Consider the following 243,205-nt stretch of genomic DNA (forward strand, 5'->3'; position numbering starts at 1 on the left):
GAGGGCAACACTGCTGCTTAATTTGCCAAAACTGCATTCAATCCTTCATGCTTCTTAAAGCTGACCCAGCCCCACTTTGTTTTCACACTCAGGATGGGTGCAGTGCTTTTGTTTGGGCTCAGCTCCTGGCCTGAGGTCTGGCTCTGCAGCTGTAAGGGCTAAAATCTTGCCTTGCAGCAGCAGTAAAAGACCTCAGCAAAGGCAACTGTTAAATCCTCCTGGGAAAGAGGGTGTCCTGCCCATTTCCAGCCTGCTCCCTTGAATGAGGCACTTCTTCCATGGAAAGTGTTTTATTTCTGTCATGAAGAGGTAGAGGCAGGTGAGAACTGCCATCCTAGAGAGCAGAAGATCTGATCTGCCTTGGATGCACACGAGAAGATAAAGCCACCTCACAGCCTGTTGGGGTACCCAGTTCCACCTGGAGATTTTTGTGGGTCAGCATCATGGGTTGGGGTGTCACTGCCTGTAGCAGGTTCTGAGGAGGAGGAGGCTTTGCCTGGAAATCATAAGGAGCTGCTGGCATGGGCTGAGTGTTGCTTGCTGAAGCTCTCCTGGGGTCCTTGGTTGAACACACAGTGAAAACATGGGGATCGTCCCTCAGTTGGAGCAAAGCAGAGCAGGACTGTCTCCTCCTGCTTGAGGCCACAACCTGTTGGGTTAAAACAAGCATAATAACACCCTGAGGGGTTGGAGGGTGCTGGGGCAAACCTGCTGGTTGAAGGACAAGAGCCAGGGGTGGGGAATGGGCTGGGGTGTCAGGCTGGCAGGTGTCTGGGTGAGGAAGGAGCTGTCTGTGAGGTCCCTGGGGTTACATGCAGGCACTGGCAAAGGAGCTGAGCTGCTGGAGAGCACTGGTTCTTGGAGAAGTTTGTATGCAGGGGGCTGAAGTTTCTGGGGTTTTTCAAATGTAACTGGGTTTTGCTGACTGGGACAGCTGCCCCCTGCCCATCTTTCCCAGCACAGGTGTTGGGCACTTTCTGGTCCCATGCTCTGTTGCAGGGATGGGCAAGTGCAGATTCAAAGGGCTTTGTGCAGTGGTGGTAAAGATGCCTGTGCCAAAGGAGTGCTGCAAATGGTGCCTGAAACTCAGCTGCAGACTGTGGTGAGTTGAGCACAGTCCTCTTGGGAAATGGCCAAGTCCATGGCGGAAGGAGGTAAGATGCAGGTAAGGAACATAAGTGTGAGCTCTGAAAGCCTCAACCTTTCCTATCACAAGAGTAGGGAGCCTGCAATGGGGTGTCCCTCAACCTGAGCTCATGATGAGTTTGGTAGCCACCATACTGGAGTTGGGCATGTGTAAGGCTGCTGTTGTAATTTTGCCTGGTTTGGGTATTCTCTGTGCCCTTCTGTCTGTGGTGAGGGGCAGTGCAGCTGTAAGCCCTCCTGGACCATCTCAGAGCAACCAAGATCACACGATCAACCAGTTTGGAAGAGACCTCTGAGAGCATCAAGTCCAACTGATCACCCAACCCTATCTAATCAACTAAACCATGGCACTAAGTGCCTCATCCAGGCTTTTCTTAAACTGATGGTAACCATTTTCAGTCCCCTAGCTTGCCACAGCACCAGACATATCCCAGGCTTGATGTAGCTTTGCTGGCTTGCTTTCCTTGGAAAATGCTGTTACTGAACCAGCCCTGAACAGTGCTGCTGCTAATAGTGCTCACAGTCCTCCCAGGGACCATGTCCATGGGGCTGGGAGATACACGAGTGCAGGTTTAGAAAGGTTCTTGTCCCAGCAAAGGGGACAGATGCTACTGCTGTGCCTGTGCTCACCTCAGCTGAGACTGGGGCTTGGCTAATGAGCCCTAGCTTCCCAACATTTTGTATCTCCTAAAATAGTGTTCATCCTCCAGGAAAGGGAGGTAAAATGTCCAGGCCCCTCAAAACAGCTCCATCTGTGGGCTTAGTTCAGTTCCCAGCCAGCTGTTAGCTTAGCTCCTTATGAAATGTGTTTGTGCCACTGAAAGCATCCCATCCCAGCCAAGGAATTGAGCTGTGTAAGGCTGCCCTCTCTCTCTCAGGGGGATCTGTGTGTCGGGGCTCACCCCACAACCCCCTCCCACGAGTGGGCAAAAAGGGACTGGGACGGACAGGATATAGCCTTTGAGCAGCCCCACTGCCCAGCAGTGGAAGGAGAAGCCGCAGGGCACCTCCTCCTGCCTTCCCAACCCCTGTGAATGGGGCAGGATGCAGCCCTGCTGCCCCCAGCCTGGCTGCAGCGCGCCAGCCCCCCACCCCAATTATTGTTGGGTGTCGAAAAAGACATTGAAAAGCAAGGAGGAGAGCTGTGAAGAGGGTCACTTTAGTGGCTCTTTCTCTCCCTTTTTTTTTCTCTTTTTTCTTTTTTTTTTTCCTCTCTTCTCCCCCGAGAAGGAAGTTAGAAAAGCAGAGCCCTCAAAGCTTCATTGAAAGGGTGACAGAGACAGGATAATGCGTAAGGAGGGAAGGAATCTCAGAGCACTCGCCACGGTGTTTTAATGATCTGTTAACAATTACCCCTTTCAGGGGAGAACATATGGTAGATGGTTTGCCTTTAAAAAAAAAAAAGAGGTGGGGGGGGAGGAAGGACAAAAAAAAAGAAAAAAGAAATTACTTCAGAAACTTAAATGATGGTGGAAAACGCTGGCGAGATGGCAGTGAAGAGCTGGGAGGGGGGAGGGAGGTGTAGCCCCTGGGGTGAGGGGATATGATGATAAGGGGATGTGGGAGGATGTGTCCCCAAGCACAGGGGCTTGGCCAGAGCTAGAGCCTCCCAAACAATGCTGGTACCTGAGGGCTGCTGGAGGTGGCTGGGGCAGGGTGCCCAAAGGAGCTGTAGTAGGTTTGAAGAAATGTGGTAGCAAAGAAAACTGATAAGGGTTCTGAAACCCACCCCCCAGGAAGCTGCTGGGACCCGGGGATGCTGCATGCACACTGGCAGCCCTGTGCCTCCCAGGTTTCCACCACTGTGCCACTGACCCAGCCCAGACAATCATATGGCTTCAAGGTACTTGGTGGCTAGGGACATTCTCCACCCTGGGGGAATTTTTTGGCTGAGAACCCTGACCACTCTGGGCCATGGGTTGGAGCAACCCCCCAGCCAGCCTGGGCTCAAGATCTGCTTGAAATGATGCTCCCCTCCTGCAGCTGGGGCTGGCACAGCCATAAAAATGGCTACAATGCCCACAGGTGGGCGAGTGCTTTGAGGTCTGCCTGCCATGAGCTCACTGCCTGTCTCTGTTGCAACCTGCTGGCGTGTGGTTTGGGTTTTGAGTCCCCAAATCATCTTGCCAAGGACTGGCACAGGCTGGTGGTAACTGGTGACTTGTCTTCCTCTGTTACCATTGCAGTGTTTGGTGGGAAAACATCCAGAGGGGTAGTTTGTTTGTTTGCTTGTTTGTTTTCCCTCTCCTTTTTCTTGCAAAGATATCATTCCTCATTGGGATGCAGAAGCCAGGCTGGCTGATCACCTTTCTAGATGTCCTGGTATGGACTGGCAGGAGTGGCTGTGCTGCTTGTGGGCTTCCCAAGTTCATTATACACCTTGAGTGAGGGAAGAAAGCCATCCCCTCTGGATGTAAACTTGTCTTCAACTCAGCACTGCAGGGGTGTACAGGGCAGGAGAAGATTCCAATTCAAAGGCTGGGAACTCAGGAGATGAAGCTCAGTGCTGGATGAAGGGTCAGAAGAGGGATACCAGCCTCAGGAGCTAGGATGGGGTGGGTGCAGATGGACAGAGATAGCTGGGGAAAGCTGGGATGGGGCAACCAGGCTGCCTGGCAAAGACATCAGAGCAAGGCATGCTAGCAGAGGGGCATGAAGGTGTGGAGATGGGAGTGAGAGCATGGTGAGATAGAGATACAGGAATGTGGGTGAGGAGTGATGCTGCTTCCTGAAACTGGAAGGAGGGAGGAGAAGAGATGGTGCTGGTACAGTGGTGTTCAAGGAGGGAAAGGGGTCATGCACTGGGGGCATGGGCAGGTGAGCAAAGGAAGGGTCAATGTCCCACATCTTTCTGTCTCATGTTGATGATTTTGATGAAGCTCTGGAGAGGAGTTAGTGATATGTGAGTCTATGAGGACATTCTGCCCTTGTTCCCAGGGCGTGTGGGGAATTTCCTTCCAGACTTCTGGCTTTTAGCAACTTTCCCACTTCTCAAAAGCCAGCTCTGGTGCCTTCTCTTATGTTCAGAGTTTGACCGGTGGAGCCTCTTAACGTCAGAGAAGAAAGCATATCTTTAATTACTTCTGGAGTCTGGGAAGCACCATCTGTCTGTTTGATGGGTAGCTGCAAGGGTAAGGAGTTTCAGAGCCATATGACCAGTTTGCACTGCTTATAACCTCATCATGCATCAAAATGCCCTTAGATTTTTGTCCTTACAGGACAGAAGTCCCAGTCAGGAAGATGGCAGCCTGACATCAGCCTATCCATGGTTCCTGACTGTTTATTGATGTCTGAAGGAGGGTTGATATGAATGAACACTGAGGTCTGTGGTGTACAGCAGTGCTTGAACACCTGTTAAGCCCTCATTGTATTTCACTCAAAGGAAAGTTGGGATGGCTTCTGTGACATCTCACCAGAACCTTATAATAAAGATTAAAGCACTGGGAAAACCCAAATGAGAGAGTGTGCCGGACATGTAACTCATCGTGTCTGCCTCAGATGTCATCAGGGTGCAGGAGAAGCCCTCTTTCTGGCAGGTGAAACCACTGGAGCAAGGAATCCTTGCCACAAACAGAGGGGAGCAAGTCTGGCTAGACCTGTGAATGACAGGAGGTGACCAGCTCACAGAGAGGTGAGGACAGTATTCCTGTGATACTTGGGCAGATGCTCACATGGTTAGATAAATGCTGTAAGGTAAGAGGTTTCACCGCACCTACCTGTAGGCATCACAGCCCAGTATCTGACTGACCCTTTCATACCTGGTATTTGTTCCCTGCCTTTCCTTTCCATGGCATTCCTCCTCCTTCCCTCTCTCCCAGCCAGAGATAATCCAGGGTTCTGTTATGCTTGACATTGTGGCATTCTGACCCTAAGTATGTTTCAGTGTCAGAACAGCTGGCTGCTCTTGCAGCCTTATGAAGCTATCTCCTGTCACGCTGCATTTTAAGGGCCCACAAGCATCGAGAGGATGCTCCATCCATTTGCAAAGATGCTGAGGGAACTGGAGCATTTCTGTGATGAGCAAAGGCTGAGAGACCTGGGGCTGTCTAGCCTGGTAGAGCAGACAGAGAAGGGATCTGATCAGTGCTGATCAATAGCTAAAGGGTGAGGGGCAAGAGCATGAGGCCAGACTCTTTTTCAGTGGTGCCCAGCAACAGGAACAAACTGGAACCCAGGAGATTCCATTTGAACATGAGCAGAAACTTCTTTGCTGTGAGGATGCAGAAGCCCTGGAGCAGGCTGCTCAGTGAGGTTGTGAAGTTTCCTTCTCTGGGGAGATTCCAGACCCACCTGGACATGGTAGTGGGCAACCTGCTATGGGTGAAGCTGCTGTAGCAGAGCAGTTAGACTAGATGATCTGCAGAGGTCACTTCCAACCCTCACCATTCTGGGATTCTGTGAGTGTGTTGCTGTAGAGCAGGTTTGCACTGGAAACTTGGGCTTTATTTCCTTTTCTGGCACAGTGGTATCATCCCTCACCCCAGGGCTCAGCTGGGTTATTCCTGCCTCTGAGGAGCCTCTCTCCCCAGCCCTTGTAATCTGGAACATGTCAAGTGTGGAGCCCAGCTCCCAGTGGAGTAGAGAAAACCCATCAGCTCTGGCATGGATCAGGCCTTTGAGGCAGATTTCTGTAGCTAGATGGTTATGGAGGGTGTTGGTGTTTGCATCTGGTGGGATTTGTGCCAGTGCAGAAAAGGGAGTCTAACTTTAGGGAGATATTTCTCCTTGCACAGCCTTGAGCAGATCCTGATTTGCCTCTGCAGAGAGTGATATGCAAGGAGAGGGACATGTTTTCCAGGTGCCCCAGCCCCTACTGGGGGAGAAATGTTGCTAGCCAGGCCCTCAGTGCAAGCACCAGTTGCTCTGGACCCTCCCTTCTGAGAGGTTCCGGGCGTGAAGGTTTATGGTGGTCAGGCGAGCTCTGTCCTTCGTGTCCCAAGCCACCTCTCTGCCCGTTCCCGGCGCCGCGGGAACGCTGCCTCAGTGCTCGTCGGCTGATTAATGACTTCCAGGAGAGGCTTCTCTCCCCACGGCGAGCACCCCAAGCTCCTGCCCGGGGCTAGAAACTTCCCCGCGGCTCCCTGCCCGGGGCCGCGGTGGTGCGCCCGACCGTGCGCTCCATCGGGCGGCTCCAAGGGTACGCGCTCCCGGTGCCGCTTCCCGGGGCTTCCCTTTCTGCTCCTATTTATATTTTTTCCGCATTTAGTATATATTTTGTTCTTGCGCTCTTTCTCCTCTCCCTCTTGTCGGATAAAAGATGGGGTTGGGGGGAGGAAGGGAGAAATATTGTTTGAATTCACAAAGGGGGGCATCTGGCGCACCTTGCGCCTGGCATCTGTGCTCCTTGTGTCCCGAGCAGCCCGTTCGCACCGGAGCGAGGGGCAGGAGGGGCAGGCGTGCATCTGTTGAGCCCTACAATAAAGTCACAAAGCAGAGGCGCGGAGCCGGCCCGGCCGCGCTACCCTCTCGAAGGGGGGACGCGGGGTTGCGGCTCCAGGTATTATGCGCCGGGCAAGGTAGGGCCGGGGCAGCAGCTGCTGCGGCTCTGAAGGGCTGTGCCTAGCCGCCCGACATATGGCACCGCAAATCACGGTACCTCCTGAGCAGTCCCAGCCCTTGTGGGGAGCGGGGCAGGACGGGGCGGCCCTGCCGCAGGTGCCTCCGCCGCGTCTCCCCCGTTCCCCGCGGAGAGAGGGCGCGGGCGCGCACCGCGGGGTCCTGGGGCGGGCGGAGGGCGTGGAGAGGCCGGTGGCCCCCCGGTCCTGGGGAAGAGGGGTCGGGAGCGGACTCGGCCTTATCTGTCCTCCTTTCACCCCAGTGAGCAGCTCGCGGCGGGCAAGCGGGCAGCGGCCGTGCTCCGGCTCGCCAAACGGCCCCGACGCCTGGCAGGCGAGAGATGCGCCGGGGCCCGGCTGGTTACCATATGTTTTCAATAAAATAAGACAAATAGGGCCAGGAGATAGGGATTGCAGTAAAGCTGTTGTAAAGCAGCGTAACCTAGGCCAATGTAAACGGCAGAAGGGCCCCTCCTGGAAGGACCGTTGGGTGCCAGCCCCGTGCCGGGGCGGCCCGGCCAGGTGTGAGCGGGAGCCCGCAGAGGTGCCCCCGCAGATTTTTATCACGTTGGTGGTAATATGGTGCTTGTTATGCTAACTATGAGTAAACATACCCGGCCGGGCTTTGTGGCGACGAGAGGGAGTTATCGGAAAGTGGCAGTGGGAAGGTGATTTAACAATAAAGTTGTCTTGTTTGCCAGCAGGTGATGTCTGCCCCCAGCCCCATGATTAATGCTTCCCAAAGCACTCCACTTTACAATCTCTTGTAATTATTTATTAAACGAAATCTATTTATTATTATTTTAGCAAACAGCGGTACCAGGTGGGGCTTTCTTTTCCTCTTCAGCTTTTGTTTGAAGGACGTTTGAAGTGGGCAGTCTGAGGCTTGGAAACTCGCTCGCCAGATTTTTTTGTCATCCAATTGCACAGGCACAAAAAAAAAAAAAAGCAGAGAAAAAAAAAAAAAGAAAACCTCGCCGGGCCCTTCCTATTCATCCTCCCCTGCCCTCCGAGCCGCCCCTCGAGAAAGGGCTCCCGAGCCGCCGCGGTGGCCGCCCCCCCGGGCCCTGCTCCCCCGCCTTTCCAGTGCCGCCGCCGCGGGGCTGCCCGCCCGCCGCGCCGCGCTCCTGGAGAGGCAGAGCGCACTGCCCCGCACGTCCCCGCACCGCCCCGTACCGCGGCCGCCCAGAGAGGCCGATGACTGGGCCGGGCTGCCTGAGCTGCCCCCCGTACCGTCGCAGACCCGCAGGGTCTGTCCTGCCGTTCGCGGCGCCGGGATGCCCGGCCGGGAATGGCCTCGCCACTTTGGTGAAGGAGCAGGGGGGCTCCCGTCTCGCCGGGGCTGCGCCCCCCCGGCCACCCTGCTCGCACCCCAGGAGGTGCCAGACCGTGCAGAGGAGGGTCCGGTCCCGCCGCCCCCGGCCTCCCCTCATGCACTGGAGAAAGGTGCCCCGGGTCCGGGCCGGTCCCCACCGCCCGTCGCAGCCGGTGCGCAAAAGTCCCCGGCACGTTTTGCGCACCGAGCCCCGGCGGCAGAGCAGCCCTTTCCGGGCCAGGAGCCGGGCTGGAGGGGTGGGAGCGGCTGGGGTCAGCGGGGAGACCCTTCCCCAGCGGGGCCCAGCCCTCGTTTCCCCGGGGGGAGCAAAGACACAGGGCGGGAGGGGGCAGTAGAAGGGCGTGTGTCTCCCCTCCAGCGCCGGCGCTGGCCGGCGACGAGGCAGCTCCGCCGGTCGGTCCCCAGAGGTGCACGGCTGTTTTCGGCACTTCGGAGACAAGAAGAGGGATCGCGGGAGGCAGCAGGGTCCCCCCACTTCCCCTCGCGGGGAGGACGGCTATCCCATGAGCAACCTGCAGCGCCTAGCCGGCGGGAGGTGATGGTGTCTCTATCCTGGGGAGTCAGGCGGGGGCGATCCCCAAAGGCTGGCACCGGGGCGACCCCGCTTTGCGCATCCCGGGCCTCGGGAGCCCCATCCCACCGCCGAGGCTCAGGCCCGGAACCGCCCTCTGCAACCCCCCGCGGAGTTCTGGCGTGCGCGGCTGCCCCGACCGAGGTGCAGCCCCCTCCTTCTCGGAGTCGGTCCCGTCCTAGGGGAAGGCGGGGGGAGCAGAGGGCGGGATGGGGGTCGCGGAGTGGGGAGCCGGAGGGGCCTGGCGTGGCGGGGCCGGAGCAGCGGGCGGTGCCGAGCCCGGCACACTCCCGCCGGGCTGATAAGATAAAAGTGTGCCAAGGGGTGGGTACGGGCGGGGGGGCGCACACGCCGCCCGGCTGGGAAATCCCCATTGTCTGTCGGCCCTATATATATAGGGGATTAACGGCAGTCGTGTGCCGGCCGCCCAGCCTTTGCTGCCCGCACTCGAGGAAGGGGGAACGACGGTGGGAAACACAGCCAAAGCCGCTCTCCTGCCCCGCAGCCTCTCCCGGGCTCAGCAGGTACAGCCGCTGGGCGAGGGGCTCCCCCGGGCCGGCCGCTTTCCTCCGGCTGACACGGGCTCGGCTTTGCAGGATGGCCCCACAGAGCGACCGCTCGCCCGGCGAAGGGCAGCCCTATTTCGGCGGCGCTGAAGATCCCCCCTCCGCCGCCGGCGGTAGCGCAGGCAGCCGGGGCGCCTCGCCGGCCCGCAGCGCGCTGCCTTCGAGGGAGGCGTCTGCAGCCCGCAGAAAGGGGAAGGGGCGGCGGGGCCGCGGCAAGGCGCGGAGCGAGGGTCTGCTGAGCAAGCAGAAAAGGAGCCGGCGGATGAAGGCCAACGATCGGGAGCGGAACCGCATGCACCACCTCAACTCCGCCCTGGATGCGCTCCGCAGCGTCCTGCCCACCTTCCCTGACGACGCCAAGCTCACCAAGATCGAGACGCTCCGCTTCGCGCACAACTACATCTGGGCGCTCACCCAGAGCCTCCGCCTGGCTGAGCAGGGCCTGCCCGAGCCCCCCGCCCAGCCGCCGCCGCCCCCCGCCGTTGCCGCCTCTCCGGGGCCCTGGGACTCGCCTTGCCCCGTTGCTCCGCCGCCCGCTGCCCTGCGCCGCGGCCCTGCCGCCTTCCCTGCTTTCCTCTGAGCTCTCCGCCCGGTTGCTTGCGCCTCACTTTTGGCCTTCGGATAGCCGGTGGGGCGGAGAGGGACCCCCTGCCCTGCGCTGAGCGCCGGGTGCCCCTCTCCCCCCGCCCCATCCCGTCCCGTCCCGCTTGGCTGGAGCGCAGCGGGGGCGGGCGGGCAAAAACAAATCACGATTTTGTACTCGGAAACGGTAAATTATATTAATTTGTCGCTAACGATATTTATTGATTATATTTCGTAACAAATATATATTTTGTATATAAGAGTATTGTTTTTTGCAGCGGTGCCCCGGCTGTTTTACCGGGGAGCGAGGTATCGGCTGTATTTTAGAGTCTTTTTGTTTCAGAAGAAGAAGAAGGAAAAAAGAGGTAAATAAAATGTGTCGTGGTCCCACCTGTGTAACTTCCTTTTTTTACCCACCGAGGACTCACGTGGGGTTTCAAAATCGGAGGCAGTCCGTGCCGTGGAGGGCAGCGAAGGCCCAAGGTGGTATGCCCGGTGCCGGGGTGGTGAACGCGGTGCCGGGGCAGCGTGCCTGGTGCCTGAGTGGTACGGCTGGTGTGGCCACGGTGTGACTGATGCGGGGACAGTGTGTCGGATGCCGGTGCGCTCCCCTTAGTGGGGAGGACAGGTGATAGAGAGGGGCGCAGCGGGATCCTGCGCCTGCGCGCACCCTTTCTATGTCCGCGCATTACAATCCGGCCTCTGTTTGCAGCCAGCCTGGCCCTTCTGTGTAATCCTCCGTCTCTCCGGGCAGCTGCCCCGGCTCTGGCCGTTGCGTCCCGGAAAGGTGTGCCTAGCTGCAGCCCTCCTCCCCACGCAGGCGGATTTTCAGCAACAGGTTCGGCTCTTGGGGGCTATTTTGGGGATATCCCCGGGGCACAGAGCTCCAGTTTCAGTGGTCCTGCAGGTTTGCTTGGCAGCGTTTCCCCAGGCTAACCTCATCCTCCCCGAGAGGAGCGGTTAGCCGGGGCTTGCGAGGGGGCTGGGGAGGACCTGCCGCTGTGAAGAACCCGGAGCCCTGAGCGGGTGGCTGCAGCCGGGCTGGGACAGGGGGCTGTGTGCGTGCGTGTGTTGAAAACGCAGGAGGTGGGAAAGGCAACACCTCCCACGCCACATCAAGACGAGAAGAGAAGCTACATGACTCCTAGGAGCCCTCCCCGGCCCTCTACTCCCAGGGACTCAATTTGTAGCCGGTAGATTTACGGCCGGGTCGGTCCCCGCTCCGCGCTGCCCCAGCGGGGCGGCAGCCGCTAGACAAAGCGGCCCGCGAGGCCAAAAGCCCATTGTGATGCTAATTATTCTCATCTGAGCCCGTTTGCCCGCGCCAAAGAGACGCTATTGAGGCAATTTGTAGAACAAAAGAAATTTGGTTACTGGAAACTAAGACGCACGCACAAACACATCCCCCTCACCCCAACATCCCCTATCCCGCACCACAACGAAAGTGGCGAGCGTGAAACCTGACCGGGTACGAGACCGCGGGGGTCTTGTCCCGCCAACCTGCCCCCACTCCCCCCAACTCCAACGCTGGAGCCGCAACGGCGAGGGTGCTCCATCCACCCATCCATCCCTCCATCCACCCATCCATCCATCCCTCCATCTCTCCATCCATTCACTCATCCATTCAACTTTGCCGCTCTCCGGGAGGCTTGGGGCGGGAAATGGTGGCGGAGCCCCCAGGAGCGGGGAGGGTTTGAAGGCTGCGTGGAGCTTCTCCCGCGTCCCGTCCCGCACCGGCGCCGCGGGCTCTGGCCATGGTGCTGAAGGAGGCGGAAGGGACCGGGCCCGGCCGGGGGCGCGGCGCAGTGCTCCCCCCTGCTCGCCACTTGCCCCCTCGCCAGGGCCCAGCCCTCAAGGTCTGGCCAGGCATAGGGTTCTGGGGAGTCCATCCTGGTGCCGACCCCCGCCCGGCTCATCTGTCCTCGAGTGCGGGAGAGCTGGGCAGTGCTTGGCATTCAGCCGCCTTTAGGCAACATCACCCAGTTCTGTGGTGAAGGGAGAAGCCGGTTTGGCCCTGGTGCTAAGCAGGCACTTGTCAGCTCAGAAAACACATGGGGCCTGGTGGATCTTGGAGAAGCAGCGATGCGTTCTTGTGGTCTTGATCCACTGTGGGTCACTGTGTTCCACAGAGGAGGAAATGCCAGTGCCCTGTGTACCCAGGAGAAGGGGGTGAGGACACTATGGTGCCACTGCTAACAAGCAAGGTGATCAGGTCTCACTTTCTACATGAGCTTTTCTTTGAGACCTGCTCCTCCTGCTGCCTCCTGGGACCCGTTCATCCATGCAGAGTGCTCCACTACTTTGCCTATTCATTGCTTTGGGAGGCAATACCCACATTGCTGGAGAAACACAGGCCATGGGGCAAGGTTGAGGACTAGGAAAAGGCAGTGTGTGCCTATCTCTGTGTGTACTGCTGTAGTCCTGAACGTGATCTATCTGTGTCGTAGATCAGATAGGCAGAATGAAAGACCTAATAGTATTCCTCCCCCTTCCCCCCTTCCTAGCTGAATTGAGTATTGTTTTCATACTCTGACAGTCTGCAAAGTGCTCCAAGGCCTCCGTGTGTGGCCACAGGCAAAACACTGTGATTATTTGGGTGATAAAATCATTTAATGTTTTCCCTGCTAACCCAGCTCTGCTCTGATATCTCCCTATGGGAGGCATCACTTTGCCCTGGCTATCTGCGGGTGCTGTGGGACTCAGGAGGCTAACAATGCACTCAGTCTGCAAAAGTAGCTGGTTTGAGTTTATTTTTTATTTCCCCTAAAAATTGCAGCAGGGAACTCAGGGTCTACATGGGCAAGAAAAGCTTGAGAGCCCTGTGAAGAGCAAGTCTTGCAGAAGCCCCCAAAGGTAGCCACACAGCTGTGATTTTGGAAATCAGGCACTTTAGTGGATTCTGCTGCCCTGCAGATTCTTTTCTCCCGATGCTTAGGATGCTTCTGGTCTTCCAGCCATGGGGCTACATGTTGGTGGGGGCTTGGAAGGGGGCTTGGGGGGGGTGGTGTGGGGGGAGAACGAGTGGATTTACTACCTCTGGAGAACTAGTGACTTCTTTAGGGGCTTGAATGGATTTTTTCCCCCCCCCCCCCTTTGCCTCCACATTATTAGGTTAATCATTGCTTGAACTGGTTGCTATGGTTTTGGCAAACCCATGGAAACTTGATAATGAAGACTGAAAGACTGCGTTTCCATTTATCTTTTCTCTATGTTTAGTGCATGATGGTCTCATTTCTCTTGACGGGGCTATTCCACCGCCGTGCCCAGCCTTTATAAAACCACGGCTGCTGTAATGGCCTCTGGACTTTTTGATGTGGAAGAAACAGGTGGCTGCTGGGACCACGGCCGTTTCGGAGGCACAGGCTTGTGCCCTCACATACTTGCGGGCGATGGATTGAAAACAAACTTAGCCCAGGCGCTGCCAAGATTGGTTGCTGAAATCCCATGCAAGGCAGACTCAGCTTTTATTTTTGCAGCCAGGACGGCCCCCCACTCACTACAAGCCGAGCTTTTCATGCCCCCAGCACTCAGTTTTAGGTCTCCTTCTCTTTTGGCTAGAAGATTTTTGAGTATGTCATATTATCCTCTCTTGCAGAAATAAGGAGGCTTCAAGCCTGTTTCACATAATCGCGGAAACATTCAGGTTGGAAAAGACCCTCAGGATCCTCCTGAACCTTCCCTCTTCTCTGCAGCTGCTAGACTCTGGCTGTTGTTTTGATTGGACCCTGTAACAGCTGTAAGATATTCAGCAAACTCTGGCCATGCCTCCAAAGCAGAATTGCCTGCAGCTGGCTCACCAATGCTCTGTTCTGCTCAAGGTTAAAGCAGGGAGGTGAGGATAACAAGCAATTGAAAACAGAGCCTGTAAATGATTTGCATGGCTCAGAGAGGCCATGCTCATTGCCAGGGCCAGGGAAAGGGAAACACCAGGGTCCTTTCCTCAGTGACAGACTCATCCCCCTCCTCCTTGGTCCTGGCTGGCTCCCTTGTGTTTGAACGCTGGCATAAAAACGAAGGTGATTCCCATAATCCCAGGGCAATTCCTCTGACCTCAGGCTTCCACTCTGTGCTCTAAATATGGCTTTAAGTGAGTTGCCTCCTGCCCTCTCACATTGTTTGCCTCTGACATCGCAGTCAGGTTTCCTGGCGGAGGAGGCAGCTGGGATTGCGAACTGCAGCCTGTCGCCTCCACACTGCTGGCAGTTGTGGGGTGTGTGCGTGCGTGCGTGCTCCTGCAAGTGGAGCTGATCCTCTTGCCTCTTACAAAGAGCATCAGGGCACCTCAGTGCTCCCCAGAGATGTTGCAGCCCCGGGCTGTGGCAGGATGCTCAGCTGTGGCTGCACACCCGCCCTCCTGCACGTTTTGGTGCAGCCGCGCTTGCCGGCAGAGAAAAGGCGAAGAATTGGGATTCTTTCACATGGTCAGCCCTCAAAAGTCTGCCTCTCTCCCCCTCCTTCCAGCTATAATGACAATCCAAAGAGTTCCTGATAGGGTTTTAAAAGATGCTTATTCATTCACCGTCCACCAAGCATGAAAATCCAGCTCATTTGTTCATTTGTTGCCATTCTTCACCCAAACGACCCCACAGGGGCTGAAGCCTGTTGCCGAAAACTTGTCACTCACACTTTTAACTTCTTTTTGTTGTACTTCTCTTTATTTCATTCTTCTGGGTCCCCACCTCCGCCACCACCCCACCCTCTCCTCCGGTCACAAAGGCAAGTCTGGGAAGCTTTTTAAAGCTGCAGTGCCCCCTTTTAAAAATCAATACAAAAAAAAAAAGAGCAATGGCTGAAAGGAGATCCCAAGTGTGTGTAAGGAAGGGGAAAACTCCATCCAGTCTGCCCAGCCCAGGCTGGGAGGGTGAGAAGGAGGATGGGGTTGGGTGCCAGCCCCTCAAAGCTGCATTCAATACCTGCCTGGGGTTCATGCGATGGCCTCACCAAGAGCTGGACCTGTCTGTGTACAAGGAAAGGTAATTCGGAGCTTCCAGGAGCTTGTAAGGAGAGGGTGAAAGCATGAACCTTCTGAGAAGCAGCCACTGGGGTGGGATCTCCTCAGTGACCTGTCCTCTGCTCAGAGGCTTTGCAGCACATGGCAGGTGTGATAGCCCAGTTTTCCAATGAGATCCACCCAGTGCACGCTGCCCCTTTGGAACTGTGGGCTTCATAGTGCAGAAGAAAAGCATAACTCAGTGTGTGTGTGCTTGGATGTGGTCTGGAATGTGCTAACTAACCTCTGAGTAGGTCCCATCTGCTCGTGAGTCCAAGTCATAGAATGATAAAATCAATCATAGAATACACTGGGTTGGAAGTGAGCTCTAGAGGTCATCTAGTCCAACCCCCTCCCCAGTCATCAGGCACATCCAAACTGTTCAGAGCCCTATCAAGCCTGACCTTGAGTTTCTCTGGGGATGGGGCCTTGATCACCTCTCTGGGCAGCCTGTTCCAGTGTTCCACCAACCTCACAGTGAGGAACTTCTTCCTAATGGCCAATCTACCCTTCTAGACTAGACTATTTAGTGATGTTCTCCCTCCCTGTAGGAGGGAGGAGTATGATAACATCCACAGCATCTTTCTTCATTCCTGCACACAGTGTCCTAAGGTGGGTTTTATGGCAAAAGGCTTGGTATTGGCTCTGCTCAGATCATCCTCCCTCTCTGCTTATTCTCTGATAGGGATGCCCCTGGAAAACCCATCACAGGGCAAGCACGAGGTGTGAGTTTTCCCACTGGGTGCTTGCTGTCTCCTCTACAACTCTGTGCAATGTCATGGCAGTGTTCACCAGTGCATGGGAGAGAGTAGGGTGCTGGGGATGAAGCATGTGACACCACTTCAGCCTCCTGCCATCATGGTTAAGATTCTAACCCTGGCCAAAGCATGAGGTTTCCCTCCCTGAGGGACACACAGAGGTTTTGTGTTTAATGGTCCCCACAGATATTTCTGATCATATTTCATCCTTGCACCCAGGAGTTGGGCACTGGCAGCCACGAGCTGCAAGGGTTCACCTCATTTTTCTGGGGTTTCAGATGTGATTCTTGCCTGGACTTTGTGCACCTCTGCCTGGAGCAGGCTCTAGCGTGAGGAATCACATCTCCATCTTCACCTTGAAGGCTATGGGGGAAATGTGGGCTCCTCACTCAGGCCCAGCTTATTATTTCAGATAGTAGCTGCAGAAAAGTTCTCTCTCCCACCCTGTGTAGGCAAGTGGAGCTTGTTTCCCCATTACCCAGGTGTCAGTGGGAAAAGGCTGCTGCCAATAAATAGAGCAAGGTGCAGGGACAATAGTGGGACCTGAAGGGCAAGTGGTGGTGGTTTTTTTTGCTTCTGAGGTAAGAATCTATCATGCCCAGACCTTGGGGCACCAGTGGCTCCAGCTCTCCTGTTCCTTCCCTAAGCAGGTTGTTTTTAGCCACTGGGACCTCATGCCAGTGGGACATGGGGAAGATTAATGGGGCAGGTGCTGGTGCCTGGAGCTGGCCCTGGCCCTGATAAGGTGGGAGTTGAGATAGCACTGGGTCAATACACTGCAGTGGCCACCTGGAGCTGTGGCTGGAACCACCCGAGGGGCTCCAGGAATGAGAGGACACTGGGAGTCCTTCCCCCAACACAGCCCAGCTGTTCCATGGGAGATACAGCAGCCGTATGTTGCCCCAGCCCCCTGCGCTGTGCTGCTGGGGACCCCTTGCTCCTGGCTGGACCCCCGGCCTCCCCCGACCATCTGCTCCTCCTGCCTGCTCCCGCCCATCGGCTTTCACCGCGCATCTTGGCTCCAGGGGCAAAGCCAAGGTTTCAGCCTCCCCTGCCGTTAATAATTCCCGCGGGAGCACAGCACTCCCATTTATCACCCTTCCTTTTAAATCTAGCTGCTACTTATGTGTGTTGTTACCCTCCTTCCTCCCCCTCCTCGGGTTTCCCCCATCCCCTGCCGCACCTTTCCTAGCGTGCTCCTATGCCCCTGCTTCATCCTGCGATGTCCCTGAATCCCCAGGCTTGGGAAGGAGGAGGTTTTGCTTGCACAGGGAGCTCACCACCAGTACCTATTCTGCTGCAGGCACCAGAGCCTGGGAGTTAAATGGCTTAGCTGCATGTGTATGGAAGAGCACCTGTTGCTGGAGAAACTGCAGCCCAAAATCTTCTGTGACTTGAAAAATCTTCTCCAGTAATAAGCCCTTGATGTGGTTCATCCTCCTGTGCTCCTGGAACTGGGTGTTGTCGAATATTTGGTGGTGGGTGGGTGCTCTGGCAGGAGTCTGATGAATTTTATTGGTGTTTTGTATCATGAGCAGCATGTTTCTGGCTGCAGGTTACTTACCCCGACCTGCCTTTGGATTCTGTACCCAGGACTTGAGCCCCTGCCCTGCCCAGCTCTCTTTAGGCCATTTCAGCTTCAGCTCAGTGGTCTGAGGCTTACTGGCGAGACCTTGAGGGTGCAAACAGCAATTGCCTTTAAAGATATACGTTTTGGGTGTGCTTTAGCAGCCTTTCCCTCCTGCAGTTTGCCCTTTGCAATATCACAAGAGGACTTTCTGGGCCAATTTTCTTGTTTTCCCATGGTCTGTCTCTGCTGTTTTGTGGGACGTCTTGCTGTCCTGGTTGCCCCACGCCGGGCTGCACGGCCGATTAGGGACCCCTTTTGTTGCCTAATTGGATTTTTCTCCCCTTGTTAGCCTGCAATGAAAATGTCATGGGCGGCAGGGAGGTGCCCATTCATCTCGAATTAAATTCGGTCGCCTCTCGGGCGAGCTGCGTCGCTATTCACCCCGCAGCAGGCAGCTGCCGCTTGCCGGGGATGCAGCCGGGGGTCTTGCACCCACAGCCTCTCCAGAAGCAACCACGATGCTGGGGACAGGGTAAAATAGCCAGGATTGGACAGACACAAGAAAAGCCGCGGTCTGCACAGCCCCCGGTTTCTCTCGCCGTGTGGTCCCCGCGGCTTGTTGGGGCATTTTTTTGGCCGCAGCCAGTGTTCAGGGCTGTGCATGGCGGTGCGTTGCCAGGAGGTGGTGCTGGGATCCTGCGCCCTTGGCCTTGACCGGACACGGGGCAGGATGGAGGGCTTCGGGTATGCCGTATTTTCCAGGGAGCCATTGGTTGTGGGGGGCTGTGAAACGAGCGGCAAGGTCGTGCTGGGCCGTGGCTGGCGAGGGAGAAGTGCTCTGCAAGGCCCGGGAGATAAAACGGGGAGCCACGGATCCGTTTGGGAAAGATCCTCATCTGGGAGCAGCACACGAGGGAAGTAATGAAGGACAGACCACAACTTACACCTAAACCCCAATATTTTGAGGAGCTTTTCAGTCCCTCGGTGCTCTGACATTGCCTAAACCTAGCTGTGAACCCCTGAACTGCAGTCTGGTGTGGGGAGGATCCCCGGTCAAACCATGCTGCAGCCAGCACGGGTTAGAGACTGTTTCTTAGCTGAGCTTTTGCACTCTGGCTTGTGGCAGGGCATTTCACAAATGGCAACCAAAGAGCCCTCCGAGGGGCAGCTCAGCTCCAAAAGCAGGGCTTGGGTCAGGTCTTGTTGGCCACGAAGCGCTGGGAGTGAGAAAACGATGCAGAGGGGATGGGAAACAGACTGATGTGGGATGGGTCCGAGCTGCGCTGGGTAGGTGTTATGTGGTTGCTGGTATGTGATGTGAAATAAGAAAGAGCAGGGAGGGTGGGTTGTTTTTTTGCCTATGCCACATGACGGGAGAAGGTGAAATTATTTGTGGCAAACAATGGTGTTGATAACTTTTTCCGTTCTTTGCTTTCCTGCGTGTAAACATCTATTCTTACTTTTATAAAAGAGTCCAGCAGCCAGGATTGTTTCTGTCCTCACTGGATGCCTCCCAGCCGGGGAAAAAAGCTTTCCTGTTGCCTGCCCAAATTCCTCCTCAGTGATCTGCTAAAGCCCAGAGGGGCTTTGCCTTTCCCTGACCGTGCTTGCACCCGAAAGCTTCCCTAACCTAAACTTGGCAGGAAGCAGATGAAAGAGCCCCGGGGGCTCCCCAGGGAGATCTAATGACCTGCAAACGGACAGATAATTGCAAGATGTATTTTTCTCGCTTTCCTCCCTTCTCTGCTGATGACATATATATTTGGAGAGATGATTGGAAAGAACACGGCCCTGGGGGTAGGGTCCCCAGGGGAGCTTCTGGAGTTTGCAGGGATTCACCAGTGCTGGAGGCAGGCAATGGGCAGGGAGGAGGAGCGGGTTCATGGGAGCACTGGGAAAGGAAAGCTATTCATTTCCTTACTCACATGGCTTCTGCCAGTGCTGCCTGGGAACTGGGGTCCTCAAAATCCACCCTGTGGGAAAGTAAAACTGAGCAGCACAGGTGAGATCTCCCCCCCCCCCCCCCCCCCCCCCCCTTGGCCCACAAGCTGATTTCATCAGTGGTTGATCTGTAAAGCTGGAGCTCCTGTTCCAAGATATTTTTACTGCCTGGGAACCAGGCTGAGGAAAGGTGTGGCTTGGTTGCTGGATTTTTTTTTTCCTTCCCCTCCTTTATTTGGCTAAATCCAGGAAAATGGAGAGGATGGCTTTGGTGCAGTGTGGTGGGCTCTGCTCTTCAGGTGGCTTCTGTGTGATTCATAAAGTTGCTGCTTATCATCCTCACCCCCCCCTGCCAGATCATTATTTTTCACATCCTCTGGTAGTGCTGAAAATGAGTGTACTTGATTTCCCTGCTCCAGAAGGTAGGGGAACCCTAGGGATCCCCCAGGGAGACTGCACTTCCTGGCTCCCCACAGGAAGGAGCTCTGCTGCTGGCAACCGCTGGTGTGTCATGGCCAGGGGTTTCTTGGCACATGCTGGGAAACCCCAAATATACTACAGGACAATGCATCAAGAGGGTGAAGGAAACCAGTTAGATCTCAGGAAGCAGCCTGGGATACTGCAGGGGACAAGCCTGTTTTAGACTGTTTCCTGGCCTGAAAAGTCTGTGCCATGGTGTAGTCATGGCTGTCCCAGTTGTACCTGTGGCTGAAGGGGCTGAGTGAGACCATTTGCAGCTCTCTGCATGTTTCTTAGGCTGCTCCTTTGCCAGTTATTTATTATTTTGGCAAGCTGCTCAATTTTTGCTGCTGCACTACTCCCAAGCAGCCTGTCCCAGGCAGAAATAAGCTCTGTTGCTGGTGAGGGGAGAAAACCTAGAGGAAGCATCTCAGGGGGAATAATATAAGAACTGTATATTACTGGCCAGATTTGCCTCCTGTGGCCACTTGCTCAAGTTTGCCCCCTGATGGTGCTGTCACTTCTCCTTGGGGTTTCTCGTGGGAGGGCAATGTGTCTGACCCCTTTGCTGCTGGCATGGCTTTTGCTCATTTGCTCTTCACCATCTCTCATCTCTCACTGCTGTATCCCAACCACTGGCCCCAGTTAGGCTGCACTGATGACCCTGCTTCACTGCAGAAGCAGGGGTTTGCAGAAAGCAAATTAAAAAGACAAGCAGGCAGGAGGGGAGAGGGCTGTGCTGCCTTCCCTGCTGCTCCTCCTGTACTTTTCACCCCAGCAAAGTCAGCCTCATAAAACACAGACGGGGGATCCCCGTGGCTTCTTGATTGCTGTTGCTGTAACCCCTCACTGGAAAATCTCACTGGTGGAAATGGGGTTTGGCAAAGCCCCAAGCAGGGTCAAGGGGCAGCCTTTACAGGTTTTTTGCTGCAGGGCATTTTGGAGTGAAGCATCAATTCCAGCTTCAGACCCCTGTACTCTCTGGGATACCCCTGCAGAGCCTTGCTCTGTTGGACAACTTGGAGGGACACCAGCCAGGTAGGGACCACTCCAGCATTTTCATATTTCTAGAAGCCCTGTTGTTTGCTCACATCCTTATACCTCTAAAACAAAAAAGATTTTTTTAAAACCATGAGCTTGAATAGAAAGGTCTTGGCCATGGGGGTCTGGCTTTCTGGGATCAAACTGCATGACCTTTGCAAGAGCAACCTGGGATGGGTTGCCACCTTTGGCAGAGCTCCCTGGGCTGGCCAGCAGTGCAGTCCACCAGGCAGGGTTTAAAAACCTTCATGGTCTAGAAAAAAAGAAATGGGTAAGACTGAGGTACTTCAGCCAATAATGCACAGCAACACACTTGAGATCTAGCATTTGTATTGAAATAGACCTTAGAGTCCTTTCTCAACACTTATTACTCTTTATATAGCTTTTTCCTTTTTGCTTTACTTTATTAACTCCAGCCAGCATTCCCAAGTAGCTTTTTTTCCCCCTTCTTTTTCAGCAGAAAAATATTTTCACCTGCATTAAAAGGCTCCACTCCTGCTCTGTGGGGATCAGGGGGCTTGTAAAGGCTCCAACAAGCCTGGGTGGATGCTGGGGTCTGAGCAGCCCATGGAAGGCTGCACCAAGCCTTTGCCAAGGGCCCCCCTCACGCCATCTCCACCTTGAGTTTGTGTGAGGGGCTGCACTGTGCTCCCAAAACACTTATTGGCCACCCAGAGGTATTTCTTTCTCCGCTGGGATGGGATGGAAGCTCCTTCCCCATGTAGGGGATGCACCCACAGAGGTCCCAGGCCTTCCAGTAATTCCTCCCAATTACTCTAACTTCCCTCCTCACCCTTTTTCTGTAAGTCTGCTGTGCAGTTTGCTGTGCTGAAAGGTAGTTTAATTCTCAAAAAAAAAAAAATCCCAGACCCTCAAAAGCAAAGTCTCTTTTTCAGAGTTTCTTGGAATTGGAGAGGCTTGGGGGCAAATAAAATCCTAAGTTACGAAGTGCTGCAGGAGCTGAGACCCTCCCGTTTGTCCCACGGTGAGGGTGAAACAGGGACCCATTCATTGTGGGGCCATCTCTGATGGAAAAGCTGAGAGGGGAGCCCAGTGATGTGTGTAGCACTAGTGGAAAGGTGAGGAACAGGCTGGGCTTTGTTGAAGGTGGAGAAGCCTGGGCTGGGTGGAAATTTGGCTTTGGTGGTGCTGGGATTAAAGGCTGGATCGGTGGGCTGAGGCCAGCTGTGTGATGTTCAACAAGGGTCCCGCACTTGGGTCACAATGATCCCATGCAATGCTACAGGCTCGGGGCAGAGTGGCTGCAAAGTTGCTTGGCAGGAAGGGATGTGGAGGTGCTGGTTGACAGCCAACAAAATATGAGCCAGCATTGTGCTCAGGTGGCCAAGAAAGCCAAGAGCATCCCTGGCTTGTATTGGAAATGGTGTGGCCAGCAGGATCAGGAAAGTCATTGTTCCCCTGTACACAGCACTGGTGATGCTACACCAAACCAGTACTGGGTTCCATTTTGGGCCACTCACTACCAGAAGGACGTTGAGGTACTGGAGCATGTTGAGAGAAGAGCGGCGAGGCTGGTGTCCTTCAGTGACTTGCCTTGAACACAAGCCTTGTGAGTAGTAGCTGAGGGAAATGGGGTTGTTTAGCCTGGAGAAAAGGAGGCTGAGGGGAGACCTTCTTGCCCCCTACAATTCTCTGAAAGGAGGTTGAAGTGAGGTGGGGGCCAGCCCCTTTTCCCAGGTAACAAGTGGTAGGGCAAGAGGAAATGGTCTCATGTTGCACCAGGGGAGGTCTAGATTTGAACAGGCTGCCCAGGGAGGCAGTGGAGTCACCATCCCTGGAGGTGTTTAGAAGTTGTTTGGAAGAGGTGCTTAGGAACATGATCTGACAGTTGTATCCAGGAAGATGTTAGGTTATGGTTGGACTTGATGACTTTAAGGTCTCTTCCACTCAGGTGCTTCTATGATAATGGATGTGTGGGACCTGGCTGAGACTGGTCTTTGGATGTACTGTCTTAGAGCAGCTCAGGGAAGAGCTGGCTGCTCCACAGTGGTGTCTTGCAGTGGAAAGAGTGGCCAGAGCAGCCACTTTCCCTGCATTTTGGGACTCAAACAATTCCTCTGTTTGCCTGACAGGGCAAATAAAGAGGCATTTTGCCTCAAGTCCTTGCCCTGTTGTTACTGAAACACAGGTAGGTTGTGTGGTTGTGGCAGTTTGCAGCCCTAAATGGGTGAAGATCATTGAGGAGACTTCTGTGGGGCAAGGAGCTGGGCAGCCCTTCTCCAACCTGATCTGTTGTGGTCCCACAATGATCGGTGGAGAAGGGAATGCTGATCCTGGGGGTTGGGTAGGGATCCCAGGTGTTCCCCTGAGAAGCAGTGTTGCCAAGGTATCTCCAGTAGCATATCCCTCCATTCCTGGCGTGTTCCTGTGGGTCTCAGCTGAGGAGCTGCACTTTGGAGGCAGGATGTAGAGGTAAACCAAGGTAACATCATGTCAGCTGGGTCAAAATGATGATCCTTAAGTTGCTAAATTACCATGGGTTATGATATCCCACTTAATGCAGGAGATTTACAGCACATCAATGCATCTAACCACCTTTCCAGAGCCTTCCCCATCCACCCTTCCTCAAAGCCAGGCAGAGCATATATGGGAATGCATTTGCTGGGGGGAAAAAAAGTTAATGGTTTGTTCTACTGGGAGCCCCAGGGGGGTGTATTTTATTTCATTTATTTTAGGACACTATTTTTTTTCTGTATTCTGGTTTTGGTCTTCTGGAAATTTGGCTTCAGCCAAGGAACATCTCCTGGCTGTGCTTTACAAGGCTGAGTGTGCCTCTCCTGGCACAGGGCTGCTTTCTACAGAGTGGATGATGCTGGACAAATCTGTCAAGCAGAAGGTGCTGGAGGAGGAATTAACCTTTAAAACACACACACACACACACTCACACAAATGTGCACACAGAATATTCCTCCCCAGTGCAAGGCTTGGGAGCTGGGCAAATGACAATAGCAGAGCAGAAGGGGTTGTGTGGGAGGCATGGCTGACTTGACCTGGCTGCAGTAATGGTCCAGCCAACGCAGGCAGGGCTGGGGAGCTGCTGGCAGCTACTGAGGAAATACTGAGAGTGCTTTAAAATCATTAAATGTGTCTCTGGTTTCTCGATGGCTCTTTCTTCCTGGGTACCTGTAGGTCTGATGTGTTCCCCTATGGCTGACCTGGATGTAATGCTTTCATAAGAAAAATGTTGGATTTATGGATTTCCCCCTCTTCCCCTTACTTTCTGCATTAATATATAGAGATATATATAAACATTTTTTTGGTAGCAAGTGAGCAGCTCTGCCTGGCCAAGCAAAGGTTGTTCTGCAATGTGCCTACCACTAGCAAAACCCAGCTGGCAGAGAGGGTTGAGGGGGAAACTGCTAAACATGAGCCAGCAGTGTGCAAAGGTGGCTAAGAAGGTATCAGCAATAGTGTGGCCCGCAGGACCAGAGGGGTGATTGTCATAGTATCACAGTGTCAGTCAGGGTTGGAAGGGACCACAAGGATCATCTAGTTCCAACCCCCCTAGATCAGGCTGGCCGGCGCCTCATCCAGCTTGGTCTTAAACTGAGGTACAGCCACACTCAGTGCTGATTATAAACACTGAGTTCAGTTTTGGGCCCCTCACTGCAAGAAAGACATTGAGGTGCTGGAGTGTGTCCAGACAATGAAACTGGTGAAGGGTCTGAGGAACAGGTCTTATGAGGAGTGGCTGAGGGAACTGGGCTTGTTTAGTCTGGAGAAGAGGAGGCTGAGGGGAGAGCTCATTGCTCTCTACATCTCCCTGAAAGAAGGTTGGAGTGAGGTGGGGGTTAGTCCCTTCTCCCTAGTATCAAGTGATACAAGAGGAGGAAATGGCTTCAAGTTGTGCCAGGGTAGGTTTAGGCTGGATATTAGGAAAAATTTCTTTCCTAAAAGAGTGGTTAGGGATTGGAACAGGCTGCCCAGGGAGGCAGTGGAGTCACCATCCCAGTGATGTGTTCAAAAGAACCATGCAGACGTGACACTCTGGGGCACGGTCCGGTGGCCACGGCGGTGCTAGGCCGATGCTTGGACTTTGATGGTCTCGGAGGTCTTTTCCAAGCAAACCAATCCTATGGTTCTGTGATAACTGCCAAACCACCCCCCTCCAAACCCTTCCCTTGCAGGTGGGCTCAGCCCTGCCAGACAAGCAGCGCTCATCATGCTGCGTGGCTGAAGTGGCATTTGGGTCTGGTGACAAGGCTGGGAACCCGGTGGCCGCGGGGCAGGTGCAGAGGACAAGGACCATATGTTAAACAGCCCTGAGGAAGCTTTCAATCCTTCCTTGTAAAAAAAAAAAAATAAATCCCCCCCCCCCCCCCCCCCCCCCCCCCCCCCCCCCCCCCCCCCTCCTCCTCCTCTCTGTCTTTCTCCCTGTATTTAATGCATCTTTGTATGGACACTAATTCCTCAAGCATCCAGGCCAGGGTTGACTTTTAGTGTGTTTGTCCAGGCAGGCTGCCAGCGCGCGGTTCCTACAAGGCTCCCAAGCTCTGACATTTGTTAGCGCCGCAGTAAATCACAGCGGCTCTTTGGGCAAGGTTTTCCTTGACAAAACGGTGGAGGGGGGGGGGGGGGGGGGGGGGAAGAGAAGAGACCACAACGACGTGCAAAGGGTTTATTTAAGCCAGAGAAGAGGAACCAGCACAAATGAAGCAGATGGGGGACAATGAGGGGAGACATCCAGCTCTGCGCCCTCCGCTCTCCCCCGTCTCCCTTATTCATCGGTGGGTGCTAACTGAATGGGGAGGGAGCGAGGGAAAAGCCTAAGGTTTGGCTGAGGAAGGTGATAAGGGAAGACCAGTTGGCCAGTTCACAGTACCTTAGAGGTTGCAAGGGACCTCCAAAGATTGAGTCAACCCCACCCTTGCCAACATAGGGTCACTTAGGGTAGTCCACGCAGGAATGCATTCAGGTGGGTTTTGAAAGTCTCCAGAGAAGGAGGCTCCACAACCTCTCTGGGCAGCCTGCTCCAGGGCTCTGGCACCCTCACTGCAAAGAAGTTTCTCCTCATGTTGAGCTGAAACCTTCTCTGTTCCACTTTGTCTCCATCGTTCCTTGGCTTATCACTGTGCACCACCCAAAAGAGATTTGCCCCCTCCACTTGACACCCACCCCTCAGCTATTGATAGACATTGATCAGATCTCCTCTCAGTCTTCTCTTCTCCAGACTAAACAGCCCCAGGGCTCTCACTCTCTCTTCACAGGAGCGATGCTCAAGTCCTCTAATCATCCTTGTAGCTCTCCATTAGATTCTCTCCAGCAGGTCCCAGTCTCTCTTGAACTGGGGAGGCCAAAACAGTATTCCAGGTGTAGTCTCACCAGGGCAGAGTAGAGGGGGGAGAAGAACCTTCCCCAAACCTGCTGGACACATTTTTGTGGATGCACCTGAGTCAGCTGTGGAGAAACATGTTGAGATCTAAAGGTTTTGAGGGGAAGTGTTGGGAGCTTTCATAATGGTAAGGTTCTAACCCTAAGATCCCCTGTGCTGAGCTCCTTTGGTTACACTTGTCCCTCTGCTGTGTTTTGGGGGGAGGATGTATGACACAGGCCCTTTATCAGCTGGCCATGGGTTTGGGTGGGAGGATGATTTGGCAGGGAAACTGCTCAGCTGATGGTATTGAGTGGGGAGCTCTCACCCCAAAGCAACCACCTCCATGGCAGCATCTCCAGCCCGATGGGGGCTACATCCTGCCCTGGTGCTGTGGCTCCTCTCCCTGTCCCTGCTCCCAGCCCTGCTGCAGTGTGAGTATTTATTTATCCCTGCCAGCCTTCTGTCTTCCTTCTTTCCCTCGGCTTATTTATGGCTGTAGCCTTTCAGCTCCCGGCCACTGCAGCCTGAACTTGGCCATTATGTGCAGCTCGTTGTGGAGGCCATCAATCTGTGGGGCCAGCATGCAGCCTGATGGGCTTCCCTCATCATCATCAATTTTCCTTGCCATGCTGGTGCATCCCTTTGGATCTGGGGCAGCTGCACTTGTGCCAGTGGTGGCCTCCCTGCTCTCACCCTGGACACCCGCCTCATCCTCACAGAAGCCTTTTGTCCTGGGGTGTTCACGTGCATCAGGTGGGTCAGCTTGCTCCAAGTGCCCAAGCAGGGCTTGAGGCAGCTTTAAGGAGGTAGCTTGAGAGCATTGCACAGACAAAAAAAAGGCACTTTAGTTTACTCTAAGTAAGCATGGCAAGGCCATGCTTAGCCAGCAAATTCTCTCTATGAAATTGGCAGGAGAGGTTTTCCTATGCTATGTCTTGGGTGTAGGCAGAGGTGGATTTTGCTGCCTTTATAGGCTGATGTCTTACAAAGTGGCTGCAGAGCTGTAGCTGCTGCACTTCTTGCCCTCAGAAGGACTCTCAGGATGTTTTGCCTGTCATGCCACGTGAGGGGGGTGTTAAAGTATCCATGCCCTGAGGTGCCTGTGGGGCTGGGGTGGGAGGTGGGCAGCTCTTTAACACCAAACAGCAAAACTCTTCTGTGGTTTGGGGGGGATGTTGGGGAGGGTTGTGTGGGTACCTCTAGCTGTAGAGATGTATTTCAGAAGGGAGGTGAGAGACACTGCAGAGCTCTCTCTGGCCAGTGACAGCAATGTGATAGCCCTTGGACTGTGCCAGTTTTTGGGAGGTGCAAATCCCCCAGAGGAATGGCTTGGGCTGCAGGTTGATGACACCCAACTTGACCCTCACATGTGCCCCCCAGGGCCGTGGTGCATTGGAGTGTCTAATAACTCCCTCAACTGTCCCAGCCACCTCCTCCTGCTTGTTAGGGACAGGAAAGCAGCTGGAAACTTGAAGGCCATTCTGAGTGGCTGGATAGCTTCATCCTGCCTTACCCAGAATGAGTCAGACCCTGAAATAAGGTACTGCTCAATTAAGAGAAATCATCAGGAGAGCTGCTCCAGCCAGGCTGTGATCTGGGCTATGCTGGGTGCACTTGTCTGGGGCTGAGATATGCTTTGTGTGGCTGGATATTGATACAAACTGGGAGGGGCCATGGGTGGCTTTGCTTTGCAGGGGAGCAATGCTCCCCCATGGGATGTGCAGCATCCCTCCCCCTCCACTGGGAGCAGAGAATGTGGCTTTTGGGGGAGCCAGCGAGGTGCCTGGGGCTTCTTGGCAGAGGGATCAAAGCTGCTTGAGCTGAAGCAATGCAGGACTGGCTGCTGATCAGACGGGAGCATTGCAGGAGCTCAGTTTCACTAGGGGCACTGGTCGAAGGCCCTGGTGCCTTGTGGTGGTCGAGAGCAGCTCTTGGGATGTCATCCCCTACCTGCAGCCAGTTTGTGTTCTCGTGGCTCTGCTGCTGCCTTGTGGTGGGTGACACGGGGCGGTCACCCTCTGACACGCATAGGGAATTGTGAGAGCCAAGGCTGGGGCTGGCTCAGCTGCTTCAAGTTGCTGCCTCATTTGAAAATAAGAGGGTGGCTGTGGTGGGATGAGCGACTGGTGGCACATCTCTCCTTTCCACTGGTATTTTTAGGGGTGGCATTTAGTGTTGGCACAGGTACAAGCAGCTGGAAAATGCACGGCATTTCCTCTTCCTGACAGGCGATCCGGGCAGGCTGGATGATGCCTGCGGTCCTGCTGTGCTGGCTGCCTGCAGGTGACTGGTATGAAAAACAGGAGCACTGAAACAATGTCACCCCCCTGGCCCAGCTGCCTGAGTAGATATGGGTTTTGTGAAGCTGGTGCTTGCGAGTCTGGCTGAAATGGAGTGGCAGGGTGTTGTGCAGTACCTGCCATGCCTCTTTCCCTTCAAACAGGACTTATTCCCAGCGTGGGCTGCTGCAGCAAATCACTGAAATCACTGAAACATTGCTGTTTGGCACAAGAATTTTGGGGGTGGGGGGGGGTGAGGGGGGTGCAGGTCTAGCTGCTGGCTGCTCTGATGGGAACTTTGGCTGTTGGTTTGGTACAAACAAAGAACTTGGAGGTTGTGTGATCTTAATGCCCCCCATTGCACTCAATGTCTTCCTATGCTCTTGCTGCAGCAGCCTGGCCACCTGCCGGCTCCTCTGCCCAATGCATTTGCTACGAGCAGAAAAACGTGACCTGCAGTCTTGCCCTTGCCCATCTCCCCTCTTCTCTCCCTTCACCTGGAAAACAATAAAATCCAGTGGTGGAGACCCATCTGGAGAAGTCTTTTAGGAGGGGAAGCCCATAAATTTCCTTCTGGCTCCCCAACCTTTGGTTTCACAGAGGGAGAGGAAGCATTTTCCCCATGGCAGTGACATGGAGGACAGGATCTCCCCTTGCTGAGCCAGATGTTACAGAGAGCTGCAAGCCCAGGAAGGTGGTGGGGAAAGATGCCCAGAGCTTTGCCTTGAAGCCAGTGAGAAGGATGCTGGCAAGCTGGCTATGAAAGCTTTTCTCTGTCCTGCTGGGCGTAGTACTGGGGGAAACAAATCCCCTGGCTTCACCCAGCAACACAGACCCCCAGCATGAGTGCAGGAGGAACAGCGGAGGTGAACCTGATCTCTTGGATATGTTATAAAGCACATTGTTATCCTTCAAAGTGATGTCAGAATCGGAAGCACTGTTCTCTGGAGCCCAGTGGGGAGGAAACCTGAGGTCTTTCATCAGCCCAGGCTGCCCTGGCTGTCACAGCAGCCTGTCCCCCGACGCACACGTTTGGGTTCTGGCGCGGACGCTCCCTGCGGCGTACCTGAGCTGGAGGTTGAACAATGCCTGCTTTCTTCCCCAGCAGCAGAGCAGGGCTGCCCTGCTTTTCCAAAGGGGAGATTTATGAGGTGCTCAACTGCAGGGGACGCTGACACCAACTGACTCTGCTCCTCCCCTGCTCAGGAAGAAAGAGAAGGAAAAGGGTTGGGGTTTATTTTCCAGTCAAGGCTTAATAGCAGTTGTCACTGTGGCACCTGGCTTTATCCTGGTCTGGGGTAATACAGTATGGTGCTGCACTGGATAATGACTCTATCCATAAAAGATGAGTTTCAAAGCTAAAGTCAGCTTTGATTTCTGCCAATGAAGTGTTAATGCTGGATCAGTTAACCCAAGGCTTCCTGTCTCCTTTCCATGAAAACCAGGCACCTCCTAAGGCAAGCTGCATCCATGAGTTTCAACTGAAACCTGCTCAGCTTGCTGCTGCCCTAGGCCAGGCAGGCTCCAGGTACTGGGGTGATATATTGCTAATCCTCTTCAGGGGCTGTTCAGTCTGGAGAAGAGAAGGCTCTGAAGAGACCTTATTGTGGCCTTTCAGTACCTTAAGGGGGCTACAAGAAACCTGGGGAGGGACTTTTGAGGGTGTCAGGGAGTGATAGGAGTAGGGGGAATGGAGCAAAACTAGAAGTGGGTAGACTGAGACTGGATGTAAGGAAGAAGTTGTTCCCCATGAGAGTGGTGAGAGACTGGCACAGGTTGCCCAGGGAGGTGGTGGAAGCCTCATCCCGGGAGGTTTTTAAGGCCAGGCTGGATGTGGCTCCGAGTAACCTGATGTAGTATGAGGTGTCCCTGCCCATGGCAGGGGGATTGGAACTGGATGATCCTTGAGGACCCTTCCAACCCTGACAATTCTATAATCCTAATATCATCCTCCATCTGCTCTAAGGGAGAAGTGAGGGGTATCCAGTCAGCTCTGGACCTGATGATAATTGCATGGTACTCCCCTTGGTGTATGAGGTGGCTGGGAGGGGTCTCCAGTCAATTTGAGTGGTGGCACCTGCTCAGAGAGGATACTTCACTCTTGCTCCAGCTGATCTGAGGCTATAAAAGTCACTGGTGTCTTCCTGCTGTCCTTTTATTTTGCCTTGGATAAGTCTGGGTTAGGTTCATCTCTGCTTGGATGGTGACACTGACCAACCCCAAGCCATATTTCTCTTTCAGTTTACTGGAAGATACCATGGTGTTCTGCTCCAGGTTGGAAAGGGAAACTTCTTTGGGGATCCACCAAGGAAAAATGTTAACCAACCTACTGCTAAGGAAGAAGATGGGGAGTTTTCAACCAGGCAGAGCCTGTTCCATGTCCAGAGAAGCTACTTTTCTCTGAAGAAGACATCCCTACCTTGCCATGGAGGACCCACAGATGCATTCCAGCAAACCCCTGCTGCAACTGCAAGCTGACAACCAAGGTTAGAGGCACAATCCAAGCCAAATGTACCCCAAACGGCCCTCCTGCAGCCCTGTAGCTGCACATCCCACTCCAGGCACCTTTGGGAGAGCATTTCCCACCAAGGCTGCACTCCTGGAGTGGCAGCTGACAGGCAGCAGTGAGTTATTTGCTGAAGTAGCCAGAAAGGGCTCCCTGGGGCACATGGAGGTGTCCCCAGCCGGCTATGTCCCCTCTGAGCAACTGCATGGGCTGAAGCAGGGTGTTGATCAGAGGAACTGCCTGGGAGGCTTCAATCTACCCATCAGATCTTGACTGTGCATTGGTATGTGCTGTCCTCCAGGACTGATTTTTGTCTGTGGCTTTGGCACTCAGAGGGGGATTTAGAAGGGCCAGCTCTGTCCTCCTGCATGTGCACGTCCATGCTGGTGTCCATGAAGGCTTGAGGCTCGGGGAGATGCTGCTGGCTGCTGTTTCACAGGCTGCTCTGCACCTGTTTCTCCCCAGTGGTTTCAAGCATAATAAAAGGATATAAATACCGTGGTGACGCTCGCAAGGGCCAGCCGCGGGCAGCAAGCACGCAGCCTGCCGCAGGGCCATCAGCTGTGCCCTGGCGGGCGCCGCTCTTCAGGGAAGGCAATTTGAACCCCTTGGGCTTGTGGCATCAGGGACAGATGACTGAGATTTTATTTAATTGATTTATTGATGTAAATTTTTTGTTGGACAGATGTGTTTATGAAAACGTGTCAGTGCCAGAGAGGCTCCTGGGACTGCAGCTAAGGACCTGAGGAAGAGGCAGGTTATATTTCGGGCAGCTGTGCTGTAGCCATGGGGTGCTGCGGATGAAAGGAGACCCAGGGTGTTGCGGTGATTTCCCTTTCAGCCTCCTGATGGGAATGGAGGGGGTCCAGGTGTGGGGGAGCCATCCTGTATGTACCATTTCCTCCTGTGAAGGCTCTGATTTTGCAATTGGGAAGGGAAGAAAGCAGCCCTGCTGCCCACGTGTGGCCCAGGCTGGTTAAAAGCTATTGGGAAGGAGTGTGCTCCTGCCCATGGGAAGCCTGTACTGAAATCCAGGGTGGCCTAAACCTCCATCCCTATGGAACCCCCCCTGCTCTCTGCAGCACGTGCCTATGGTCTTGTTTTCTGATCTCACCCTTGGCCATCAGGGTGGCAGCTATGACATCATGGGGGAAGATTGGGCCGTGCCTGGAGCAGCAGGTGCCGATAGCCACAGGTCCCCTCGGGCGCTTATCCCAGCCACCCCTGCATGCTGTCACTGCTCTCCAGGGAAGGAGCCTCTTTCCAGGAGATGGCAGCAGCTTTTCGGAGCTGGGTCTGCGTTTCCAGCCTGTTTCTGAGGACAGGCAGCTGGGAGGCAGGAGGAATAATCATAGAATCATAACTTCAAATCATAGAATGGTTTGGTTTGGTTTGGAAGGGACCTTAAAGATCATCTAATTCCAACCCCCCTCTGCCCCTTGCCAGAGGCAGGGACACTCTCCACTGGATAATGGGGAGAGAAAATCAAGCTGGGTAAAGTGGGTGATGCTCCTGGTAGTGTAATATCCTTTCAAGGCTTCCCTGTCTCACATTGTTGAAGCTCAGAGTGACTTTTGCCTGAGCTGAACCTTTTTATGAACAGAGAGTATTTGGAAAATATACAGAGCAGCAATTTATTTATTGTGTGTGTGTGGTGGAAAGTGTTGCCTGAGAGCTCCTCACAGGCCCCTGAGGCACATAAGCGCCTTCATAAAGGTGTAGGCAGGAGCAGAGGGATGAATGCATTGATCTTCTTGTTGAGCTGCCATGCAGATGTTAAGGGAGGAGGAAGAGTTGTGTTTTTTCCTTCCAGCTGGTGAAAATGCATGTGCAGGAGAGCTGTCAGACCCTGGGCCTGCTGGGAGGATGGCACTTGAGTTTTGCCCAGAAAAACCTAGCCAAGTGGTGGGAGAAGGGCGCTCAGTGAGGGGGCATCTTTCTTCAGAGAGCTCAGCAAACCCAGCATTTGGGGCAAATGGGGCTGCTGGGAAGAGCTAAACTGTAAAGTTTCTGCACAAATGACCTTCTCCCAGATTCCAGCTGAACCTTTAAAAAGAGGCTAGCATGAGGATTGCATTTTGCAATGATTTCTCTCTAGCTTTTGCTGCTGCCAAGCAGTCTGTTTGCTGCAAGCAGAAGGCAATGCTTGCTTCCTTTGTTCTCATGAGCCCAGAGGAGCAATGTCTTAGGAGACAACACAACCCTCAATGCTTCATCAGTGCTTTAAATCGGTTTCAAGTAATCCCCTGGCCTCTGAGGCTGCCCCAGAGCTCTTCCACTGCAAGGAAAAGGAATTTCAGGGTGGCAAATGGAAAATGCTTTGGAAATTGGTAAGAGTGGCTGGAGTTTGCTGTCACTGTGTTTCTCCTGGCAGGAGGAGTTTGCTTGTCCCCAGGAGGGATGTGGCTGCTGCTAAATGAGGAGCTCTTGCATATGGCCAGCAACTCAGCTGCATTTCAGGGTGGATGGTGGTCTGAGGTAGGTTTATAACAGCACTGTAGTCTTAGCTGGCTGTTGGGGGGGTGAGGTTTGGTCAGTCTTGAAGGCTCTACAGCCTAATTTGAACCCCATTTGCTACATGTATAACCCAGCCAACTCAACCCCCTCCATGAAAATTTCATCTGCCTCCAGATGCAGAAGTGTCCCTTCTGCAGAAAAGCTGCTCCCTGCATGTAGTTGCTGAGACATGGCCAACAAAATCCATTTGCTGGATGCCATGGTGCCTAGAGGCTCTTGCTCTCCTCAAATCTAGTGTGAGGTGACCTCTCCTCTTAGACTCCACTGTGGTGGGGTCATGAATCTCATGTCACCCTGTTGCCTTCCCTTCATCTCAGCTGGAGATCCCAACTTTGCTTTGCTCCTGCCTGCTCCCTGCTTTGGCTGCTTTGTTTTCTCTGCTTTTCTGTGGCAAGCAGGTGCTGACAGCCTTGTTGCTTCTCGTGGCTGCCATCTTCCTCCTCCTCTGTCTCCACCAGCTGACTGTGCAACAGGAGCTGAGGAGGGATGGGCTCCCCAAGCCCCAGCTGACACCTTCTGGCCTTGTGGCTTTGCGAGCAGCCCCAGAGACAGCTGGAGGGTCCTGGTGCTGCAGGGACATGCATTGCTCATAAAAACAACTGTTGGTCCTGGTGCCTGTCTGCCGCCCTGTCCGCTGAGCAGGAGAAAAATGGGCAGTAACAGAGGTTTGGCTCCCAGCAGGGTGCCTAGAGCATCCCTCCTGCTTGTACCATGGTCCTTTGCTGGAACACATCTCCATCTGAGGCTGGCCTCCTGCACCACTGTGGGCCCCCTGTGTGGTGAGATGGTCTCACTAGCCACTGCTCAGGGACTAGCATCCTCTTGTAGTTCCTCAACTACCCTTTCTGGCCTTGGTTTACAGCTTTTGTCACACCCTAGAGGTCGTCCAGGAGGAGCTGCTCCTGCTCTTGAACACAGGCTCAGGTGGAGAGTCAAGAGCTCTTTGGTGCAAATGCAAGTTTGGAGATCTAGGTTCGCACCAGAGCAAGGAGGGCTTGGGGTGTCACCCACAGTGGGTTTTGGGCAGACAGATTCTTCCATTCTCTGTGATCTTGAGGGGAGCTGGTTTAATGGGACATTTTCTCTGGATTGCTCCAAATACCAGTCTCGGGGTGGGGAATGTGGTTTGCTTTTGAAAGTCCCTGCAGATGCAAACAGAATCATCCTCAAATGCTGACTGAGAGGGAAGTGTTTAAGAAAAGCCTGGGTAAGGCACTTAGTGCCGTGGTCCAGTTGATTAGTTAGGGCTGGGTGGTTGGTTTGATTTGATGATCTTAGAGGTCTCTCTTCCAACCTGGTTGATTCTGTGACATGAGGGGAGGTAGGTACTGTGTGCACCCATGGATCAGTCACTGCTGTCCTGCTGCTCTTGATGTCTTACAGGCTCTGGGATCATGGCTTTTGAATGCATGTGTGAGTTCAGTGACTTCTTGGTGCCTCTGTTTTCACTTTTGAAAGCTGAGGATATGGAAATTTTTTGAAGGGCTTTTCAAAGGACTAGGGGGAATGGATTCAAGCTAGAGGAGGGAATATTTAGATTAGACATTAGGAAGAATTTTTTTTCACCATGAGGGTGGTGAGACACTGGAACAGTTTGCCCAGGGAGGTGGTAGAAGCCCCATCCCTGGAGGTTTTTAAGGCCAGGCTGGATGTGGCTCTGAGTAACCTGCTGTAGTGTGAGGTGTCCCTGCCCAGGGCATGGGGATTGGGACTAGATGATCCTTGAGGTCCCTTCCAACCCTGACAATTCTGTGAGATCTAAGGCTACGTGTGCAAGGACTGCTACAGTTTGTGTTGATGAATCTTGTTCTGTGCCCTGCCTTAGGTGGCCACTTCTGCAGCAAGAGACACCAAATTTTGCATGCCAAGAACAAAATGAAGGTAATGGTTTGGATCTTTGGATCATCAGCAAATCCTTATTCCTTTGCTAAGAAGAGTGAAGCCTTTGAACCAGACAGTGCAGTCTGGGTGCCTTATGACTGGGAAGGAAGCAGCTTCCCAAGTGGCGGCAAGGGTGTGGTGGGGCTGCCAGGAGACAGCTTGCTAAGCAAGGAGAGATAAGATGCTGAGTGACAGCCACTAGTGAGCTGCTTCTAGAGGGCAGGGTATAAATAGACAACAAAGACATTTGGTGTCAGAGCAGGGCTTGCACCTTCTTGCAGCCCAGCCTGGCAGGCACGAGCGAGGCAATGCAGCTGGGGGGCTGCACTGAGCCGGCAAATTCTGCTCTGGGATTTAAGTGCCTATGGATAATGTAATGACAAGAGAAGGATTTGCCAGCCTGTTATGGACCTCTGTTCATCTGCAGGGGGCTTGCTCTGCAGGACTGACTGGCCATAGCAGGTGGCACTTGGAAAGACCTAATATCTGCTAACCCCCAAGAGCCTGAAGCTGCTGGCTCCTGCCTTGACTGCCCAGACTTCTACATAAGGCTGTTGCTGCCCTCAAAATGTGCCCTGCTTGTCCTCTCTCTCTCTCTCTGCTAATTTATGGTGATACCTGCTATGTGCTGTCCCAGGTTTGGGCTTCTCCATCCCTAGCTGCTGCTCCTGCAGTGTACATATGCTCTGACTTTTCCTCCTGCACACTGGTCATCATGGGCAGCCTCACCTAGGCTTTTCCTGTCCTGTCACAGAATCACAGGATGTTAAGGGCTGGACAGGACCTCAAAACGTCATCTAGTCCAACCCCTCTACCAGAGCAGGACCACCTGTACCACATCACACAGTGTCTCCTTTGGTTGGGCAGTGCTTCCCCCTGAGATGCTGTCATCTCCAGATCACAGGACGTTAGGGGTTGGAAGGGACATCTGAAGGTCATTGAGTCCAACCCCGCTGCCGGAGCAGGACCATAGAATCCAGCACAAGTCACACAGGAACACATCCAGGTGCTCTGTTTCTACTCCATTTCCCAGCTCCTCTCAGGGTGGGAACAAAACCACCAGGCTAAGGATGGCATGGACATGATGGGTTGTTGCAGTAATGTTCTGCCATAGCAGCAGCAGTGGCAGCACAGGGGTACAGTCTCTTAGTGTTTTAAGAGTGGTTCATCAGCAGGCAGAAAGGTCCTCTCCAAGCTTGTTGGCTGTCTTCAAAACCACCATAATTTTCATAGCATTACCCATGGTGGTACTTTGTTGATGCCTTTCAGGAAGCTTTGTGCCTTTGGGATCTGGGTTTGTTTCATAGTTTACTGCTGGGGTTGGCAGCTTTTTGGCTCCCATGCTGTTCATGTCCTACCCGGAGTAGCTTGCATGGATGCTGTAAAACACCACCATAAAGACTACAAAGACTTGGTGAAAACGAGTTGAAAAGAACAGACTTACTCTGAGGAAGGACAGTTAATAGAAAGACCTAGCACAAAATCTGTGTGATGGAAAATCAGCCCAGCCTGCAAGAACAAGAAAAGCCCAGGTCTGTATATGCTCGTGTAAATCCATGCTAGCTTTCTCTGTGGCAGGGTTTGGGGAGAGGTATCTGTGGGGGCATGTGTGAGGCTCCTGGGGCTTGTGGCAAGCTCAGCTGTGAGGATGCTGATGGGCTGACAGCAGTATTTGGGTTGGGAGCACAAAGCAGGGCTGCTCCCCTCTGTCAGTCATAGGAAATTCCTGGGATACGGAGGGTCTTTTGTGTGGGGATCAGCTGTCGGCCAGCTGCCTATTTTTAGGGTGGCAGATCCCATGCTATGCAAGGGGAAGGCTGCTGGTGAGAGAGGTGTGTGTGGACACTTGTGCATGCCACTAGGCAGACCTCACCTGTGCTGCACTGCAGGTAGCACTTTCTGCTGTCAGTGATACTGTTCCATGGCTGGATGTAGCTGTACGATGGAGCTGGGACTCGGTACTTAGGCACGATTGTGTCTGCTGATGGGTTTGTCCAGAGAAAGGCTACAAAGCTGGGGAGGGGTCTGGAGCACAGCCCTATGAGGAGTGGCTGAGGGAGCTGGGGTTGTTTAGCCTGGAGAAGAGGAGGCTTGGGGGAGACCTTATTGCTGTTTACAACTACCTGAAGGGAGGTCATAGCCAGGTGGGGGTTGGTCTCTTCTCCCAGGCAGCCAGCACCAGAACAAGAGGACACAGTCTCAGGCTGTGTTGAGGGAAGTTTAGGCTTGATCTTAGAAGTTCTTCCCAGAAAGAGAGATTGGCCATTGGAACGGGCTGCCCAGCGAGGTGGTGGGGCCAACATCCCTGGAGGTTTAAGTCCAGACTTGATGAGGCACTTAGTGCCATGGTCTAGTTGTTTAGTTAGGGTTGGGTGTTGGGTTGGACTTGGTGATCTTGAAGGTCTCTTCCAACCTGGTTGATTCTGTTTGGACAGCTTCTTGCAGAGATGCAGTGGGCTATGATATGGCAGAACAACATCATTACAAGAACCCATCATGTCCATACCATCATCTGTGCATGAGCCTCTGTGTCCTCCCCACTGGCTGTCTTCAGCCTGAGCTAAGGGCAGAGAGGGAGAAATCCTCAGAGGTTTAACATTTTCTCAGGATTTGGGAAAACTGATGGCCTTGTGAAATGGTTACAAACAAATATAAATCTTTCCATCTTCTGCTTGAGGGGAAGGCTGTGTGGAAGCTCTTGTGGCCAAGAAGGCCAATGCCATTCTGGGTTGTATTAGAAGGGCTGTGGTTAGTAAGTTGAGAGAGGTTCTCCTCCCCCTCTACTCTGCCCTGGTGAGGCTGCATCTGGAATATTGTGTCCAGTTCTGGGCCCCTTAGTTCAAGAAGGACCTCAGGGAACTGCTTGAAAGAGTCCAGGGCAGAGCCACAAAAGTTTTTAGGGGAGTGGAACATCTTCCTTATGAGGAGAGATGGAGGGAGCTGGGGCTGTTCAGCTTGGAGAAGAGGAGACTGAGAGGTGACCTCATATTTATGAATATGTGCAGGGTGAGTGCCCAGAGGATGGAGCCAGGCTCTGCTCAGTGATGCCCCGTGACAGGATGAGGGGCAATGGGTGGATGCTGAGGCATAGAAAGTCCTATGGAAACATGAGGAAAACTTTTTTTCCCTGTGAGAGTGACAGAACACTGGAACAGGCTGCCCAGGGGGGTTGTGGAGATATGCAAAACCTCCCTGGATGTGTTCCTGTGTGACCTGGTATAGGTGACCCTACTCTGGCAGGGGGGTTGGACAGGATGAGCTGTCGAGGTCCCTTCCAGCATAACATTCTGTGATCAGGCATCAGGGAGCCCAAGCCAAGTGTGTGAGGACGTAGTAGTGCAGGCTTCATGAGCTCCACAGCTGTGTACGACGGCACATATCTTCCTGTGCCAGCAGCTCTGTTCTGCGTAGGTGGACTTGTTCTTTTACAAGCAGGTGTATGGAAGTGCATCCATGTGTACAAATACAGCTTTGGGGAGTTTGTTCTCTCGTCTCCAGGCCTGACCTAAAAGCTTTGCTTAAATCTAGCTGGAGACAAGTCAGCCATTGAGCAAAACCGCTCTTTGCACAGGTGCTCTTTTTCTTTTAGCTAATGTTTTGCTTTGGTTTTATTTTATGTAGGGGATTGTGGTCAGGGTTATCCTTCATGGTGGTGGTCAAAGATAGTGTTCAAGAGGGGACTGGACGTGGCACTTGGTGCCATGGTCTAGTAGTCCTGAGGTCTTGGGTGACAGGTAGGGCTTGATGATCTCTGAGGTCTTTTCCAACCTTCTTGATCCTATGATTCTGTTTCTGCAGGCTGAGCTCATGGATTCCTCCTCCACTCCGGTGGTGATGAAGGAGAAGAAAAGATCCCGTGGCTGCTCTTTCTATGAAGAAAGCCTTGTGAATGCTCTGGTGGAGCAATGTCTCTTCCAGCAGCGTGCATGCTTTCTTTGCATGTGCTGAACTGCTTGAGGTGCAGCTGAATTTCTTTAAACAAAAGGCATTTGTTTAAGAACAGTTTGACGCAAGTGTTGCAAATGCAAATCTCTCTCTCTTTTTTCTCCCCCCCCACCCCTTTTCCCTATAGGAAGTGAATGCTTATGGAAGTGTCCTTACCTGAAGTGGGGTTTTCAGTTACATGAAATGTAAGTGTACATGTTCCTTTCTTTTTTGTTTTGTTTTTTTTTTCTTACAAAAAATATTTGGGTTTGTGTTTTGTCCTTAAATATATATATATATATAAAATAAAACTTTGGCCTTCTTTACAGTTCATTTAAAACAAACAAAAGGAAAACCCTGCAGCTATTCACCTGCCTCCCAAACTCAATGATGAACATCCTGAAGGCCATTTTTGAAAGCTGCTGGAGAGCAGCTCCACAGAGAGAGGCCTAGTGGAGGGCAAGTTCTCCATGGGACAGCGATGTGCCCTTGTGGCCAAGAGAACCAATGGGATCCTGGGGTGTATCAAGAAAAGTGTGGCCAGCAGGGCTAGGGAGGTTCTTCTCCCCCTCTACTCTGCCCTGCTGAGTCTACACCTGGAGTATTGAGTTCAGTTTGGGGCTCCTCAATTCAAGAGAGATAGGGATGTGCTAGAGAGAGTCCGACAGAGAGCCAGGAGGATGATTAGGGGACTTGAGCATCTCCCCTGTGAAGAGAGACTGAGAGCCCTGGGGCTGTTTAGTCTGGAGAAGAGAAGGCTGAGAGGGGATCTGATCAATGTTTACCAATATCAAGGGTGGGTGGCAAGTGGAGAGGGACAAGCTCTTTTCGGTGGTGCACAGTGATAAGAGAAGGAGCAATGGTTACAAACTTGAACATAATATCTCACCTCAACATGAGGAGAAACTTCTTTACTGTGAGGGTAACAGAACACTGGAACAGGCTGCCCAGAGAGGTTGTGGAGTCTCCTTCTCTGGAGACTTTCAAAACCCACCTGGATGCATTTCTGTGTGGACTACCCTGGATGATCCTGCTTTTGGCAGGGGGGTTGGGCTCAATGATCTCTGGAGGTCCCTTCCAACCTCTAACATTCTGTGATTTCCTCTGTGCCCAGACCTGATTAGATAGTGGTATTCTTGAAGAGGATTTCCTCAATAGGGAGAATTCCTACAGCTTCTCTAAAAATGCCAAATAAAAGGTCCAGGCTGTTCAGGGCATGAATGAACAGTGATGTGTTACTGCACTGCAGTTTGGAGAGGTGCTTGATGCGACTCAGAGCAAAGACAAGGAAGACTGCACCAAGTGTTCCTTTGCTAATTACATCTGTGCCTGTCAAGGGTGGAAAACCAAAAGAAAGAAATGCTTTCCTCTCAGGTTGTAGTTAATTCCTGCAGCAAGTGAACCTTTGGCTTTTGCACGATGCAGAGTTGCTTTTGTCATTCCTTTGTGCTGGGATGCGGTGATGTTGTCTTGACTGGCGAAGCTGTGTGGGATACAGCTCCCTGCTCTCCCGCGCTGGTTGGCAGCACTTGCTGTCAGAGCTCTGTGGTTTGATGGCTCTTTATGAAAATCATAGAATGGTTTGGGTTGGAAGGGATCTTAAAGGTCATCTAGTTCCAACTCCCCCCCTGCCATGAGCAGGGACACCTCTTGCTAGACTAGGTTGCTCAAGTCCCTGTCCCTGCCTTTGAACGCTTCCTGGATTGAAGTCTCTATGACTTCTCTGGGCAGCCTGTTCCAGGTGACTCATCACTACCCTCATGGAGGAGAATTTCTTCCTAGTGTCTAATCTAGCTTCTTCCAGTTTGAAGCCAGTACCCCTTGTCCTGTCACCATATGCCTTTGTGAAAAGTCCCTCTTAAGCTATCCTGCAGGCCTCCTTCAAGTACAGGAAGATTGCTACGTGGTCTCCCTGGAACCTTGTCATTTTACTTGATGATCTCTGAGGTATTTTCCAACCTTATTTATTCTATGATAAATTTTGTTTCTCAGCCTGTCTTCCTAGGATAAGTGTTCCAGCCCTCTGATTATCTTCATGGAACCTCCTCTGAACCTCCACACCCTCCTTGTGTTGTGGGCTCCAGAGCTGAATGGTACTCCATGTGTGGTCTCACAAGAGCAGAGAAGAGGGCGAGAATCATCTCCCTTGACCTGCTGTCCACACTTCTTGATTGTGGATTTGTGGAGAGGATATGCTCTGTGAGGCTCATATGCCTGCTCCCAGCTAGATGGGAGAGCAGCATCAAAGGTGCAGTGTCCTAGAAGCTCCTGAATACCAGGACCTCATCCACCTGTTGGTTTTATTTTCTTGATGGTTTCTGCCCCTACTCTAGAATAAGCATCGACACATGGAAAGAAAAAGCAGAGTGTGCACCTAAAAATCTCTCCTGTACTGAGCCTGTTGCTCCTGGCACACACATTTCCAGGACAGCTTCTGCAAGAAAGCCTGGTCACTTCTTCCAAACCCACGCAGATGAGCAGTAAAGTGCAGAGCACTTTGGCAGCCTGCTGCTGACGTCTCGACGGTGAGATGGTCCTGGATCACAGACCCCTACTGAATAACGTCAGCAGCTGAAAAACAGTAACAGGGGGAAATGAGAAGTTCAGGATGGCAATGGCTCCTCCTCTAAAAACAAAACAACAACAACAAAAGCCCCCAAACCCCAGCCTTGTTCTGGGCAAAGAAACAATGAGGGCTTGCCAGCACCAGTGGCTTTCAATCAGTCTCGGTGTTCGCAGGGCTGTGGCCAGGGTGTTATGTTTTTGGACTCTAAATGAGGTTAATGGAAGTTACATACACTCAATTCCCTGTGTGCTACTTAGAAAATGCAGGAGCTAACAGTGGTTATTTATTGATTTCATTTTGTCCCTCTGGCTCGCGTGGGAGGTTGAAAGTAAGAGAGCAGCCACTGCTGTGCATCTTGTGTGTGAGAGAGAGAGAGAGGGGAAGAAAGACCGTGTGTGGATACGGAGAAGAGGGGGCTGGCACTCTGGGAAGTTTGCAATCCCCAGATTTGGTGGTTTTTTTTTTTCCCCCATCAGATGGTCTGTGGGAGACCCAGCTTCTACATGCCCCTCTGTCCTCAACCACACAGCCGTGCTCGGCAGCTCTCTCTGCTTCGCCTGCAAGCTGCCCAGGGCTGCAGAAGTTGGCAGGACGAGGAGAAGCAGAGAGCCACTGGGTAAGCTTCGCTCCGCAGGGACACCGGGTCAAAAGCCCATGGAAAGAGTAAACTTGAATCAACTTAAAAGGTTGATTTGTATTTTTAATTATTATCCCCCCCCTCCCTCTTTCAACGTTTTTTTCCCCCCTTTCTTCAGAATCCCAGCCCATAAAACTTGGCAGTTCCTCAGAGCGGAGGAGGGTGGCTTTCGGTTTACATGCAGCAGTCGGTACCCAGGCATGCCCAAAACATCTGTGGTGGGTGGAAATGAGCATCGCTCTGGCAAGGCTCTTCTTTCTTTGCAGTAAAGACCAGTCAAATTTGCTTATTTGTGGTTAATGCTTGTTCCAGATGGCCAGAAATAATACATGACACACAACCCCGCTGTTGCCCAAACTATTGAAGCACTGTGGAACATGTTTGCAGCACAAAGACGAGCTGGGGAGATTGTTTAGCTTACTGGTCTCCAGTTTGGAGCGATTCCTTCAGCTGCAATATAAATGCAGCCTCCCAGCAAGACTAAACTTTCTCACAGAAGCAGAATTCACAGAGGAGAAGAGCTGTGCTCTCCTGTTTTCCTCCATGGAGATGATGGCCTTCACGTTGTCATCTCAGTGGTTGGTTTGAGCTCAGGGTTTGCCACTGAAGCAGATACAGGCTTTCCACTTGCCACCACAGACCATGGTTTGTCCCCTCTGTGAAGAGATGGCTTGCCATGTACTTTGTATGCCATGCCCATATGCCACATGTATGTGGAAAGTTTTGCATGGGTTAGATGCTCTTGGTGACCCTTGGCCAACTTTTCCACCTGTTTTTACTGCTAAAACTCACGGGAATGGGGGGAGCCTTCCATCCCAGCACCCCAGCTTTGGCGTGATTTACCATTCCTCTTGTTAATTCAAGGTGTGTTTTGGTTTTTGCAACGGAGACAAAGCCCTAACTTGCCAAAACCTTTCTCTGTGAATTTTACAGGACTGGAGTAGTGGTCTCCAGAGGGGAAAGTCTACCTTCCTGCTGTTCAGTTTGCCTGGCAGGTCTGTTATGAGGTGAGAGACCTTTTCTCGTGTTGTGAACTGCCTTTCCAGCAGCAGTGACGTGGTGTGGGTAGTCTCAGCCAGCATGTGGGGAGCAGGGGGGCTCTGGATGTGCACTCCTGACCTGTGATGCCTGACTTGCTGTGGAAACGAGTCAGTGTGGTCCTTGGGCCCAGGCCAAGTCTCTTCTCTCCTGCCCTGGAAAAAAGTGACCCAGGGAGGTGTGATGTTTCAAAAGGGGCTGGGGGTAGGAAGAAGGGGACAAAGCTGTACATCATCAGTGTGTTATGCTTGCAGAGTGACAGAGGAGGCTCAGAGGAGACCTTATTGCTCTCTACAACTACCTGAAGGGAGGTTGTGACCAGGTGGGGGCTGGTCTCTTTTCTCAGGAAACTAGCAACAGAACAAGAGGACACAGTCTCAAGCTGCACCAGGGGAGGTTTAGGCTGGATGTTAGGAAGAAGCTCTTCCCAGAAAGAGAGATTGGCCATTGGAATGGGCTGCCCAGGGAGGTGGTGGAGTCACCATCACTGGAGGTGTTTAGGAAGAGACTGGATGAGGCCCTTGGTGCCATGGTTTAGTTGATGTTGGGTGATAGGTTGGACTTGGTGTTCTCTGAGGTCTTTTCCAACCTGGTTGGAAATTCTATTCTATTCTAATTCTATTCTAATCTATGTGGATTATGACCTTCTGATATCCCAACATTTGTAAAGTACAATTACTTTTCCAGAGTGTCCTTAAATGAAGAAGCATTTTTCTAGTCAAACCCTACTCTTCAAGCCATGGCTCTGCACCTGGCTGTGCTGCCTCTAGCAGCTTCCAGAAACTTATTTCCCATGCCACCTTGTGCACAGTGTAGACTAAAGGGTACTTGCTGAGATGCTGCTCTACCTAAGGAAGAGTAACAGCATCTTTCCCTGCAGTGAGATTTGGGGTTTGAGAAGTTACCACTTGGGAGCATGACTCTAAAATAATTGCCTGGGCTGGACCTGGGAACCTGGGCATTTAATCCTTTGCTCCAGCCTGGCCTCTGAGACTTGCCTCCTTCTTCTCTCAGCTGTGGTTAGGCAACTGCTGGCAACAAGCCATAGCCAGGATGTGTCAGATATACTTTCAGGTTGGAGCAAAACCAAGGTGAGGCTTCCATGCATCTTATTGTTTTAACCCCAAACAATACTCTGATGGCATAAATTAGGAGTTGGCTCAGCCTCATTTGAAGTCCAGCCCAGGTTTGCATGACACTCAGCCTAATTTCTCCTGAAAGCAGAGTGGGAGAGGAGCACTGGGTCAGGGAGGGAGTGCTCAGCAGGTCACAGCAGCCTGAGGAGCTGCAGTTTATCAGCTCACAGCAATTGTGAGCCAACAAAAGCAGGATTGCCTGCATTTACCCAGTTTTTGTTTATACAGAGCCAAGCAGATGATGGACAAAGGTGCCCTAGGCAGGTTGGAGTGAGTTGTGGGTTGGCACAGTGAGGATCCTGGTTGCTCATGCATCTGAGCACAGCAAGGCACCTAAATATCCTCCACAGTCAGTCCCTGGGGAAATCTTTAATTCCCTTATTTTTGCCTTTCCACACAGGTACCGTGTGCCCTGACCAGTGCCTGCACCAGCTCCCTTCGCTTTTGTGCTCCCCAAGGCTATTCTTATCCTCAGCAGAGCTGCAGCTCTGGAGTCTCCATCTCTGGAGACATTCAAAACCTGCCTGGGTGTCTTCCTGTGTGACCTGCTTTGGTAGGAGCGTTGGACTAGATCTTCGCAGGTCCCTTCCAGCCCCTACCATTTTGTGCTTCTGTGAAAAGCAGTGAGCTGTGTGGGCCCTTTGTTTTCCTGAAATGGAAAAGAAAGATGGGAAAATGGAAGGGAGGGGCTTGCTGTTCTCACAGTTAGTAACTGGGCCCGCAGATGAGCTGTGATTTGGAGGCACAGTCTGTATTTCCAGGACAAGAGCAAGCAGCTTGCAGGCTGAAAAATCAAGCACAGCTGGTAAGAGTTCCTCTGTCAATGGGCTCAACTCTGGTCAGACCCAGGCTCTCAAGAGAAGGTAGAAGGAAATGCATGGGTGGGAGAGCACCTATAGAAAGAGGGAAGCTTGGCTTGTACTGCTTTAGCACAGGTAAGGGACACTGATGTGAAGGGTGCTAGTGGGATTGGGGGCTGCTGGGTGCCCAAAGCAGAGAGGTCCAGTGGTGTCTTTTGGCAGTTCTTGTCCCAGTAAAACCCTTTCCAATTCTGTGTGAGCTGTTTCCCTGAGTCTGCTTTCTGCAGTAATTTGGGGTTTATTGCCCCGGGGAGAGGGCTCCTGCAGGCAAGTGAAACGCAGGCGGTGGTGGTAAAAGGTGCAAATTGAAGCGGCCTCATGCGGTCCCTGGGAAGCAGCAGTGGATGAAGAGACTTCCCACTCCTTTACAGCTCTTTCCTCTTTGCAGCAAATTGGGCTTGAGGTGTTACTGCAAGGAAAACAATATTTTTTTGGATAGCTCCATTATAGCTGTGACTGTCCCCTGCGGAGAGCCCTATGGACTGGTGTTTTCTGTTCATTACACTTCACGTTGCCAAGACCTGGTTTCCTGCTGGCAGTCTCACATCTTCCATCTTTGTTTTCTTTTACTTCCCTAAAAAAATAGGAAGGTAATTGCTTCTCTTTTTTTTTTTTTCTTTGCACCTTATCTTCCTAAAGGCATTTTCCTTGCCAATGGAGAGGTGCAAAGGTGAAGTGGGCAAGAAGGTGCTGTGGAGCTATCAGCCTTTCCCCTTTTTTGTCAGGACTAAGATTTTGGAAAGGACAAGGAAATGAAGGAGAGGAAGACCTCAGTCTGGAGAAGAGAAGGCTCCAAGGTGACCTAATTGTGAACTTCCAGTATCTGAAGGGGGCCTACAAGAAGGCTGGGGAGGGACTGCTCAGGATCTCAGGTAGTGATAGGTCTAAGGGGAATGGAATGAAGCTGGAGGTGGGGAGATTCAGGCTGGATGTGAGGAGGAAGTTCTTCCCCATGAGAGTGGTGAAGCCCTGGAATGGGTTGTCCAGGGGGGTGGTTGGGGCGCTGTCCCTGGAGGTGTTTAAGACCAGTCTGGACAAGGCTCTGGCCAGCCTGATCTAGTGTGGGGTGTCCCTGCCCATGGCAGGGGGGTTGGAACTAGATGACCCTTGTGGTCCCTTCCAACCCTGACTGATTCTATGATACTATGATGCCTTCTACCCATCTCTGCACAGCAGACTCAGGGTCTGATGCTGCACCACATCTCTGGCAGAAACCATCACTCTGATGAGACATCTCACCCTGCTTGCCTTTGGCTTCCCTTCAGCTTGAGGTCCTAGCAGATGCTTTGCAGCCTTTCCACAAATGTTTGGGAACAGGAGCCAAAGTTAGGCTCTTCTGGCAGCGTTTCCACAACAAATCCCTGACTCCCAGGGAAGATGGACATTATTAATGCAAGCTGAGTCCTTGGGGGGTCCCCAGGCTGGTGCCAGGGGCTGCTGCTGGGGGCTTACCTCCAGCTGGTGGTGTAAACTTGGGAGAAGCTAAAGGCAGTGGCTCTCCCCCATCCTTGCCAGCTCTGATTGTCTATGAGGAACTGAAATCCTGGCTGCTCTGACAATCAGAGTGGCAGGAGCTCCTCTCCTTTCAGGGCTATCTGCTTTCCATTTAGCAGGATTAAGGTTTGACTGCCCATCCCTGTTCACCATTTGCCTGGCATCCCTTGATTAGGTATTGTTCCTCACTACTTGTTTCTTCTCTTTGAAGGTCCATGCTCCACCCTGATGGGGAGCTTCTGGCTTTGGCAACAAGAACTTACTGAGCCTTATCCAGTCTGTAAGACTAATGTTAGACCATGAGGAGGTGACTCACCCCTTTCAATACAGGTTTCCATGACCCCAGCTGCCATAGGAAATAAATAGTCAGTGGTTACCATAAGTAATAACAGACATATAGAAGAAAATATTGTCCTAACAACATTAGATCTATGGTTTAAATTGGTCAGCAGCAGGAAATTTGGAGTAAAGGAAGGACGCTTGTCTTGCACGTCTCCATTTACCTTGGGAAATGAAAACAAGTCAGGCACAAAGTGAACAAAATGGCACTGGAAATGCCATATTACTGCATTTCCTGGCCTTTTATGGCAGGGAATGAAGAAGGAAGAATAAATGAGGTCTTTTGTGTCCTTCAGTTCAAAGTGATGGCAACAAAATCCATCCAGGTCTCTGGAGTCAACAGAGGCTGAGACCAGTTTTACTCCGTTTTACTGTTGTGTTGTGTAGCCAAGTCACTGGAGAGGTTCTTCCTTTGGGGACAATTATTTTTGTTCTATTAGCCAACCAGTTTATTGGGCTTACTTTTGTTCAGCTCCACTGGGACTGCTCGGATGCTAGAGAACAGGTTCAGTCCACAAAACCATTTACTGAGGTACAGAGACTTTTGGAACTTAGGCATTTTTCCAGGTGGAGAACCAAAGCAAAGTCCATCACTTGCATGCACTGCCTGGGCAGAAGGTCTGAAAAATCACTATGCCAATAGGTCTGTAAGCCATGTTGTTCACACAAGTCACTCCCCATGCTCTTGTTAAGGACAAGGCGTGTTTGTTCAATGATCAGGTTCACAGATGTCAGTGGGACTGTTGCATAACATTAACTGCAGGATAAGGGCCAAAGAAGTCAATTAAATGATTGAATGATTTTGCAGTCTTTGACCATCAGGAGACCATTAACTGTTTGGGAAAGAAGGTGCTGCCCCAGAGCTGTTAAGCAGTGCTGTTGGCAAAAAGGTAACTTCTGTAGACTGGAAATACCTTTATTTGTCTTTGGCTTGACAGTTACCTGAGAGTTTTCTATGAAGAGCCAAGTTCAGGACTTATTTTGATTGGTTCCTGAAACTTAAGAGGGAGTTAACAGGTTTGAGAAGGATTTTGCCTGGGTCAGGGATGCTGTTGTCTCCCTTTGTATCTCAGCATGAAGCTTTTAAGACTGGAACAGAGGTAGACAAAAACACCAGAAAGGCCTTCAGGCTGGACATGTGGTGGGCATGTTTCATCGTTTGCTCTTCATACTCTTCTTTAAAGAACAGTCTGTGGATGTTTGGAGATTATTCTGTTAACTGAACAAACAGAAGAGATTAACGTTGGGCTGGTTCATTCTTCCACCCTCCACCCATCTTGGAATTCATTAACACCCTGCCCCTAACTGAAGTAACATGGGGACCAGCCGTGCACTGTGCAGTTTCCTATGTCCCAGCTCCCCCATAGAGGCAGATTTGTCCCTGGAGACCGCAATCTGCACACATGCCTGCGCACACGAGCAGAGGAAAGGAGGAGCCAGACCTTCCCAAAACCAAGCTTGCTTCTAAGACAGCTGGGTCACACCAGGATCTCAAAACACAAGGCTGGTATCCATCAACATTCCTTTTTACCAGAATCGAGAAGGGCTGAGGGATGTTAGTTTTATGTTTGTCTGCATGTACTTAAGTATGACTATAAAAAAGGAGCTTGATCTTGTCTGACTCTTTGGCACAGCGTTGGTTGAGCTGGTATTTGAATCTGCTACAGTCCTGAAAACAGCCTTTCTGTGACCTGCTGCCCCTCCTGCCAGGGTCAATTAGAGGAGCTGGAGGAACATCTCTGTTCTGCCATCACGTATTGGAGGTACCAGCCTGAGTGGGAGTAGGTCACAGAATGTTAGGGGCTGGAAGGGACCTTGAAAAATCATCTAGTCCAACTCCGGAAGAGTTGCTGTACTCTCCAGATGCCACGAAGAACGAAAGCAAACCTCCCTCCACCATGAAGCAGATGATTTCCCTCTAAGCTATCCAGCCTATTTTGAATGTCCCTTTGGATGACCCATGGGTGTTAAACCCACAACCAAATTTCAGCAGTATCTGCTGGCAGGGAGAACTCTGCCTTGTGTGTGGGGTAGCAGATAGGCTGTGACACTGGAGCCTGTGAGTGACTGGTGATGTAACTCCAGGCAGGGCATGGAGACACTCACCTCCCTCTAATCAGTGGAGAGCAAGTGACATCCTACAAGAGCAAGAAACCCAGGGGGATGCTCAGTGTGTAATTCTTTAATGCAGAACACTGACTTTCCTCTGTGTTGACCCTACCTGCAGCCAGCTGAGCAGCTTTGTAGCCAAGAAGGTGGTTATGTCCTGGAGAGCAAAGCCAGCAGCTGGCTCTCGCGTCGGAGTGCCATGCAGGCACGCTACGCTTTCCCCCAGCACCAAGAGCTGAGGCACGCTTCCTGCACAGCTCACCAGCATGAAGATTTTGCTGTGTGACTCGCAGGGCCTTGGGGGTTTGTCTGCCCTTGGGATATGGTGCCTGAAGTACTGGTCGAAACAATTGGTGTGCACATACTCCGTGGCCTCTTGGGAAACGCTACCGCCGAAGCCAAATTCCTTCCTCCAACTTGCACGCAAACAAACCACTAATTTCACCAGCAGTTGAATGTGCATATCTGAGGGCAAAATTTGGCCAGAAGCCTGTGGCCAAAAGCTTTCACATAACCACCCAGGAGAGGGGGGGGAAGAAAGGAGATGGGGAATTGCAAGTGGCATTTTGCAGAGAAACAAGGAGGGGGGGGGGAGATAGAAACAAATTTGAAATCGAAGTGTTGAAAAGCTTTCCACTAACTCTTGTGAGTTCTTCAAACAGCACAATGGCTATTGAGGGCTTAAAAAAAAAGCCCCAAAACACAGGGAAGCAGATCCTCTTGAATTTATTCTAGTCCCAATGGATAGTCCCTGGCTTTGAATTGTTTTATTCTTCTTTATTTTATTCTTTTTGGTTCCCCCCCACCCCCCCCCAGGAAAAAAAAAACAACTCTCGAGTAAACACGTTGTTCAAGGGGGAAGGACACATAGCATGTCATAAAAGTAATTTGTAGTATGTTCTGGGAGACACACCAATGCTGTCAGGGCCAAGGAGCTGCTTAGCTTCACTTTGATTTACAGATAAATAAGAGCGCGTCTGGGGCTCCCAGGCGCTGGCTGCGCGGGTGAGCTCCTGATTACATGCTGTCTTCTGACTCTCTGGGATTAATTGGGACCACCTGGAAGGGTGGCAGCAGCAACAGCAACCTTCCTGATGGCATGTGCTTGTGAGAGCTGAAGAGGAGAGCTTGCGTTAACAGATGGGGGCAGGGGGGTGATGAGCTTCTCCCATCGGGGGACTTGGGAAGCTGGAGTAGCTTGAAAGGTGTTGCCAAAATCGGCAACATCGCAACGCAAGGCAGAGCTCTGGATATTGAATGTGCCTGGGTTTTAATTGTGATGCAGTTTGGGGGGGTGGGGGTGGGGACTTTCTGCAGGTCTTTGAGTTAATGAAGCAAAGCAGGTGCCTATCTGAGATATTCTGAAGCCTGTGTCAAGACCCATGTCCTTCAAACTCCCAATAAATGTGGGAGTGGAGCGGTCTGGAAGGACAGAGGGGATGGAGTTTTACGGGCACGCTGTAGCAGCAGGCGATTATGTTTCGGGCAGTGCAGCAGTTCACACCAGCCCTGGTGATTTTATTGCTTGGTTGGCTTCTGTGTAAAGGTAATTCACACAGAATGATGTGCTGGGGCTCTGATAGCGATTAATTACTGGGCTTTCCCTCTGGAAACGGCAGGCACGTTTCACAGTGCTGTTGTTCTTCACTGCAGGGGCTGGGATACGGGCAGGATTGGGTTTCAAGTGTAAATAAATGTTAGTTTTTGATACAGGGTGGATTTGGGGGAAAAGCTGGGATTGTAGGAAGGAGTAGGATAGCCTGGAGGAGGATTTGCCATGGAAAACAGCTTTGTGCTAGGGGTTTTTAATATGCCTCAGCAAGGATATGAAAAAGTACAAGTGGATCTGTTGGAAGGGTTATGATATTGAAGAGAAAACCTCATGTCCTGCAGATGGAAAGAGAGGAAAATAACCTATGTATAGGGAGAGTGGGGGTCAGGTAAAAATCAGCTTGCAAGAGAAAGCTACTTACAGGTGAAATTTCAGCATGCTCTCTTACAGCATTTGTGCGGTGCAGGCCAGCTCTGCCCAGGAACGTGATGGCATGAGCCCTGGCTGGTGCAGAAGAGCCACTGAGTTTTTGGCCAGGGCTTGTCTTCTGAACCCAGTTCCAAGTGCTCCCCATCATGCTGCAGGTTTGGATCTTAATCTCTACCTCACTGTGGTCTGCTGGTTCTTCCAGATCTGATCTTCACCCTGCAACTCCCGTCTCCCACTCCCAGTTTTGGCAAAGGAGGTTAATCCTTGGCCCTGTAGCTTGTACGTGAGTGTACAGAAGCTGGGACATGTGTGGTGTCTCTGTGCTTTTCCAGGCAGGAGTGTTATGCTGAGGTGGCTGCTTCTGGTTTGGTTTTTGCACTGCTATCTGCTGTGCTAATTATGGGAGGAATTCTGCTTGTTTGATTTCAGGCAAGGAAGCATGCAGGAAGATAAGGACCTTGTTCTCAGCATCCAGATATGAACAGAGATCCCTGGCAGAGATGTGATCTCATTGTAAGAAAGTGTGAATAAAGCCAAGACAGAATCACCTTCCATCTATTGCAGCCAGAGATGCCTCAGGCTCTACAGACCTAATGCAGGAGGCTGTTGATTGGAATGAGGTATTTTGGGAAACATTTCAAGTTTCCAGGACTTGGAAAGTGGTGGGTGAAAGTGCCCTCTGAAGAAAGCAAACCATCATGCCCTTTTGGCCATTGGTAGTGAAGGCAATTTTCACCCAGCTTGACTGTGCCCTAGGCAAAGGCACACCAAACCAGCTGTCCCCCAGCTTTGTTGGCTGTCTCCAAACGGCTGTGCTGGATGGAGGAGCAGAGAACTGGTGCTTAGCCATCCCTGCTGTGCAGCCCTGGGTTTAAAAGCCCTTGATTAAAGGGGCTGTAAGGGAAAGGGAGGAGCAGGAAGGACTGGTTTACAAAATTACAAGGGATGACAGAAGTGCTTCTGCATGAACCTGACGTGGCTCCAGCCATGGGGCTGAAGGTCTGCCCCCCTTTGGTCTTTCTTTATCCAGCATTTCCATGTATCACATAGTGTTTGGGAGGGATTTGTCAATGGGTTTACTATTCCAGACAAGTTTCTGCAAAGAAGCTTTCCATGCTTTTATGAAGCTCCTCTGACATCAGCCATGGGCAGCCTCCTTGGTGTGGTGGGCTGCAGTGTGGAGTAGGAGCAGACATGTCTAGGCTTTGTTAGTGAGACCTGCCTAACATGGATGTCCTTAGCATCATTGACATGAAAATCCCAGCAATGACACCTTCACTCCCCCTTTTCCCTGTGTTCCCCTAGTCTTCGAAAGAGGAGGCTAAGGGAGATCTCGTTGCCCTCTACAGCTGCCTTGGAGGAGGCTGGAATGAGGTGGCAGACGGTCTCTGCCTCACATGCAATAAGTGACAGGAGAGAGGAAACAGCCTCAAGTTGTGTTGAGGGAGGTTGAGGTTAAATGTTAGGAAAACTTTGTTCAAAGAAAAGGTTATCCAGCAGCAGAACAGGCTGCCCAGGGAAGTGGTGGAGTCACCAACAGTGGAGACATTTGAAAGGTTTGTGGATGTGGTGCTTAGGGACTTCTTAGGATCTCAGGTAGTGATAGGACTAGGGGGAACGGAATGAAGCTGGAGGTGGGGAGGAACCTGGAATAGGTTGTCCAGGGAGATGGCTGAGGCCCCATCCCTGGAGGTGTTTAAGCCCAGGCTAGATGAAGCTCTGGCCAGCCTGATCTAGTGTGAGGTGTCCCTGCCCATGGCAGGGGGGTTGGAACTAGATGATCCTTGTGGTCCCTTCCAACCCTGACTGATTCTATGACATGTTTATTGGTAGTGGCTTAGCCATAGTGCTGGGACTGGAGCTCTATGTGAGTGGTTGGACTTGTTGATCTCAAAGGTCTCTTCCAACCTCAACAGTTCTATGGCTCTGTGGTTTTGGTTTGGCTTTTTTTTTTCCCTTTCCACAGGCTTCAAGACTTTTTGTCCTTTCCATGGGTCTCTCCTCTCCACCAGCTTACCTCCCTCCCTGCCCTCAATTGAAGACAGCTGCCAGGAAATATTTCTGCTGCTTGGCTGAAGTGAAAACATATGGAGGTGGGGAGAAAGAAATCACAGCATTTACAACTTAACTGCTGTCATCTCTGGAGACTCTGGTAGAGGTGGGGGGGAGAGAGGAGCATTGAGCACAAGGGTGCCTGTGCCCACAGGGTCAGCAGATGGCTCGGAAATGGAGGCTTCAACCAGAAGTAAAGCTCCACAAGCCCTTGGATGGTCCCTGTGAGGAAATAATGGCTTCTCCTTGTAGCCCAGGCCTCCAGGTTGCTATGGCTGGGCAGGTCCCCCCTTGCCAGGGGTGGGTGCAGGAGCCTCAGCAGGGCTGAGGGGTTTCCGTGAGGGGAGCTGGGAGCTGCCTGCAGGCGCTGCCGGTTCCAGCTGGTTCCGGCAGGTTCCGGCGGCTGCGCGCAGCCCAGCTCCTCAGCCCCGCTGGTGTGGCGCCTCAGGGAAACAGAGGTGAGAAAGGGGGGAAATGATGGGGAAAAGAGGCCTGAGGGGGAAGGAAGGGCACTGTGAGCAGTGAGGGGGGCAGGGGTTCTCCGTGTGTCACAGGATCACCAAGGTAGGAAGAGACCTCAAAGATCATTGAGTCCAACCTGACACCACAGACCTCGTGACTACCACAGACTTCATGACTAGACCATGGCACCAAGTGCCATGTCCAATCCCCTCTTGAACACCTCCAGGGACGGTGACTCCACCACCTCCCTGGGCAGCACATTCCAATGACGAATGACTCTCTCAGTGAAGAACTTTCTCCTCACAACAGAGGCTCCCCTGCCCCGTGTGGAGATGCTGTGCTGGGGCAGGTATGCACTGGTGCACACTGGGCTCAATTTTGCCTTTGTTTCTCACCATACAGACTGGTTTTATTTTTTTTTAAACTAGCAATGAAGTATTTTTATTCTTTTTCCTTTTAAGTGGAGCCTTTTTTGCCTGTGAGGAATCTCCCATCCTTGTCCTCACCCATGAGTTTCTTCCTTCTATTTTCTCCTTGTCCTGCTGAGGAGAGAAGCAAAAGTGGCTGGGTGGGGCAGGCAGCCAGACACCATCGACCCACTGAAGCCTGCTCTTGGCTCTGTGAGGAAGAAGAGGAAAACCAGTACAGAAATGTGATTTTTATCTATGTGGCTGTGGGTTTAAGTGACAGACCTTGAGGTGGAGGCTCAAGCCCTGTGGCCTCTCGTTCAGGTTGCTTGCTGGGTCCACACAAGACTTTTAGCTTAGTTTCCTCATCAAAAGAGAGCTAAATGAAGCATTTGGGTGGGATTTTAGTCTTGGAACACCAAATGCTTTGATGATGAATGCACAGGTTTGGCACTGAAGCTCCTGAGTTTCTGCACTCATGTAAGAAACCCTGCAACGTGTTAATTTGAGGCAAGAACATATTTTGTCTATGTAAGGAGGAAGAAAAGTTGCTTTGACACTTGTAAGTGATAACATTTTGGGAGAAAATGTGTTTTGATTATAGGATATTTGATAGACACATGCTCTACAAGGAGAGGCTGAGGGAGCTGGGATTGTTTAGCCTGGAGAAGAGGAGGCTCAGGGGAGACCTTATTGCTGTCTACAACTCCCTGAAGGGTGGTCATAGCCAGGAAGGAGTTGATCTCTTCTCCCAGGAAACCAGCACCAGAACAAGAGGACACAGTCTCAAGCTGCACCAGGGGAAGTTTAGGCTGGAGGTGAGGAGAAAGTTCTTCACTGAGAGAGTTATTAGGCATTGGAATGTGCTGCCCAGGGAGGTGATGGAGTCACCATCCTTGGAGGTGTTCAAGAGGGGATTGGACATGGCACTTGATGCCATGGCTTAGTCATGAGGTCTGTGGTGACAGGTTGGACTTGATGATCTTTGAGGTCTCTTCCAACCTTGGTAATTCTGTGATTTTGTGAAAGTTAACTGAAAATGCTGTAACTTTACTGCTAATGTGATGTGAATTGAGATACAATTATGCCAAGAAAGTTATCCCTCCCTCTGGTTTGTTGTAGGATCACATAGAGCTTATGACTGTGCAGATTAGCTGGTTTAGGGCTAAAAGGGGGTATTGAAGATTGCTTGTTTGGATCATTCATTGTGGTTCTGTCCTGGTGAGGCTGGGAGCATGAGGTAGTTTGTTGGGCTGCTTAGCTGTTAGCACAGCCCTAGCTCTATACCGGAAACAATATTTACCATCCTCTCTTCCAAGCACAGCTCCCCACAACATGCTTTGCATGGCTTTTTAGAAGGGCAGATAAAGGTATTTAGGAGACAATAAATGGAGGGACAGAGGTGTTGATCCACAACGGGTAATTCTTGGCATGGGAGTGGAAAAAGGTATCAGGCTGCTGTTACAAACCTGGCTATCTCTTTAGGGAGGCAGAGGAAGAAGAGAGACCCAGGGACTGTGATGTGTGGTGAGGAACATGGCATTCACAGGTAGATAAATAAGCATCTTGCTGAGACTGTGCATTCATACAGATTGCAGACAATAAATATAAGTAGCAAGGATGTGAACTCCAAGCTAGAGCAGGATTTTGGTGATCTTTGAGGTCTTTTCCAACCTTGCTGACTCTATGATTCTATACAAGAAAGATATTGCATCCAGCTCTGGGCTCCTCAGCTCTCTCTACTTGAAAGAGTCCAAGGGAGGGCTATAAGGATGCTGAAGGGACTGGAGCACTGCCTGGTGAGGAGAGGCTGAGAGCCCTGGGGCTGGTTAGTCTGGAGAGGAGAAGGCTGAGAGGGATCTGATCAATGCCTATCAATATTTGAGGACAGAGGGTCAGGAAGGAAGGTTCAGAGGCAGCCTCTGCTAAGTTACACCCTGTGATAGGACAAGGGGCAATGGATGGAAACTCCAGCACAGGAGGTTCCACCTCAACATGAGGAGGAACTTCTGCACTGTGAGGATCACAGAGCACTGGAAGAGGCTGACGAGAGAGGTTGTGGAGTCTCCTTCTCTGGAGACTTTCCAGCCCTGTCTGGATGTGTTCCTGTGTGACCTGTGCTGGATTCTATGGTCCTGCTCTGGCAGAGAGGTTGGACTCGATGATCTTTGCACCAGCAATGCTGCTGCTGAGTGATGCTGAGCCATGTCTGACTTAGATGCAGCAGTATGGTTGGCCAACTGTTTGGGGTTGTTGGGGTTTTTTTTTTGGGCAAAAGACATCACAGTCTTACTTAATTTTTTCTTATTCCTTTCTGCATATGGGATTTGGGCTTTGTTTTGTGTTTCTGTATCGAAAACATCACTGTTTTATTTCCCTTTTCCAAAAGCACCAAACAAAGAAGGCTTCAAAGTGAAACAAGCCTGATTTTTTTTTTACCCTGTCCCTCAGGAAACTTGTTTTCCATCTTTTCAGAAACCAGTTCTTGTTAGTCCCTGCTGCTGGGCCTCCCCATCCTGTGCGAGGGGAGCATCAGATGGGGGCAGGGGCCGGAGGGAGATGGTTTACAACCTGAGAATGCTTGGGAGCAGTTTGGGGTTCACTGTGCTGCGGTTTCCCCCCACTTTCCAAAGCACCAGTTTCTAGTGAGAAAGGAGAATTGCATGAGTCTGGCTTGGATCCTGCTGTGTAGCTCTCTGCTCCTTGAGACTCTCTTTTTTTCCCTCCCTTTTTTTTTTAATCTAGTGGAGCAATAAGCATCAGCCCTGGAGCTCTCTTGCACACCTGCAGTTATTGCTCATAGCTTAACATGTCAGTCCTTCTGCATATGTTGTGGGGTGTTTTTTTCACGTCTGGTTTTGCACATGCCATTTGATTTACTCTGCAGAGAAGTCTAAGCTCTTGGCTGCAGCAGCACAGGAGTCAAAGACAGAGCCTGTCAGGATGGTAGTGCTCCTTGTGAAGTTGGCCAGGAAAAGGCTGCATGCCTGCAGCTATCCCAAACAAACAGAGGGCAGTTTCAGAGAGATGTGGGCAGAGGAGTGAAACCAAAACAAACTACTCCTTTAAAATAATATACGGGTCTGCTCTGCACTGGTGTGGACTCTTGGCAATTGTTTGGGCCTGAGCTGAAGTGGCTGTAAAGTGCAGCCACTCAGATTTGATGGTGGTTTACACTTCTTTGCTAAATGTGCCTCCCTGCAAGAGGTACTGGGAAAGGGAGACACAGGAGATGCTGTTAGGCTGTGCAGTGGTGAAACTGGCGGCAGATCTGTCTGTCTGTGCTGGGTGTTGATCAACACCTCGGCTCTTCCATGCAAGAAGTGTGCCTGGATGAGCCTCTCTGTCTGGGCCAGCCACTGTGATTCTATTTTTGCATGAAGCAATGCTCGTTGCAAAGCCCATCAGTGCTGAGCATGGCTGAATGCTCTCGGTTGCGGTATTGGCTTTTAGGGGTGGGCCTCTCATTAAGCCTTCCAGGAGTGATCTTGCCCTTCTGCAGCATGATTGACAATTGTCTGACCTTCCTTGCAAACTCTGGCTGCCCACAGGTGATGGTCCCATGGATGCCTGTTCTTAATCATTCCCCCAAATCCTCCTTTCAGCCTCAAGCAGGTGGGCATAGTCCCCAAAAATTCAGGAAGGACACAGTGGCTTTGCAGTGGGACAGTTGTTCTTCTATCAGCATCAGACAATGCTTTAAGAGTGAGGGATGTTCACTCAGTGCTGTCCCTGTGGGCTTCTGTGGTGTCCCTCAGTACCATTCAATGCCTTTCCTTGGATGGCACGTGACACATGCCTCTTGGGGAGGTGTGAGGTGAACATGAGCAGGCTTTTAAATGATACCATGGTGACAAGAGCTTTTCCAGACCAGGAGGAGGATGCATTTGTGGGCAGCATGAGATTTGGGACTTGCAAGGTAAAGGTTTGATCTTGAAATGTTTTGTGGCTGTTTATTCATCCTTTTCTTTTTCTTGAATGATAACCCTGGTCAGTGGTTTATCTTAAAGCAACTTACAGAGTAGCCTTGTTTCAATGAGGAGGAAAGTGATCAAGACTCAAAGAATGAAAGGTCATGCTGAAGGCTACTAAGATGATGAGTGGTGAAGGTAGAAAGAAAACCCAAGAGTCTATCCATTGGGCCATACAGCCCTAGAACTATATGTGGCTCACAACAGAAAGGCTAATAAGACAAATGTCACAGAGACTGTGAGGAAGTTACACACCCTCTATGCTGGCCAGTCTGCATGCAGGCTATCTAGTGTATGCTCTGTCTAGTGTAGATCACACCATGGGCTGGGTTGGGTTGGAAGCGACCACTAAAGGTTATCTAGGTCAACAACCCCTGCAGTCAGAGCAGGTTTCTCAGAGTCCTATTCAACCTGACCTGGAATGTTTCCAGGGATGTTGCTTCCACCACCTCTCTGGGCAACATGGGCCAGTGTTTCACTACCCCCAAGAAGACTGGCATCTTCCAATGAGGTTTCCCTGTGGATGAATGCTAGTGGCCAGCCCCAAGGATTGCATCTACCTATGAGAGAGAGCCTGTGTGTCTCAGCCTACACTGCTGTTCCCATCAGGTCCCCAAAGTGGATGTGTGGAAGGGCAACTCAGAAACTTGCTCCCAGCCACATTTAGGGGCTGCCTCAAGGAAGCTGCTGCTTTGTCTTGCTAGCCCCCCAACAAAGCAAATGACGGCTGAGGTTTATTACTGTCAATGGCAGCATTCCAGCACCCTGTGGCTGTGAGCAATGCTAGCATCACCTGCATAACATGCCACCAGTCAAGCCCTGGCTGTAACCTAAACCAGAGCTGAATGTATCCTTGATTCCATCTCGAGAGGAGACAAGAGGATTTTCTGCCATCCCCATCTTTGTGTAGGTGAGAAGCAGCATGGCACTTGCTTTCCTAAAATTGTTCTTGACTGGATGCAGGGCTAAATGGCTTGAGCAAGGGTAGCAGAGTCACCCTTGGAAAAGGCAACCTGAAAGGACTTTCCCATGGAGACAAATCTGGCAGTTATAAAGCTGCTACAGCTGTTGGATAGGCTTCTAGGAAAAATAACAGGAGAGCTAGGCAGGGCTGACAGCTGAACTGGTACAGGCGATGGAAAGCGATGCTGCCTCACCAGGAGCTACGGTGACCGCCAGCTTCTCTTAGGCCACGAAGAAGCGCATCGCATGCCAGAGCAAGCTTTGGACAAAGCTGATCTGGGAGCTGAACACACTGGGATATCTGCTGCTGAGAGCAACTGGATTTTCCATCTGGAAGGCATGACTTGTCTGGCCCAGAAGCTGATTTAAAGTACAAATTAGATCTGGCTGTTTGTCAGAGTCTCCTCCTCGAAATGCAATAAGGACCGGGGTGGTTATATAATATAAACCAGTCTCAGTAATGTAGTGGCCCTGAAACAACAAACAAGCCAAAGAGAAGAAACAAAACAAAACACCAAAACTGGTTTGCAGAAGAATTCAAAGCTGAAGGATTCAGGCTGAGGAATTCAGTCCATATGATCCGGCAGAGATGTGTGCTGCTATTCCTGTACGTCTTGAAAGGAAGCTGCCACCAGATCCTCTGCTATTTTCTGTTCACAGGGCCCTACTGATAGGCATGATATTTCAGCCCCCGTGGTAGCCCCTGAGCTCCAACTATGCAGGGACAGTTGTGTGTGCAGCCAAGTGCTGTTCCCTGCTGCTGGGGCAGGGGCACTCGTGGGAGGCAGCTTGCCCCTTGCTGGCGTGCTGCAGAGCCCTCTGGAAAGGCAAACCCTCTGTGGGTGACACACGTTAGAGTGGCTTCACCCCGATCCATCTCAGCATTCACTGATGTGGATGGGCATTGGCAAGGTGGGTGGTGGGCAGCAGCACCTGAGGGGAGGGGCTCTTGTGTTCTCTCCCTGCTGAGCCCTCAAAGCAGACAACTGTTTTTCATTCACTGGCATTGGTTAGAAGCACATGGCCCAAGAAGAAAAACAACGATACTTTTGAGCCTGAAGTACATGAAACACTGTTGCAGGCTAATGTCCTAAAAGGGAAATTGAAGGGTGTGTTTACTGCTTCTTAATATTGATCTAGTAAGTATATATACTTTACTCCCTGCTGTTTGTAATCAGCAACAGGCCTCCCAAATCTGAAGGAGGTAGCAGTCCTCCAGTGAAACTCCCAGTTTACTATTATTTCCATGTATACAAAGTGGATAGCACTGATTTATTGAGGAGAAAGAGAGAAGAAGGTATACTGCGTTGAGAGGTGATTTCAGACGCTGTGGTAAAAACAGGGGGCTTGGCTTCTCTGCATGGATACTGAGTTTTGTGGCCAGAGAAACAGCTCTCCTCAATTCTCATTGAGATCTGTCCCAACAGGAAGAAATTCTTAACAGTGAGGGTGGTGAGGCACTGAAAGAGGCTGTCTGGGGAGGCTGTGGATGCTCCCTCCCTGGAGGTGCTCAAGGCCAGGTTGGATGAGTGCCTGAGCAGCCTGGTCTACCCTGCCCATGGCAGGGAGGGAGGAACTGGATGATCTTCAACTCCTCTTCCAACCTGAACCATTCTATGAATCTATGAAACAGATTCCCTTTTTCTGAAGCAGCATAAATGTGGAGTGACTACACTGTTGTCAAGCTGGTATGAGACAGAAGTGATAAAGCCTAGGGAAGCTAAAAAGGGCTTTTTTTCCATTGACTTTAATGGGCCCCAAGTGAGAGGAACTGGACCCTTTCTCTTAAAACAAATTTTCTTCTCGGGACTCTGCTTTGGACCTGTCCCTTGGGCACCCAGCCTGGTGAGGATGTGGCGCCTTTGTGGAGTACTGCAGCCCTGGGTCTGCCTGTGCATCCCACACATAAACTGGCATTGCTGGGACATCTTTGGAGCAGAAAAACTTCTTTCCCTAGTCCCCTTCTGATGCTGCTAAAGGGACACAAGCCCCTAGTGGCAGCTAAAATCCCAACAAGCTGGAAGAGACTCCATAGATGGCAGGGGGTTGACTGGTAGAGCTGTGTTTAATAAGGCAGGTTAAGCACTGTGCCTGTAGGATTTACATCAGGTGCTGCAAAAGCAACAGTGATGGGAGTGAAAACCCCAACACAGGGAGCTGTGCTGCTCTCTAACACCATCACCCTGCTCCCAGTGATGGGGACCCATGCTATGCTCTTGCTTTGCTCTCCTGCTGGAGCACAGAGATGAGCCATGGGGATCTGTGGTGTGGGAGGCAGAGGGCATGAGCAAAGTCTTTACCCAGAGCAGGGGAAGCAGTGGTGTCACAGAAGGACGTTAGCAGTGCTCCTTGCCTCCCAGCATTCCTCAGTGAGAAATTTCCAGGGAAATTGAACCCGACCTCGCTCCATTAGCCGCCAACCTCTTGGCTGCTGGGCCTGTCTTTTGCATTATGATGGAGCAGAGCTGCTTTGCGGGCTGCTGTCAGGGTCTGAGCGAGCTTTGATAAAAGACCAAGTGCTGGAGCAAGAGGAAGTATTTACCAAAAGTTGTTTTCAATTTCCTGAACTTGTCGTATCCATTCCCCTTCACTTCTGGGCTCCAAACCAATCAGTCTTCTGGGGGAGCCTTGCTTCATTACTTTTGTTTCCCGCAGTTGACACTTTGTCTGGGTTTCCCAATCCTCCCTGCTCTGATTCATTAACTTCAAAGTCCATCCAAAGCTGCTGCGGGTTCCCAGGCTGCTTGTGCAGGGCCTGCCCCGGCGCTGCAGGGTTTGGTTTCCTAGACAGAGCCATGACCCAGCTCTGCCTGCCTCTAGGTATGCACATGACATCTGTTCTCCCCTGGGCAGGCCTGTTTGGACCATGGATTTTGGGGTTCCTAGCTCATCCTATAGCATGTTCACTCCATGTGTGTTAACTGGCTGCCCTAAGTTGCTGGCAGCCTCTGCTCAAGCCTGACTTGCATCTGACAAAATCAGACTTCTACCTGATTTATTTTACTCTTATTTTAGTGGGGAGTGTGTGTGAGTGTGTGTGTAAATAAGTAGTGGAGAATTAACAGGAATCTTGTGCCTGTCAGAGGTGAGGGGGAAGCAGGAGGAAGGGGAAGGGAGGCAGTGAAGCTGTTCAGCAGTAGCTTCTCACTAAGCTATTTAATGGTAAATCCAAATGCAAATCAGTGCTCTGATTTACCAGTCCCACGTGTGCCAGCGCACTGCGGTGAGCACTTCAGTGCATGAGTAACCAACTGAGCATGCAATGCCTGAGCTCAGCTTCAATAAAGGGAGCTCTTCTTGCTCAGCAAGGGGCTCAGGGAAGTTGCAGAGGGGAATGATTCCTTGGATCTCCAGACTTATGCTAGAGAACATTGTGTTCCAGGGATAGCTGCCCCTTATCCTCAGAGCCAGTCTCATGCCTGAAAATCTCACCCTTATTTTCCCCCTTGCATGAGCAGGTTTTGAGCTTTCAGACTGAGTGCTAACGCTTTGCACTGCTCTAGCCATCTTGAGAGCTTGGAGTGTTTATCTGCACCAGGGATAGCCCAGGTTCACCAAAACAAGCATTTCAAAGCAGCTTTCCTGGTGTAGGCTTATCTTGGCCCTGAGGAAAACCCATTCACCATACGCTGCTGGGTGAATGTCTAGGGTAGTAAGATATGGAGGAAGAGTGCTATAGTGGTGGAAGTGGCTTCTTGTCTTATTTGTAGCAATGTTGTTTTGCTTAATTAGCTTCTCTCTCACACTCAGGCTCTGCAAGAAACAAGGTAACAGAGAAAAACAGGCTAGCAGAGAAGACCATCCCTACAGATTCCAACAGCACTGGGACACAACCAGCTCCAGATGAGAAGGAAAAAACCCCAGCCTACTGCTGAGTAGACGTGAAGCCTCTTCTGATCTCAAACTGGGCCATCAAATTCTTCTGCTGAGGAAGCAGAGGGGTGAAGAGGGGTGCAGAGCCTGATTTGCTCAAAACCATTCTTCTTGTCTTCTGAACAAAAGGTGAGAGGTTAGTTGAAAACACAAGGAGGAGCGTGGGCAGCTTTATTGTGCGTCCGCCACTTGCTGCCTGGTGCTCTTCTGCGAAGCCTTCCTTCTGCAGGGGGTGAGGGAGAAAGAGTGGTCAGCCTTTAGGAAGGACTGGCTCCAAACCATGCAAAACCAGGGTTTGCTTCATCCTCCCTCTGCAGGAGCTGCTGGTGGCTGGGCTCCCGCTCGGCTGTTCTCACACAGCTCCAGGGACAGGTTCCCACTACTGCGGCTGCATGAAGCTGCCTTGGCTTTGGTGGGCGGGAGGCAACAATGAGCTCAGGCATCTTAGGGTTATGAAAATATAAAGCCCTAAACAGATACTGCAAACTCTGCTTCTTCCTTTCTGTCCTTGTTGTTGTCAAGGCTAGGAGTTTATATTGTGCAGGGAGCCCTTTTGTTTTGTAGGAGCCCAAGTGATTGAAAACAGCCATGATATTATTATGCATGGACAGTACATTTTTTCCGTGTATTTTCATAACCCTTTTCCCAAAGGATCAAGTGTCTTTATTCTATAACTCCACAATGGGTTAGAGCAGCTCCTTGGGCAGGAATTGTTCTGCTCCATAGGCTTCTTTAATACTTCCTATAAACAACTGCCAAACTAGGTAGGTAATAGTCAATATTCCTGACCTGAGCAGCTGAGTGTTTGTGGCTGTGTATCAGATGAGAAACAGGGCTGGAGATGTCAGAAGCAAACAGCCAAACTAGGTAGGTAATAGTCAATATTCCTGACCTGAGCAGCTGAGTGCTTGTGGCTGTGTATCAGATGAGAAACAGGGCTGGAGATGTCAGAAGCAAACAGCCAAACTAGGTAGGTAATAGTCAATATTCCTGACCTGAGCAGCTGAGTGTTTGTGGCTGTGTATCAGATGAGAAACAGGGCTGGAGATGTCAGAAGCAAACAGCCAAACTAGGTAGGTAATAGTCAATATTCCTGACCTGAGCAGCTGAGTGTTTGTGGCTGTGTATCAGATGAGAAACAGGGCTGGAGATGTCAGAAGCAAACAGCCAAACTAGGTAGGTAATAGTCAATATTCCTGACCTGAGCAGCTGAGTGTTTGTGGCTGCGTATCAGATGAGAAACAGGGCTGGAGATGTCAGAAGCAAACAGCCAAACTAGGTAGGTAATAGTCAATATTCCTGAGCTGAGCAGCTGAGTGTTTGTGGCTGTGTATCAGATGAGAAACAGGGCTGGAGATGTCAGAAGCAGACCTGGAGTTAAAGAAGACAAAATAGTGGTTGCATTTTTTGGTTGGGTTGGATTTCTTTATACATTTATTTTCTTTGGTGTGGGTGGGTGTAACTTCATTTCCCTTAAAAGAAATGCAAGTTTAAGACCTCTGCTGTACCTTAGGCATCTCTGGCACCCAAACCAAGGTGTATCTAAGTTGAGAATGGAGTTTCACTGGTTATGTCATGGCATATGTTTTAAAGCATACGTGTGCCTGCCTGTTTTGTGTCCCTAGTAACGTTGTGTAAATCACTAAATGTTATCTTAGCTTAAAATGGCATTGTCAAGAGTCCAAGTCAAAGGACACCCTTGGTCTTTCATGGTCCTCAGGGTGGGAGGTTTCCACTCTGCTCACCTGTTGAGGAAGGTCTTCCTGAGGCAGATAGGATGATGTGATATTGTCCTGTGGTCACCTTAGACCTTGCCTGTTTTGTAGGACCCTGTGGCAGATGCTGCCAAGCTGCTGGGGAGGTGGCATTACCCTGCCATGAGCCTGGGTCTCTCTGAACATAGAGCAACAGAACACCAGGAAGGTCAGTGATGAGGAAAGGGTAAAAAAACTCCCCAAAATCTCTCCCCCTGAAATATTCCATTTCTGTGAGTGTTTCTGACAAGGGCCCTGAAAGCAGGCATGAGTTTTTTCTGTTCCTCTTCCTTGCTGTTTCATTCAAACCGGCACCCCTGAGGTATCTTGCTCTCGCTGCCTTGTCCAGAAGGGTTGTGCCCACACCAGCTTCAGCCCCTTGCAATGCTCCTTCTGAGCAGCATTTTGCAAAGGGATGGGCTGCAGACCCACTTCCACTTGCATGAGTCCTTTATTATTCTCCCTGTTGTTTTTTTCCCCTCCTCCCTCTTCTTTGCTCTCAGAAAACATCTGTTTCCAGATGTTGTTCTTGAGCCTAATAAACGCAGTGAAAGGCCTTGAGTTAATATATTTACAATAGCTGGAGATGTTGGCTGCTAGTTAATGGCTCGTTCGAGCACACCAGGACCCCCACATTTCCTGAGAGGGGGAGAAGGAAAAAAAAGCACACAAAACAACAGAAGGGAAAAAAAGCAGTAGGATGGGGGTTTTCTCCCTCGTAAATGGCCTGAAAAGGGGAAGATCTCTTTAGGCAGCTTACTGGTAGAATCGAGCACACATTCATCTCCATGCAGCTGGCTTCAAATTCCAGGGTTCCACTCAAAGAGAAGTGAGCAAGGCCTGCTGCTCTTGCCCACCTCTTTCCAAGCCAAATGAAAACCTACCTTGCTGGCTTAAACCATGCATATAGAAATGAGAACCTCATCCATGCCCAGCTTTTCCATTTCTGTCTTGCAGCATGGAGTGGTTAACAACTATGATCCCTGCTTGGTGTCAGAGAGTGTTTATGGTCTTTTGCAATGGGACAACACTGTGCCCTGCGAGGAATCCCCCTACATCAGCCCCTTCTGTGAGCACTGTGTCTGCTGCAGAGCAGCACTGGGCAACCACTCTGTAAGGCTCTTTGCCCATGTACAAATGCCCCTGAGGAGGACAAAGTGTTAGTGCTAGCTACAGCCTGACAAACCTGGAGGCTTGAATGTACATAACCATGCCCAGTGTGTTGGCAGACCCAGTGCCACGGGCAAGATGTGAAGTGCTTTCTCTCTTTGCACAGAGAGGTATATATTGCTTTGTTTGCTCCAGACTCCATTGTGTGTTTGCACTGAGGTCCATAACCACTCTGGCAGACCTGTTCGCAGTGGTGCAAGGTCCTTGCAAGGAATTGCATCAACCTCCCCATGGAGAGAAGGACGTAGTTTCAAGCTTGGTGTTTTGAGGGCAGCCCAGCCTGCTCTAAGAGCCACTGCTCAGTGAAATCACTCTCTTTGGTTGCAGCTGAGCATCTGCATCTCTACTCGATCAGCCTTGAGAGTTGGGATCTTGGAGGAGTTGTTTCAGGCTAGCACCTACTTCCTCTGAGGCTGCAGAGAGAGCTGAAGGTTGGGTCATGCTCCTCTGAAGGAGTGATGAGGTGACTCCACGTGCCGGGGCCCCGTCTCTGGGAGCAGCTCGTTTGAGGAGCAGTGCTGCAGACTCGGCATGAGCAGCTGGCAGAGGTTTGTATCTTAATTAGTCCAGTTGTATTGGCATGGGATGACAGGGGCTCCTCAGTACCTCATGGAGAGAAAAATTACTCTCTTGCATATCTGCAGTGAAGGCTGCTGCAGGAGACCCGGCTGACCACGGCTCCCCAGGCTGCAGGAGCTATGACATATCCCCTAAATGAACTGATCCGCTGGAGTGGGGAGGCAGGAAAAGGCACTTAGAGAGTCATTCAGGCGATGCTCGTGTCTGGACAGCAGGATCTCCATCACAAAGCACAGTGAAAGAACAGAGAGCTCTCCCCAGCCAGTGTAGGGAAATGAAATTAAGACACCCAGCACATTTCTGTTTCCAGTTTAGAGGGTGCTTTTGTGTGATTTTAGTGCTTGGGCTAGTATAAAGCAGAGAGACAGCCTTTGGTGAAACTGTGTAAGACAGGCAGGGAGCTGCAGTCATCAGCAGTTCAACTTCAGCCTTTAAGCAGTGCTCTTAAGAGGTCTCCAGGATGCCCAGCATCACAGTTGTTATCTTATTTCCCCTTATTTCCCACTTCCCAAATGCTGTATCATCAGCCTCTAAGCATCTTTCCTTCGTTGCTCACTGTCCAGATGGTATCTTAGATAACTCCCCGAACTGCAGTTTTCTCCCTGGCAGAGCCACGGCCTCAAAGACTCATTGTCCTTTCACAAAGAAATGGGTGGCTAACGTAGGTATAGCTGTTAGAGACTGAGCAGGGAGTAGGAGACCGTGATGGCTGTGCCTCCCAAACAAACACACACCCTGTGTGCACCAGGTCTGAGGGCACACAGCTCTGCCCCACTCATATGAGAAGCTGTTGAAAGGTTGCAGCCATCAGAGGGGTGTTTTCCATGTCCTGGAGCAGCGATGTGAACTTGAGCAGCAAGATGACAAGAAACCTGCTAAAAGAAACGAAGGCAGGATTTCCTGCCTTGCAGATGCTAAAACCCCATTTTGGGAAGTGAGTGGTTGTGGAAAGCATGAACTGGGGTTGTATGCTACTGGGCCCTCCGAGGATTTGCCTTGTGGAGAAGAAACAGCTTGTGCTTGCTGTAACCTGCTCCCAGAAAGTCTATTTCTTCCAGCCCCCTGAAGCAGAGACCAGGCAAGAGATGAACATGAGCTTTTGCTGCCAGTAATTTCCAGCACAGACTGCACGCAAAATCTTAATTTAAAACGTGTAAATGACAGCGAAAGAGCCCCAGGGGAGCCAGATTTTAAGAGCCCAATTTGCTGCCCAGGTTTTAATGACAGTGCACCAGAGTGGGCCCCGTGTTGCGTTGCTTCGCTGCTATGTGTGCTCAAGAAGGGGATCAAAGGATGGGCAGGCAGGGGCTGAGCGGAGCTTGCTTGTCACCCTAGAGGATAAAATATTGTATGTAGTGATTGGAAAAAAATTGGGAAAGGTGGGCCTTGCTGGTTCCCAAAGAACAGAAGGAGGATTTGTTTCCCAGATCCGTGGCTCAGAGCTGCCCTACAGCACGTACTGGGGCGACTGCTCCCCGCCAAGGGGGTTTTCTGCCCCGCACCCCCTGCCCAGCGGGATGTGGAGGAGGTGATGGAAAGCTCTGCTTCACTAGAGGGCCTCAGTAGATTAATTCCTCTGAACACCCTCGGTGCCCTCCAAAGCTCAGCAGGTTGTATGCCCAAATGAAGCCCAAAAGGTTTCCTTCACACTGCAGCTTGTCAGGTGTTGCTCCCTGCTGCCCTTTGCTTGTCTTTCCTTTTTTTTGTTGTTGTTGGGGTTTTTTTTTTGTATTCTTTTCTTCTTCTCCAGAGCCCTCAGCTGCAAGCTCGTTTCCAGATGTTTCCCTCTGGTTCTCACCCTGCTTTGGCTATTCTCCCTCAAAATACCGGGATCAAAATACTCACGGCTGGTGCCTCAGGGCTGTCCCGGGGTCCTTGAGGGCTCGTTTGTCCCATCCCGTCAAGTGCCCTCAGGCTGCGGGGAGGAAAGAAAGACGCAGGCTGGTGTGAGCCCAGCCTCTGCTCTACAATCTCTTTCCTGCCGCTATAAATAACCTCGGTGAGAGTTACTTCAAAGGGAAGGGTTGGCGGCGGAGAGGTGGTATGGGGACCGAGCGGGAGAGGGGCGTCCCACTGCCCGATCCCACCCCGGCGCTTTGCATAAATAAATAAATCATGCAGCGAGGGAGAGGTGGAGAGAGAGGGCGAGCAGAGGAGGTTACTTTGGGAAGCCGCGCAGCTCGCTCATCCCAGCCCTGCAGTTCGCAGGCAGTGTGTCATGTTACAGGGGAGCCGCGATCAGCCAGAGCACCGCGTCGCAGCAGCCGCTGAGAATTACCTCTCTCTAATGGGGACTTTCGTGTGCGAGCGCCTGGCCGGTCTGCGAAGGAACTGAAACTGGCTTAGAAGGAATCAAAATCCTACCAGCGAACCAAGAGACTGAAATACAGGAGGAAAAAAAAAAAAACCAAACTAACAGCAAAAAAACCAAACCCCAAACTTGATCAGATTTTTCTCCTCCTCCTCTTTGCTGCGGCTGGATTTTTTTGTAATTATTTTTTTCCCCTGCACCCCTTTGATGTGTATGTGGTTTGGCTTTGTTTTTTAAAGACCCTCCCCGTCCACTTTTGTCATTATTGCTGTTATTTGTCATTTGCTGGCATTGGGATCCCCTTGGACGCTCTTTTTCTATGCCTTCTGGATTGTGCTTCTTGGAGCAGGACTGAGGCTTTATTTATTCTATTTATTTATTTATTGTTTCTCAGGACAGGGAGGGAATGTTGGAGGAGAAGAGCTGGAAAGGCGTCGGTGAAGCAGCTTTTGACAGGGGGTGCGTGGCTCCCCCCAGGACCAGCGATGGGGAGAGGTGCTGCCGCCTCCCTCTCCTGCTGGGCTCGGGGCTGCCCGGTGTCTCCCTGCTCTCTTTGGTGTTGAGCCTCCTTCTGTACTTTCGGACCTCCGATCTTCAGTCCCGGGTGTCCCACTTGGAAGCGGACAGACCCACACAGCTCCCTGCCTGGCTCTCAGCAGAGCAAATGGAGACAGCTATTTTGGGAAGAGTTGACCAACTGCTCGATGAGGTCGGTGTCCTTTCATTTTTGCATGTATAGTCTGCAGTGCTATAGATCTTAGGCACGTGTATGCACTCTCTGTTTGGGGTTTAGGGTTTTGTTTAGGCTTTTTTTTCCTCCCTTTAAAAAGTATTTCTGCACAAGTGATGCCGTTGCCGTGCCTCCAAGTCCCTCCCACCTCTCGAATCTACCTGGCGTTCGCTTCCCTCTGCCCCAGCCCACACCGGGCTGCGTCCCGGCACTTTGCAAAGAGGGAAACCTCATCCCTGATGCTGGTAGAGAAAGAAGAGCCTCCAGCCCTCTTCATTTGGTAACTGGTGGCTTTACCTGCCAAAAGACATAGATCTAGAGGTTAAACCTAGGAATTCAGTGTGGGTTGGAGCCCGGGCGTAGGGACAGGCAAGGCATGCCACAGCCAGCAGGGCTACAGAAAGAGGTAACTGCAGTTACTCCAGTGTCTTGACAGGCTGACTTTGCCACCGTGTAAGTCCTGACCCCTTCCACAGCTCCTGGCCCAGTAAAATGAGACACACCGGTACTGCCAGGACCCTGGTACAGAGCATATGGCTATGATATGCCTGCTTGAGCCCCATCCAAACTCTACTGGGGCCAGCAGTGGGCTCTTCCGCTGAGGATGGGGGAGAGCTGCTGCTGAAGAAGTCTGACCTTCAGCAGGTCAATAGAGAGGCCCCCAAAGTGCAGATTTTTGTGGCTGATGCCTTGTACTTTGTTGTGCTGATGCTGCTGGGGACTGCCTGGGGTCCTCTGCCCTGGGCAGGATGAGTATCCTGCAGCATTCCTTCCCACTTCAGGACTTTGAAGTGATTTTGACATGTGTCAGGGAGCAGATGGTGGCTCATGTCTCTGAACTGTCCAACTAGGTGCACACTGACCTGTTCCCACAGCTCTGGGGGAGTCTTGGGGTTCAGATTCAGGGTTGAGGCTATTACCACCCACCTCTCCTTTTCTGAAAAGATCTCCAGAGCTAGCCCAAAAACTCTCTGAAAAAATCCCATGTGCTGCAAGAACAGGGTAAGGAATGGAGTGATCAGAGCTGTGGCTATTGGGCAGTGCTGCTGGGTATGTGGGGGGACCTGAGGGCCCTCCCAGTGCTTTCTAGGAACAGTGAAGGTCTGTGAGAGGAGATTAAACCTACAGCTGACAGGCTCAGCTACTGTTTACGGCTCTTGTGGGAGCAGCCCCTGGATTGGCTGGGGTTTGCAGCCAAATGCTGTGAACCTCCAGTTAGCAAATGCTGTAGGAGATGAAGGGACGTGGGTTTGAGTGGTCTCTTTGGATGAGGGATAGGAGTGAGACAGGGTCCATGGAGCAGTACTGAACAGAAAAAGGTGTTTGGGGAAGGTAGAAGTGTTGCAAAGGTGTGGACCTGTGCCTCACAGTCACACTCTTGCTCAGAAACTCCTTCCCCACCACTGGGCAGGGAATAACATGCAGCAGTTCCCTGGTTGCTGCTGGCACGAGGCTCCTGGGAAGTCACAGTTTATCTCTACCAAGTGATTTGAGACGTGCCACAAGATGCCTCCCGGGAGCGATGCCCGGGGCCGGATGGACCCCTGTGTCCTGCTGGCTCCGCTGGCTGCGGCACCTTTCTGCCTTTTTATAGCCTGGCTTAGTGAGGAAATGGGGCTTTCATGGTGCCCAGGAGCATCCCTGTCTTCTGAGCAACCTCTCCTGAGCCCCGGTGGGCAGCCCCAGCTCCTCTGGCAGCCAGTGTGGGGAGCAGTCATGGGACAGGAAGCGCTGCTTGAGGGGCCAGCACTTGCTCCCAGGTACCACCAGGGTTACCAGTTCCCTGCTGGGTCAGAGCCTCAAAAATGGTTTGGAGAAAGGCACTGGAGCCTGAGGCAGGAGCAAGGATGCCTGGCCCAGGTCTTCCATCCTGGGAAGTTCTGGTGTGGAAAAGAGGGCTGTGCTCTCTAGGGAGAAGTTTGCCCCCCCAACTCCACTTTCTGCTTGAGCTAGGTTCTGAGAACAGCTATTTCAGATCTCTATAACAGCCAGAGGCACTAGTGTGGGCCAAGTGGCTCGAGGTGCAGGGTGGAGGCTGACTGGTGGACAGATGGTGGGGTGGCATGTGGGGCTTTTGCTTAGGAAGGAATAACAAATCCCCCTGGTCCTCCTTTTCATTAGGTTCAAAGTGGGGTTAAGTTGGATTGTTGTCCTGGACTGGCTGGCAAGGGACAGGAAGGATGGAGAAAAACAGGGAAGATAAAGAGGGGCAGGAAAAGAAGGAAGGAAGAAGAGGGGAGCAAGAGGCAGTGTCAAGCATGACTGAGGGGAGAGGGATTGTGGTCAGGCTTGCCAGGATGGACATGAAAGTGAGATATTCATCCCCTCACTGTTCACACCCTTGCTGCCTCTCACTGCCACATCCTCACAGTGTTTCCTGGTGTTTCAACCTTAATGGGTTTCACAGCTGCCAGCTCAGTGTTATCCATCACAAAATGAAATAGCAAAGCTTTAAAGAAACTCTGGTGTTGGAAAGTGCTGGTTTAGGCTGGGCAGGGAGATAAGAGGTGAGGAAAACCATGGGCACAAGAGCATGTTTCTAGCTCTGGTGGCTGTGAAGATCAGCTGAAGGGATGTGAGGAAGCAAAGTCTGCAAGGGCTGACAGAGGAGCTCTAAGGTTGTGCTCAAAACCAGGTTTGGTCTCTGTTCTGAGCTGGAGCACATTGCACCCTCTGGCCTGTGCCACATTTGTGTCCAGGTGTGCCCTGGAGGTTGCCAAGGGTCTGTGAGCAGCCAAAGTCCTGTTAGGTGCACTTCTTCCAGGCAAGCAAATATAAGGCAAAGTGGTGGGGAGAGCAGCTGGGTTGGTTTGTTAAAAATGTTAATTTTAAGCCAGCTGGTGGGGATATTTTCCTGGCCTTGGAGCCCAGCTTTGGAGCGCAGCAGCTGGCTGTGGCAGCGTTTCCATCCCGGCTCAGGATGAGGGAGGAGAGGCCAGCAGATGCGTTCCCAGCGGTAGTCCGCCAGGGCTGCCCCGCTTGCTACTGTGTAAACCTCTGCTTGGCGTCAGCCAATACCAGAGGGGAGTTTTCTACCAGGCACAAATTAAGTTTTCCTCACAAAAACATCTCTGAAGAACAGACCAGAGACAGATAGTGCAGGAAGAACTTCAGCTCAGCATAGGAATTCCTCTGCATTTATGGGATACCATAAAACCATTCAAAGAGCACCAAATGAAGTCACTACTGGAATTTACAGGAGAGGCAAAGCTTTTCAGTCGATGAAAACAAGGTCCTTTTCCCATGATGGGTAACATTTTGTACTGTTTCATTTGCCAAAAGCTCCTTGGGATGGAGAGAAGGATGGATTCAGTGCTGCTGCTAAGAAAAAAACCTCTAGAGTTTGTGTGCTTGTAGACACAGAAGTGTGCCTGTGTGACACAACAGCAATTACCCTGGGAAGCCTGTAGAAGACCAGCTGAACCTTGATGAGTGTGCTCAGCCTCTCAGGGGCTAGTTGAAGGTATTTGTGGTGTCTTCAGGGGCTGTGCCATGAATGAGGAGTACCTCGAGTCCTGTGTCCAGTTCTGGGCCCCTCAGTTTAGGAGGGATGTTGACTTGCTGGAACGTGTCCAGAGAAGGGAAACGAAGTTGGTGAGGGGTTTGGAACGCAAGCCTTATGAGGAGAGGCTGAGGGAGCTGGGGTTGCTTAGCCTGGACAGGAGGAGACTCAGGGGTGACCTTATTGCTCTCTGCTACCTGAAGGGAGGTTGTAGACAGGTGGATGTTGGTCTCTACTCCCAGGCAGCCAGCACTAGAACAAGAGGACACAGTCTCAAGCTGTGCCAGGGGAGGTTTAGGCTGGATGTTAGGAAGAAGTTCTATACAGAGAGAGTGATTGCCCATTGGAATGGGCTGCCTGGGGAGGTGGTGGAGTCACCATCACTGGGGGTGTTCAGGAGGAGACTTGATGGGGTGCTTGGTGCCATGGGTTAGTTGTTTAGGTGGTGTTGGATTGGTTGATGGGTTGGATGCGATGATCTTGAAGGTCTCTTCCAACCTGGTCTATTCTATTCTGTTCTATTCTATCCTTACAGCTTTTCTCTATAGGCTCTTTTCCTCGGGACCAGGGACACCTGAAAACTCCCTGTCCTGCCCAACTTAAAGCTTTTTATGGCTCTTTTTGCTTCAATGTCTCAAAGCCCAATACTTAGTTCTGCTTCCCAGGGTCAGCACGGTTACTCTGAGCATCCCCTGCCTCAGTCTTCAGCCCAGTGTCTTCCTCCCTAAAATCATGAGATTCATTGTTTTTCCCCAGTTTCTCTGGTAGCCCTGTCCCACTTCCTTTCAGCTGCTTGCAATCTTTGAACCTAGCTGGTTTTGTTGCCAAGCTTTTTACTCCATCTAGGAGCGCTCACTGCTCGCTTTTGGTGTATGTCATGTGGTCCTGTGATTCCAGGAGCTGGGCCTTTAAGAAAAAAACAGTGAAATTGGAGATAAAATAGTAAGAATTAAGAAAACCACCCACCCTTGAAATCCTCCTGAGGGTTGCAATAGATTATCTATTTGAGACATGTTTCTTTTAGCTGTTGGAGATAGTGGTGGGAAATGATTTCACCTCCCTGGGTGACTGCAAACAACTATAGTCTGCTAAAGAGCTATTAATCTGCCCCTTTCCAAGAAGTGTCCTCTCTTTCACCTAATCTCAAGTGCCTATCCAGAATAGACAGGCACTTGCAAAGTTTAGGAGGCCACAGCCACCCAAGCCAGCTCTGTCCTGTCATGCTAGTGGTGAGTTGAAAAAGCCCAGAGGAAGAGCTCCAGTTGGCTTTATTGCTAGCCTTGCCTCTTGCAGACAGATGGGTTTTCCCTTTCCTCTATGTCCAGCGATGTGCAGTGGCTTCCTAAATACACAGAGGTGCACAGAGACCCCATTTTGGAGCTGCTCAGCTGTGGCTCCAACGCTGGCAAATGCTTTTTCATATGTATAGGGGAAAGGTTAGGCTCGAGGTGAGGAGAAAGTTCTCCCCAGAGAGAGTTGTTAGCCATTGGAATGTGCTGCCCAGGGAGGTGGTGGAGTCACCATCCCTGGAGATGTTCAAGAGGGGATTGGACTTGGCACTTGGTGCCATGGTTTAGTCGTGAGGTCTGTGGTGACAGGTTGGACTTGATGATCTTTGAGGTCTCTTCCAACCTTGGTGATGCTGTGATTCTGTCCTTGGAAATCACGACAGGGAAGAGCAAGCAAACTATGCTGACAAGCCAGTCCTCTCTGCAAGAAGTGCTCTCAGAATTTCTGTGTAGGCAAGAGGTAGCTAGTTGAAGCTCTGATGTTTCATGCTCTAGGTGTCCCCCAGGTGAAAAAGCAAAGCCCAGATCCCAGAAAGGAAATTGCAAACTCTGGGTTCCCAGGGACCACATTCTTCTATTCCTGCTTACAGAAGTCAGCTTTGCCCTAAAATTGAATGGCTTTCTGCTGCCTGGGAGTGGAAGATATCTCTTGGAAAGGACACTTTGAGAGGAAAGTCTTTTCTTCTTGCTCTCCTGAGCAAAACTGGCTTCTCATGTTAGACCAGGTGGTGTTTAACACAGTGATAATGAAGGAAGCAGAAAAGACCAGGAATAAATTTTGTTTCACCGTCTCAACCCAAAGTTGAACTGAGGTCTCCAGAAGCCAAGGATCCTTTCTGTTGCAGTCAATGTTTGTTTAACAGATTGTGCAGGACTCTTGGCTCCAGGCTTTTCTAAATTCCTGATAGGTTTTGCCTTCCACTGAAGGGTAGCAATCCCATGGCACCACTGCTATTTGCACTCCTCAGGGGTGTGCAGGGTTTCTGAGCCCCAGGGAGGCATCACAATGGCCAAGGATGAGGAATATGCCCATACTGGTGAATGCCTGACAGCTAAACAGTATACCAGTGCTCAGGGCTCTGGTCCCAGTCCTGCCCAGCAGCACCCACACCTCACTCCTGAGGGGCCCCTGTCTTTGAGAAGGCTATTTCAGTTGTCCAAGGTGATTCCACTACCCTGACCCCACAGATAAAGTTGCAGGAAAATGCTATCGCTCCTTTTCCTCTCGTGGTCACATTCATGTCCTGCTGGGTCACCACTTTTCTGGGAAGTCCAGTTATGCTCCTCCTATCCTTGTGTGCTGGCAAAAGCAACCCAAACATGGTTTCTTACTGCGAGCCCCGACTCTGCCTTCCCCTCTGGCTGCTCCCCCTTGGCCTCTGTACTTGGTGGGGCAGGGAAGTGTTCCATGTTTCCTTGTAGTTTTCTGTCCTATAAAGGACCCTGCTGTGGCTAGGGTGTCTGGACCCTCACTAGTTAGGAAATTCCCTTCTGCTCCTGCCTGTGTAAACCATCACCCTTCCCTGTGCTAAGCCCAATTCCCAAAGATGGGGAACCCTGTCCAAACATGCCAGGCTAGTGTTCAGACATTTTGGTTGGCACATGTGTAGATGGCAGTGGGAATGCGGATGTCTACATACCAGTGTGAGTATCCAAATAAAGGCTGTGCTGCCCTCTTTGTGCCCATGTTTGACCATCAGCACAAGACCTTGGAAGCCAGGCAGTGCTTGTAGACCAGAGCCCTGCCATCTGGGGTGGCAGCTAGATGGGACCATGTCCAAATGCAAAGATTCAAATATCTGTGCTTTTAAACTGAGAAGGTAAACACAGCTAAAATGCTGTACAAGAGCTGGCAATTATCCTCATGTGAAACCTTCTCCTTGCCCTGATATCAAATCAACTCACTATCAAAACATTTCAGCCTACTATGCAATGAATAACTCCTAAAATAATTCAATTTCTAGTCAGTCACAACAACCCTCAGTGGCTTTTTGACTTGCAAAGTGAAAAATGGAAGTGTTACAGCCAGTTCTGTCTTCTCTCATCCCAGGCAGAAATATGTTGCTGTATTTTCTTTTAGAGGCAATTTGAAGCTAAATGTACCCCAGACTGGTGCCTTCTTGCAAGGAGGTGTTCCTTGTGAAAAATGAAGCAATTTAGAATAGAATAGAATAGGGTAGAATAGAATAGAATAAACCAGGTTGGAAGAGACCTTCGAGATCATTGTGTCCACCCTATCATCCAACACTGTCTAATCAACTAAACCAAGCACCCCATCAAGTGCCCATTTCTCTGTGATCCTGGACCTAGGCTTCTGTGGAGTCCAACATAAAGCTATTTCCTTTGAAATATTGCCCCTGGTTGTGGAGTAGGTAGGATAAGAAGGTGAGAGCAGAATGAACATTTGGGCTTGAGGACTGGAATGGAAGGTGGAGTAACTCCTTAGCACAAGCACCCCAGCAGCACAGTCATCTCAAATCATTAACCTAAGTGTGGTTCATGAGCATTAATGAATAACTTGTTTGGATTGATTTGCATTTTCTTCACCAAATGGCAGTTATCTTAATGAAGTCTATGAAGGGTGGTGTGGATGCTGCTCCCAGAGTGCATTTTGCTCAGGGCATGGGTCAATTTTAATGACATTTCCAGTGAGAGAAGATGCAGTAGTCTCAGGTGGACTCTATTGCCTCTTTAAGAGATGCACAAATGGGGCCAGAGAGCAGGAGGCTGACACTGGCACCATTAGAAATCTGAACTCGCTGGGAATGAACATTTTGACATGAATTCCACCTTGTGGAAGCTCTTTGTGGGCTTTGTCTTGATCTGCATTTGGAGAATATGCTGCTGATTTTTTTTTTTCAGGCCACCTTCAGCTGCTGTTCTTCAGCAGGACCTTTCTATCTGTCCAGGTGTCTCTGTGATCATAAGTAGCCCCGCTGCATGGGGGAAGAATACCTGCTTCATATCTCTGTTGTTCATCCATTGAGTGTGTCTTCTGAGAAATGTGGTTTTCTCATGGGGACACAGTCCCCTCTTTGTCACTGCTGGCTCTTGATTTTGTAATGCTTGTCAGGAGGACCACATTTGGAGGCCATTACGAAACTCCCTCAGCCTGCTTCCAATCAAACCCCACATTTCTTCGTGAAGGGTATGAATTTTAATGCCTTTCTTCTTTCCCAAACTGTTCTGCTCTCTCTGTCTCTCCCACCTCTTCTTGGGCAGCATCCTCCAGTCCCATTTTTCCAAGAACTTGAGGCTTTGATTTCAGTGCTCTTAATGAATCCTTTGTCCTCCCTTGACAGAAATTGAAGTTCCACTTGCCGAGACATCGAGAAGTTCGAGAGACACAGCAGCGATGCAACTGCCCAGCAGGTAGGGATCTGGCACTTTGGAAGGCCCTTTTTGCTTTGGTGGTGGTGGTGTTTTTTCTGTACACCTTTGTCTACAGAAGCTTTTTGGACTCTGTGTGGTATATGAATGCAAAGTTGTAATTATTTGCATAGCAGTGTGCTTGAGATACAGAAAATCAGCGTAAAGATGTGTGCAACAAGTCGTGCTGGCATGGTTCACGTGCCAGCTCTGCACGTGACAGAAACAGCAGGAAAAGTGGTAGACATCCAGATAGTCAATAAAGAGAAAGCTCCATCAGGAATGCAAAGCTTCTTGTTCATTTTAGACATCCATTTTAGAGCTGTCAGAATGGCTCTGGAGAGGCACGTAGAATCACAGAATGGCCTGGGTTGGAAGGGACCTCCACAGGTTATCCAGTTCCAACCCCCTTTGCAGTAAGCAGGGGCATCCTCAACTAGATCAGGATTGCCCAGAGCCCTGTCAAACCTCACCTTGAATATCTCCAGGGATGGGGCCCCAACCACCTCCCTGGGTGTTGTAGTTTGAGTCCCCAACCCATTACACTGGGCAACATCTTTCATGGCTGATTCGAGGTTTGAAGCACGTCGGCTAGATCCAACACCAAAGCTGAACAGCTAATTTTGGTGAGCCGAAATGCCTGTAGGGTGAGAAGATTTGAATTCTTTGGTCTTGTACAACTATCTGAGGCATCTGAGAGAATAACAGTCTTTTGTTATAAGCAGCCATTTGTCAGGGGGTTGAGTGAAGTGGTCACTCGGAGTCCCACTCGTACAATGTACAGAAATACTATGGGGGTTGCTTAATTGCATTATGGTTTTAATCATGCTAATATCAAGAGGCTCTTTGAGGCACGTCTTCTGAAGTGGTTTCAATACAATAAGTGACAAATTGCTATGGAAAAAAAAATTTGTGAATGGCATTTCATTCCATGGCTATGAATCACTCAGCCTTTCTCATTGTCTTTTGATGCATTTGACTGCAGAAGGAAAAACAGAGACGTTCCAGCTACCACTCATATCCAAAGATGAAGTTTTGGGAGGCTTTTAATGTGTATATCCAAACCAAGTAGCTGAAACTCATCTTGAAAAGAGAGAGGCAGAGGAAGCTGTCTGGATGAACATCTGAAAGGGGCATTTCAGTGTTCTGTGCTTTCTCTGTTGATTCATTTTGGTGCCCAATGTTTATCAGGTGTTGGACAGAGTCTGGTGATACAGATACCAAAGCGTATTTAAGGATGGTCAGCAGTGGGATAACAGTGGGCAAAACAGTGAGGGGAGCTTGTGCTTGCTGTCATTAATGTTGTTTTGAAAGCAGTGTGCTTAGATCTGTGTATGGACATAAAAGGTACAGTCTCTTACCAAACTAAAATGGAATGGATTTGTAAGGTAGCAGCCTGGAGAACAAAGAGATACAACTATGCAGGTTTGTGATGGAAAGGAACTAAAATCCAGAGTCCAGACTTGGAGGACATTGGAAAATGCCTGATTTGACTTGTCCAGGTCAGAACTGTTGGGCCTCCTTATTTTTAGTCCTAGAAAGAAACCACAGGAACTAAGTTGGTTTTTTTTTCCCAGTCCTTGGTTTCAGTTTAAAAGTCTTACAGATAAAATATCTCCTAAGTATCTCCTCTCCAATGATCAGGTCAAAACTGAGTTCCATTGTTCTTAAATTTCACCCTTTTCCCCTTCAATGGGAACACAAATCATAGCACTACTCCATTTTCAAGTTCCTGCCTAGAATTGACATATAAATGCCATAAAACCACAGGAATTAATATCCTCCTGGTGTTTCTAAGCCAGCCCAGGGAAGGAAACTTAGAACTTGAATGCAAAGTAGAGAAAAAAGAGATTCCCTAGGTTTTGTGGTGATCTGAATGTGACCCCCTACGCCATGAGTGTGATAGATTAATTGCTCAAGCATTTCAGCATCAGGATCATGCTACTTGGTTACAGTTGCCCACATCCCTTGTGAAGCCTCAGTAGTAGTTGGTGATGGATTTCTTGCAGTGCTGAGGTACCCACTCATTCCATTAAGCTCATGGTATTTCTGAAGGACAGCTTTGATTCAGGAGGGCAATAAGTGTCTCATAAAGGTTCAGACTTCCTTTGTACCTGTCAAACTTGCTTGTCTTCACCAAATGTCCCATGGACACGGAAACTACTTGCAGACCTTTCTTTCACCTTGCCAGATAATCCATTTAGGGGAATGAAGGTATGGCTTGAAGCTGGTGTCGTGGTAGGTGAAGTCTTGATTGGCTTTGGGCAGTGCAGAAATAAAGGTGCCTTCAGTCAGCCATAGTCTTGTCTCAGACACTCTACTCCAGGGTGTTTCACTTTGGTTTCCAGGCTGATGCAGCTCAGGCCACCTGAAAGCATTGTTGTGCTGTTTCAACATGGTCTCTCTTGCAGCCTGAGATCTTGGGAATCCTTTTCCCCAGTCCTTTTTTCCCTTTCCCCCCACCCCCCCGCCTTTCCCTCTTGTGTTCCAAATGCCCTAAGGACCAGACAATGTGACCTGTGCAGGAGACCAAGCTATTCAGGAGCACTGAGAAGCATCAAGATGTTGTAAGACTTGGTGCATGCCTGTTGCTTCTCACTGGCCTGCTCCACTGGCCTGTAAACACATCACATTCTGCACCAAAAATAAATGTTTATCAGAAGTGACATTTGAGTTCATCCCTAACTGTGAGCCAGGTCCTTGCATGGCAAAGAAGGGGAAAAGGAAGAGAAGTTCATTTGCTGACCTGTTCAGGACGGATGTGGAGGTCCTGGGTAGGGTCACTCATTGCTGTAGAAGAGCTTCAGGGCACAGGGGATTGCAAACATAAATGGTTTGGAAAAGCTGGGAATAGGGGAGCAAGAAGACTGGAAAGTGTGTGCCTGTGCTGTGGCTATCTGAGTGCATGTGATAAGGACTGCAGGAATAACATGGCCAGGAAGACAGCTCAGCTGTATTTATAGCAAATGATAAGGAAATATAAGTTTCCTTCAACTGGGAAGCTGCTACTTCAGCTCACTTGGGCTGGGTGTGACTACCTGTGAGTGAGATGTTGCTCCCTGGCATTGTGTTTTATGAGCCCAGAGGTTGCAATGGCCTTCTCTAGTGGTGCCTTGCTGGGGAGGACACAACCTCCAAGGTTAGCACAACCTTTCTGGGTAATTAATTACTCTGTTCCTTTGGTCTGATAGTTAACCTGTGTGATTCCTTCTGTCCCCACTATCAGCCATACTGTTCTGGTACAACATCATTCAGGTTGGGAACAAATGTGGACAGTGAGCTCAGCACAGGCTTTGATCTAAAGTTTTTTCCATACTGGCATGAGACCTGGGGAGCTTTCCTGGGACTAAGCAGGTACTGGTGGGACCATGGGTTTGGTTTCTAGAACTGACTCTCCACTTGTGCCTTTTTCTCAGATGATGGAAATGTTTATTTTCTGTGTGGGATCTGGATGCTGATGAGAAATTGGAGAGCTGCCTGAGGCTAGAAGATCTCATGGTCAATTGGCTTCTCTTGATTTCTGCTACGTAATAACAAAATGCTGTGAGGAGAAAGCATTGTGTTGCACGTTGGCAGGGTGAAAACCTAAACTTTCCTGGTCTGATCCGACCCAGTTGCAGATCCAGGCCCTGTCTGGCCCAGACAGTCTCGAGCAGCCAGGGAATACCACCAACCCCTCTCCTCCCACAGCCTTCCTGGTGGAGGTGGGTGCTTGTGTATTTTATATATTGTGACTCTCTCTTTATTAGACCTTTCCCATCTTCCTCTCTCCAGCTCCTCTTTTCACAGTCCCTGTGTGGCTGTTTCTCACTCTGCTGGCTCTCTGCTCCTGTCTTCAACATCCCTTATATACACATATATATATATATAAATAATTTTAAAAGTCTGGCTCCTTTCCCTCTGCCCCCACAGTGCTTATTTTGGTCCAGTTTCTCCTTGGTCCGGTTGGGAGCCTGCAGTGCTGGAGGCGGTCAGCCGTGCAAACAGGGAGGTGGCTCAGAGGGATGCTGAATGGCTTTTCCATCCCTCCCTGTGGCAGCACTCGAGGGCAGAGGAGGGAGCTGGGAGGAGGCAGCTCTGACCTCGTGGGTTCCTGGAGACCCATACTAGTGGTCAGAGGGAGATTGCACAACCCCACCACAAACCAATGTGCCTTCTGCTATTACAGGGGCTTGGAGGCTGGTGTGGGGCAGCTGCAAGGGTTTTGGCATTAGCCAGGAACTGGGGTCTTCTTGGGAATGTCTTTGAAGCTTTGCAAGGGAATGTTCCCTGGGCATTTCTTCTGGTACAGATCCTCACACATGTCTACTATCTGCCTCAGCCTGGGGTGCAGGGAGAGGCGCTTGGCCCTTCTCCTCAGCTCCAGTTGATCTTACAGAAATATCATCAGGAGCTGCTGCAGCTCAAAGATGCTGGTGGTTTTTCCCTTGTACAATGGCCTGTGAGAGGAGAGGTGCAGTGGTGGCCCCAGTTGCACCCCGGGACTATGGGCCACATGGTGTCCAGACATCCTGTGCACCCCCTGGGGTGCACCCCTCCTGTGCTGACTGGACCCCCTCAGCACAGCCACAGCTGTTGAAGCAGGCCAGGAAGAAGCAGCATGGGGCTTTGGCTCCCACCCAGGATGTGTCACCCAGAGCTGAGAGGGCCAGCTGGGAAGAGGTGGCAGGATTTCCCACATCCTGACCCCTGCCTTGGCCCCTCAGAGGGAGAAAACATTAAGAAGGGCAGGACCTAGGCTGGTGGAGAAGGAAGTGACAGGGATGGCTGCAGCAGGAACAAGCCCCTGGTCAGTGTAGGGTGAGCCCTGGCCAGCCTACAACACCCAAGCAAGATATCACATCCAAGTGGATGCATCTGTTGCTCCATTGGGATTCTTATCTCTTCCCCAAACTCCTCTGGGGAGGTGCTCTGCCTCTTACCAGGCTGTTCTCACAGCTTTGTCTTCTTGCAGTCATTTTTAACACAATCCTTTTCCAGCTTGCTAGGGCTGCTCCCACAGATCTGGATGCCTGAACACACGGGTGAGACCTGAGAGGCAGAGATGTTTGGGATCCCTGGTGTGGGGCAGGGGTGTGGAAAGGTCACCCTGGCTGTTTCAATGCCAGCAGGCACGAGCTGTGTCTGTGGCTCTGGCTCAGAGCCACGTGGAATGTGAGGTTGGGAGTTTGCAATGAAACACCCATCCCCATGGTGGCCTGCCAGGAGGAGCATTGAACTAGGTGTAATGCTGTGGTTTTGTCTTTGACCCCTTTTCAGGACAATAAATCAGACTGGGTTTTTTATGCTGATGATGCAAAAGGTGTTCTCTGCTTTTAAAGCATCTGAATGCAGCTTTTGGGCAACCTCTAACCAAAAACTGGAGAGGGGGGCGGGGAAGAGATTTATCTGAAGCAGCTACTCCTTGCTTAAAAGCTTTGAGCTTTCTGAATTGCCTTTCCCCCCTTGAGTGTGCTGGCAAAGTCCCCAAGGCCAGGCCCTCTGGAGAGCCGAGCCCTGGAGGGAGCACCCAGATGGGCATCCAGCACCACCGCAGCCAGAGCTGCACGTTGCTGTGTCACCAAGTGCTGTTTGCTGGCACATCTGGCAGAAAAAAAACTGCAGCATCACCATTGCTTCATTACTTCTCCTCCTCCCTCCACCCCCACTTCCCACCCTGTAAGAAATCTCCCTGGGAATTCTGTTATTCCCTGAAATTTCAATGTGTTTCCCCCCAACCCCCATCCACATTTTTTGGGCCCTCCAGAGTATACACACACTTCAGCCTCGAAGGTTGCTCATGCGCCTTGGCCTGCTGGCTGTATTTTGGGTTGGGGTTTGTTTGGTTTAGGCATACTGTTGTTTCGTTTGTTTTGAAGATGCAAACCACACAATGAATTCCATGGATTCTGGGAGCAGTTATGAATAGATGGGGATGAACAATTCGAGGAGAAAACAAACAAACAGTTTGTTTGGTCTTAACTCTCTTTCTCCAAACACGTAGGCAGCTGTGCTCTTACACAACTGCCTGCCTGGAGCAGCTCGAGGAGTCACCCCCACCTTGGCTTTTGTCACCTGGAGGTTGCCATATTCGTGGTGGAGGGATGGTAAGAGGGGGCAATGATGCTTCTTATCCCTCTAAGCAGCAACTCATCCATCTTAGTCTGCATTTGGGATTTAAAGTGGCTTTCTTAAGAAGTAATTAATTGATTTTAATGAACCTGCTGCTGTTGCCACAGTGCAGACCAGGAGGTCTGGTGTAAGCCATTAATACAGCTGCAAGTGATGCCTGGGCTGCAAAATGGACGGGGGGCTGGCAACACCCTCATGGTGCTGCCATGCCAATGGAGTTAGGAAGGCAAGCACCTCTGCCTCTCCCTCTTTCTCCAAAATAGATTTAGAAACAATCCATGCATGAAAAACAGGAAGGCTGAGGCAATGATGATGGTCACAAGTGCCCTGCAAGAGGGTGGCCTGCTTGCTTACACCCATCTGCTTGTTTGTGTAATTCCCTCTCGCCCTGTTCATGCCTGTCTTCTGGACACCCTAACACTTTCCTCTTTGTAATCTTTTGTACTTCCTTCTATTTTAAGCCTTTTTGTTGTTTGTTTGTATTGGCTGGAACATGGAAGGAAATTTCCTCCAAAACCACAAAATTGCTGTGGGTCTTTTTTCTCTGGAGGCTAAGCTCTCCCCAAAGGGTGCAAACAGGTCCTGGAGGCACAAACATTAACTTTGATGGTGCTTGCGTATTGTATCCCAAACGTTACATCCCAGCCCCGGATAAGCCTTGGCTGTTTGGTATGACCATCCTCTGTCCAAACCCAGGGATAAACTAACCTCTTCCTCAGATGAAGGCATGATGTCAAGATGTCAGGGATAAAATGTGTGGGAAATATGGAGATTTTGGAGAGGGAAATGGGATCTGCAGGGGAGCAGATATCCACCATAGTGGTCTCCAGGCTGAAGCAAGATTGACGCAGGACTCATAGTCTTAGAATGTCTTAAGTTGGAAGGAACCTTAAAGATAATCTAGTTCAAACACCCTACCATGGGCAAGGACACCTCCCACTAGACCAGGTTGCTCAAAGCCTCACCCAAGCTTGGTCTTAAACGCTTCCAGGGATGAGGCATGCACAGCTTCCTTCTCTGGGAGGAGAAAAGCATTATGGCTTTGCTGATTTATATCAGGTAACAGCCCAGCTGTGACCTTTACTATCCTCGCCAGGCTGCATCCAACTAACGGGTCCAGCAGCGAAGGGCACCCTGGATGCAGACAAGTTGCCTGTGGGCCACAGGGGACGTGTGTGGAGGGCTGCAAGCAGGGAGCTTCTGCATAAGTCGATGGTTTTGTGTACAGATGTTTGTCGCAGTGTTTACACCATTGCGTGCCTGTGCTTACAATGTATATGGTACATATGGGCATAAATCAGCGCCTTGACAGGACGAGGCAAAACCCATCCCAGCTGGCTGGGGGAAACCCCCAGAGCACATTGTGCCGCTACTGTGGGGCGAGGGCTTTGCTTCAGCGCGAGCGTGCTACCGGGCTGGAGGATTTTTTCCCTTCTTGTTTTCCCAGGCCTGGGCTGTGTGCACATGGCCGGGCTGGTTTGCGTCAGCTGCTGACGCAGATCCGGGCCCCGCGACGCGGGTCTCGTGTGTGCTGCCCATCCTGGCAGCTTTGTGGCGGCCAGAGGAATGAGGGTGAGTCGCACCGGCCGCCAGGCTCCACGGCAGGGCATGGCGCCCGGCGGCATCCGAGCCCCTTGCGCAAAGCGTGGGCGCCCGCCAGCCGGCCAAGAGCACCGAAAATACCCAGGATGGGCTGAGGGAGATGTGGCAGGCGCCAAGCGGCTCTCCCCAAAGCTGTTTGCAACGGGGCTTTCCTCCAGTGCTAATGTTAGCTGCTGCTGCGTGCTCGAGGGCAATGGGGAGGTAAAAAACAGGCTGCTGGCCTGCCCAGGGGCAGGGATGGCACTGTTTGGTGTCCCTGCAGTGGGCAAAGAGTAGAGTTTTGCTGTGGGGCTGCAGAGGCTCAGGAGGAGCCCTCTTCTCTGGAGCACTGAGTTTTGGTGTGGTGATACCTGATTCCTTCTTGGCTCTTCCGGGCATCCGCCTACGCCTTGGCCCCGTGAGGACCATGGGCCAGGCTGATTCACTGGTGCCCAAAGGGTGTCCCAGGACACAGATCAACAGGAAAAGCTGAGGGGCAGCTTTCCTTCCCTTGGATCACCTTTCAGTCCCCCCATGCCAGGCTGGGGCCACAAGTACGGCTGATGGGACAGGGGGAAAGGCAAAGGTCTAAAAAGGAGAGGTTGCATCATGCGGGGCTGGGCAGCTTCAGAAGGCAGAAACCTCATCTGCTAAACACATATTGCACGCCCCCCTCCCTCCCCCTGCCGGGGAACATTCAATCCTCTCTTTGATGGACGTCCAAGAAAATACTTCTTCCACATCCTAAACTTGTTAGCACCAGTTAATCATCTTAACCTTCTTCCCCTCCGAACACACACTCCAATGAGTTTCCCATCGCTGGCAGCTGTTAAAGACGCAGCAACGCTTTTCACACCAGCCTCGCAGGCAAGTGCACAGCCATTAATTATTAAACATCCCGGCTGTCTCCCAGGTAGGAGAGCAGAATCATGCTGAAGTGACTGTCCAGCGAGTGGCTTTGAGGTGGACACACTTAGAATCAGAGTTGGAAAAGACCTCTAAGATTGTTGAGCCAAACAGTCAACCTATCACTACCACGGACATTCAGCCAGGTCTTGAAGTGCCATGTCCACGTGTTTTTGAACACCTCAAGGGACGGTGACTTCAGCACCTCGCTGGGCAGCCTGTTCCAATGCTTGACCACCCTGGCAGTAATTTCCCCCCGCCTCATATCCAACCTAAACCTCCCCTGCCGCAATTTCAGTCCATTTCCTCTTGTTCTATCACCCGATATTAGGGAGAAAAGACCAACCCCCACTTCACTGCAACATCCTTTCAGGGAGTTGCAGATAGCAAGGAGGTCTTCTCCTCTCCAGACTAAACAACCCCAGCTCCCTCAGCCACTCCTCCTAAAGCCTGTTCTCCAGGCCCTTCACCAGCTTCCCCCTCTAGGAGCTGGATCAATGCTTGCCTCTCTGCATGCTGTCTCTTTGCCACTCATAAGCACTGTCATACATAAGACGTGAAAAATGTTTGCTCCATTGGAGTGGTGCTCCAGTGCATCCCAGATTAACGTGCCAAAAGGTCAGCAGCCTGATAATCAGAGGGTTGGACTGATGTGCTCATGTGCAGTGTCTGTGCCATGCTGCTGGTGAGGAGAGGGAGCTGTGGCAGGATGCCTGCTTGCTGAACATCTCCCCTACATTCTGTCTGGATTCTTCTTCCCTTTCCTGCCTGGAAACCCACTTGTTGCACCTCTTTGCTGTGTTTCCCCTGAGATGAGGTTGTATTTCAGACAGGGAAAAGGCGGCTCCTTGATGCATCACCCATCCCTTCTGCAGTGCCCGTGGCTCTGGTGGGGCGGTGAAGTGCCCTTTGCGCCATTGCATGTGCAGGTTTGGGAGGCAGCCTGCTTGCACAGCCTCTCTGGAGCATTTCACCCCCTCACTCCTCACACCAGGGTTGGGGTGATTCCTGCCTGGCTCACTCATCCCGTTCCAACCCAGCTGCCAAGGGTCGGTGTCTGTTTCTTCCTCATGTGATGCGCTGGGCGAGCAGCATCGCAGCCTGACTCTGCGATCAGGAGCTAATTAAATCAGCCTGTTTCCCAGGGGGGGCAGTTGATTAACAGCACATTTTCCCCATGCTGGGGAGGCTGAGACACACACGGGCAGTATCAGTCCATCGCATGCCTCACTCTTCTCTCTCAGGACACCAGATTTTGGTTTTGTTGTTTTTGGTTTGTGTTTTGGTTTGTTTTGGTTTGTTTCTCTCTTTTTATTTTCTTTTTTTTTTTTTTTTTTTCCCCTTTTTGCTGCTCTTTTCTTCCTCTCTTTCAAAGAGAAGATGAAGATTATATCAGCCCAACTGGAATCTGAACTGAAGGAAGGCCGTGCGAGGGGTTTGTTTATTATGATTTGGTATTGCTGCGGGCAGTGTGTGCGCTGCACTGGGGACCACCCAGCAATCCCATCCACACACCAGGATCCCCTTGCTGTGAGGCTCAACCAGCAGCAGGTAGAGCGTGGTGGGGCTGCGGGCAGCACTTTGCCTTTGGGAAGGGGTCTTCATGAGGCTAAACCCAGCACTGGGATGTGGGACTGGGTGGACACAGCTAGATCCCGGTGGCTTCTTATTGCTTGTCCTCCTCTATCCTCAGCCACCACTGTCCAAGGGAGGAGATGTTGCTGGAGGCAATGACAGCTGCTGGGAGCCATGTGGTGGCCTCGTCCCTAACAGAACTGAAGCATACAATAGGCTGGGATTTTGGTTTTTAATCCTTTTTGTTTAGTTTTTAAATGCTAGCTCCTTATTAGAGGGATTTCGGCAGCGAAGGAGGAGTAGTCATGTCTCCCCAACAGCAGTCATTGCTTACAGATTAGCTCCCCTTTAAGCCCTACTACATACAACTGAAACACAGATGAAAGAGGGGTTGGAATTTCTAAAGCACTCCACAGATCTTACGGGCCAGTGGCACAGCTCTGGCCACAGTGATAGTCATGTCTTAGCCCTCTGCTCACCAGGGAACAATGTACCCAGCTCCCACCTCTCTGAAGCCCAGGGAAAAGCTGTGGTATTGAGAGGCTGTTGGGCGTCTCCTGTGCAATCTGATTGAACTTAGGCTTAAAAACAGAAGGAAAAGAGAGGGGGAAGGATGTGTGGGACTTTTGAAAGATGTAGCCTTGTGTTTCTGAGTTTACTCCCAGTTTGTGCCTGTGGTGATCTCTTGCTTATGGATGAACTGTGTACTTAGAGCAAATGTTATTTTTCTGGGGGAACAGGAGGATGTGGCAGTTAATCAGGTGTAGCTGCAAATATTTCTCTCTCTGAATTTCAAAGCCATCCTGGATAGATCCCTATCCTCTGCTGTTGCGTTACCCTGACTCTTAACAGGCAGAGTTCTGGAGTTTCTTGGCAGAGCAATAGGAAGAGGCTCTTGGGTCCTTTAGGAAGGGAAGATAGAAACATATGACTCCTGGGTCAAGGATTGGTGCAGGACATGGGACATGCCCTGTCCCCAGTCCTGCATGGTTTGGCGTGCATTCAGCTATTGCCACCTCCTCCATGTGGGTTTTCCCTTGTGCCTTTCTCATGCAGCAAACTGCTGCAGACCTTGGCCCTTATTCCTCCTCTCTGCTATTTTTTTTCCCCTATAACAGTGATGGCTTACTGTTTTAGTAGGACTTGGGGTTCTTAATAATTTTTTGCCAGGTGTGTGTTCCTGCAGTGCATGTGTGCCACCCATCTCAGGTACTTTGGAGAAGTTTCTCCCTAAACACAATGTCCTTTCCTGCTTGTGCCCTCGGGGCCTTTCCTTTTGGTAGTGAGGAAGAGCTTCAGAGTTTCTAAACTTGGTTGATTTTCCCCCAGTTGTTTTTTTTCCCCTCTGCTCAGGGTGCAAGGGAGAAGATCTCTTTTTTGTCTTCATTGCCTTTTCTTCTTCAGATTATCATTGGATCTCTCACTACCTTAAAAAAAGTGATGACCTAGATAAGAGAACTCTTTCAGTCTCAAACAAGACAGAAGTCCTGACAGAGTTTAGCAAACTTATTCATGGAGTGAAATTTGCACAGTGAGAAGATGAGAGAATACAGGTGCTTTCCAGACCAGGCTCAGCAGGGAGGCAGCAGTTGGTTGTTTTGTTGTTTGTTGTGTTTTGGGGTTTTTTAAACGTCTTTCCAGTCCGATGGCTCTCTCTTTACCATGTGCTGTGCAAAGCATCTGGTTTGGGCACTGGAGGTAACAGAGCAGGGATCTGCATGCTCAGTTCATCCTAGGTAAGGAAAGCCACGAATCCTTTTATCCCTGCTAGCCAAGGCGGGTTGTCTCCATATGTGCTTGCTGCCACAGCCTGGCTCCTACACAGCAGAGCCCTGTGTAGGGCTGGCCAAGCTGAGCCAACCTCTCTGCATTTGAGACGTGCTAAGAAAGCAGCAGTGAGGTTTGGAGAGATGAATGAATGCTCTCCTCTTCCTGTGCAATAAAACATGCTGAGCAAACCCGCCTGGGCTCCCAAACCCCGTCGCATTTTTCCTTTTAAAAGGACTTAGCATCAGCCCTGCTCTCCTCCACATGCTCTGTTTGGAAACAAGGCAGCACATCAGGAAGGAGCCTGAAGGAAGAATTTATGGTGTCCCTAATTAGACAGCTTGTTCCATCCCTGAAGAGGATAACGAGCCACAAGGATGCATTGCTGGTCTCTGGAGGAAGAGTGCTGTGGCTAGGCTTCTGTCCAACTGCTGATAGGGTAATTAGTGGTAACTGGGAGCTATCAATCATCTTGGGTGGAAAAATGTCTTGGCTAAAGGAAAGACCCTCCCAAACATTTTCATAACTCAAAAGGGTGTGAGACAGGGTCTGGAAGACAGTACTGGCAGTCCATGAGGTATTTGAGGAAGGAGTCTATTAAAAGATAAATTGAACACAATGGTCTTTTGTTCCTCTCCGGGTAGGTGACAGAATTTGCTGTTATAAAAGTTGCAAAGTATTTTGGAAGGAGGAAGGAAGGAGAAAAGAGTTAGCAGATGGAAAAGAGGGAAGAATATCAAGAACTAAGGGAAAGGGGGAAAAAGAAAAAAGTAACAGTGCACTAGATATTGAAATTAGCTGCTAATTGCAAAAATGAGATAGGAAGAAAATGAATCATTTCAAGTGTGTGATCAGAGAATTTAAGTAATTATTAGCTATAGTAAGTTCTGGCTTTAAACTTTTTCCAGACAACCATGTTATGAGAGAGATTGGAAATTTCAGCAGGAAGTAAAAGTGCCATAGAATTTGTCTTTTGCTTTGCCAACTCATGGTTTACTTCAGCCAGTTTTTACCCTGTGGTTCCTTCCTCATTCTGTATCTCTCTGAGGAATTAGGACTCGTGCAGGGCTTGACCTAGTGCTGAAGAAGTGGTCAGCTCCTTGATGGAGGAATGTCAGGCTTCTCCTGAATAACCAGCTGCAGTTTTCAAACTGGTTTGGATCTCCAGAGCTTTCACACATGACCTTCTGAATTCCTGGCATGGAATAGGATGTAAGGTGGGAACTGCAGAGAGGCTGTTGAATGTCTACTCTGCCAAGAGTAGGGTTCTATTGCAGTGGTCGCTTGTTGCAATGGCACCTGTGTCTTCAGGCTAAGAGTGCTGAGGTGTTTGAGGTGCACTTCAAAAACACAGAAGGAGCTGGAGAATTAGTGTGGCCGTGCCCTGGGAGATTAAGATCTGGGGAGGAAGTTGAGGAGACTCAGCAGTCTGGCAGGGAAACTGTTAAAGCCACGAGCCAAAGCCATCCCAGTGCAAAGGACTTCCATGAAGGGATAAATAAAAAAATAATAATTGTGAACTCCTCAGCAAGCTGAAATTCAAGACAAAAGGAAAAGTAAAGCTGGGGGGATTTTAAAATGAATGAGAATGCAAGAGGAAAACTTCTCAGCCTACAGTGTGAGATGGGACTATAAAGGAAACTAAGAAAATGCTGAAGTAGTTCATTGTGAGTGAGAAGGAGACCTTCCTTCTCACTGGAGCATGAGAACTGGTCACACCAGCCAGCAAGGACTGGTGTAGTGCTGCCTGCAGAGAGCAGCTTCTTAGAGAAAGGCTGCAAGGAGTCTGAGCCTCTGAGGGCTCATGGAGGACAAGAGACATTTCAGAAGATAAGAGCAAGGCAGAGGTGGTGACAGGGAGGAACTCGGTTTCCCTCTGTGATTAAGACCCTGTGGGTAAGGTAAATAGACACCATGTCTTCTGCCTTCACCAAGCTGTCTGCCGTTGACGCATGCAGCGAGCTGGAGAGCAGGTTGCTATTTGAGAGCTACACTTCAAGAGGCAAGTGGGCTGTTGAGGGTAAGCAATGAGAACAACCAGAGGTCCTGAAAACATGGCCTCTGCAGAGAGGCTGCAAGAAGTAGGTTTTGTTTAGTCTGAAGACAAGAGAAGACTGTAGGGAACAGGACAGCAGACTTCAAACACATAAAAGGTAACCGCAAAAAGGAGAGAGATGAGAAAAGCTGCTCTTCAAGTTTGGTGTGCACCAGAGGTCATTGACTGACTTCAACAACAACAATGGAAATGTTGAGTAGTTTCTAAGAAAGATAATAAATATGGCCTCATGAGTCAGGGCATGGGTATCGCCTGGACTGGATTGCTAGGGAAGAGCGTGATGTCTCCATCCTGAGGACAGCAACAGGTTAGAGAAATATTTGCCCAAATGGGCTAGGTAGACGTATTTTTTTTAACTTTGGTTGCTTTGAAGATGTTCCCTCCTTGATTGCACGTCCCTCTCATTCCCCAGGAATTCTTTAATCTCTGTTTGGTTTGCTCAGGGGAGGCAGAAGGGGAAGGGAAAAGGAGATAGTCAGGAGCAGCGGTTTTCGGCTGGTGGTTTGCGAGCCCCAGGGCACGCTGGCTCTTTGGCAGAAGGTGGTGGAGCAGACTGAGCTTGCCTACACCTGGTTTAAATTTACCATCCAGGGGTCTGCACTGCTACTGGAAAACCCCGAGGGGGCCTCCAGATCTAAAGGGCAAAAACCCACCGGGCAAGCTGACCTCAAGTGCCCTTCCCAGCCCTGTTTTCTCTGCTTTCTGTGGTGCTAAGTGCTTCAGCATGGCCGGGACAAATGTGGTTGTTTGCTGCTTGGAAAAAGCTTGCTGACCCATGGATGCCTGCCTGAGATGAGTGTTGTTCTGCCCTGTGTCATCCATCCTACTGCTTCTCCTGTGGCAATGCTGGAGGTACCACATTCATCCTGGGTGCAGCTAGCACTGTGTGAGCCATCTGGGCTTGGTCCTTTCCTGCCCTGTTGTTTTCCTAAGTGACTCTCCCAAATGTTTGTCAGAACATTTGTTTGGCTTTTTTTGATCCCTTGTCCTTGAGCACTTTAATCTGCCTAAAGGGCTCGCTGCTGTTATGCCAACAGCCCAGATTTTCTTCCTTGGGTTCTTCTGGCTCTGGAAGCCAACTGGCTTCTGTTGTCCTTCTAGATGTTTCTTAAAACAATCAGATGCTTGGAGATGCAATTAGACTCTGTGGCTTAACTCTACTGTCAGGCACTCTATTTTATTTTTGAGGCTGCTGCTCAATCATGTTCAGGGTATTTTAGGCTTTACCTTGTTTGCTTTGGGCATGGCTTCCCATGGAGCTTTCCTCTTGGTGCTGTGCTTGAGGACTTCTCCTTAGCAGGGTCTGGTGATGGTGGTGCACTGGGATGCTCAGAGTGCTCAGCCAGCCCAACTGGCATCCTTCAAAGGAGGGACACATCTCACTTCAGAAAAACAGTATGAGGACAAGCTGCTTCTCCAGAGGTAAAGGAGCTTGGCTGCCTCACTGGTAGCAGAACTGCCAAGATTTTGTGATGTAGAAGAGACTGGAATCATCTCCCAAGGGAAGCAGTGGATTCTCCTGCATTGGGCAGTTGGAAGACTCAGCCTGACAGGGTGCTGGGCCAGCTCATTTCAACTCCACTATCACCTAGAAAGCTTGGAGCAGATGACCCTTGGGGGCCCTTTCAGCCTGGCATTCTGGGATTCTGAGATATTCCTCTGACTCAGCTGAAGTCATTATAGAGTAGGGATAAGCAAATCTTGATTAAAAGAATCTACATGGAAAGACCAGGAGAACTCAATCATGGTCAGGTTTCTGTTAGGCTCCACCTTGTTGTTTGCATTGGGCATGACTTCCCATGGACTTTTCCTCTTGGTGCTGTTCTTGAGGCCTTCTCCTTGGCAGGGTCTGGTGATGGTGGTGCACTGGGATGCTCAGAGTGCCTGAGCAGTGATTTTTATCCTCAACAGCTGCTGATATTAAGTGCCCACTCTCAGTGATGTCATGGGTTTGAATTCGGAGGCGAGCTTGAGTGACTGGCATAACCTGGTGCCTCAGCTCAGCGTTGGTGACATTTTTTTAGCAGTGAAATCCTGATAGCCTTTTTGCTGTCCAACATTTCTGCCATCCTTTGAAGAAGCTCTTGCTGCTCTGCAAGGGTGTAGCTGGGAGGTGGACTTTCTGGGGATGGAGGGGCCTTTGCAAGGGACTTGTGCTCTCTGTAGGCAGCTATACACTCGGATTGTCTCCTATTGCTGGCAACACCTGAAGCAAAATTTCTGAAGGGTAATCACAGTTTAATTGAATTGGTTTATTGCTATTATGGCAAGGTATTTGGCATTTTTGCCTTTTCATTTGCAGCTCTCTGAGTTAATGCTCTCTCCACCTCCTCATAGCATTTTTTTTCCCTGAGGGAGGTAGGGAAGCTGTCTCTAAAAGACTCTGAGTACCCTGGATCTGGTGTGTGAAAACTGCAGCATGTCCAGCCTTTTAAAAAAGGCCAAACCCACCATCTGGGCTCCATGCACCCAACTGGGCTCTGCCTGCTATAAACATGGTCACGCTGCACTGAATGCCCATGGGGCCACCCTGGGTAAGGTCATGCTCAGGCTCCTGACATTTTAATCAGCATTTCATAACTAATTGCCTGGCCACAGCTATCTTGTTATCAATTAACATAGTCCTGAATGTCAGGAAGTAACTGTATCTCTCTAACTCGCTAAGGCTGCCTCCTGGGTCTGTGAAATGGCTGGATTTCCTCGCAGGGATGGATTACATGTTTACAACTCTCCTTCTGCTGGAGCATGTAGTGAGGATGACCCAAGGAAGCAACAATAACATCTTTATGTTCCCTCTCTTCATCTTGTATATGCTATAGAGCAGGGGGGAAAACTCTCTCAATATGTGAGCATGTGGAGCAGACTGGAAGACACCCACATTGAAGACACTGGACTGCCAGAATCCAAGAAAATAAAGGAAAGAAAAAAACCCTAAGCAACAGCATTTGAGAGCCTTTTAAGAATGGACACTTTTCCAGATGTCAGGAAATTCCCCTAAATGGATGGGATCGTTTCAATGATCCTATCAGCCCAGAGAGCATTGCTGTCTCTGAAGCTGGAGGATCTCTCTGCCCTCAGCAGAAGGTCTCGCACCACAGTGCCCCACTCTAATGCTGTCCAGCTTTTAAGGGGTGATATTCTAGGACATGGGACTTTCCAAATCAGGATAAATATGACCCACTTACAAAACTAAGCATCTCCTCTTCCGAGCCCAAAGAGGCTCCAGCATGGAGGGTGGCTTTTTACCTCTCAGTGTGGGTGATGGAGAAGGGGTCATTGCAGTTCTGGTTTACAGTCACTGATTGAATGGGGCACAAGGAAGGACGAGCGAGCAGAGGACTTTGTGGTTTGGCTCTGCTATTCTCATCACAGATATGCCCCCTCCATAAGGTGCAAAAAAGTGGATTCCTCCTGTCTGCAGATCATGGCTGCTCACTTGGGCTACAGGAAAGGCAGAGCTTCTTTAGGGAAAGTTTCTATCTGCATAAAAGCCAGAGCAGCTGAGGAGGGACAATGCAGATGGTGCTCATTTCCAGAGGCCATATGTTTGGAGGGACCCTGGGTACTCCCTCAAGAATTCTTTGTTTTCTCAATGTTCATTTTCAAAGGTGCTCTGGAGGTCCCCTCTTTGCGGGAGGCCACTGCTTCCTCCCACTCGTGCACTCCTAACACGTTTGCTCTGTCCTCTCCTCTGTCCCCCGCTGCTCGGCAAGGCCCACAGCTGGATAAACAGCGCTCGCAGTCGCTTGCGGCCCTCCAGTGCCTTCCAGTGAGAGGCCAGCACGGAGAGATGCTTCCTGAGCTGCCCGTTGTGGGCGGACGGCCGTGCTGCAGCCAGCATGCCAGCGCCAGCATCTCTCTGCTCCTGGTGAGGTCAGGTTCCAAACACGCAGGATCCGAAGGTGCTAATTGCAAACGTGGGCTCCCTGCTCTTTGTAACACCGAGGAATCTGGTGGTCTGGGAGCTCTCTGTCTGTCTACTGGCTGGGCTTAGCTATGAAATGGGTTTGAAATGTTCATGGTAGCTTTGATCCCTGCTCTGTTGACTTGCTGTCCTTTTTCTGCTGGCTGTTTATGGAAAGGGGATCTAGCTTATCTCCCAAGCAACACAACCTCTGTCTCACCCCAAAAGTGCTTGCTGTAAACATGGGAGAGGAGGAACCCCCATAGGTGTGGTTTGTACTCCTGACTGTGGAGGTTGCGTAGGGACAACACCCACTGGTGTTGTGGTGACTGCTGCAGTCTACATTGCTTTCACAAAGGGTCCTGTGCAGCGTGGTCAACTTAGAGATTTGCTCTCTTGGCTTACAAGGTTGCCAGCATCCCTTTCCAGGCCAGTGCAGCTCTGCCAGTCCACTGGCCAGGAGCAAGCCTGGTGCACTGCACACAGCACAGCCAGTGCTGCCTGGGACAGGCTGGATCAGCCCAGTCACTTGTGGTTTGAGCAGTTGAGAGTGGATGCTTGAGGATCCCCTTTCTGCTTTGCCTGCTCCTTCCTCTAATGTGCATTAAATTACTCCTTGTTATGCTACAGACCAAGCCTCTTTAGAAGCTCTGCTTTGCCTTCTGGCTAATCACCGTGACGGAACACGACAAATCCACTTTACTGCAGCATTATTACACTTGGTAAAATCCTCACTGCTTTGCAGCGGCTTATCCAGCAGCACCTTCTCTCTCCCCACTGTCTTTGGGATGTATTCCCTCCTCCAGACTGTGCGAGATGATGCAGCTTTTCAAAGTGACTCTGAGAACTTCCCTTTTTCCTGGGTCACATGAATGGTCCCAGCACTTGAAGCCTAGGCCCTGGATAGCCTCTACCACTTGACTTATTGCAGCCAGGACTGTGTCTCTGCAGCTCCCTGATGTGTGTTTACACAAGACGGCGCAGCCACCCCTTCACACAACCATTAATTTTATAGAGGGCATATAACAAAGATGGGCCTCCACTATGCCTCCTGCCTTTGATCTGCGTGGGGGTGCATGGCCTGATGGGCCCAGAGCTGCTGGCATCGCTGATTTACTCTGCTCTGAGGACGTAGCTTCTGGAGAAAACAAAAGCTTATGTTTTCTCTCAGCAGTATCGCAGTTCCGTGGCAGGCTGTGCTGCTGTCTGGTCATGTTTGGTCCAGAAGGGCAGGGATGGCTCAGGGTTTGCTTGCCTTTAAGTTTTTCTTTCAATGGTAGCTTAAATGGTTTGATTCATGCAGTCCATGAGTGCCCCAAGCCCACGCTGGCGGGTGGGTGGGTTATTAAAGGGTCTAGAGTGTTGCTAATGGAAATAAAGTCCGTGTATTGGCAAGCTATAATCATTGACCTTGTGACAGGGTGCTCACTCTGAAAGAGAATCTCTCCAAAACAGTTCACTCACAGAACTTTATTGTCGTCCAAGCCAGACTCAGAAAACTCTCTGGTGTTTTGTTGGTTCTTTTTTTCCTCCCAGTCTGGCAAAAATTAGTATTCCTGGATTTGAGTCCGACCTTGGCCTCCAAATTGAACTTTCTGATCAGAAACCCTTTTGTTCTTTAGATTTGGCACACCAGGTAGGATAGTGACCTGCAGTGATGATGGGCGATTGCTAGACCAACCAAAGCTGGGTCCCTGCTGAACTGGGTGATTGCCAGACCAACCAAAGCTGGGTCCCTACTGAACTGGGTGATTGCCAGACCAACCAAATCCGGGTCCCTACTGAGCTAGGTGATTGCCAGACCAACTAAATCTGGGTCCCTACTGAACTGAGTGGTTGCCAGACCAACTAAATCTGGGTCCCTACTGAACTGAGTGGTTGCCAGACCAACTAAATCTGGGTCCCCACTGAGCTCCTGTCGTAAACATGGGTGGAGATGTTTTGAGTTGGTGAGCGTTCTGGCTGTGAATGTCGACCTTAACTCTGTGGGTCACCATGAAGGTGTTAGACTTCACTGTTTTTTTGTATTTTAACCAAAAATCACCCTTTAGAGGTAACCTTTTCTGATCAACCATGCCGAAAAGATCGAGCAAAAAAACCTCAGGCTGGCATTCAGCAGTGCAATCTGAGGTCACCAAAGCTTGATAGCCAAACCATTTGCCGTAGTCCCCGGTATGAAGGAGTCAGGCTAAGGGAGAGATTTCCAGTGTGGAAAATGTTTGTTCATCCAAAGTCTCCAGTTTCTTTCATGGACTTTGGGCCAGGGGGCATTTTCAGGATGACGACGTATTCTGCAGGTGCTCACCATGACATCCGCCTCCCGTGCAGAGGAGAGGCTGCTGCCTGTGATCTGTCAGCTCACCTGTTATACTGCTTAGCCTTACTTCTTGGCACTTTGTGAAGAAGGAAAAGGGGAAAAAAAAGTTCTATAAAGTATGGAAAATGTAGAAGCCCCTGACAGTTGAATGGTGTGTCTTGCTTCTCCCACAGAGAGGAAACCACAAAATAGTGAGTTCAGGGGTTTCTTTCTGCACACACACACAATATCTGTCAGGATTGTGAGGAATTTTCTGAGAACTGATGAAAGAAATGTGCTGTTTAAGCCCTGCTATATACTGTACAATGGCTCTGTGCGAGGGAGATGCAGTGCTCCACACTGGCAGGCTCCAAAAAGCTTTCCAAAACAAAAGACAACCCAGAGGATTTGAGGGGCTTTCTTCCAAGAGGAAAGATTGGCTCCTATGGGAACAGAGGTGGAAGAAAAGGGGGGGAAATAGCTAGTACCAAAGTGAAAGGTACCTGATGTGTTTAATTGCTTTAGTTTCCTCATTAACCTCTTTATGACTTTACAAGGTCACCAGTCTTGGTGAAAAATGTGTAGGCATTTTAGCAAAAAATGAGTTCTTGCCTCCCCATATTCAACTTTCTCAAGCCCAAGGGATGGCCAAGATGTGAGAGGGAGTCACAAGTAACAGTTCCCCTGGGCTCAGTGCTGTCATGGTCCTGTGTGCCAAAGGACTGGAGATGAGTGTGACAGTGTCAAGAGTCTGCCGTATGGGGCCTTCCCAACACAGGGCTTTCAGAGACTGCCCTGCACTCATGGTGACAGTAAGCAGTGCTGCTAATCATAGGGGTACCTTAATTAATGAGCAAGGGGTTGGTGGAAGTGCATCAACAGATGGGAGCAGCATCAGGGTCAGCCCCAAGAGATAGTGCAATGTGTTTGTTTAGCCCTTCTTGTTAGGATTTATTGCATTAAAAGGATTAATTATTGTTTGTTTTTCTTCTCTCTTTCAGGTCCACCTGTAAGTACCAAAACCCTGTGGTTTTAGAAGCTGTTGGCACAAAGTTTGCAGGGCATGACCTAGTAAAGTCTCCTGTCTGTGGTGTCAGGTGTGGTGGCCGCCTTTGCAGTCATGGCACCTTGGGATCTCCCAAACAGCAAGTACTGTGGGTGCTCAGGACCTGTGTTGGGGTGGGATTGCTCCTGGCTGCTTCATAGCTTCCAAGGGTGTGTGAGAGGTAGTGCAGGGATGGGGAGCTGGTAAGCAGAGGAGCGCAGATATCTGTGTGTTGCCAGTCGGGCCCACGTGCCCCGGGGGGAATCGGCTGCGTGTGCTTCACATGCATTGGATGCCACATGATGAACAAGATGTGTTTGCAAAAAAAGGGAAAGACAGATCACAAACACATGGCAGGAGCTGAGCTGTAGGAACCCGGTTCCCTGCTACTCACCCAGGCTTGCTGAACCGTTGGGCCTTCAAGCAGAGCTGCACAGCTATCAATTTCAGAGGAAAAATTGCGTTGACAGCTTGCTTTTCAAATGTTAGCTAATGCAAAACCTCAGCACAGACGATTTCGGCTGCAGGAAAATAGCTAGGTTATGGCAGGAGTTTTCTTGCAGCTATTAAGAGACCCACAGTGAACCAGAAGCAGCAATGTGAGGAATGAGGCCGCGTATCAACATCTCTCAGGGTTACAGAGAAACGCTATACTGTCTCTAGCAGGGTCCTTCCAGAGGAAATGGTTTATATTCACGTACAATGGAGTCCCTATGCTGGGTTTCTGCAAAGGAACATGAGAAGTCGCACATACGGTAGTCATCTTTTGTCTGTTCACGCAAAAATGTCTTAAACAGTTTGCAGATGACGTTCTGAGGAGAAGTAGTGGCTGCACGACCTCTTTTTCCCCTTTCATCGAGTTGAAATGCTATAGGCTGAACTCCCACAGATATACGAGCGCAGCCCCGTTTAATAACAACAATCTTCCAAAAAGTTGCACCTTCCAGGCCAAAAGGTCTGAAAGCATTTTCCAGCTGGAAGCCCTGATCCACGCAAACCTTCGGCGATAGCTTATCCCAGGAGCTTTCAGGACCGGCTGCTGAAATGGATGCATTTCAGCGAGCGCTAGCTTTAGGTTTTCGGGAGGAAAACCCTGCCCTGGATGGGGTTGCAAATGGACTGCTGGGTAGGCTAATGTGGGTGCTAAAGGGATGGGGTGGGCATAAAGCTGGTGGTGGTGGTGGCATTCCTGTTACTGTCATGAGAAAACAGAGAGGCGTGAATAGGTCAAGACTGACGTCTCCCAGAGAGCAGCCTGTGCTTCTGCAGGGTGAGGAAGACACATACTCCGTGCTTTTTCTCTGCAGCAGTAACTTAATATGGTAATGAAAGATTGAAGCCTGGCAGAAATGCATGGGACCACCAGAGAAGTGCTGACGGTACACGCTACCATATCCCGGCTTATTGCGACCCCTGAACCTGTCTCCACATGCAGACGTTCAGGAAAGGCCGTGAGGCATGCTACAGCCAATGGAAATAACAAGAGGAAGTCGAGCAGACCGAGCGTTGTTAGCCAAAGTGGAGTTTGTCTTGGGCACACCCTCCCCTCACTCAGGACCTCTGGGGTTTCTGATCTGCTGGTGAGTGAGACAGGCTCAGTCACCGTGAGCAAAACTTCAGTTCTCCGTGTCAACATAGGAAATACTTCCCCCTCGTATTACTTGGCTTAAAACCTCGTGGAAGCTCAAGTTTATGATCAACAGGCCTGGGCTCCTGTCTGACTGGTTGTCACACACATCTTTCTGGATTGTGGCTCCAAGGTGCTGATGAGCCTACACCTCTCATAAAATCACAGAAAGATAGGGGTTGGAAAGGAACCTCTGGAGATCTAGTCCAAGCCCCTCTTTCCCAGCTTACAAATGGCAATGTGCTGGGTAGCAGGGCTGGGCCCCTGGTGTTGGGGTTGGCTTGAGTGTGGGGACAGGTTGAAGGGTGCATTATAAACACACTAAGTCCTGCTTGTAGTCTAGCTTGACCAGGAGAAAACTCAGGGAGACGCATGAGCAACACCCCATCAGCAAAAGGAGCCTTTGTGTGCTCTCTTCTTGCCCAACAGATGCTCTCAACTTCATTTTTGAAGTCAATCAAGGCTTTGGTGAAGGCAAGGGCAACCCGCAGTCATGCAAGAAATTTGGTGAGATTGGGACTCCAAGGGGCGAAGGAAGGAAGGAAATGATGAAATCATGCAATAGTCCTGAAGTTCCCGGATTCTTTCACCGTCTGGACCACATCCGAAGGAAAAGATCCTCTCGCAGGCGTTTTCTCTCCCCTTTCTGAACATGCAACATTTCTGTGGCAAACTGCAGCAATTCCATACATGAAAAAAATAATATTTAGCAGATGGAAATGAAGGAAGAAAGTCAGAGCCCTGTAATTAGCTAATTCTCCACGGACTTGCAGATACCTTCGGAGCTCGTGCAGAGAGCTGTGGGTAGAGCCATGCTGAAAGGAGAGGAAACTTCACAAGCAGGAGATTAGGAAACCGAAGCAATCAGAGCTGATGGTCAAGGAGTTGTGGAGAGGTTTTTAACCACTCTGTTTCCTAAACCCTTACATGTGATCTTGTCTCTTAATGAAGCTAACTGAGAGTTTGAAGCTAACTTGCACCATTTCTGTGTTGTTTCAGGGCCTTACAGGAAGACCAGGGCTCCCGGTAAATACTTCTTTCTTTCTCTTTTGTTCTCTTGTGCTCTCTATCTGGCGCTGCTTTCATCAGCAGACCTCCAGGCTTTGTAAGCTGGGAGAAGGTAGTGATCTCTCATAGCAAACCTGATGTGGAATAGCATATTGCACATAGGACATGGCTTGTAATAGAGTAGGGACCACAGGAGCTTTGTAGGACCCAACTGAAGGGTAACATAATCCTGGTGAACCCTTCCGTGTGTGGGGAACATGCTACTTTTGAAGATGCTTTTGTCAGCTTGGGTGTCTGGTTGAAGAGGAGCAGCATGCAGTATTCTTGCTAATTGCAGCAGGATTTAAAAGGCCTAAATTGCTCTGGGACAAGTACCAAAGTCCATAATAACAGTACCTGCCACAAGTGAGGAAGGAGCTCTGGGGTTACAGCTGTGTGCTTTCGTGGTGATGGCTCCCTGCTTCCCGGGCTGCTCCTCATCTGAAGGCTACAACAGCTGCAACAAGCAGTTTCCTCGTGAGTTAAACTGTGCTGCTGGCTCTCCCCTCAACTCAGGACAGAGGCTGCTTGTTGCCTTGCACACTCCTCTGGCTCTGATGTGGGGACTGCAGGGAGTTTTACATGACTTTGCAACCAGCTTACATGGTATCATCCACCCGTGAGTGCTCTTTCCCGGCTCCCTGTCACAGCCAACCTTTCCTTATGAACATCTGGCATGTATTTGCTGTCCTGCAGGGAGCTCCCCCTTGGCTATTACTGTTTGGAGGGCTGTAAGGCTGTGGAGTCACATACCAGACGCCGTGCCGTCATGTACCACTCCGACATCAGGTACTCACTGGAGACCTGACACAGCTCAGCCCCGACCTCGGGCTCTTCCTGCTCGGGCACCAGCCACAGCAGAGCCCGGAGAAACAACATCAGCTTTTACCTCAAACCGTGAGGGAAAACAGCCTGAGAAAGGCAACATTTAAGGGACTAAAAGCAAAGGAGAACTCAGTGATACATTCTCCAGCAGCCACAAAGTAATCCCAGGACAAGACGCTGACGCGGGGAGTTTTGACAGAGATGGTCAAATATTAGTGGGACTGGGAACCCGCCTAAAACCCTAGAAGAAAGCAGTTTCCCGTTATAGATCACCTACAGCATCTAAAATCAAGCAGTTTTTTAGTGTTATATCTATCTGCAAGGGGTGCTTTTCAAACCATACAGTACTTTTCAAGTCAGCAAAACCTGTGCTGCATGGAAGGGAATGCCTCCAACATCAAAGAGACCCTCAGCTTCACAGAGGGAAGTGGATAAGTACTTACCAGGTAACGGTTTGATCCCAGGCAATAAATGGCTGAATTTGGGAGGCACAGCCAAAGGAACCTCTGTGTACACTTGGCAAAACCAAACAGAGTTAAGTGGTTTTCCCTCAGACTACATTCACACGCACTGGGACTGAGCACGGAGAAAGGCACAAATAGGCAGCACCAATGGGGCTGCTGTCTCCAGCTGCGGGAACCAGAAAACCAGGTTCTGATCTGCAGGCACAGGCAGCCATGGGTGGGGACACTCAGCTTTACTTAAAGAAACCCCAAACGCTGCTGGAAACAGAGCTGAGAGATTATCATCACATCAGTTTGCAAAATACAGAGCAAAAGCTACATGACCACTCAAGCCATAATCATCATGATCCCTTAGCAATCAGCTGCTGCCTTCCAACCCTACACAGCTTTCAGTTTTGGTGATGAGGAATGCAGAGAAGGTTGAGTTTGTTTTGGTGGTGTGTTTTGGTTTGGTTTAATTGCATGGTTAAATTGAACTGTAAGAAGCAGAAAACTGCCCTGTAGGTAAGTGGCTGAAGAAAATGGCCATCAGTCTTGCGTTCAAGTGTTTACAAGGCTCTGTTCAGTGTTGCCTGACCCAAAGTCATTCCCCAAGCCGCTGTTAGCATCGTTCACACCCTGACAACGCACTGGGAAGTATCTCCAAGGGGTAGAGGACACTGAACACAGCTGCTCGTATGTCTTCTTCCAGACATGCTTTTTCCTGTGTGAGCTTGTTTTCCCACATTTTTCTCTTGCTTCTGGACAGGACTGCATTTTCAAGTCTAGGAGAATCCTGTTTTAAAGTGATAACTCTATAAATAAATGGCTAACACCCAGATGACTTTGGTAAAGAAAGAGTGAAGGGGAAAAAAAAAGGTGACAGTTGGCTACTGCATGAAGTCAGTTCCCAGGATCTGGAGTTCATGAAGTGTTAGAAATTGGGATTATACTTTAAGTTGAAAACTCCTGCCCTTCTTTTGGCTGCCCGAGTCACCACATGTAATTTCTGTTGTGAGATGTGCTGGGTTGTCATGTGCACCAGTGAACCTGTGGCTTACACATGTTCTGAAGGCAGCTTTGGGCACACACAAGCACACTCTCTCTCTAACTTGCTCTCTTCCTCTCTCAAAACTCCTGGACTCTTGCACCACAGCATGAAGCCCTGTGTGGGGCATAGCTCATTTGTGCTGTTTTATAACCTTGCTTTTGGTCAGTTTCCAATTGCCTCTGATTTTTGCCTTCATTGCCAGGGAGACAAAGGTGCCATGGGAATCCCTGGGCGGCCGGTAAGTCAAAACCTCTTGTATGTGTCGTGTCCTCCCCTTTCTCTTCCATCCCTCCAGAGTTTTTTGGGGTGGCTTTCAGGATGATCCTTGGTTGGTGTCAGCATGAGCAAAGCCACCCTCCCTGAGCCCCACACCCAAGGGAATCTCCTTGTGCAGCAGGGTGGCTAGCCCTGCAAACCATATACATGTTAGGTGGTTATTTCTAGTCCCTCTACCATACTGCCGAGCTTCTCCTCTGGTTCAGCATCCCCTTGGTTGGGTGCCTCCTGCTGCCACCTCGTGTGACAACTGGGCTTGCTGACTGTGGCCTTGCTAACATGTACCCCTGCCTGCCACTGGTAGCTGCCCTTTCCAAATGACTGTATCCTGAACAAAGGGGCTGAGCATTGTCTTTTGGAGCTGCTTTTCACTCAGGCATCCCAGTGTGAGGAAGAGGGCTGGGGCAGGAGCTGAGGCTGCCCAACTCATTCCAGCCCCATAGCAAAGATTTTGGGTTGGGGGAGCGTGCTCTTGCCGCTGACGCCTGTGTTTGTCTCTTTCTCTCTCTCTCTCTCTCTCTCTTCCTTGCACCCTCTTGCATGTGGCTGGGACGGGTGCCACTGACCCAGGGACTAAAAGGGCAACCTGGAGAGAAGGTGAGTCAGCTCCTTGTAGCCCATAGCATCCCCAACTGTCTTCCTCTAGAGCTAGCCCTGGTCACAGTCCTGGGCCTCTGCAGGCAGCTTTGGGCTTCCCCCACCCTGGACTGTCCTCTTTCACCAACAGTGCAAGTTTATCTCCCAAATTCCTTCCAGGCTACTCAGCCTCCAAAGACACTGTGTGTGTTGTTTATGACCACAAGAACCAACAGGCACACACAGGGTTTCCCCTCAAGGCTTTCTGGGTTTTAACTATTAAGTTTCTTCCTCACTGGCAGCTCTGTTTTGCCCTAATCAACCTGCAGCTTCCCTCCACCTCCCAGATTAAACCAGCCTCTGGTGTAAGTCATATTGAGGAAGAAAGTAGTGTGGCACGTTCCTCTATCTCATGTGGTGGGAACTCTTCCTCCTAGGGAAAACTGATGGTCTGTGGGACACCATCCCTCAAACCCTGTGCTGTGCGGTTCATTGATGTTTTGTGCCTGCAGAGTAGTGGTGGTCTGTAAAGCATCCTGCTGCAGGCCCTCAGGTTTTGAGGTGTTCAACATTTCAGCATCAGTGAGCTGTGAACACCTCCCACTCATGAGAACAGCAAAACAGAGGTGTTTGGGATGCTAGTAACAGCATAACGATGCACAGAAACTAGGAAAGGGATCGGTGTTCATCTGAGAGGGGCACTGCCATGCCAGGCCTATTTAATCCTCTTCATAGGAGATGCAGAGGAAAACACAGTAAGGAAGGTCAAGGTAGGACAGAGATTCTCCTTCCTTGCTTTCAAGTTACTGCTTGCTCATTGGAGTCATCTAACGAGCCATCCTCCTTTTTTCTCTGCGTGTCCTTGCATTTCTCTGTGGCCAAAACTTGCAACATAAAGGGACAGCAGATAGATACAAACAAACAAGGGGGAAATCACTCTTAATTGCCCTTGCCTTCTCCAAAGTCCTCCGTGAGAGTCCTAGTTCCTTGGCAAGCCTCAGCTGTGTTTTGCAGGGAGCTCTGCTTGCTCACAAGCTGCTTGGTTTATGGCACACTCCATCCCAAATCTGCCCGTCCCTGGCACTTCTGAGGCTGCCTCTCAAGAATACACCGTGTTTTCCAAAGACAGGGACGTGTCCTGGCCATCACACATCGTGGGTGGCTAGGAGCTGGAAAGGCAGCTGTTTTCTTTTCTAGCAAGGACTTTGCCGTTTGCATCCATGTCCCAGCTGAGTTTGAAAAGCACAGGAGAGAGGCATTTCTGGAGGCAGCCAGTGAGCTGCCCACAGCTCCCTCTTCCCTGGACCCCAATGCATCCCTCCTTCTTTTCTTTCTTCTGCAGGACACAGTCCTCCTGGCCTCACAGGAAGGAAACAGCATGCGTTTCAGGCCATCTTTCACACTTGTAATGGGGCAGAACCTCTGTTTTGCCACAAAGTGTTTTGTGTGTTTATAGTTTTCCTTGCTGTGCAGCTCCCATTTTCCAGCACGTTTGAGTAGCGCCAAACATCTTTTCTCCCACAGTGAGGCAAGAGCTGGGAGAGGCCAGAATGGCAGCTGCCCCATAAGCCCTGAGGGTGCTCACACCTTGAGCACCTTCACTTAACCTCAGTCTTGATGGGAGTATAATTGTGTTTGTCTTTTCCTCTGCTCCTTTTCTCAGCCCTCTTCCTCTCCCTTGTCTCTCTGCAGGGTGCTCCAGGAGAAGCAGGCATGTCTATCATCGGGCCCCGCGGTCCACCCGTAAGTGGCTTTTCTCTCTCTATTTTTGCCTGATGCAGGATGTGGGCAAGTTACAGAGGAAAGACTTAGGAGGGGTGGTAAGACACAGCATTAGCTGGAGAGAGCAAAAAACCTTGTATAATGTGGTTCCTGTGATGGGACAGGCTTGGGTTTGTACTACTATTATATACTATATATAATGAAATTACAGCTCCTGCTTCAGGACAAATGGGAAGCCTTCCCATGCAAGGAAACCATATTCCTGAATTTAAAAGGAAGAAGCATTTTTCCTTCTTGCAATGGGGCAGCTACCACTTCTGGAGAAAATACACCCTTTGCCTGGCTGATCTCAGCCTTTGGTTTTGTCAGCAGAGGACAAACCCCCTGATTTTGCAGAATACCAGCATCAGAGTTAAGGTGGTGACCGAGGAACACACAAAGCTGGGTAGTTGGAGTTGTTTGGAGGTCCTTGTCAAGTACCCCAAACCTTGGAAACTCTTGGACAGCCACAGTTACCAGTATCTGGAAAGTTCCTTAGCTGGTTGGGGAGCTGAGGAAAACAGGCAGGATTTTGCACCCTCTTCCATCAAAAGCTTCCCTGCAAGGTGCAATGAATCAGCCAGACAAAGCTTTTTGCAAGGATAGGGTCACACAAAAAGACCAGCATGAGGGGTTGGAGCATTTACGTGCCCTAAATGCTGGCTGATAATTGCACTGCAGTTCAGCCATCAAGCCTCTGCTTTTGTGTGGATGCAGCCTGTCCTCTCCACTCCAGCCCTGCACAGCCTCCACTGGCGATTTCCATGAAAAAAGACCCAGAGACTCAATTCTCTCCCTCCCTGTGGGCACTTCCGATTTTGATTAACCTGTGAAGAGCACCATCCTTGACCTGCAGAGAGGATGGGCCGCCGGCAACTTTTGTTTCACAGCAGAGGTCAAGTGAGAGAGACCTAGGCAGTGCAAACACTTGGCTACATCTGGCTTTCCAATTAACTTCCCAAAAGCTCCATGATAAGTGTTTCTAATCAGAAACAGCTTTGCCTGTTCCCAGGCCCACCTGCCCAGCATGCTGGTGTTTGAGAAGTGACAGAACCAAAGCCTAGGACACAAATGGATGTCCCGAAGTGTTTTATACCTAGCAGGTGGTCTCTGGCCATGTGGCCAGGTGAGGAGGAAGGGCTGGCAGGGGTCTCTCCTTGCTAAGCTCTCATTGAGACCACCCTGCTCCACAAAGAGCAGATTTTGGAGGGTAAATGCCCCGTCACTTTTGCTGTTTCTCACAAGCTGTAGCTCTCAGCCTTCTGGATAGTGTGTTTATAGTGACTGGAGAGGAAAGCTGTCCCTGCAGGTCCTGCAAACAGAGACAAGCACCGCTGTTTTCTCACATGCCTGGCTTGCAGGGCAATTTTTGGTGCCCATTTTGGTGCCGTTGCTTTGCCTCGTTGCCCTTGCTGCTGTTCAGGAAAGCGAAGAACAGGTTGCAGCTCCGAAGCAGCAGCAAACCTGGACGGTAAGCGATACTTCAAAAGGCCTTTCGCCTACACCACTCAAAGCCCCGAGGTGCCAGGACTGGCACGATTCCACAGCTTTCCACCCCCAAAGCCTACTGTGAAGACGATCCAGTTTCCCGGGGAGCTGGTGATAGGTCAAAAGGATGGCTGAGCGCTGAGGACAAACACGGAAACCCCGGCCAAGGGGGCCGCTCGGAAAGACGTGGGATGACAAATAGCTTCCAGATTTTTGTTTGGATGCTGAAGTCTTCGCTCAAGCTCAGAGCTGCTTAACTTCTGGCCGGCGAGGGATGGTGTGCTGATAGTGGCAGAAACAGACGGTCTCCACGATTTGGCAGCTCCTGGGGGTTACATACTTCATGTGATCAGCGTTGGTTTTTATTGTTTTTAATGGTTTGGGTTGGTTTTTTTTTTTGAAAGAAGACAAGGAAAACCAGTCACCCAACAAAAACAGGCTCTTGGAATCGCTCGCTGCTGAACTGTTGTTTTGGCCTGATACCATGCAAATCGCTCTGCTGTCCTCCAAGGAGAAAGAGGCAGCGGTTTTGTAGTCTACGGAGGAAGCCAAACTTCACTGTTTCCAGGTTTTCTCCCTAATTCCTTTTTTAGCACCTCCCGTCCATGGAAGCCTCCAACGGGGAACCAAAATTAATGAATTGTGGCTAGGCTCTTCTTGATTCTCGCCTTTTCTGAAACCAGAGGCTCACAAACCCTTTAATTTATAGCCTATCTTCTCGCCTGGTGCCTGGCCAACGGGACCAGGTGGTTTTATGTGTATCTTGCAAAGCAAAGCTGACCGAGTTCAGCTTCACTGAACTAAGAAAACAGTGCACATGCAATTAGGTCCTGCTAGCACTGCCTGCAAAACCAGAACTGTTCAGTGCAACACCAGGTATTTTGTGGTAGGGGCATCCCTTAAACTCTGCAAAGAGGTTATTTCTCCCTGTCCTCTGAAGGAGTAAACCTTCATCCAGTCTGTTTCCAGACAGAGGGAGGCTGGAGGAGGTGTAACTTGAAGGTTTTCCTTGCCAATGTGGCTCTGAGCTCTCTCCCAAGGGATTGCTACCGCTTCACTGTGGTAATCCTCAGTCTTGCAGCTCAGCAGCCCCATCCCCTCCTTCCATTCCCTTTCCTCAGCATCATATGGGTTAAGGCAGAGATGCACTCATATGCATTTCTTTCAGAAGCAGACTGTTGTTTATACCCAACTCTTTCCTAGAAAACCCCTGATGGACTCAAAGAGTCCAATTATGGTATCTCAGACTGCTTAAGAGAGCATTTTCCCACAAGGAAGCATAAAGACACTTAAGAAATCTGAGCTTTTTGGGATCATAGCAATAGCTTTCAGAGAAGGCAAGATGCCACAGCAGTTGCCTGGCGAGCATGGTACAGGATTTACCTCATCCTGATGTTTCCATCAACATGGGTCTGCTTCCAGATCATCTGCAGTCTGGTTCGTATTGTTTCCTGACTTGGTTCACACATTCTGGGGGGAAATGAGATTTAAAAAGTCCTTAAGTAAAGTGGTATCCTAGTATTAAGTGATGGAACAAGAGGAAATGGCCTGAAATTGTGCCAGGGGAGGTTTAGGTTGGATATTAGGAAAAATTTCTTTCCTGAAAGAGTGTCCAGGCATTGGAACAGACTGCCCCAGGGAGGTGGTGGAGTCACTGTCCCTGGAGAAGTTCAAAAGAGTGTGGACATGGCACTTTGGGACACAGTTTAGTGGCCATGGTAGGGTTAGGCTGATGGTTGAACTCTATGATCTTAGAGGTCTTTTCCAAATGAAACGATTCTATGATTGTATGATTCTATCCTTACTGGATACCCACAGATCTAGAGGATCTGTGACCTGGGATGTCACAGCTCCCAGCAAGTCAAGCACTATGGAAAATTAACAGCCAGGACATGTTTGGGTTTGGGTTTTTTCCCCCAGTGTTTTTAAGCAGGTGATGAAGCTGCTAAACCCATCCCAAGCCATTTGCTATACGTGATCCCAAACTGGTAGCCAGTGTTGGCTGGCCAGAAAGAGGCAGGGGAAAGGGCATGGAGCTTGTGTTCCTCTCATCATACTACTTATGGGGAGGGAAATCAGCTTCTCTCCAGAATTATTTGTGAGGAAAACAAATGTACTGGGACAGGAGATTTTAGGGGAGGAGGAGATGAGGAATGGCTGTATTTAGTCACCAGTGACCTGTAAGGTTTGTCTTGCACAGAGCAGCACCCTGCATTAAACGCCTCCAGTTTATGGCAGCAAGAATTGCCATGAAATGAGCTCAGCCTCTGGAATACACTCCAGAAAAGCCTAACTTATGGGCTAGGGACACCCATTTAATTAATGGAGAAACTTCAAGGAAGCTGCTTGCAATCCAAACTGGACCTGCTCCAGCCTTTTCTTGGCCCTGTACAAATTGAAGTGGGGATGAGAGATTTCCCTTCCTTCCCAAGACACTGTGCTCCCCTTGGAGGGGAATTTGGTCTTGGGTAACTCTTCAGAGGGTCACAGGATAAATGGGCAGAAGCTGAAGGAGAGGCTGTGAAGAGAGGACACAGGGTCTATCAAAATGAACTTCAGGTGCTCTAAACTGCTGTCTCTGTTTCATCCTTCCCAGGGACAGCCTGGAACAAGAGGTTTTCCTGGATTCCCGGTAAGTGTGACTGCTAATTTATGAGGTACGGGTGTGCAATGTTACTAGGAAGCCTCATTAGTGCTGCTGTATCTCATCATTTGTCTGAAACCAAGGACCTCATCTGATATCGCTGGAAAAAGTTTGTTTGGTTTTGGTTTTTCTTCCTTTGTTTTTCTTTTTCTTGTCCTTTATTTTTGCCTTTCAAATGGTACTTAGGGGGAACCCCACAACCCACCCAAACAAACCCAAACCACACAACTCCAAAAGGAAATTAACTTAAAGAAAAACAGCCCAAGTGTTACAATAATGCAGTTGAAGCCAGGTCTGTTCAGTGAAAGAAAACCACCTTTAAAAAATGCCCCCCTAGGCTGGTGAAATTCCAGCCTTAATTGAGCCTTTTGGCGAGATTGCAACGGCAGCAAGTACCCATGATCCAAACCTGGGTGGTGCAGGTCAGCTGGGGTCTGTGCTAGGCTGAGCACCCATGCCAAAGGGAAAGGACAAAAGGCATGAGGGGAGAGTCTGCTCCAACGCTGTCCCAGGTGGGCAAGGGAATGGAAAAACAAGCCCAGGAGAGGATAAAGCAAATTTCATGTCAGTTCTACAGTTGCTGGCAATGCTCTTTGAAGCATTGAGGCTGCTGCTGCAGAACTCAAACGGTTGCTATTTATTCCTATGCATTTATCATGGATGAGCAGGAAGCCTAAGGCAAACACAAACACCCCCCACAACCCTGCTCCCACCAGGCAGCTCAGCTGCTGCTCCAGGACACGCCATGTGCCAGAGCAGGTCTGCGGGGGAGACTCTCTGGAAAAAGGAAGGAATTGGCAGCCTCCCCACTGTCTGACCAGGCTCTTTGGCTCTGCCCTTTGCTAAAAGGGGGGCTGTGAGCTGCCCCTGGGCTGAGGAGAAGCAGATCTCTCCAGGCCTTTGTGGTCTTTGGCTTTTTGAGAAGCAGAAAACAAATCGGCCCAGCTGATGAGAAAGTGCCGGGTGGGACAGCGCTCTGCGGAGCCTGTTTCCCATCAAGCAGTACCTTCAACACGCTGCTGAGCTGTGTGTCACCTCTTCCCCAGGACACTTTTATTGTTCTGTCGTTTGCACAAATTCCTCATCCCCCCCCAAAGTGGGTGCCTTTTCAAATCAGTCTCAAGAAAACTGCTTACAGGATGCTGCAAAATTGAAAATACTGAGGGTTGGGGGTTTTTTTCCAAGTTGTCTATGAACCCTGCCTTCCCCTCCTGCCTTCCCCTCCTGCCTTCCCCTCCTGCCTTCCCCTCCTGCCTTCCCCTCCTGCCTTCCCCTCCTGCCTTCCCCTCCTGCCTTCCCCTCCTGCCTTCCCCTCCTGCCTTCCCCTCCTGCCTTCCCCTCCTGCCTTCCCCTCTGTCTCAGCAAGATGGACAGACACCTCAGTGAAAGCATTTCTCATAATGTCCCTGTTTTTTCTTTCAGGGCCCTATTGGCTTGGATGGCAAACCGGTAAGCAAAGCAGGCTTTCTGCCCTGCCTCCTGCTGGGTGCCACTGTCCTGCCAGCCCGGGTGTTTTTAAGGGGATTATTTTGCAGTGGTCACGCACATGGATGGATTAAAAAGAACATTAGAAGGCTGGCAGGCAGGAGGATACCACAGATGCCTTGGGGGAGATGCAGGAGTCAGGAGATTAGGGAAGGCAGAGTGTGGCTGCTTCCTTTCTAGGCAAATCTATGAAATCACACTTCAGAAGAGCAGCAGCCTGGCTGCTGCAAGGGAAGCCTGAGCAGGAGATGCCATCCACAAGCAGATGGACAGAGCAGGTCCCCTAGGCACCAGTCGTCTGCCTTAGGCAGCCAAAAACTTCATTTGAAGCCAACCCTCCAGCTTCTTTCTCTTCACTGCTCTGCTGCAGAGAGTTGCAATAGAAGAGGAAAGGACTCTAAAGATCTTCATGCTACTTAGAGCAGTGAGAGACCTGACTTCTTCCTGTCCTTCAGAGCTAGGCACCAGTGTAGCTACTTCCCTATGAATGCAACTGGTATAAACTCCATAGCTCCAAAGCAACCACCTAGCTGGGTTCCTCACCACACCTACTCTAATCATGGTGTAACAGAGAAAAAACTGGTGGCATGTACTTCTGGCACCTAATTTCCTACAGTGGGACCTGTTTATGCCATGAAGGGGGCATCACTCTCCTCACCCACTCTCTTGTACTGCTCTGGGGATACACAGGTGATGCAGCAAAGTGCAGCTCACTGCGCTCAGCTGAAGCTGCTCTGCCAGCCCAAGGGGGCTTAACTGCACCCCATCCACACCCTGTAGAGCCCTTGCACCCCATTTGCATTCTCCAAAGCTTGGTTCTCAGCATTTTGGGAAGCAGGGAGTAGAACCCTTTAAGGTGTGTGAGCACAGTCTACACATACAGTGTTCTATCTCCCCTGGCTTGGTGAAGTACCTGCAGGCACATCCTGAGGCAGGGAGTAGAGGGGTTTACAGGTCCAGAGATTGTATCAGGTTGGAAGAGACCCTCAAAGGTCATCTTGTTCAACCCCCTTGCAGTCAGCAGAGACATCTCCAACTAGATCAGGCTACCCATGGCCACATCAAGTCTGATCTTGGATGTCTCCAAGGACAGGACTTCTACCAATCCCTGGGCAACCTGTTCCAGTATTTTACCCCTCTCATTCCTTATGTCCAAACTAAATCTGCCCTGCTCCAGTTTTGAACCATTGTCCCTTGGCCTGTTACTATAAGCCCTTCTAAAGAGTCCTTCTCTAGCCTCCCTGTAGGTCCCCTTCAGATGTTGAAATGCAGCTATAAGGTCTCCCTGGAGTATTTTCTTCTCCAAGCTGAACAGCCCAAACTCACTCAGCCTGTCTTCATAGAAGAGGTGCTCCAGCCCTCTGATTGTCTTTGTGGCTCTCCTCTGGACCTGTTCCATCAGGTCCACGTCTCTTTAGTGTTGGGGGCCCCAGACATGGACACAGTACTCCAGGTGGGGTCTCATCAGAGCAGAGCAGAGTGGCAGAATCACCTCTTTCAACCTGCTGGCCGTGCTTCTTTTGATGCAGCCCAGGATGCCGTTGGCCTTCTGGGTTGCAGATGCCCATTGTTGGTTCATGTTCAGCTTCTCATTCATCAGCACCCTCAAGTCCTTTTCTGCAGGGCTGCTCTCAATTTTATCATCCCCCAGCCTGTATTGATATCAAGGATTGCCCCAACCTAGCTGCAGGATCTTTCACTTCACCTTATTAAGCTTTAAAGGGTTAAGGCAACATCTTCTGGAGCCCGCAGTGGCCAAAGCTGATGCCTGCTTGCTTTCTTTTGCAGGGTCACCCTGGACAGAAGGGAGACATGGTAAAACAAAAAAAAAAAAGAAGAAGAAAATGTTTGTCTGTGGGTAATGGGTTGGTTTGAAATGATGTTGCCTCTGTGCTGGAGAAGAGCTCCTGGGCAGGGCAGCAATCTTAGTTCACCTAATGCACTAACTGCATCCCTAGTTCTGTGACTTCATAATAGCAGTGCTGGGATGCACGCTTGTAATCTTTGCATGATGGCTCTCAGACTCATCATGTCACAGCAGCAACTCTCTAGTTACTCATAGGATATGTTTTCCTTACCCTTAGCAATTACAGTCTTTAAATATACTCTGGGAGCTGACATGTTTCGTGGTTGGCCTCATAGCAGAAGTAAAAAGTTGATGCAAAGATTTCTGAGAACCCATCTGGCAGCTTTCAACTTATCTACCACCAACAAAAAGCATATTCTTTGTATTAAATGGGTTATTTTTTCCCCCTCTCTCTCAAAGCTCTGTTTCATATGAGCATTGCACTAAAATGCTTTTGGTAGAAAACGATAAACTTAGGCTGTGCTTGACGGGAACCCAAATGCGGTCTTGTTCCTCTTGACATCTCTGATGATGAAATACCCAGACATGAGTATGTCAAGCTAGCAGCTCTTGTAGTCACCTTCACTCACTGAAATGCTGAATGTTTTCTTCTGCTAATTCTGGGGTTCTTTTGAGCCTGAGTGTCAGCAAAACCCTCTGGCGAGCACATGTTGAAGATCTCCCCCTCCTGCTCCTCAGCAGAGGGATGAGTTGACATCCCCTTGTTGCACAACCCTAGCTCGGGCAGCTGCAGCTCAGGCTTCTGGTTCCAAACCAGTGCATCGATATGCTGTCAGCTGGGGTTCTGGGAACAATAATTCCTGATGATTTCCACCCCCTTCTCCTTTTAATAATTCCCCCCTGTAGTGCAGTCAGACTTGTGTGCATTTTCACTCCTGCAGAGTAACAAAGGGAACCCAGATCTCTCCTGGGAAGTTTCTCCATAATTGTTCCTAAAAACTGGGTTTCCCACTACTCCCCATGCTGAGAGTTTTTGCCTTCTTGCCACTGTAAGTGAGAATCCACCTCACATTCATGACTGTCTTTCTTTAAAGGGTGCTGCAGGTCCCAGGGGACAACCTGTAAGTATCCCGTGTCTTGCCATCAAGCCTCCTTCTTAGCTCTTTCCCCTTGCATGCACTTGACCTTCGTTTACTGAGAGCTTCTATATCACTTTTCTTTTTTAGGGACCTCCAGGACAGAAAGGAGAAAAGGTAATTTAATGGGAGACATGGTGAAAGTTAAATGTGACTTGGGGCTTGGTGCTGCTCAGTCTGACTTTGAGTGATTGAGTTCCAGCAACACCAGGGTGCTCTGAGCGTAGGGGATGGGAGGCAGGGTGGGTTTGGGTGCAAATTATCATAGCTGCGCTGAATTCAATGTAGTCACAACGATTTACACCTTCTGGACCTGACCCCCTGAGTCTATTTCGGTCCTTTCTGTTTGTGGTTTAAACTCTCTTCCTTTAATCTCCTCCTTTCACAGGGTCAGTGCACAGAGTACCCGCACAGGGTAAGTCATTAGCGCGGTTATCGTCTGTCCCGTGCCTTCCTGCATGCTAATCCTCCTTGGATTGAATGGCTTTTTGTTGGAAATATGGATCGTTCCATTAACAAGCTGCGTCACCTGGGCCCCGAGGGCAGCGCTGGCCTGATTGATGTGTTTTACAGAAAGGCAGCAGATAAGGTTTTCCAGGAGAGATGTTGGCTCTCTGCTGTGTTCCTGCCCACTGGGGCTGACCCCCGGCTAAACGCTCTTACGGCTGCTTCCTGGAGACCCTCCCATGCTCTGTGCTGGAAGTGGGGAATGTTCGTGTCCTCACCCCCAAAGCCCAGCGAAGCTTGGGATTTCTGCACCGGCTCCTACAGCCTCTGCTGCAGTTCTGTGGCCATGAGCACTGTGGGGTTTGCAGACCTGCAGGAAACTCCGTTGTCGTCCCTGTCTTTTTTGTCTCCCTCATGCAGGTCTCAACCCTGCAAAGAAACAAGGGAAAGGGTTTTGCTCTCACACCTCTGAAAGTAACCTTAGCTGTGGTGTTCAGACTGGACCTAGTGAGCTGGTCTGCATGGTGGTCCCCCAGCCTGGTGGGTTTTCTGCCTGCAAAGAAGAGGCAGAGAGGGAGGGTAGATGCCAGCAACTGTTAATGAAAGCCAGGATGTTGCCCCACTTGCCTCTTCATCCTGGCCTGGCTGATGTGTACCGCAGCCAAGAGAGGAGAGAGTACATCATGGGGTTTGAGGGATTACAGTGGTAAAATTTAAGCAGCTCTAAAAACAACCAGAGTGCTGAAAATCCACTGGAAATGCATTGGAACGACATCATATGAAGTGGTTGGAATTTGTAATCTGGGTGCACAGGGAGACAGGCTTAAGGGCTTTCTGTTTATTTTTGATGGGCCTCTGGATAATTAGCTGGGCTCTGGTCCCTGGCCTGGAGGAAGCAGAGCCCTGGATGCTCTGAGCAGCAGAGGCAGAGGAGAGAGCTGGGCTGGCAGCAAGGGAGAAGAGAAGGGGCCGTGGGTGTGTGCCAGCCCCGGCACAGCTATAGCCGGTCAGCTGTGTTTATTTAGCCCAGCCGGCTCACTGGATTGTTATGTTAAAAAGAAGCTAACAATGTTCACCCGAGCGGTGTGGGCTCCTGTTACAGCCCTTGGCTCCCACTGTCCTCAGTGCCCAAGGTGAAAAGGCAGCGGCAGGATCCACACTGGGAAACAGAGATCATAGAATCATAGCTGGGAAAGATCTCTAAGATCGTCTAGTCCAGCCATCAACCTGTCACCACCACGGGCATTAAAACATCTCCCAGAGTGCCTTGTCTATGCATTTTTGAACACCTCCATGGCTAGTGACTCCACTGCCTCCCTGGGCAGCCTGCTCCAATGCCTGACCACTCTTTCAGGAAAGAAATTTTTCCTAATATCCAACCTAAACCTCCCCCTGGCACAATTTTAGGTCATTTCCTCTCATTCTGTCACTTGATACAAGAGAGAAGAGGCCAACACTCATTTCACTCCAACCTCCTTTCAGGGAGTTGTAGGGAGCGATGAGGTCTCTCCTCAGCCTCCTTTTCTCCAGACTAAACAACCCCAGTTCCCTCAGCTTCTCCTCACCAGGCTTGTTCTCCATACCCTTCACCAGCTTTCTTGCCCTTCTCTGGACATGCTCCAGCACCTCAATGGCTGGTGGTGAGAGGCCCAAAGGTGAACACAGCATTCAAGACACAGCTTGTGCATCACTGGGTGTAGCCTGAGCTCAGACCTGGGGGCAAAGGCACACTGGTTTGGTGGGCTGGGGTTGTAGATGCTCTGAGGTGACATGCTGCAGGGCTGTGACAGTGAGGAAAGAGCAGGTACAAAGCCTCACTTCTCACCAAAGCTTAGAGATGTTTCCTTGGCTCTCATGGAGGTACTTCTGGCCTCATGAGGCAGCAAGCTCAGTATTTTCAAAAGCCCATGAATCTTCCCGAGGCACAGACTTGCTCATGGGAAGGGGGACTGACCTCGGATCAGCTCAGGGGTAGACTGTCCTGAAGGGTCTCATCACAGGCTGCGTGTTCAGGGAGCCAGAGGCACAAATCAGCCAAGAGAGGTGCAGTTCCTCCTCTTCCTCCCAAAATGAAAATTAGGATGAGCCTTGTTGTCAAAATGCTACACACCTGACTTGCAATTTGCCCTTGCTTGACTAGTTGACAGGGTTCATTGTCAGGTGTTCTGGGTGAGGAAACGAAACCAAACATGCTGAGAAACCAGAGATGATGTTTCATTTTTGTTTTGTCTTTGTTTTCCTGGGAAGGAAATGTGAGGTTAGGATGTATGCCTTGGCTCCTCTGGTGGCTTCCTATTTGTTTTCTGTAGGAGTCTGTATGAGTCTGCACTGCTGTGAGGGACAAGCCCAGGCATGGGGCTGCCCATTTGGTGTGAGCTGGTTATTCAAGCTGCTGCAAAGTTCTGACCCCAGGGAAGGGCACCCAAGGAAAGGGGGGGACCAGCCATGCTCTGTCTGCTCTCAGAAATGCCATGTGTGTAACTGACCCCCTTTGTGTCATGTGTCTTCACTGTCCCCTAGGAATACCTAAGTACCACCCTTGCAGCACTGCGCTCTAACCAGATCCTTACGCTGAAGGTTTGTGGGTAATGGTCTGACAGGACCCAGTTCTGATGCAAAGGCACAAGGATGTGGATCCAATATTGCACACTGCCTTCTGGGAAAAAACTTCCCATTGGGACACAGAGCACGCAGGGCAGGAGCTGGCTGGAGGAGGCTTCAGGTTTCTTCTCTAAACTCTCCCACTTCCACCTGAATCTGATCTATGGTCTTGTCTCACCTGTGTTCTCAGGACTGCTTCTCTCCATTTTCCTCCTCCTTTCCAGCATCCTCCAGCTTCCCTGTAAGCTGTATTTCAGATACAGTTGAGGAGCTGGACAAAGGCAGCTCAGTTGGGTTTGGGTTGCTCCTACAGACGTGCTAGGGACACCTAGTATAGGGGAGTAGGGGTTTGCAGCAACATTCCCCTTGAGAAGATCAGCTCAGGCCCAAACACTCTCCTGAGTGCAGGGGGCTCCTGCACTGTCTTTTAGAAAGGAAAGGATTTCCTTCAGATAAAATCTGGGTTTCCAGCAGCATCACAGCTTGCAGCTGCCTGGGTTAGTGCACTGGAACACAATCACCTGGTCACAGAGTGGTGATGCTGCAATATTGGGTTGTCACTTTGCTTTGCAGCAGGACTGGGTCCTTGCTTTCCCTGCAGACACGAAGAATGATGTTTGAAGGAGTTAAAGTGGGCTACTGGGATGAGTGTGGTGACCATGCTGGGAGACCTGTGGGCACACCTCTCAGAACTGAGCATGCAGCTCACACAGGCAAACGTTGCACACTGGCATATATTTATGCCTGGGTGCAGAAAGCCTCTTCCTCTTCTCCTGGTGTAAATCAAGAGCAGCTTGAATGGAAAACTGATAGGAACAGGAAAGTGGATCAGGCCAGAGAAGCATTCCTGGGCTTGGAGCTGGCACAGTGGGTGCCAGGGTGACAGGAGCATGCGTGCAAGTGGAAATTGGATACAGCAGAAGGATGAACAAATGCTCCCGAGCTTTAGTGCATTTGAATTCTGTGTGTCCGGGTCAGCTCTGTGCCCTAAGGCAGCATTCCTGGCTATAAGCAGCCAGAGGCTGATGTTACTGTGAAACAAGGGAAAGCAAAGCACAGGCTTCCAAGGCAATATCCTGCTCAAGGCTCAGGTACCAAGGCCTAGTTTTTCTCCTTTGGCTGTGATGGTTGTATCTGCCAAGCTAAATGAACCTGTTCACTGGCCCTGATTCCTGCTGCTGACCCTGCTCCACTCTGTTCCACAATCTGAGTAAGCGTGAGGCCTATGTTTTGTGTAAGGGAAGATGGATAAAACTAGGAAACCACTTGGAAAGCTTGGAGAAAATTGTCATTTTGAAAGTTGCCTCAAATCTGATGATAGGAAATTAAGAGGAGCAGTCTTGTCACCAGTGAGCTTAGCAGAGCCAGTGGGGCATGTCTTGCAGTAAGCACTACCCGAGGAGGTCAGTGGAACTGAGTCAAAACCCCCCTGGGTAAGCATTATTTCTGAGCAGGGAAACTGGTGAGGGCTCAGTGTGGTGGGAACAAGCAGCCACCCTGCACTGCCAGGGCTGGCACATGGCTAGTCGTCCTGTGAGCCATGCATGGTGCAGAGGAACTCAGAGGTCTGCCAGCAGGTACCCGGCTGTGTGCCCTCCACGCACAGCTCTCACACGGGAGTTTATTTTCATGGCAATCTCTCTGTTCCCCTCTTCTCTCTTCTCTTCCCTGGCTGCTCTCTGACTCTCGGTGCCCTAATGGCCTCCTTTGCCCCACGACCTTCTGGTTTGACCTTCAGCTGTTGCCTCTCCTCAATTCAGTGCGGCTGGCTCCACCTCCGGTCATAAAGAGACGCACTTTCCAGGTAGACTTCTCCTCCTCGTTGCCTGTTTCTGAGCTTACTCCGACGCTTGTGATTAATCAGCTTGCTACCTGTCTGTCTTCCCTTACAGAAGGGTTTTCCAAGAGGTTTGGTCAGAGCTGAGGGACTTTCTTTGAAGCAGGAGAGATCTTTGATGTGATAATGTGGCTAGAAAGAAAAGCAATGAAGCCAGGGTTTGTTTTTATGAAACTAAAAGAAATGGGCCATGAAACTGTCCTCCGGACTGTCGACAAGCAGTCTCCTACCTTAAGGAGTCAGTTCCTGCATATTCCATCTCCAGAAGAGGTTAGAAACCCCTTGCTAATGCCTGTGAAATTGAAGTGAGATGAAAGAACAGCCAAACACCGCTTCTAAGGGCTAGTGTAGTCCGAGGCACTTGGGGAAAATGGGTTCGAAAGAAGCTCTTAGGATGGCTTCATTAAATCTTTGTGCAGACACATTCATTTCGGTTCCCACTGCCGTGATTCATGTTTTGTTTGGTTTCATTTGGGAACGAATTAATAAGATGAATTATGGGTGTATGAATAGCCAGCAAGAGCGTCCAGAATCAGAGTTCATGTGGCTTTTCATGAGCCCACTTTAAGCTCCCTCCTTCCATCAGCTGGGATTAACTTTCCTGTGTGGACAGACCGCTGTAATTACCCCGCTGAAGTGTGCTGGGCACCCTCCGCTAAGCGGCTGGGTTTTGTCACCCTGCTGCCTGTCTAGGCGGTCAGATGCTCGCAGGGAGCTGCAGCCTGCACTAGGAGGCCTTTTCCATGAGCTGCCTGGTCCTTGCCCAGCGCTGGCAAAACCCTGACCTTATCACTTAAGCCTGTGCTCTCCATCCACTTTCTGTTGATTCAGCGTTCATACCATACAAAGCCCCGCAGCTTGCGCTGGTTGCTCTTCAAAGTGACGGTCCCGAGAGCCAGGCCAAGAACTGACCTCTTGGGAAGGCTTTGAAAGCTGAAGTTCATATCCAGGATGAAGTGGGAAACTTGAATAGCTGCCCCACGTCCTGTCGTCAGCCAGGGCTGCAAATTCCCTCTGTCCCCGGGGACTAACTGCACCGGACAATTTTGCCATGATCTGCCTTGCCGTTGCCCCCTTCATTCCCAAAGTGAACAAAGTGTAATCCACTCCCTCAGATCTGCCAGCACCAGGCAATTCTGAGATCCCAGCCCATGAATGCTAAGAGGAAATGTGAGGCTGCAAAAGAAATGTCAGCACCAACACCTGAGAGAGGAAAATCTGACTGTAGCCTCTAGCACATCAGCACCAGTGCTTTGCCCAAGGGCTTGGGCTTAGCAGGGACATGGGCTGAGCACAGACCTGCGTTAGGAGGTTGAGCAAGTGTTTCAGTGCTGGGGAAACAACCAGGGTGGTTAACTGGTGTTCAAAGAACTGAGAAGTAGCTCCAGTCAACAGCTAAAAATATAGAATGACATCTGATGAAAATGACACCTCATCTCCAGCTCACCCTATCCTCTTACCATCCAGTTAGGTGTGGGGGTGGTCTTTTTGTGCTGAGTGCATTAATAAGGCTGTAAGGATGTGGTGATAATGTTTTGTGTCTTAGGGACCTGCATGGGAAGGCTTTTGCTTAGACAAACCGTGCTCTGTCCAGGGCAGCAAAGAGAGGGCAATATGAACGGGAGTTTGGCTGAGCTCCTTCCAGCCACTTCTTACGCTGGGCCAGGGCTCATCCCCATCCCCTGCCAGGATTCCAGTACACATTCCCAGCACCATGCTGCATTTTAGTGCCCTAAATCTAGAGCATGGTCTGGGTTGACAGAGAGCAGCTGAGGTGGGAATTGCAGAACAACAGAGTGTTAGGGGCTGGAAGGGACCTTGAAGGAAAGCCTAAAGGAGACAGGCAGAGCCCTCCTTTTGCCTTCCCATGGTGCACTCGTGGTGAGGGTGCTGCAAGATGCAATGGGAGGGAAGTGTCTGATGCTGGGCTGAGAGGTCAGGACAAGAGGAAATGTAGAAAGATACTCCAGTGTCCTCCAAACATCTTGTCTTCATTGTACCAGTATTTCCTCCCAGAGTTAAAAGCTGTGAGACCATTACAGGATGGCTAAATAGCATTGAGTATGGAGGATAAGGAAGCTCAGGAAGAATCCTGTGTCCCTTCACGTGACAGCTTTCTTAAGGTGAAGGGCTGTTGCTCCACACATGACTGAGCTTCCCATGAGCCTGGCCCACATGTTGGAAAGTTTCTTTTAAATAGAACTTATGGCAGAAGGGGTGAAATTTGCAGCTTATTACTTTAATTTATCATTCTAAATAAGTAAACATCCCCATATTTGGGTGTTCTACTAAAGGCAGCCAGGACACACTTGTTAGGAACACAGGAAGAAAACAGATTTCAAGCATTCTCCTGCACACACAAGTGCATGAGAGCAGAGTCAGTTTTACCCAGCAGCAGCATATAGGGCTGTAGAGAGAGAATCAATGCAGCAGAGACCCAGCTGCACCTGCACTGATTTATAACTGAGAAACTGCCATGTTTTGATTTCTAGCTTCCCATAGAGCCCCCCAAGAGAGCAGCTCAAATTCAAACTGGGTCGCCAGCAGTAGGATGTTGTTAATGTTTTATCTAGGGAGAGGGAATGGGAGAGGAGCCTATGAGACTAACTAGCTGAGTGTGGGTACCAGGGTGCCTTAGGAGCTTGCTGGATGCATCAATTACATATCAGCAGTCTGGTATTCAAACGTGGTGCTTCCAACCCACTGTCTCCTCAGCGCCGCTTGGTCTCAAGTCCAGGTCCTTTTGGGCCAGATGACATTGCTGAGGCATGAGCCACAGCCACCCAGTGGCTACTGAGAGGCCTGGGGAGGAACCAGCTGAAACAGCTTCATTTGGAGAGCTTAAAATGGCAGGTGGCTCTGCACACACCAGCTCGTTAAATCCCACAAAAACAGGCTCTGCCTGGCCTACGTAGGCCTGTGTTGGGCGGGCTCCAGAAATGTCATGATGATCGTGTTATTTTCTTTGGGGTTTGTGGCATTTCTACTTTTGGTCTTTGGCAAAACACAGGGAGTGTTATCCAGCAAATATAGCAGAGGAAAAGGGGGCGGGGGGGAAAGGCTGAGGTAAGACAGTGTGGCTCTGCCCTGGAAGTGCCAGTGTGGTCACAGGAGGCTTCACATATGACTGTCAAGTGCTTTGGAAGGCCTCCTGAGAAGCTCAAGAGATGCTGGTCCTTCACATACAAATTGTGCTTCACTGACTTGTGAAGAAAAAGATGTCTCTAGATTGCTCCATCATCTGTAGATCCCTGCAGAAGAAAGCTCTGACAAGGTGGCCTCTTTGCAAACTGCAGGCTGCTGGCTTCTGCTGCCCAGGTAGCCTGGCCATCCTCATCAGGGTTCTGCCTCACTCTTGGAAACTTCTCCTGGCACTAACCTGGGACTTGCTTCTGACTTTTCTGCTTCAGCCAGGCTGACTTGCCTTGGGCCTTTGGGTTAGTGATGTGAAGCGTTTGCTCTGTCTGGTGATAACCTCTTGTTTTAATGAACCTCAGGGTGAACAAGGACAAGCAGGGATCCAAGGGCCCCCAGGGCCCCCTGGCCCACCAGGACCTGCTGGACCTGAAGGGACTCCGGGACAGCCTGGGCCAATTGGGCCACCTGTAAGTCCCATTACAAAAAAATCTTTCTGCTTCTTCTTTCCCTAGGGTACAGTAAATTTCCTCCGGCCTTTGTTGCCTCTTCTGAAGGCAAGATAGCCAGGATAGGACAGGAGATTTGCAGGGGGATGCGGATGCATGGTGAAGAAGAAGTTCCTAGAAAGGAGGGGGAGTGAAAGGGAAGGCAGAGGTGTGCACCCTGCACTCTTGCTGTCTGGACACATGTGAGCAGGTTACACCAGACCCATTTCCTCCTCCTCAGTCTCTGTAGATGGCCACGGGGAGGAAGTAGCACACAGAGTGTAATTGTCCAGCTCACAGCAGAAACCTAATGATAAGGATCTCTGCAACCCCTTTGAACTCCTGTCCCTCTGTCTTGTTCTCAGGCTGGTGGCTGGCATCAAGCAGCCAAGTAGGGTGAAAACATTTAACATAACACCACTGCTAAATGACAGGGGACAGGGCAGAAAATGCTGTTAATGTGCCTCTCTTTTTGCAACAGGGCAGAGTGGGGGAACCCGGGAAGCCTGGCAGAGATGGGAAGGTGAGTACCAGAAAGTAGCTCCATTCTTGGGAGCTACAGGGAGAAACCTGGTAGGCTGGTCCTGCACCTCCTGCAGTGGGAAAGGAGTTTCCATCTCCAAGACTTTTTAAAGCCTGCTAGTAGGACATGCAAGTCTTTCCCCCTGAGGCAAAAGTGCCTCTCCGCACATGCTAGAGGAGCTGGGTTTTCTGCCAGCGTCCTCATCTTGCTTTGAGCTCTCTGAGGAGCCAAGGCTGCAATGACAAAGCATTTGAATTGCCATAAGCCACAGCTCCCAGGGTGGCACAGGCATCGCAGCACATCTAAGAGTCGTTTTCTCCTTCCGTCTGCTCACATCAGGAAGGCAGCTCCTGCATAGCTACTTTGTTTATTTGTGTTTACATACACACATCCCGGGTGTGCTTCACGGTTCACATCAGGTAAATTGTTTGGTGATTTCTCATTTGAAAACACAAGTGGTTTGTTTGTTACTGCATTCTCTCTGTTTAGCTTGTCAGAGGAAGCTGCAAATGCCTGATTTACTCCAGAGCTGCTTCATGATGGGCTGGGAAACAAGTTTCCCAAGTAAAGCCAGAGAAACAGGAAAGATTCTGGAGCACAATGTATAAAGCAAAGCAGCTTTTTGGTCTTCAGATTCAGTGAGACCAGGCTGGGGGGGTGGGGTGAGGATAGAACACTGTGGGCATGAGTTTATTTGGGTGTATGGTTAAGATGGTATTCATCTACATGAAGAACAGATTGGAGACCCTGGAGGTGTTCAAGGGGAGATTGGACGTGGCACTTGGTGCCATGATCTAGTTATGAGGTCTGTTGGAACAGGTTGGACTTGATGATCCTTGGGGTCTCTTCCAACCTTAGTTACTGTGATACTGTGAGACGTTTGAGCTCACCTGTGCAAATCACGTCTGTGAAGGGACATTTCAGACCAAAGCAGTTGTTGTGTCTCATCACCCTGCAGACCATGTAACGTCTGCATTTGCCAACCCCAGCCTCTGTTTTGATTTTATCTACAGGGCTTGCCTGGACCTCCTGGACCAAAGGTGAGACATCTCGCCTCGCTTAGAGGGAGCAAGCTGAAGAACAGAGCTGGCTGCTCCCACTAAGGAGCGATGTGTGCATTCTGAAGGGTGGAGGAGAGGGAGAGGAGGTCACCACAAATAACTGAGCAAGATTTCTAACCCAGCTCACTGGTGCCTTTGGGGCCCAGCCCGTATGCTGACTCATGGGTTTTGTCCAGGCGACACGTCTGAGCTGCATCTTGACTGAGCAAGGCACGCCTCATCAGCCCCTCTTGCAACATTCTTTGCCACACACAGCTTTATTGGCTTCTCCCATTCTCAAAGCGTTTGCCAGTGCTTCAGGAACTGATTTTGCAATGCCTATTGTTAACTCCACCACAGTTTCCCATTTATTCACTTGCCAAAGTGCATGGGCTGGGGGTGGTGGTGGTGGTGGTGTTGTTTTTCAGCTGCAGCCACCCACCCCCATTTGTTTTTATTGAAGATGTGTAGCCAGGGTGAGGAAATGGGAACCCCCAAATCTGGGGCACAAAGCTGGCATGGGTTATCCAGCTGCCAGTGCCTTTCCTGCCTAGTTCAGTGCAAGTAACAGGTCTGAAGGGTCAGGGACCCACCCAGTGAGCAAAAAGTGAATTTTCCCCATGGAAAGCCTTTCTATCCCAGCATTGCTCCAGGGGAAAGGGCAGGGATTTGTCCTTCTTAGACTAAGCCTTAGACTTTCTTGTGTCTTTTTCTCCTTGTGCAGGGAGATCCTGGGATTCAGGGATACCCTGGCAGAAAGGTAAGGAACTTCAATATTGTTAAATGAATTAAGCTGCACTGATACCTTGTGGGATCATGGTTGTAAATCTGTGGACTCCTCTGGAGCCCTCTGCTGAGCTCTGCTCCTGCTGGGCATGGGGCTGTGACAGGCCCACCAATCCCCTGATATCATCTGTGTAAACAAAGGCTGGACCCAGATATGTCTTTAATTCTCCAGTTAAATGGTACAGACTTCTCCCCATCTGTGTGTCTCTCCACACCCACTTCCTGGCTGGAGCATACCTTTTGTGCATCCAGACCTGAACAGGAGGCTGGAGAGGGCCAAATCCCTAGCTATGTATTTGCTGTCTGGAATAAAGCAGGAAAGAATGGATCCTGGTCCAGGTTAAAAGGCAGAAGCTGGCAATGGCCAAATGCCTTCAGCAGCAGCTAATTAACAGCAGGGTGGTCAAGCCCAGAGAGTGTAATGAAGAGACAGAGAAAGAGGAGAAAGACACAAAGGAAGATCAAAGGGGAGAGAGGGAATGAAGAGGTACTGCTAAAGAGATGTCAGCTGGAGAAGGGGAAGGCAAATGTTCTGGGCAGACAAGGAGTCCTGTGTGCCGTGTTATCTCCACGTTGCTTTATGGATGCTCTGTGAGCAAAATGGCAAGACCTGAGAGCTTTTTGATTAGTTCTGTATAAACTGAGAAGTTTTTGTTATGTCAGGAAGTGGAAATTATGGCCCCGGTGGACCACAGCCCTCTCCTGCAGACAGAGGCGATTTATTGCCTCTTCTTCCAGGGCAGAGAGCCATTGGTTTTTCCATTAAGGGCCCATCCTGTTCTGTGTGTGTGCTGGGCTCTCAGCACATGGGAGCGGTGAGAGGGTCCCGGCAATGACCTCACAGTGAGGGCCTCTCCTACCAGCTCCTCTTACATGAAAGAACTTGTCTGGCTAATTTACTTGCCTAGCAAAGAGCCTGCCCTGATCTCAGAGGAATGAGCCCGAGGTTGTGACCTTTCTCTGGGAGAGGTGGAAAGAATGGGTGAAAGTAGGGGAGAAAAATCTTCCCTGGTGAGTGGGTCAAAAGAGAAGAGAGGACAAAAAGCTAAGGAAAGATGTTAGCTCTGATCTCATATATGACCATGATTTTCCCTTCAATCCATGTGTTTCACGCTCTGAGCATCTTGATGCAGAATGGCACTTCTCTCACACAGAGACCCAGATGGTAGGTTGGTGTGTTGTGGGCACCTCTGTGAAGGACATCCCTCTCACATCTTTGCTGACCTTCCAGGCAACTCACAAGCTCTTTTGTTTTTTCTTTTCTTTTTTTTCTTTTTTCCTGCTCACTATGTTTGCTTCTTCCTCTGTTTTCTTTCTTCTCTTCCTCAGGGTGAGGTGGGTGAGTCAGGCCTGCCCGGTGTGCACGGCCTCCCTGGAGCTACTGGCCCCAAGGTAACCCTTAAACTCAGAGTCAGTGGGGCTGTCTCCCAAGGGCAGATCAGTGGCACCCAAACCTAGAGACATGCTAAAGGAGTATAGGTGGTCAGGGTCTGGAGACAGTTCTCTAGAGCATGGTATAGGCAAAGGAAATAGATAAACTTGCTCCTCTTTAAAGGGCCTGGACAGCTTCTGACCAGAGCAATTCCCTGCTGTCCTGAACCAGGGCCAGGAAGAGGTCCTCATTAAAGAATAGAAACTGACCTGTCCCTTACAGCATTTTGCATTAAGGCTGGGAGGACGAGGATACTCTGGCCCATGAAAGGGTATGATGGTTTGTCTACATCCAAACCATGGAGGAAAGCATCAGTGCAGGCTAATGACCTCCAGCTTCCACTCCACTGACACAACCTGCCTTGCATTCCCAGGGAGGGGAGGGCTGCAGACAGCCTTCAGGCTGGCACCATGTTATTATCAGGAGCCGTCTCTCTCTGGGGGCCTGGGGTCGCATTTATCACACCCTCCCTCTTGTAGCTGCCTTCTCTTTGGCCCTTGCTGCTAGGATAGTACTGCTTGCTCGATTTCTCTTCATATTCACTGTTCTTCTCTCTGTTTCCTCTCTCCTTTGCTGGGCAGGGTGAAAAAGGGGACGCTGGCATAAAGGTAGGCACGAGGAACATGTTTTTCTGGTGGTGGTAGATGATCTGGGAGATGCTGCTCCTTGGGCTGATGGGTTGTAAGAGGAAGCTGGGTCTGAGGCAGCCTCTGTGGGGTATTTAATGGAGTACACATCTGTGCTATGATTAACCACAGGCAGGCCCTGCGAGCGCAGGCAACAAAAGCAGCCTTTATCCATTTGGTGGAATTCTCCTCTTACCAAAGGCATTTCTCTGAGTATGAAGCTTGCTAATGATTTGTTACATCTCCCCATTTGAAGGGCTAGGTTGGGGTTTCCTCATAAAATCTGGTTAGCTGACACATCAAATCCACTCGAGCCCTGCAACTCGGGCTGAGGTTTGGCACCAGGCTTCCCTGTCTGTTTCTGGCTGCTTTTTTACAGGCTCATATGGCCTATGCCCAGATGTTATCTATTTGACTGCAATTGACTGTACCCATATATTTAAAGTCTATTACTCAATGTAGGCTGCACTTAAAACATTACAACGTTGGCAAGGGTTCATGATGGCCAGAGCGTACTGTGTCATGCCATACATCTTAGACATCACGAGAAAAGGCTGGGCCTGCAATGTTTTGAAAGCCAGTAACTGTGGTATGTGCATTCCAAGTATTTAGTGTGTGGCTTGCATCTTATTTATCCTACAGCACACACACCTTCTGTGGTTTTTTTTTTCCCATCTGGGTGGATTCCTACTTGAAGAGAGAAAAAGCCCCTTCAGAACTGAATAGAAAATCATAGAATGGTTTGGGTTGGAAGGGATCTCCAAAGGTCATCCAGTCCAATGCCCCCTGCAGGAAGCAGGGCCATCCTCAACTAGGTTAGATTGCCCAGAGCCCTGTCAAGCCTGATCTTGAATATTATAATAACAACAACAATAATAATAGTAATAATAGTAATAATAATAATAATGATGATAATAATAATAATAATAATAATAATAAACATTAACAACCAGGTTGGAAGAGACCTTCAAGATCATCGTGTCCAACCCCTCAACCAATCCAACCCACCTAAACAACTAAACCATGGCACCAAGCACCCCATCAAGTCTCCTCCTGAACACCTCCAACGATGGTGACCCTACCACCTCCCCAGGCAGCCCATTCCAATGGGCAATCACTCTCTCTGTATAGAACTTCTTCCTAACATGCAACCTAAACTGTCCAGGGAGTTGATACCTAATATCTCCTCAATTACCTCCCTGGGCAACCTGTTCCAGTGCTCCACCACCCTCGTGCCAAAGAACTTGTTCCTAACGTCCCATCTAAATCTACTCTTCTCTAGTCTGAAACCATTGTCCCTCATCCTATCACTACAGGCCTGTATAAACAGTCTCTCTCCGTCCTTCTTGTAGGCTGTGGGTGTGTTATATCGAGTTTAAAGAACTGTCCTGTGGGATTGCAGGCTCTGGGTTAATCACTGAATAGAAGGGCAGTGATTGCCTTCCTGAGAAATGTTGTGGTGCACATAGAGTCCCAGGGTTCCCCCACATCCATCCTCACATCAGTGTAATTTCAGCAGGCACAAAGGCATCTCTTCTGGTTCGTACCAGAAAGCAGAACTGCACCCAGAACTAAATGCATTTTGGGGGCTAGGAGTTTGCTTCTGTCCCAACAGCTCTCCTGTTAAGCTGAACTGGAGAACTGAAGTCGGAGAGTGACCTGGCAGGGACAAAATGCTGGGAGGAGAAACTGTGTTGTACCTCTCTGTATACTCAGATGTTTCACTGCTAGCAGACACCTGCTTTGCATGCTTGGAGGACTAACGTGCTCTTCCTTCAGGCTCCAGCAAAGGAGAAGTCTCCAGGTCTCCCAGTGATGCCTCAGGGTCATCCACAGGCAAGAGCTTTCCCTGCCCTGTGTTAGAGAGCAACAATTCAGGGCAACCCTGGAGACCTCGCTGTGCTACTTGGGCCCTTGGGCCACTTCACAGAGTGGAGGGAAAACCCACAATGCTTTTTGTGGTACTAAACTGCAGCTCCAAAGGGACGCCTCCCCAGCCCCAAACCAGCCTCTTCTGTCACACACAGACATTCATTTATTATTGTCAGGATCACTTTTCTCTCTATTTCCTCTCTTCTTTGCTCAGAGGATTTGGAAAGGAAGTGCAGACATACCCTTAAATCAGCAGCCAGACATGACCTGGTAGCAGCTCCTGAACATCTAAAACCACATGCATTTGTTGCCTTTGGAAACAGCTTCTTTCCGTCCTCCTGCCACCAAGGAAGATCTGGGAGGCTTTTAGTGCTTCCAGCTTTGGATCCAGTTACCTGGGCTGGATTCTACCTTCTCTTTGTTTTGAGGAGCCCTGGGCCTTTGCTGGCAGCGAAGAACATTTTAGGTCTGAAGAGGCTTGCTGGTTCCACACAGCCCCCTTGTTCTTTAGTAACTTCTCTCCACCCAGTGACCGATACTGCACAGCATAGATCCTCTCTTAGCTATTACCTTCTGTAGACACCACGTGTACTTTGCTCATACTTACACCTATTTCAGTGTCCCATAAAGGTCATTAGATCACATTCAGCCTTACTGATGTTTTCTTTGTGCTTGCTTGTGTGAGTTTTTGTTTGTTTGTTTGCTTGAAAGGTCCTTAGGATGAAGCTTTTCTTCATGCTCTGAGGAAAGAGCACCAAAGGCACTGCCCACAGCCTTGCTCAATAAGCCCTCAGATTCATGGGATGATTTAGGTCAGAAGTGACCTCAAACATCATCTAATTTCAACCCCCCTGCCGTGGGCAGAGACACCCTCTACGAGACCAGGTCACTCAAGGCCTCATCCGACCTGGTCTTCATCATCTGCCTTTCACAGCAAGGAGTTAAAAGGAAGGGTCACTGTTTTACTTGGCAGCTCATAGCCAGTACTGCCAATGAGCTGATCAGCATGGGGCATGTTCTGTCCTGGTTGGCATCCAGTGGGTATAAAACTGCTCATACCAGGTGTAGGGAAAGGTAGTGTGAGGGTCTCCTCTGTGGTGAAGCAGAGAGATGTAGCCTAACTCTTCCAGAGAGCCTGGGGAGGTATCTCCCAAAGCAGCATGAAGCTCAGGGGAGCTGGGAGGTGCTGCTGACCACCTTACTGGAGTTCACTGAGGAGCTGCCCTGGGCATTTTGATTTTCATAGCCACCCTTTGATGATACTGGCCAGCTTCTGGCTTGGCTGCACCATTCTGGCACTGATTTTGGTGGGCTGCTGCTGCCTGGCTGTGGCACCAAGGGATCACAGAGGCATCAGCACAGTGGGTACCTTCTCTACTGCAATGGCTTTCAAATACTTAAGGGTTTAAAAACGTTCTGGAGAGCTGTTTTTCTTCCTGTTTCTCTGCCTTTACTCTGGGGCTTCTTTCTGCTCTTTAATGGTGTAGTGTCCTGTTTGCTGTTCCTGCTCTCTAATTAGCTCTTGTGCCTGTGTGACCCTGCTGGTGCCAGTGGGGGTTGTGCGAGTGCGCTGAGGCCATCACCAGAAAATTAGGTGTAGGGTGGTTGCTCTGTAACTTGCCCCCTGTAAGGGGCTACCTTGCTGCCTCTTTCTGAGGTGGCTTTGCTTTTGTAGGGCTAAATAATTAAACAGCTCTTCAGGCAGGTGGCTTCTTCCAGGAATGTCCCTTTGATGGGGGACTGCTTTCACATGCAGGGCTGCTCTGCGCTCTGCAAGCAGCGTGAGTGCACCCAGCAGAAAGCACTGTTCTTCTCTGCTTGGTCTCATTTGAGGGAAAAAAACAGGGAGTGCAGGTGGGGAAGGAAGAGGAGAGAGAGTGCCTCTCTCTTTGGCCAGTACAAAGCACTCATAAGTATTGTTTTCCTTTTCTTAGAGCTGACAAATGCTACAGTCCAGGGTGCTGCACAGGGCAGGAGGTGCCCACCCTGCCCAGGTCATGCAGGCAGTGTTTTACAAAGGAGTTTACAGGATGCCACAGTTACAAAAAGTGCTTTTGAAACAAGCATGTGTGCATTTCCCTGCTGAACAGACCTTCCAAGCAAGGACTAAACACCCAGGACAAAGTTAACAGTAGTATGAAGAGGTGTTTTATTTCTCACTTACCACCAGATAAAATTCAGGCTAACAATCCAGGGCACCCCCTGGATTCTCTGTTTCTCCAGGTAGCTTTGTTCATTCTATAGTCACTGCAGGCTGTGCCCTGTAGCATGCCATGGCATGGGATATGGTAGCAGGACACAGGCTGGCTTTGTTCCCAGCACTCTCACTCTTGGTACTTCAGAAGGGTCAAGTTCTGCTGCACACAGCAGCCTTGAGAGGTACCACTGATGGGAAACAGCCCTGGCTAGGGCAGTCAGCTTGATGAGAGCAGGGTGGGGAAATGGTTTGTGGCCCACCTCACCGTGGAGGCTTCCTCATCACCTGGGTCCTCATCACAGAGCCCTGGGAGGACTCATCTCATGTCTCTTGCTCTTTTTCTCTGTGTTTCTTGCTCTGCTTCCAGGGGGAGAGAGGCATGCCAGGGCTGCCAGGAAGACATGGCACTAAGGTACCTTGTGAACAGTGGCGTGATGCTTGTCTGCCTGGTCTCACCTGTACCACTCAACTGTCCCTGATGCGCGAGCATCGCCTGGATTTGTGTGTGTGTCTCTTAGTCAATGACCATCCTTAGCTGAATTCTTTCTGCTTCTAAATTGCAATATCAAGGAGATGGTGGGGGAAGAAGTGTTTTACAGAGCAAGTGGCATGCCCAGTCTGATGCTGTCTTGCAACATCAGGATCTCCACGCTTTCCACTAGCGAGAGCGGCCAGGTGCTGATGTTTGTAGGGAATTGGCTCTCTGGAAATTGGGGGTTCCAAGTGACCACCTCAGCCTTCAGCGATGTGTGCTAGCCCCCTGCCATCAGTAGGGTGATGCAAGTGTGTACCTGGACTAATGCAGTGGCGAATCAGGGCCAGTGTGAGCAAGCCTGCATGTGTGTGCACTGCAGTGCTGGGATCAGTACTAGAGAATAACACCATCTGCATTCGCTGCCACTGAAAGGCCAAAGAGTGAGGAACAGGCACCCCAAATGCACTGTGGAAGTCTAACCCATGGCACTTGCTGCACGTAATCCCTTTCATGACTCTAGCCCATGTTCACTAAAATGTACTGACCCCTGAGAATATCTGGAATGCTTTTTGTTCCCCCTGTTTATTGCATAGAATCCCTGATCTCCATCTTCTGTCCTTGTGTTTTTTAGCTTTGTCCCCGATTTCTGTTTCAGAAAGCTGAGAGGTATGATCCTGCTGCTCTCTGGCTCCCCACTCCTCCTTGTTTGAACTTTTCTAAGCTCTTTTCACTTTGAACTTGGCTCCCAGTCCTCCTCTCTGCCTCGTGCTACATCCCACCCTCTCTCATTTCCCAACTTTTAACACTACTTCACCTCCTTCCCTCTCCTTAGACCTTCATTATCCCTCATATATGCTTTTGTAACTGGATCTTTTCACCAGGACTTAACTAATACTAACACAGAGCATAGAGGTTTCAGAGCAGAGGGTTGATAGGGAAGACCTGCTTTTTGCATCCATGCTGTCGAGGGAAATATGACTGTGCCTTTGGGAGCAGCTGTCTCCTGGGGTTTGGAAGCAGCTGTCTCGGATTGCAGGACAGGCTGGACTCTGTGGTCTCATGACAACAGCTTGCTCTGCGCTGCAGAATGATGCCTGAATTGCAGTGCTTGGAAGGCTTTCTTTTTCCTTCTAAGGTGGCTGGCTTCAGAGCCCTCCTGAAAAAAAAAATGTACTGCAGGGTTTGTCCTCTGTGATAAAAACAGAATGGGGGGAAATAGTAAGACCAAGGCTCTGGGGTAGGAGTTGGCCTTTCTGGAGATGCTCCAGCTGCTGTATCTAGGATCAAGCACTGAACTGAGTGCTCAGTCTGTCTTTGCATTCCTTGGTTATTTGACACTGTCCTGCTTGTTGGCCTTTGCTTTGCTGGCAGGACTGAAACCAGGGGAGGGTAGAAATCTGGTTGTCTTGACTGGGTTGTGCTCATGGTGCCTGCCTTTGGAGGAGCTTTGTGGAAAGCAGAGCCACTGCCACAGGTGATCAACGATGCGTGCTGTGTGCTGTTACAGCATTCCTTCCGAGTTTTGGAAAGGAAAAGATGTGTCTGTTGCCTTTTGAGTTCCACCTGCCTGATACTGTTTTGTTTGTGAAAGCTGGCGCCCGATTGCTTTCAAATGAGGTGTTTCTGTCTTTCCTCTCTCTGCAGGGCGCTCCCGGGACGGCCGCGGCAGGGATGAAGGTCAGTTTCACACCGCGCTGCAGCGTCTTGAGTGGGTCTGGCTAGAGAGCAAGGGCTGGAGTCAATAGAACGCGAGGCAAGAGGAAAATGGTCGGACAGCTCCCACTAAAGGGCAACAGCAGAACTGCCGGAGAAACCGGCCCCGGCTGCAGCAGCCCTGCTCCTCCGCACCGCTCAGGGCAGCAAGTTTGGAGAGCAGTGGTCCGGTTGGTGACAGAGCGAAGGGCCAGATGCAGGCTGAGAGGCTAAAGTTATCCCGGGGATCCATGGTACTCGGTGGGATAACGACCTGTTGTCCTGATTTCCTCCAGCTGCAGAGGGAAAAAGGCAGAGATACAGAAGTTATCTCCAGGGCTGGTGATTTTCCTCCTCGATGCCACACTGACCCCCTATCAACCCAGCTTCCTTCCAAGCCCGGCTGCAACCGCAGCCTTGCTCTGCTCTTGTGCACACAGAGCTAGGAGCAGGCAAATTCCATAGTGCCAGCAGATGAGTCTTGCCTTAGTTATGCTTTCTTGTATCTGGTAAATTCTCTTGACGTACTCCTTGCCCTCAGTTTTATTAGTCATTTGCCTGACACTTGCCAGCTTCCCAAAGCAGCCTAAGAGCTGGGTAATGAGGGTAAAATAAGCACAAATATGCATCTAAAGCATCATCATGCCCTTATTTGCAAGCCCAAGGCATTCACTGGTGAATGTTCTTGCCTCCACTCTGACAGCTTGGGGAGGAGTTGTGCTCTCATCTGGTTTTTCACTTTGTTTTCCTATCTCTTCCTCACCAGGGCGAGCCTGGGACTCCAGGAGAAAAGGTACTCTCAGAAGTCTTTGCTTTGAGCTTGCATTGCTGGTTTGTTTGTGTATTTAACTTACAGCTTCCTACATTCAGGTTTGTGCCCATTATCTCTTGTCCTGCCCCTGGGCACCTCTGCAAAAAGACAGGCTGCGTCCTCCTGACACCCACCTTTTAGATATAAGTACTGATAAGATCCTGCCCCTCAGACTTCTTTTCTCCTCTCTCCTCTCTCCTCTCTCCTCTCTCCTCTCTCCTCTCTCCTCTCTCCTCTCTCCTCTCTCCTCTCCTCTCTCCTCTCTCCTCTCTCCTCTCTCCTCTCTCCTCTCTCCTCTCTCCTCTCTCCTCTCTCCTCTCTCCTCTCTCCTCTCTGAACCTCTCCTCTCCTCTCCGAACCTCTCCTCTCCGAACCTCTCCTCTCCGAACCTCTCCGAACCTCTCCTCTCCTCCCCAAGTCCCTCAGCCTTTCTTCCCAGGACAGATTTTCTACCCCCCTAATCATATTCATAGCCATTTTCTGTGCCCTCTAACTGCCTTCTTCCTTCCCTCCTTACTCCACAAAACACACAGAGGACACTTTGCATAGCAAGTATAGTTCCCCCTCCCTTTTCACTTGTCCCCTTCTGCCTCCCAGTACTTCTGTGTCCACCAAAAGTCTTCCCATGTATCTGCCTGGGGCTGTTCTCCTGTCATGCATCCTATGAACTGCCCTGCAGAGTCTTTTCTGTCTCAGTGTAGTGTGACCTCGTTTGAGTTCCCGTGGTGGACACGGTACAGAATGCTCTGTCACTCCGCATCACCAAGCAGCCGTCTGGGTATCTGAGCAGCTGGCTCCTCTTGCTGGAGACTGGTTTAGGTTGCAGCATGCAACAGCCGTCTAACAGGCATGTTCTCTGTCTCTTTTCTTCCCCACCAAGGGAGATCCTGGAGTCCCAGGGAGGATGGGCCCCCCAGGTTTGCCAGGGAAGAGGGGGCAGCGGGTAGGATATTGTGTGTTTGGGCTTGGTGTCCTGGCAGTGCTGTGCTGCGTTCCTGCCAGCAGGAGCTGGCGGGAGCCTGCTTTGCGTGGCATTGTTGTGCTTGTGGGGATTATGTGTCCTGTCCTGGCTCTTGCCCCCTTGGTGAAGTGTATTTGCCTGTTCCTGCTTGCAGGAGGTGCGGGGCTAGTGGCAGGCAGGGCAGCATGAGATGCCTGTGGGATGCAGGGCTTGTCCTGGGAACAATTAAGGACAGTGCTGCATCTTTCAGCTCTAGAAATAACACCCTAAAGAGGGACTCAGCAATCTAACCTCCCACCTCAAGAAACCTGCTTCTCTACACCCCTGTTATAGCGGCACAGGATGTTTGCAGCAGCCCCTCTGGGCATGTGGATTGAAAACAAATCCTTGAGTGAAAAGTAGGATGCCAAGCAGAATCGGGGGTTCACAGAGGCCTGGAACAGGATTAGAGATTATCTGCTTACAAAAACCCCAAAGGCCAAACCTTTTCCTTGGGTGTGAGGTCTTGCAAATGTTTTTCTTCATTCCAGGGAGAGAAGCCTTAGTTTATGGCAGCAATGTGTGGGCTCTGGTGGGGGAGGAAGGCTGATGGGGTCCTTACAGGTGGCTGGAGGCCAAATTACCTTAGAGAAAAGGGTCACTGCACTCTAGAATTGTCTGAAAAAAATAAGATTGCTGCTAGTCAATTATTTTCCATGGAACCACCAGTGCATGACTCTTCCTGGAGCATTGATGCAAGTCCTCTGCATGTCAGATATGTGCCTTTGAGCTCCGATGAGACTGGTGTGCAGCAGGCAGCAGCATGGCCCCAAGAGGAGATCTGTGCTTGCCTTGCTGCTGCAGTGTGCTGCTGCTGTGGGGAGAGCTGGGCACCTGCTAGAAGAAAGGTTTTGGACTGTTCTTTGTAATCTCTGCAAGTTGGTAAGCCTTGGGGGTGTGAGGATTGCATGATGCACGTGAAACATCTCTTTATGGTAACAGAAACCACTGATATCACTCCCTGGCCTTGTGAAATGCAGACTCCTGAGCAGGACTCTGTAGCCAGGGGGCTAGCAGCTGGGTGGAATGGGCTGAATAGAAATTAGCTTCAACATTATTAGAGATCAATTAGTGGTCTTCATTCAAAAGATGACCCAGACATTGTGGTGAACTAAGCAAAGTCACTTCACCAAGTGATTGCTGGGTGCCCTCAGCTGCTCACTTCCCTGTGGCATCATCCATCTCTGTGGTGCCTCATGCAGCTCAGCATACAGGCCCTGCTCTCCAGGCATCATCTTCTGCCTTTGCCATTTTTGCTGCCCCTTTTTTCACTGCTTTTCACAATGAGCATTTGTCACAGAGCTTGGCTGCTGACTGAGACACTGCACTGCCTGTGTTTTTAAGAGCCTGATGAGACTGGGATTTGGAGTTAGGGAACGGGAGAAGGAAACGCCCTTCGGGAGAGGTGTAGGAATGTTGGCTGTGAGATCTTTGCCAAAACAGAGGAGTGTAATTCATAGTGTAATGAGGAGGTGTAGAAACTGGGATGGACTCAAGCAGTGGATGGTTTCTGTGAAAAGAGCTGAACCATCAGGGCATGGACAAAGTCCTGCTCTCCGAATAACATTCACCCCGGGCAACAATTTTTCTGGTTGTATGGAGTGTGGAGAGCCTGTGCTGAAGGACTGTCAGGGAAAAGGGTTTAGCAGACCAGAGTGGTAAGGAAAATGCACAGGGGCATCATGGATGTCTTTCCCACCCAAATTCCTTTGGAGAGAAATGGTTAAAATGATGTCCAGAGATAATCAAAAGGAAGGAGAAAAGGTCACTGTCCTGAGCAGATACTGCCAGAGAATGCCTTGTCTGTGCCGGAAGTGAAGGAAGAGAGGGTTTGGAACCAGGAGCAGCTCATCCTTTGACTCCTCCTCCAGGATGGAGATCCTGCAGAGCCAGCCCTAACCATGTCTCTTTTTTTGTCAACAGGGTGAGAAGGGACGAGCTGGTGACCCTGGGCTTCCTGGACTCCCTGGAAGCAAGGTTTGCATCTTTTCTGGGTTTTGTTTGTTTGGTTGTTTTTGAGGGGGCACTCTTGTCCTCTTTCCTTCCTCCCTCCTGTGCACAGCTCGTGACTCTTAGGTCACTGTCACAGCATCTGGCAAGCACGTTCTGCAGAGCTCAGCTGGGTGTCAGCCCCAGTCAGGGATGTGACAGGGCCACACAAAGGATGCCTTTTTGTGAGGAATTGTGAGCCTTCTTGCAGTGAGGGGAGGCCATGGTCCTGGGAACATGACCATGGAATTGTGTTCCAGTAGTTCCCCTTTAAAAGCATGACCTCAGATGTATTGTGGCATTTTGGCCTCCCTCCTGCTCCAAGATCCACCACGTGTGAGGAGATGAGCTTTTTGAGTGCTGCACTACTGTGCTCTAAGTTGGAAGAGTAGTCTTGTGCTGGGAGAGACCCAGGGCAGGAGCACAGCAACTCTGGCTTTCCCCTGTGCTCTGAGATGAGGACAGAAGTCACATCATTCATGTCAGACTTCCACAGGGCCCTTTGCCTTTGGTGACAGGGACAGTGTACTGAATGCCAGTGGCTGTCTCAGGAAAGGACAAGGGCCTGACCTGCTGGAAAGCAACTTTGTGGAGAAAGACCTGAGAGTCCTGGGGGACACCAGGCTGACCAGGAGTCAGCAATGTGCCATTGTGGCCAAGAAGGCAAATGGCATCAATAGGAGTGTGGCCAGCAGGTCAAGGGAGATTCTCCTTCAATCTACTCTGCCCTGGTGAGATCATATCTGGAGTACTGTGTCCAGTTCTGGGCTCTTCAAGAAAGACAGGGAACTGTGTGAAAGGGTACAGCAGAAGGGGCTATGAAGACTATTAGGGGGCTAGACCCTGTCTTATGAAGAAAGGCTGAGGGACTTGGGGCTTTTTAGCCTGGCAAAGACTGAGTGGGGATCTTATCAATGCCTATCAATGCTTTAAGGGTGGGTGTCAGGAGGATGGGGCCAGGCTTTTTGCAGTGGTGCCCAGTGACAGGACAAGAGGTAATGGGCACAAGCTTGAGCAAAGGAAGCTCCCTCTAAGGGAGGGCAGAACTTCTGTGCTTTGAGGGTGGTAGATTACTGAAACAGGCTGCCCAGAGAGGTAGTGGAATCTCCATCTCTGGAGTCATTCAAAGCCTGCCTAGATGCTGTCCTCTGTAACCTGCTGTAGGTGAACCTGACTTGGTAGGGGGATTGGACTAGATGATCTCCAGAGGTCCCTTCCAACCCTTACCATTCTGTGATTCTGTAATGACCACTTGGTGCAAACAAAGTTTTCTGTGTTTGTATCTGCTCTGTGTGAAGGATGTGGGCTGGAGGGCTGACTGGCTGGTGACTCCTGCCTGAGGGAGACATACCACCAGGTGGTTTTATCAGCTCAGTTTCAACAGTTGTGTTCAAACTGGAGGCTGGGGGCTGAACACTTCCCATGGGCAGCTTTATGTGTCCCTGGAACAGGAGCTAAGCAGCAGCACTGCAGCCAAAGGGATGGTGATAGCTGTGACTGCTGGCAGGGCTCTAGGTGGAGCCCACAGTCAGGACTATGCTGGCCTGGTTCCTGGACAGCTGGTGGCTCTGGAGCAGCAGCACTTCTGGGCTCTCAAGAGGCCAGCTGATAGCCCTTGTCTTGGGCCCTATCTCGAAGCAAACAGTTTGGCAGGTGAAATCATGGAGATACTGATCTGTGACACATGGCTTGTTCTTCCTTGCAAACAGGGAGAGAAGGGAAGTGCTGAGAATGCCCTAGTGGGAATTAAAGGAGAACCTGGCCCTCCAGGTCTGCCTGGGCCCCCCGGACCAAAGGTGAGAGGTTTTTCCTCCAGTGAGTTTGGTGTTGTGAAGGATTGTATCCAGCACAAGGTGTGCAGGAAGGGGCAAAGGTTGCATTGATTTCTGCCATCCTCTGATTACTTGCAGAAAGGCTATCAGGTTCTGTAGGGTGATCTAGTTTATTGTTTCAAATGCTGAAGGTGAAAGACTTTGTGAACTGTGTTTTGGGGAGGAATATGCTCTCCTTGTGCTCAGATAAACCCCCTCTAGGTTCTGTGAGAAATCAGTTGCTCAGAATCAAAGACAGCTGCTACTTCCTGTGGTATCTGAGGCAGGGTGGACACAAGGAGGCAGGATGCAAGCCCTCCAAGTCTCCTTTCCCCTTCCTCTTCTACCTCTGCAAAGAGCAACAGCAGTAAACTCCTGGCCCTCGGTAAAGGACACCAAGAGCCCTTAAATCTGAGATCCCATCTCAGATGTGCTTGGAACAGCTCTCCTGTGGACTTTGGATCTGTACTGGGCGCTTTCCTTCATGCTGAATACTCCCTGCATGCTGGGTGGAAGATAAGGGCACCTGGTGTGAAGTCATAGCAGGAGATTTAGGGTTACCTGAGGAGAAGGAGGCTCAGCAGGGGCACTTGGCTGGTGCAGTTCTTCCTCCCGGGAATGCAAAGCCAGCAGTGGAGTCACAAACCCATCCTTTTCCTTTCCTTTCCTCCCAGGGAGAAGCTGGTGACGTTGGCCGGCCTGGCGCTGAAGGGCCACGGGGGGAAAAGGTACAGAGTGCTTCTGCACAGCCCCACTCCAGGCTCAGTAGCTGCATATTCATTGCTACATGTACAAAACTTAGCTGAAAATGTGCATTTCAAAATCAAGCTGCCTAGTCACAGGCTGTTTCAGAGGACTAGCAGAGAACAATGATTCCTGAGTTCAAGCGAAGGGATAGGCTCTGCTTAACATGATGTTGTTCTTGTTACAGGGAGAACCTGGCTCACCAGGAGACCAAGGACCCATGGGCCCAAGGGTAGGTGGCCCTTCACTAACTCTTGAAGACTTTTGGCCTTTTGTAGGGGTCTAAGGCTAGTGGGACCACATTGACACTCTGGATCAGGGCTCTCTTTTCCTGACTGATGTTCTCACCATCACTGAAAGTGCTTATTATAGCAGGGCAATGGCTAAGTTTGAGACAGGCCAGTCACTCCATGCCATCATCAGAGGACACCCCCACCTTAAGGGGACAAAAGTGTCTTCAGAGCCACCTCAGGGTGAATGCTTATCTCATTTCCTGGGTTCTGGCCTCAACTTCACCACTTACCAAACCTCCCAGCTTTGATGGTCATGGCACGGTGATCTGGGTTTGTCCAGTAGTGTTTCCTCTACCAAAATGTGCTTTTAAGAGCTTTGTTTAAGAAATTAAAAACTGGAAGCTTATGAAACAGGCCCCCCTGAGACCCCTTTTTCAGGGTGAACAGCATCTCTGAGTACCCCACAGGAAGGGCAATCTCCAAACCCTGGCTAAAGAGCTGGTATTTGCAGGGCCCCAAAGGAGAGCCTGGGAAGGATGAAATGATGGACTATGATGGCAACATCAGTGAAGCTCTCCAGGTGAGCAACTGCCCTCCTGTCACATGAGGTGACTGCTGGGTGCTTTACTGTTTCCCAGAGGATGCAGGAACAATGCAGACCTGCTTCCTTGGCAGTAGCAGCAAAGGAAGTACCTGGTCATTCTGCAGTCCCCTTTATATGGTGTTTTGATAGATACTTAGACACCTTGTTTAGTGGATGTATTAACAGTAGAAGACAGAGGTGATGTGAATCCCCTCAGGAGTGGCCCATGGTTTGAATAGAATAGAATAGAATAGAATAGAATAGAATAGAATAGACCAGGTTGGAAGAGACCTTCAAGATCATTGCCTCCAACCTATCATCCAACAACACCTAATCAACTAAACCATGGCACCAAGCACCCTATCAAGTCTCCTTCTGAACACCTCCAATGATGGTGACTCCACCACCTCCCCAGGCAGCCCATTCCAATGGCCAATCACTCTCTCTGTGTAGAACTTCTTCCTAACATCCAGCCTAAACCTCCCCTGGTGCAGCTTGAGACTGTGTCCTCTTGTTCTGGTGCTGGTTGCCTGGGAGAAGAGACCAACCTCCGCCTGTCTACAACCTCCCTTAGTGTAGTTGTAGAGAGCAATAAGGTCACCCCTGAGTCTCCTCCTGTCCAGGCTAAGCAACCCCAGCTCCCTCAGTCTCTCCTCACAGGGCTGTGTTCCAATCCCCTCACCAACTTTGTTGCCCTTCTCTAGACACGCTCCAGCAAGTCAACCTCCTTCCTAAACTGAGGGGCCCAAAACTAGACACAGGACTCAAGGTGTGGCCTAACCAGTGCTGAGTACAGGGGCGAAATGACCTCCCTGCTCCTGCTGGACACACTGTTCCTGATCCAGGCACACTGCAGGCTCATGTTCAGCCTACCATTGACCAGTACCCCCAGGTCCCTCTCTGCCTGGCTGCTCTCCAGCCACTCTGACCCCAGCCTGTAGCACTGCCTGGTGTTGCTGTGGCCAATGTGCAGCCCCTGGCACTTGGATGTGTTCAATCTCATGCCCTTGGACTATGCCCATTGTCCAGCCTGTTGAGGTCCCTCTGCAAAGCCTCTCTACTTTCCAGCAGATCAACTCCTGCCCCCAGCTTGGTGTCATCTGCAAATTTACTGATGATGGACTCAATGCCCTCATCCATATCATCAGTAAAGATGTTACAGAGCATGGGGCCCAGCACTGCTCCCTGGGGCACACCACTGGTGCCTGGCTGCCAGCTGGCTGTGGCACCATTCACCACCACTCTCTGGGCTCAGCCTCCAGCCAGTTCCTAACCCAGCTCAGAGTGCTGCTGTCCAAGCCAGGGGCTGACAGCTTGGCCAGCAGTTTGCTGTGGGGGACAGTGTCAAAGGCCTTGCTGAATTCCAGGCAGACTACATCTACAGCCTGCCACACACCCACCAGGTGGGTCACCTGATCATAGAAGGAGATCAGGTTGATCAGGCAGGACCTGCCCTTCCTAAACCCATGCTGTTGTAGATGCTGAAAAGAATTGCAAAGCTTCCTCAGGAGTGCCTGCTGGGTGATGTGCAGTGAGCTGTGCCCTGCTCTGGTTGTAGAGTAGCAGCCCCATGGGACTCAGAGCTGGGGGTTTGCTTTTGCTCCTGTCTCATTTGGGACAATGTTGGTAGAGACCAAACCCCCTATAGGAAAAAAGTTAGTTTTCAGATGACTGTTTCCCTTTTTGGTTTATTTCTTTTAACTCTATTATTATTATTTTCTAGGAAATAAGAACTTTGGCCTTGATGGTGAGTTCCCAGCTTTGCTGTGTGATTTGAAGCAAGTAGTCATGTGTCCATCCTGAGCAGCTTAGGTACAGCTAAAACATTTGGCCCTTGTGAGTGGGAGCTACAGTTGGGGCAGCTGACAGCTGAACAAGAGCTCATCTTGCCTTCTGGTCTTGGCACTTGAATTCTGTGCAGGCCTTTTATTTCTCCACTTTGAGAAGTAATATGTGCTGCTCAGAAGGGGCAGGGAAGAGCAGGGGTTGCTGACCAGAACATTAAAAAGGGAGGCCTTGGGTGCCTCACAAGAAAGCTCATACTGGGAGTCTGTGGTGGACACTTTGTGATGAAAAGACATAATTTCACTGCATGTCAGGCTGTTTGACATAACAGCCCTGCACAAAAGTGATCATTTAAGCCAGCAGTGACTAGAAGCCCTTTGAAGACAAAGAAAGGCAAAGAAGTCAATTTGAGACAAAATAAGAGAATAAATGCCCTTTTATTTTGCTTCTTAGGGAAAGAGCACAAAAATGGGTGTAATTAGCATCACTTGCTAGGCCAGCCTTCTCTCTAGGTCTCCTTAAGCCAAGAGTGATCAGGGAATCTGCCCAGAATCACAGAATTGTCAGGGTTGAACAATCATCTAATTCCACCCCCTGCTTCCATGGGCAGGGACACTTTCCACTACATCAGGTTGCCCAGAGCCACATCCAGCCTGACCTTCAAAACCTCCAGGGATGGGGCTTTCACCACCTCCCTGGGCAACCTGTTCCAGTGTCTCACCACCCTTATGGTGGAGAACTTCCTAATGTGCAATCTAAATCTACACTCCTCTAGCTTAGGTCCATCCCCCCTAGTCCCATCACTCCCTGACACCCTAAAAAGTCCCTCACAACTTTCTTGCAGCCTCCTTCAGATGCCGGAAGGCCACAAGAAGGTCTCCTTGGAGCCTTCTCTTCTTCAGACTGAACAACCCCAACTCTCTCAGCCTGTCCTCATAGGAGAGGAGCCCTAGCCCTCTGATCATCCTTGTGGCCCTTCTCTGGACGCATTCCAGCATGCCCAGATCCTTCTTGGAATAGGGGTTGCAAATACTGAGTGGGCATCTAGCCCTGCTTAAGCTGTGCTTGGGCTCCAAGCAGCAGTGTTTGCTGTGACCTCTATTCTAAATATACTTTTGTAGATAGGAAGGAAAAACCTTGTTAAGCTCATCCCAGTTTCAGGAGCAGACAGCTGTGGTCATTGTTTGTTTCCTTTCATGCAAATGTGAAGAAATAAATAGTTATCCACAGCTGGCCTGCTGCTCACTCAGGACTCTCCTCACTCGGCTTCCCAAGCAAATGCAATTTCAGGAATCCCTGGGAAAACTGCCCCACTATCTCCCTTTAAGCTCAGAAGAGCTCTTTGGTATCAAAACCACAAAAATGATGATGTTGAGAATCTGAAAATGAGTTTTTTCTTTATCTAGGGACCCCCAGGACTTCCGGGTGTGGCTGGACCTCCAGGGCCACCAGGACAGAAGGTATTTGCTCAGCTCAGCACTTGCAGAGCTAAGGGAAACACAGAAGCAGTATGGAAGAATTCCCCTTCTGTTCTCTCTGGCCAGCACTATCAGGCTGTCCTGCTGGCCTCTGCCACTCCTCCTCATGCACAGTATCCTGAAGATCTCTTTTCCCACAATGATAATGCCATATCTGAAAGATGAAAGTCCTTCCTACTTGCCCTCCCCTTTAGGAAGCAGCTCATGGGAACAGATCTCTGCAGGGATAGTGCTGGCTGGGGACTGTTACAGCTGTCAGGATAAACAAGGCTGGTGAAATTCTCAGGCAGTCACATCATGTGTTGTTTCAAGAGGGGGTACCATGCTTTCTATCATGACTCTTAGTTAGCAGAGCCCCTGCAGACAGTTTCTCTAATGCCCACCCTTCACCATAGTTGTTTTCAAATTGTTCCAGGGTGAAATTGGCTTGCCAGGTCCTCCAGGCCATGATGGAGAAAAGGTAAGACATAGTGCCTCTGTGGGTTGCTCTTTCCTTCCATGGTCATTTCTGGAGTTAGTATGTTCCATCTCTGTCACAAAAATGAGCATTAATAGTTCACCAAAGCCCTGTCTTAGGAGAGGTGGCTGGGTTGGCACAACAAATCTCCTGTGTGCTGCCCTGACTCCTCCAGGGGCATTACTGAGAGTGAGAGGATTAGAATGACAGAGGCTCTCAGCTAGGGGCTCACTCTGCAGGAATAAGTTCACTGTCACAGTTTCACTCCGTGTTGTGTGGGTTTCTTCTAGGGTCCACGTGGCAAGCCTGGAGAAATGGGCCCCCCTGGCCCTCATGGACTGCCAGGAAAGGATGGACCACCTGGAATAAAGGGAGAACCAGGCCAGACTGGGGTCACAGGAGAGAAGGGTGACAAAGGAGAGCCAGGACAAGCCGGCTCACCGGTGAGTAAATTGAAGGCTCTGGGAGAACTGCTGGCTCTCCTGGTTATGAGGCAAGGTCCTGGGACTTCTCAGATACCTCAGAGCCCTTCTGAGGTGGGTGCTGGAGGCACCTCGTTGCTGCTGTGTGAAGTGTGTCAGTACAGAAGCAAGGTCTTGGCTCCCTGGCAGATGTGTTGTCCTTTGTGCTAGAGTGGCTGTCCTCAGCTGCCTGCCCTGCTCTCTGAGCACTGTGCTTGCAGCCTGGCCTGTTGCTTACACTGAGCTACCACTGTGAGCCAGGCAGCTGGGGTACCAGCATGCACCCTCCTCGTGGGGCAGCTGCATGAGGTAACCCCTTGCATCCCTGCCACTAACAGGGGCAGAATGCCCAGCCTCCCAGCTTCAGTCTGTCATGTCCCCAGCACCAGTCGGGAGGGTTTTACGCAAGGAGTTTTTGCCTCTCTACAAGATTTCTGGGATAAAGACTTCTGCTGTCACAACAGTCAGCAATGGGAGAATAATTCCTAGCAGGCACTCCCATAAACTGTGTAACCATGAGCAGAGCTTGGAGACAGGAAAGCAGTTCCCCATCCCCACTCTAGGGACTGGCACATCCACGGTGACAGGAGGATGTTCAGGCATTTGCATGTCCCATTTCAGTACTAGTGAAGTCCTGCATTTCTCTGGGCACCTGATAGTTGTCTGGGTTTCCACTGTGTTCTTGGGATGACCAGAACCAGCCATGATGTTTCACATGTGTCTGCCTGACCTAGTCTTGCAAAAAATCTACAAATTTTTCTTGATCCATAGGGTCTTGATGGCCCCACTGGAGAGAAAGGCGAACGAGGTGACCAAGGGATGCCAGGACCATCAGGATTGCCAGGTCCCATTGGACTTCCAGGATTGACAGTAAGAGTGAAAAGGACAGGCTGTTCTTTCCTGTTTGGTAAAGAGCAAACAAGAGTAGAGCAGCATGCAAGGGCCCATTCCTAATGTGCTGAGTATCTTGGGAGCCTCAGACTCCCACTTATGTGCTGAGGTGTTGCTGAATGCCCATTAGGTCTTCAGCAGCAGTCAGGAACCCAGCTGGGCATTATCTGCTCCTGGAGGGGCTGGCTCTGGCAGAGCCTCTGTGGCTAAGTCAGCTGAGATGCCTCCTTTGCTGGCAGCATGGTACCATTAAGACCTCCCTTAGAGGCTGCAGTGCAGTGGAGAGGTGTCAGGACACTGTTGGGGTAAGGCAAGAAAAGTCCTGTGGCACTTCCCTTGTACAGCCATGAGATGCCACTCCTGGAGGCCTCCCTCCCTGTGTGGTGACTCCTCTGCAAGCAAAGGTGCAGGAGAGCTGCAGGTGAAGCTGTTTGTGTAATTTATGGTATGATCCCACTCCTCTTTTGGGGAACTGCATCTTGCCAGCATGTGGAGGGTTCATGGATGGCTTCTGATGGAGTGAGACTCCAGAGGATGTCTGGTGGTGACAGGGTCTGTTGTTGTGTGCAGGGAGAGAAGGGTGAGCGTGGAGACAAAGGAAGCCCAGGAGAATCGGTAGGTCACCTTCCTCATTTTCCTTCTGCGGCCCTGGCGGTAAGGGAGGGATGACTTGGCAGCAGTGCTGCTGAAAACCAGCACATCCCACCCTCTTCTGGCACACCCCTCACTGAGATCAGCAAGCTTTTTCTGGTGGGACTGAGTTGACAGCCACCTCTAGCCCTACATCTCCCATACACAAGAACAGCCTAGCTCAGGACAAGCTATCAATGATGAGTGCCTAGGGAAGAGCAGATGGGCATGGGAAGCAAAACAAATTTTTCCTCGGTGGTGGTGGTGGTGAAGGGATTTCTTGAGCAATATTTGCATGCATCCACATACATGGTTCAATAGATCTGGGGTTCTGCAATTTGCCCTTTCTCCCCTCAAAGCTCACGACTAGCTTTTCTAGCTCCCTGCAGCAAGGGTCACACAAGGCTGTCAGTGCACCCTTCTGTGTGTGTAGAGTCAGCCACCTTCTTTCCTATCATCTGAAACAGCTGCTAGCTGTTGACCTTGTGCCTCCTTGCAGGAATGGTGGTAGAATAGTGGAAGAAGACCTTTTGATTTTTGGCAAAAACTCAGTGCTTTCCCTCTTCCTAAAGACCTGCAACTGCTGCATAACCCTTATCAGAGCCCAGCTGCTGTTTCTCAGCTACTCTGTCCTGGATTGATGCCATTTCCTAACACAGTCCTTAGCAGGGATCTGGGTTTCCAAACCCAGTAGAGCTCTACTTCATCCTCTGTCCTGCCTCACCTCTGAGCTGTTCCCCGTCACCTGCTGAAGGAGCAGATTATGACAGTGACTTCTCTTGCATTGCTTTCTAGATATCTGGCCCCCCTGGACCCCAAGGCCCACCAGGACCCCCAGTAAGTTTTGAGTGCTTCACCTGAGGAACAAGAAGAGTGATGATAGAGTGGGAAGTGGCTGGGGAGGGTTCTGGGTGGAGAAAAGAACCAGAAACACTGCAGCATTGAAACAGGAACATGCTTAGTATCCCTTCCAAAGCCACCCCCAGGGTAGGTCAGAGCCACGGTGGGCTAGGTGGGTAAAGAGAGAAGGTTACATTAGGCTGAGATGAAAGGGAAGACAGTAGCAACACGGGATGGATGGGATTGAAGGGATCAACTGCAGAAATGGCCTTAATAGCAAGCCTGGCCCACTGCCAGGTTGTTCTTGGCGAGCCTCCTCGTTACCAGATGAGAACGGTACATCAAGTGCCCTCTACACAAATAAAGAGGCCTTCAGGCTGAGCAGTTGTGCTCTCAGATGATGGAAAGTGAAAGCTCTATACTGCAGGCTGTGATACCTGAACTTTCAAGCACATCCTCAAATGTTACTCATCTCTTATCTTTCATACAGGGTCTTCAGGGCCTACCAGGACCCAAGGTAAGGATGCTAAACATTACATCCTGAAATGTTGCTCGAGTAGTTCCAGGTACAGGGATTCCCTTCTTGGCTTTCAAATGTTACTTTTCTTCCATCTTGGTAATAGGGCAAATCCTTCTGGTTATTTTTTTGAAGGAAATGGATCAGCAGCTCTTACTTGAGGACCCAGAAAATGGGTCATTCTCTTCTGTTTTCACCCAGAAAAGTGAGAAGTCACTAGCCCTTGGATATCTTTCCATGAGAACACAGCTGAAATCTTTGTCTGAAGGGTGACTGAGTTCTAGCTTAAAATGAGGTCCTATACCCTGTAACCTGGCTGTAAAACCACTCAAGAACATGATTGTTCTTGGTGAGGAGAAGCTGTCTGACCTCCCTCTCAAGGTGTTTATACCCAGCCTGCACCATTGGTTTCCCTGCTGTAAAACAGCAGCTAGATGAAAGCATCCTTGAGTGGAAAAGCTCAAGGAGAGCTGCCTTTTTCCTCTGGCATCCTTGGCAAAGACCAGAAAATGTAGCAAGTGTTCTGGTGGTGTTCAGGACTTGGCTCCCAGCACCATTTGAGTGCTAAAGGGGATAGTGTATTTATCCTGACTCATCTTTTTCCCCCATGTAGCTTACAGCTAGAGTTACCTGTCTCACTTATCTGTACCTCACTAGCCACTGCTATGCGGTGTCTGGAGAGCTTCTATAAGGTGCAGCTGTCTTTGGGAAGTGTGCCAGGCAAATGGAGGTGAACACCTGGCGCAGCACAGACTGGATTATAGGCAGAGGAAGTGCTGCACCGGTTCCTCCTTGAGCAGAGGATCCATTTGGCTTACGCAGCCAGTGCAGTGAGGTGACCCAAGTGTGCAAGTTTTTGTTCCATCCCTGCAACTTGCAGTGAGTCTCTTTGTAAAGAGTATCTCATGCCCTTTGCACACCCACCAGATGTAAGCAGCTTGCAGGTGATGGGGCAGTGCTGTAGGGCAGTGAGGCACAGCAGGATGGAAACCAGAGCCCTGGCAGAGGGAGCCAGCAATGTGGTGTCCTGTAACCACAGAGGACTTCAGCAAGCAGAAGGACTGATTCTGTCACAGCTTGGTTCTTCTGATGCTTCTGTTTCAAAATGCAACCAAGATAATCTTGCAAAATGCCTTATGAACAGGATGGGGGGAGAGAGGGGAGAAGCTTTGGGTTACACTTTGAATTTATTAAATAGGAGCAACTGGTTTCACATTATTTTAGATTTTATAATACTGCACTGAATAAAATGCAGCTGGAATGTGAATGATGACATTATTGCCACCCCCCCCACCCCAATTTTGAATCTGATGTTTCTCTTTGCATTTACAGATGTCTTTCCAAAAAAAAGATGTTGGGATGGTTTTTCTGCCAAGCTTGTAGACTCCTATCATTCACTTCCAGTGAATTCACATCTTAAAATGTGAAACCACGTGACCAGATAACTCCTGATTACTTTTATTTACTCACTGCAATAGCAGAGACAGCAGCACAGAATCGAGCTCAGTTCCCCTTTGACCATCCTTACCCACTGGGCCTGAATCTCCTCTTGCTGCTGTTGACTTAAAGCAGGTCACAGTGATGCAGAGGTCATTTGACTGATACTGGTTATCTTCAGACTGGGCTGAGAATCAGGCTAAAGCATTGCCCTGCTGCCTCCTGTATTCTCTCTGCTGCTCTGGGACTCTTGGAAGGGGGGAATGTTTGTTATATAAGTGGTGTTATGGTGGGTTTATTTTCTGCTCCATCCTTCCTTTAGGGGGAAGCAGGGATTGATGGAGTGAAAGGAGAGAAGGGTGCCCAGGGTGAAAAAGGAGACAGAGGGCCACTAGGATTACCCGTAAGTATCCAGGAAGCAAGCAGCACTCGGAGCCAAACTTGTATCAGCGGTAAAAAGATCCCTCAATAGGAGACGCACACAGGGGTGTGATGTGTGATGTCCAAGAGAGAGGTGATCTATGAATAACCCTGCCTTGGCTTTGTAAACTCAAAGTCTCTGTTTCTGTACAGCACCTTCCTCTCTTAGATCTGCTAAAGCGATCAGTGATCAATTCTCGCTTCTGGTGGGATGGGGAAAAACAAGCAGTAGCTCTCCTGTGGCTTCTTTGCACTTCAGGGCAGTGGGACAAGACCAGAAACAGGAGTCAGGAAACACCTTCCCAGCGGTTCGTCACTGGGGCCAAGCTCTGTACAAAAGCTTGGTGGCCCTGAATGCACCCAGCTTTTCTGCTAGCCAAAGCTTTCCTGTCCCTTCTGCCATGGAATCAGTGCTTCCCCTGACAGGGAGAAGTGTTCTGTATTCCCTGCTGTGTGTGAACTTGGTCATGTTAGAGTTAGTGATAATGCCCTGCTTGTCTTAGCAAAGAAAGATAGTGCCAGAATTGTAAAGAAGTTACAGGAGCTGTAGACAGCAGCCTGAAGGCAAAGCCCTTGGTTCACATCTGCTAAGAGCCTCCTAGCCCACTGGCTGGGCTGACCACTGGTAATGGATTAGTGGTAACTCAGTCCCACCCAGTTGCTCTACCAGCCCTGAAGTGATCTCCTCAAAAAAAGCACTGGTGGCAGAGCATGCCTTCTCCTGCTGGACATACTGCCTGGAAACAAGCACTGCAAGGTGCATCTTGTGTGCTGTGTGACTTTGCTGGCCTGTGCTCCATCACCCAGACCCCTTGTCCCTGACGTTGGCTGAAATGTCCTGTCTTTGTTTGTAAAATGTTTTCCTCTTTCAGTTGTTCTGTAGAGCAGTTACATCCTCTCTAACCCTAGGCACTGAAGTAAGCTCATCATGAGTGCATTCCCTGTGGCTCCAAGCAGAGCTGGCAGGGAGAGAGTGATGCTTTCAGAAGGCTCAAATGCTCAAACTGCCTCAGTGAAGCAGGGAGAAGTGAAAATCCAGTCCCCATTTTGCCCAGAGAAACACAAAGGGAAGCTTTCTGTGTGAACAGTTATTCCCTACAGCTTACATCTTATCAGGACATGGGAATGAGATCCTTGTGACAGTCTGCACAGAAGATGCCCCAGTAATTATCCTGACAAGTTCATCAGTGCAGCAGGGAATGGGCTAGCTGGTTCCCCTACAGCATTGAGCCCCGTGAGAACCCGGCCTCCTTTGGCTTTTGCATGATTCTTTTGAGCTCTGGAGGGTGAAAGACTTGGCTCAGAACGGCCCTCTTAGAAATGTTTTGTGGATGGATCAACAATATCAGCTAGCCAAATAGGAAGCATGGTTACTGAGCTGTTAGGAAGATCAGAGAGAGAGTGTGGGCCTTGTATCCCTCTTCAGAGCTACCCAAGTCTCTTCATTAGTTTTTCCATGCCTGATCCGGTGTGTTTTCAGCCTGTCAAGCTAACTGCAACGCCAGACAGGTGCTGAACTATTTCAAAGGCAGATTGTAAAATCCCACAGCTGGATCTGCTGCCTTTTCATGCGTGACTTAGGGCTTGCCATCACACCAGAAGTTCAGCACGAGTTGTCGCTTGTCTCCAGTAGCCTTGGGCTCTCTGCATGGCCAACAAGCTGAGGAGTTTGTCACAATGGAGTGGAGAAAAAGTATTTGGTACTTAGAGTTTACCAAAGCTTTCTCTCCTGGTCACTGTTAAAGACAAGACATGCAACAAGATGAGCTACCTGTTCTCTAAACTTCCAAGCAACTGGCAACTTCCAAGCAACTCTCCCTCTTTCTAAAAGATGCAGAGTGGAGCAAGCAGCTAAGCGTTCACCTGCAGGACCTGGGTTTCCTGGTAGGAGCTCGAATAGCTGATGGCTCTATGGCTTGTAAATGCATCTGTGACCAGAGGCCTTGTGTCTAAGCCTTGTGTCTGGCCCATTGCCCAGACTGCCACAACTCCACTGTCACACTGGTTTTTTTTCATCACCTGTCACAGAACAGCTTCCTTGGGGTGGGGTTTTCTTGGTGGCACTGAAAGGGGGAAATCTGCATTCTTAAGGGGATCTGAAAGCTGCAGGTCAACATTGTGTGTATTTGGTGTTGCTATGTTTGTGTTGGTTTGCTTGTAAGTACCATCACCTGTCCTTGAGATCTTAATTTTTGTTTATTGCAAGCATATGTTTGTCTCAAGTCACTGCTTTACTCACCTCTCCCCTCCCCTCTCCTTTCCCTGCCCCTCTCCCCCTCCTCTTGCCTTGTTTTTGTTAACCCTCCCCCATCTGTCCAGGGTGCTTCAGGTTTAGACGGCAGGCCTGGACCACCGGTGAGTTCCGTTTCTCCATTACCCTATGTTCCTCCTCCCCAGTATCGTGACTTGTCTCGTCTCTTCCACCACAGTCTTGTTTATACCAGGAATAACCTCATTTTCTCCAAAGCAGGCTTGGCAGGATGGTTACACTTGGGCTGAGAAGCGATGTCACATGCTTGTCCTTTTTGATGCTAAGGGTCTGTCTGGATCCTGGGATGACAGCCACTTGTTCCACTTTCTCGCAGTAGCTAGATGAATGAAACTTCTGCATGGTTCCATGATGCTCTCTTCTCCTGTCCTCTTCATTGTGAGGAGTCTCCATCTCGTTGTTCTCCATGGCAGCCTTGCTTGCTGCCTGTTCATGAGAGTAGCTCCTCAGTTTTGTCTTAGGTGTGGCCACACCAGTATGCTTTGTCCTGTGAGCGAAAACCTTTGTGTGTTGTTCTCACAAACAGCACTGGAATTGCATCTAAAAGATGTTCTGAATGCAGGATGAGCTCCTCACATCTCAGCAGCAGAATGCCATGAAACTTCAGCAACTGCCCACACACCTTCCTTAGTCCCAGATACCTGGAGAGACAGGTGGTGGGGTATGTTCTGGTCTTAGGATATGCATCTGAGAGGTTGTAACATTTAATAGTGGAGCAGGAAGATGCAGGATTCCTACCTCTCATGTGAAGGATGTGAAGGAAATAAACTCCTTGTGCCTAAGCTTCTCGGTCTCTCAAATTCAGAATGAGAGAAGGCAAGCTAACCTGGTTCTGCAGATCATTCTGCTCTTCTTGGGTAACAGCTGCTAAATAAGGGCCATATATTTTTAACCCCTCCTGGGAAATCACACATCACCCATGTGCAATCCATTTGGCTGTTTGAAAAGAAAAAGCAATTTCTCCTCCTTGGTGTAACTGGAGATCAGCTGCTCTTAACAGAAGCTGAATGGCAGTTTTCACACTCACTTGTCTGGGAAAGTATAGATGTAATCTTAGAAGTGTGCAGGTGAGATCTCAATGTATGTCGTGGCAAGAAATGATCCTAAAGTGGTGCATAGAATCTGTGCAGTGGGTTGGAAAGGACCTCTAGGGGTCATCTGGTCCAACCCTTCTGCAGGTATATCCCCAGCTAGATCAGGTTGCTCAGAGCCTATGTGGAGGCAATTAAGATTTCCATGATGTGAACTCCTGTGCACAAATCCAAGGGGAGCTTGATTCTTCTCACTCCCTTTGCTGTGCTGAAGTTGTGTGCTGCACGGACTGCTTCACCACTTACATTCTGTAGCTCTTCTGATCCATAAGCCATCCTGCTCACATTGCAGAGGTTACTTTAGTGATTGCAAGCTCCCATTAAAAAGTGCAAGACTCTCTTCCTTAAGGCTGTTAGAAAAAGGCTTCCCTGGGCTGGAAGGTTCCTCCTCTGTTCTTCCTAGAATGCAGGTAATGGGCCTCAGAAGTGTCTCATTGTTGAGGCTCCATGAAGGAACTGCAGCTCCATACCTGAGTGGTTAGCAGAGCTCTTGACAACCTAGAAATATGTGCTGTAGGGTTAGGAAGGTAATTGCCTATCTGTAGTCTGTAGTGAGATGGATGCTCTGCACATGGCAATTTCTGAAGGCTCTGCTTCAGCTAGACTGCAAAATGTGGCCTGGGAGAGCTGTAAGAGACCCTTCAACAGGGGTCACTCCACAAGTTCAAGGAGTCTATACAGAGCTTGAAGTGCCTGAATCTTTTTCTTAGCCAGAGGAACTATTGCCTGACTGCTGCACAGCCCATACTCAAGCTAAGCTGTGTGTGGGTTAATTTCCCAGAGCCCAAGCAAGTCTCAGCAGCACTGGGAAGTCAGTTGGGTGTGGTAGTGAGAGATGGCCTCAGTGCCAAGGAGTTTGTTAAAAGATGGAGCTTTACTGTCAGCGTGACTGAGAGCCTGGTGCAGTGACATAACTGGCAGAAATGGAGCAGAGGGACTGGGACTGAATGGTGCCCCTCTGAGTTTGCATCTGCACTCATCTCTGCAGCACACTGTCTTGCATGGCTGACTGGCTGCCTGCCACCAAGTAACCAAGCTGCTTTCATTTTTGCTCAGCTTAACTGACTCCAAGGGAAGGAAAACAACATAATGAAATAAAAAGAAAATTGCCTATCAGAACATCTTTATTCTGCTACAGCTTTCAGCCTTGTCTGATGTAAACTAGAAAGGTACAGTTCCCTGCTGTGGAACTGGTAGAAATGCCTGCTGCAGTACTTTCCAAGAGATGGCTTCAGAATCAAAACTGAGGCGTTGTAGAATGGTGCTGATCCAATGGAGCAGTTTCCATGTCCTTCAAATGGCCTCTAACAACTGTTGCAAATCCATTGCCACCAACACTGAAAGCTGTAGTGATGCTAGGTGTCTTCTGCCATCAGACTGTCCTTCCCAGCTGTGCTTTTTCCTCAAAGAGCAGCAGTGTCTCCTGGCTGTGGTGAGACCATAGAATAAAAACCATCCTGATGTGTTTTCCTTCCTACAACCACAGGGTACTCCAGGACCAATTGGGGTTTCAGGACCAGCAGGACCAAAAGGAGAAAGGGTGAGTTTGCTTCAGAACTGGCCAATGTTCTGTGACTTCTTTGAGGGTTCCACAGCTCTCTGACACAGAGAAGATAAAGGTTCTTCTAGAGCTGGAGCTGCTCTATTCTTGTGCAAGACCCTCAACTGGACATCTTTGGGTTTTGAGTCTCTCATCCCTGGGGTTTTTAGGTGTTTTGAAACAAGTTCTTTACTTGTCATAGAACCACAGAGTGATGGGGGTTGGAAGGGACCTCTGGAGATGGAGTCCAACCCTTTTTGTTCTATAGTGCTGCTGTTGCTGTTTGTACCAAACAGGAATGTAACCATTTCTACTCTTTTGTCTCTATTTCAGGGTAGTAAAGGAGATCCTGGAGTTGTAGGACCAATGGGGCCAGCAGGGCTTCCTGTAAGTATGGGAGTGCTAGGGATTTGTTATCTACAGTGCCTGTTCCCTGCTGTGGTTGATGGCTTAAGATGCTGCTTGTGATTTCAGCCAGGTTAGGTGTTAAAGAACCACAGTTCTGAGCTTGTGTACGCTATGGGAGCAACAGGAATACCTTGGTAGCTTCAGAGTAATGGCAGACAACAAAGTGGATGAAGCTGAAGGGAAACTTAATTCACCTTGGTCCTCAAACTACCAAAAGAAGCTGCACGGGGCTCCCAGGATACATATCTCAGTCCAAACACTGCTTTTGAGCTCCATTTACACTTCCCACAGCCTGGGTGCCTGCCTTCCTCCTGTCTGAGAGGGCCCTGTCCTGCCCCTGCAGTGATGATCCTGCAACTCCACTGTTTGGGGCTACGTGTTGCAAAACGGGGCCAGTGTTGGAACTCTGGTTTTATGTAATCTTGGAGCTGCTTTTTTGTTTAACACAAAAAAAGAAGTTTGCTGCTTTTTATTCAGGGGCTGCTGAACTAGTTTTGGTTTCAATTTGAAGAACCTTAGAGTAGCAGTAGAGGTGCTACAAGCTTGGATGGTCTAGGGGAGGTGAAAAAGTGGTGGAAAAAGAGGTGGAAAAGTTGTGGATTCTTTTTGCTGTAGAGCCATTGGTACAAATGGGAAAACTAAGCTCCTGGGTGCTCCCATTCCTCTTTTGGAGTGGGGAATACAATAGGGCCTACTTGGTTTGAAATATTTCTCTTTGTATTGCTGCATTTCAGGGTTTACAAGGTCTACCTGGTGACAAAGGAATCCGGGTAAGCGACCAGACAAACTTCTTGTATTTGGTTACTAACTTCTTCATGCAGTGCTAGACTGGTTAACTCCTGAGTAACCCCAGAGTAGCTGGCATGTAGTGCTGTCTGCTAGACCTTCTTATAAGTAACTTTACAAACTCGCATTTTAGAAGGTGATACCTGTCCCTGTCACCTGGGACATTGTGGTAATACCTCCACATGAAAGCCCTAGGATGGATTTTCACTTGACAGATCATAGAATCGTAGAATGAATCATAGAATGGCTTAGGTTGGAAAGGACCTTAGAGATCATCCACTCCAACCTCCCCACCATGGGCTGGGACACCTCTCAACTAGACTCAGCTGCTCAAGGCCTCATCCAGCCTAGCAATGACTTCTGGATGAGAGTCTTTGCATGATTACAGTTGTATAAACATGCCAGGCAGTTCAGTGCAGTGCACACATCTATGTCCTTCTGCCTGTGCTCACACACAGCCACACACCTTCCCTTCCCAAGGCCTCTGGTATCACCTAAGTTGATCTTGAAGTGTAAAGTTTTGTAGTGCATGTGCCCGTGTGGTGATTTTATTATATGAATTTGCTTTTGATACTTAGTGGGTGTTCTCTGTCCTTGATCTGCAGAGGATTTCTTGCCTCACTCTGCACAGAGTGAGCAGTTCTGGAAAGCAGTAGCTAACTGGCATCTTAAATTAGGGGAGAGAGGTCCAAGTCTCATGGGAGCTCCAAAGTTCTCCCCTTTTTTAATCATTGCATTTGGGGCTTTGCTTCTTAACTTCTCCTTCGCTGAGATGTGTTTTGTTGTGTTTGTGTGGCTTCCAAACAAAAAAAAGCTCTAACAGAATTCCTAGACTTTTTCAGCTGGGTGTTTTATCTAAAGAAAGGATCTTTCATTAGCTGTAGATAGGGTTTGTCTGAGCTCTCTCATAGAAAAGCAAATGAAATCTGGGAGAAACTGCAGCTTTGTAGAGCTGCTTTGTCTGAATTCATTAGTGACATCTGACCAGTACCATTTAGCAGAACTGGAGGCAGTGCTGGCTCCTCAAGACTTTCCCTGCAGCCCCATATCCCCAGCAGAGGACTAGGTCTGCCCTGCAGTGGGACACAGCTTCTGCATCAGAGACCTCCTCAAAAGTGTGGAAAAGTCTCTCCCAACTGCTGGAGAAACTTTGGCAGCAATTCAGCCAGGAGACTTCAAAATGAGTGAGAAGAAAGCTGTGAAGTGAGATAGGGAGGGCAGCACTCCACTTCTGGCCTGCTCTGCAGGGGCTGGGATGCAGCACCCACCTCTCTGGCAGCAGCAGATGTGCCCATTTGCAATGCCTCTATCTTTTAGACAGCAGCAAGCTGCACAGCAGTTTAAGATTTTCAGTGCTGAGCACATTACAGATGAAGATCTGCTTTGTTAAGCTCCCAGACAGTTTGCCTACCTCCTCTCTGTTTAGGCTGAGCAGTGCTTTTCAGATCCCACAGACACACCTGCTGCCCTTTGTTCCAAGTGGGAGATCAGCATTGCTGGGCCTGGGGACAGGCAGAGACAGCGTCATAGCAATGGGAACTCCAAGTAACCCAGCTGAAAAAGTGTCAGCCCTGCACTGGTGTTACCAAGCCAACATCTTCACTGTTCTTTTAATGCCTGTGTTTTTTATCTTGTGTGTATGTGTGTCTTCCTCGCTCCTACAGGTCCACCTTTGTCCCCTTTATCCCTTCCTCCTCTTCCGCCTTTCTTCCTGGTTCCTTCCTCCTTCCTCCAGAGCAACCCATGCTGCATTTTCCTGGATTATCCTCTCTGTTCCAGTGCTTGGTTCTGGGTGACTTCTCCTCATTGCCTCTCCTCTCCCATCCATTTCTCTTGCCAGCTTTAACACTTTTTTTTTTATTTATTAAAGAAGCAGCATCCTCCTGTGCTGATTTTATCCCTTAATTCCTTTAACCTTGCCCACAAGAACCCTAAATTCAGTTCCCTGCACAGCAGCCCCTTCCCTGTTTCATGCTCAGCAGCCTTAAGATTTTCCTCTGTTATACAGAAAGATTTGCTAGAGATGCTACTGGCAAATACCCACATCAGACCCTGCTTTGGCTGACCTGCTGCTGAGGGGATGGATCCTCCCTTGGTGAGGAGTCATTCCCTCAGCCACTTTTGTGGCTGGCTTTTATTGAGCTCAGGCTGCCCTTTCACAAGAGAAAAAGTCTCCTCTTGGGGTGTGATTTTCTTAGTTTGTTTCTTGCCTGCCCTGGCTCTGGTGTAACTCAACCTGGAGCCTGCAGAGAAATCGTAGTATCACTGTTGTGAGAATGACACCTTCCTGGAGCCTGTGCTGCAAAATAAATGAGGGACAGGCACCAGTTGGTGCTTAGGGCTGGTCCCACGCCTGATGGGTTTTTGTGGGGGAGCACTACTTGGAGCATCCCAAAGCACAGCCAGGCTGTGCAGGTTGTTGGGCCTGGGTGCTTCCTTCCTTCTCAGCCTCTTTGCTACTTAGCAATGCTGAGACACCCCATTGCACCAACTGCTGTAAGACTCAGGTAAGGACACTTCTTCAAGTTAAAGCTTTGCTGCTTTAGCACAGAGAAGCAATTCTACATCTTAAAATATAAAACACCTCCCCAATCCCCCTCCAGGAAACCAACAAACAACAAACATCAAAATCCACCCCCTTCAGAAAAACAACCCTCAGCTTTTAAGGAAAAGCTAGCAAACACCTTCTAAAACACTCCCATGAGCGAGGACTTCCTTAAGAATGAGAATTCAGAGTGGTAAAAAGAGTACAACTGATACAGGGTTTCTGTGCCAGTAGTGCCTTCCTGCCACAGCAGGAGAGGAACCTGCCTGAGATCAGCAGCAGGTCCTGTCATCTGAGGTACCAGATGGGCTCTGGAGCTCCTGTGGCAGAGGAAGGACCTTCCCAGGTGGCTGGAGGTAGAGCTGCAGTAGCGTGCTGCTGGTCAGAGGGGAGTTTTCCCATCCTGTGGGTTTAGGTTCTGCCAGTTCCCAGCAGGTGCCTCTCTGAACGTACAGGCAGCCCAGAGAAGCAGCCTCCTAAGGATGGTATGATGGAGGAGTGCTGGCTGTAGGCCTGTCCATAAAATGATGCCTTTGGTGCAGAGTCCTCGCAGTCTGCCAGGGTGGTGTTTTAGCAGTGGCCAACGTTCTTGTGCAGCCAAGTGATGGTTAGTAGCTCCATACCATGGTTTTCACTTAACATCTCAAAGGGTGATTTCCTACAAAATGTGTCCCACCTGTTTAGCCTTTTTTAAACTATTGCTGACATCTGTTTGAAATGGATGATCCTAAAGGTTTTTTTTTGTGTATTCTTTTTGTTTTCCTTCCCCCTTTTTTTTTTCCTTCCCCCTTTTTTCTCTCTCTCTTTCTTGGACTAAACTATTATTTGCAGGGGGAGAGGGGCAAGAAAGGCTCTAGAGGGTCTAAAGGGGATAAGGGAGACCAAGGAGCGCCTGGATTAGATGCACCCTGTCCGTTGGTATGTTCTGTTTCATGCAATGAATTCATGTTTTAAGATGTATTGATGAAGAAGAAAGAAGGAAATGTTAACACAGAGGTCTTGCAAAAGCACAACGCTCAGCTAAGGCCCAGCCTGGTTCCTACTGCAGCCTATGGCAAAGCTGTTTCCTTCAGTGGGGAACCACCAATTCCTTGAGCAATCAGGCTGGGGAGTGACCATGGTTACATTCCTTCCTCTTCCAGAGATCACAAAGGTTTGGGCCCAGGGCTTTCTCCTTTGTGGACAGAGCCCTGTGTCTCTTTTGCTGCTGGTTCTCTGGAGATGTTTAACCTCACCATGTCTATGGGATGGTAAAACCTAGCTGCTGTTTTTCTTTCCTTGGAACGACAGCCAGCTGATGTGACCAACTGAGAGCAACACAGGGCACTCGAGCTGCACTACCCAGAGGGAAAGCACAGCTCTGCTGTTCTAAATGGGATAGGTTTCTGTCAAAGTATATTGTCTGCACATCTAGACAAATGAATAAATATAGGAATATGTATCCATTTTCATCTAAACTCACACACTACAGCAAACATTGCTGAAAATCTGCAGTACTGTCATGAATCCCTGGAGTACTTCTGGATCATGCACCTAGAAATGCAGCTGCTGGGTTTCCTAGCGAGGACAGAGAGAATGGATGATTTCAAGATGGAGGAAACACCATTCCCAGCTTCTGAGATATAACTCAGAGAGGTATCTCTTGACTCAGATCACAGAAACCCAGAGAGGAAAGCAAGAGTTGATTATGCAGACAAAACCAGAAGCCCTAGCTACACGTGCTCTGGGTATGCAGCAGAGTGCCCTGCAGCAGCCCTGGTGGGGCTTGGCCTCTCCTGCCGTGCCATGGAGGTGGCTGGCACTGACTGAAATAATGATAGTGGTTGATTTCATAAACAGGGTCTCCGAGGTTTTAAAGGCGAGAAGGGTGAGCCGGGGTTACCTGGGCTGGACGGCCTGGATGCCCCATGCCCATTGGTATGGCCTACCTTCCCTTCCTGCATGCTCGTTTGCTTTATCTGTCTTGGGTGCTGTTTTCTGGAACCTTCAGACAGCTGCATGCCCTAGAAACACCTGGCAATGCCCTAGAAACACCTGGCAATTCTGAAACCATTGCACCTCTTTACCTCCCTCCATCCCACCTGCTTCACAGTGCTGTGATCAGAAACAGACCTTCCCCTTCACCCCACCATTCACAGCTGCTGGCAGCATTGCTTGTGGCATTGAAAAAAAATGTATTGGGAATGAGGATTGATTTACAGCTTCAGTTCTTCCTTTGCCTTGACTTTTAGAGCTGTTTGAAACCTGCCTCTGCACTGGCTTGGCTTTCTAGCAAGGACCTGCAATGCTTGTGTCCTTCATTAACTCTGGTTTGAAGTGCTCACATGTGGCCAGCACAGTCTGATACCGTTTGGTGTTACCTCAGTCACCACATACATTAAGATGACTGCAAAAAAGGTCATCCTCTTAGCAAGCACATGTGAAATGTACTGACTGGACACATTTCCCTCAAGTCCTACTAGATAGCTCCTATTTGTGACTATCCCCAGAAGTCCAAATGGTACTCTAGCATCCAAGAAGCTGAATGTGAAACTGCCTGTTTCCTGATATCCATCATAATCAAGTATTAAAGGATTATTATTGTGTTAGGGCCTCATTTAACCCAACTATTGTAGGAACACTTAATCTCAACTAAATTCTAAGGAGCCTATTAGAAGTCACCAATCTATTCATTTACTCTGAGATTTTCTGGAGGTGCAGCATTCAGGGGAGGATTTTGCTCCTCACAGCAGTTTCAACAACTTCCCAGTATACTGAAACTTGCACTCTGCTGACCTTTTGGCATGAGTTTCTTTGCTTGGAGATGGTCATTCCGAGCTTTATGCTCACTTAAAGGTGTTTGATGCCACTTACAATGGGGTATTAATTAGTTCAACTAGCTGGAACAAAATGTGTCCTGAGAATAACCCAAGAATAAACCCCATGTTTAGTTTGGAAGGCTTTCTTGGTTTCCCCAGGAAACTAGCCCTGAAATTGCCCTTAATATCCCTTGTTGTTTGGCTTTTGTGATGAGCCAACATCATTCTCCCTTCCAACACTTTGTCCTTTGGGCACTGCCATTGTCTTTCTGGGCTGTGACTGTAATGCTGGCCACTTGCAAAGTCTCAGTCAGTTACAGCACTGAATTTTTCTGCCACTCCCACAGGTGAAATCACACCAGCCCAGAACAAGTCCCCAGAGGATAAAAGACACTGAACCATGTCTATTGTCTCTCACTGATAAATGCCAGGATTCTAGGCAATAAGTTTTGGCTGAATGAGGCACATGCTTTCCCAGGCACAAGGATTCACCACTGCCCTGGCAGATTTCACCTTTCTCTGTCTCTGCTCTTGGTTAGGATTCGCCCCTCATGGACATGTTAGAGCCTACACTTCTTTCCATGCTGACTTTTGTTAAGGGATAGTTGCCAGAAACTCTGCTGATCTATAGATGCTTTTAAAATATAGATAGTGAGTGTTCTGGCATGTGAGCTAGCTTGGGAATGTGAATAAGCATGTTTTTTTGATCCAGCTACTTTAAAAGCTTAGCACCCAGCTGACACATCCATGTGTGCAGCTTGTGGAGGCCACGAACTAACGCTCAGTACTACTAAGCATGTTGTGTTTCCATTCCTGGCAAAATCACCTGCAACAAACACTTCCTTGTGACCCTGGACTTCCTTTGATCCCTCAGCTGCAACTCCCTGGCCTCCCATTCCTTCATACACCTAACCCCCCCATCTCCTTCTGCCATGCATTACACCAGTCACTCCTACCACCACCAGTGTACCAATGGGAGCACCACAGTTTACCCAGCAATTCACCCCAAACCCAGGGTTTCCATGTAGTGGGGGGGAGCGGGAGGAACTGTCGCAAGGAGACCATCGCCTAAAAACTGCATTTGAAAAGCAATATGGTTGTAGCAGTCAGTTTATGTCTCAATATACTGCTGTGCATCTGCTGTTCTCTTTGGGGTTTCTCCCTTTCCCCTTCTCCACTGGGAGGTTCCTCATGCAGTAGCTGGAGAATTGAGACCTGAGTCATGTGAATGAAGAGAGGTGCCTGCATCGTGCATTGTGCAAGCTCATTCCCTGCTCCTGAGTTTTCCTGGGGGATAGCAACAGCCCATGAATCCCCCCCAACACAGAGCACAAGTACTGAACTTCCCCTATCAGAGCTGTAGCTCCTTACCTCTGACTACCTCCTGCTCAAGAGCATTCAATCACTGACTTACATCAAGCAGGACTGTGCTGAGATGAAACTAAAGGCGGCAATTCACAAAAGCATTTCCCAACCATGTAGTCTCAGCCCCGATTGTATCCACAAATAAAAGTAGCCACATGCCCACCACAGCATGTGTAGCCCAAGACTTCAGGGCTGCAGAAGCACTGGGAGATCTTTGCAGAAATTCCACTTTTTTGAGGCAAGAGTCCTCTCTAAAGGAGTCATCTGAGACATCCTCAACCAACACAGGGGCTGCCCAGCTGCTTGCCTTCCTAATTTCCGTGGAGCAGGATCTTCCCAGAGGCAAGAGAGAACAGCTGGGCAGTCTCTCATGAGATAAAGCAAGCCCTTTAACTGACAGGGCAGAGAGAGAATGGTGGGGTTTTTCCATTTTTTTTTCCACCTCCTTAGGACCCAAGGTTAGTGCTGCCTCTGGGGTTTGCCTACATCCTCAGTGTTACAGATGCAAGCCTGAGGACACAGACCCAGCCATCTCATGCTTTCCACTGCCAACTTCCTGTGGTATTTCTCTGGCTGGGCAGGAGACCTTCTGTGTTCTCTGCTTCCTTTAGGGAAGTCTGGCTAAGCACCTTCCTCAGTGAGGAATGAGAACAAGCCTATGGACCTTGTGTACATAAGTCCTTTTTCATGGCCTGCAGGTAAACCCCCTCTTCAGCCCCAGCCCTTGCTTCAAGCTCCACTGGTTACATCAGCCAGAAGTATGGGTCACCCCAAGGGATGAGGAATATCATTCAGACTATTCCTCCAACCCTGGTTCAGACTGTTTGTTGCAGCTGTAAGAGTTTAACACACATCTTCTTTCCTCAATCTCTGTACTATTTTCTGTGTCCTAAACTGCTATATCATCCATCTGTTTTTCAGGGGGAAGATGGCCTTCCAGTTCAAGGCTGCTGGAATAAGGTAAAATAGTCCTGGGAATGCTGTGCCTGTGCTGAACTGGCAGTGCTGCAGGTCCTGCTGCTGATTTTGTATGAGTCTGGCAAAGAACAAAAGAGCTATGGAGGCATGGATGGGATCTCCAGGACCATAACCCCAAAAAGCAGCAAGCAAAACTCTTCCTTGTTCATATAATGTAGTTTAGCTTCATGGGCTAATAAGGAGGGAATTGTGCCTGTGGCCTCTGGGCTGCATGGCCTTGAAGTCCTCTAATCCTTGCAGAGACTAGATTTCCACCCAGCCAGCTCTGTTTGCAGAGGCTGGGAGCTGACATGCCCCAGGTGCCTGGGGAGGCTGGTGGGGCAGGGCAGAGGTTCACAGCTTGTTTTTAGCAGAGCACACAAGGTGCAATTTGGTGCCTTGCATGCCTTTGCTGGGCTCTTGGCACCAGGCCTGCCAGTGCTCACACTGAGGGGTGGCGTGGCATCTGGGCTGCAGTGCAGGACAGGTCCCATAGGCCCTTACACCACTTTGCAGGGTCTAGCCTGATGAACAGAAAATTCTCATTAACAGAATAACCAAGTAGATAAGAATTTTCTTGCTGAGTCTCTTGTGTACCTTTCTCTAAGTCAAGCCCACCTTCCATACCTGCTGTGTGCCTAAGTGCTAAGCACTCAGGCCACCAAGGTGGGAAAAAAGTGCAGGTGGAGTCAGCCCAGATCAACCCTCCACCCTCGCTGCCTAAGGGAGTGAAAAGATCTTTGCTGAGATCCAGCACCATACTTTTCTTCCTGGAGCCCCCAGAGCCAGCTTCCATAACACTGTCCCACTGTCCTTCCATCCCATGAAGTGGTCCTTGCCCCTGCTGAGCTGCCACTAACTGTTGGTGAACTAACACACATTTATGTTTTCTTTTGCAGTGATGATTCTAACCCTGGACTGGCCTCTGTGTGTTACTGTACATAGAATATTTATTTTTATACAATGTTCTTTGAAATGCCCAAAGTTATGCATTTCTACAAATTATCAAAAAGCTGCATATGGTGTTTTTTTGTACAGAAAATACTAGATGTCCCTTCTTCCCTATTTGTCAGTTCTCAGTATAATTCTGTGTCTGCATTATGCTTACCTTGTCGTGGAGTACAGCTGTAATATTGACATGATATTTGTGCACACATGATGGATACAGGAACTTAATAAATTATTGCATTGCAAGTGCCCAGAGGAACTGCCCTGTATAGATTCAAAGGTCATTTTCATTTTCAGAGCTGGAATCGTTCACCAATATTTCAAATCATTCTGTATGGTTTATTAAAGTGAAAGATTAACATTTCTGTGCTGACTAAATGAAGGTGTTGCTGGAAAACCTGACAGTAGCTGCTGCATGCTGGGAACGCAGAGACGGCATGACTAATAATCATCAGACGGGGGCTGCTTCTTGATCAGATCCTGACAGCCAAAAGCAGCCTCCAACAGCTCCTCTCAAGGCTGCTCCTTGGCCATGCAGAAGCAGCAAAACCTTCTCCAGGAGAAGGCTGACCAAGCACAAAGAGAATCTCTTATAGCCTCTTGCAAGAACTGAGCAGCTCCAACGAGTTGGAAATAACAACAAATAAAACCCAGCAGCTCCCATGAGCTGGAATAACCCTCCTGACAACAAGCCCTGAACGGCAAGAAATTCTAACACCTTTCTAAATTGTAGGCCTGCAAGTAGTTTAATTAAAGCCTCATTTAGATTTAAGCATATGGCAGAGTGCCTCAACGAGGTCCTAATGAACATTTATTAGAGAAATCAATCCATGTGGCTTTTTGAAATGTTAACCAAAGGTCGCATGCTAATTTGCGGAGTGCGTCATTACCATTTGCATATGCACCTCTTCATTATCCTTCTTGACCTACCTTTGTTACTGTCTCGAGTCTAAACTACCCTTCCAGAAAAATTACAGTCAGGCTAAAGTGGACGTCACAATATCCTTTCCTTAGCAAATGAGCAAAGCAGTGGAAGCCTCAATCTGCTCCCTTGGTCCTTTGTGAAAGCAGAAAGACACTTTGCAGCCCCAGATTTTCAGAGGGCAGGGAGAAGATGTTTAAAGCTCCCAACAGAGAAACACAAGTGGCAATTCATTAGTTAGACTGCTCCACTCAAGTCCTGCTCTTTGCTCGATGGTGCTGCTACAGGAGGAGGTCAGTGCCCTCTCCCACAGCATCACTGTGTAGTTTATACCACTTGGATCGTGGGCTTCTCCTGGCTTACAGCTCTGCCAGCTGAAGTGGTCACCACCATCTCCTATACTCAGTTATTCATCTCTCTATGAGCTATTAAATGTCTTTTTTTCCCAGCTGTTTCCATACAGCCTTTAGCACCATCAGGGTAAAATGGCAGAGTGAAGAGATGTGATTCTGTTGTACACAGAACAACAGAACTGAGACCAGCCCTATTTGTCACCTCACCCTTTCAGACATTTACTGACTCTTCATCTAAAAAGCAGTGAGGTTTCTACCACACAATGTCCCTCACCTTCCTGGCCCACAGGCTGTTCCCAGCTCAGATTGCTATTGCAGTTAGGAAACTCCTTGCCACTTCCAACCTAAACCAATCCACAGTATTTACTACCATTCCTTCTTGTGCCAACATTGTCCTTTGGATGAAACATTTCTACACGTGATGTTTTCATGAGATGCTCAGGGTGTTGGGAGTGGAAATGGCACAGAAAGAAAATGAAACACAGAGCAGCAAGGTACTCATGCTTGTTTTCTCAGTAACATCTCATTAAGAAAAGGCCCAGCCCCCTGTGACAAGGCTTTGCAGCTGGGAAGCTTAGCTAAATGGAAAGGGCCTTATTTAAAGGAGTGCCCCACAGCTGTGGGGGTGTAACAGCACACCCTTGAAGCCAGTTACTGAAGACCCAATCTGCAATACTGATGGTGCCCTGGCTTTGGAAGGTTGTAGGAGGAGCAGCAGTGAGTTTCTACTCTGGTCTCAGTGCTCAGCCCACAGGGTATGTGGTTTGAATGCTCTGTCTCTTCCATAAATGCTGGTTATGGTTAATCTTCAAAAACTTGTAGCTCCCTGGAGGAACCTGCCAATGCCTCCTGTTGCCTTTGGTGTCTGGAGTGTGGTTTTGTGCTATAGCTGTTGTTTGTGAGTGCACTGCATGGGGCTGATTTCATGTGGGTTTGTGTGATCTAACAGCAAACAGAGCATGCCTCTGTTACCTTGTCTTGATACTGCTACTGAAAGGTAAACAGTCTCCAGGTGATCCTGTATCTGTTTTGTTTCTTGGGATGGTTTTCAACTGATGTATTTGTGAGAGAGGAGGCTTCTGCCTGAGGCACAGAGGACAATGAAATGCAGTTGCCAGAACTCTTGGAAGTACCTGACTTCTTTCAGCAAAGAGGCAGGGGAAAAGGGGCAGAGAGACAGAAGTTTGCTTTGCTTCTAGCTTTGCTCCGGCATGATTCTTCTATTGGCAGTTATGCTCCTGACACACACCAATGCAAAAAACAAGTTTGGTGCCATAGCCTCCACAGGGCTCAGCCAGGTTCTGTCAGCAAAACACAGTCACACACAGAGAGTATCAGCCCATGCTCTCATCCTCACTCCATTTTTCCTTTTTCATTCTCTCAGATCATTCTGTCCATAGCATTGGTTTGGCTTCAGATTAGCTGCTGGGTTCTAAAGGGGCTTATTAGTGCAGCAGAGCTCATGTCCTCCTGAGACTTGTTCAATGTTCCCTTTGGTATACCCTTAAAAAGCTGAGTTTGATGCAGCAAAAAGCATTTTTAAACCTTTCTGAGACTGGTATTTAGGAGGAGAAGCTACTGACTTCAAAATTTGTTCAACTTCTACTTTCATTTGGAAGCCAGCAGCTTCTTTGGCATCCTGGTAGAAGGGACTGATAGACTTCAGCTGAGAATTCAGCTCTTAGACCTTATCCTCAAAGGCACTGAGGTAGCTAATCCCCATGCATTTCTCTTGGAAGCAGGCACTTCAATGCTTTTGTGAGCTCAGCCTGTGATACTAGTGCAGGCTGTTGGTGCCTAGCATGTGTGGGTATTGTGACAGCCCCAGCGTGCCTCTCTGTAAGGTTTGCCTCTGTTGGGCATTAGTCCTGAGCATCACACTGAGAGAGAGGACAAGGAACTGGGATTATTGGCAGCAGTTGCACCAAAGTATAGAAGGTGCAAGACAACTGACAAGTACTGGAGGAAAAGTATGTGTGAGATACCTGCTTTCCTGTCATAAAGGTCAGGAAATGGAAAGCATCCCTGTGGTGGCTGCAGTCCACAGCCTGCTGTTTTTAACTGAAGCAGGTTAGGGAACTGCTCCAAGCTGCTGTTCCTCCAGCTGCTGATGGTGATACAATGCTCTCAGCTGCTGGGGATAAATTAGAGGTTGTGAATCAGTGGAGATTACTCATCAGCTGCTCTGCCCAGATATCTGTGCCTTGCATTTCAATACCCAAATGGTAGAAGCTGGGCCTGCACCATGCTGAATGTACAGTTTAGTGTCAAGATCTGTCCCTACTAAAACCTGTAACTGGGTTGTTGTCACTGCTGCTGACTTAATTCTGCATGGCCTCTTTCATGTGAAACCTTTTGTCTGCTACTTCAAGGGTCAGACTCCCTGGCTAATAGCCAAAAAGTGAGACAAGTCCAAGGGCAGAGAAGCCTGGGGAATGACAGCAGAATGAAAGGAGAAGAAGGCCCTTCCTGAAGATTTTGCAAGTTTCCTCCCTGGAGCTTGGGAAGAGTTCTTTATTGCACACCAGGAGTCTGGGCCCAGATGCTGCCTGCTGGGGCTGCGGGAGCTCCGCCTGCCAGCGCTTTCTGCTTTGCTTTCTCTTTACTCCCAGAGGTCAGTGGCAGGGCTTGAAAACAACACCATTTATATCCTTTCTCTTTGGTCAGTTTCACTTCACTCTATTATTGTGGTCAGAGTCTTCAGATGAAGAATTAAGCCAATTTTCCAGCAGCTGCTGTGCAAACAAGTGCAAGACATGGACAGTATTTCGGAGGGGTTTTCTTTGATCCAAGACAGAAGACCTTGAACAATTATCTGTAGAACACCAGTGAAACCCCCCCCTGTTCAGTTCACAGTGCTGCTCAGAGGGGACATGACAGACCTCTTTGCTACCCTTTCTGGTTACCAGACGATGAACTTCTGCCTATATCATTGATGATTCCATCTTTAACCTTTTCATCACTAACTTTCTTCTCCTGTTAAATTATAAAGAAATTGCATTTCTTTTTTCCCCCCTACATTGTTTTTGCTGAAAAGAGGAAAACCATTCTGGATTCTGAAGCCATTAGAAGTCCTGGCAGAGGAGGAAAATGTGGGGGGAAAAAAATCTGGTTTCACTGAATAATTCCTTTGCTTCCTGTGCTTCTGCTTTAGTCTCCACCATGCACGCTGGATGTATTTTGTCTGGAGCCCTCCAGGAATATTATTCTGCTGGCCTGTTACAGCCCTTTTTGTGGGCACCCCTCAACAGATGTGCTTCCAGATGGAAAATAAGGATCAGGGGGGTTAAACTCCACTGTTACACATTGTAATATATTCACTGAAGGGAAATGAAGTTTGGCAAAGTACTAAGGGGCACAGAGGACATTCTCCAGCTGCCTGAAGGGCAGAATATACAACTCTGGACACTTCATACCAACTGCCAGGCAAATCTGGCATCCCTTACTCAGCTCCCACTGCTGAAGGTTAAATTCCATTCACATGGACTCTATAGTGTGTCTCCACCACAGCAGTTTATGTTAACCCCCCTAAGATTGAGTACATATTTTACCAACTTGACTCAAACTTTCTACTTCAAGTGCCCTCAGAATCTCACTGTCCCAAGAACCGACACACGTTTTACTTTGAGCCTGTGCTTCCCCTTGGCCTAAATGATGCCATTTGCATGTGTAAGTACTCTGGTGAATCAGGGCCATTGTTATCAGAGTTAATGGACGATATGATCTAAATCATTCTGCAAAACTAAATGATAAGCAATTGATTTTACAGTTCAGAGAGAAAGCACTGATTGCAAGTTCAAAGCGATGCCTGTAAAACCAGAGCAAGTCCCACAAAGGCAGTAACCTCTGTTGAGATGCCCTCTGCCAGCTCAGCTGGAATAATCCTGACCTTCTGACCAGGATGCCTACACCCAGCACCCATCTCCTCCTCTCAGAGCAGGGAAAGCCTCTGCTAAAGTAACTCCAGGACTGCAAAGAGGAAGGGGGGAGGGGGGAAGTTCTGCTTGGAGTTGCAGCTGAAGAATTGTAGTTTTCTCTTTAGCCTTCTAACAGATTGTATTCAGTCAATAGTGTAGCAGGGGAAGAAATTGTGTCAGCTGAGAACTGTGCTGGTGAAAGGGTTAATTTATTGTATTTGTTATTTTTACTCTTCTTTTTTTTTGTGGGGGGAGGAGGAAGAACCTGACTAGAACTGCAGGCAGTGGGTGTGCTTTAATCTTCTTTTTAAAAATGGAAACAATTCTATATATAGTTTGATAATGTTACTTTTCTTTTTATCAGTGATTTTGGGTGTGATTTGTTTGCTCTTTTCTGTTTTCTTGTGTGTTTTGTTTTGTTCTGTTTTCTAGGTATGTTTTAGCCGGCTTTTGGAATAAGTTTGTAGAAGTTCCTCACCTAAAATGTCCTAAGGACATTCCTAGTGTGATTTGTTCTTTTCTTTTTTCCTCCCTGAGTTCAGTAGCAGACTGGTGCTTTCCATAGGCAAACCAGTTTTTAGTGGGGGAAAACATATCCACACAGGCCATGCCTAGGGACCAGGTACCAGTGACCTCTCCCAGACAGAATGGTCTCTCCAAAACTCTAGCAAATTCAAAAGGGCTATGTTAGGGACCAGTGGATTGAAAATGGTCTCTTCTGATCTTAGGTGGTCTGCCATAAAGCAGTTAATCTGGCAAGGGTTGCTGTGTCCTCTTCAGCAGCCCAAAATCTCAGGCTTAGTTAAAAAGTTCTTGAAGCAGCAAGAAGGGGGTTTTCTTGAAAGCAGCAAGCTCTTGGTAGGTACCTACTGAAGCAATGTTGTCTTTTGCTTTGTTTTCCCGCCTCTAAATCCAGCTTATCTTTAGGGGTTGCTTCCCACTGAGCCTACGTGCAAATGCTTTGCTGGATGAGGGTCTCCCTTTCTTTAACACTTTGGGGAGGTTTGTTTTTTTCCCATTCCCTTGTTTTTGTCCCAATTGCTTCCAGATGTTTTCATCCCAGACAAAATGGCTGCTTTCTTTTCTTCATTCCCAGAAAATCTCTGCTGGACACATTTTGATCATTTTCCTCCTCGCTTGGATTATTTATCCTTCCTGCTATACTCCCTGCCTTCCTGTACCCCTTCCTTCTCTGTCAAACTGTTTGATCTGACAAAAACACCATGGCAAAACACAAATGAAGATTGTAGCTGTCTGTTGGTAGTTTTTGGAGCTAAATGTAAAGCTTCTACTGTTTGAGATGCTGGGTAGCAGACCAGTTTAGCCTTGTAGCTTTCTAAGGAGTTTCTCGGCTTGCTTGTTTATTTGTTCTTTATTTTTAAAACAGGCTCAGAATTAGTCAGAATATTGCAATTTATTTATTTATTTTTATAAGAAAACCTACTGAACTTACTTTTGCTGCAAAATGTAGCTGTTGAAGTGCTGTCACACAGTTTAGCAGATTAGAGGTAACAATGGTAGGTAAGAGAGGTCTGGTTGTGAAGCCTGTGAAGCAGAACTCATATTCCTGTGTTCTGTTGCGTGTGGTTTGTCAGTCCATTGTCTCTGGTGGGGGGTTGCTGGGAGTGTGAAATTCCATTTTGTGATAATTCCATTGTTTTCTCACACTAATGTTTCAAAACATTGCTTCAGTAAATCTTCCCTTCTCCTCTCCTGCGAAGATTTGCATTTATCTTGGTGTTGCGCACCAGCCACAGTGCCACAGACCAAGCAGTTGAACCCTTTTGGGTTGTTTACTCCTATAAAGTAATCTACAGGATTTCTCTGTTATTCCTTCTTGTCTCTCACCATTTTACACCTGAAGACAGGGCAAACTGGGGCAGAGCACTGCCCCAATCATGTGTCCCACTCGCCCCAGTTAAAGGACTGAGATCACCCCTTTGAGACAGGGTAGAATAACCTGACTGCACAACCTTCTCATAGTGTTTAAGGATGCAAAATTGCTTCCAGATGCTGAGCAGCACAGTAGTGGGAGGGAGTTTCTGATTTACAGGGAAAGCCTGTGGCTGTCACAGTGGCACAACTTGCAGTGCCCCAGTTACAGGCCATATCTACCTTACCAGTTTGTGCAGTGTGAGGAAAAGCAGGTCTGAGGAACAAAACAGGTCCTGCCAGGGAACTGTCTGGTTTCAGGAGGCTTCATTTTTGACTGCTCTAAGTTTGACCTAGTGGTTAGTGAAGTTAGTGAACCAGTGCCATAAGTGGTTGGGACATGAGGCGTGCTGCTGGAGCTCACCTTCTGGTTCAGTTTCATCTGTTCAGAGACTCTTTTTGTCCTGTAAGCCAAAGCACAGTGTTTGGGCATAATGAAGAGGTCTGCTTTAAAGCCACATTTCTGGTCTGGAACACGGTGCCAATGCAACCTGCTCTACTCCTTAGCATTCAGAGTCCTCACAGGGACAGATGAAAGATCTCCCTGATGTACCTTCCCCACACCTGGAATGCTTGTGTCACTGGCACTGCCCCTGCTTCTCATCTTTCTGTAATTTGGACACCAAATTCTTTGCTGCTGAGACATTTGTTGTCACACCTCTGCTCATCAGCCAACAGCAGTCGAACTTTACTGACCTCATCCCTGCAGGAGAATGATTTCTGAAGCAATTGGTTGTTGTTACATAGCTGGTTTCATTGATTTTGTTTTGGGTTTATGTGTTTGGTTTTTTTACAAGAGATTTCACTTATTTTCTTCCTTTGGTGGCACAGAATGTACACTATTTAATATACCTGGAGTCAAGTGATGAGTTAATAGTAGATCTTGACAGGGCATTGTTACTGTGTTTCTCTTTAAATGCTGGTTGAGACATTTAAATCTGAATACACTTTTTACACGTTTTATATTGAGCTTTTCAGCCTGTGTGTTAACTATCCACTGTTATTTGGCATTCATTAATGTAAGTGCTGTAACATCCTTCTGTGTTACCAGGAATAGTAATGTCACTGGGCTGATTCTAAGATGTTTCAACTCCTTTTGACATAGTTTAGCCACTTGGCATGCTTTGGCCTTTGAGAGAACTCTGCACTAAATAATTGCTAGAGTGAGGACAACAAAGGGCTGTTCTCTTCCACAATCTCTTCAATTTCACTAGTAGCTTCTTCAGCCAAAATGGGCTTTTGCTTTTCCACTTTTTCCCTTGGTGAAGTGATAACACTGATTTGCTTTGTCTTTTAATCCTGGAAATTCTGACTTGCATGTTGACCATTTCTAGCAATGTTTTAGGAAAGCAGAGAGAGCTGTGCCATAAGGAGTTACTGATTGTAACAGAGTTGAAATATTGGAATGATTTTGGCTTTCTTTAGAAATATTTCCACTGTTAAGTTTTTAGGCAAGTCTTTTCTCAGTGTGAAAAAAATTAATGAGACACTAAAGGATTAAACACTTAACATGTCAAAGGAAGGGGATTCAGCTAAATGATTTCCATCTGTATGAATGAAAAATGGCTTATGGAATGTTCATGTCAGAACAAAACTTGTGCCTCAGTTATCTATTTCCCATGTCCATTAACTAATCCACTGATTTCCATGACCTGTGTTGGAAACTAGCAGGGCACTTAACTTGCTGGATCACTGCTTAGTAGTAAGTAAAGCTCAGTTTTGTAAAGCTGCTACCATCTCTGAGGCACTTTCAAGACACTTCTGCCTTCTTGTGAAAGATGGACAATTTGTGTGTTCAATCACCCAGTATTCCTTTATCAGGTAAAGAGAGCAGTGCTCATCTTGTTTGGAGGTACTGTTTTGTGTTATGATGGAAACTGCTACCCAAGAGCTATATGTTGCCATTTGAAATCCTTTAGCCTCCTTCAGGAGGAAGTCAGTTTGAGGAATGGACTTCTGGAAAACGTCAGGGGGTAATGAACAAGGTCTTGGGCTGGATGGTTTATGCAGTGGGAATTGTGACACCAGATTTCAAGTGTTATCCTATTGTTTTCCAAGAGGAGTCTGAATTCCCCATGCCTTATGTTGAAGCTTTACTCCTTTGAGTCAGTGCTTTAGTAAGGTTTCTATTTTAATTTGGGTGCTGTACATATTCCAGCACAACCTGCATTTGTTACACACGATGTACATAATTCCTTCTGCCTTTTATAAAAACACCAATTTATTTACACACAGTCTCTGTCTTTTGTAAATGGTGGCTCATGCAGATCATAAACCAGAGATTCTCTTCCAGCTCACCTTGCTATCTGGGGATGGTTTTTAGGTTACCATCCTGAGGCACTCACGCCATCTGCTGTTCACCAGTCACCCCGGTACCTATGGAACTAGGGAGCAAATTTCAACCGATTTGGCAGACTGAAGTCTCTAAAGTGCTGTTATCACCAGTGCTGTGAAAACGGACAGCTGGATAGAGGACAGAGTCCCACTTAGTGGCAGCATCATCAGCTGTGCTGTATGAGTGGGCACTGGGGAATCTGTGTGGGAGCCCTCCCACTGATGAGCAGCCTTACTGGAGCTCTTTCTTACAGCATGACTTACTCAGTCATAAACCACAAAGCCACACACATTGTACAACAGAGAGCAAACACAAAGAGAGGGGACAAAGCCCAAACCAGAGGAAAGCAGAGACTGGTTCTCCAGCTGTGCCCATGCTGAAATGACCATGAGTATCACCTTTGTGTGTTGTCCTGCTTTCCTTGGAACCATGAGGATCAACAACAAGGTGTACATCTAGCTTCAAATCCTAGTCAGCAGCACTTGCTAAGGGACCCTGTCTGAAGTAAAACGTTTGTTCAGTTTCTAAGAACTGCTGATGCATGGGAGGGAAACCCCCACAAAGCAGATGACTGAGCCTTTAGCAGATGGTGTGGGGATAACAGAATCTGCCCTGTTAGCTTGGTTTTGGCAAGGCATGGTAGTAAGGAGGAAGGTGCCTTTGGCTGTGAATACCATGGCAGCTATGATAATGGCTGTGCTACACCCTGCAGTGATACATTCCCCTCCTCTAGCTTTAGAAATCTGAAAACATGGGTAGATGATGGTAGAGCAGTGGTCTATCTTGATTTGAGTGAAGCATTTGACACCATCTCCCACAGCATCCTTGCAGCTAAACTGAGGAATTGTGGTCTAGATGACCAGGTAGTGAGGTGGATTGGGAACTCGTTGAAGGAAAGAAGTCGGGGAGTTGTGGTCGATGGGATGGAGTGTAGTTGGAGACCTGTATCTAATGGAGTCCCTCAGGGGTCACTACTGGGACCAGTTCTAGTCAATATATTCATCAATGAACTGGATGAGGGAACAGAGAGTGCTGTCAGCAAGTTTGCTGACACCAAACTGGGTGGAGTGGCTGACACACTGGAAGGTTGTGCTGCCATTCAGGAAGACATGGACAGGCTGGAGAGCTGGGCAAGGAGGAACTGAATGAAGTTCAACAAGGCAAGTGCAGAGCCTCACACCTGGGAAAGAACAACTCCAGGTATCAGTATAGGTTGGGGACTGACCTGTTGGAGAGCAGTGAAGGGGAAAAGGACCTGGGGGTCCTAGTGGATGGGAGGTTGACCATGAGCTGGCAGCATGCTCTTGTGCCAAGAAGGCAAATGCCATTCTGGGGTGGATTAGTCGGGTTGTGGTCTGTAAGTTGAGAGAGGTTCTCCTCCCCTTCTACTCTGCCCTGGTGAGGCTGCATCTAGAGTACTGTGTCCAGTTCTGGGACACTCAGTTCAGGAAGGACCTCAGGGAACTGCTTGAAAGAGTCCAGTGCAGAGCCACAAAAATGATTAAGGTAGTGGAATACCTTCCTTATGAGGAGAGACTGAGGGAGCTGAGGGCTCTTTTACTTGGAGGAGACTAAGGGGTGGCCTGCTTAATGTTTAGAAATCTATGAAGGGTGAGTGCTAAGAGGACAGAGCCAGGCTCTGCTCGGTGATGCCAAATGACAGGGCAAGGGGCAATGGGTGGAAGCCGAGGCAAAGAAGTTCCATGAAAACACAAGGGGGAAAAAAAAATTTTGCTGTGAGGGTGACAGAACACTGGAACAGGCTGCCCAGTGGGGTTGTAGAGTTTGCTTTTCTGGAGATATTCAAAACTTGCCTGGATGCACTCCTGTGTGACATGGCATAGGTAATCCTGCTTTGGCAGAGGGGTTGGACTATATGATCTCTCAAGGTTCCTTCCAGCCCCTAACATTCTGTGATTCAGTGTGTGAAAACTAGATATCTACATGGAAGCAAGTTTCCCCTGGCTCCTTTTGCAGCCAAAGGGGAAGAACAGACAGCTTAAAGAACACCCATCCCACCCTCCTCACTCTGGTTAGGGACTGCGCTGGACGACTCCTCTCCTACACATTTAGGTTCTTTTCTGGGTTAGCCCAAAGGGAACTCACTCACCACCAATGAACCCTTGAAATGAAAGTGATTACCTGAAAAACCCTTAGCTCTTCAGTTGCCAGACAGAGAAGTTAAGTGCCTTGCTCCTGACCTGCTCTGAGTATAAATATGAGCCTTGGATCACGAGGCAAAATCCTCAAGGATCTGGATGGTTAACAGTGACTGATGCATTAAGTTACACAGAAAAAGGAATGGGTTTGGATGCTCCAACCAGATGTTGATTAGTTCAGATGTTGATCAGTTAGAGGGTAGAAGAGCTCTGCAGAGGGACCTCGACCGACAGGACAGATGGGCAGAGTCCAATGGGATGGCATTCAACAAGTCCAAGTGCCGGGTGCTGCACTTTGGCCCCAACAACCCCATGCAGAGCTACAGGCTGGGGTCAGAGTGGCTGGAGAGCTGCCAGAGAGGGACCTGGGGGTGCTGATTGACAGCCACCTACACATAAGCCAGCAGTGTGCCCAGGTGGCCAAGAAGGCCAAGGGCATCCTGGCCTGCATTAGGAATAGTGTGGCCAGCAGGAGCAGGGAAATCATTGTGCCCCTGGACTCTGCATTGGTTAGGCTACACCTTCAGTACTGTGTCCAGTTCTGGGCCCCTCAGTTTAAGAAGGACATTGAGACACTTGAAGGTGTCCAGAGAAGGGCAACAAGGCTGAGGAGAGGCCTTGAGCACAAGCTCTATGAGGAGAGGCTGAAGGAGCTGGGATTGTTTAGCCTGGAGAAGAGGAGGCTCAGGGGAGACCTCATTGCTCTCTACAACTACCTGAAAGGTGGTTGTAGCCAGGAAGGAGTTGGTCTCTTCTCCTGGCAACCAGCACCAGAAAGAGAGGACACAGTCTCAAGCTGTGCCAGGGGAAGTTTAGGCTTGAGGTGAGGAGAAAGTTTTTTCACTGAGAGAGTTGTTTGTCATTGGAATGTGCTGCCCAGGGAGGTGGTGGAGTCACCGCCCCTGGAGGTATTCAAGAGGGGACTGGACATGGCACTTGGTGCCATGGTTTAGTCATGAGGTCTTTGGTGACAGGTTGGACTTGATGATCTTTGAGGTCTCTTCCAACCTTGGTGATACTGTAACTTGGAAAGGAGAATGTTTTAGAAACATGTGAGCTTCATCATTCCTTAAGGCTTTAAGGTCACCTTTGCTTTATAAAACTGATAGCTTCTGGATGTATATCGTTATACCCTGGGAGAGCAGTAAAATTCCACACTTGTGCAATAAATCAAAGATTTAGAGGTTTGCTGAGCACTGCCTCGGATAAACACGAGACCCAAAGGTAGGCTCATTTCAGTGCATCTTCACTTATTCATAGGTCACAGCTTGAGATTTACTTTTATTTTCCCTGAGGGCTCTGTAGTTAGCAGGAGAAAATAGTTACATTAATAATGTAAATGGACTGTTTTAAATCAAACTGAGAAACAACCAAGAAATCAGACAAACAAGCAGTGCTGACCTGTCCTGTGAAGTTTCTCTGAGAAGAACTTGGGAGCTTAATGGTCCCATCGAGGAATGTCAAGAGAGGACAAAGGAAATGTGTGTCATAACTCTAAACTATACTAAAGGGTGTAAATGCAAAGGGACAAATGCCTTCACTAACACAGGAAAAAAATGATCATAGCTACCAAGAAAATTCCTTTGCAACATCATGAGAAGTGTGAAATACGATTTAGTTTTAGATGCCAGTTCACTAAGAAAGTGTCCTACAGTATGTATCTGGAGAGATCTGTAGTTGAGTGGCCTGATGGTCAATGACACAGTGCTGCAGCTCTGCTCCTCCAACAAACAAATGCCAAACTCAAAACGTAATTGCATCCAAAGTCCCCAGACACCTGCTGGGATGTGGCTGTGCTATAGGAAAAGAACAGGCACTTTCTTGCAAATAGCTTGCTTCAAGAAGTTCACATGGGATACAGAGATGCAGGATTTTCTGCCTGGTAGATTGACAGGGCTTGGTTATTATATTGATCTGTGGCCAAATACATCCCTCACAAATTTATTGCTTTATCCAGCCAGCTTTCCTCAAATTCAGAAGCTGAACTATTTTTCATTTTGTTTTTTACTACTTAATGTCAAAATTGTGTTCCTCTGGAGGCACAGAGCTACAAGCCAAGAGAATCAGCTGTGTCTTTTCTCGTATTGCCCCTTGAGAAGCCATTCCACACTTGTGGTCACCACACCACTTCTCCCTGTGCTCTACCCATTTCTGTATATAATTTCTGAGCTGTAGAGAGGAATCCTACAGTGTATTCCTCAGCTGAACACAAATAGCACCTTCTGCAGTTCTGAAAGATAGAGTTGTCAATCTCCATTTGATAAAAATAAATCAGGATTATTGTGAGTAAACATGGCTATTCAAATATTTGTATTACATTAGTATTCTTACTAATTGAGTCCAGACAATAACTTATGCATTGATGTGTTTAAGTAAAAAGGATTCAAACACTCCTTTTAAAAAAGGATGTAGTTCTTTAGCTAGTAAGCAGCATTTAATGTTTAGAATCAGTTGCTGCTTGGGCAGGAAAAGACCTCTCTGATTACTGCTTATGTCTCAACTAATCTGTGGCTTTTGAAGACATCTTAAATGCTGTTCAGAATCTCTCTCACACACAAATGTTGAATTCTGAAGTAGATGGGATGATCTAATTTAAAAAATATTACTGTAAGAGTGTTCTCCAGAAAGTCAGGACTATTGTGGCTGCTTATTGCACAAAACCTAATAGTGCAATAACCTCATAAGCAGTGTGGAGGGTGAAGGAGGGGTCAAAAAATGGCTCAGAGAGCAGGGGAAAGTCAAGTCATTACAGAAGTATAGACAGTTTGCAGAGCTCAGTTATTATATCTTACATGTTAGCTGCTGTTGTAATAGATACACAGATCAACTTTGATCATATGAGGTTATCCTAATGAGACAACAAAATCCCTGGATTCTGTAGGGCCCACAAGAGCGAGCTTTCAGAGTGCCTGACTCCACCGTACTGCCAGGACAACCCTGGATGCCTGCCAGCCTAAGCAGGAGTAAAGCTGCCTCTCTTGGTTCTGAAGCTATGAAATATTCATTGCAATGTTTGATATATAACAGCTTCTGTCCAAAAAGTAAAAGTGCCATAAACAGGCTGTTTCTCCAGGAGCTGCAGTTAGGCAGTCAGCAGTCTCTGAAGGCTCTGTCAATAGAGATGTTGTTTATTTTGACAAAGGAACAGATTGTATTTGCACTTGGAAGTCAACTGGCAGATGGGCTTTGCACAACCTAGTGAGGGCAGACTGTGCTCCTGCCGACTGGGGAGACTCTCTCTTAATCCAGCATTGCACATGTTTGTCCTGAAATACACTTCTTAGCAACAATTCTTCCTGAATAAGTAGACCTAAATGGCTGAAAGTTACAGCTAATATGACTAAATGTCTTGGACTTTCAGTTGTCTTCTCCATGACAGGATCTGTAAAGATACTCGCCTGCCAATGCTTCATCTCACCTACTCTTTTACTGCAGCCAGTGTTTGACAGCAAACTCTGAGCTGAAGAGAGAGCCCCATGCAGCTCAGCTGCTCTAAAGGAGCTGGCTGTTCCAAAAGAACAGTCCCTGTAGAACAACTCCTGTATGATAACTCTCTGTCCAAATGCTGCCTTGATCTGGTCTGCTCTACTAAAAATTTGTTTGTTCTTGTGTCACAAAGCAAGTCAAAATCTTCCAGATAAACCATACACATAATGCTGTCAATGTTTAGGTTAAGGACAAGCCATGTCCATTAAGGAAAATACAGAACTGGCACTTACTTTCTAATGGGACAATTAAAAGTCACAATGACAGGGAAAATGGCATTAAAATTCAAGCCTTCTGTGTCTTAAACCACTGATACACTATGCAGGTCTTTGACCTCCATTATACTCCTCTGACATTCCTGCTTCCTTCAGTATCCTGCTGCAGGAGGCATTATGATTTGGGATTTGATGGCCACTCCTTGCATAGCCAAGGAACCAGCTTTACTCCATGCTGGTGCCTTTCTTGAACACAAAAACTCTTCCCAGGCTGCAATGCCCACAGAGATAATGTGAACAGCAGAAACCAGCTGCAGAACAGAAGATACCTTCTGTCATACCTGCTCTACTGCAGCAAAAGTGATTTGCTCAGGGACATGACTACTCCTCAGACGTCCTGCTCTTAGCGACAGTGTGGAAACTGGTAGCCAGCTGGTGGAGGTGCTAAAGAAACAGAGGGAATTCAGGTTCTTATTTCAGGGAACAAAACAGCAACCTTAGGAGGCTGCAGCCCAGCACTCGCTGGATGTGGCAAGTCTGTTTTAAGGCTGGGCCATTTGATGGTACTACGTAAGAGGAGCCCCACCCTGACATCAGTTTATTTCACCTGAGCCATCTGAACAGTGTGTATCTAGTGGTGGATGTGAAAACCACAACATTAAGGCTGAAAACAGCCTGGATGGAAGAGTGTTGTGTGTAAACAGAAAAAAATATGTTTTGTAAACAGAGTGAGTTGTCCTAATGTTGAAAGTTTGTGCAGAAGAGAGGGTTGGTTTTTTTCCCCTTTTAAAGACCTCCTACACATTAGTCTTGTTATCACAGAGCAACTATTTGATGTTAATCTTTACCAAACTGGGAATGTTTTCAAACATTTGCAATTCTTATTTTGTCTCAGCTTGATTTTATTTTTTTTTTAATTACAAAGCCATGTACTGCATCCATGATTATTGGATGCAATAACTTGTCCCTGGAAATAGAAAAAACTGAATGCTCTCCCTCCTTTTCCACATGGGTTCTACACTTCCATTTTTATGCTTTGATTGCACAAAATCTTCTTTGTACTCCTCCCAAGATGCTTCAATACACTTAAAATTAGAAAGATACCTTTTTTTAAGTTCAAAATTTCAACAGGAAAGATCCAAATAATATTTCCCCTTACATGCGACATAATTCAAACTCATACACTTGATTTTTTTCCTCTATGCTTCCAAGGAATTTTTACCTTGCTTTCAAAAAGAAGCAAGAATGAGAGCAGACTCAAAGGATTAATCCACAGATCCTTAGATCACTTACTCACTGAATGGCTTGTTTAGAAAGAGGGAGGGGATCTTCTATTTTAGTGACAGTTAATATGCTACCATGGTAAAAATGCTTTGCCCACGGTCACAGAACAGCTGAGGAAACCCCGGATTCTCAGCTCCCACCTTATTTCTTTGGGAGATGATGGAGTCCACAACCAGTATAACCTGAAAGGAAGACCTCATTGCTTTTTTTCCATCTATGAATTGTTAAGTCTACACAGACACAAAGTTTACTTTGGCAGAGCTAAAAACACACTCTGGGAAGACAGTGAATATGAGGATTTTTTTATAGTAACAAAGGCAGAGCTGAGGATGGATTCCTCTTTATTGCTGTTGTTCTCAACCACCTTTCTCAAGTCACATTGCAGGTGAGTTGGGCAGGTCTGGGTTAATAGTATTCTCAACTAGTGCATTATGATCGCCCCCAAGTATCTTTTGGGTAAAATCAGTGTAACAATGCAGGATGTTTGCACAGGAATAATAATATAACCCAAATTTCATGTAAAAATGTCCCGGAGATCAGTTGATCTGTGCCCTGCACTCTTCTGTTTGCATCAGTCTGTGATCACGTATTTGGCGCTGCCAACAGACACACATTGAGAACTGTAATACAATCGCTTATTGCGTATCATAAGAGCTCAAGCCCTTGAATCCCTGTAACTGCAAGGGAAAGAAAAAACTCGGCTTTCGTTTAGAAAGCGAGTGAAGTTTGCAGCCCTCGTGGCTGAGTTGAAAAGCTTGTGAAGGCTTTAAACGCTCCAAGACACAAAGAACTGCCAGCACCCTTTGTTATGGCCGTTTTAAGCCAGTTTGGGGATCCTGGAACATTTGGATACGATGCGCCCTACTAAGATAACGCAGGTCACCTTGCCTAAGGGATGGAGTGATGGGCGGCTCCCTTCCGAACAAAAACCGGGCAGCGTGAGCGGAGGACACCTCAAAACCTGTCCTCTAGCATGGCCCAAGCTGAGATTCCCTTGAAACCTCTATGGCTCCAAACTCCTCCATCCTGTGAGCAGGGAAAGGATGGCGAGCCGGGCTTTCTCCCTTTATGCTCCCCCCTAACGCCAGCCCCGCAGCTCCTGGGAACTGGGGTCAGGGGTGCTCTTTCTCTGCTGAGCCTGCGTGGGGTGGGGGAGAGACGGAGAAGGCGGAGATGGGGTGCCTATGGGAAGGAGGCAGCGGCAGCCCTGGGGCCCGGGCAAGGAGGAGCGGCGCGGTGCCTGGGAGGGCGGCAGCGATAGGGGGGTTGTTGCAGGCCCGGGCTGCAGTGACTCCTCCTAGAGGCGGTATGCGGAGCGGGAGGAAACCCCTTCCACCCCCCCTCAAGAGAAGCCGCCGCCATCGCTATTGAAACATACAATACGGGAGGAGAGCCGGCGGCTGAGGCGGAGCGAGGGTGCGGGCGGGGGGTGGGGGAGCCAGAAAGGGAGGGGGGAGAGGAGAAGGGGGACCTAGGGGGAGTAAGGAGAGGAGGAAAAGAAGGGCAGAAAAAGCAAAAAGAGGGAAGAGAAGAAGGAGGCGGCCGCGGGCGCCGGCAGGTGAGGGGAGCGACGGCGCGGGGGACTGCGGGGCCGCGGCGAGGCCCGCTCCTTTCCTTCTCACTGCTCCCAGCCACCCGACCCACCTCCTCCTCCCGCCGTCGCTGCTGCTGCCTCTTTCTCCGCAGCCGCTCGGGAGGGACCGGCCATCCCCGGGGTGGGGGCCGTCGTGAGGGGAAGGGGTGTGAAGGGTGAGGGGGGGGGCGGGAAAGAAGGGGTCTGTGAGGCGAAACGGTCGCGGGCAACGGTTGGGGCGCGAGGCGGCGGCGCGCGCGGGGCCGGTCCCAGGGGAAGGGGACGTGGGGGGGAGCGCGAGGCCTGCGCACGAGCCCCGCGCGACTACGGCTCGTCGTTCGCGGCTGGTTCCGTTCCGTCCCTTCCCTCGCTCCGCGCTTCCCGTTCCGGGGACACGCTGCCACCGCCACCTTTCGCAGGCGGTGGGCGAAGCCTCCGTGACGGCGGGAGCGAGCCCGCTGAAGGTAGAGTGATGGTGGGGGGGAACAGAAGCGTTTGCGCGGGAAAGCCAACTGCCACTCCCCCCCGCCGCTGCGCCTCAGGGCGCTTGCGCAGCCCGGCAGGGGAGCGCGCACGCACGGCTGCCGCGCGTCGCGCGGGGTCTTTCCCGTCGCTCGCCTGGCTTCTAACCAATCGGCTGGCTGCCTGCTAGCCCGGGCTCCCTTTGGGCCGGCCTCTCGCGCAGGTGGGATCCGTGCGCTGGCCAATCGGCGGGGCGGGGCGGTGACCGCCGGGTTGTTGGCCGCGCTCCTGGCGCTGCGGGCGGCCAATGGGCGCGCGCGGTAGAGTGGGCGGGGCGGGCGTCTCCAGGCAACCGCGTGGCTTGCGCGCTGCGTGCGCGGGGCTGCCAGCGACCGAGCCGCTCAGCGTGAAGCGGCTGGGGCCGGGCTGCGATGCGATGCGATGCGATGCTGGGCGGCTTGGCGGTGACCCGGCTTGGTCATCGTGGGCTTCGCAGCCTCAGGATTGTGTAAAGAAGGCCCTCGGGCTGCGGGCTGTGCAATGCCGCGGGGGTCAGCCTCTGCAGTTCGTGATGGGAAACTGCTTCTGCAAGGAGCCCCGGGGTTTCTGGCACCGGTGTGCCCGTGAAGTGCCTTTCAGTAGCAGTGTGCTCTGTGTCTGCCGGTTTGGAGCTGGTTGAGTGCCAGGAGGTACGCAACTTGCCCACTGAACAGCGCTGTGTATGCACACAGTCATAGAGCACGGAATAGTTTGGGTGGAAGGACCTTTAAAGGTCACCTAGTCCAACCCCCTTGAGTCAGCAGGGACATCTGCAACTAGAGCAGGTTGCTCAGAGCCCCAAACAGCCTGAACTGGAAAGCTTCTAGGGATTGGGGCATTTACCACCTCTCTGGGCATCATGTGCCACCCTCAGTGTGAAAAATTTCTTCCTTATATCTGTTTTTGTGCCTTATTGATTTATTCAGGTGGCAACCTTTGGCTTTAGGTCTTAGTAGTTACTTTCACAAAGTGTATATGAATGCCCAGTTTAGGTTGACCCCTAGATACAGTGCTTTTGGATTGCTTGTTGATTCCTAACTGTTCAAACAGATCATCAGCTGGAGTGAGGAAAGCACAGGAGTGCTGATAGCCCTGCAGATCCTTCATTTTATTGTTTGCCTGCTGACTTTTACTTTTTTTCAATATGTGGAAGTCACTCCTAGATGCCAAGCACACGTGGAGCATCTGGAAATGTGGATAAATTCAGTAGGAGCAGTTGCATCACAAAGGCTCAGGTTTGTCAGTTGTGGTGAAGGACACTGAAGTCAACATTCAGCTGTGCCTGAGTGTTTTAGCCTGTGTGACCTTCTGCTGTAGGTGCAGTGTAATGCCTGCTTCTGAACCTCTAGTTGGCACAGCTGTCAGAGGGAGGACACCTGGTAGGCTGTGCTAAGTCTTAGTCTGCCAGATGGCATTGCAGCCACCTGTAAGGATACACTGCAATGCCAGCTGGGTTAATTTTACTGGGACTTTATCTAATCATTGCTCAAATATTTAGTGATAACTCAGTGCTGGTGTGCATTTTGTATTTGGTGTTGCTGTTATCTTGGCATGCCTCTGCCTTGTGCATGATCTGCCATTTGAAGAGGAACAGCCAGAATTTATTTTCCTCCACCAGAGTTGCAGCAGTTTTGGTGCTACATTGTGCAAACTAAGCCTTTTTTTCTTTTGCTGTTTTCTGTGATTATTCTCAGAGGAAATAACTAGATTTTATGCATTCTGTAGCACACTGAACTTTTTGGTGTGCAGCTATGCTTTCTTGCCTGATTGTGACATGTTAATCTCTGAAATTGTTTCCTGGCCAGCTTTTCAAGTTCAGACTCACTTGGAGGTTGCAATCTGTTTCTTTGCCTGCAGGATGGTCTTACTCTTCTAACAATTCCAGGTGCCTTTACCACCTAAAGCTGATTATGAGACTTTGTTCTTCTGAGTGTCCATGTAGGAAGGGCTGGAGAGTGGTTCTAAGGCTGTTTTGGTAAAACTTGATCTGTTTGGATGTGCTGTGGGATGCAGATTGCACCATTAATAGTGAGAGGAATGTGTGTTCCTCCAGTGTCCTTGTGCCAGTGATTGTCACCTTCTGTAGATAACCATGGTAGAAGAAAACAAGGTGCCAGTGTGTGTAGTGGAAGGACTCTCCTGAGAGTGGAAAGGAGGTAGAGCTTCTTTTCCAGCAGGCAGAAAGAAAAGATAGCTGTCTGTTTTGGCCTTTGAAGAAGCTTTAATTCACAGAGGAAGGCCCAGCTTGCAAAAGTCTGCCCTATTTTCCTCATATTGTAGAGAGCTCTGGGAGTTCTGGTAGCTACTAAATCCCCCATAGCAACACAAGGATGTTGGAGTCATGGCAGAGTAGGAGTGTGCCATGACCAATTAAAGGATTGGGAAAATTAATTGCTTTAAATTGCCCAAGCCTCATGATCTTGTGGTACCCAGATATAGATACAGCTCTTCTATTTCAGCAAGGATGGACTCCACATAACTGTCATGGCTGTGTTTTTCATTTGAGGCTGTACTTTATAAGGGCAGGTGAAGAGATGATGAATCAGCTGGGAGTGGGGGAACTAATGTGGGTAGATCAAGCACATTTGAAACTGACAAGCCCTTGACACTTAGCTGTGTCACCTAAAGAGAACGGTTAGGAAAGCAGTGCTAAATTGCAGGCCCTTCAGCTCTTGGCAGCTTTGGAGCAGCTCAGGTGAGTGCATCACACCACTTTCTCAGGGCTGACCTGATGGGCGTCCTCCAATGTAAACCAAACCCCAGCCTGTAGGAGGAATGTACCAGCAAGGCCCAAACCTCTGCAGCCTTTTTTGCAGACCAGTTGCAGCTGTGTTGTACAAGAGAGATTCCAGATCTCAAGGAGTGACAAGTCACCCGAACCCATGAACCAGTTCTTTGGTGTCCACTCTCTAAGATGCAGGCAGAGATAGTTGGCATCCCCAGTGTACCACAGGAGTGTACACAGGAGTAAAATTTTAGTAGATGCAACTATGCCATAGCTTGGCTTTCCACCAAAAATCTGCTACCATAGGACTCAAGGCAAGATGAGACAAGCACATATGGTTGTATAAGTGACTCCCCAGTATACCCTGGTCTGTGTAAGTTGCAAAGGAGAGAGAGAGAGTGTTGGCAGAGTTTTGAAACCTCTTCTGTATTTAGGCTTTCACAAAATCCCACAAATATATCTGATCTGTTATCTGTAGTTTGTCATAGATTCATAGAATGGTTTGGATTGGAAGGGATCTTGAAGATCAACTGATTCCAAGCCCCCTGCCACAGGCACCATCACCTTCTACCAGACCAGGTTGCTCAAGGCCTCATCCAACCTGCAGTTGAGCACCTCCAGGGAGGGGGCACCCACGATCTCCCTGGGCAACCTGTTCCACTGTCTCACCACCCTTGCTGTAAAGAATTTCTTCCCAGTCTCCAGTCCAAATCTGCCCTCCTCAAGCTTCAGTCCATTCCCTCTTGTCCTGTCACTGCAAAAGTATCTGGAAAAATACTTTGGCATTCCAAAAGTCCTCTTGGCAGCAGGGGAAAAAAATGGTCGAGGCTTGCTATGAGAGAGAAGGGAAAAATAAAGGGATGGGTAGGGGTGGAAAGTTCAGTGAGGCAACAGAAGAATGAGCCAGAAGTGATTAGTTAAACATAAATTTATATAGTGCCCCAGAGCAATGTGCTTAGTTATATAAATATGTTTTGATTTTCCATCACAGAGATCAAGTGCAACCACAGGATTTTCTGTGGATATAATCTCAGGATGTTTGCTTTGTGTGTGTGTGTTTGTTTTCATTGATTTACACACAGCTGGGAATTGGTGCTATAGAAGCAAATGGAGGAGAGAGTAATTTAGTATGATTTTGATTCATGGTTGGTTGGCTCTCTGGAGGGATTTCAGTGCAGGATTGAACTCTCAGCTGATGAAACTGTCCTGTTAGTATTGCAGGAATCAGATCATAGCCTTGTGCATACATGTATTAAGTCCCACCTTAAAATGAGTTATTGTTGCTCTTATTACTCATAACAGAAGGCTGTTCCCAGAAGTTGGCTCCTCTGATGGCTAGCAACCTAATTCCCAGCCTACGTTTCTTCATCAGTGTGAATGTGGGTTCTCACAAACTGGAAAGGACACTTCATAAAGGCTAATCAGCAGCACAGTGTGAAATTGAGAGTTTATAAAGGGTTTGGCACAAATGGGAGGTTTCACTCAGCAAGAGGGCTGGAGGAAGGGACATTAGGAGATCACCTCCTCCAGCTGCCTGTCCCATTGCAGGTCCAAAGCTGCCTGCGTCGCTTCTGACATTCGTTGTCTTAACTGTTGTTTAAAAAGTTCACTTCTTAACAGAGAAGACAGACAGATATTTTTCTTAGCTAACAAACATACCTACTTCTTCTTTAACTTGTCTAAAGTTATCCTGGCAGGAAGATTTTGGCCACCTCCCCATCTGAATCTCCTCCCTGCTGCACAGCTTTTGTAAGAGTCCCACTCTTCTGGCACTTTTATGGGGAGCAATTATTCCCTTCTGCCTTTTTTCACATCTCTGAAGACCATTATCATGTCTCCCCTCTTCTTTTTGCCCTCCCTTTTACTTTGTGTCAGATGTCCTTTTGTTCTTATCACCCTCCTCTACTTTGCATGCCTGAAGCACAGTTGGGCGCAGCTCAGTGCTGGTTGTCCTCCTGCTCCTCCACAGCAGCTCTATTTCCCCCCTCCCCGCTATAACCTGCTGGCTCCCTATCCTACACAACTGGTTACTCCTGCATCAATGAAATGAAAGCATTCTTGGGCATTTTCCCTCCTTACATCTATTTGAAGTGCCTGTTGCCTTTAATTCACACTTACAAGCAGTGGTACGTGAGCCCTTTTATCACAGTATTTCACAGTATCATTAAGGTTGGAAGAGACCTCAAAGATCATCGAGTCCAACCTGTCACCACAGACCTCATGACTAGACCATGGCACCAAGTGCCACATCCAATCCCCTCTTGAACACCTCCAGGGACGGTGACTCCACCACCTCCCTGGGCAGCACATCCCAATGATGAATGACTCTCTCAGTGAAGAACTTTCTCCTCACCTCCAGCCTAAACTTCCCCTGGTGCAGCTTGAGACTGTGTCCTCTTGTTCTGCTGCTGGTTGCTAGAGAGAAGAGACCAACCCCTTCCTGGCTACAACCACCTTTCAGGTAGTTGTAGAGAGCAATGATGTCTCCCCCTGAGCCGCCTCTTCTCCAGGCTAAACAGCCCCAGCTCCCTCAGCCTCTCCTCACAGGGCTGTGCTCAAGGCCTCTCCCCAGCCTCATTGCCCTTCTCTGGACACATTCAAGTGTCTCAATGTCCTTCCTAAACTGAGGAGCCCAGAACTAGCCACAGTACTGAAGGTGTGGCCTAACCAATGCAGAGTCCAGGGGCACAATGACTTCCCTGCTCCTGCTGGCCACACTATTCCTAATGCAGGCCAGGATGCCCTTGGCCTTCTTGGCCACCTGGGCACACTGCTGGCTCATGTTTAGGCAGCTGTCAATCAGCACCCCCAGGTCTCTCTCTGTTTGGGAGCTCTCAGCCACTCTGACTCCAGCCTGTAGCTCTGCATGGGGTTGTTGTGGCCAAAGTGCAGTGCCCAGCACTTGGATTTGTTGAATGCCATCCCGTTGGACTCATTTTACCCTTCTTGATTCCAGGCTGGCACTTCACAGGGAATTTGCAGTGGGATGATCAGCAGCATCAATTTAGAGGTGTCCATGTCTGATGGGTTTACTGGTTTAACCTTTCCTACCTCTTGTTGTCGTGCCCACATAATGTATTGCATGCAGTAAGAAAAAAATATCAGGCTGATAGCAAAAGACACACCAGGGGTTTATAGATCCCTGCAGCCCCTCTGGTGGTTTAATTTCCTTGATACTGTAAGTGAAACCAGTGTGCAAGTTGTGGTAGATCCCTACCCTTGGCTTTGGTTGTTTGGATGAGCTGGTTTCTGTGAGTACCTGGCTTTGTGACTCTGTATACACTCTTGCTTTGTAATTAGCAGGATGAGAACCAAACACAGATTTCTGTACCCTCCTTGGATGAGTGCTGGTCTTGCAGTGATGCCAAATGACTTGCAGATTGTGACAAAATCGATCAGTGTCACCTAAAGCCAGCAGAATGTTCTTCAAATTGTCTCCTTCCTATTGTTTCCTTGAGGTGAATGAATTCTGGGAATGAAATAGCAGTGCCTTCATTGACAGAAATAGCATCTGGGGCATGCTCCATGTTTGTTTCAGGGGAGTCACTGGGATCATAATTAAGTTACCAGGGCAGCCACCAAAATGGAATTAAACCAAATTTTTGTTCACAGAGTTAGAGCTTCCCCAGTATTTGACTGAGAATGAGAAATGGGGTTGGGCCTGTGACCACGTGCACCCTTTGGAGTGGCTGACTCCAGGGCTTGTTTGTTGTCTCTTTACCTTCAATCTCTCAATTGGCAGAAAAATAAGGAAAAAAATGAGGTTTGTTTTCTTTGCCTCTATGTGTAGACTGGATTGGCTCTTAATGCAAGGAAAGAAAAATGCATCTTCAGGGAGCTTGATGGACAGAAAAACCTGGTTGCCAGTCCTTTGAAGATGAGAGAGTAAAGACCCTCTCTGAGCTGAGTGGAGGAGGCTTCTGAGGCTCCCAGGGGGTGATCCAGGGAGACTTAATGGAGGCGGTGATGTCTGTGATCTGGCTCCAGGGCTTAGTTCCTGAGGCCAGAGCAGCATGAAGGGAGGTGCTGGAAGCACAGCTACTTGCCTGCTTCTCCAGCCATGCATGTGAAATTCCCCTTAGAAAAAAACCTGTGGAGAAGCAGTGTGTTGGTAGGTAGGTTCTGTCATCTCCTGGGCAAGCACTATAAACCATTATCAGCTCAGTGAATGCTGTCTTCCACTGTGGCTGTGCTTCTCAGCTGTTTATCACTTGCTAAGCTTAACATCTCAGCATGGAAATCTTCCGTGCTGCAGGTGTCTGCCTTGGTGTGATTTGGTTTCCATGCTGGTTTCCACATTCCAGCACCTCCAGATCCTTCTAGTACTAGGGGCTCCAGAACTGGAAGCAGTACTCCAGGTGGGGTCTCCCCAGAGCGGAGTAGAGGGGGAGAAGCACCTCACCTCGACCTGCTGGCCACGCTTCTCTGATGCAGCCCAGGATGTGACTGGCTTTCTGGGCTGCAGGTGCACACTGGTGGCTGGTGCTGAGCTTCTCATCCGTCAGTGGCGAGCACCAATCCTGTTTTCTTTTCTCTTGGCAGCTTTTGGATCGGAGCAAGGGGGTCTGGAAATCGCCAAGGAATTGAAAAGCACAAAGCTCCAAGATGTCAGGCCGAAGTGGGAAGAAGAAGATGTCCAAGCTGTCACGCTCCAGCAGGGCAGGAGTCATCTTCCCCGTGGGGAGAATGATGCGCTACCTAAAGAAAGGAACCTACAAGTACCGGATAGGGGTCGGCGCTCCGGTTTACATGGCAGCCGTCATAGAGTACTTAGCAGGTAAACCAAGAAGCTGCTCCTGCAAGTGCTGGTCACACTCAGAAGCCAGGCATTGCCATGGGATGGGGTATGAACGTGTGAAAACCGGGCTCTGCGAGTGCAGGATGTCATGAGATTTGCTTGAAACGCTAAGGCCGTTAAAGGGGAGCCTAATGAGGCTCTGCAAGGCCTGTACCTGGGGAGGAATGACTCCCTACACCAGTACAGGTTAGGGGCTGACCTGCTGGAAAGCAGCTCCATGGAAAAGGACCTTGGAGTCTTGGCTGGCAATAAGTTATCTGTGGGTCAGCAATGTGTCCTTGTGGACAAGCAGGCCAACGGGATCCTGGGGCACAGTAAAAAGAGTGCATCCAGCAGGCGAAGGGAACTTCTCCCCCTCTAGTCTGTCCTAGTGAGACATCTGGAGCATTGTGTCCAGGTTTGGTCTCCCCAGTTCAAGAAAGACAGGGAAATACTAGAAAGTCCTGCAGAGACTACAAGGATGATGAAGGGACTGGAACATCTGTCTGATGAGAAAAGGCTGAGATGCCTGGGGCAATTTAAGCTGTGGAATAGCAGCCTGAGAGGGGATCTTATGTTTACAAACATCTCAGGAGTGGGTGTCAACAGGAAGGGGCCAGTCTCTTATCACTGGTGCCCTGTGACAGGACAAGGGGCAATGGACACAAACTGGAACACAGAGGTTCCACCTCAACATGAGGAAAAACTTGTTTACTGTGAGGCTGATGGAGCTCCAAAACAGGGTGCCCAGAGTGGCTGTGGAGTGTCCTTCTCTAAAGACTTTCAAAATCTGCCTGGATGTTTGTGTGACCTGCCCCAGGTGATCCTGCTTCTGCAGGGTGGTTGGACTTGATCTTCAGAGGTCCCTTCCAACCCCTACCATTCTATGGAGATTCTCTCCTTTGGAGGCACCATGCTTGGTCACTTGCTTTTCACAGAGTGAGGAGTTACATCTAGGTAGTTTGTGTCCAAGAGCAAGTTGATGTGAATTAGGCTTTTGGAGCACACCTGGATGTGAATAACAGCAAACCCACTTTGTACATCTGTTGTGCCTTTCAGGTGAAGAAGCTGTTTTACTGGGTGCATTTCTTGCACAGCAGTGTCAAAGTGTTATGGAATGTGGAGGTTGTTCATTTGTATTTTAAAAATCCTTTTGGCTTGCCTAAGTGTCTTATAAAAAAAATGTTTCAGGGTTTAAATCTTCCCACATCTCCTGAGTTTTCTTTTCCCTTCCTTTCTGAAACTGACCTCAGAGGAAGGGGCAGGAAGGGGCATGGTGATGCAATATACTGTGCTGTATTGCAGTATTTCAGGCTGTCTTACCTTCATGTCTTTCTGCTTTCTTATTTGAATGTGGGAAATAGCACCTTGGCCAATTGTTCCCACACCTGGTGCAGAGAGGATTCTGGGTTCAGGTTACTTAGGTGTTACAGATCAAGACTGAGGTGCATTAGAGAATCTGTGAGGAGGCACAAGCCTGTGTGGAATGAGCTGAGTGGGTTGTGTTTCAGGAGCATAGTTTGTTGTCAGAGTGGCATGGAAGAAGTTTGCCTTGGATCCTGGTTGTCCACATAACAGCACAGCAGTCTTTGCACGTACCACGCTGTCTTTTTCCACACGTGAAAACTTGTTCTGGCTACCAGACGTTAAGAGCACTCTTTCCTTTCAAAGGTGTTAGAGAAAATCTGCAATAGTGATCATTTCACTGTTGAGACATTTCTGATCATGCATGTTATGGAAACTTTCACATCTGTGCTGATTTAATTACAGGATAAAAATGGGGGGGGGGGGGGGGGGGGGGAGGTGTTGGTTTGGTTTTTTTCTGAGCCTATTTCTGGAGCTGGACCGAAAAGGTAATAGCTGATGTGGAGGAAATACAAAGAACATCCTGAAGCTTGCTTTCATCTTCACTCCCAGCTCCTTCAAGAGCTAAGTTCAGAACAGGAGCTGGTTTCCAAAGAAAACCAAACCACCACTGAAAAGCAGAATCAAAATCCAGGCTGGTGAGCATCTTGCCCATTTGTTTGATTGTTTTGTTTATCTGTTTTTCACCGTGTCAGAGCAAACAGGTTTATTTTAAGGTCATTTAATCATAAAGATCAGTTCTCTTAAGTGATTTTGGAGAAGCTCTTTCACTTCATGAAGAGCAGGCACGTACTCATATTTGCACAGTCCAGTTTCAGGCATTAAAAACGAAGTTTTGCAACTACAAAAATCTCTTGACAGCAGAGGCTGGTGCAGTTGTGCTGTACCAGGAAGGTCTATGGCCTGCAGAGCTTGTTTAGCAGTCTGCTACACGGAGTGCTGCTCAGCAGGGATGCTTCAGAAGGCTGCAGAGAGAGCTGGGGGGGGGGAAAGTGAGGACAGAAGATTTGTAGCTTCCCTGCTACCACAGAGATTTTCAACCTTGTTTTTGTCAGTGTGCCTCTGTGTGTTTTCTAGTGGAGGCTCAGAGCCTCCTCAGGAATGTGATAAATAGAAATTTCTCTGTAGGAAGATGTCTTTGCTTTACTTTATCATTGATTGCAGATCGCTTACAAGACACCTACAGGCCTCTGGGTATCTTGAATATTGCAAGATGAAAACCTTATTACATGGGGTTTGGCAGTAGCACAAGTTAGTGTTACAGTTATTTATAGGTTATATAGAGTTATTATAACTGAATAATGTGCTGCTTAAGGACTCTGCTGACCTTCAGGCTAGGGAGGAACACCTTTAATACCTTTCCCTTTTCCCACTCCACAGCAATCCACAGCATTCAAAGGGGTTTCTAGGATAAACATTTGGAGATGCTTGTTCTGAGCCCTGGCAATTACTCCAAGGTGTAGTAATAAACTGTCAACAGCACATCTGGTATTTGCAGCACTTTGGTAGTGCAGCCTGAGTTATGGTCATCTTTTTAGAACCTACAGTGCAGCACTGTTTGCCTATCCCCTGACCTAGAACAGTGTATGTCTTGGCTCTGTTTCTGGCTAGAGAGTGCAATTTAATTTCAGTCATTAATCTGGTGAGGGGCAGAGTCTGTGTGGCCCTACACTTTGCTTTAGGGGAAAAAAATAAGACACTGTAGTCAACCAGGCAAGAAAATGGCTAGATGTGTAGGCTGGGAGCCCACATAAATTGTAAGGGACTGTTATTTTAAGCTGCATGGTTCAGCAGAGAGATTCCCCCCACTCTCATCCCAACCCTGTACACACTGGAATAAAATGGAGCGATGTTTCTGAGCAAACAGCTCTTGCTTGTGGCTTGTGGTCTTTTCCAGCCCAAGTTTCTGTGCTCCATCCAGACTTTTGTTTGAAGAGTTTAAAAGGGGGACAGTTCAGGTGAAAACTGCTGATCCTAATGTGTACATGTGAATAGAGTCTCTGGTTTTTGGGAAGCCCTGTGGGAACAACTTGTGGTTTTCCAGGGCTGTTATCAGCTGGTAAAGTTTCTTAACAGATGATGCTTCCAGTTTTCTCTCCTGGACTTGCAACTGCAAATGGTGGCTGCTCAGGCTGAAAGCCTGCAGACAGGGAACTGCTTCAGGCTCAGTGTGGTGGGTTGAAATCAGCCCTCAACTAATTTGGAGTATTACTTCCCCAAATGAAAATTGCCAGCCTAGCTCAGAAGGTTTTGGAAGGAAGTGAAGCTGTATTTACAAGCAAACTACAATCTAGGAATATGAAATGCGGTGGATGTGTACAAAATATACAGCCATAGGTACAATGTTGATATATTTGCAATTCATAAACAACACAAACTCCTCAGATCCATCTGGATGGATCCAGGGGACCCATTCACCTCCTCCCCCACTCCCTCCTTCCTTCCCTCCCATTACCTCACAGAGTAGTCAAAACAGAGAGGCCCTCAGCAAGGCCACGAAAGAGAGAGAGGAAAGTTGCAAGCAGAAGCAAACAGAAGAAAAGAGAAAGAACTGTTTATGCCTCTGCTCTGTATTCTGTAGACCCTACCATTATTTTCCTTTTACATCCAATGGTCATTTATTTTCAGTCTTTGCAGTCAGGAACTAGGTTAAAGTTCCCCCTTCAAACTGTAACACTCAGACTGGAAGGGTGGGAGTGAGGGAGCCTGGTTCTTGAACTATTTCACAGAAGCAGGTTGAACCATGGGGGTTTTGATAAGTTGGAACATTCATGAGAACTTCTCCTCTAAACAGCCAGGTGCTTCTCAGCATCAGAGCAGAGGCTTGATGCTTTCCAGAAGGGGAAGGGTGGTCTCTACCATCTCAGAGAAATTTGTTCTCTTTGGCCAAGCTGTAACTTTAAAAAAACCCCACAAATTGTTCATGCTCAGTAGAGACTTAGATTTGAGCAGCTAAAATCTTCAAAGCCTTGGTCCTCACTGAGCATGCTCCAGCCCCTCTCAGTTCCCAATGCTGCCCAGCCTATGATGGAGCATACCTCCAGCTCTCAGCTGTGGCAAGTGACTGGACTGCTGTGGGCCACTCCATGCAGCGGCTTAGCATTGCTCAGCCCATGGCTACAGGTGCTCAGAAGGACTTTCCCTCTCACTGCTGTGCCCAGCTGCTCCTGGTCACAGCACTGAGAGCAGGGAGTAGGCTTTCTGTGGTTGCAGCAGTACTGGCCAGCAGTGGGGAGGGAGGCCAGAACCAAGGCAAGCTGCACAGAGGCAGGTGACCACAGATCCAGGACTGGAGCTGAGGCAGGGAATCTGTGAATAGGAGTTGAAGGAAAGGCTAATCCTATTTACCAGCAAAGAGGTGGAAAGGGCAGGCTGGAATTAACTGGGTAAGCAAGCTGGGAGGCTGGGAACAGGTTCCATGTTGGTCAGAGAAGGAGACTGAGAACAAACTGTTAACATTTTGAGGAGCTGATGGGTATGGAGAAAGAACATTGGTGTTAGAGACAGAGCCAGGGATGGATCTGTCTAGGGGGGAGAGCTGAGCTGATGACCAGTGGGGAAGTGAATGGCAGGAGTGTCCAAAAATCTTACCAAGAAGCTGGAAAAATAAGGCATAGGCCAAGGACTGGAGGGAGATGCAGCTTCTGGTGAACCTGGTAAGGAAGGCTGAGCCTTAGTATTGCTTCAATGGAGAAGAGTAGGTGGGAGAAACAGAACTATCCAGGGAAGGCAACTGAGATAGACATGTGAGGAAGGAAGAATGGCTATAGAGCTAGGAAAGCAAGTCATGGCTGGGATAGAAGCAGAGTGGATGAGGCCAGGGGGTCAAACAGGATCAGAGCTATCTGACTGCTTTCAGTCAGGGCCTAGCATGGACCAGCAAGATTCCTCTGAGCGATCAGCTGGCTGCCGGCCTGTACTTGTGAGGCCCTAGAGCACTGAACCTCTTGACTAGCATCATCTGGGGGGTGCACCTTGAGCACCCTTATTCCCAGTTGCCAGGTGGTTCAGAGTGCCTTTTGGCTTTGGTAGGTGTTTTCTGTCACAAGCTACTACATCCTCATGTTTTCCCTTTGTATGCAGGAGTGATTGTGGCTGCACCCTTCAGCCATTCTCAATGCCAAGCCTGTACTTCGGCTTATCAGCTCCATTGTTAGAACACCAGCAAGCACCATAGGGTGTCTCAAGAAGAGATATTTTTATCTCAACTGTTTAGCTAATGTGAAGAAGTGTTCTAAGGCTTTTTGGGTTTTTTTGTAATCTCTCTGTGCTGTTTTATATCTTAGGCTTGAAAAATCATGTGGCAAAACTGCAGCTTAATTCCTTTATCCCTGTTTGCTGGACCAGTGTAGGGCTCCACTGGCTTCAGAGTTAAAACTCCATGAGAAGATGGCCTCAGTCCCACTGGATTTATGGACTTTGCCACAGACACATGCCAGACTGCTCTGAGTGACTGCAGTCACCATCATGTAAACCATCAGCTGCATGTGTCCCAAAATGCACCTTCTCACAATGCAGGCAAAGAGTAGATGCCTCTTGATTAGGAAGCAGAAGACATGTGAATGGTGTGCTGGTCAGAGGAACTTGCAGCAGATGTCAATGGAAAGTCATCTTCTCTAAATTAGGGCAGAACACAGCACCAGCAAGTACCTCCTTCTCCAAAGAACAGCAGCTGAAATACTCTTCTATCTGTTGTACTCATCTGCCAGCAAGAGACAAAGCCAGCAGATAATTTTTCCACTTGCAAATGGAGGACCAGGGACTCCATCATCTGATACATCTTGTCAGAGCAAAGGCATTATTGGTAGATTTGTACATGGTAGTGCAACAGCACCTGTCAAAGCTTATCCTAAAGGAGAAGTGGAAAACCAGATAATCTGCTTGGAATCTCTCCAGCTCTACTATCAGTAGTTCTCATATATCTTTCTTATCAGTCCAGCTGAGCACATGACAAAAGCAGGCTGAGCTCAGCTGGACAAATAGCTCTGGCCTGGCTAGGATGCTTCTAGTTCCCAGACACCCCAAATCTGTTGATCCATCAGCTAAAGAAACTTCTTTTTTTATTATCCTGTATGCCACAGGCTGAGAAGATGTAATCCCATTCAGGTTATAGCTTGGCTGCTGCTTGTGCTGGTTGAAAGTCAGGTATGTTCTTCCCTGGTCCCAAGTGCTTATGAAAGAGGAGAAAAGGCTTCTTTAGAAGTAGTGGATGTTGTGTGGAATCAGTGGATAGTTCTGGGCATCACCCTGTTGACCAGCATTCGCTGTCTCTCTGAGGCCAAGGTGACCTGTGGAGTGCATCAATGAGCTCCTTTGCTTGTAGCCCTCTGTGCTGAAGATCTCTGAATCTGAGGTTATGCTTCCAGTGTGGAGGCATCTTGTTTGTGTTTTGAATCTCGAGGGGAAGCAAGAGTGTTTAGATTTCACCTTAATTCTTAGTGCTGAGAGGAGGTAAAGAAAACCCAGCTCATGCCTGAGAATCTCAGGGTGCCTGATTTCAAGAGTGCTTGTTACAGTGTAGGGCTTTATTACAGGACCTGTATTCTCAGACTAGTCTCCTTCAGGTTTAGGTGACTTAAGCTGTCAAGATGTTTCTACACAAAGCAGTTTCTTTAGGGATCTGTTCTTATCAGCAGAGGATGTGACAACTGAAGCCTTCAGGTTGGATGTTGCCTTTTGCAAGTGCCATTTTGTATCCTAAGAGTACGAGTCACTGCCTCCAGCATTACAAAAACATGCAGCTAGACAGCAGCTAGAGGGAGGTAAGGCAATTATTTACCTGTGCAAATAACTGGCATCCCTTGATAAGTTACTGATATGCATAAACATAGTCTCTCTCTACCTTGGATTCCCTTCTTCCTGGTGTCCTGTGGTAGATGAAAAGTGGCTGGCCTTTGAGTGTTCTGCGTTTTTTGCTCTTGACATTAGGCAGAGGACATTTGAGTGCACCATCAGGATGCTGCTGGCCAAAGGACCCAGAGCCTGGGGGAGTGGGGTGAGCACACAGGTAGCAGGATGTGCCTGTTGTTGGCACATCTGAAAGAACTTCAGTTACCACGCAGGTAAGTATGTGTTGGCTTTGTTTTCCTCCTGATGCAACTTTCCTCCGCTATCAGCACCCACTGGAGAAATCTGGGTCTCTCTTCTTGCTCTCTGCTGGTCTGCACAATGGATGGTGATCTGCTCCTGCTCTCTGCTGCTGCATTGGCTCCACTGGCAGAGGTCTGGCAGTTGGGTCTGAACCATACAGCTCTGCAGGCCCCACAGGGGCAAATATAGCCGGATTATGCAGGATCTCTTTTCAGTCTCCTTGTTTCAAGTCCAACTCCAAGGCTTCCAAGTTAGGAAATGCCAGAGCTGAGGTTGCTGGCCCAACTTTTAATGTGGGCCCAGTGTGGTGTGGTGTTCTTTCTGATTGTCTGATCACACACTGCTTTTCCCTCGTGGCAGCGGTCTAGTGATCACAAGGAGGGGTTCTGTTATTTCCTAACATCCAAGTGCTTGTCTTCACGACTTTGATAGCCTTCCTTGGAAGTGGTGCCTGACTAGTTGTGAACAGCACTGGCCTTTTCTTAAACAATTCACTGTGAATGAGCACAAAACTCCAAACAATGGCTTTTCCCTCTCCCAGCATTCACTTAAGTATGTGTGCTGCACAGTAGTGAAAAGTGGATGACAAGTATGCGCTTTTGTTATTTTAACTGAGTGAAATTGAAAGCTTGTATTTTTCCCATGAGCTTAAACCCCTTGTTGAAATCCTTTGGATTTTAGCCAGAGAGCATTTATGGAGATTTCCACTCTTTCTTTTCTATTTTTTTTTTCTGCCCATGAAGATTCTTCTTTTTATAATGGTTACAGTTCTTTGTTTACTTGACTAAAAGGGAGTATGACACGATTAATCTCCAAGGGCTGCAACACCTCTGCTGTGAGGACAGGCTGAGAGAGTTGGGCTTGTTCAGCCTGGAGAAGAGAAGGCTCCAAGGAGACCTTCTGGTAGCCTTTCAGTACTTTAGGGGGGCCTTGTAAGAAAGCTTTCTTAGCAGGGCCTTTTGTGACAGGACAAGGGGTGATGGTTTGAAACTACAAGAGGGACATTTAGACTGGAGAGAAGGAAGATGTTGTTAACACTGAGGGTGGTGAGGCACTGTCCCAGCTTGGCCAGAGAAGTGGAACCATTCCAGGTCAGGTTGTTTGGGGCTCTGTGCAACCTGCTCTATTTGCAGATGTCCCTGCTGACTGCAGAGGGGTTAGACTAGGTGGCCTTTAAAGGTCCTTTCCAACCCCACCCATACTACAATGATTAGAGGATGATGATTAATAGGACACTGATGGACTGTAGCTTTCTTACCCTTGTTAGTGACAGATGTAAATACAAAACTAAAAGCCAGAGGACAGGGACACTGGATAGTTTCAAATAAGCAAGATGTGAACGTGATCTTTATGATTATCTGGAGCAAACCATTCCCTTCTCCTTTCTTTCTCAGGGCTTTAGTAGAGTTCTTACATGAGCAATAACTTCTGAGTAGGGGCCAAAGTGTGAGTTAATGAATTGCACTGATTGCTGCAGTTAAATAAGCTCAGAAGGGTACGTCTGTGTTTCCTCTCCAACAGCCAGAGAAAGCTCAGTGGCTTTAGCCACGCTGTAAATGTTGCTGCAAATGTGGAGAAACTGCTTTTGAAGGGCCCTCCTGTTCCTGGGGATGTAGGAGGAACTTTCTACCAGTAGTTCATGCATTGAAGCTCTTACATTGTCTCTGCTTGCCTCTTAAGTCAAACCTTCCATCTCTTGTCCTGAAACGAAGCTTCTCACAGACGCCTCAGCGCCCTTTACTGCCGAACCGCAGCGTTGCCTGGCTAGTTTGTTGGCTTTCAAAGTTTCTCTTCAGATGCACCTCAGTCTTTGTCTTACCTGGTCCTGAGAATCCTTGCTGGTTTGTCAGAATTGTCTGTGCCAGGTTTGGGGTTTCAGTGCATGCTTTGCTGTTTCATTGTTAACAGGGTTAACTGCCTGATTTGGAACTGCTGATGAACATTTTCCTAGGGTGTTTGTTGGGGTTTTTTTGGGGGGGAAAGAATTCTGATGTGGGACTTGTAAAAGAAGTTACCTGAACCAAGCTTAGCATATTTTCTGCTACTTATCCTTTAGGGCATCAGGAAGGACAAATGATGACACATACATTTACAAAGAGTTAATTAAGTGTGGTTCGGTTCCTGCCTTTCTGTAGCAAAGGCCATTTAAATTGGGAAGCTTCCCCCTGGGAAGGTAAATGGCTACTAAGAAGGAATGTAAAACATATGTACAGGGTGTGCAAAAGCTGCATCTTTGCTACTCATTTTTCTCTCAATGTATTTGCAGCTGAAATTCTAGAATTAGCAGGAAATGCAGCTCGAGACAACAAGAAAGGAAGAATTGCCCCCAGACACATCCTCCTGGCAGTTGCAAATGATGAGGAACTGAATCAGGTACCTGTTTCCATTGCAGTGCTGTGGCACCCAATGAAGCTGCTACCACAGAAGGTTAGGAGCAGTTTAGTCTGGCATGTGGATGAGCACACAGTTATTAGAGCAGAAGACGACAAGCTTGTGCCCACTTGAATATAAGCAAACACAAAAGGAGGTTCTGAGATATCTTGAATCTTCTGGATAGAAATTTTGCTTCTTTTGTAGCCTGTGAGCCCTGTCAAAGTAGGTAAACTTGATGCTCAGTATTTTCTTCAGGGACATCCAATCCTTAAATGAAATGTGCTATATGGAAAGCCTTTTCCCAGAAGCTGTAGAAATGTGTTTCCTATTACACTGTCTGTGAGGCCCGTCCTGGGTAGGGATCTGGCTCACTCTCTGCTATTGCTGCCTCCAGGACTGTTTCCCCCTCTGCCTGCCCACGTCCCATTAGCACCCAGACTGTGGTTTGCAGTGCTCTGAGGATCACTGGTGGGATCACTTCTGCTGAACTTGTTGAGTGAGAAGACAGATCACAGCATGGGCCATGAATCGCAGCATTCAGAGGGGCTGGAAAGGTTCAGTCAGCATCAGGGGATCTCTTCTTAGTTGGCCCCACGTGAAGATGCATGACATCATTCACACTTTGAAAGATTCCTGCATTTCATTTGACTGCTTTAAATAATGTAAATGTGGTGCCCATGAAGTCATTTAGCTCTGTTTCCAGTCAAGGGGACTGAACAGTCAGGAGAGAGGGAAAAGCATGCTGACACTACCAGTCCATCTCCTGCTTCATGAAGGTGATCACTGGCCTGTGAGTTATGGACAGTTCTGGGGCCTCCAGCACAGGCACATGGAACTGTTGGAGGGTGTCCAAAGGAAGCCACAAAGATGATCAGAGGGCTGGGGACAGGCTGGAAGAGTTGGGGTGGTTCTGCCTGGAGAAGAGAAGGCGTCAGGGAGAGTATATAGCAGCAGAAAGGGGCTACAGGAGAGCTGGGGAGGGACTTTTTACAGGGGCTTGTAGTGACAGGATGAGGAGCAATGGCTTTGAGCTGGAAGAGGGGAGATTTAGACTAGAGATTAGGAAGAAATTCTTTACAATGAAGGTGGGGAGACACTGGAACAGGTTGCCCAGGGAGGCTGTAGGTGCCCCCTCACTGAAGCTGTTCAAGGCCAGGTTGGATGAGGCCTTGAGCAACCTGTTCTAGTGGAAAGTGTCCCTGCCCATGGCAGGGAGTTGGAACTAGATGTTCTTGAAGGTCCCTTCCAACCCAAACAATTCCATAAATGTGTGATTCTGTGACTAGATCTACTGTTGATTGTTAGGAAGAAGCCAGGCTTTGCCCCCATGCATCACAGCCCATTCCTGTTGTTATTTCCACAAAGCAGGTTCTTGGGGCTCACACTTGCTTTCACTGTTTCCCTGTCAAAGGGATGTGCAACAAGTCCTTTGGCAGGGCTGAAGTGCAATCATTTTTGTAAGTAGCCTGCAGGCTCTTAGCTCCTCTTACCCTCATTCACTGCTTGGGAGTCACCAAGGGCAAGACCAGCAAGGGAAGAGAGAAAATTGACCAGTGCTGGAGTTCTCCAGTATGTGCTAGCTGACCTCACTGCCACCTGCCAGAGTTCCTGTTATTGTGGGCTGTCTCCATGTTAGTTTTGTGGTGGTTTGTCTCTTTTAATGGTTTTTGTTTTGCTTCCGTGATAAAGGGACAAGGTGCAGTGCTTTAGGAGGTGTAAACTCCACTTGGGTATGTGTAGTGTAGCCAGCAAAAGTAGTGTGAGTGCAGACTAAGGGAACCTGTAATGTGCTGCTCCTTGACACTGCTGCTTCTCCATGCAGTTGCTAAAAGGTGTGACTATTGCAAGTGGAGGTGTCCTGCCCAGAATCCAGCCAGAGCTTCTAGCCAAGAAACGAGGTGCCAAAGGCAAATCTGAGACTATCCTTTCCCCTGCTCCTGAGAAGAAGGGAAGGAAATCCATGGTGACCAAAAAGAGTGGGAAGAAGGCAAAGTCCACCAAGGCCCGGACACCCAAAAAGGTAAGCATGAGGCACGTGTAGGATTCCAGAGGTGTATGAACACCAGCTAGGATTATTAGGAGGAATAAATGAGTTCTTCTGCATTGTTTATAGTTGGAAATGGGAGGTAGGAGTTGATACTTTGAAGGCCTTTGACACTGTCTCCCACAGCACACTCCTGGCCAAGCTGTCGGCCCATGGCTTGGACAGCAGCTCTCTGAGCTGGGTTAGGAACTGGCTGGAGGCTGAGCCCAGAGAGTGGTGGTGAATGGTGCCACAGCCAGCTGGCAGCCAGGCACCAGTGGTGTGCCCCAGGGAGCAGTGCTGGGCCCCATGCTCTTTAACATCTTCATTGATGATCTGGATGAGGGCATTGAGTCCATCATCAGTAAATTTGCAGCTGACACCAAGCTGGGGGCAGGAGTTGATCTGCTGGAGGGTAGAGAGGCTTTGCAGAGGGACCTCAACAGGCTGGACAGATGGGTAGAGTCCAAGGGCATGAGACTGAACACATCCAAGTGCCAGAGGCTGCACATTGGCCACAGCAACCCTATGCAGAGCTACAGGCTGGGGTCAGAGTGGCTGGAGAGCAGCCAGGCAGAGAGGGACCTAGAGGTGCTGGTCAATGGCAGGCTGAACATGAGCCAGCAGTATGCCCAGGCAGCCAGGAGGGCCAATGGCATCCTGGCCTGGATCAGGAGCAGTGTGGCCAGCAGGAGCAGGGAAGTCATTGTGCCCTGTGCTCAGCACTGGTTAGGCCACACCTTGAGTCCTGTGTCCAGTTCTGGGCTCCTCAGCTTAGGAAAGATGTTGAGATGCTGGAAGGTGTCCAGAGAAGGGCAACAAAGCTGGGGAGGGGTCTGGAGCACAGCCCTGTGAGGAGAGACTGAGGGAGCTGGGGTTGCTTAGCCTGGAGAGGAGGAGACTCAGGGGTGACCTTCTTGCTGTCTACCACTACCTTAAGAGAGGTTGTAGACAGGCAGAGGTTGGTCTCTTCTCCCAGGCAATCAGCACCAGAACAAGAGGACACAGTCTCAAGCTGTGCCAGGGGAGGTTTAGGCTTGAGGTTAGGAAGAAGTTCTTCCCAGAGAGAGTTGTTAGCCATTGGAATGTGCTGCCCAAGGAGGTGGTGGAGTCCCCATCCCTGGAGGTGTTCAGGAGGAGACTTGACAGGGTGCTTGGTACCATGGTTTAGCTGATGAGGTGGTGTTGGATGATAGGTTGGACACGATGATCTTGAAGGTCTCTTCCAACCTGGTTTATTCTATATTCTATACAGACACTCCCAAGATTGTATTTTTTCTCTGAACCTTAGAAATAAAGGCAAACCCAGTGTTCTAAAAATCAGTTTCCATAACAAAAGCCTTTGAAGCTGTGAGGGAACCTTTGCAGATTTCCATGTCACCCTTTGCCATACTTTCTTGCTGTGTAGAATCCCTTTATCTCCACACTAACTGTGTGGCAGTGAACTTCAGCTTTCAAAACAGAGGAAGAGATGTTTGAAGCCATTTTCTGGTTGACAGATCTCACACCTTCGACCTTGTACAGTTACTGTCCAGACAACTCAGCCTGACATGGAACATAAATACCATTTTGACAAGCTCTTTGGTTTATGTGTTCTTAAGTGTGCTGCTGTTAATGGCATTGAAGAGTGGCAGGAAGAGTAAATGAATCTGAACTTGATCACTGCACCTTCCCTTACAGTTGCCCATTCTCTGGCACCATCCAAAAGGGTTTCATTTGATCAAGCAGTAACCCAAATCAGTGCTTGCAGTTTGTCTTTCTGGAGTGTGCATCTTGAAACACTGCAGCGTGTTTCTTTGGGTAGGATTAAAAGACACTAAGCTTTAACCTAAGCTTTTTAAGCTTGTGCTAAGCACATCTTTCTGGAGGCCTCTAAGCTTTAGTACATTTCCATAGCTGAGAATGTGCAGGATTAACTTTTAAACACAAAAGAAAGTTGCTTAATGGGCTCCTTAATAGGATGCCTCTGTGTATTGATGTCAGCTACCACCTCACTTGGAATTGTGCACATGCAGAGTTTGGGACTTGCTAGGAGGAGTTAACTTCTTGGCAATACCTTAAATCAAAGATTTGGAGATGTTAAGACATGCTCCTGCAGCCCTGGTAGGAACAGGTTTCCTGCTGCTGGAGCTAGGTTGCATGAGGCAGTGTGTCCCACAATGGGGATTTGGCATTCATGCTTCAGCTCTGAGCTGTTTCACTTTGTCACTGTGACTGCTCACATGGAGGTGTGATGGCTTGCCCCTGTCAGTGTGGATTCAGATTGCAAAGGTGTTTTTTTCCCTTCAGATTGGACTGTTTGCCTGGGTTACTAAGTTACTAAGTTTGATTTGGTGTGAGCTCTGCTTTGGTAGCAGCAAAAATAAACTAGTACACACCCACCCATAAACACAACCTTAACTGTGAGTAAAACTACAGATGGATGTGGGTGCCCCGACTCCTAATGTGACCACAAACGTATGTGGTGCCTCAGATGAACCTCTGGTGTTCTAGCATTACATAAACAGTGAAGACCTCTGTTGTTGCATAATCTTTGGGGCTGTGAGTAATGTATTGATCTCAGCTGATGAGGTTTGTAGTAACTGATTAAATCTATGGTTGGACTTGATCACCTTCAAGGTCTTTTCCACCCATAGTGATTCTGTGATTGTTGAATAGTGGTAGATGTGGATTATTTTTTCCTTTGAGAGTTCCTGATCTATATATTTTTTTTTTCCCTCCCTTCAAACAGAACAAACAGAAAGAGAATGAAAAAGAAGGAGCTTCAAATTCCACATCCGAAGATGGACCCGGGGATGGTTTCACTATCTTGTCCTCCAAGAGCCTTGTGCCAGGACAAAAGGTAATACATAGTTGGAACAGGTTGGGATCACAGCAAAGGAGCCTAGCAGAAACAGAATCAATACAGGCTGGGGGGATGATGAAATTGAGAGCAGCCCTGCAGAAAAGGACTTGGGGGTACTGGTGGGCAACAAGCTGGACATGAGCCAGAAATGGGCACTTGCAGGCCAATGGCATCCTGGGCTGCATCAAAAGAAGCATGGCCAGCAGGTCAGGAGAGGTGATTCTGCCACTCTGCTTTGCTCTGGTGAGACCTCATGGTGACTCAGGGGTGACCTTATTGCTCTCTACAACTACCTGAAGGGAGGCTGTCGACAGGCAGAGGTTGGTCTCTTCTCCCAGGCAACCAGCACCAGAACAAGAGGACACAGTCTCAGGCTGCACCAGGGGAGGTTTAGGCTGGAGGTTAGGAGGAAGTTTTACACAGAGAGAGTGATTGCCCATTGGAATGGGCTGCCTGAGGAGGTGGTGGAGTCACCATCACTGGAGGTGTTTAGGAGGAGACTTGACAAGGGTGCTTGGTTGCATGGTTTAGTTGATTAGGTGGTGTTGGACACGATGATCTTGAAGGTCTCTTCCAACCTGGTCTGGTCTGTCCTATTCTATTCTCATGTGGTGTACTGTGTCCAGCTCTGGAGCCCCCAAACAAGAGAGACATGGAGCAGGTTCAAAGGAGGGCCACAGAGATGATCAGAAGGCTGGAGCACCTCTTCTATGAAGACAGGCTGTGGTTGTTCAGCCTGGAGAATGGAAGGCTGCGGGGAGACCTTACTGTGGCATTTCAGCATCTAAAGGGGACCTACAGGAAGGCTAGGGAGGGACTGTTTAGAAGGGTCTGTGGTGATAGAATGAGGAGCAATGATTTGAAACAGGAGCAGGGTGGATTTAGATTGGACATTTGGAGGAAGTCCCTTACAATGAGAGTGGTGAAATACTGGAACAGGCTGCCCAGGGATGTGGTTGAGACCTCATCCCTGGAGACATTCAAGATCAAACTCAATATGGCCCTGGGCAACCTGGTGTAGTTGGAGTTGTCCTTGCTGACTGCAGTGCTATTGGAGAAGATGACCTTTGAGGGTCCCTTCCAACCTGCTGCATTCTGTGAATCTGTGATGCTTTTGGTCTAACACCAGGACTGAACCTTCTCTATGTTCTCCCTTAGCAGTCCCAACTTTAAGGCCAAAACTCATTTTGAGCTGTTCTGATTAATTTCTTGCCCTAAGCTGTGTGTGTTAGTTTGGACTTGGCTGTGTTGTGCCTGGCACACTGCCACACCAGGTTTAATCTTCTAGGCTATTTATTATGTATAAAAGAGTATTTCTTTGCCAGGTCCCAGGATCACCCAGCAACTTCCAGGTGTTAGTTTGTGCCAGAAGCTTGGGTGCTCCATCTGAAAGCAAACGGTGTGGCACCTCTCCCTCGCTGCAGGGCTTGCCTACTTCTCCATCTCAGCACAGGTTGTGATACTTTGCCTGGCTACAATTACAGAGCTGCCCCTGGAAAATAGCTGCATGTCCTTAGTGGCCAGCCCTCTGTTGGTCCCATACTTTGTGTTTTCTTGTACTTACCAAGAGGGAAAGGGTTTTTTTTTTCCTCTGCCTTAATTTTCAGACCCTTTGAATGAAGGTAGGGTTTTTCTTATGGATTTAACTATTATTATTACAAATATTGAGGTCACCTAGAAAAAATGGTCTTCCTGGAAGCCCTCTGTACTGATGCTGTACCCTGTTGTATGAGGCAGCACTGAAGAGCCCAGTCTGCCTAATAGGTCTCTTGCTAAAGCAGCGATCTAGAATGTGCCAGACACATAATGGATCCAAAAGGCTGCTAAAAGCTGTAATCTGGCTGGGTAGGTGAAACTTCAATCTCCTTTATTAGAGTACAGGCCTCCCTTAGGTTCCCAGAATCAGTGCAGCTTCTCACTTTCTTCTCTGAAATGGGCAGTGATTATTGTTCTGGTTAGGACTTAACCCTACAGCCTGTCTTGGTTGAAACAAGGCTTGCTGGGCACATGTTCAGCACCTCTAAAGTCTTTTTAATGCCTTTTGGGGTTTCTGTCCTCTGTTTGTTTCTCAAAGTGATGAGGCTGTGAAATCTGGGGAGCAACCTTTTTTGAGCACCTTAAGACATCAGGCTTTAGGCAGTTCCTATATTGTATGGGTGGGTAAAACATTTCCTTGTTTTACTTATGCCAGGAACTGAGAGGGGAGCAATGACTTGGGTGATGAAGCCTCTATAGATGAGGATAGTGTTCAGCCCTTTACAGTAGTTTGTTTACTGGGGGGCAAGTCTTTCTGCAGGAGAAAAGCATTTTTCATTTTAGTTTTCTTCTCTTTAAACAAAAGCATTTCCAAAGTCAGCCTCTTCTCTTCAAAGTGTGATGCTGGAGCATGAATTTTTCTAGCAGTAACTTTGTAGAATCATAGGAAGGGACCTTAAAGATCATCTAGTTCCAACGCCTCTGCTATGGGCAAGGACACCTCCTACTACACCAGGTTGCTCAAGGCCTCATCCAACCTGGCTTTGAATGTTTCTAAGGTTGGATCCTCCACAACTTCTGTGGGCAACCTGTTCCAGTGTCTCACCACCCTCACAGGGAAGAATTTCTCATGTCTAATATAAACTGAGCTTCTTCCAGTTCAAAGCCATTATCCCTCCTCCTGTCACTCCATGCCCTTGTGTAAAGTTGCTCCCCTGCAGGTCCCCTTCAAACACTGGAAGGCTGCTATAAGGTCTCCCCTGAGCCTTCTTCAGACTGAAGAGCCCCATCTCTCTCATCCTGTCTTCCTAGGAGAGATGCTCCAGCCCTCTGATCATCTTCATGGCCCTTCCGTGGAGCAAGCTCCTAAGATGTGGGCATATCATAGAATCACAGAATCAGTGAGGTTGGAAAAGACCTCAGAGATCATCAAATCTAACCTGTCACCCAAGGCCTCATGACTATTAAACCATGGCTTCAAGTCCCATATCCAATCCCTTTTTGAACACCTCCAGGGATGGTGACTCCACCACCTCCCTGGGCAGCACATTCCAATGGCTAACAACTCTCTCTGGAAAAAACTTTCTCCTCACCTCCAGCCTAAACTTCCCCTGGTGCAGCTTGAGACTGTGTCCTCTTGTTCTGGTGCTGGTTGCCTGGGAGAAGAGACCAACCCCTACCTGGCTACAACCTACTTTCAGGTAGTTGTAGAGAGCAAGAAGGTCTCCCCTGAGCCTCCTCTTCTCCAGGCTAAACAACCCCAGCTCCCTCAGCTTCTCCTCACAGGGCTTGTGCTTGAGATCTCTGAGTGATGTAGAAATTGATTGAAAGCTCAATATCAGAATCACACCTATTGAACACTGATCTCTCAAAGACTGAATCCAGCCTTCTTTCATTTTAGTTTTTCTGGTATGAAAATGATTTCACACTCAGATTGCAATTACTTATTCTTTGCTCTCTTGTTTTGCAGCTTTCTCTGACACAGAGTGACATCAGCCATATTGGCTCCATGAAAGTAGAAGGCATTGTTCACCCCACAACTGCTGAAATAGACCTGAAGGAGGAAATAGGTGAGGCTCTGCTACATGCAAAACAAACAGGTCTAGAGTTGGAACAGGAGCTGCTCTACTAGCTGCCTGCTGATATCCTTTCCTATTTCATCTGAATCTTCCCCAAGCCATCAAATGTCAGCACTTCTGAAAACCAGGCTGGCTCAGACTAGGTGTAGCAGGTTAATCACTCATTTCTCTTGTTGTAATGGTGTTTTTATGACAATCAAACCACAGATAATTTGTTGAAGCACACGAGCAGCAGAGCTGTAGATGGTCATTAGTGTAGTCTTCAGTGGATTGTCTTTACATTTGCCTCTGCCAAAAAACCAATCTGTATTAGTAAACACTCCTAATGATGCTTCTCACTGTAGGATTTTACATACTCATATACAAAGCCTTCTGCTGCTCATGTGAAATCTTGTTACTGCTGGTGTGGAAGTATGGAAATTCTTCACTGGCATCCCAGCTGGGTTTGCTTCTGAGAGTAGCAGGGTTTGTATGTTGGGTTGATTTCTGAAGGCTGAAACTCTGACTCCTGAAAATCCTATCTTCACTACTTTAGCCATGGGGCAGAGTAAAGACAGAATTCATCTAGAGAATTACATTGATTTCCAGTGATAACATACAGGGGGGTTCAGAACTAGTAAGTAGACTTGTAGTGGTTTGAGCTGAAACAGCTCCGGGCTGAGGACAGAATGAATGTACCCCCCTGACAGGCTGGACAGATGGGCAGAGTCCAACAGGATAGACCTCAGAGACCCTCAAGACCTCAGAGATCATCAAGTCCAACCTATCACCCGGCACCTCATGACTAACTAAACCATGGCTTCAAGTGCCATGTCCAGTCCCTTTTTTAACACCTCCAGGGACGGGGACTCCACCACCTCCCTGGGCAGCACATTCCAACGGCTAACAACTCTCTCGGTGAAGAACTTTCTCCTCACCTCCAGCCTAAACTTCCCCTGGCACAGCTTGAGACTGTGTCCTCTTGTTCTGCTGCTGGTTGCCTGGGAGAAGAGACCAACCCCTTCCTGTCTACAACCACCTTTCAGGTAGTTGTAGAGGGCAATGAGGTCACCTCTGATCCTTCTCTTCTCCAGGCTAAACAGCCCCAGCTCCCTCAGCCTCTCCTCACAGGGCTGTGCTCAAGGCCTCTCCCCAGCCTTGTTGCCCTTCTCTGGACACCTTCAAGTGTCTCGATGTCCTTCCTAAACTGAGGAGCCCAGAACTGGACACAGGACTCAAGGTGTGGCCTAACCAATTCAGAGTCCAGGGGCACAATGACTTCCCTGATCCTGCTGGCCACACTCTTCCTAATGCAGGCCAGGATGCCCTTGGCTACCTGGGCACACTGCTGGCTCATGTTTAGGCAGCTGTCAATCAGCAACCCCAGGTCCCTCTCTGTTTGGCTGCTCTCAGCCACTCTGACCCCAGCCTGTAGCTCTGCCTGGGGTTGCTGTGGCCAAAGTGCAGCACCTGGCACTTGGACTTATTGAATGTCATCCCACTGGACTCCACCCATCTGTCCAGTCGGTCAAAGTCCCTCTGCAGAGCCCTTCTAACTGACCAACATCTGCTTCCAACTTGGTCTCATCTGCAAATTTGCTGGTGACTGACTCAATGCCCTCATCCACATCATCAATGAAGATATTAAAGAGGATGGGACCCAGCACTGATCCCTGGGGGATGCCACTGGTGCCTGGCTGCCAGCTGGCAGTGGCACCATTCACCACCACTCTCTGGGCTCAGCCTCCAGCCAGTTCCTAACCCAGCTCAGAGTGCTGCTGTCCGACAGCGTGGCCAGCAGTTTGCTGTGGGGGATGGTGTCAAAGGCCTTGCTGAAGGGTTGGATGCAATGATCTTGAAGGTCTCTTCCAACCTGGTATATTCTATGTATGTATTCTATGAAGTCCAGGTAGACCACATCCACAGCCTGCCCCACATCCACCAGGCAGTCATCTGATCATAGAAGGAGCTCAGGTTGGAGAGGCAGGACCTGCCCTTCCTAAATCCATGCTGGCTGGGCCTGAGCCCTTGGCCATCCTTAAGGTGCGCAGTTATTGCCCCCAGGATAATCTGCTCCATCACTTTCCCTGGCACTGAGGTCAGGCTGACTGGCCTGGAGTTTCCAGGTTCCTCCATCCTGCCCTTCTTGTGGATGGGGACCACATTGGCAGTTTCCAGTCACCTGGGACCTCACCGGTGAGCCAGGACTGGAGGAAAATGATGGAGAGCGGCTTGGCCAGCTCAGTAAACATAAACATTGTCTGTTGCTGATAGAGGGGAAACAGGCTAATAGGTGTACAGTGTTCTTTTAAATGATGTAGAGTTGTTTCTTCACAATGATCCCTCAAAGCCAAGGCCTTTTGCTCTGTGTCCTTGCAGGCAAGGCTTTGGAAAAAGCTGGAGGGAAGGAGTTTTTAGAAACAGTGAAAGAGCTTCGCAAATCTCAAGGACCTTTGGAAGTGGCTGAAGGTAAAAAAAAGACAACTGGGCTCTCTTTTTGGCAACAACTCCCTTCATATGTTGTTTTCTCTGGGAGTTCTGATCTGGTCTTGGTTATAGATGCACCATTGCTTACGTGATGTGAATGCTTCTGTTTCTTCTGCAAAGCTGCTGCTGCTGCTGTGGAGTGCCTAAAAAAGGGAAAAGAAGATACCTGAAGGGCACTGCCTTTGGGCTTCACAGTGTCACCATAAGTTACAGAGGGCTGATTCATTTCTTCTGGGCAATTTCTGGCTGTGTGAATCCAAATGTTAAAGAAAACTTGTGCTGTCACCTATGTCCAAGGTGCTGTGTCACCTTTTTTGCACAAGAGACTTCGCTTCACTTTTGCATTGCTTCAACCATCTGTGCCCTAACATCAGAGTAGACTATTTGTCTCTGTTGGAATCACTGCCTAACGAGAAAACAGGCTCCTCTTAGGCTGTTAAGCAAGTCCCAGGAAAGAAGATAATCTCAGTTTAAGAGAAGGGCCACAAAGATGATCAGAGGGCTGGAGCTCCTCTGCTATGGAGACAGACTGAGAGAGTTGGGGCTGTTGGGTCTGGAGAAGAGAAGGCTCTGAGGAGACCTCATTGTGGCCTTCCAGGATCTGAAGGGGGCTACAAGAAAGCTGGGGAGGGACATTTTATGGTGTCAGGGAGTGATAGGACTTGGGGGGAATGGATCCAAGCTAGAGAAGGGGAGATTTAGATGTTAGGAAGAAGCTCTTCACCATGAGGGTGGTGAGACACTGGAACAGGTTGCCCAGGGAGGTGGTAGAATCCACATCCCTGTAGGTTTTTAAGGCCAGTCTAGATGTGGTTCTGAGCAACCTGATCTAGAGTGAGGTGTCCCTGCCCATGGCAGGGGGCTTGGAATTAGATGATCCTTGAGGTCCCTTCCAACCCTGACAATTCTATGATTTAACAGGATGTTTGCTCTCAAGCCCTGTGTTGTGTTGCTGTGTTTGAAATTGCCCCTTCTACTGATTTTGAGGCAAGCAGTAACAAATGGCTGGTAACCACTGGAGATCTGCTGCAAACACTTGAGCTCCAGCCTTATGGGCTTGAATCCAAGTGCTGCTCACAGGATACCTGTGGTGTTTTCAGTCAGTTTAGACTGGTGATTAGAAAGAAACTTGACAGTGAGGGTGGTGAGGAACAGGTTGTCCAGGGAGGTTGTGAATGTCCCCTCCCTAGAGGTGTTCAAAGCCAGGTTGGATGAGGCCTTAAGCAACCTGGTTTAGTGGAAGGTGCCCCTGCCCATGGAAGAGGGGCTGGAACTAGATGATCTTCAAGGTCCATTCCAACCCTAACCATTCTGTGAATCTATGAGTTGGCTCCCTATGGTCAAAGGCCTGACATGCCTCCTGGTTGAAATGAAGTGGCACAGTGAAGCATTAGACAGAATTCCTCTAAGGTGGGGGTGGACAAGTGAATAAATACAAATCTTTCATCCTTGGGCATTAATTGCACAGCTAATTTTGGGGTCTTTAACTGATGCCATGCTGTGGGCTCTGCAGGTCCTGGAGAAATATGAGGCTCTCTGCAAAATGAATGTGAGTTTCCTAATTGGACACAGCTGATGGAGACTTTCAACAAACATATTTGCTTTTCATGTCATTGTCTGAAATCACCCAGCTGTGAAGTGGGTCTGTTACTCTCTCACACTCCAGAGCTGTAATGATGATGCAGGATATTTGTGCAGAGCATTCAGATGAGGTTGTGATAGCACTGCAGAAATGTCTGTTGGAGGATTAACGACCCTGTGTTGAGTTTTGAGGGCTTTATACTTTGCATCAAAACACATCCAGAGGCCACACTGAGTGAGAAGGCTCTAAACTGTTATTGAATGGCTGTGTGCTAACCAAATGAGGCTGGGGGGTGGTTGTTGGGGGGGTTTTTTTTTGGTCTCTGAAGAAACAATGATCACAGAGGTAATGATGAGACAGTCAGATTGTGATTGCAAGTGAGCCATATGGGGCACTCTTTTATTTGCTGATGTATTTCTTTGGAGAGGTGATGTAATTAAGAAAGTACATTGGGTTGAGAGGTTGTTGCAGGGTGGTTTCTGTCCAAAACTAAATGCAATGTTTTCATTTGTGTTAGCTGCACTTACTCAGTCTAGCGGCCTAGCAGCAAAGTTTGTCATCCACTGTCACATCCCACAGTGGGGCTCAGACAAGTGTGAAGAGCAGCTTGAAGAGACTATAAAGAACTGCTTAACAGCTGCAGAAGACAAGAAGTTGAAGTCTGTGGCTTTCCCCCCGTTTCCCAGTGGCAGGTAAAGCTCTTCTTGCATGAGAGGCTTATTTATGTGGTATCCACTGGTGTAATTAGCTGTCAGAGAGCTGCTGATGTGATAGAGAGGTACCCTCTGCTCCATGGCACAAAAGGGGCTGACCCTGCTTCCAGTCAGTTCCATCTGACACCATGCTTCTCCAGATTAAAGGAGCATGAAGTGCAGAGTTCATGTGGAACAGGCAGAAAGGTCTTCTAGAGAGAAATTAGCTAACCCACAGGAGAGCAGAGTGGGCTTGCTGTGGTTATTACTTTGCAGCAATTTTCATTCTCTTTGGATGGGCCTACACCACCTCAGCTTTTATGTGCCTTCATTTTGTTGTGGTGAAGCTCATTAAAACCTCATTCATGCTAATAAGCTTATAGCAGTGTAATAGTGAAGGTAAGTAACAGCTGACACAGCCTGAGCTAGGTGAATGTGGGGCATTCACTTAAATCATCCCAAGAGTATATATACTAAACAGATTGGTCACACAAAATCACAGTATGTTAGAGGTTGGAAGGGTCACAAAACACTGGAACAGGCTGCCCAGAGAGGTTGTAGAGTTTCCTTCTTTGGAGACATTCAAAACCCACCTGGATGGGTGTGTTCCTGTGTGACCTGCTCTAGGTGATCCTGCTCTGGCAGGGGGGTTGGCCTAGATGATCTTTGGAGGTCCCTTCCAAGCCCTGCCATTCTGTAACTGTGAAAAGAGTCTGTGCCAAGGAGGCTATTGCAGCAGCAGATGAATATTGCTACCAAAACCTTGGGTTTGCTGTCTGGGACTTGCACGTTGCAAAACTGCAGCTGCCGTGGCCTGTTCCTTTCGGCACCACGTGGGCAGAATGCTGACACAGGTGACTGACGCTTGTTGTCTTCCTCTTCCCACCTAGGAACTGCTTCCCAAAACAGACAGCAGCCCAGGTGACTCTAAGAGCTATTTCCACCCATTTTGATGGCAGCAGCTCTTCCTCCTTGAAGAACATTTACTTTCTGCTCTTCGACAGTGAAAGCATCGGCATCTACGTGCAAGAAATGGCCAAGCTAGACGCCAAGTAGCAGCGGCAGCCAAATGAAACTTTATTTTTCAACAAACTTGAGTAGCATTAAAAAAAAACATTAGAGGTGGGTTTTATTTTTTCAATGTGATGAGAAAGGGGAGTGGTAGTAGTGTGATGTGTTGTGACTTGATGAAGAGCTGTGCCTAGAGATGAGAGGGGTGTAGTCCGATTTCTTCATGCTGTCAGCATCCTCTAGCCATTTATATCGCCCTAAGCACTTGAGTTGCCATCTCTTTTTCAGGAGTTTGTTTAGTGGCCCTTGTTCCTTTAGTTTAGAAGTTTTTTAAAGAGTAACCTCATTTTAGATTTGTAGTGATGAATTTTTCACACACACACTTGAAAGACAGCTCTTAAAAATGTTCTGCTCCCTTTACCCCTCCCTTGAGGGTAGAGGGTAAACATCTGCCTCCAGCCCAACAGTGAGAGAGGAAAAGGATTTTACAAGTGATGCATGAAGAGCTTCTGTTCTGCTTTTAACTCACAATAATCTCTGTAATTACTGAGACTATTTCATGGTGATTTTGTTTGTTTTATAAGAAAAAAAGAAAAAGATGTGTCAAGTGTGGTTATTGTTCTAAACCCAACTTTTGCTGTGGGAATTTCTTACCTAAAGGGGGGGAAAAAAAAAGAGAAGGGATTAAAAATCAAACCAGCAGCATCTGTAATTAAGAGCTTGGTATCTCATACTTAGCACACAACTAACCAGCTCTTCTGGTTGAAGTATAGTGCTATAGGTGACATGATTGAAGCTGCTGTGGAGATGTTGGCACAAAGCTGCATTGTATTCTGTGGAGTTCCAGGATTACCAGAGCCTGGTGAAGGCTTCAGGCAGGCTTTCCCTACCGAGGTAATGCTGTAAGCCCCTCTGCCTGCACTCTGCAGAGCAGATTCCAGATCTGGAAGAGGCAGGTACTTTCTAGCAGAGTAGGGAAAACCAGGGCAAAAGCCACATAACAAACAAACCACAGAGATTTGGGAAAGGGCAATATTTACTGTTAAGGTAATCAAGGTAAACAGAGGTTCTTGCTCAGAGCTACCTCAGCAGGGAACTCAAACATTCCTTCCCTGCCTTTTATCATGACAGCTTCTGTGCACTTCACTGGGAGAGTGTCTCCTTCCCCATTAGAGTGAAGCAGAGCACCCCTTGAGTGCAGCACGCTGACAGGTGGCTTTAGGCAGTGCTGCAGGAGACGGTTGCAGTCTGTCCAAGCAAGAAAAGTGCACCCTCACCCTCTTCCAGTTGCTGTGTTCCTTGCTGGTTTGGTACTGATGCCCTCTTAAGAGGGCATTCTCTGCCCCATGGTCTTCCAGCTCTTGTAAACAAAGAGGTCCCGGCTCTTTGCAATGGTCACCAAGAGGCGTCCCACATAGTAACCATTCAGCTGGCCTACGCCATCATTCCTGCCCATTGAGAGCAGGAATGTGAGTGACCCTGGAAAGAAGATGAAGAGGTTGATGTTAAGCAGCTTCAGAGCTAAGTATCAGACCCAGCTATATGTAGGTGTTGCACTTCCTCCAAACCCTCTCTTCTCAGCCCTCCCCTCCTACCCCCCTGTACTGCTAAGCACAGGACCCATGTGCTGCCTGACCAGGAGAGAGGCAGGTCCAAGGAGAGCTACTCGCAACTCCTTTCTACCATCTGCTCTACCTCTTGCAGAAATGGGATTGCTGAAGGATTGGGCTGTCTGGGTGCATGCTATAGAATCATTCTGCCCAAGAGGGAGTGCAAGAGGTAAGCAACAAAATTGAAGCAGAAAGAAATGTCAATAGGTGAGGCAGCCTTTAAAAACCAGACTGCTGCCCAGATGTCCTCCATCCATGTGGAACAGTTTGCAGCATAGTGATGGTAAGTATTCACACCAGCTGTTTCTCAAAGGGACCCATCACCTAGCTAAGGTTTTGAGATTAGAGTGTTCAGTTTGTGTTTCACAGAATGGTAGGGGTTGGCAGGGACCTTTGAAGATCACTGAGTTAAACCCTCCTGCCAAAGCAGGGAGAAAGTGAAGTCCTGTCCTTACTCCTAAGATTCAACTGGACAGTAAGCAATGTAAAGAACAGGGAAGTAGTATGGAGAGCAGATCAGGAAGACAGTGAAGAAAGTACACATTGCATCCATAGCATCACACAGGTAATTAGCACCTACAGTGTCTCTGCCAAGAATTAAGATGAAGCTTGAGGTTTAAGCTTATATAGTCGGCCTCAGCTGTGAGTTCCTAAACCTCTAATCAGTGTTCCCTACAAGTTCTGAGCTACACATGTACAAAAAAGCAGCCCACGAGCTAAGGCTGGGTGCTAGGAGTTTACTTTACCTGGTTCATAGGTTTTAAGACACTTATTTGCCAGGCTGTTGTAGATGTTTGTCACCACAACGTTGGCATGGAGCCCAGCATGGTAGGCCATCTTTGGTTCCTTCACATCCGCACAGTCCCCAATGACATAGATGTTCTCGTAGCCTTCCAGCTGGAGGTGCTTGTTAACTTTCAAAGCACCATTCCTTGCCATCTTGTCCCCTGTTTTGACAAACAGCAACTCCTCAGAAGGAGCTTTGCATTGCTTGTTGTGGCCTGAGAGCCCCAAAAGCTTGGTGATGATGTCAAACGTGTCACTGACACAGAGTGTGGATTTTTTCACCCTCTTTTCTACATGCCAGGGAAGAGATGCTCTTTGCCTTGCTGTAGTTTATTACTGCAGTCTCATGCAGTGCATCATCCTCTACTATTTCAGTAGAAACATAGATTCATAGAATGGTTTAGGTTGGAAGGGACCTTAAAGATCATCTAGTTCCATGGGCAGGGACACCTCTCAACTAGACCATGTCACTCAAAGCCTCATCTGACCTGGCCTTGAACAACTCCAGGGAGGAGGTACCCACAGCCTCCCTGGGCAACCTGTTCCTATGTCTTGTCACCCTCACTGTAAAGAATTTCTTCCCAATATCCACTCTTAAGCTGCCCTCCTCCAGCTTCAGTCCATTGCCCCCAATCCTATCACTACAAGCCCTTGTAAAAAGTCCTTTCCAGGCTTTCATGTAGACCTCCTTCAAGTACTGGAAGGCTGCTATAAGGGCTTTCTGAGCCCCCTTCTTTTCTCCAGGCTTAACAGTCCCAACTCTCCCAGCCTGTCCCTATAAAGTAGGTTTTCCAGCTCTCTAATCATCTTTGTGGCCCTCCTCTGGACCCATATCCCTCTTATGCTGGGGACACTAGAACTGGATACAGTACTCCAGGTGGGGTCTTGCCAGAGCAGAGGGGCAGAATCCCCTCCCCTGCTGCTCTCACTGCTTTTGATGCAGCCCAGCACACAGCTGCTGAAGGATTGGGCTGCCAGTGACCACTGCTGGCTCACGGGGAGTTTGTCACCAACTGACACCCCCAAGTCCTTCTCCTCCAGACTGCTCTCGAGCCATTCCCTCACCCAGCCTGTATTTGTGCTTGGGATTGCCCTGACCCAGCTGTAGGACCTTGCACTTGGCCTTGTTGAACTTCATGAGGTTGGCTTGAGCCCCCTTTTCAAGCCTCTCCAAGTCACTCTGGATGGCATCCCCTCCCTCCAGCTTGTCAATCAGACCTCATCAAGAAACATTAAGAACTAGTGTAGACACCCTGGGAAAGAGACCGTCTCATGGTCACACTGCTCCATATCTGTAGTTCCATAACTGAAACTGAGCTAGAAGAGGATTCAGGCTGAAGATGGAGCATTGGATAACTAATTGGCCAAACACCCTGTGACACTGATGCTGAATGTGCTGAGCCTGTTCTTGTTCCTTGGAGGTATCAGCAGAAGGAGCTGGAGAAGAATGTTAGCCACTTAAATCTATGGTCTGTAACTTTCCAAGAGTCCCATTTCACAGCTAAATATTTAATGTGGTATTAGAGCATTTGCTGTGTCACACAGTAACCACTGCAGGTTGTGTAAGGTTGATTCCAAACCCCACAGTACTCAAGTGCGAGACACTGAGGAGTTGTGTGGCTTCTCCCCACCCCGTGTTTGTTCACTTACCAAATGCAGTGGCATATGCTGAAGAGTTAATCTTTATCCCTGTGCACAAGACCACCATGTCCACAACCACCTCTGTGCCCTTTTCTGTCCTTACTACTGTGTCCTTCTGGAACTGGTTGGGCGTGAGGCTCTCCACACTGTCGACCTTTTCACCTGTAGTGACAGAGAGGCCTGAGCGGCAAGACCTTTACTAGGCTGCTGTCTCCAGCTAGCCCAGATGTATCTACAGAAACAGGAACTCAAAGGGAGCCATGCTTAACTGGAAAGAGAACAGCAGAAGATGCTTTGGCTAGAGGAGGGGCAGCTTAGAGAGCTTCAGAGTCTAGCTCTGTTGTGGTTTAATGAGCGGACAGGTTGCTCTGTTGCTCCTGTCACACACATGGATTGGATAGCACTGGAAAGTTTAAAGGGAAAGGCTACTTACAAACTGCAGTGCTACAAAGCATATAAAATACAAAGAAAGCCATAGTCTGGGCTTAACACAGAAGCTCATTAAGCCCAAGCTTCACACAAACCTCCCTCTATACCAGGCCAAGAAAACCCAGGTTTCCATGGTCCCCTCCCTACCAAGGCTCTCCACCCTTCCTACTACCACTCCATTTGTGACGCAGCACAAAATTCAGCTTGGCAACTCCAGGCACCACTTAAGCCACTCCAGGCCTCATTGGCAGCATTGCCAAGGTCGGCCAAACCTTAAGCTCCTGCCAAGGAGATAGGAATCTGCTCATCCTTCCCAGGAGGAGAAAGGGAAGGAAAAGAGGAGAAACGAACTTTGCAGCCAAATTCATAGGGATGCAGGACTTGTGGGAATGACATACAAAGATCACACTTTCCAGTACACCTCCTGGACCCTTCTAGCTTCTGGGGTCTGTAACTCTGAGGCTAATGCCTTTAAGAACACCACAAGCTCTTCAGAGGCCTTGTTAAGTGCCTACCTAGTAAGAGGTGCACTCCTTTTCTGAGGAGAATCTCTTTCACCTCCTGACGGACGCTATCGAGCAGCTCCGCGTCAGCTAGTGCAACTTTTGAGTGAACCAGGGTGACCTGTTGGGGACAAAACAGCCAACAGGATTTGCTGTGTGCCAGGCAGGATCAGCTCTAAGCTAGATTCCTTCTGCCCCACTGAATGCCTGCAGGAGAGTGAGCCAGCGAAAGGCATCCAGCAGCAGTAATTGCTGGTGACAGGCTGAAGGGTGCTCTTCGAAGAGGAGGCAGTGGGGGTGAAGGCTGCCATTGCACAGAAACTCCTGATCTGCAGTCATCTCAGCTACTTCCAGCAGGACCATCACAGGAGAACACTCTCAGAAACAAGGATGAAGATAATTGTAACTAATATGCTACTACCTCTTTGGCTGGGTACTCTGTTTTGATCTCTGCAGCCATCTCGACCCCAGCAGCACCACCTCCCACTACCAGGACACGCTCTGATTTCTCAATCTTGAAGAAAAGGAGAAACTCAAGTTACAAAAGAACTGTTACATGCAGGAAGTCAGACACCTTCAGCCACTCTGAACAGACCTTCCTGAGATACAGCCCTGGCCCAACAGCAATAAACCACCTAGCTGGTCAAGAAGAAACACAAGAACCCCTCTGGTCTTCAGGTGTGCACTGTAACACTGTTGAGTCTGTCAGGCTTCCCCTTGTGCAAACAGCTGGGGCATGTTCTTTGTCCCAGATGATCTCTGCAGGCATCATGGCTTCTTGTTCTTAGATGATTCCAGGTACCCATAGTGGTGTCTGGGACAGGGAGGTGGAACAAAGGCAGGCAAGCTTCCTAGGAAATAAGCTGATTCCTCACCTCCTTAACTATGTCTTCATAGGTCTGGATGGCACCTTCCATGTCAATGACTTCATTGAACTTCCCAGGGAATGGCCCATTGCTGCCTGTTGCAAGAATGAGGTGGGAGTAGTGAAGCTCCTAGGATGGCAGAAGGTGAAACAGGATGTTAGACCTCTTAAAAACACAGCCTAGAACACAGTAGTTGCCTCCTAGGTACTCAGAGTACCTCCTAGGTACTCTTCACTCATCCCACCTCCACCAGCCCCTGCTGATAACTAGGAAAGTTCCAGCTAGTCAGAGACACTTCAGGAATAAATCTCATTCAGGTGGTACCAAGTAATTGCCTTCCTTGGGTTTGGGAGAAGCACTATTTTTCAGGTGAGCTAAGAGCTTTAAAGCAATTACCATAAGCTTACAGTTGTGCCAAATACTGAAGCTACTGTCACAGCTGGCTCCGAAGACTTCTCTCCTTTACCCTTTTCTGAACAGGGATGAGATGCTTGGATTGAAAAGGCACCAGAGCAGCTGCCCCTGTTTCTTCCTGCAGTTAGATAAGGATCTGAGCTCCAGGGTTAACTGTTGAGCTCTAAATACAGCTCTAAGAACAAAAGCTCATCTGAGCACTAGATGGGGCGCAGTGTTTAACGCACACTCGCATCCCAACACAGCTAAACAGCCACAATCAGTGCCTGCAGGGAAAGACAATCTCTGACACCAAGCTCTTCAGGACCACAAAATGCTCCAGTCCTTCCCCTCACTGTGTCTTGGTTTTAGAGGAGAGGGCTGGCAGCCTGCTTCTCACTGGGGCAGCCCTCTGTAGAGGCAGTTGGTTTCATTCTTCTCTACCTTTTAAGAGTTACAGGACAGTATTAGCATGAGCATTTGTGTATCTGGGCCACATACGGCAGAAACCTAGAGGAAAGCAGTCAGTGGGTTCCCAAAGACCTTGAGTGGTGGCTAGGCATTTCAGGCAAGTTGAAGGGTACCTCAGAAGGGAGCCCTGTTGTGGCTGTGAGCCCTCAGCCCCGGGTAGTGGATCAGTCATGGGTGGCGTGCTCAGCTGACCCACGCTGTCGGAAACGCGGGGGTGTTTGCCACAACTGAGCAGCATTTCCAGCTCTCCTCCAACGGGAGAGCAAAGGTCCAGTTTGTTTTGCTCAGAGCGTGACTCAGTCCTGCACAACCCCCTCGCCCCTCCTCTGGCAGATGAGAGTGGACACTCCTCTCCCTGCTCAGAGGCACATTTTCTGTAGGTGTCCTTGTGGCCCCTCTCATCTCACTCTTTCCCCACCCCCAGAGGACTCCAAACCTAAATTCCAAGTCACTTCTCCAACCAGGCCTCACCAGTCAGAGCCAGCATAGCCTAGAGTTGCAGTACTGTGTTCTCACATCCACGGCATAGCTGAAGGAGGAGAGATTCACAACACACCCTGCCGAAGGCTGACTCTCCACATCAGCAGGTGAGCTCATAAGGCAGCCAAGTAACTCCCTGAGATTTATTACACCACCTACCTCACCATCACTCAGCAAAACTTGTTGCCTCTCAGGGTCTACACCAACCACCTTGCCTTGTCGGAAGCTGTCCCCAAAGGTAACAGAATAGGAGATGAATGTCTTCTTGGCAAAGCCTGTGGTAAGAGCAGACATCAGGAACAGGATCTTCATCACCCTTCTTCCCTTCTCCCCTCCCACTTGCCCTGCTCAGATGAGTATTGTATGCACCTGGGATCACAGGCTGGGCCTTTGCTCTGCCTTATCTCTGCCCAGCAATGAGCTTCAGAACCTCTGCCTAGGATTTGGTGACAAGAGCAGCTCCTTGGAGGCCAGGTGACACCCTCACAACTGGATTGCCGCTCTTTGCTCCCCATACAGAATCTCCTCTACTGGTTTGCCTGTAAGTGCTCCACTGTGCAGAGCATTTTAGCCAGGATGTCAGAGGCATTTTGTCAAGCCAAGCTTCTAACATTCTTTTGATGCTTGTTTCCAGCTTTGAACATGAGATTTTTCCCCCAGGTTAGCCCAGTCTCCCACGTGAGATCCCAGGCAAGAGCGAGGAGCTCGCCCACTGAATTTTTTCATCCGGAGCTGATAGTCCAAGTGCCAGATACAGAAAAACACTGAACCACTCCCTTCATCTGCTGCTTAGTCACCTTCTAAACTCTTGAAGTGAAAAAATAAATAAATAAATAAATCCAACCCAAAACCACCAACAACCTCCCCACCATCTGAGTAGTTTTTGCTCAGTTTTCCCAGTGGGCACGCAGTTAGCTTAACACAGATGGTCTGTGGGTCCTTCCCTGAGCCAAGGATTTGTTTTCCAGATGGAAAACACCAAGTCCTTCACCACTGCTGCAGCGGAGGAGGCACTCTCAGTTCCCCGTCCCTCGCTACTCCCCGAGCACCGCCGAGCTCCTGCCCTCCGCCAGTGGGGTCTCCACGCCGGGGGGAAGGCGGCGTGGGAACGGGTGAAGCCCTTACCGCTCTCCACGGCGGCACGAAGGGCAGCCACGTTGTGATGGAAAGCATCCTTCATGTCCACCAACACGAACGGGATGCCCCAGGATTTGAGCAGGCTGGCGGCCGCTATGCCTCCGAAGCCACCGCCGACCACCACCACCCGCACGGAGCCATCCAGGGACAGGCGGGAGCCCATGGCGGCCGGCACCCCTAAGGAGCAGGAAGAGGACCCGCGGCAGCCGCCCGCCCCCTGCTCGCTGCCCGCCTCTGGCCGCGGCGGGAGGAGCCGCGGCGACCGCCCCGATAAGCGGCGGCAGGGCGGAGCTGGCTTGCTCCTGGGCTGCCCGCAGCCTGCAGACCTCGGCTATCCCGGGCAGGGAGGGAAGTAGGGCAGGCTCTGCCCAGGTGAGCGCCAAGGTCACAAGCACTGAGTCTTTCGGCTTCCTTACACACCCCCACACGCATGCTCCTCATGGGAACGGGGCTGTAAGGGTCTTACCCACCAACGGTTGTGTTTAAAGGCACACACGGAGACCAGGGCACCTGCTCTGGCTGAGCCGGCTGGCTCAGGGGTGGCAGCTGCAGCCTGCCTGCAGGGAGGGATGGTGTGCGAGAGAAGGGGATCTGCTAATGCTGAGGACGTGCAATCAGCCCTGCCAAACCCCAGCATCACGACTCAAAGAGGGCGGGTTTAGACTGGGTGTTAGGAAGAAATTCTTTGCTGTGAGGGTGGAACAGGCTGTCTGGAGAGGCTGTGGACACCCCATCTCTGGAAGCCAGGTTGGAAGGGCTTTGAGTAGCCCGGTCTAGTGGAAAATGTGCTTGCCTCTGTCAGGGGCGTTGCCATTGGAATGTGCTGCCCAGGGAGGTGGTGGAGTCACCGTCCCTGGAGGTGTCCAGGAGGGGATTGGACGTGGCACTTGGTGCCATGGTTTAGTCATGAGGTCTGTGGTGACAGGTTGGACTTGATGATCTTTGAGGTCTCTTCCAACCTTGGTGATTCTGTGAAACTTCAAGGTCCATTCCAAACCAAACCATTCTATGATGTAAGAGTTGTGAGCTTATCTTTAAAAGAAAGAAAGAAAGAAACAAATCCAACATCTAAATGAGAAAAAGAAAGAGAGAGAGAGAGATGGTTTGGTTTGGTTTGGTTTGGTTTGGTTTGGTTTGGGGCTCTCTCTTCTCCTTTTTCAGCTGTGCATGTTGGCTAAACACATGTTGGTTCAATGCCCCCTTTGCAGGGATAGCTGTCAGCAGAGGGGTGCCCTGCTCCTGCCCTAGCTGCAGGAGTTCATGTTTCACAGCCCTCAGTGGCTTGTGGCTCCGAGGGACTCATTATGAAATCCATGAAGTGACCAAGACTGCAGCCAGAGTGAGGAGCACAGCCAAAGGATGGTCTGCTCCTGTCACCAAGAGAGAAATGAAGATGTTCTCACTGAGTGGCAGGGGGGGAAAGGAGCTCGGAGGGGGCTGTGTGAGAGGGATGGTGGGAAGATGAGCCCAGCATCGCCCTCCTGGAGATGGTGGGATGTAAGGAGAAACAGGGAAAGGCTGAAAAAGTACTGAAGGTCCTTGGATAAGGGGAGCGTGTAGCAGAGAAGGAGGTTTACAGTGAAAAGGACATCCAGATCGTGGTGTTCTGCAGCACGGAAGTGAGCCTGAAGACTTTTGGCTCCTGTGGCATTCCAGATAAATATAGCTGCTGGCCATGTGGATAAATATAGCTTCTGTGCACACTGTGGCCTTGTGAGCTGGCAGAGCTGCCCCCACGCTCCCCTTCCCATCACGGCTTGAAGGTTCCCTCTGGTCCTTATTCCTCCTGCAGTGAACACCAGTCTGATGCTGCACCCCCTTTCCAGCAGGGTCCCAAGGAGAAGTCCCTCCAGCTTTGTGGGTAAGAGACAGGAAGGGATTTGCCTCTTTTCCAGGCAAAGCAAAGCCTGAACTCAGCGTTGCCAGCAGAGGGTGCAGCCGATTCAGCTGTGGGGACATGGGACATGGGCGTCCAAGTCCAGTGTGTGGCACCGAACACCGCTGAGAGAAGAGGGCTGGAACAGCCAACAGGAAAGTTAGGAGTAGAGGAAGGTCCTTGCCAGGCAAGCCCACAGCTTCAGCTGAAATCGGCTAATGGCAGGTTTGTGCTTTTTGCTACACAGGACCTGGGAAAAATAATTTGGATGAATCCCTGGAAGATCAATCCTCCAGAGCTACCAAACACAGAGACACCCATTCTGGCCAGGAAATCTAGGAGCTGCAAATATCCAGAGGCTGGGAAGTATCCCCAGGGTCACAGCACTCCAGGTCTGCTCCCTGGCCTCTCTCTGGATATCTACACAAACACAGATCTGTGAGAAGGCTGCTGGAATAGCCTGGCAATGTCTGGCTTTGGGAAAGGTTAATACAGTGCAAAAACTAGGGGGGGGGGGGGATGCAAATCAATCCCACTTCCATTTCTACCTGGATGGACTCAGCAATCAAAACCTGATTTAAACTCTTATCTCAAGAGGAGCAAAACTGGATCCAAAGTGTAGTGCTAGGAGACAGGGAGGCTGAGGATGAATTGCTACTTCCCATATGCTTCTGCCCTCTCCCCCTTCCCCTTGGTGCCCAACCCTGGCTTTTATGGAGGCAGTTTTCCACTTCTCATGCCAGGTGTTTGCATGTATTTTACAGCACATACACACTGCTGGGAGAAAATAGGAACAATTTCTTTCCTGAAAGAGTGGTCAGGCATTGAAACAGACTGCCCAGGGAGGTGGTGGAGTCATCAGCCTTCCTGGAAGTGCTCCAGAGACATGCATACGTGGCACTTTAGGACATGGTTTAATGACCACGGCGGTCTCAGGTTGAAAGTTGGACTTGATGGTCTCAGAGGTGTTTTCCAACTGAAATGATTCCATGGTTCTTTAAGAGTACTCCCCTCTCTTCCCCTATGACACAGGGGTTTCCCCTTCAGATATATTTGCCCCAGACCTGCTGAAAAGAAAAAGATCCTTTTTGTTCCCCTGCCCTAACTCTATTGCTGACAAGGTAAATATCTTCATTCTGCCTCCAAGGCAAAGGCAAAGTGTTCCCAGCAGTGGGTTTGGTTGTCCTCCGCTTGCCTTCAGACCAAAACAAAGTCAGTAGTGAGGACAGTCCTCCACAACATTGCTCCCAGACAGGGGTAAATCTGGCTGTACACCAGAAGATCAGAGTCACCTTTAAATTGGAAAAGAGTAGAAAACTTCTGGGCTGGTGAGTTGGGGATGCATCAACAAGCAAGGCAGGGCTAGTGGCCAAAAAGAGTGCCCAAAGCAAACGGGAGGGTAAAAGGAGCCTTTGTGAAACCTCACAACCAACTCCAGGCAAATGGGGAGAAATTCTGAGTGCTCAAAACTGTGGTCAGAGGCAGCTTTCTGCACGCAGGTGCATGCTGAGTGTTGGCAAATGTGTTGTTTGGATGATATTTCTCCATCCGGCTGCAAACGGGCAGCTGCAGTAAGAGCTGCTCAGCTTCAGAGAGGGTTTTTGTCTTCTGCCGGTGATCTGTATGTCAGAGACAGGTGGGGAGGCTGGGGGCAGCAATCAGCTTGCCCTGGCTCATTACAGGCTCCCTGCAGGATGGCAGGGGTCCAGAGGAAAGCGAGAGGTGCGGGGAAAGGGGTTGGCAGGATGCTCCTGCCCCACCTCTGCAGCTCCGAGACGCTGCGCAGGCAGTGTGGTTATGTACCCATAGCTGTGTCCTCCCTCATCAGGCTTCATCTGACACTAGCCAGGGCTAACAGACAGCCCTCTGAGTATCATCAGTCAAAGGATGGGTACAATAGTGCTATGTGTGAAGACCTTAGGGTGCCAGGAGTGACCCTGCTGTGTGCTAACCTGAAATTTCTGTAAGCCTACTCCTCCTTGTTTTGCCCACCGTGAGCATCAGGCTGGGTTGTCCTCTCTACCTTTGCATTAGCCCTTGGCAGGTTGGAGGAGCATTAAGAAAGCTGGTGAAGGGTCTGGAGACCAGGTCTTGTGAGGAGCAGCTGAGGGAACTGGGGTTGTTTAGAGAAGGGGAGGCTGAGGGGAGACCTCACTGGTCTCTGCAACTCCCTGAAATCCTGGAGGTTGGAGTGAGGTGGGGGGTGGTTTCTTCTCCCTAGTATCAGGTGATATAATGAGAAGAAATGGCCTGAAATAGTGCCAGGGGAGGGTTAGGTTGGATATCAGGAAAAAATTATTTCCTGAAAGAGTTGCCAGGCATTGGAACAGTCTATACAGGGAGGAGCTGGAGTCACCAGCCCTGGAGGTGTTCAAGAAGCATGTGGACATGGCACTTGGGGGCATGGTTTAATGGCCATGGTGGTCTTAGGCTGATGGTTGGACTCAATCTTAGAGGTCTTTTCCAACTGAAAGAATTCTGTGATTCTATGATCCCTCCTTTTGGTCTCCTCCAGAGAGCTGCTTTCACTCCCTGGGCCATCCTGAAAGCCCCATCCCTCCTGGCCAAGTCTGAGCTGCTGGAGAGGTCCTGTTTGTCCTCCTTCTGGCAATACCTCTGCTCTAAAACCAAAGGAGACTTGTCCCAGCTGCAGCTCTTCCTGGCCTCAGAGTGGGAGGGAAAAACAACCCTCACAAACAGATGATTCAGGATTTAATAAAGACCATCAAACTTGCTCCTGAGGAGACTGTGACTGCGTGTCTGGCTAGCAGCTCTCTCTGCAAACCCAAGGACAAGAGTGCTTCTCCCCTTCTGAATCAGCAGCCTCATGCACTACATTCCCTCTGCCAGCAGACACTGCCTGCACATCATCCAGTGACAGCCCCAGCAGCGGCAGCAGCATCTCTGCAGCCCTCCCTCCGGCTCCTTACCTCAGGGCTGTGATTCATGGAAAAGGGCATTTTCATGTCTTCCAGGGGGGAGGGGAGGGATTGCTCACTGCTAGACCATCACCCATCTTTGCCACCTGCCCTGGGGGCTCCCTGTTTTGTCCCACGGTTGTTCTGGTCACCCTGCACACCTTGGAAACTCTGCTGCAGCCAGGATGGGGTCAGATCAGTCCAGGGCAAAGAATTGCCTGGAAAAACAAAATCAATCCAGACCAGTTCCTGGCTGATTTTAAACATCAACACTGGCTCTTTTGTACCTTACAAATAAAATTTACTTTTAGCAAAGGACCTGTTTTATTTACTCTCTCCTCAGCAAACTCCATTTTCCATTGCCCATTTTGCAGTGACATCAGCTCAAGAAGATGAGCCACTGGCTGCCTCCCATAAACCACAGCACCAAAGTCACCTTATTTTGGTCAGGCTGAACCAGCCAGTCACTTTTATTTCTAGGCAGTGCCTCCATACGTGCCAGCCCAGAAACTGGTCGCAGATGCCACCTGGAAAAGGGATTCAGGAAAACCCCAAAGGTGAGAGTATTGTGTCCAGTTTTGGGCACAAGAGAGAGATGGAGGTGTGGAGCAGAGGAGGGAATGAAGCTGGTGAAGGGCCTGGAGAATAAATCTTACAAGGAGTGACTGAGTGAGGTAGGGCTGTTTAGTTGGAAGAAGAGGAGGCTGAGGGGAGACCTCATCACTCTGCAGCTCCCTGAAAGGAGATTGTAGAGAGGTTGGTGCTGGTCTTTTCTCACAGGTAATTAGCTAGAGAAAAGAAGGAATGGCCTCAAACTGCAACGGGGTTGGTTTAGACTGGATATTAGGAAAAATGCTTTGACAGAAGGAGTGGTCAGATGTTGGAATAGGCTGCCCAGGGAGGTGGTGGAGTCACCATCCCTGGATGTGTTTAAAGGTCGTTTAGATGCACTGCTTGGGGCTATGGTTTAGGGATGAACATTGTAGAGTAGGGTTAATGGCTGGACTTGATGGTCCCAAGGGTCTTTTCCAACCTGAATGATTCTGTGATTCTGTGACAGGTGATCTTCAAGGTCCCTTCGTTCTATGAGATGCAACGGGCTCTGCTATTCAGCTGGTCTTTATATGCAAAAGAGGAGCCATGGGGAGCTGGCAGCAGGGATCTGCTCTGTCCCAGGACAGTGCCACAAGGCCATTCCTGGAATTGAAGCAGGCTCCTTCCCCTTGGAGGAACCCCCTGCTCAGACAGCTGCAGCCTTGGGATTTCACACGGTGCAAATCTTCCCTTCCCCTCCGGAGCCAAGGGAGTGATGGCCATTAGGAATTTCATAGCAGTGCCACATTGTGGGACTTTGTCTCTTCTTGTGCTGTGATCCAGGCAGGTGCAATAAGGAGCTTAGTCAGCTTTATCCAGCTTAGCTGACTGCCTATAAGGATTGCAAAGTCCTCTCTGGAAATCCTCTGCTCCCACAGCTTGGCGGTGGGGTGGCACCTTTCTCTTATGAAACAAGACAGAGAGGGGTTTTGTGGTGTTAATCCTCATCAGGTGGCAGAAAAGCAGAAAGGATGTCAGCAGCTGGGTTTTCCTTGAGAAAAGGAAGGGCAAGCTCCTGCACCCTTGGGGCAGGTTTTTGTGAAGGACATCTTTCACCCCTAAATTGTGGGGGGAGTTTTCTCCCTGCTCCCCCACCCCTGACTGCTCAGGATTTCACTCCAGTGAAAGCACAGTGTATAATAAAACTGTGTCCTTAAAAAAAATCAGCCTCCCAGACAGGCAGCCTTTGTCCAAAGGTGCAATTACAGGATAAATATGGGATGCAAACCAAGAAATGTGGTCTGGTCAGGCATTTGGTCTCTAAAGCAAAAAAAAAAAACCAACCAGAAAACAAGGCTGTCATTTAATGCTGAAATGTCCATGTGTGCTGCAGCTCCTGGTCCCTTGCTGGCCCATGGGTGCCCTTGCCAACATGAGGTTTGGGTGGTGAGGCCGTAGCCATGCACCAGCTCCCTGCAATACACAGAGCCCTGCAATGGAGTGAAGGGCAAGGGTGAATCTGACCTCCAGCAGAAGCCAGAGGGGCTGGGAAAGGGCATGAGATTGCGTGGGAGATGGGTTTCCCTCCAGCCCAGAAATCCCATCGGATAGCGCTGCGAGGGGACACGGGGGATTAGCTCATCCGATCGCATTAAACTGAGCTGGGGCTAGCCAGTAGCAGGGGAAAAGGGGCCAGGACAGCCGGCAGAGCAGCCATCACTTCTGATGTTTGGGATAAACTTCATGCTGAGCTGGGAAAAAAAGCCTTTTAGTGCATTTCTGGGGGCCAGCCTGGCAGCTCGGTTTCACAGCCTAGTAGATGCCCAGTGTGCCAGCTGCTGGTAGCAGTTTGCCACCCAGGCCAGGCATTAAAGAGCGTGGTGTCTGAGGTGGCATTTCAGAGACCTGCCTGCCTTGACCACTTTCTTACTTGGTGAGCACCAGCATCTTCTAACTCAAGATCTTCTAAGCAAGAATTGCCCCTTCACGGCAAGCCCAGCCACACCGGTCTGGCCCCAGCAAGTGTCTCAGAACAGGAGGCAGAGAAGCAGCAGGGTGCCCCTGCTGTCCAAAGTCAAGTCTGGATTAGACTGGTGAAGGGAAGCATGAGCCAGCGAGATCCCATTTAGAGGTGAAGAGCACACACATAAAAGTTTTCACTGGTGCTACATCATCTCCTGTCACCTGCAATAACCCCAAGGAGAAGCTGTCTTTAACTAGTGGCTCTGTCCTACAGGACACAGCTCCCCTTCACTGCTCTGGGTTCCTTGAACAACATGTCTCAGAATTATAATAAGCATCACCACCACCACCACCAAATCACCTGAATTGCCCCCAAAATACAGGTGTGGAGCTGGGTGGGTGAGCCTGGAGGCAGCACAGTTGCAGACACTGAGCAGGGCTCGTTATAAATGAGGGGCAGGAGCAACCTTGGGTGGGATTTGCTTGTTTTAAGGGAAGGATAGCCATTCCAGGGGCTGTTTTCTTTCTAAGAGCTTAAGCCCCTTGAAAAGAGGATGTGGAGGGTTTGGTGTTGGTGTGGGTGGAGGAAGGGTGATGCTGCATCTGTTGCGGTCCCTGCTGCAGGCTTATCTGAACACACTAGTGTGCTTTACTCCCAGAGCCATGCCTTTTCTCTCAAATCTGTGCCTTTTCTCTCAAAACCACGCCTTTCCTCCCAGTGGGAAGGACCAGGGCAAGACCTGGCAGCACTCAGGGCAGGGTGAGCAGGAGGTGCCTCTTCTGAGGGGCACAAACTTCCCCCGAGTTGGCACGGGTAGAATTTGCCTGCTTTGGTCTCGGAAGGAGCCGCGTGTCCCTTGTGATTTCCCAATGTGCCTGGCACCACGCGGGAGTCATGGCTGCAGGGGTTTAATGGGAGCAATTAGTCCCTGCGGAAATCTGCATGGGTCGGGGGCATGTTTTCTTTCTGTCCTCTGACATTTTTGATGGGAAGCTGGAGGGTGTCCAGGAAGAAATGCTGGGGCTTAGTTAGAAATAGCAGGCTGGAGCCAGCTGGGGCTGAGGCTGTGCAGGCAGTGCAGGTGAGAATGAGAAGTTGTCACCATCGCCTTGGACCTCACCTCAGTCCGGTTTCACCTTCCCTCCCCGCTTGCCTTGTACGTTCCTTTGTCTGTCCTTGCACCCTAAACTTTGCTTTGCCCAAGCCAGGGTGGGGTGGGAAGGGGCAGGGAACGCTGGGCACCATCATCCCCTCCCTGGCTCCAGCAGCTGAGCAGCTCTTTACCCTTCGTGCTGTTTTGCAAAGCAACAATTAATTGAAAACTTTATTTGCTTTGCAAAAGTCAACCTCGTGGGCACTTTTGCATAAACACAGGAGAGGTGTTTGCCTGTAAGCACTGCCCAGGGTCCAGCTGTGCTCCCCCTTGTGCTGACCAAGCTCTGTGGGATTTTCCCAGCAGGCAGCTGCGGGGTACCCAGCCGACCTTGCTGACCCTGCCGCTTTCCCAGCGGGAAAGCCTCCAAACAAAACCCGATTCATTTGGCAACTCAGGGCCACTTGAGATGCTAAGAATTGCCTGCGAGGCAGGGAGGGGTTTGATGGCTCTCCATTGATGAGGGTATCACCCACACTTCTGCACCCTCTTCCCAGCCGGCCGGCATCTAGCACCCTGAATTCACCCCCTGAGGCCAGGTGCTCCCCGGTGAGCGAGGCTGCTGCGCTCAGAAAACCATCCCCGGCCGGCACAGGCGGCCGCCCAGGGCTCCAGCATGGCTGCTCCCCACCAGCCGGCCCCGCTTCTCCTTCAATGCTGCCTCTGTTCTTCTTCTTGGGTCAAAAACGTGGCTTTTGTGAGCTCGCCCCAGCCGCAGCTCCTCGCCGGAGCCCCAACGCGTTCCTCCCGGCCGCCCTCCGCCGACAGAAACGCAGCCCAGCTGTGGCCAGCCGCTGCCACGGCCTCCTTTGACTTAGTTTTGCTTTTGTCTGACAGTTCTGGCTGGAGAAAGGCAACTCGGTGCTGCTGGCCACGCTTGAGGAGCAGTGGGGACCCCTCAGAGCTGCCCCCAGGGCTCCCCAGCAAGCCTTAGGTTGAAACGACCACCAAAATGCTCGTTTTCTCCCTTGGGTGGCTGCTGCAACCAACATTACATGGGGAGTAAAACGTTGTGCTGCAAAGTGGACTAAAAATAGCCATTCTAATTCATTAAATGTGTGCAGCACCAGGCTATTACCGGGTGAACATTTGCATGGGGCAAACACCCCAGAACTCCCTGTGCCTCTCTACCAGGTACCCAGTCACCCACTGGTGCTTGCTGGCGAGTATTTCTGGGGCTCTCCCTGGGCTGTGGGCCCACCCAAATGCCAGCCAAGGAGACAGGAGATGCTTTGGGCTCTGTGCTGATGCATTTTCAGTTTTTTAATTAAATAAATCCAACCACCTTCCAGTAGGCACCGAAGTTCAGGGTGGCTCCCGTGCGGGGTGGCTGCAGCCCTGGCACTGACCGTGTTCCGCTGAGCGTCTGGGGGGTTTATAGCCCCTCAGTCTCCCCAGGGGCTCTCCTGGGATCCTGTGGCAATCCCTGCCCAAAACGTGCCCCCAGAACCACCTCAGCTCTGGGTGTCTGTTCTGTTGTAGCACATTGTGCTGCTCTGGTTTTTGGGCTTAGCTCCTCAACCCGCCTCCCTCTCTTTTTCACCACAATAAATAAGTCAATCAGCCTGGCCATCCTGGTATGCAAGTACACAGGAGAAAAAAAGGCAAAATAACCCAAAGCCCACATCCCCAAAACCAACTTTGGAGAGCTCCAAACCTCAAAGTCACCTCGTGTCATTGCAGCCCAAGGGCTGGCTGGAGCTCTGGGGCACTTCCCAGTCTGTTCTGGTGTATGAAGGCACTAAACCAGTAAGGCCTCTGGGGTCCGGGTCCTTGCTGGCACCATGGGGGTGTCTCGTTCTTGCCTCATCCTAGACAGGGGTAGTGGCAATGTGGAGGTGCCCGGTCCTGCCACCCTCCACTTGTCCTCACCTTCCTCTTTCTTGGTGCAGTCCCTGAGCTGGGGAGGTGGCCCCAGTGCCAATCCCCCCCTGCTTTTCCCCACCATCCCTCACCCTTCTGACTTCCCAGTTCCTGGAGAAACTGTGTCATCCAGGCTCTGCAGGATGCTGGGGTTGGCTCTGCCAGGATGCTTTGGCTCCTGGAGCTGCCGATTTCCACTCAGCAGCAGTGAGGAGCCTCTCCAGGAGCAGGGACCCCTCTGGTCTTCTCTGGGCCAGCCGGGAGCATGGCCACAGCCCCTCATTCCCCGCTGCCATAATTCCCCCACACCCAGTTACGTGACCCAGGAGGGCTGTGCCTCCTCCAGCAGGCTGAAGGAGCGGTTGGCCAGCGCAGCAGGGCTGCTGGCCAGCTTGTAGCCAAAGAGCTGCATGGCTGGGGCGCAGGCGTCCTGCACCACCTGCGCCAGCTTGAAGGGGATGCTGAAGCGCCACTTCTCAAACTGCTCGGAGGAGTTCTTGCGGGTGGAGTAAACGCCGCTGCCGTCGTGGGGTGCCTGAGTGTTCTTGCCAATCCACTCCTTCACCTGGGGGGTGAGGGGCAGCCCGGCAAAGCGGTACATCTCCTCTGCCTTCTGCAAGGGCGCCCGCGCCACGTCCTCATAGCGGACCAGCATGTAGCGACCCCGCAGCCAGCCCGGCCGCCGCAGCCCCAGCTCTGCTGACAGCCGGATGCTCTCGCAGTTGCCCCGCAGCCGCTGCACCTCCTCCTCCTGGAGAGGAGCCTCCCCTTCAGACGCCCACTTCTTCCAGGTCTCGTACTTGCCGGAGAAGGCCACCATGCGGGAGGCCAGGACGGCCCGGGGGTCCCGCACCAGCTGGATGATGCGGACGTCCAGCCGAGGGTCCTCCACCAGCGGCTGCAGGAATTCCAGCTGCCGGATGCGCACCGTCTTCAGGGCCACGTGCTGCTTGTGCCGGCACGCCTCGACGGCCAGGGTGATGTTGAGGGGGCCGCAGCGGCGGTTCTTGCAGTGGTACTTCTCAAAGACCTTCTTGGCGCTGGATGTGCAGACAGGATCCTCACAGAGCGAGCGGCTCGAGCCCCGACGGAACATGAAGGGCGTCAGGTGGTCCTCGGGGGCTGGGGAGATGAAGCTCTCCAAGATGTAGAGGTCACAGAGGAGGAGCTGCTTGAGGACATCCCGGTAGACCAAGGCCGAGCCCACCGCGTTGGCTCCCCCTGGCTCAAAGGTCACTGTCCTCTCGATGTGCCAGAGGGGCTCAAAGAGGTAGAAGATGCTGCCCTGCTGGTTGAAGAACTCACCCACAAAGGAGGAGCCGGTGCGGGTGGTGGCCATCAGCAGGACGTGACGCCGTGGCCTGGTGTCCTCATCACCCACCAGCTGCAGGGTGATGTTGCGCAGGTGGGACCTCAGCTGGGAGAAGGCAGCATCCAGCTCTTGCAGTGAGGCGAGGGAGCCGTTCTCAGTCAGCGGTGGGCTGGCCTCTGTGCTGTTGGCCTCTGCCAGTGCCTGTGGGGACTGCTTCAGCTTGTCTGACACCCTGTGGGGAGACCCAGCTCAGCCTGGAGGAGAGCAGGACAACCCCCCCATGTCCCAGCAAGGCATCTGGGGGGGGTGGTCCTTCTGCACAGGAGCTCAGCATGTGTGGGGGAGAAAGGGTTTAAGGAGTAGGGTGGCTCCCTACCTGGAGATGAAGTTGTTCTCCTTCTCGATGATGATGAGGCCGACCACAAAGACCAGCAGGATGGCATACTTGCTCCTCATCTTCAGGCAGTACAGCAGCTCCCGGAAATCCTGGGGCAAAGCGCGTCGGATCTCCATGGGGGACACACGCACGTCCCTCAGGCCTACCAGGGAGGTGTCCTGGGCTAGCCACTTGGCATTCTTTGCCCCACTGGCCCTGCTCGGGGCTGCCCTGCCTGTGAGGAGAAGGAGGGTCAGCATGGTGGTGGCTCTGTGTGGGCCAGAGGCCAGAGAATGACCCCACAAAGGAAAGCCAGTGAGGTCTCAACAAGAGCAGTACAATGGGGGGAAGGTCCTCCCTAATGCTCCCATCCTGACTACAAGGAGCAGCTGCCTGAAGACCCCACTGGCTGCAAAACACATCTCCCAATGGGACCCCTTCCTGTACCCCTTCCTGCACCCCTGCCAGCCCTGAAACCCAATCCTGATGCCTCAACAGCTGCTTGCTCCTCACCAGCCAAAAATCCTGCTGCCAGCAACAAGAGCCCTCTCGGGTGTGAGAGCAGCTCCTCATCCTGATCCATGGAGCATGCTGGTTCCCATACTCCAGAAAGAGCTACTTTTGGGCAGGCATGCAGGCTCTGCCGTCGGGCCTTGGTGTGGGGCTGCGGCACAGCAGTGGCGGCTGCTCAGCACTGAAAATGAAACCCAAAAGGCTTCCAGGAAATACAGAGGGGCGGAAACTGCTGCTGCCAGTGCCGTTGGGGGTGTAAAATGCTCATGGGAGCCTTTTCTGAAAAGAAACCCCCCTCCCCCAAATGATACTGCAGCTGCTTTATGCAGGATGCACCCCCCACTGGGACACTCAGCATCCCCCCTCAGCAGCAAAGCCCCCCCCAACCCCCCCGCATCCTCCCTCCTCTTCTTCCTCCTCCCAGCACCGACAAAATCAAAGTGATGATGTAAGCTGCCCTGAGTTGCATGGAGCCACATCCCAAGTGGGTCATGGTGGCGATTTTGGGGGCCAGCACATGTATTGTGTGCAGGTTTCCAGGTGTGGGGCTTGCCGGTGGCTGCTACCTGGCGGCTGGTTTGCACGCCGGCGGCCTGCCGGCCACGTGGGTAGATGCTGTTTGCTTGTCTTGTTTTCTTGGCCAGACTTTTGGTGACTCAGGGAAAGTCTGTTTAGCTTCGGTTTGGCTGCTGCCAGCGTGACCCTGGCAGCCTATCCCACCCTTGCTTTCAGGGGTGAAGGAAGGGAGCCCGGCAAGAGCCCAGTCCTTCGAGGGTCCCCAGGGTTTGCCGGAGGGGAGAAAAGACCCAGATAAGACCCCGGCAGGGTGTGGAGCAGGGAAGTTCTGCCAGGCATTGCGTCACATCCGAACCCCGCCCGCCGCCGAAATGTGCTTTTTTTGGTGTTGGCTCACTGCATGTCCCTCCCGCCGGGACGTGCCCCGCGGCGGGGGCAGCATCTTAGCCTTGCCTCGTCCCCAGCTCTCTCTGCAGGAGGACCAGGAGTTTTCTGGCTTCAGTAAGCCACTCGCTTCCCAGAGCCTGGCTTTGAGCCACTCCTTTCCCAGCAAAAGCTGCTAAAAAGAGACATCCGCGCCCACGCACCCAGGAAACTGGAGCTTCGGTGGGACGCGAGGATCCCGCAAAGCCGCCGGCAGCTCCCGAGCCCTTCCATGGCAGTTCCCCGGCTCCCTCCTTCCCGCTGCTGCCAGCGGCCCCACCACCCCCCTGCACACGTTTGTGTGTGTGTTTAACAGCCCTGTTAGTTTAGTTTGTCAGCACATGGCTCCTCTGGGACAGGCCAGCAGCCGGGGCAGGTGCCTTTTGCCGCACCGCCCCCGAGTCCCCCCTCCTGGGTCCCGCTCGGTGTCCCCGTGATGACAGGACTTGTCGGAGTACTTGAGCAACCGAGCGGAGAAATAAAATACACAAAGCCCTCGGGCGTGTGGCCGCGTCTCTCGGTGCCTGCAGAGCCCCTGGCTTTGCTGCTGCAAAGGACTTTAGGCTTTGTGGCATCCCAGGGAGGGGCGACAGTGGTCTGCATCCCTGCCCTCCCCCGCGCCGAGGCAGGGGTTTGTCCCCTCACTGCCTGGAACGTGCAGACAGCGGAGGGGAAGGCATCGACCGCTTGCTCAGACAAAATCCCTGGGCAAAGCCAGACGAGGATTTTCCCCCTTCAATGCCTCCAGCTGACCGACCACCAAAGAGCCACAGAGCAGGAATGTTTGGTGGGGATGACACAGGGAGCCATTTCCAGCAGTGCTGGCAAAACCTCTTGATTCACAGGCTCAGCCCAGACATAATTCGTTAAATAAACAGCCGGCTGCAAGCGTCCTGCCTGGGACCCGCAGAGCAGCGGCGACAGGCGCAGGGGCCCTCGCAGGGCTGAGCCATGAGGCTGGGGGACACACAGGGTGACCCAGGGAGGCTGGCTGGGACTGTTTGGCATCCTAAAGCTCTTCCACGTGGGGCCCGTGAGGCGCAGCCCGGACGGAGCAGTGATTGAGCCACAAACGTCCCTTTGTGAGCAGGAACAGAGGGGCTCTGTGCACCCCGCGCGCTCCCCTCCGGCCGCTTTGCTGGGGCTCCACCAGGCCAGGAGGTGTGGGGAGAGCTGCCAGGATGCTGCCACTGCCCCAGGGACGCCCACCAGTGTGAGCAGAAAGACAGACAGACGGACATCATCTTTTGTGACAGCAGGCAGCAGCCAGCCAATGTTCAACCTCTTACCCCACACGTCTCAAGGCAAGGTGGAAATATTTCTATGAGCACCAAGCTGAGACACCCTGGAAGGCAGCACACGTGGCTGGAGGGAATTCCCCCGGTGCTGCTCCCTGCTTTTTCCTATCCCTCAGGATGTGAATGCTTCTCATTTCTGCAGGGAAGGCAACAATTCCCACTGTCGAGATGATAAAAGGCTCTGTGGATTTCCCAGCTGAGTCAGAGCCAGCAAAGGGGCTTTTGCTGTGGGGAGGCGGTGGTTGGGGTTTTGTTCCCATGCAAAGCTGCTGGGATGGATATCCTCCACTACTAGCAAGCTAGTTTAACCCTGCCACAGCAAGAAGGACGGACTCAGACAGTAAATAAGATACCAAATCACTCCAAGCCTGCTGCAGCAAGTCACCGGATGGGTGCTCCCACTGATGTTATAGGTGGGGTGAGAAGAGCAGCACAGCCCCGGGGCAAGGCTTTATGGTGAGAAGAAGAGAAGGGATGCTCCTGTCACGCTTCTGGAAGGTGTTTCGCAGGACTCCCTTCTTAGGAGAATGAAGCCAGAGGTTTTTGGCTGGGTTTTGGGAAAGGGAGGATCTTTCCTGAAGCCCTGGGGCTCCAATCCTCCTCCTCTGGCTGCCCTGAACACCTTAGGGGGGTGGGATCCAGGAAAGGAAAGACGCCTGCGGGCTGATGGGGAAAGCCAGCTGGAGGTGCAACTGGATGAAGTCACATTTTCCTCCGGTGACTCAACAGGCAACAACCGAGCTCTGGAGGAGGAACACGGCAAAGCACCTACTTGTAAGCTGCTTCCCTGCCCGATATCCCTCTGTCCATCCAGCCCCCATCTGCCCCTGTCTGTCCCTGTCTGGCTCCCGGGTGAAGGGAGCCTGGGGGGCCCTGCAGCTTCCCCTGGAGTAATTCCCTTGGCGATGCTTTGCTTTATCAGATAAAGAGCGGCAACGCCAGCCAGCGAGACACGGCGAGGGAACAACAAAGAGATAAGGCACAGGGACATTTCTGTGCTCTCTCTGCTGCTCTCTGTCTGCAACCTGGGAAAAAAAGCCCCACCCTGAGCCCCCTCTGTATTTAGCCTATCCACTGTTTCCGCACCCGCCTTCCTCCCGAGGCTGGCCTTGGGAAAAACGCCGCTGACACTTCCCCTTTTGCTTTCATCTCCCAACAATTCTGATCCTGCCCCTGGCTCTCCTCCCAGACATGGCAAATTCAGTTTGGCCCCCAGCATGGCTAAGGAGGATGCCTGGGCAGGTATTCTGCTTTAAAATGGGTATTCAAGCTAAAACAAGGGGAAAGAAGATTAAAAAACCAAACCAAAACCCCCACCAAAACAAAAACCTCCAAACCAACCAACCAACCAACCAAGAAAACCCCCCAAAAACCAGTCACCTCCTATGTTGTTTGTAAACTTGCCTAGAATAGCCCCAGGCTTCATCAGATTGAATCCTGGAAACTGTCCACTGGAGGAGAAAGCTGGGGATGCAAAATTCTCCTGGCTTTAGGCAGCGACAGGGTGCTGGAAGCTGTGGCATCCCCAGCCTGTTCCACAGGGACACAGAGAAGCCCTGGTGTCAGCAGGGGCTATGTCCTCTAGATTGGGCAGCTCTCCAGGGACATGACTGTGGGTTTGCCCCTCTACATATCCAGTCCCTTAAATTTACACAGGGGCCATGTTTGTTTCTTCTCCCCATTCCCTTCCAGGTGCTGCCCCTCAAGCCTTCAACCTGCCTTAGCTTGGTCCTCTTAACTGTGGAGACTGAGAAAAGCCACCCGGAGGAAGTGAAGCATGCAGGTGTGGACTGGGGAGGTTAATGCTCAGGCTTCAAGGTTGTAGCCATCTCAGCTGATCCCTGCTGACTCCTGGTCCAGATTAAACCAGGGCAACACAGCCCAGATGTGGGATTTTACCCTCATGCCGAGCTCTGATGTCCCTGAAGATCTCCTTGCATTCATCAGGGCGGCAGCAGGCATCGGTACAAACAAGCACCAGTTCAACAACTCGCTTTTCCTTGCATGTGCTATCAAACTCCAGGTGCACAAAATTGTCCTCTGTCCACTGTTTACTAGCCCCCTGAGGAGGCACATGGAGCTTCAGGATGACCCAGGTGAACTGTCCTTGCTCCTTGTGTCCCAAAAAGTGTTGCCCAGAAGGGATTTAGAGGCTGGTGTCAGCCACAGTAATGCCAGCGATGGGACCAGCCTAGGACAGAGTGGTGTTTGCTCTCCCTCACCACAGGTGGCATCTGAAGATGCTGGATGCTTTCTCCTGGCCCAGCAGAGAAGAGAGCTGCTACTGCTGCCCTGGTGAATGCTATGGGATTTTCACAGACATTAGTGCTGGGCATGAGAGCAAAATACTTCACCTGGGCTACGTTGCCCTGGTTTGATCTGGAGCAGGAGCCAGCGGGGACCAGCTGAGCTGGCTCATAAGCCTACAACCTTGAAGCCAACTTGCTGGAAACCTGGGATGCTGCTGGGGTAGGTTTCACAGAACCATCTCCAGTGAAGATGCACAACCAAAGTTGCCAACCTGTTGGGCACTCAGGGAGCCTGGGGAGACGACCACCAAGGAGAGAGGACGTCCTGGCCCCCCTTGCTCAGTGCTGGCAGCACAATGCCAGCCGCTGTGCATGCTGGTGGCCCCCGGCTGTGCTGGGAACCACAAGTGCCCATCCCTGCCTCAATGAGCCCTTTCTTTGGGGTACAGAGGCCACAGTCCCTCCCATCACCCTGCACTCCTTCCCGCTGGTCCACACTAGCCTGGGAGCTCCTCTGCTGAACCTACCACAAAAGCTAGGGACACTGTTTTCTCTGTGCCCTGTTCTGCCACCTTTTCACCTTAAGACAAATGTCTGTAATTCTGTGTGGACCTCTGAGAGGAGACTGGTGGTGAGAGATGCTCACTGGGAAACAGTGAATCCCTGCTGCCCTTGGGAAAGTGCAATCTGTGCCCAGGTCCTGACAGTGCAGGGAGACCTGGGATGTGGAAACAAGTCCTACACTGAAGCAACTTGGTAGATGTGGGAAAATCATGTCTTGAAGTTCTTTTCCAACCAAAACAATTGTATGGAAAAGGAGAAACTCTTCCCTGGGGACCAAAGCCAGGCTAGATTCCCGTGGTGGGCAGAATGGACACGGCCAGAAGCAGCTGCCAAAATCCCCGCAGGTGCTAGGCAGAGACTCTGCCCAAGTGGCCCTTTCCCTGCCAAGGTAAACCCCATGCCAGAAAGGTCCCATCTGGGTGCCCGGAGCCTTTGGGGTGTTGGTAACCCAGCGTCAGGAGAAAAGCTGCTGCCCTGATGGTGGCTGAGCCGGCCGGGGGTTCTCCTGGGTGCTTCAGCTGCCTCGGGGCAGGAGGGGAAAGGGTGAGGACAACTTTCCAGCGCTTCTTGGTAGAGGCTGACAGGCCGGATGATGCAACTCGGAGATCGTGGGGAGAAAGTCTCCTTTCCTCGCCCCAGCCGCGCTTCTCTCTGGACGGGAGCTCGGCGTGGCAGCCCAGACCTCGCCCTCCTTTCCATTATTATTTTCTTCCCTTTTTTTTCCCCCTTTCCCTCCCTAAGAGAAAGCACTGGAGCGCGCTGCTAGGGCGCTCCGGCGCTGAGAGGACTTCTTCTTCCCAGGGCAGGGTGCTGGTACCCGACTGCCCGACCCACGGGGAAGCACCGCCAGCCGCTGCCCCGCTGCGGGACCGGGCGGTGGAGGGGTGGGGGTCTGCACGGAGACAAAGGAGCGGCCGAGGCCGAAGGGAGCACAAAGGAGCCGGCGGAGCCCGGGACCGCCCCGGCGTTCAGGGGATGCAGCTGCCGAGCCCCCGGCTCCGCCGCCCCCGGTTCGGCCCGGCTCCCCCTGCTCCGGAGGTGGGTGGGGGGTGGTGTCGGGGAAGGGGCTGCTCTTCGCTCTCCTAACTTCCCGCAACTCCCCTCCGTGCCCGAAGGGAAAGGCCCGACCCCCGCCGCCATCCGCCACCGAGCCCCGGGGCTCCCGCTGCCCATCGCTCCCGGTTCGCGCTCCGGTCCCGGTTCCCACTTGCACTCCGGCTCTGGCCCCACCACTCGCGGCCCCAGCTGCACCTACCCGGCCGGCGGCCGCTCCGCGGGGCGAGCTCCGCCTGGTCCTGCCGTGCGGGAGGAGGGAGGGCAGCGGGTCCCCTGCTTTTCTTCACGGCGCTGTCATCCTCCCACCCTCCCTCCTTCTCTCCCTCCCCTCTTCCCTCCCTCCCCTCTTCCCTCCCTCCTTCCCTCCTTCCTTCCTTCCTTCCTTCCTCCCTCTCGGGGCGGTGGCAGGGGGAGCGGTCCCGGCGCCTGGACGCGGGTCCCGGGGCGGAGCCGGGCAGGGTCCCCGGGCCAGCCTCCCCGCTGCCTCCCTCCTGTTGCCTCCCCGCTGCCTCCCTCCTGTTGCCTCCTCGCTGCCTGCCCATCACCTCCCCGACACGCCAGGGCTGGAATCCGGGAGCTGCCGGTCCCAGCCCCGGCCTCGCCCCGGGCTGGAAGGGGCCGCCTGAACACTGGGAGGGAAGGGGGCTGGGGGAGGGGATGGGAGTGGGAAATGGAGGGCTGGCAGCGCACAGACACTTTGCGAAAGTGTCCCACTAGAGACAAAGCAAGTCCCCTCCCGGGAGCCATGGAGCAATTAGGACTGCAGCTCCTGTCCAGCCTCCTTCCCAAATTGGGGTCACGCCAGGGCTTTGCCCTGCAAACTCCCAAGGAGGAGCTGGAACAACCCCCCCAGGCAACCTGCTCGTTGCTGGGCTGTCCTCGTGGGGAAAATGTCCTTGTATCCACTCTGATCCTCTCCTGTTTCAACTCTTGCCCTCCCACTGTGTAAGGAACCGAGCTCCACCTTCATCACCACCTTGCAGACATGAGAAGGTTTCTTCTCCTTACCTCCATCCCAAACTGACTTCAGGTCAGCGCCTTTCTCCCCAAATTACCAAACTCTTGTTCTATTCTTGTACAGGAGCTGTGGGTGAATTTGCCCCATGTGATGGCTACACACCCTGGTGTCCCATGCTGGTGAGCATGTGTGTCTCTGTACCCAGGGAGGGCAGGAAGTGAGGGCATCTTACTCAG

General features: G+C 50.0%; 4 protein-coding genes across 5 annotated transcripts; 2 read left to right on the forward strand and 2 right to left on the reverse strand.

Moving 5' to 3' along the window:
* Positions 1–100,135: 100,135 nt before the first annotated feature.
* COL13A1 (collagen type XIII alpha 1 chain) lies at positions 100,136–165,256 on the forward strand. The gene is made up of 39 exons (XM_054174720.1): positions 100,136–100,370; positions 101,417–101,443; positions 103,950–104,021; positions 104,630–104,656; positions 106,328–106,378; positions 110,481–110,516; positions 111,951–111,977; positions 113,802–113,828; positions 114,915–114,941; positions 115,047–115,073; positions 115,345–115,371; positions 117,924–117,980; positions 123,339–123,446; positions 123,946–123,987; positions 125,001–125,027; positions 125,752–125,787; positions 132,308–132,352; positions 134,060–134,092; positions 134,874–134,900; positions 137,842–137,895; positions 139,617–139,703; positions 140,393–140,446; positions 140,650–140,694; positions 141,207–141,275; positions 143,002–143,025; positions 144,470–144,523; positions 144,957–145,001; positions 145,289–145,441; positions 146,921–146,965; positions 147,776–147,817; positions 148,311–148,337; positions 150,097–150,177; positions 152,514–152,549; positions 155,041–155,094; positions 155,428–155,481; positions 156,237–156,272; positions 159,665–159,751; positions 163,918–163,956; positions 164,853–165,256. Exons 1-39 carry the CDS (start codon positions 100,140–100,142, stop codon positions 164,853–164,855), a joined length of 2,043 nt encoding a protein of 680 aa, XP_054030695.1. The 5' UTR covers positions 100,136–100,139; the 3' UTR covers positions 164,856–165,256.
* A 17,728-nt stretch (positions 165,257–182,984) lies between these two features.
* On the forward strand, positions 182,985–215,729 carry LOC104298685 (core histone macro-H2A.2). Its single transcript, XM_054174701.1, has 9 exons — positions 182,985–183,062; positions 190,846–191,080; positions 200,802–200,908; positions 202,731–202,928; positions 205,663–205,773; positions 209,222–209,321; positions 211,689–211,778; positions 213,896–214,070; positions 214,961–215,729. Exons 2-9 carry the CDS (start codon positions 190,909–190,911, stop codon positions 215,124–215,126), a joined length of 1,119 nt encoding a protein of 372 aa, XP_054030676.1. The 5' UTR covers positions 182,985–183,062; positions 190,846–190,908; the 3' UTR covers positions 215,127–215,729.
* A 36-nt stretch (positions 215,730–215,765) lies between these two features.
* On the reverse strand, positions 215,766–223,627 carry AIFM2 (apoptosis inducing factor mitochondria associated 2). The gene is made up of 8 exons (XM_054174766.1): positions 223,386–223,627; positions 222,420–222,535; positions 220,926–221,045; positions 220,472–220,564; positions 220,063–220,171; positions 219,128–219,280; positions 217,438–217,638; positions 215,766–216,560 (listed from the first exon to the last, which is right to left on the reverse strand). The coding sequence occupies exons 1-8, from the start codon at positions 223,558–223,560 to the stop codon at positions 216,406–216,408; spliced, it is 1,122 nt and encodes a 373-aa protein (XP_054030741.1). The 5' UTR covers positions 223,561–223,627; the 3' UTR covers positions 215,766–216,405.
* A 9,763-nt stretch (positions 223,628–233,390) lies between these two features.
* On the reverse strand, positions 233,391–242,305 carry CHST3 (carbohydrate sulfotransferase 3). 2 transcript variants are annotated; one of them, XM_054174753.1, is made up of 3 exons: positions 242,211–242,305; positions 235,393–235,627; positions 233,391–235,248 (listed from the first exon to the last, which is right to left on the reverse strand). In XM_054174753.1, the coding sequence occupies exons 2-3, from the start codon at positions 235,527–235,529 to the stop codon at positions 234,018–234,020; spliced, it is 1,368 nt and encodes a 455-aa protein (XP_054030728.1). In that variant the 5' UTR covers positions 235,530–235,627; positions 242,211–242,305; the 3' UTR covers positions 233,391–234,017. The 2 variants fall into 2 exon arrangements, with proteins under 2 accessions (XP_054030728.1, XP_054030727.1); XM_054174752.1 differs by lacking the exon at positions 242,211–242,305 and adding an exon at positions 235,906–235,993.
* Between the last annotated feature and the right edge of the window lie 900 nt (positions 242,306–243,205).

Source organism: Dryobates pubescens, chromosome 30 (genome assembly GCF_014839835.1).
Source record: "Dryobates pubescens isolate bDryPub1 chromosome 30, bDryPub1.pri, whole genome shotgun sequence".
Taxonomy (NCBI): domain Eukaryota; kingdom Metazoa; phylum Chordata; class Aves; order Piciformes; family Picidae; genus Dryobates; species Dryobates pubescens.

Excerpts from the sequence above, each read along its gene's own strand:
- LOC104298685 (XM_054174701.1), top strand. The coding sequence starts at position 190,909 with ATGTCAGGCCGAAGTGGGAAGAAGAAGATGTCCAAGCTGTCACGCTCC. Across the intron at positions 202,929-205,662 it reads AGGCCCGGACACCCAAAAAG|AACAAACAGAAAGAGAATGA; the intron begins GTAAGCATGAGG and ends CCCTTCAAACAG. Across the intron at positions 209,322-211,688 it reads AGACCTGAAGGAGGAAATAG|GCAAGGCTTTGGAAAAAGCT; the intron begins GTGAGGCTCTGC and ends GTGTCCTTGCAG.
- COL13A1 (XM_054174720.1), top strand. The coding sequence starts at position 100,140 with ATGCATGGGACCACCAGAGAAGTGCTGACGGTACACGCTACCATATCC. Across the intron at positions 115,372-117,923 it reads GCACAGAGTACCCGCACAGG|GAATACCTAAGTACCACCCT; the intron begins GTAAGTCATTAG and ends ACTGTCCCCTAG. Across the intron at positions 140,695-141,206 it reads AAGGACCCATGGGCCCAAGG|GGCCCCAAAGGAGAGCCTGG; the intron begins GTAGGTGGCCCT and ends TGGTATTTGCAG.
- CHST3 (XM_054174752.1), bottom strand. The coding sequence starts at position 235,975 with ATGGATCAGGATGAGGAGCTGCTCTCACACCCGAGAGGGCTCTTGTTG. Across the intron at positions 235,628-235,905 it reads GGCAGCAGGATTTTTGGCTG|GCAGGGCAGCCCCGAGCAGG; the intron begins GTGAGGAGCAAG and ends TTCTCCTCACAG. Across the intron at positions 235,249-235,392 it reads GAGAACAACTTCATCTCCAG|GGTGTCAGACAAGCTGAAGC; the intron begins GTAGGGAGCCAC and ends GTCTCCCCACAG.
- AIFM2 (XM_054174766.1), bottom strand. The coding sequence starts at position 223,560 with ATGGGCTCCCGCCTGTCCCTGGATGGCTCCGTGCGGGTGGTGGTGGTC. Across the intron at positions 219,281-220,062 it reads AGGAGTGCACCTCTTACTAG|GTGAAAAGGTCGACAGTGTG; the intron begins GTAGGCACTTAA and ends CTGTCACTACAG. Across the intron at positions 216,561-217,437 it reads TCTTAAAACCTATGAACCAG|GGTCACTCACATTCCTGCTC; the intron begins GTAAAGTAAACT and ends TCTTCTTTCCAG.